The sequence below is a fragment of the Cherax quadricarinatus genome, chromosome 61, assembly GCF_038502225.1.
Source record: "Cherax quadricarinatus isolate ZL_2023a chromosome 61, ASM3850222v1, whole genome shotgun sequence".
Taxonomy (NCBI): domain Eukaryota; kingdom Metazoa; phylum Arthropoda; class Malacostraca; order Decapoda; family Parastacidae; genus Cherax; species Cherax quadricarinatus.
This window is the reverse complement of record NC_091352.1, coordinates 5395340-5680339: the sequence shown is the minus strand read 5'-3', so window position 1 is coordinate 5680339 and position 285000 is coordinate 5395340. Positions and strand designations below refer to the sequence as shown.

The following is a 285000-nucleotide window of genomic DNA, read 5'->3' as shown; positions in this document are numbered from 1 at the left end:
CCCTAAGGATTTAGTTCTTCCTCGTGAATATAATACTAATCCCGTTCCTCAGGTGCTCTATGATCCTTACAGATTCAACGCTTCAAAATAATAATAACAGCATTCACTGTGCTTTACCCTTGAGTCTAGTTTTTCCTCATAAATATAATACATTGCTAATAATAATAATACTAATAATACATGCACATTTATAGCTCAGTTAACAATGCAGTAATCAAATGTACATTTTTTTCACTTCGTAGCCTAGAGGGCGCACGATACCTTAGATACATATACAGGATATGTACACCGTGATGTATGTCTCGGTGTATATATGCTGAGGATTTACCTTAATTCTTGTTTTAGGGATTATTCTTGACCCTTATATAGTCGATGGGCTTTAAACCCTCATAAAACAAATATATACACACTAATGCAAATCACGAAGTACAGCAAAGCATTAGTTTAAGCAACATAACTATAAACCCCATTAAGCAAATATACACAGTAACACAAATTACAAAGTGTAGCAAACTCAAATGTTTGTGTTTGTTGTAAGAAAAATAAAAGCAAACATAAACACTGCTTAGCCAATCATCTGAGCCAAAAAGGTTGTAGTAATCATACTTCGTAGTGAAGGTACTGGTTAAGACTACCCCCACGGCAGCTCTTCTCACATCGGCCTTGATGCTGGTGAACGTCTCTAGATTCAAGGAAATGAGGCTGCTCTCCTCTTTCCTTGGACCAATCCTGATTACCTCTCATTTCCCAGGCACTATATGACCTATAGGGGTTTAGCGCACCCTCATGATAATTCCAGTCCTGAGCCTCTGTATGAACATATAATAATAATAATTATAATAATAATAAATAATAATAATAACAATAATAATAATAATGCTCCTATTCCTGAGGGTTCAGCTATTTCCCATGATAAATGCTTACATCGTCTTCATTATCATTTTCGTTGGTATTCAGCAATCTGGCCATATCACTCCACTCATTTGTTATATTCGTTGGATCGACACCATGCCTAACCCTTCTAGGGTAGGGTAGGTGCCTGAGCCCGAGCCTTTAGCTCATAAGACTGTCATTCCCATTTGCCCCCTTGGGGCGGGGATGGCAGACCAGAGAGGCCTAGCTTGTGGCTAGGCCTGGGGACAGTTAGTCCCAAAGATGAGGAGGTATTTGTGCCTCCTCCCATGGGAGACTTCGGTCTCAGACACTCCCTCAAGAGGGAGCCAAGGCCGGGCCACCACTTGGAAAAGGCCCGGGCCGGGAGAATACCGGCTAATCTTTAATAATAATAATAATAATAATAATAATTATATTCGTTCATTACGAATTTTCAACTCACTGATAAGCAGTTACCCGTTTTTATCTATTTGTCAATTTCCTGTTTGTAGCTACAGGAGCAGAGCTATACTGGTGGTGTTCCGTCTTCATTAACAAATAACCCACACTTACGAGAGGAAACTCGTGACGATGTTTCGATCAGTCTTGTACTATTGTCAAGGCACAATTATGCGAGGAAAACGTAACAGAAGATCAGAAGAGGTGCAGGATGGGCTGAAACAATTAAAAAAAAAAAATTTCACCTAAATGCAGGTTATTTTTTAATTATCACGGGCACGATATCGTGACTTTTATTCTCTATCAACATGTTACTTGCCTTTTTTTTTAGCTTCCAATAGTTATTATTATTATTAAAGATTAGCCGGTATTCTCCCGGCCCGGGCCTTTTCCAAGTGGTGGCCCGGCCTTGGCTCCCTCTTTAGGGAGTGTCTGAGACCTAAGTCTCCCATGGGAGGAGGCACAAGTACCTCCTCATCTATGGGACCAACTGTCCCCAGACCTAGCCACAAGCTAGGCCTCTCTGGTCTGCCATCCCCGCCCCAAGGGGGCAAATGGGAATGACAGTCTTATGAGCTAAAAGCTCGGGCTCAGGCACCTACCCTACCCTAGAAGGGTTAGGCATGGTGTCGATCTTCCAATAGTTGAAGCAATTACTACCTCCTTTTTCAACTTATTCCACTATCCCACAATTCCATTTGTAAAGAAAAATGCCAAATACTCTAACGTTACAAGCAACACAATTTCTTGTATGGAGCAGAGTGCCTTGATGCTGGTGAAGGGCTCTTGATCTAAGGAAATGAAACAATCACTTCTCCCCTTGGATCAAACCTTATGGTCTCCCATTCCCCTGGTGATATTACCGCCAGTTATGACTAAAAGATAACTAGAAGCTATCCAAGCATAGGCCGTGGTGTAGCGTACGATAACCAGCACCTCTCGTGCCTCTACTTATAACATTTTCCATATCTTTTCACAGCAATAATTATGATCTCTCTCTCTCTCTCAACGAGTACCAATCAATATGATCACTTTTTCACTAGAGTATGTTAACACGGTCTAATAGTAAAGGTTAACTTATGATTTCCCCAAACACTTAACATATCACTTTCGCTCAATCCCTATTTACCCTCCATTCCCTAAGCGATGTATTACCTCTATAAGTTCAATGCTTCCTAATGAATATTAGTTAATATATATCAGAGAATTGTAGTTCTACCCCTGAAGAGGATTGCTTATCTATACCTTTCCCTCTCCCTATACTTTCTCTCACTTCTTCTTATATCACTACTACATGAGAGAAGGGAGGGACGAAACGGAGAAGAATTAGCATGAGGGAGAAGAGACTGTAAAGAAATGGGCAAAAAGAGGAATGAGAAGGGGTTAACCAGAGGGAGTAGAAATATAAGGGAGACTGACTTCGTGGTAGTGGAGGGAGGTGAAGGCGGAAGTGGAGGGAAATAGTGTGGAGGGGAAGTAGAGGTGGGGAGGATAGTGGGGGAGTCAGTGGAGGGAAGAACAGGGTTAGTGATGGGGGAGGGCGTTGGAGGGGCGTTGCCCATGTCTCGCATGATGAACAAGTTGTGGGGAGGCAAGAGAGAGAATAGGTGGAGACAGAAACAGTAAGGGAGGGAAGGTGAGAGAAAGGGTTTAAAGATCTTATCAAATACTGCTCACAGGGAAATATATATATGTTAAGACGACTCGGCGAGTTTGGCCTGAAAAGTAAGGGGTCATTGCTGCCGAATAACAGTAAAAGTTATTTATGCAAAAAAAGCTGTGAAAATGAATCTGAATATAACGAAAAATATATATGTAACTGAATTTAATGAATATTAAATTAATTTAAATTGATCTATGATATATTTAGTAGAATTAGGCTAAAATAAATTACGTTGGGTGAAGTCTTTAAGTTAGGTTTAGTGTAAAACCAAAACCAAATGTCCATTATTTCCATTATATATATAAATATACGTATATATATATATATATATATATATATATATATATATATATATATATATATATATATATATATATATATGTCGTGCCGAATAGGCAGAACTTGCGACCTTGGCTTAAATAGCAACGCTCATCTTGCCATATAGGACAAGTGAAAATTTGTGTATGCAATAATTTCGCTAAAATCATTCTGAACCTAACGAAAAAAATATATTTGATTGTGTTTATTTAGTACTAAATTATTGTAAACGTATTTAAAATATATTTAGTTGGGTTAGGCTAAAATAAATTGCTCTTGTTATAATAAGGTTAGGTAAGTTTTCTAAGATTCTTTTGGTTCAAAATTAAAAAAATTTATATTAATATTAATGGGAAAAATATATCTTTAAACGTACAAGAGAAATTTTCAGAAAGGACTTAATTTTAAATGAGTTCTTGCTAATTGACCAGTTTTACATATTTGGCACGACACACACACACACATATATATATATATGTCGTGCCGAATAGGCAGAACTTGCGATCTTGGCTTAAATAGCAACGTTCATCTTGCCATATAGGACAAGTGAAAAATTGTGTATGCAATAATTTCGCCAAAATCATTCTGAACGAAACGAAAAAAATATATTTCACTGTGTTTGTTTAGTATTAAATTATTGTAAACAAATCTAAAATATATTTAGTTGGGTTAGGCTAAAATAAATTGTTCTTGTTATAATAAGGTTAGGTAAGTTTTCTAAGTTTCTTTTGGTGCAAAATTAAAAATTTTTGCATTAACATTAATGAAAAAAATATATCTTTAAACGTATAAGAGAAAATTTTAGAAAGGACTTAATTTTAAATGAGTTCTTGCTAATTGACCAGTTTTACATATTCGGCACGACATATATATATATATATATATATATATATATATATATATATATATATATATATATATATATATAATAAACGTGAACAAGCTATACAACATGCAAAACAACCACAAGGGGAGTTGAATGATAGCTCTAGGCATTTCGTGTTGAAATCAACACAAGTATAAAGTTTCCCTAGTCATTTCTACAACACTGCAAGTTCCTAATGATGTGTTGATTACAACACTAAAGGCCTGAGATCATACATACCCAGGATGACTCGAGTATGGAACACATTCGTACAGCATAAGGATGTCAACGAGAGAAAGTCAGTTCATCAAATGAAAATGCTGGCCCACAGATGGCTCCAACTTCATCCTGTTCCCTACTTGTATGTCTCATAACAATAAAAATGCTTTCAAATGAGCTGATGTAGGTAACAGCTCTTTGCTTGCCAATAAAGTTAGGAATCCTTAACCTGTAAATAGCTTGTCAACAGAGCTAGGGATCCTTAACCTTGTCAAACCCTGTGTAAAAGAGAGAGAGAGAGAGAGAGAGAAACTCGGTACTTGTCAATACACAAATACCACTTCAGTTCATGTTTATAATCATAATCTCTTAAAGTATAATACACAAAAAAGTTTATTCGTCACTTACACACTAAAAAACACTTGTATAGCAGAGCCAGTATCACCCAGCCCTAGTGTTGTGACTACGCTCACAGGCACATAACACTCCATGGTATAACGTAGTCATAGACAGAATATCTGGTTTTACTTTTGCTGTAGTTAGTACGGCAGTATGTATCAATTCTCTCCCTACTTTGGTTACTGTTTGTGTTTTCCTTAGATAATATTTGTTACATGATGTATAATTATTACATTTGTATGTGGTATTATATGGTCATGGAAAGCTTATTACATTTGTTGACAGATAAGGCTTGTTTTGTTATTTTTATGTGCTGTGATGTACTTTTTTAATAAAATATATAAAAAAAAACCTCCATGGCAGGGAACTGCAGAAATTCTCCAAGCACTAGGATGAAACTACGAACCGCTATTGTGTAACTTGTCATTTTTCTCCACCGTTCTCGGAATAACCTACTCGGGATTAGGGCTTCATTAGATGTTATATTTTAATTTCCACTATCATGGTATATGTCGTTCATACCATGGACCCTCGACTTTCTTTACCTTTCTTGTAGAATGAATTGAAATAAATAATAATAACATGAGGTGAATTTTATATATTATTATCACATTCACGGAGAAATGATGCGTCCATAAGGGCCATACAAAGCCCTTATGGACGCATCATGTGAGGTAGCCAAGTCTGATTCTCTGACTTAAGTACTTAGCCCTTTAACCAGTAACGAGGCACATATCCCCCCCCCACCTCCTTCCTTGAAGTATAACCCTAATGATTATAATCATAACCTTGATTTTTAAAAAGGTGGATCGGTAAGCCAGCAGAAGTCCTCGGTCAGATGACCAAAAGTTCCAGCTGTTGTTTATCATATGACTAAGACCCTCGTCAAGAAACACTTCTCCTGTTTTCTGACAAACATTATACCTGCCTATGCTTCCTTGAATGTAGACTGAGGCACTGCCAGTGATCAGCAACCCAACCGAACTGTTCATCCGGTCAAGTGGGTAAGACTGGATGGGACTCACCCAGCCTCAACGTGCTGAAGTATCTAGACTGGACTGGTATGCCATCTATCTTCACTATGTTAAACACGCCGTGAATCGGCCTAACTTTCTACCCTTAAATCCACACCAAAAGTTATTTTCAATGTGCAATCTCAGCATTAACAGTGATAGGATACACAGCATTTATGAATATATATATGTAGCAGTCAGGACTTCGGTGGTCTTGGTTGATCAGTTTACATGATGACACAATATTCGTGATTTTTATACCTTAATTACTTATGATACATAGTATCCATGATTACGAGTTTAAAAGTATCCGTGATTATCATAGTTTAAACATTTATGATATACAATATTCAATATAATGAGTTTAAACGTTTAGGATACTATTTAAAGTTTAAATGTCTAGGATATCCAGTATTCATGATTATTATACTTAAATATTTATAATATACAGTATTTGTTATTATTATAGTTTAATTGTATATATTACCCAGTATCTTCCCAACTAAGGGAGGCATTTAATGGATACAGAAAAAGAATTGTATAGGCCCCATTAAGTTTGTTTCTAGCAACCTGTCTAATTATATCTAAGTACTTTTAATAAGGCAGTTGACACGAGACCTAAATTATTACAATTACTGTCATTACCAGACATTTTCTATAATCCTTATCATTTCCATACAATATTTATTATTATTATTATTATTATTATTATTATTATTGGTGTTTACTGCAATGAACGAGACGTAGAAATTCATGTATACATAATGTATGTGTTAATGTTTACACTTGTGTACGTGTTCACGTGACTACAAGTACATATTATGTATATTTTTGGGCGTATATCCATATATACATATATATGTACACGATTCTAAGTACACAGCTTGCATGTGTGAACTCAGTGTACTGGGATGGCAAGTTTCTGACAATCATTGCATAGAGACTATGTGCAGACCAGACCTATATTTACATATAACGTTTTGCTTGATAAAGCTCTAGAGCGAAACGTGCATGTGTGCGAATTCTATTCATCAATGGCGTCTTATTCTCTGATAATGACGACACTCCCTCCCCACCACCCTAAATTACAGTCTTGTTGTCAGTGATCTACTACCGTCGACCCTCCATGATGCACCCTCTTAAATTTCGACCGACTTGGGGCCGTGGGAAGCAGCAAGTAACTTTAAAACTTAATAGGATTTAAACTGCAGCCAAGTCTCGACCCTTGCAACTCACAGTTGAAGTCAGAGTCTTGCGTGGGCTGGAAATGCACTCCTCCCCACCTCCGGGATATTAGGCAAGAAGATAATGCAACTTAACGTAATGGCTTGGTTTGTTAGGTTTACAACCTTTCGACTCCGCAAGGGTCATTAAGACGCAAATATACCTGTACGACTCCCAATAAAGATAACTTTATTCCTTAAAATAGATATTACAGTAAACTTAAATGTATATACCCCATGTTCAAGGGAGGTTCTTTGGCGCCGGTGATGGGCTCTTGATCCAGTGTATTGGACTTTACCTCTCTTTTAGATCGAACCTTACTCCATTTCATTCCACTAAGAGTCTAGGCGCTGTATAACCCTACAGGTTTAATGCTCCTCCATAAATGCATGTGCATTTACACACACACACACACACACACACACACACACACACATATATATATATATATATATATATATATATATATATATATATATATATATATATATATATATATATATATATATATATATATATATATATATATATATATATTTAAAGGTACCACCTCTAGAACTGTCCTGGGGACCCTCAATTTCAGAGAAAAGAATAAACTTGCTTCAGGGAAAACTCAAGGTTCTCCCTGAAGCTGTTTGAAAATTTTCTCCTACCACCCCCTATATATTCTACATATGTTTTATTTAAAAACAAGATATTTAAAAACGTTCCAAGCGCATTCGTAATTTGTCACATTATCAAAAAACAGTAAAAAAATAAGGAAGCAGAAAAACTTATAGTTATAAAGCTGAAATAAGATCTCACATGTGACCCTACTCCCTGAGCGTATTAAATTCCTTGTCAATGTCGTAAAGTTTTCAGTCAGGTCACATGTCGGCATCGACACCATGCCTAACCCTTCTAGGGTAGGGTAGGTGCCTGAGCCCGAGCTTACAGCTCCCAAGACTGTCATTCCCATTAGCCCCTTTGGGGCGGGGATGGAAGACCAGAGAGGCCTAGCCTGTGGCTAGGCCTCGGGACAGTTGGTCCCAAAGATGAGGAGGTCCTTGTGCCTCCTCCCATGGGAGACTTCGGTCTCAGACACTCCCTAAAGAGGGAGCCAAAGCCGGGCCACCACTTAGAAAAAGCCCGGGTCGGGAGAATACCGGCGAATCTTTAATAATAATAATAATAATAATAAGTCACATGTCGGGTAAAATTTATGAGTGACATGTCAGTTAATGGGGAATTTTGTCAACACAGCTTATAATCCTCACAAATTCTATTCATTATAAATGAATAAAATTTATACAATCCTGGACTTGTATAGTCATGCTGAAATGAATACTATTTTTCTATAAAGCTCGCTGTTATATTTCGTTCAACCATGAATTTGCTGGATACCACTTCCTCGGCCTTTTGAAAATCAATAGGGTGGTTAAAATCTTTCGCATGAATAAACAGAGCATGAGACTCTTACCTAGTTCTAATGTTATATATATTTTGTTGTAATCTTAGTACAAGACTTTTTCCAGTTTTCCCAAAATAAAAGTTATTGCACTGTGTACAGGGAATATAACAGACACGGTCATCACCATTTCGGGAAGAATTCATCAAATAATTTTTACTGTAACAAAGATTTTTAACACAACTCGAATTTTGAAGTTCTTAAGCAGATGGCGTATTTCAAAAAAGCTTTCATATGGCAGACCCAATATATTCCAAGATGAACACGAACAAAGAATGAGAATGAGAGTCGCTACAAGTATTTTACAAGCTTAGAGCTGTTCCTACCTCAGTTCTTCGCTACAAGTATTTTACAAGCTTAGAGCTGTTCCTACCTCAGTTCTTCGCTACAAGTATTTTACAAGCTTAGAGCTGTTCCTACCTCAGTTCTTCGCTACAAGTATTTTACAAGCTTAGAGCTGTTCCTACCTCAGTTCTTCGCTACAAGTATTTTACAAGCTTAGAGCTGTTCCTACCTCAGTTCTTCGCTACAAGTATTTTACAAGCTTAGAGCTGTTCCTACCTCAGTTCTTCCCTAAAGTCTAAAGTGGCTTAAATAACGCTTGTGCAGCTAATAATTCCTGGTGAGCAAGACAAGCTGTTGTATGAGAAGGCGTATTGCAGACAAGTATGAAGACAAAGATACAGGTTGCAGAACCGCTTTTGTTGGTATAAAGTTCGACTCTGCGTAGAATGTTATCAAGATGATTTCATAAAGCTCTATAGTGAACGAAACGTTGTACCAATAAAAGCTTTTTCTGCAGCTTGTTTTCATACAAGGTGTTGGTTGGGATGCGGGGTAGATCAAAGAATTTATCTATTTTATTAAGTGGTGTAACCAAAAGTTTGAGAGGAAAAAAATCATTGATGTCATGAGGATAGGATGTGAGAACTGAGCTGAGAGGCGAGTGTGTTGGTGCGTTCTTGCGACCAGCGATGGCTGGGCGTCATCTTTGCAACATGTATGACAGGTCAGGGTAAGAGGTGTGCATTTCTTTAAACAGACACAAGTGTGTATCTCTGTGAACGTACACTGAGAGGTCTGCTTTTTTCTGTGTATATACGGAGTTAATTTAATCCCTTTTTGTGGGGATTAAAGTATTCTTGGGGTTAGTGTTTAAGTTAACTGCAGCCTAACCCTAGGTGATGTTTAAGGATATTCTTCCTGTAGTGTCTAGGATTTGTAACTTGGGTGAAGAAAGCCACTTGCTAGAAAATAATCTGAACTATATTAATGCGTCGGTGGCTATTATCATTAAAATTAAATGCGTTGACATAACATTTTAAATGGACTTCATAACTGCTGAGTTGTTATTGGCAGTCAAGAGTTAAGAGACAACCTACAAGGTGTTACTCTAATTAGAGAAACTCCTTGCAGCTTGGATGTTGTGTATAAGGATTACTAACAACGTAACCATTCACAGGCCGGGTGGAGTATAGCGCACGGAGGACTGATCCTCCAATACTCCTTAAGTTGAATCCACATGAGTTTAGCGCTTCATAAGAAATGCAATAAAATAAAATTCAATATAATTAAATATTTAGTAATAAACGTTGTTACAATTATTTCTGTGGACTACACACGCATACATTACAATGGCAATTTTACACTACTCTCACACAAGGAAATATACACATGATCACTCAACATAATGTAACGGACCTCAGGATTATTATATTCACGGGCAACCGCTAAACCCGTGAGAATAATCAGATTTGGTCCAAGGACGATAGCTCCAATTCCTTGGATCGAGTCATCATGAAGGCAGCTCTTTCCTTGAAGGAAGGAGTCTGAGGAGCTGGTGTAAATGTTTACAACTCTGGCAAAATAAGACTCATCAGCTCGACCTCCTAATGACCTCGGTTCCTTTGGCTCAAATGTTTGGACTCAGAGTAAAAGTCATTGATTTTTCACGTACCTTTCTTCTCTCTCTTTCTCTCTCTCTTGTTGGACCGAGATATATAACCATCCTCCCTCTACCCTTTCTACTCCCACACGTATCTTCCTCCTTTTAACTCCTTCTCTTATTTCCTATTGTTTCCCCCTCCCTCCCTTTAACTCACTTCTTCCATTTCACCTTTATTTTCCTTACTTCCCCTCACTCTCTTCGGATGTGCAGGTGCATCCCTTTGCTTCTTCCCTTCTCTTCACTTACCCCTTCCCCCAACCACCTTGGACACCACTAAAGACAAGCACACTTCAAACCCCCAATCTTCCACCCCCACCGTCCTTCCCCTCCACACTCCCATCTTCCTTCCCCTCCACATCCCACCTTCCTTCCCCTTCCACACCCCCACCTTTCTCATACCCCCAACGTGTAATTTTAATTCCCAGGGCAAACTGGAAGCATCAGCGATCTATTCAGAACTGATCGATCTACGAGCGTTTGATAGAATGTGACCACCTTGTGCTGAGACAAGGTCCTAGATTCTATATATATACACACACACACTGGAAGCTGAAAACTCAGTTTTGTCACAGGAATGTTAGAAAGTATTTCTTCAGCCACAGAGTTGTCAGGAAGTGGAACAAACTGGAGAATGATGTAGTGGAGGCAGGATCCATACATAGCTTTAAGAAGAGCTACAATAAAGCTCATGGGGCAGAGAAGAGAATGGACCTGGTAGAGACTAGCGATAATGCGGGGCCAAGAGCTGTGAATCGACCCCTGCAACCACAAATAGGTGAGTACACACACACGCACACATATATCAAAGCTAACACTAGGAGGTATGAAGAATTAGAAAGAGTTCATAAAACGTATATTTCTTAAAACAGTCTAGCCACATACGCTTCACAAAGAGCCAGACCAGTATCCCCGAGAGAAAATTTTGCACCATTACACCCGCATTAGGTTAAAAAATATTAGCTCACACTCTATCTCTCTTTTTCTTTCTTATCTATTCCAGTGTTTATGTGTCTCTTGTTAATACGCAAGTGCCGATGTTATCCTGTGTTTGTAATTGATATTACGAGCACACTCCACCTTTCTCTTTCTCTTATCTGTTTAACTCTTGCATCTTTCTCGTATTTATTCTCATCTGTCGATACTACCCTGTTTTCGTAAATGATATTAGGAGCACTAACTCCATCCGGTCTCTTTTTTTGTCATGTTTAACAGTGTCTGTCGATGTTATCTTGTCTTTGGCGAGTAATATTTTGAGCGTAAGAAAAAACCATGTACGAGGAGGTGTCCCCCTGCCCCTCCACCCCTGATTCAACATGGACAATAATACACCAGTGGAGAGACACCAAAAATAACTATGGTTAAATTAACATGCCCTTAAGCTCTCCGGGAACACTTGGAAACTGCCTTCTTCACATCTTGTTCAAGTGTCTTACTGACCCTTCTCTACCTCTCTGCCGGGGAAGGAGGCAGGAAGAGAAGGTCTCTACCATAAAGGGAGGCAGGAAGAAAAGGTATCTGCCAGAAAGGGAGGCAGGAAGAGAAGGTCTCTGCCAGAAAGGGAGGCAGGAAGAGAGGTATCTGCCAGAAAGGGAGGCAGGAAGAGAAGGTATCTGCCAGAAAGGGAGGCAGGAAGAGAAGGTATCTGCCAGAAAGGGAGGCAGGAAGAAAAGGTATCTGCCAGAACACATTCGTACAGCATAATGATGTCAACGAGATAAAATCAGTTGATCAAATGAAAATGATGGCCCACAGATGGCTCCAACTTCATCCTGTTCCCTACTTGTATGTCTGATAACAATAAAAATGCTTTCAAATGAGCTGATGTAGGTAACAGCTCTTAGCTTGCCATTAAAGTTAGGAATCCTTAACCTTGTCAAACCCTGTGTAAAAAAAAAAAAAAAGGGGGAGGCAGGAAGAGAAGGTCTCTGCCATAAAGGGAGGCCGGAAGAAAAAGTATCTGCCAGAAAGGGAGGCAGGAAGAAAAGGTCTCTGCCAGAAACGGAGGCAGGAAGGATAAATATCTGCCAATGAGAGAGGCAAGAAGGGAAGATTTCTGCCAGGGAAGGAGCAAGGGAAAGTCTCTGCCAGGGAGGGAGGCAAAAAGGGAAGGTCTCTGCCAGGGAGGGAGGCAAAAAGGGAAGGTCTCTGCCAGGGAGGGAGGCAGGAAGGTTAAATTTTTGCCAGGGAGGGAGGCAGGAAGGTTAAATTTTTGCCAGGGAGGGAGGCGGGAAGACTAGGTCTCTGTTAGGGAAACACCAGACTTCTCTCTCCGAGGTAAGGTGACCCAAAAGAGGAAACGCTTTCACCGTCATTCAATCACTGACTTGTCAGAAGTGCTGACATCACAATTCAGATGACACTGCAACATCCTCGCCTCTCCTTCAGGGTGCAGGCACTTTACTTCCCACCTCCCGGACTCAAGTCTGGCTAGTCGATTTACCCTGAATCCTTTCACAAATGTTACACAAACAAGTCGTAATGAAACGCAGTCACTAAAATCCCTAGAATCGAACCCCCTGTAAACCTTCCCTGGAGACACTAGTCCTCCCCTCTATATTCTTGTTTATTAAGGCTATAATTTTCGAAGAGTCAGATGAGATTTTGGTTCCGTGTCTCTGGCGGGTGTATATCACTTTAGGCAGATGGAGGACAACGATGCAGAGAGAGAGAGAGAGAGAGAGAGAGAGAGAGAGAGAGAGAGAGAGAGAGAGAGAGAGAGAGAGAGAGAGAGAGAGAGAGAGAGAGAGAGAGAGAGAGAGAGAAATAGAGAGAGAGAGAGAGAGAGAGAGAGAGAGAGAGAGAGAGAGAGAGAGAGAGAGAGAACAGGAAATCAACGTAAAATTTTTACCCACATAAAGAGTGACCCCGTCAAGAAAAAAAAATAAAAGTTAAAATCTCTTGTTGACTTATCAGAATAAATTTCTGAGTAAACGTCAAGGATAACGGACAGCAGATGTCTTTTGTTTCTTGGAGTCAGCAGCTGACTTTTTGAGTCCCTGGCTGGCTTTGTCAGACCGTAAGTGGCTTCACACGGCTTTGTGAGACCGCAGATGGCGGCTTAACATGGATGTGTCAAACATGGATATTGTTTACATGGCTTTGTGAAACCGTACTATGGCTTTATGAAATGTGCTCACCCCTTCCTCGCTTCACCCCCTCCCCTCCTCTCACTACCCCTACCCTCACCAAGTCCTGGGGTGCCAACTCACCCATAATAACAATAATTATAATAATAATAATATCTTTATTTCTACAAGTACGTGTACAAGGTATACAGGTCTAGCTGACATCAATGACATGATATAGAAAGTCGCTTGTTATGCTGAGCATTTCGGGCAAATTAGGTCAATTTTATCCCAGGATGCGACCCACACCAGTTGACTAAAATCCAGGTACCCATTTTATTGATGGGTGAACATGGACAGCAGGTGTCTTATGGAAATACGTCCTAATGTTTCCAGCCATATCGGGAATCGACCCCCGGACCTCAGTGTGTGAACTGATGGCGCTAGCAATGGAACATTTTATTTCAGATACAACATCAATGTGAATTAACAGAAGTGTTGGAAGAATGGAGTGCAGAGCAACTTCACAGTGCTCCACATCACCTTAATTATTTTAAACTTATTATAAGTCTCGCAATCAGTGCTCTAAATTACTATTAGCCATTTACTTCTCAAATGAAATTAAAATTAATTTTTGTGACCCTTTTAACTGTAGGTAGTGATTTCAGGTTTAGATATGTAGTTGTATCTCGTCTGTGTTCACATGTGGTGTATTAGTGCACAAGTTCTGGTTCAGTACTCAAATAACCTGCACACCGGGAAAAAAAAGGTTACGACGACGTTTCGGTCCTACTTGGACCATTTACAAGTGACTTGTGGGAGACGGCAAACGTGTTGACATATATATATATATATATATATATATATATATATATATATATATATATATATATATATATATACATATATGTCGTGCCGAATATGTAAAACTGGTCAATTAGCAAGAACTCATTTAAAATTAAGTTCTTTCTAAAATTTTCTCTTTTACGTTTAAAGATATATTTTTTCATTAATGTTGATGTAAAAATTTGTAATTTTGCACCTAAAGGAACTTAGAAAACTTACCTAACCTTATTATAACAAGAACAATTTACTTCAATAATTTAATTTAATGCTAAACAAACACAGTGAAATATATTTTTTTCGTTAGGTTCAGAATGACTTTGGCGAAATTATCGCATACATAAATTTTCACTTGTCCTATATGGCAAGATGAGCGTTGCTATTTAAGCCAAGGTCGAAAGTTCTGCCTATTCGGCACGACATATATATATATATATATATATATATATATATATATATATATATATATATATATATATATATATATATATATATATATATATATATATATATATATATATATATATATATATATATATATCAATGCACCATGCAGAAACAAGCTGGTATATACAGAGAAAGATCGCAGTCAGCATGACTCGATACTGCTACTGAGATGGACAAGATTCCCAGGCAGCGTTCTCATCCATTCAGCCACAAATGCCACATAAGCTGGGCAGCCTGGTTCACAAGCCATGATTTCTTTCCCAGCCCGGGTATATCCATGGGCCTCAAGCCCAGTCATACATATACAATTATTTTAATTATCATCATAATCATAAATAACCGCTACATATACAAAACTGACGCTTAATTTATAAAAAAATATTTACAAACATTATCACTCTGAAGCGATAAATTTAATACAAAGGCAGAGTAACCCGAAGAATTAAACCGCACTGACGATCACTGACTCCCTAGGTGTGCCACAGGAACTGTTACTGAGGAAGATGATGGAAAAGAGTGAGAGAGGCTCTAACAGAGCATGGAACAAGCCACTTCCTCATCACTCTCATCTCCGCTACCATCTCCCGATACGCAACACTGACTCTGAGAAAATCCTCATTGTTGTATCCAGAGAACTGTGTCAGATGTCATGCCTGCTGGATGCTCTAAGTTGATGAGAGAGAGAGAGAGAGAGAGAGAGAGAGAGAGAGAGAGAGAGAGAGAGAGAGAGAGAGATTGAATGCTGAATGGCAGAGTGAGGGTACGTCGTTTAGATGTGACCAAATGTAGTAAAGACGTTAGAACAAGAGGTCAGCTAGTGAGTCTGTGAAGACCTAGCTAGTGTAACTGACCCGACAATCTGTTTACGTGTTCAAGTACATGCATAAAAACATCAATACAGATTCATGTGTGGTAATGAATATGTATGACCATAAAAACACGTTATGACACACACACACGCGCACACACACACACACACACACACACACACACACACACACACACACACACACACACACACACACACACAGAACTTCCTCCTCCAGGCATCACTAATTAACATGAACGAGTAAGACTAATCACCCCCAAATTTACCGCGATCTAAAATATTTAAACCCGATCTAAAACTTAATTATTATTATAAATTATGAAGCGATAAATCGTAGAAGTCCTACAACGCCTGGAGAACGGGAAGCTAATCAGGTTTGATCAGAGGAAATGGAGAGCACCTCCACTGGACCAAGATTCCTTCCCCAGCATCAAGGTACATCACCTGGAAGGGGATCCAGCATCTGGAGTTTACCTGGAGAGAGTTCCGGGGGTCAACGCCCCCGCGGCCCGGTCTCTGACCAGGTCTCCTGGTGGATCAGAGCCTGATCAACCAGGCTGTTGCTGCTGGCTGCACGCAAACCAACGTACGAGCCACAGCCCGGCTGATCAGGAACCGACTTTAGGTGCTTGTCCAGTGCCAGCTTGAAGACTGCCAGGGGTCTGTTGGTAATCTCCCTTATGTATGCTGGGAGGCAGTTGAACAGTCTCGGGCCCCTGACACTTATTGTATGGTCTCTTAACGTGCTAGTGACACCCCTGCTTTTCATTGGGGGGATGTTGCATCGTCTGCCAAGTCTTTTGCTTTCGTAGTGAGTGATTTTCGTGTGCAAGTTCGGTACTAGTCCCTCTAGGATTTTCCAGGTGTATATAATCATGTATCTCTCCCGCCTGCGTTCCAGGGAATACAGGTTCAGGAACCTCAAGCGCTCCCAGTAATTGAGGTGTTTTATCTCCGTTATGCGCGCCGTGAAGGTTCTCTGTACATTTTCTAGGTCAGCAATTTCACCTGCCTTGAAAGGTGCTGTTAGTGTGCAGCAATATTACAGCCTAGGTAGAACAAGTGACCTGAAGAGTGTCATCATGGGCTTGGCCTCCCTAGTTTTGAAGGTTCTCATTATCCATCCTGTCATTTTTCTAGCAGATGCGATTGATACAATGTTATGGTCCTTGAAGGTGAGATCCTCCGACATGATCACTCCCAGGTCTTTGACGTTGGTGTTTCGCTCTATTTTGTGGCCAGAATTTGTTTTGTACTCTGATGAAGATTTAATTTCCTCGTGTTTACCATATCTGAGTAATTGAAATTTCTCATCGTTGAACTTCATATTGTTTTCTGCAGCCCACTGAAAGATTTTGGTTGATGTCCGCCTGGAGCCTTGCAGTGTCTGCAATGGAAGACACTGTCATGCAGATTCGGGTGTCATCTGCAAAGGAAGACACGGTGCTTTGGCTGACATCCTTGTCTATGTCGGATATGAGGATGAGGAACAAGATGGGAGCGAGTACTGTGCCTTGTGGAACAGAGCTTTTCACCGTAGCTGCCTCGGACTTTACTCTGTTGACGACTACTCTCTGTGTTCTGTTAGTGAGGAAATTATAGATCCATCGACCGACTTTTCCTGTTATTCCTTTAGCACGCATTTTGTGCGCTATTACGCCATGGTCACACTTGTCGAAGGATTTTGTAAAGTCTGTATATATTACATCTGCATTCTTTTTGTCTTCTAGTGCATTTAGGACCTTGTCGTAGTGATCCAATAGTTGAGACAGACAGGAGCGACCTGTTCTAAACCCATGTTGCCCTGGGTTGTGTAACTGATGGGTTTCTAGATGGGTGGTGATCTTGCTTCTTAGGACCCTTTCAAAGATTTTTATGATATGGGATGTTAGTGCTATTGGTCTGTAGTTCTTTGCTGTTGCTTTACTGCCCCCTTTGTGGAGTGGGGCTATGTCTGTTGTTTTTAGTAACTGTGGGACGACCCCCGTGTCCATGCTCCCTCTCCATAGGATGGAAAAAGCTCGTGATAGGGGCTTCTTGCAGTTCTTGATGAACACGGAGTTGCATGAGTCAGGCCTGGGGCAGAGTGCATGCGCATGTCAATTATCGCCTGTTCGAAGTCATTTGGCGTCAGGATAACATCGGATAGGCTTGTGTTAATCAAATTTTGTGGCTCTCTCATAAAAAATTCATTTTGATCTTCGACTCTCAGTCTGGTTAGCGGCTTGCTAAAAACTGAGTCATATTGGGACTTGAGTAGCTCACTCATTTCCTTGCTGTCATCTGTGTAGGACCCATCTTGTTTAAGTAGGGGCCCCAATACTGGACGTTGTTCTCGACTTTGATTTGGCATAGGAGAAGAAATACTTTGGGTTTCTTTCGATTTCATTTATGGCTTTTAGTTCTTCCCGCGATTCCTGACTCCTATAAGATTCCTTTAGCTTAAGTTCGATGCTTGCTATTTCTCTGACCAGTGTCTCCTTACGCATTTCAGATATATTGACCTCTTTTAGCTGCTGTTATTCTTTTCCGTCGCCTGTAAAGGTAGCGCCTGTCTCTTTCTATTTTACACCTACTCCTCCTTTTTCTTAGAGGAGTAAGCCTTGTACATACATCGAGTGCCACCAAGTTAATCTGTTCTAGGCATAAGTTGGGGTCTGTGTTGCTTAGTATATCTTCCCAGCTTATATCGGTTAGGACTTGGTTTACTTGGTCCCACTTTATGTTTTTGTTATTGAAGTTGAATTTGGTGAATGCTTCCTCGTGACTAGTCTCATTATGTCGGTCTGGTGCTCCACGCATACATGTCTGAACCTCAATTATGTTGTGATCTGAGTATATTGTTTTTGATATGGTGACATTTCTTATCAGATCATCATTGTTAGTGAAGATGAGGTCTAGTGTATTCTCCAGTCTAGTAGGCTCTATTATTTGCTGATTTAAATTGAATTTTGTGCAGAGATTTAAAAGCTCGTGTGAGTGTGAGTTTTCATCAGAGCTGCCTCCTGGTGTTACTACTGCAGCAATATTATTTGCTATATTCCTCCATTTTAGGTGCCTTAAGTTGAAATCCCCCAGGAGCAAGATGTTGGGTGCAGGAGCTGGAAGATTTTCCAGACAGTGGTCAATTTTTAACAGCTAGGATGTTGCATCCGGAGGCTTGTAGACTACCACAATGACTAGGTTTTGGTTCTCGACCTTTACTGCTAAAACTTCCACTACATCATTTGAGGCATTAAGCAGTTCTGTGCAAACAAGTGACTCTGCAATGTACAGGCCAACTTCCCCCCTTTTGCCTGTTCACTCTGTCATCGGACTTGTGGTATTGTTGGTACTGGGGGGGATTTTTTTTCCGGCATTAGTATCTGTATCTGTTGGTTTGGAGTGGAGGCCATCGACTGTGGTTCCACTCCAGGAATGACTGGATTTGGTGTACGATTTCTGCCATTTCCTGCCAGTTTTTTTTCCTTCCTGGCACTAAAAAACCTCTCCCTCTTGAGTGGCTGTGGCTACCCAGGTTTTCCCATGGCCTGGATGTTTTGTATCTTTTTGTCCCCTTTAGATGGTGTGCCTGGCAATTTAAGTTATAGCACAGTCTTTCCTGTACTGAAGAGGTACACAGTTCAGGGTGAAAAAGCTTACAGGAAGGGAGTTTGCATTTTCCTGTTGTCATATGGGCATGGCATTTTCTAGGGTGGTCATAGTTGCACGTCCCGTCTGTTTTTCCAGATTTCCCATGCCTGCAGATACCAAGTGCATAGTATGTGCACAGGCTTGGTTTCCGTTTGCCTTAGGTTTCTGTGACTGTATTCCCTGTTGGTGCATGTTTCCCTGTCTTATTCCTATCCTCCCTAGCACCAACAATGGAGCTCCCACCAGTTGTTTTTGGTAATATATCCTCACTATTGCTAGTGGGGTCCTCTTGTTTGCTATTTCCTGTGGTATTTCTAGTTTGCAATATTGGTTTTATCTTATCTTTGACTACACTTGTTTCCCCAATACGGCTCCTGTCCCCTATGAGGTCATTTATATGTATTCCTTCCTGCGTATAATTTCCGACTACCTGGACAAAATCTCCAGCTTCACCATTACTGTCTCCCAGGACAGCACCTCCAGCTTCACCATTACTGTCTTCCAGGACAGCACCTCCAGCTTCACCATTACTGTCTCCCAGGACAGCACCTCCAGCTTCACCATTACTGTCTCCCAGGACAGCACCTCCAGCTTCACCATCAATATATTTAATAATTAAAAATCACGTGACTGAGGAAATAGTATATATAAACATACAAACAAATGCTCATGCAGGTATATATACAATAATACATAAAAGTATATACACAGAATAATGTACGTATAATAATCAACGATTTAGAAACATGGAAAAATAAAAATTTCCGTGAAGTTAAAAATCGGGTGAATATTCATAAAGGTATAAAGTTTTTTTTTATAGCCGTATTATTGAAAAGTCTGCAGAGGCTTAACGCAATACACTGGTGTAACATACCATGCCAAGCAGGGCACTGGGACCGGTCAGGGGTGCAGGGAAGGGAAAGGAGGCAGGGTAGAGGAAACAGGAGAGGAGAGGGCAAGAGAATTAAGAGCATTGCACTGGTGTAATTATCATGTCTGGCAGGGTATGGGGGAAAGGGATAGGGGAGAAGGGCAAGAAGAGGAGTGGAACAAGGCAGAAGGGCAGGAGGTGAAGCAAAGAGCAAGAGTACGTCTGCAGGGTAAATACTGAAGATTAAAGGAAAGTCTGCAGGGTATTTTCATAGGCTTAAGGCAGAGTCTGCAGGGTAAACACAGATATAAGGAAACGTCTGCAGGGTATACACATAGATAGACCTATGCGTTAGTGAGATTACAACCCTAACCCATAGGCCTATAGGTAGTGAGTCAGAGGTTACCATACGTCTAACCCCGCGGTAAGGTGACCCCAGAGGTGTGGCCCCGCGTAGGTAAGGTGACCCCCCAGTGATGTGGCCCCATGAAGATCTATCTGAGTGTCAACTGTAACTCAGGATCGAGGAGAGAGACAATCGTGCCTCGAGTACAAGAAGATCCACCTAGCCCAGTCAAAGAATACACAGTGAGAAGTGTATCTTTATGTATATACATTGAGAGGTGTGATTCTGAGAAGTATATATATATATTCTTTATGTATATACATTGAGAGGTGTGATTCTAAGTATATATATATAATATATAAATATATATATATATATATATATATATATATATATATATATATATATATATATATATATATATATATATATATATATATATATATATATATATACACACACAATGTGAGGTGTGTATCAGTGAATATATGATGTATACTCTCCGGAAATATCACAGTAAAAAAAAAAAAAGATGGCGGTTTACCAAATGTAAACAAAGATGTCAGTGGACCAAACATAAACAAAGATGGCAGTGGCCCAAAGGTAAACAAAGATGGCGGTGGATCAAACGTAAACAAAGATGGCAGTGGACCAAAGGTAAACAAAGATGGCAATGGACCAAACATAAAGATGGCAATGGACCAAAGGTAAACAAAGATGGCAGTGGATCAAACGTAAACAAAGATGGCAGTGGACCAACTGTAAACAAAGATGGCGTAAACCACAGCACTGGTATTCTCACAACAAAGAGCAGGATAAATGGCAGCCAAGGTAAAACTGTTTTTGTTCCAGGGTGAGTGAGTGATGGAGGCGGGAGATCCAGCCGCTGCCTCCACATCATTAATCATGAAACATATGAAGCCATTGTCAGCTGTTTCGTGACGTCACTGCTGAGTCCTCATTGGCTTCCCTCAGCCAATGACAAATCCTGCCGTGACGTCACCCTTCAGGGTGGGATCTCTTTATGCTGAAGGGCTCTTGATCCAAAGAATTGCAGCTATCCTCTCGTTTGGGTCAAATCTGTCGAACATTCCCCAGGCGCTGCATGACCTCTACAGCTCGAGTACAGTGCCTGCACTCTGGAGAAGGGGTGTTGATATGTTGCATGTGTTTAACTGTAGTGTAGACGCACCTCTGGCAAGACAGTGATGGAGTGAACGAGGATGAAAGTGTTTCTTCTTTTTCTGGTCACCCTGCCTTGGTGGGAAACGGCCGACGTGTTAATAAAAAATATAAATATAAATAATAATAATAATAATAATAATAATAGGTGGGGCTCTTGCAGTTCGGAGGTTCATTTGAAGTATGATGTCTGCGCACTTCTGGTAAGGCAGATACTGAATGAATAGTTAATGTGTTTCCTTCTGTTTTGAGTTATCCTACCCGACGTGTTAAAGCATAATTATACACTCATGAAATAAAACACAAGTGCAGTATAATGTGATCCTTTATTGACAACGTTTCGCCCACGCAGTAGGCTGTATTAAGTCACAAACAGATCTGTTTGTGACTTTATAAAGTCGGCGAAACGTTGTCGATAAAGTCTCGCATTATATTGCATTTGTGTTTATTTTTCCATCGTGTTGGTATTTTATACTATTTATCTCCATCCCATCCTTCTTAAATACTGGTTCCACTTGGTCCTTACAATCATCTTCCACCTGATGTGGCTGTGTAGAAGCTTGGGTTGTTACTTTAGTTCTGCTGCTGTTGTTCTCGTATTGTGACTCGACTCTCTTCTCACCCTCGTGTATTAGTCTCTGGTTCTTCTGCTCTTTTATGTTCCTTTTGTACTCTGTTGTATATATCTCTTTCACACTCTGTTGCTTCTTGCCCTTCTTGTGTGTGTGTGTGTGTGTGTTTAAATACACAAAATAATCACTCTGATAGACAAGCAATAGAGGCTTTTAAGAACCTACGCCCTAAGGGTGTTTTTAACATTCCCGTGTTTCTTTTAACTTAATGGGCAAATTTACCTTCCAGTGATGAAAAGATGTAAGATTTCTTTTAACTACGAATAGAGGGAGAGTAATGGAAGGAAAGCGAGTGATGGAGAAAGGGAGTGAAGAGAGAGAGAGAGAGAGAGAGAGAGAGAGAGAGAGATGGAGAGGGACGGAGAGAATTTTCCCTCTCTCTCTCTGCCAGCGGGATAAAACACCTCGTTACATTAAATAATCACCACTCTCAGTAGAATTCCTCCCAGAGAGACTTTTGTGATGAACTCTTAATCATTATGCACTGGGCGACACTGTGTGTGTGTGTGTGTGTGTGTGTGTGTGTGTGTGTGTGTGTGTGTGTGTGTGTGTGTGTGTGTGTGTGTGTGTGTGTGTGTGTGTGTGTATGTGTGTACTCACCTAATTGTACTCACCTAATTGTGGTTGCAGGGGTCGAGACTCAGCTCCTGGCCCCGCCTCTTCACTGATCGCTACTGGGTCCTCTCTCTGCTTCCTGAGCTTTGTCATACCTCTTCTTAAAACTATGTATGGTTCCTGCCTCCACTACTTCACTTGCTAGGCTATTCCACTTGCTGACAACTCTATGACTGAAGAAATACTTCCTAACGTCCCTGTGACTCGTCTGAGAATTCAGCTTCCAGTTGTGACCCCTTGTCCCTGTGTCCCCTCTCTGGAACATCCTTTCTCTGTCCACCTTGTCTATTCCCCGCAGTATCTTGTATGTCGTTATCATGTCTCTCCTGACCCTTCTGTCCTCCAGTGTCGTCAGTCCGATTTCCCTTAACCTTTCCTCGTACGATATTCCCTTGAGCTCTGGGACTAGCCTTGTTGCAAACCTTTGTACTTTCTCTAACTTCTTGACGTGCTTGACCAGGTGTGGGTTCCAGACTGGTGCTGCATACTCCAGTATGGGCCTAACATACACAGTGTACAGTGTCTTGAACGATTCCTTATTAAGGTATCGGAACGCTATTCTCAGGTTTGCCAGGCGCCCGTATGCTGCAGCAGTTATTTGGCTGATGTGTGCCTCCGGTGATGTGCTCGGTGTTATGGTCACCCCAAGGTCTTTCTCCCTGAGTGAGGACTGTAGTCTTTGTCCACCTAGCCTATACTCTGTCTGCGGTCTTCTTTGCCCCTCCCCAATCTTCATGTGTATGTGTATGTGTGTATGTGTGTATGTGTGTGTGTGTGTGTGTGTGTGTGTGTGTGTGTGTGTGTGTGTGTGTGTGTGTGTGTGTGTGTGTGTGTGTGTGTGTGTGTGTGTGTGTGTGTGTGTGTGTGTGTGTGTGTGTGTGTGTGTGTGTGTGTATGTGTGTATGTGTGTGTATGTGTGTGTATGTGTGTGTGTGTGTGTGTGTGTGTGTGTGTGTGTGTGTGTGTGTGTGTGTGTGTGTGTGTGTGTGTGTGTGTGTGTGTATGTGTGTGTGTGTGTGTGTGTGTGTGTGTGTGTGTGTGTGTGTGTGTGTGTGTGTGTGTGTGTGTGTGTGTATGTGTGTATGTGTGTGTATGTGTGTGTATGTGTGTGTATGTGTGTGTATGTGTGTGTATGTGTGTATGTGTGTGTATGTGTGTGTATGTGTGTGTATGTGTGTGTATGTGTGTGTATGTGTGTGTATGTGTGTGTATGTGTGTGTGTGTGTGTGTGTGTCGGGGGTGGGGGGCTGTGTTGGAATTCTAAGAGAGAAAAGGAGACCGAAAATGGAATTAATAGTAAAAGCAACATCAGTAATAGTAGCCTAGTATTAGTAATAAAGGTAGTAAACTTGTAATAATAGTGGTTTAGAAATAGTAGTGGCAGCAGCAGTATCATCTGCAGTAGTAAGAGGTAAGAGAGCAAAATAAATGTAAAAGTATCGGAGAAACAAAAAAAAAGAACAGAGGAAGATCGTCAGAGAACCAACACGGAACACAACACGAACCCGAAAACAACAAAGATAATAAAACTGACACAAGGTCAATAAAGATTAAGATGAAAGGGAAAGGAAAAAACAAGAGCCAAAGAATTAGCAGGAGAAGGTGTAAGAGGGGTGGGGTGGGGGTGATGATCAATATGGGTCAGAGGGAATGGGTGGGAGGATGGTTGGGGGGGATGGAGGGAGGGTGGCAGGGGTAGGAGGGAGGGTGGCTGGGGAAGGAGGGAGGATGGCGAGGAGAGAAAGAAGAGAGGGAGGAGGAAGAAAGGAAGGTAGGAAGGGAAGGAAAGAGGAATGGACGTGGAACAGAGCGAAAGTTGAGAATGAGGGAGAGAGAAAAAGGAGAATAGGAAAGATGGGAAGGAGCGTGGACGAGAGAGAGAAAGAGATAGAGCGAGAGAGAGAGAGAGAGAGAAAGAGAGAGAGAGAGAGAGAGAGAGAGAGAGAGAGAGAGAGAGAGAGAGAGAGAGAGAGAGAGAGAGAGAGAGAGAGAGAGAGAGAGAGAGAGAGAGAGAGAGAGAGAGAGAGAGAGACAGACAGACAGACAGAGAGAGAGAATGATATGCACTGAGGCCTAGTGGTCATCCATCATTTTCTGTTCGTAATACAGTACGAATCATGCTGCCAAGCATCCTACTACTACTGTTACTACTACAACTACTACTACTACTGTTGCTACTGCTACTACTATACTGATGCTGCGCACACACACACACCAATTAGAAACTCGTTAATTCAAACCACCAAGGACCCTAGATAAACACACTCATTAAAACAATAAATAAACACATGAATTAAAGGTTATAAACTCAAGCATCTTTTAAAAGCACCATCAAATTACCAGCGAGAAAAAGATATTTCTAAAATATCACTGAAGTCCCAGCATACACCCCAGTGATTAAATCTATACGTGATCCTTAAAGGTCCAGGCGCCCAGGTGGTATATTTAAGATACGGACTACAGTACACTACAACCTCTACAGTCCAGATTAATATAAAATTATAATTCTTATTTTATTTTTGGGAAAGTGCTGAACCAGTCGGGATAATATACGACAACTTATACGAAATGTTCAGTTGGGTAGTGTGTCTTGCCATTAGAAGATGAAGGATCGAGTCTCGGCAACGCCTTGCGCTGAATGACCAATATGAGAAAAGGGAGGATCCCAGACTTCGGAAACAGTGGGAAATGGGGTAACAGGCCACCTGTAGTCCAGATACATAAATCTAGAATACAAAGAGAGGTCTGTGTCTGTTTAGTCATAGGCACAGTATTCCGAATGCTAACATCCGGAGGGAGTAACAGACTCTAGGGTGACCCTCCAAAGACGACCCCGGGAGGAGGAAGAAAAGGTCAGGGAGCTCAAAAGCAGCCCCCCCATCCTACAAAGGGTGATGGGAATTGAGATCATTTAGAAAGATAGGTCTGGGGAGCTCATGCAAGAGGCCGTCTAGTGCTGAAGGGCCAGACTCAATTCAGGGTAAAGGTACAAGGAGCACACAGTCGGAACAACGGGAAAGAGCATATGGATACTACCTATAAGGGCGGCCATGAGCATTTGAGTGTGATGAATGGCAGTATAGTCTCATACCTATACCTACTTGGAAACCACACTAAGGAAGGGGGCTCGATGCCCAAATCTTGTAATGAGCTGAGGAATGGCCTAGTATCCCCTAGCTTCGTTTCTTGGGAACAGAAAACCGATGAGCTATACTCGTGGAAAAGAACCGGTAGGTACTCTAAATGGGGAACGTAGGCCTCAGCAGCTCCATTGAATATGTAGTTTAGAAGTAAGGTGATTTAAGCAGCCGTCTCACCAATCAGGTCTCTTCTGCAAGAGATTTCCAGATCCCTCTCCCAGGGCACACAGATCATCTAACCAGCACCACGGCCTTCCTTCAGGGAGCAACTACTGTATGCTTCTTCTGTTTGGCATGGCCACCTTAAAGGCACGAGAACCATGCCTCCCTGATCTATGTTCTGAAGGCTGCCCCCATCCCCATAGAGGACACCCGACTCACCCTTTCTGCCACCTGGAGACATCTACCTAGGGGAACACCCCACTTTGATTACAATAAACTATCTCCATAAAGGAGCAGGTGGTGTCAAAGTCCCTTCAACAAGCCACACACACACGTCTAGTGAGGACCCCACATTTTGCCTTATGATGCCCAAATTTTTGACACCGCATGCACTACATGAGAAAGGATAAATATAGGTTATCATCAAGGTCCCTTTAACCAAACTTGACACACAGAGATCTAGGTGATCAAATGTAAGAACCAATGAGTTAGTGTTCACCAGAGCACCATTCATCTTAATTCATCAAGCAGAAAATATATCCTCGTTGACAAGACATACATCCTACTCACTCCCGTGCTCAAGGAGCCAGTGAGTCGCGATCCCTCTACACTTATTGAGGTAATGCGTAGAGACTCAACTGACCTTTCCCTGTGTAGAAGGGAGAGTTCTTGCGCAAGACTATTAGTCTTTTATCACCAGATTACCCTTGGTAATCTGGTGAATATTAGACCAAGAGATGGCTCCATAACACCAGCACCTCCCACACGCCCCCAAACTATAACAGCAATCCTAATTTCTTTCTCAATGTCACAAAAAATAGATTAAACCCACCATCTTTCTCGGGCAGAGGGATTGCAGTCTCGCCTGACTCCCAGTTATCACAATGTCCATTTTTGTTCAGTGATCAACAAGAGGGTCAAGTCACGATCGTGGGGGCAGTATTTAATTAAGAGAAGCAAAAGTATAGAAGAATTTCGCTCATTTGAATAAGGTAATAGAAATCAGAATTATATCCCTGATTCCTGATATCACCACCAACGGGACCAAAACTATTGCCTTCTCCACGGACCCATAACCAGTGGAGGATCCTTTGGATAGCTTTCCCAGAATTACCAAAGCAAGACTTGCAAAACCTTCCTCTTTAAACTAAAAGCACCGACAATGCGTATGTCATTTGGTTAATGAAAAAGATGTAACCAGAAAAAACGTCGGGAGTTTTACACCTTCAGTCTCCACTCCTGAAGCCGCAGACAACCTCCAGTAATATTTATAACATAAAATGCTCCCATTTTCTACAGGTGAAGGTGCAACAACTGCTCCAACACTGCGATTACTGAGAGGGACGAGATATCCCGACAATAATTCCATTCACGTTCCTCTCGAAGCAAATTTTGCTGATGGGGGAAATATCCGCAATTTAAGTCAAATGGTTATGGCTGGGTTATTAGTCAGCAAGCGTCCGGTGTAAGAGGGCTTTCCCTTCGCCAGCACAGGCAACTCAAATCTCACCACCTCTAGAGGGTGACCCAGTGTCGGGAATATGGAGGAATGGAAGGTGGGAGAATGGTATGTTGTGGTTATGGTAAGTTGTTGTGGTGGTGTAAGTTTATTGAGGCACAGGTACACATAAATACAATTATTATACAGTGTAAATTACTTAGGATAACTAAAAAAAAAACCAAAGTGACTTATTTCCATTGGGGTTTTTTGGTAAGAGTGGTATGTCGCGGTGGAGGTAGTGGTAAGTTTGGCTTGTAGTGGAAAGTCTAGTGGGCAGTGGAGTTTTACGACTCACTCGCCATGAGTTGAAACCCCCACCCGTTCCGTGGTTTGTTTGCAATCATGTTATTACGATTTCGTGAGTCAAGTCTTGTATGTTACGGTGGACGAAGGTGAAACACAAACAAGAGCAACAAAAGAACAGAAAAAAATGAGACAAGGACACGTATAAGACAGTCGAGTGCACACATAACGTCCTGGTTGATGACACGGGCGGTCACACGGTTTATGACACAGTTGATGACCGGTGCGACCAGGAAACTCCCTACAAATGGATCATTCCCAGAGAGACTTCCTTGGCAGTCATGTGGGCTTGAGGTGCTCACAGGAGCTCTAAGGGGATTGCAGGTACTTAAAGGAGCTCAAGGAAATTTTTTAGGGGCTTAGAGGAGCTCTAAACATCCAAGGAACTCAGAAAAGCTCTAGCAAGATTTCATCTGATTAGGCAATCAAAGAGCTCTACCAAGGTCTCGGGGTGCTCAGATGAGTTCTATGAAGACATAAACTACTATAAAAGCTCTAGCAAGAACTCAAGCACTCGGAAGAGCACTAGAATATCTCGGGGGTTGCTCAGAGCTTCACAGAGCTTACAAAAAAGTCCTGCGCCATCTGCAAAGCTCTCAGAAGCTCTGCAACATTCTTAAAAGCTCTCAGTAGTCCAGCACACTGCTCCCGAGGACCTCAAAGTCTCTCTCAGTGCTCATTCAAAAAATGCTAGAAAGAAACTAGCTTTGCTGCCTCTGCTCTCTCTTTCAAGTGATCTCAGAAAGTCTGTTGCTCTCTCTCTCTCTCAAGTGATCTCAGAAAGTCTGCTGCTACTCTCGGTCTTGAAAACTCAGCAGTATCTCCAGATTCTGAACGCAGCAGCATTATCTACAGATAATGAACATGGCTGAGATAGATAGAGAGAGAGAGAGAGAGAGAGAGAGAGAGAGAGAGAGAGAGAGAGAGAGAGAGAGAGAGAGAGAGAGAGAGAGAGAGAGAAGGAATGTTCTGAGAATGAGTTACGTTCTCGTTACCTTTTATGAGCTGTGTTAGCCCTCACTCTACCCCAATCTCTCATTCTTCCTCACATTCGCTCTCTCATTCTCCCTCAAATTCACTCTCTCATTCTCCCTGTTCTTTTCACTCCCAGCTTTTCTCTTACTTCCAATTCTTCTCCCTCACTCCCAGTTCTTTTCTCCCTCTCTCCCAGTTCTATTCCCCTCATTCCAGTTCTTATCCTTCACCTTAAAGTCTTCTCCCTCACTCTCAAGACTTATTTCTTACTCTCGTGTTATTCTTCGTTCTCACTCACTGTTCCCCACTCACTGTTCTCACTCACTGATATCACTCACTGTTCCCCACTCACTGTTCTCACTCATTGTTCTCACTCACTGTTCTCACTCACTGTTCCCCACTCACTGTTCTCACTCACTGTTCTCAGTCACTGTTCCCCACTCACTGTTCTCACTCACTGTTCTCACTCACTGTTCTCACTCACTGTTCCCACTCACTGTTCTCACTCACTATTCTCACTCACTGTTCTCACTCACTGTTCCCCACTCACTGTTCTCACTCACTGTTCCCCACTCACTGTTCTCACTCACTCCATTACATTATCGGATATGTGATTCTTCCCTCCTCCTCCTCATACTCCTCTTCCTCTTCATATTCCTCCTCCTCTTAATACTTCGCCTTTTCCTCCTCATCGCCGTTCTTGCACGGTCCATCTTTCAGTGTGTACGCACTAAAGAACTAAGAACTACGCACTAAAGAACTAAGTGTCATGTGGGTTCGATAACGTGGATGGGGTAAAAACACTCACGTAGGCTGGTTAGTACGTATAATTATAACGGAAAGTATGGGAAGCACCATCAGCCGCCCTGCCTCTCTCTCTGCTCTCTATCTCTGACTGACCCACCAGTGCCTAGGGTGAGCGGCATTCAAAAACATGCTATGGTCAGCAGCAACGTGAATAACAGTCAGTGATTCACACAGACGGTTGGTAGTGAGTCATCTACTGGTAACTGGTTACTGGTAACTGGTACTACTGAGATAAGAACTACGCACTAAAGAACAAGAAGACACAATACCGTGACTGGAACAATATACAAATAACCCACAGAAAGGAAAGTGAAGCTTACGACGACGTTTCGGTCCGACTTGGACCATTTAATTAAGTCACACGAACTTAAATGGTCCAAGTCGGACCGAAACGTCGTCGTAAGTTTCTCTCTCGTACGAGCGGGTTATCTGTATACTGAGAGTTAACTTTAGCAAGGTTAAGTTACACTGTTAATATAATATACATCCATCAATACACATGACTGTTTCCAAGAGCTTCCCTTGGTAACTTTTGTTTCCTTAACTACGTTTCGCCCACACAGTGGACTTTATTAACTCACAAACAGATCTTTCTGGAGCGCTACAACATAACGCAGACACAACGCAAGAAACAAGCACCTCTTTCACATACCACGTCTTCGACTCAATCTATATAGGAAATCCACGAGATAAAGGGCCCTAAAACTTGGAACTTCCCCTTCAGAAGATGCAAAAAAAAGTTCCTAATCTGTCACCTGCTTCAAAAAATAATTAAAACGCACCTCCTTCGCCTGACCTAAATTCTATTTAGAGTAATAATATCAAGGCCCACTTTATCAACATTAACCCTGTTTATCCATATCATGTTAACATTTATACTGTTATTCTCACTATCAACAATTTATTTCTACATGTGTGATAACCACTACAAACGTTACAACACATTCTTACAAAAAGAAAAAATCCAAAAATATTATAATAATAAATCAAATTGTTTATGTCAAAGATTACATTATTACATTCATGTGGGGGAGGGAGGGTGAGTGCTAAGCCCGTAGGGGTTATAAAGCCCCTGGAGAATGGAAGGTATTCAGACTTGATTTAAGGAACTGGAGCACAGGTTCAGTTCCTCAGATAAAGAGCCCCTCGCCAGTGTCGCAAAGACTACAATATTTAGCAGTCTTGTTAACCAACTTAATCGTTCAGCAGCTCTAAGTTAATTTTATGGCTGCCTGATGTGCTCTGTATAACCAGGGGCTTTCTGTTATGTCAATAATATCAACTAACACTATATCACTTGTGTAATGTATTCTTTAGAAATGTCGATTCTTATTCTTTTTAATAATAATACTATTATTATTATTATCTTATCATCTTTTATGGTTTTCCTCTTCCTGTTCTATCTTCTCATCTTCTTGGTTCTGCTGTTGCATGCTTTCCCCGTCTTCTACTTTTGCTCCTCATCGTCATTATTTTCCTCTTTTGCTTTCGGTGTTTCTCTTCCTCTTTTTACTCCATATTTTCCTTCTGATGCATGATTCTTCCTCTTATTTCTCCCTCTCCTGCCTTCGTTCTTTCTCCTCTTCCTGTTGGTACTACAGTACGCTTCTTCCTCGTCCAGCGCCTTTATTTCAACTCTCACCTCCCTCACTGCTGTTGATGGTGGTGGTGGGTGGAGGGGTAAGCCAGCGGAAGGCCTCGGTCAGATGACCAAAAGCTCCAGGTACGGGTCATTATATGACTAAGACTCGCGTCAGGAAACACTTGTCTTATTTCTTGACGAATCTTACCTAACACAACCTGAGCCATAATGCATAATTTGTTTTATTAAGTTAGAATATAGTTTGGGATCGTCAGTGGGAATTTGTCAGTTCATATAGGCTCTCTGTTTGTCCGTATATATCTGTATGTTCCTAGCTGTCTGACGGAGGCTCTCTGTGATTATATTCCTGTTAATCTTTCAGTTTATCAACCTATCTACCTGCCTGACTGTATTTTACTTGTCTGTCAATAAATCTATCTGACTGCATCTACTTGTCTGTCAGCTTCTCAATTTATCTACCTGCCTGACTGTATTTTACTTGTCTGTCGATCTTTCTATCTATTTGATAGTCTCTACTTGTCTGTCAGTCTATCAGTCTGAGTATCAACATACAAACACCAAGAGACGCGTCACTGTCATTGGTGTGTCTGTACCGTCTCGCCCTGACTGGGAGGACAGGCACCTCGTTACCTTGATTTTCTTTATTGAGCTAGATTTGTACCCACGAGTGGCATCTTTTTTACCTTTCTCTCTCTCTTCAGATGAGCTAGATTTATTACTAGGAGCCTTTCCCCCTTATCCCCTCACTCTTAAACCCCTCTTTTTCTACCCCTTCCCTCCTGTGTTTATCTCCCTCCCTCTCTCTCTGTCTCTCTCTCTCTCTCTCTCTCTCTCTCTATATATATATATATATATATATATATATATATATATATATATATATATATATCAAGGGGCCTAAGAAAGCTAAGAACTTATTTTCTACCTCGACTCATTGCAAAACATAAACATGGTAAGGTAAAGTTGTATTATGATTATTATTATTATTAATGGGGAAGCGCTGAATCAGTAGAAGTTTTGGGAAAATGCTAGGTAATTTGATTCTAGGAAAGTGTAGCTCAAATTTCTTGGATCAAGAGCCCTTCACCAACATCAAGGGCACCCATTTTGAAAATGGGGTGAAATTGTAGCTGCAATAGAGAGGCTCAAATTTTAACTGATCAGCTGACTTGCTCTCCCGAACGCTTTCTGATTTTTCTAAACAAAGTTACAAAACTATCTCATAGGCGGGTGCTAGAAGAAATGCTCAGACAACTCCAAGAAAAATACTGCAGATTTTTTCCTAAAGCAAGTTTATTCTCTTCTCCGAGGTCGTGGGTGCCTAGTCGTACTTGAGGTCGTTAATACAATTACAGCACAGCAAGAAACCTAAACCAGTGTGGGTCGTTCAGAATACTGAGTGGTGAAGGTTCGATTCTCCGGCCGCTAAACGCAAGAAGCACTACCAAACTGTACCCACCAGAGCATCTTCTTGTTGAGTTAATGCTCCACATTCAAATCAATGAGCGAATGATTGTCATAGCGATGTCCCTGGAAAAGGGCGCTGGTAGAGTAAATGTTCTGATGGTTGATCGTCTTGTGAGATAATTGATGTTTCAGCTGTCCCATCTGACGGTAATAAGTACTGATAGAAGGACTGGATGGTAACACGTACTGATAGAAGGACTGGATGGTAATAAGTACTGATAGAAGGACTGGATGGTAACACGTACTGATAGAAGGACTGGATGGTAATAAGTACTGACAGAAGGACTGGATGGTAACAAGTACTAAGAGAAGGACTGAATGGTAACAAGTACTGAGAGAAGGACTGGATGGTAACAAGTACTGAGAGAAGGACTGGATGGTAACACGTACTGAGAGAAGGACTGGATGGTAACAAGTACTGAGAGAAGGACTGGATGGTAACTAAGTACCGAGAGCAGGACTGGATGGTAACAAGTACCGAGAGCAGGACTGGATGGTAACAAGTACTGAGAGCAGGACTGGATGGTAACAAGTACTGAGAAAAGAACTGGACAGTTTCTCATCACCACAACCTGGCTGAACTAACTATTTGCTCGTCTCTTCCTGTTGGGATCTTCCACACACTGCATTTCCACCAAGCATGAGAACAATATTTACCATCCAACAAGATAGTTCTGTGATGCGATGAACGAACACATGCAAGAACCTGTGATGTGACGAACGAACACATGAAAGCACCGATGATGTGATGAACCAGCCCATGCAAGAACCTGTGATGTGATGAACGAACACGTGCAAGAACTTGTGATGTGATGAATCAGCCCATGCAAGAACCTGTGATGTGATGAACCAACACATGTAAGCACCTGTGATGTGATGAACCAACACATGTAAGCACCTGTGATGTGATGAACCAGCACATTCAAGCACCTGTGATGTGATGAGCCAGCATATGCAAGCACCTGTGATGTGATGAGCCAGCATATGCAAGCACCTGTGATGTGATGAGCCAGCATATGCAAGCAGCTGTGATGTGAACCAGCATATGCAAGCAGCTGTGATGTGAACCAGCCCATGCAAGCACCTGTGATGTGATGAACCAGCATATACAAACATCTGTGATGTGATGAACCAGCATATACAAGCACCTGTGATGTGATGAACCAGCATATAGAAGCACCTGTGATGTGATGAACCAACGTATTCAAGCACCTGTGATGTGATGAACCAGCATATAGAAGCACCTGTGATGTGATGGACCAACGTATTCAAGCATATGTGATGTGATGAACCAGCCCATGCAAGCACCTGTGATGTGATGAACCAACATATGCAGGCACCTGTGATGTGATGAACCAACATATGCAGGCATTTATTTCTTCGAATCACAAACCACTCGTAGTGTTTGCTTACTCGGTACTTTCAACATAAACAATTCTAACAACACTAAGTTTTGCTACCATTACCAATGTGTAGTGATCAACACATTCTCATCTTACAGAAATTATCACAGTTCCAAGGTGCTGCATGACCCCCAAGGGTTTAATGCTCCCATGAAAATAATAATAATAATAATATTATTATTATTTACAAAGCACGTCAATTATTTGCATTTCACAAGCCAAATTCTTAGGTCATTCAAAGTAACTAGCCCTTAAGGAAGGTTCTTTGATGCCGGTGAGGGGTTCTTGATCCAAAGAATTGGAATTGCCGTTTCCTGGTGTGGCATGCAGAGTACGTAACCTTTATTCGGCGCATGTACACACCCTCATTTACAGGCTATCTCCCCCAACCAGCGAGCCAGGTTGCTAAGAATTGACGATGGGGCCCCGTTGTTCAACTAGTGACCAGGTTCCAGCCAATAAAAAGATGGTTTTGGCAATCGCAGAGGTTATGTGGGTACCACTCTCCTGTCTGCCCTTGTCCTTCCCATTCTAGAGCTGGTTGAAGCACGATCTGCTTTCTTGTGGCTTCTATTCTGCCTTGCTTACCGTGGAGTGCACTATACTTATCACTGTACATAGTGTACATATTGCTGGTGAAGGATAATATAAGTCAAAACTTTTCTGCTGTGTTTATTTTGCTCCCTTTACACCCAGGATAACAGGCCATTTGGACTCCTGGGTTGTAATACCTGGATTGAACCTTAATACCTACCATGCCATCAGCGCTGCATGTGCCCTATGAGTTTAGCGCTCCCTAATGAAGTCAGCTAAAGCAATAAGCCAGAAGTCACAGTAAATTTTGACAAAACGGAAAATACCTCCAGCATTTATGTCAAAATATTTCGAAATGCTTGGTCCTTAGTGAGGCAAGCACTCTGTGGGAAGAGTTGCGAGTCTCCGGGCAGAGAGGCACCTTCACCTCCCTGGCCACACACCCAACTGCATTCAAATGCCTCTCGGAAATGTGATCCTTTGTTTTCTTAAATGGGGTGGAAAGCCTAGCTCCGATAAGTTAAAAAGCTAAAACCTGGAGCGGAAAGCCTAACTCCGCTAAGTTAAAAAGTTAAAATCTGTTTAAGAAAAGTTTCCTGTAGTCTACAAATATAAATGTCATAGCTGCAATGTTATGTATGCTGGTAAAACTAAGCATTTACTGTGTCAGTATCTTTCAGCACTGAGGCAGATCTACTGACAAACAGATCATTTGGTAAACCATCATTTGGCACCATACGTTAATACTGTGAAGGCACACATCACCACAGATGCGGTCTCATTTACCATGCTGTCCAGTCGATCCTAGACCATGAGCTGGTCACAGAGAAGTCTCTGCATACTGTTAATAAACAAACCTGTCAGCAGAGTTTGTCTGTAGTTTTTAACATTATTTTCCATGTATTTTTGTGATGTTTTCGCATGTCTTAAGGTTTGATATTACGATTTGTTTTTATATTTGATTTTTTCGTATTTCACAGAACACCTGATGATAGAGTACAGTTAAATTCGCAGCTAGCTGCGAAATCAAATAATATTTCAAGTAGTAATACTGGTTTTCATGTGCCTTACGTCTCCGCTTCCTGAGGAATTTCTTTTTGGTGATCAATCAGGTCGCCGTACCACTCAACATGGTGGAAAATATCTCATGCACGGCACACTATATAACATACCTCTCACAAAATACTCTCCCTCTCTCGCTCTTGTGCTCTCTATTGCTTTACATTTGTACAATTGGTCCATTTATTTACCTTGGGTGTGATGGGGAGGTGGGAGTGATGCAATATGTCTGTCTTGGTGCGCCTGGCAGCCTAGCTCTTCAAGGGGGGAAGGGGGAGTGTAGAGAAAAATGCCTTGATACTACTGAAGAGTTCTTAATCCAAGAAAATGGTATTACTCTCCCTTTCTTTGGACCAAATACGATTAACCTCTGGTTTCAGAATAGGCTGTGAGGATAAAAGAATTCTTGAAAACGGGACAAAATACGGTTCAAGATACATCACTGGTATGTACCTCTCCCATTCCCTAGGCGAGAATAAACATTAAAGGTTTAGTGCCTCACCATGGTTATTATTATAATAATGTGAGTGGCTTAGCGCTTCTTTTTGATTATAATAATAATAATAATATATAATGTGAGTGTACTAACGTAGCTGATTCTGCTAGAGTTGTGTTAAAGCTTCAAGACCTTAACCTTCACTTGATTGGTGTAATTCAAATGTGTATTTATCGGTTATCTACAGCCTTCCCCATCTTCCTTGTATCCCCTTTTTGTAGTCTCTTTCAGGTGCTGTACGACCCTCATGAGTTTAGCGCTTCCTATGAATATACATAGATATAATAATGGTGTAGCTCCTTCTTTGTCGAACACACTGCCTTCGCCCACGCTGAGGATACCACTAATGATAATGTTTGTCAGACTTATATCTCACCGATTCTACAATGACGTGAGGTTCAATCCTTTAACGTCTTATTCATGGGGTTATCAGGTTTAATCCAAGGAAGGGAGGAGAGGTAATTCCAGTTATATCAAGAGCCAACGATCACCATGAAGGCGCCTTACATGTGATTATCTCTGAAGCCATGTTCCTCCATCCAGTTCCCTGAATTGAGCCTGAATACCTTCCATCCCCCCCCCCCTACATGCGCTATATAATCCTACGAGTTTAGCGCTCCCCATGATTATAATAATAATATGTTCCTCCAATGAGATGAGGTTCAGTTCCTTCAGTATTTCCTTGGTAACAATCTACTTTGCGCTGTTTCTTTTCTTCTGTTATATTTATCTCCTACCTTGTTTATCATGCTCCTTTCCAGCTATCGTGTTTATCACGCTTCCTCTCCTGTTTATCGTGCCTTCTCAATCTTGTTATCATGCTTCTCTTATTATCTTATCTTACTATCGTGTTTATCACGTTCCTCTCCTCTCTTGTGTTTATCTTGCCTTCTCTTGTTTACCATGCGTTACTCTATGTTGCGTACATAACGCCTCTTCTCCCATGTTCCAGCGAGGGCATTTTCAAAGCTTTGATTCATTGTTTGTAGGCCATTTTTATACTGCAATCCATTTTGGTGCACACCTTTGAGCTTTGATGATTTTCTTTAACGCTCACACCATGCTAGAGCCACATACTCTACTTTAAGTTTATATATATATATATATATATATATATATATATATATATATATATATATATATATATATATATATATATATATATATATATATATATATATATATATATCTGTTGATCTTATCATGTGGGCTTATCCTTGGTAACGTAAATCAAACGCCTTTGCAAAAAGCCATGTAACCAACATCTGCATTTTTTTTCCAAATGCTCAGTGATTTTTCACATAATTACCTAATATTTGTGTCAAGAATGATTTTTCTGCTCTAAATCCATGACTTTGTGTGGGTTATACTTTTCCAGAAAAACAAGAAGTTGGCGTCTCAGCACCATTCCAAAGACTTATGATATTACTGCTACTGGTTCTTAATTTTTTTACCATATACCTGCTGCATTCTTTGTGAAGAGAAGCTACGTCTGCATTTTTATGGCGCCTGAAATTTGATCTGAATCTGAGCTCCTCCTCGAAATAACACTTAGTGCTCGTGCTAATGGTGCATTGCATTTCTATACTAATACCGAATTCCAGGAATCATACCCACGTGCTGCGTGCTGATGCCAGATATAAAATTTGTAGAGTCGCCAGAGCTAGTAAAGAAAATATCTGGGTCTTCAATTCTCATGGTGTCGAGTGTAATGTTCTTTTAGGATTTCGCTCATTTCTTTGTCGCCATCTGTGTATGAATATCCTCTGAGTAGAATCCCGATACTGAGAGGTTTTTGACTTAAATTTTGTATATGTAAAGAAGTATTCAGGATTTTCCGAATTTCCTGAATAGCTTTTTATTTATTTTGTGTCTCTTCTGTCTGGTATGAATGCTTTAGGTTATGTTCTACATCTGCAGTTTCTCAGTACAAGTTTTTCTTTTTCTTTCTCGTGATATCTGCAGTTTTTTGAGCAGGTTCGGCAAAGTTTTTTCTTCATTAAAGTTTTCTCGTTCTCTATGTTTGATCTCCTTTAAGGTTTTCTCAGCATTGTGCTTTTCCACACAATGTTGTTCAGCGCTAAGAGCACTCACAGTGGTTACAAAAGGTGTTTGTTAGTCTAATGTCATTTCATCACCGTCAATTCTTGTGTTATTGAAATTAATTTTAATGAACACATGAATTGATGCTGGCTTGTAGTTCAATGAACTCCTGATACAGTAACATGTTGAAACAGTTTTTATTAATATTTTGCAAGCCTCGCACTTGAAAGCTTTTTGGAAATGTGCCAACATTGCATGTGGAGTCTACCTGTTTTTTACAACCATCCCAAGATCTTTATCTCTATTCGATTTTTTATTTTTTTTTAACCACTACCGTACCGTATATGTATTTTTCATGGGGTTGTTTTCACTTTCATGGGATTCCAAAATACACTAGGGCATTTAGCTTCAATAAATTTCATTCATCTATTTATCTCTCCACTTTCTCAATTTAAACCTTCTTAAAGTACTGTACAACTAACTTTATTATTTTATATTAGATTTCTGCTTTATCTGCAAATATCATAAAACAATTACTGACTTAACACACTGGGTAGAACCACTGAGACATTAGTCATTAATTAGTGAGGTTGTCTGTTGGTTAGATTTGAAGCCTACAAATTCTTAGCAGGTCATTGAGGTCATATGAGATTGTATCTTTACATTAACATCAAAATACTCTAATTAGCAGAATATACACCGAGGGTGTATTTATTTTTGCGCTATAACTCTACGAAAATGTGGATGAATTTCACAAAATTAACATATCATTGATATTAAAATTTTAAATATTAGTGTACAGCTTATGTGACCCACATGCAGGCAATAGGTTTCTTAATTAACGAACATGTCTTTACTAACAGACTAATAAAACCAATGATATCTTTACCAACAGAGTAATAAATTAGTATAATTAGCTCCAGGAGTTTATGTGTGCAATCACAACTGCAAAGTTTAAAAATAATCATGATAAATGTTACAGTTTTTATGATATAAAAACGGGACGCCATGAGTCCATTAAGAAAATAACACTAAAAATAAGCAATTACATAAATAATTCTTGATGAAAAGTGCCTTGAGTGTGGTGAAGGGCTCTTGATTCAAGGAACTGGAGGTGCCATCCTCATCCTTGGCTCAAACCTGATTACCTCTCATTCTCCAGGGATTGTATGACCGTACGGTTTTAGCGTTTCCTTATAAATAAAATAATCCACACCAACGGAGTATGGCAGATGTTTGTAGATCCTTAACAGTACAAGAATGGTCAAATAAAAGAAAAATAATACAAGGAAACACTGAAATAAAAGGTAATAAAACTAGGGCAGGAATGAGATCAGATATTATTGTTACATTCATCGGGGAGAGCCAATGCCGCAAGAGTTATCCATTTTAAGAGGATCAAGGTCCACCTTAACATGCTTTAAGGCACCTGTTTTGCCCTGAAGGGGACCGAGACAAGATTCCTACCTAGAGGACAGAAAATCTCATAGAAAGTCTAGGAGAATGACCTAGAAACAGCCAGTCATTACCCTTAGACTAGCCCTCTAAAGGACACAGACAGGTCGGGTCACCATCTGGAAAAGACCCGGGCCGGAAGAGTACCGGCGAATCAAGGATACAGACAAATAAACGTCAGAACAGAGTAATATATGAACGCTACTTACAAAACCATCCTTACCCACAATGCAACTTTTTAATACAAGATCATTAACAAAAATATTAAGGAGCATCTTTATTTTAAAGAACTCTAATTTTATTTAGCAAATTTTATGGAATTTATTATTATAGTCACTGAATAGGGCTAAATCCGTTGGGGTCAAACATTTAAACAGGCTATTCAAGCGCATTACCAGGTAATGGGGGAAGAATGTAGCCAGTTTAGTGAAATTCCACCCATTTGTTATCCCAGCCTTGCTCAGAGATGAAGCCCTTCATCCCCTCCCAACACCGCAGAGAAAATATCAAATAAACAAACAACCCGGCAACTTGAGGGTAACACTGACCAATTTCAATAATAAACTTCCTTTTATGACCATTCATAAGTGTTTGAAGTTCCAGGTCAATTCAGAGGTTATCTCAAGCAATCCTCTGGATATATGAGCTAAAAGAATAAGGTCAAACCTGTTAAGGTATATCCATTATCCATAGATATTCTTCAATTAAGTGATTCCACCACAGGCTTATTACAATACTTGCATCCACTAGTTCATAATACAAATAAATTAAATTTAGTTATAAATCCATTGGTTACGTATCCAACAGGAATTCATCTGTATTGTTTCAGAGGTAGTTTAACATTTTGAAACAAGACCCTACAAAGGTGTCCTCAAGCCTACCTTATTTATCGTTCCAATTAATGTTATTTAAAATCCTGACCAAAAAATCACACTCGTCTTGACTGATGGAATCATAAGTCATACCACTGGGGAACTTTTATAAGTTAAAATTTTCTTCGTCATGTGCTATGTAAATTCGTGTCAAACTCTGGGTCTATTAAATTTCAATTAAGAACACGTTTTTCTATTTTATTAAAATCAGTTTGTGCCTTCCCAGCCCAGAGTCTGAGAAGCTGCTATAATAAATTGAATTTCAGCTTAACAATTAAACACCGAAACTTCATTTAGTTTTCAATTAAAATTTATAAGATAATTCTGAACAGATTCAAGAACTTAACACTATTATATGGACCTGCTGCATCCAGACTATCGTCATGAAGGAGGTCAGAACACCCAGGGAAGTGGCACGGTTTCACCCAAATTATGGTAAAATGCTGGAATTACATAAAAAATAATGACATTTGCATGCATTAGAACCCTAAATGATCATGTCATACCCCTGCCTGCCTTAGTGCCTGAAATAATGTTTGAGAAGTTTGAAAAATGCACAATGAAGCCATGAGGATCACATGATGTCATGTAGCACCAAGATTTAATATGGGGAAAAAACTAATATTCTCACAATAAGAGCTTGTCACTGAAATTACTGCCAGAGTTTGCTCGTGCAAACTCTCCCTTCAAGGAACGGGAAAGAGGGGCTTGATGCTAGTGAAGGGTCCTTGATCTAAGGAACTGGAGCTATCCTCCACTTCCGCGAATCAAACCTGATTACCTTTAATTTCCCATGCGCTGTATGACCCTTTCGGGTTTAGAGCTTTTCCATAATAATAATAATAATAATAGTGGAAACCCACCATAACAATTCTACTAAAGCCCCTTCCTACTGTCTTTTCTAAGGGGAACACTCCTTGGAATGGAAAAAAAAAAAACTGCAGTTGAACTCACGATAAACCTGATTTACAATCTTTCCTGAGAAGCCAATATCGTATTCTTGCACCCTGGGGATTAGTACTTTTAAAGTCACTATCCCAGCTTTACTCCTAAAAAAAAAAATTAAACAGATCACACCTGAGCTTTGCCGTCAAGGTTTAAGTTGTGTGATGTTAGACATTCAATATAGACTGGTCATTCTATACACTAATTATTCTCTTCATTGAAAATGATATACGCATATCAACGAAGGATAAACTAACATTCCAAAAATGTCGTTATAATTTTAACCCTAATTTTTAAAGGGCTTGACCGGTAGGCCAGCGGAAGGTCTCAGTCTGATGACCAAAAGCCCCAGTAGCGGGTTATCTGACTAAGTCCCGCGTCAGGAAACACGATCCGTTTCCTGAGGAATTTTAAGTAACGCAGGAATCCCTGCCAAACAATCTAGTCGACAGAACACTCCCTCCCATTTATTCTAGTCAACAGACACTTCCTTTCCAAATATTTTAATCAGCAAAATCTTCCCTCACAAATAGAACATTTCCTTCCACATATTCTAACCAGCACAATAATACTTCAGATATATTACATTCCCTCCTGCATATTCTAGTCCGCAAAATATTTCCTCTCACATACTCTAATCAACGGAATATTCCCTCCCACATATTCTAGTAAGCAAAGTAATATTTATGAAACAATTCAGGAAAACCGGATAGCCGGACTGGAGTCCTGGAGGTAAAAAGTACAGTGCTTGCACTCGAAACGATGGGTGAGTCTGTAGTAGTTCCCAGGCCATCTGAACTGTGATGTCTGCACGCTTCTGGCAAGATAGAAATTGAATGAACGACGGTGAACGTGTTTCCTCATTTTTGAGTTGTCCTGCCTTGGTGAGAGACGACCGAAGCGTTAAAAAAATATATTCTAGTCAATAAAACATTCTTTCAACCTATAAGCCCTCATGGCTGTCTCTACTAACTCAGCTGTTTTATGCTGAGAATGGGACCAGCTTAAACAACTGGGCTTCTACACTCCAAGCTGATGTACATGTACATCTTGAATTCTAACGTATACATACGACCAAATTGTTCACCTTTACTTGTTAAGTGATTCCCCATTCCTCTTTTGTTCTAATCTCTAAAACGTGCTTCCGTCTGAAGCCAAACACAGGTAAATTCATAAATGATAGCGTCCGGGGAAAAAAAAAACATTAATCACGAAGTCAGAACCCATTTTACATGAGTTCTATCTTACAGTGGCCTTTGAATCCATGACAGAAATACGTTATTAAAAAAGATCTTCAAGAAATTGATTGTAACTCTGGGCTGTCTACAATAATGCAAAACGTACTTCAACAAAATTACATAAATTTAAGATGGCGAGATTGACACCAGTCATCTAAGAGCACCGCAATCGTATACAATTAAGATTTAGATAGGCTACAAGCTAATGTAACTGATTTTGCGGAATTGTTCCCATGTGTATTTACACTCAGACGTCTATATCAGAGTATATGCACTGAGATATATCTATCGTTGTCTATATACTGAAAGGTGTATATCCATGGCTATATTCTTAAAGGTACATATCTCTGTATATATACTGAGTTGAATCCTTATATTAGACATTAAAATATTCCTGAAGTTAGTGCATTATTCCTGATATCAGTGCACAAGTGAATTGCAACTTTGATGACCCTCGTGCAGGCAATAAGCTTAAAACCTACCTAATATTGCGTTATGTGGTTGAATACTAAATAAATTAATAATTTACGGACTGCTTTCATCATGTCCAGGTAACTAATCAAAATGACGTACGGTAAGACTATTACATAAAATTCCTGCCAGATATCCCAATTTTCCCCTATTATTTCTATACCTTCCTTAAAAACACAAAGATGGGTTTAGCTCTTCTCCTTCAATATAACATAACTGAAGAAGAGTGCCCTAATGTTAGTGAAGTGTACCTCATCCAAGGAATTGGACCATTCATCTCCATCAGATCATGCCTGAACACCTAAATTCGAGGGTGCCTTGATGTAAGTGAAGCGTTCTTGATCCAAGGAACTGGATCATTCCTCCCCTTCCTCGGATCATACCTGATTACCTGCCACTTCCAGGATGCTGTATAATCCTTACTGGTTTAGCACTTCCCCGTAAATATAACCACATCTGGATACACCTTTTCGACTACACCCCACAATACCTCCCCTCACTTCCTCTCCCCTCCCCAACACCTCTCACTCACCTCCCCTCACCCTCACTGTACAGGTATAATTAACCCGTTGTTGTTTATGTAACAAGGTTAATTACAAAAGAAAAAGTTATGTGAATTCCATACCTCAGCACACTTAGATGTACGATATTATTAGTAACAACAGTGTTACGAAATTCTTATTATAAAAAATAGTACTCACTTGTTGACTATATACATATATAATATAATTATAATGTATATATATCTAGACGTTGCGGCGTTTTTCCAGATTCGAGCAGATCACGGGCAACTTCGGGTACCCAGCGGTGCTAACTTAAAACCGGAGACATGATGCACAAGTATATCCCTGTGTTAGGTAGATAAGTGGGTGAGCTTGCCACACACAGGCACACACACGCACAGTGGCCGCCGCCACACCCTGCACATACACTGCCGACTGCTACACTGAACCATCACTCCTGCAACACAAACTTTCAGGCTCTCCTGTGCCTCTTTCGCCCCGTCTATTGGCTCTCGCAGCCAGCCAATCACACACCCTCCCGCCAAAAACTGACCCCGTGGAAATTATCGATGTTGCGAAGAAACTTTGTATAATTAAGCAGGAAAAGTGATTATTGGTCTGTAATATACTAAATGGCGATGAGAGTGAAATGAGGTTAACAGGAAAGCGAGGAGAGACGGAGGACTCTAAGCAGGTAAGTGTGGGTGTGGCGGGCGTGGTCCTGTGGAGGTGTTGTGATGTGTGACGCCCCTACCTAGTGTTAGGCCATCCCTCACGCCCATTATTCTGCCTGTGCTGCTGAAACAGCGCCCACATTAGAGATCACACAGCTGAAATAGGACTGAGAGACGATGATCAAGCAAGTGTGGTTGACACAGAGGCATGCTGTGCTTCCTTCTCCCGGGTCATTAGCCTCGTTTTACTCTTGCTACACTTAAAAGAGGTATTATTTCCTAAATATTTTTTACATAGTTGAATTAACAAGTTAAGAGCTGTAATCCTACGTCAGGTCATTTTAAAGCTGTGGTTTCTTCGGCTTCCATGCCCTATTGTTCTCATCCCTTTAACTCAAACTTTCTATTCCTTTTAAACTATATCAGTGTTTCTTTTTTTAGTACTCTGTACGTCCTACTTGATCCTTCAATCTTCCAACTAGACTATTTCAGTTGCTCCGTGGTCAGAGAGATATCCCAGTATCATATAACCCCAGACCCAATGAATCTACCCATGAAAGAGGCCTGCACAGTATACTCTCATGATCCAGAAAACCTGTAACTCATATCCCTCAATAGACCTAGAGGCATACGTGACTTGGAAATCAACACCATCAAGACTTGGGAGCTGGAACATAACCCAATCAAACTCTTGTGAAAATATTTATGCAGTAACACTCAGAAAATCAAGATAGTGCAAAGACAATACCGCACTAAGATGTATAATGTGGATAACATACCTTAAATCACATCAATATCATATAAAACTATTTTAAATAATATAAATTTATAGTGATGAAATAAATTCTAACATTTGTTAAGAAATAAAGTAAATTGTTTTTATGTATATTTTCACCAACAGGAAACTATTATAAATTTGTCAATTTCAACACGATATAAAAAGGAATGTTTTGTGGGTAATTAAACTACAAATAAATGTGCTTACTCTACAGCGGACCTAGTCATCCTTGGGGTCCCCTCTTCAGAGATGTCCTCGGGCATCCCTTTGAAAAATCCAGGACGTATGAACCCGTACTGTTAGCTTTGAACCATCCTAATGGTTATAATCGTAACCATGATTTTTAAAAAGGTGGACCGGTAAGCCAACGGAAGTCCTCGGTCAGATGACTAAAAGCTCCAGTTGTGGGTCATCATATGACTAAGACCCGCATCGGGAAGCACTTAGCCGGGTCACCATATGGAGAAGACCCGGGCCGGAAGTACCGGCAAACCTCTAATGAATGAAGGGAAGCACTTGTCCTGTTTCCTGACAAACATTATACCTACTTGTACCATTTGTACTAAAATATAGCGACAAATTTGGCTAATATTGAGTTTAGGGGCTCGAACGAATTGCCCCTTGATTTTCATTTCTATAACACAAGCAGCCTATTCATAGACTGGTAAAAAAAATAAGCTATTTCTTGTGCAAATATTGTTGGGGGAATATTAAGGGCAAAATAATTTTTTATGGAAGGTAGAATATATCAGGTAAAATATAGGTTGGATAAATCAGCGTTCGTGACTCACCGGCCCAGTAAATAGTTCTAATACTTCCAACACACGAGCAATGTTTCTTAAGCGTATATTGGGTTGGGTTAGGATGATTGCAATTTAAGTCCTACAATTGTTAATTGTAGGACTTTAAATATTCCTTCTCGAGACAAAAACAAAAAATACTCAAAATAACTGTTTTTTCCCCCAATTTGCAAAAAATATATTTACCTCTATAGTACAACCAATCAAAATTACGTACTTTGTTATAAATTTTCGCGAAATTCAATGAAGCTCTAAACTCAATATTTACCATAAATTTGTATCAAGTATGCATAAAAGACCTACAAATTGCGAAAGATTATTCTTAGCATGTTGGTAAGACTGCCTACCACGTAACACTTGACTAGATTAATAGTTTGAATAACCCAAGATGCTGGTGAGGGGCTCTTGATCTAGGGAACTGGATCTGTGCTCTAGTTCCCTGAATTAACCCTGAATACCTTCCATCCCCCCCACAGGCGCTGCATTATCCTACGGGTTTAGCACCTCCCCCTTGATTATAATAATAATGAATAACCCAAGAGCTCAATGGGTAAATAAATTACCACTTACCTTCAGGTAGTTAATGGCAAAAGTCGACATGTGGAAATGTCCACTGGTAGAGGAGAATCCTTTTAATACAACTTTTCGACCAAGGCTAAGCTGTATAAGTACATTATTTCCAATTACCTTCAAGAACACTCGATTTCTCTGATTCCCGTTGATATATTATTATATTTAAGGGGAAGCTTGGGAAATGGGAAGTGATCAGATCTGATCCATGGAAGTGGAGATTCGGTCCAAATCTCTGGATCAAGAGCCCTTCACCACCGTCTAAGCACCTCCCTAGAAGTATCTCATTGGTATGGATGGTTGTTGGGAAGCTCCGATGGATATTTATTGGTGTCTTGTGGTAATTTGATATTGTCCATAAATCGATGTAATTTCGCCGAAACTTTTACGATATACACAACCACTTTGAGACTCGAGCGTCTCTCCTCGATATTAGTATTATATTCTTGGGAAAGTGCTAAGTCCATACAGATCATAAGAACATGAGCAGAACCACTGCAGCAGGTTTACTGGCCCAGGATGAAGAATTAGACACATGTGCAACATCTGGGTATCTTGATGAAAGTTAAGACACTTGTGCAACATCTGGTTATTTTTATTGTAAACGTTTCGCCATCCAGTGGCTTTGTCAATACAAATTCTTGGACATAATTAGAAAACAGAAGAACTATATACAAAAGATGAGGTAATCAGTCCCTCAGCCTTGGAGGTGGTGTTTACAACACCGTGGTTGTAGAGATTCTGAAACACAGGTCTATCTATCTATAGATTCTAGGTAAGACCCCAAGAAGGGGTGAGTGGGGAAGTGGGGATAGAGGAAGAATAGGTTGGTTAGAGGAAGGGTTATTGTAATAGGGAAAGAACCAGGGCTTAACCCAGTAGCTGAGCTGAAGGCGATTCAGGAGTTCGTGCGCAACTAAGGGACTGGTAGGGGGAAGGGGGAGGAGGGCGACAAAGCGTGAATCGCATGGTACAAGGGCTTTATTAAAGGTCCATACCTGTGAGTTACAGGTTAGTGAGTCAAGATTTTAGCAAGGTTATTTGTATATGGGAACTGGGTCAGGAGCTAGTAACGAGTAGAAGAGGTTGTGTGTGTTTGCTGGCCTGCGTATTTCGTCGTCTAGGTATGAGGTCCAGTAGTCATGTCGGGTCTCTAGTCTGTCTATTTGTTTGTCGCTAAGCTGTTTCCAGTACACGTTTAGAGCAGGGATGTTCGCACGGGCGTGGATGGACTCACTTGTGATGAATTCATCCCATCGGGTGTTGAGCACCCAGCGTAAGGCTTTGTTCTGGATGCGTTGTAGTTTACGTCTGTTTGTCACAGCTGCTAGGGAGAGGGCTAGTGGGCAGTAAGTTATTAGTGGACGGATGAGGGCTTTGTATAGATGTAGTTTCGTTTTTTTGGAGGCTTGGACAGCCCCGACAGGGCCTTGGATGCAATGGCTTGCTTCTGGTTGATGTGTTTGTGTATTCGCATGTTGTAGTCTAGATTAACTCCTAATACGTTGGTTGTCTGTGAGACAGGGATGTTTTGGTGGGGTATCAGCTATCCTGAGTATTACTGGAGGAGGAGGTTCGCGTTTCCTGTAGTGGAAGTAGGTGATTTTGGATTTTGCAGAGTTGGTTTTTATTCTCCATTTTTGTTCCCAGTGTGTAATCTGGTCTACTTCGGTTTGTGTTCTGCGGGCTAGAGTGGTTATTTGTCTGTGGGTTGTGAGTTGGGTGATGTCATCTGCATATGCAAGTGTTATTGTGGAGTCAAAGGCAGGCGCTGGGATGTCGTTGGTGTAGAGGATGTAGAGGGTGGGTGAAAGGACTGAACCCTGGGGAACTCCAGCCTGTAGTGGGAAGTACTGAGAGAAGCATCCATGGAACTTAATCCTCATGGTCCTGTCGTCTAGGAAGTTACAGAGTAGTTTGCTGATAGTCCGAGGGAGGTCGAAGTTAGAACATAGCTTAAACTTTAAGCCGTTGTGCCACACTGTGTCAAAGGCTTTCTCTACATCTTTTGCTACTAGGGCTGTCTTATTCCCTTGGTGTTTGTTTATGTGGATGTAGTTTAGAATTAAATTCAGTGCGTCTTGAGTGGAACGGTTTGATCTGAAGCCAAATTGGCCATTGTATAAAAGGGAGTTTGTTTCAACATGTCTACGTAGTCTTGAGTTTATGATTTTTTCATAGATCTTTCCCAGTACTTCGAGTAGCTGATGGGGCGGTAGTTTTTTGGGTCAGAGTGGTCTTTATTGGGTTTTGGGATGAGGATAGCAGTGGCTGCTTTGAAGAGAGTGGGGAAGCAGCCGGATGCAAGTAATGCATTGAGGAGGTTGGTGAAGGCTGAGATGATAGAGTCAGGGAGGTGTTTTAGGATGATGCACAGGTAAGGAGACTGGCGCTTATATAGGCGTCAGTGAAGAGAGACGTGTAGCAGACGAGGGCATAGTCACTGGTAGGCGGGATTCCCCAGTGGAAGTAGGTCCTTTCCAAATTGATGGGCTAGTTGTAGAAGTCGTGAAGGTCATGTAGATGTCCTCTGAATCAAGATACCATGATGTTGCAGTGCCTGACAAGTTGTGCAAGACAGGTATACAATACCGACATCTTGTCGGTATTGTATACCTGTCTTGCACATCTGGGTATCTTCATTTGTAGACGTTTCGCCATCCAGTGGTTTTATCACTACAAGGACATGTGAAGAATGTGGAATTGTATACAAAAGATGAGGTAATCAGTCGCCTTGGCATAGGTGAAGAACATCGTAGTCTTGAAGGATATAATGTTTGTAAGGAAATAGGATAAGCGTTTCCTGACTCTGGTCTTAAGAACATAAGAACGAAGGAACACTGAAGCAGGCCTACTGGCCCATGCGAGGCAGGTCCAAGTCTCCTACCGGCTTAAGCCAATGCACCCAACCTAGTCAGGTCAGGTCACATTGACTTAAGGGAGGAACACGGCAACCGACCTGGTAGCACAAGCTATCAGGTCCAACTCACGCCCACCCACATCCACTCATGTATTTATCCAACCTATTTTTAAAGCTACACAACGTTCTGGCCTCTATAACTGTACTTGGGAGTTTGTTCCACTCATCCACAACTCTATTACCAAACCAGTACTTTCCTATATCCTTCCTGAATCTGAATTTTTCCAACTTAAAACCATTGCTGCGAGTCCTGTCTAGGCTAGATATTTTCAGCACACTATTTACATCCCCTTTATTTATTCCTGTCTTCCATTTATACACCTCAATCATATCCCCCCTAATTCTACGTCTTTCTAGAGAGTGCAGATTCAGGGCCCTTAGTCTATCCTCATAGAGAAGGTTTCTGATACATGGAATCAACTTTGTCATCCTCCTTTGTACATTTTCCAGAGCATTTATATCCATTCTGTAATACGGTGACCAAAACTGTGCAGCATAATCTAAATGAGGCCTAACCAAGGATATATAGAGTTGAAGAACAACCTGAGGACTCCTTTTATGCTTCTTGATATGAAGCCAAGGATTCTATTAGCTTTATATAACCCACAGCTGGAGCTTTTGGTCATCTGACTGAGGACTTCTGCTGGCTTACTGGTCCACCTCTTTAACACTCATAGCTATGATTATAACTATTATTACTATCTGAAGCGCAGGCTTATATACTGGCGTCAGAAGAGGGACGGGCAGCAGACGAAGACATTGTCACTGGTAGGCGGGATTTTCCAGTGGAAGTAAGTCATACTGGCCCATGTGGTGCAAGAAAGGTATAAAATACCGACAATATGTGTCTTAACTTTCATACTGGCCCATGCTAGACAGGTTCAACTCACTCCTACTCATAAGCGCCTGGGGAAATGGGAGGCATTCAGGTTCGATTCAGGAGACCCGTCACCGTCACCAATGAACCTCCGCTGGAAAGTTCTCCTCCATGGATTCCTTCTGATGTTCTTCTTATCACTACAGATGTTAGCCGTTAACTGAATATTTTGGCGTTTTACCGTCCTTAATTGTCTTTTAGTGCCTACATGTGGTATTATAATCCATTTACTTAGGTATTTCAACCATTTATCACGAGAAGAAACACACACACCCACCACTTCAGACTGCTAGTACTAAACTGCTTGTTTCCTGCCAGAAGTTTACCAATAGTTGCACAAGTGTCAGGCTCGTAATACTACGTTTAACTGAATTATTACTGTCTTAGAAAGAATAACTTAATTATAAATTGACACATCACTGCTTAGCTGGTTAATCACGTGGGTTGATATATATTTTCCAGACATCATAGAATTAGGTGTACAAAAAAAAAAAACGTTTAATTTTACCTTTTGGGTTGGAACATTATAATAATAATAATATAATGCAAGTTTATTCAGTACTTGTATGGAAATGCTGTTACGTATATTTATGTGGGGAGCGCTAAACCCGTCGGTGTTATACAGCACTTTGGGGAATTAAAGGCATATTCACACTATTCAACAAATCTGAGCACAGGTCATGGGAGAGCGCTAAACCCGTAGGATTATTCAGTGCTTGTGGGGGAGGGGGGTGGAAGGTATTCAGGCTGAATTCTGGAAACGAGCACAGATTCAATTCCCTAGATCAAGTGCCCCTCACCAGTGTCGAGGAACTTTCCTTGAGGGGTGTGAGGATGCCCAAAATATTGAAATAATTGTTTTAGACCTTTAAAACTTTTAAAGTTAATTTCTGTTATCATTTTCTTCTTGAGATCTTTGATCGTTACATCATAAACTTTTCTGATATGTTCAAGGAGTGAACATATCAGATTATAATCTATAATCAAAGCATTAAACCCACTGGGGTTATACATGATTATTATAATCAAGGGGGAAGCGCTAAACCCGGAGGATTATACACCGCCTGGGGGAGGATGTGGAAGGCATTCAGGCTTAATTCAGGGAACTGGAGCACAGATCCAATTCCCTATATCAAGAGCCCCTCACCAACATCAAGGAACCTTCCTTGAGGGGTGTGGGGTTATACAGAACTTGGGGAATCTAAGGTAATTAAATTTGTTTCGAAGAATGAATATTGTCCTAATTCCTTAGATCTATTGGTTTTATAATCAAATTATTATTATTATAATCAAAAAGAAGCGCTAAGCCACAAGGGCTATACAGCGCTGCTCTATTGGTTTGCAGCATCATGCTATGACAGTAATCCAAAGGTGGATGTTAATTCAGATGTCTGCCATTTTTCAGCTTTAATTTTATTCAGGAGGAAACACTAACCTATAGGGGTCATGCACCGCCTGGGGTGTTATACAAGACATTCAGCTTCGATACAAGTGAAGGTAAAGTCCTGTTCCTTGGATCAAGATTCCTTTACCTATATCAAGGCACCTCCCTTGAGGGGACTGTCTTAAAATTTTGTAATGATCCATTAAATTGTTAGACAAACATTAGAAGAATTTGATTATGTAAAATTTAGTTCAGTAAAAAAAAAAAAAAAAAAAAAAAAAAAAAAAAAAAAAAAAAAAAAAATTATTTAAAATGATGGATGGCCTGACTTCTCAGTCTCCCTCTGCCACAAATTAATGAAGTTCAGCTGACACTCAGACCCATATGGGTTTTGTGCTCCCCCATGAATGTAATAATAATCAGCTGCTCTTTTTTGCATTATTGTCCTAAAAGGCACTTTGGAGATATGGTGACTTAACAAATTCCCAGTGTTATATTTAGTGCAAAGTACTAAACACTTAGGAGTCATACAATGCCTGGGAATGGAAGGTAGTTTTGATTCAATGAAGAGAATTATATTTATTATTATTATTATTATAATCAAAAAGAAGCGCTAAGCCACAAGGACTATACAGCGCTGCAGGGCAGGAAGGAAGTGAGGGCATCAGGTGGCAAAAGGGAGATGGATGAGCAACAGGTTACGGATAACAGCGGGGCAGTGGATGGTGAAAGGGTAAAGGGCAGCAAGAGACTGAACCAGAAAGGGCTGAGGGGAGTGCGAAAAGTATCATCAGAGTTTGTGGAGTAAATCGGTCGTTGTCAAGAAGTCAATGAGAGAGTCAGGATTAAAGGAGGGTCCATCAGCAAGAAGGGAAGGTAAAGAGAGAGTAGTAGAACGAAGACGACGTTGGAGGTAAATTCTGCGTGCTCGTTGATAGAGAGGGCAGTCTAACAGAATGTGGCTAATCGATACTGGAACTTGACACTGCTCACAGAGAGGAACAGGGTGCCTCTCCATGAGATACCCATGAGTAAGACGAGTGTGGCCAATGCGAAGGCGGGAGAGAGTGGTCTCCCAACTTCGGCACTGATGACAAGAAGACGGCCAGTAACCTATGCTCGGTTTAATAGAATGAAGTTTGTTACCGAGCAGAGTTGACCAACGTTGTTGCCAACGGGTGCGAAGGTGGGTAGCTATTGCAGCAAAATAGTCCAGAAATGGAACACCTCGATAGGAAATTGGTAGGTCATATACTGCTGACCGCGCAGCAGTGTCTGCCTGTTCATTGCCCTGTACGTCGACATGACCAGGGACCCAACAAAAAACAATATCTTTATGTTTGGTAGAGATACGGCGTAGCCAAAGTTGGATACGGAGAACTAGGGGATGAGATGTATCAAATTTTCGTATAGCCTGTAGAGCACTAAGGGAGTCTGAGACTACTACAAATGATGACACAGGCATAGATGCAATACGAATAAGTGCTGCAAGAATGGCATACAGTTCAGCAGTAAAAATGCTAGCTGAAGATAGTAAATGCCCTCGTACGACGCTGTCCGGAAACACTGCTGCGAATCCGACGCCGTCTGAAGACTTAGAGCCATCTGTGTACACAGCGGTGGCATGAGAATGGGAGTGGAAGTGATCAAGAAAAAGAGAGCGGGAAGCCACCGTAGGCAGTTGAGCTTTCGAGCAAGGGAGTGAGAAAGAACAGACCCGAACAGCTGGAACTTCCCAGGGGGGCAGGGAAAAGTGAGATGCTACATGAACATATAAAGGTGGTAACTGAAGGGAAGACAAGAGTGAATGTAGGCGAAGAGAAAAGGGACGGAGCAAACAGGGGCGGCGAACGAATAAAGAATGTCTACTAATATCGGTGACCATTCTATAAATGGAAGGATTGTGTAGATCGTGAGAGCGTACATAGTAACGAAGGCAATGGGCATCACGGCGATCAGACAAGGATGGAACATTTGCTTCTGTATAGAGGCTCTCAACAGGGGAAGAGCGAAAAGCACCAAGGCACAAACGTAAGCCTTGGTGATGGATAGAGTTAAGGCTAGAGAGAGTAGCAGGAGAGGCCGCGGAATAAATCTGGTCACCATAATCGAGTTTCGATAAAACGAGGGCTGAATGTAGGCGAAGCAGAGTTCGACGATCAGCTCCCCAGGAAAGATGAGCAAGGGTTTTAAGAAGGTTTAGCCGGCTGTGACAAGTTGCCTTCAGAGAGGTAATGTGAGGTTTCCAGGTTAACCGACGGTCAAAGAGAAGGCCTAGAAACCTGACTGTATCACGTTCGGGGATACGGGAGCCATAGAGATACAAAGGATGATCGGAGATAACAGAGCGTCTAGTGAAAGTAATTTGGTGAGTTTTGGTACTTGAAAATTTAAACCCATGTGTGGTGGCCCAAGTGGAAACACGGTCGACCGCATGCTGGAGAGAAACTGCAATAAGGTGACAGTCAGCGCCTGCACAAGCAATAGCGAAGTCATCAACATAGAGTGATGACCAAATATTGGGTGGAAGAACAGAGGCCAAATCATTTATAGCAAGGAGAAAAAGTGTTGTGCTTAGAACACATCCCTGAGGGACACCTTCAGCTTGGACGAAGTCCGGGGAAAGAACATTATTGACTCGAACACGGAAATGTCTGTCAGTTAAAAAGTTCTTAAGGAAGGATGGTAGATTGCCTCGGAGGCCTAAGGAATGGGCCTGGGCCAAAATATTATACCTCCAAGTTGTGTCATATGCCTTCTCAAGGTCAAAAAATATGGCAATAACTGAGTGATTATTCGCAAAGGCATTACGAACATACGTATCCAAGCGTAGTAAGGGGTCTATGGTAGAACGACCCTTACGAAAGCCATATTGACTAGCGGAGAGACTGTTGTGAGTCTCTAAATACCACATTAAACGTCGATTTACGAGGCGTTCCATCACTTTGCAAACTGCACTTGTAAGAGCGATGGGGCGATAGTGGGAGGCATCATGTCCTGTAGTACCCGGTTTGCGGAAAGGGAGAACAATGGCAGATTTCCACAGCTGGGGAAGAACTCCTTGTGCCCAAATAAGATTGAAGAGGTGTAAGAGGACTACAAGGGCTGACCGATGTAAATGTTGTAACATACGAATATGAATGTCATCAGGCCCAGCTGCCGATGATCGGCAAGCTGAGAGCGTTGCCTCCAGTTCTTGAAGTGTAAAAGGCACATTATACTGTTCTTCTCCGAGAGAAGAAAAGTCCAAGGGTACTAACTCTCTGGCAGACTTTGAGGAAAGAAACGAGGGGCATAGATGGAGCCCTCGGGAAATACGGACCAGATGTGTGCCAAGTTCAATGGCAACGTCGAGAGGGTTTGCTATATCAACACCAGTGACCCGTAGAACAGGAGCCGGGTCAGGAGAGTATTTACCACTCAATTTCCTCACTTTTTTCCAGACTGCACTCATAGAAGAAGCAGAGGTGATGGTGGAAACATAGTCTCGCCAACAAGTGCGTTTAGCTTCACGGATGACACGGCGAGCGATCGCACGCTTCTGCTTAAAATCAACAAGTCTCTCAGCGGTTCTATTGTACCGGTACCTGCCCCATGCAGCACGTTTCAAACGTACTGCACGAGCACAAGCAGGAGACCACCAAGGCACGCACTTCTGAGAATGCCTGCCTGAGGTTTGGGGTATAGAATGAGAAGCTGCGGTATAAACTGATGTCGAGAAGATGTGTAGGAGCTCATCAATGGAGGATGAAGAAGGAACCTCACTAAAAGCAGTGAGGTGTGAGTAAAGATCCCAATTTGCCCGATCAAATTGCCAGCGAGGGCTACGGGAAGGTGGTGAATAGGAAGGAGAAGTAAGAATGATCGGAAAATGATCGCTGTCATGTAAGTCTGGTAGAACAGACCAGGTGAAGTCTAGTGCAGTGGAGGAAGAGCAGACTGATAGATCGATGCAAGAGAGAGTATGAGTACGAGGATCAAAATGGGTGGGAGTACCCGTATTTAAAACATGGAGGGGGTGAGAGGCAAGAAAAGCCTCCAACTGAATGCCACGTGAGTCACAATGAGACCCCCCCCAGAGGAAATGGTGGGCATTAAAATCACCAAGTAACAGAAGTGGTGGTGGTAAGGATGAAACAAGAAAGGCAAAGTCTGGGATAGAAAATGCTCGAGAAGGAGAGAGATATAAAGAACATATTGTAAACCACTTATTCAAGTGGATACGGGCTGCAGTGTAATGCAGCGAGGTATGGACAAATAGTTGACAGTACGGAATATCATTGCGTAGAAGAAGGGCACTTTCATTAAAGGTCCCATCTGAGAAAGGATCCGAAGAATACAATAAATTATAGCCTGAGATAGGTTGGAAAACAGCCGAGTGTAATTTTGGTTCTTGTAAGCAAGCACCAACAGGGGAAAACCTGGAAAGCAACATCTGAAGCTCACCCCGATTACCCCTGAGGCCGCGGATATTCCACTGTAAATAGGCCATGATTGGCGATGAAGAAAATATCAGGAATCTGTAGGTAAAGGCACCTACGGACTAGAGGGGTTAGAAAAGTCAACGTGTGGTGGCATTGGAAGATGTTCAAGTAGCGAAGGAACGGAGCGTTGCGAAGAATGGGGTTGTGAAGATGGAGGAGAGGGAAGAGAAGGAACAGGAAGTGAATCAGTGTCCATTGAAGGTTTAGTCTCTGCAATATATTCTGAAATGGCTTCAAGTGTTTCTGAATTCAAAGATGTATGGGAAACCATATTGGAGATAGGAGGAGGAGGGTGAGTAAAGATTGGGACAGTAATGGACTGTACCAAAGTAGAGGGGGAGGGAAAAGTGTAAGGGACTGGAGATGAAGTGTGGGGGGGGACAGAAGAGGTAGAAACCTGGGAGGTGACAGAAGAGGGAGAAACTTGGGAGGGGACGGGGGTGGAAGGCATAGTACGAGGAGGAGGGTGAATCTCCACACTTGTAATAGAGCCAGAGAGAGGGGAAGAACTAGGTACAGAGACTGGAAAGGTAACGTGTGGAGGTGGAAGAAGGGAAGGAAGGGGCAAAGAAGATTTGAGCAATGTGGATTTTTTGGACTTCTGAGTAGAGGGGCGATTGGTATTAGGTGTCGTACGAGGTCTTGTCGATACTGGGGCTTGTGAGGAAGGACGCGAAGATGTGAGAACAGACTGAGTTGTAGTCGGGACGTCAGAGCCAAGGACAGCAAAAGGATTAGATGCCGTAGTGGCTATGGGAGGGGTAACAACAGAGGAGGCTGCAGAAGATGGGACCCCAGAAGTGGGGGGACGTTTGGAAACACGAGAATAAGAAACACGGGGTAGTCTCCCTTGGAGGCGGAGATGAGTAACTGCCATAGCATAAGGGAGACCTTCTGCCTCTTTGAGGCAACGGATTTCACGTTCATTTAAGTAGACCTGGCAACGGCGGGAGTACGAAGGGTGAGCTTCATTACAATTAAGGCAAGATGGAGGTTGACTGCAAGATGTATTAGAATGGTTGTCGGCACCACAGACTGGGCATTCGGCCATAGATCTGCAATATTTCGCTGGGTGACCAAAACGCCAGCAATTTCTACATTGTTGCGGTGTAGGTATCACCTTTCGAACTTGTAACCGATGTCCCGCGACATATACAGAGGACGGGAGTTCTCGGCTGTCAAAAGTTAAACGAGCCACATTGCAAGGGTAACGTCTCCGCCCCCGGGCAGGAAGGACATAAGTGTCTACTTTGAGGATTGGGAGATCCTGGAGTTCCAGCTGTTCAAAAATGTCATTGCCACATGACTGGAAATTCTGTTGGACTATGGTATGGGGCAGAATGACAGTACCACTACAAGAATTGAGAGAAAGATGTTTTTCAATAGTGATAGGAGTAGTATCGATATTCGAAAGGAGAGAAAGATCATGAGCTTGGGTAGCATTCTGGACAGTGACGATGCGTGTACCGCTCTTGAGAGCGTGAAATGAAATATCTCTGCCAACATGACGCAGGAGCGCTTTGGCAATACTATGGTCAGAAAGGTAGGCAGAAGAAGAAGTTGGTCTTAAAGTAAAGAATTTAGTCCATTGTGTGGTCCGAAACTGAGCGTGGAGAGGGAGTGCTTGACGTGTCGGTCGTTTCCGAGTAGAATGGGAAGGTAACGACGGAGCATCATCAGGAGATTGACGTTGGCGTTTAGGAGTAGGACCGGAGTTGGTCCGGCAGGAAATGGGTGGGCGATTCGAAAATTGCCGTACCGTAGAGGGAGAAGCCGGAAGCATAGTCAAAGGAGAGCGGAGTTCAGACAAATCGAAGGAGTCAGTCGAAGCCCCGGTACCTGAAGCGGGTGAGGAAACAGCACCAGCAAGAGGTACAGGGGCATCAGGAGTGTCCGAAGAGTGGTCTAAACACAAGGCAGGGTCAGAATGGGGTGCGGTATCAAGAAGGGGCCCGGGGGTAGTGGTTTCATGGACTAGGGCTGCCATGGTTAGGTTACTCCTTTGCTTTTTGTTTTTAAGAAAAAAAAAGAAAGAAGAAAAGAAAATAAAAATAAAAAAAAGAATAAAAAAAGGGGGGAGCGGGGAGGAATAGTTCCCAGGAGGAATGAAAGGGCCGGAAATCCCCCTCCGCGCCCAAGAGGACTCGACACCGCTAGTAGCGCAGATGCAGCATGGAACCCGTGCCATACCCTACCCTTCATGCCAGTAAACCAGCAATCTGGGATAGCAACCTCACATCTGCCGAGCTACCTCGGTGGACAAAAGAGAGGGCGGCCGGATATCCGCCACAAAGCATACCTCCTTCAGCCACCACCCCCGGAATCCGAAAGGTGGCTTCCAGAGATACACCCGTCGCCCAAAAGACACCCAAAGCCACTCCGGGATACCGGAGAGGGATCGGGACATCCCTAGGCAATCCAGATTCCACGGCAAACTACGCCACCGCCAAGAAACCTCAACGGAATGGGATGGACCCCGGTGTCCTTTCCCCTACCTAGGAACTAGCGCGCCTGTGGGAGAAATCACGAAGGCTAAAAAGAGGAAGGGCAAAAGGGAGGGGTGAGGAGGAGGAGGAGGAATGGAAAAAGGGGAGGATGGGGAGGATGGGATAGGGGAGGGGAGAATGGGGGGTAATTAGGTTCGGTCTGAGGAAGAAGACCGACAGGGCTAATTCCTCAGACCAAGAGCCTCTTCACCACGCCAAGGAGCCCCCCTTGAAGAGGGGGAACAATCAAGCCTAGTTAACCAGTTCACTCAAATCCTTTGATGTTACTTTGCTCTCTTCAATATAATGTCACGTCATAAAAAAGCCACTTGCCTCTACTCCCAACATACCTGTTGGATCCTCAAGCCCCTCACATGCAGAACCTGTTTTATCCCCTCCATCCAACCTTTCCTAGGGCAACCCCTACCCCACCTTCCCTTTACCATAGATTAATATACTCATGTCATCCTATTTTGCTCCATCCTCTGTAAATGTCCAAACAACCTCAATAACCCCCCCTCAGCCTTCTGGATAATACTTTTCATAACAGATTTGACCTTATTGCACTTCATCAAAACTAACATGGATTAAAGGATAAATAATGTGCAGGCTATTTGTGCATTAAAGGATTAAAATAACACAAAAATGGCTTCTTGAATGTATTTATTATGCCTTAAACATTGTTGATATTTTTCAACAAAAAAATATCACATGCACTTATTTAAAATTAAAGAAAAATGAATGAAATTTGTTTTAATATATCGTGGCAGCAGTTAGTCACAAAAATAATAAATCACCTGATAATTGAGAAATCAACTAAAGTTCTCTGAATAAACATCTATTCAATTTTATGACAATCAGGTAGGAAATTCCTTCGATCAGTTTGGCAGGTACTAGGTAAACAAACTATGTAATCAGTAAGTCATGGTTTCAGAATTCCTAAGCGCAATCTGTCTTGCATAGGAAATGCTACACCTAAGTACATTATGGCTAAATAGCAAAATAAGTGGATCATAATTCACTATTAAAAAAAAAGGCTTACTATAAAATTCTCTTCCGAGTTGAGAAATACAGCACATATACAAAAGATTTTTTAATGTCATTAAATACTGATTCCATTGGTAGCTTAAAGACATAATAATAATAACAATAATAATAATAAAATTACATGCTAAACCCATGTGGGTTATACAGCACTTTTCCACTACAAATTAAAATTTCAATGAATAAAATTAAATAATTACATGCCATATTTTGTACAGTGGTTCCATTATTATTACAATAAAACCAAGCACTAAACCCACAAGAGTCATACAATAGTTTCAGCACATATGGAAGATCTACTCTAAAGCATGTACATTAAAGAATACATATAGTGCCACCTTGTGATTACCTTCAGCATTACATATATTGTTTGACAACTTATTATCCTAACATGAGTTTGTAGCCCAAAATATTTAAGATATTCAATTAGCTGAAAGTCTCTTGCCAATGTTTTAATGTACTGTCTGGGCTGTTAATAATTTCACTATCAAAAGGTATACACGTATTTAATTTTATACTAAATCACACACACAAAAAAATATTTTTATTTATTAGTATTGTATTCTTGTTTTATCATTAAAATGTTTTACAATGAAATATGAACTTCTTTCTCTCTCTCTCTCTCTCTCTCTAAAAAAAAAAAAAAAAAAAAAAAAAAAAAAAAAAAAAAAAAAAAAAAAAAAAAAAAAAAAAAAAAAAAAAAAAAAAAAAAAAAAAAAAAATTCATCCTGAGAAAATAACTTAAACTGTCATACTTACAAGAATTACAAAATTAATACTGAGCAAGAGTACAACTGTTACACATCAGGAATATGGAGAGGGAAAAGTACTTGTGGGATTAAATGTGTTCCACTGATCCTGGTTTAAGTGCAATAACCACATAAGTGATATTAACAAAGTTGTAACCAAGAATTTATAGCCCACTAAATTGTGATACAGACCCCATTATCACCATTTGTATACAATGCTCAATGTCAACTTGGGTGCCAGGTGACATCTGTTCATATGTAACTACAATTTTGGAACTGCAGTTAGACCCCACACTATTCCTCCTTTCTATTGCTACAATGATATAGTGTGAAATTTCATTGCTAGGAATCTATTTATTTTTGACCCACATTAAATATTAGATTATCTTACATACTAGTTTAATTACATATACTGTACTGTACAGCAAGTAGTTAGTTAATATCAATAAAAAATGTGAACACCTTGGATTAACTATAATAGCAAGGACATATATCTGCACATTTTGAAGTTATTGTACTGCATTTCAAACATGTGCATTTATATTTATTTAAGAATTAATGTCACAATATAAACAAACTGTGGTTTATAAAAACTGTACATTTTTTACAGTTGTTAGAAACAAAAATCTCATCTGCACAAAGATTACAAACTAAGGTAACATGGAATGATACTGATGATCAAAAATACTCATTTGGCAAATTCAGTTATATCACATCACCTTCCATCCCAACACAAAGAGCATATGCATTATATTACTTATTTCAAAATGTTTTACAGCCTAAAATCTCAATACACTGCTAATGTCAGAGGCCTAAGAAAAGTACTTTAATTACTGATTTCCCATGAATTTTATCGCTAGTTAGCTTTCAAGTACAGTACTGCAGTCACTACTCGTGTTTAACCATATTAGAAAAGTAAACAATGTACTGCAATGTGCATACATATATACAAGCTAAGTTATACTATGAAAAGGTCAGTGATGAGGATGGAAAATAAGAGACGATGAACAGTGCCATATCAGATGAGAGGCATCAACTATCTGTATCAGAAAGGAAGAGACTGATGGACAGACAATGCCAAACCTATTACTGGAGGGTCACTATATGCAACCTGGGTAAACAGGAATAATTTCCAGGAACTGCTATAAACACTCCTATACACCACCTCATGATGACAATGTGTGTCAGAATGCAATCCACATATCCACAAACATACAAAAAAGTTGAAAAAAGTTAAACAATTTGCTATCAGGTAAGATTAAAGTTTTAATTACAACCAGGCTTGAAGACATGAACTTCTACAAAGGAGGTACAAAAGAAAACCAAATAGATGTCAAGATCAAAGCACTAAAAAAAAAAAATGTTAAACTCACTCATACAACCATTAGGAAACACAAGCATGAGTGATGATCATAATTATGAAGGGTAAGTATACGAGTCCAAGGTAGTAAGTTGGTAGACAGTAACTGCCAAGGGAGGTACAGTACTACTGTCCTGCCAAGTGAGTAAAACAAAAAGCCTGTAATTGTTTTTACATGATGGTAGGATTGCTGGTGTCTTTTTTCTGTCTCATAAACATGCAAGATTTCAGGTACATCTTGCAACTTCTACTTACACTTAGGTCACACTACACTGGCATTTGCAAGCATATACATACACACCCCTCTGGGTTTTCTTCTATTTTCTTACTAGTTCTTGTTCTTGTTTATTTCCTATCTCCATGGGGAAGTGGAACAGAATTCTTCCTCCGTAAGCCATGCATGTCGTAAGAGGTGACTAACATGCCGGGAGCAAGGGGCTAGTAACCCCTTCTCCTGTATACATTACTGGAGTTAAAAAAGAGAAATTTTCGTTTCTCTTTTTGGGCCACCCTGCTTTGGTGGGATATGACTGGTTTGTTGAAAGTAGTAGTATACACGTGAAAGTTGAAGTCATAGATGATGCAATTTACAGTTAAGAGATCAGTGAATCTGCATTAAAAATGTTGAGGAGAGTATGAATTGAAGTCTTGTATAGTCATAAACAGATGGGACAATCCAAAGGTAATTCTCAGAGCACTTCTTCATGGGATGTCCACGGAAGGCGAGACTCTTTTAAAATGGGGTGTAACCAAATTTAGGGGCAAAACAGATGGAAGAAGGAACTTCAGCATGATGGTAATGGGCAGATGGAATTTGCTCTTGAAAGTGGTACAGCCACAAAACTCAATCGAGTTTAAATAGAAATATGGCAAAGTCCATGGTGCTCAAGAGACATTACCCTTAACTGTTAAGTAGCCAACAAACAGAGCGTGATACTGGTAGAGTAAACTTGTATGTAAAAACAGTGGTTTTAAATAATGACAAGTAAGCATGTTTTATATAATACTGCAGTGGCAACTTGTGAAACTGAAAATTTCAGTACATGTACAGTTATTGCCTATTTATAATTAAATATTTGAGTCTAGTCTTGCAGTGCTCATGTGAAGGTGACATGCTAGCGCAGAGTACTCAGAAACTAACTGCACATACAGTACTGTACTTTTACTCTAAGCAATGAAAATGACAAAGAAATCTGAGATTTCTGAAAGCAATCTTTTTTGCCAACCTAGTATATGCTGGCAATATGTTTATGTATGCTTAAGGAGATGGGTTTTGTGCAATGATTTCTCTTGGATTTCATTCTTTATATCTGCTAGTTAACAGCCTACCAGGTGATGTGCCCTGGTCTCTTCCTTAACAGTTTCATTACTATGCACATGCTGCAACCCATCCTCATATCACACTTAATTTTCTTAGGAATTAGCCAGTGCCACTTTCTGAATGCTGTCTGTTTGTAGTATTTTTAATTCTTAGTAAAGGGTTAACCTTTTACTGGGCAGGCAAATATATTTATTAGCCTGGCTGAGGAGGCCAACAAATTAAAAATAGAGCAGCAGGTTGTCTGTGCAAAAACACACAATATTAAAATCTACAAGATTTTCGTGTACGGTATGAGGATAGATTACACGCTATTTGTTCAAGCACTTGTGTAACTTGCATCTTCCTCAGTTTTGGCATCAGCCATCCAAGTTGTGTACGTATAAAACCCTGTCACCTACAGGAATACAATTTTTGTTCATGGCATATGGAAGATACTTATTTTGTAATGACTAACTTAGGATGGCACCAGAAAATTGCAATGAGTGAGAAAATAGTTATCTGTAACTTAGTTTCTAAGGATAGCCCCAATCAATAGCTAAGTTGTGCTATTAAGACAATCACTCGACTTTTTCTTACAAATTATCTAATGGAGCAAAGCATTTATTATTTACCAATATACAAGACTACACAGAATTCACTTCACACTGCAGATATTAGGCATAAAACACTGAATTTTAATACTGGTAATCTGAACCCAGCCTTGGAGGGATACGACAGGTTTGTTGAAAGAAGAATCTGAACCAGTTAAATAAGACTGATATCCCAATATTCCTAAAGATAGAGAATACTGACTATAATAATAGAAAAATGTATTGTTCACATAGCCTGTGGTTTGTTCATGCATGCAGATAATGACTGGCAGAATATTAGTTTTGGGAATGCGGCAAGTAGAGCCTTGTTTAGTGTAATCTTTCAACACATTTTTGACATAACATGGTTGAAATTTTGTGACCTACTTTCGGTGACCACACCATTACCTTTATCTATCACGGTGTAAATCTAGGGCAAAATTGTTAAAAGGTTCTATACAAAAAGGTTATAAACAAATAATTTCATTAACCTCATATTCCTGTACATTTATCAGTCCATCATAAACCATAGCTGTGTTTATACAATTATTAAACATGTTGATAATTGATAATAAAGTGTGAAAGGTAATTAGACGAGAAAGTGAAAGGGATGATCTTGCAGCACTGCCATGATAAATATTTGTTTGGAGTTCAAAGAACTACCACAGTTTGTCATTTATACATAAATTATTGATCATCATGGGAACCACACATCTAATTAACAGATGTAACCAAATTAGCCATTTCCTACATAGCAGTCAATACATGCAGTTTTCATATCCTCTGCGATAGAGATCCTAAACAATTGCATCCCATAAACTCAACAATAACTGGAAATGGTGATAACCTAAGAAACTTTCTTTTCCAGTGATCATTTTTTCATATATTTGTGGGATGGCCTGCAAACAAAGATTGGTCATATGGCCGGTAATACAGTGGAACCTTGGTACTTGAAGACTTCTATACTCGAACAATTTGGTATTCGAATACTTTGTTCGGTAAACAAATCACTTGGTAGTCAGCCGTTTGCTCAGCACTTGACCAAAAAAAACACGACCTGCCAGAGCTTCACTGTAAACTATTTCGTGTTTCTTTGCAATTTTTTTTTTTTTTTAATATTATTTGTATAAATAAGTCACCATTGGGTCAAAGAGGGTTAGTGATAACAGCCAACCAAAAAGAAAACTGGTTGGGAAAAAATTCATTCTGTACTCAAAGAACCTTCTGGAACCAATTAAGTTCAAGTGCCAAGGTTCCACTCTATAGGTTACCTTTACTGATGTTGGAAGATAATGGTTGCAGTACTGCCTAGCATGTGTGTGCAGGTTCACAATTCTCTCCACACATTTTCAGAACAAGCAACTATGATGTAAGAAATGAAAAACTCATTTTCAGAAATTACAAATCTCTAAAAATTTGTCTGACATTGTTTGGGGGTTTCAGGAATATAACCTTATTTTCAGCTCGGTTAACACATTTTTCCATGCAGTTTTCAGCAATATAACTATTTTTAACCAAGTGTCAACTGTACTTTTAAGAATTTACTAATTTGCTATTCAACACATTATGGTTTTCATCTTGGCTAAACCCCTGTATATCCCTGTTCTATTCAATACTGACTTTTCTGCTGACATCCAGAGTACAACTCTAATCTTCCACACTAAATAAAAACTGAGAACTCTGCTATAACACATCACTTATAGTCTCCTGTAATTATTATAATCATAACCAAGTGCTAAACCTACAAGGGTCATACAGAGCTAGTCTCCGGTAATAAGCATTCCAAGCATATTTTTACATATCTCTTTAATGTGGCTATTTGTATATTCCAAAAACCTTACCCAACTCCAGATCTACTTTTGGTCCTCATCTCTTCCACACCTGCAGACTGATTTATTAACAGACTTACGCCAAATTTGACATTCCTATTTAGTTCTATTATACTCCATTTTTTCCCCCTGCCATCAATTTCCTCCTGCCTTGTGCTTTGCGATCCATGTGGATTTAGCTTTTTTTTTCTTTTGTAAATGAATGATGATGACTGTTTTCTTCTCAGGGTCACCCTGCCTTGGCAGGAGACAGCCATTAAGTTAAAAAAGCAATAATAATAATAATAATAACCTTCCTACTAAGTTTGTCATTCAGTCTTTACTTGCTTTCACTACAAATAACAACTTTTTAATTAAAATTCTAATTAATATTACTTTGTTCCAATGATAGTCATGCACTGCTTAAATACAGAGCTCAGTAAGAACAATATTTTATGTTCCTATGCTGCACATGCAAACTATGTAACTTCTAAGAAATGACAAATTATTGGAAGTACAAAGATATTTATTATCAAAATAAATGAAGAGGACCATCAAATATGTAGCAGGGATTTCTCATCTAGCTACTGTGGATACTTTTTCTTTAAGGGATTGCTTTCATCCAAGGAATTGGTGTCACTCTTTCTTGCATGAAACCTGATTACCTTCCCATTCTGTGGGTGCTGTAAGATCACTACAGGATTAGCATTTCCCCATGAATACTGTAATAATAACTACAATAAAAATAATGGTACTGCAACATGCAATATTATAATTATGACAGTACCAAACCCACAGAGACCATACAGCACCTGGGAAACAGGAGGTAATCAGGCTCAATCCAAGGCAGGCATGGCTCCAGTTTCTCTGATCAAGAGCCATCCTGCATCAAGGCACCCCTCCCCCTACCCATTAAGAGAAAGTATTGGTAGTCAATTGATGAGAAAGCTGTGCTGTACAAGGCAGCTAGGAGGAACATCTCAACTGTGATGTCAGCATACTTCTGGCAATACACAAATTACCTACACGAGAAACTTGCAATGATATTTCGGTCCAACTTGGACTGTAAATGTCGTCATAAGTTTCTCCTATGTACGGGCTACGTATTTGTGTGTTGTTCCGTCACAGTATTGTGCCTTTTTGTTCTTCACCTTTGGCAAGACACCAACTGAATGAATGACAGTGAATGTTTTCCTTTCTTGGGCTACCCTAACTTGGAGAAAAATGCTCAGCGTGTTAAAAAAAAATTATGTTAGTTATGCTTCCTATGCTTGTTATTTCTTGTGATGCAAGAGGCTATAGACTATGTAAGAAAACATTTTAACCGTATCATTCAGTGTCCTGAGAACTGTATCTAACATGAGTGTACGAGTGGTGGAGGCAAGAGTTATTTTTGAAGTGCATGTGAAATCATAAACACTGAGTTCACACTGTCATGGGGCAGGAGTCAACCTTAAATAATTTGTGAGTAAAACAATTAAAAATGTTAAAGACAATCCAATAAACAGCACAGCAAAACAAATTATAATATTACATTAAGAAAATAATTTTACCTTTTTCAATTTTGGGGCCTGATAAGTCTTATTAAGTGCAATGATAAAAAAAATAGGCAGTAAGTAGACATGTAAATCAAAGATGGAGAAAGAGCCAAGTTAGTGGTGTCGGTGTAATTTACAGATTGGCGATTTCACCACACAAGTCCTATTTTAAGCCAATTCCACTGCTCCATTCAACTAAATTCTTTGCTATGTTGCTAGTATGCCTTCCATTCTATCAACCGAGTACAAGAAATTGCCCATTCAACTATCCTATAAAGTGCATAGAAGTTAATAATTTGGCCAATTTTGCACAAAATTAAAAGATACCCATTTAAAAACAGAATCCAAAATAAACTATGTTGACATTCCTAGCACTAAAACATTTCTTTTGTTCAACAGTCATGTTCCCAGGCCTCTCCTATATTACATTTTTCCTCAATTTTGAACTCTTAATCATACAAAAGTAGATTTTCTCTATTTCTTCGTTACAATATAACCAGGAATGGTTGGCCATGGTTTACAGTATTCAAATAATTGAATCAGACTTATTTAAAACCAATAAAACAGACAGGGGGTGTAAGGGGATCTTACCTGTCATCAAGAATATCAGCAAAAATCTAACATCTCTTCTACTTTGAACTTAATTTCAAGCTATTTTTTGTTCTGAAATCAATGAAAATCATCTCTTATTTCAGTAGTATGTCTTCTTCTCTTTCAAACAATACCAAGTAACAACAAATAAAACCATAAAAGCTATCCGAGAAAACACCCCAAAGTCGCTATTTTAAACCATGTACATGGAACAATTTTGATTTTCTATTATGCACCATGAAGCAGATTTTTTTTTATAATGTGCACACTCATTGCAGACCCATTCTCTCATATGTAGGCCAAAATTTACAGCTCAGCACTTATCCGAGTGAGCTGAGCTCACGACGTAGAACTACGTAAGGGAACCTAGCCTCACTAACATAGTTCTACATGACGGCCACTGAAAGGGTTAAAGTTGCTCTCAATGGCCAAATTAAAAAAAAAAAAATGTATTTTTCTTATAGATTAAGAAAGTTAATTTTTCTGGTGGTCATGAAACAAAAAAAATTTTCCCCATCAGTACTTACCAAGATATAGAGGCATGACTCACGAAATTGTAATGACACGATTGCAAACAAACCATACCACGGGCGGGATTGAACCCGCGGTCAGTCTCTCTCAAAACTAACACAATGGTCTAGAGTTTTGAGACTCTCTATAAACCATACCACCTGTGGTATGGTTTATAGAGGCATGAAGTTGAAAATCAGTGATCTACTGATGGCAATATTGGTGACTGCCTCATACTCCACGTCTCTACTTTATTATTTTGTACTTTATTCTGGGTTTTCTAATTTTTCACATTTTCCAGCAACTTTCGAGGCCCTTGGTATTGTATACCATTCTTGTACAACCATATATCCAATGAACATATGTTCACCTGTTGTATGCAACACAATACCTGTACTAACAAGTGTCATCAGTACATTGTTTACAAAACATGTCTACACAATAAACACACATGTACAAATGTTTCACATTACTACTGTTCTAACATTTATGTACATACATTCAGGCACTGGTTATGTACCAGTGTGTGGAAGTCCTTGAAACACTTCTCCATACACAGTGGTGTTTTACACATCTTTACACAAAACTGTGTGTGTGTGCACACTTTGTCTGGTGCCTTACTGTGTGTGCACAGGCATATCATCTCTTCTGAGGCTATTTCATCTTTCCTGAAGCAGGAAGTGCTGTTTGGAAGTAATCGCTAAACTTCAAACAAGAAGGTATTCGATAATCATCTCTCGTCTATATTTCTGGCACCCTAAGCATCACTTTTGGACATCATATGTTTGAAACCAAAGAACTCATCAGTTCCATAGTTCTGTTTTTCCCATACACAGCATGGGGCAATTTTTCTTTTTTTTATACTGTCCACACTCACTGCACAGACCCGTTTTCTCATATGTAGGCCAAATTTACCACTCACAGCTTATCTAATGGAGCTGTGCTCAAAATGTAAATATATGTGATGGTCATTCAAAGGGTTAAACAATTCTTTTTTCAGCTGGTCAAAGGACACATGAAAAACAGTAACATTAATTTGTAGTACATAATTCTTACAGGATCAAAAAGATTGAGGAGATAATATTACAAATACTACTATAAAGAAGGGTATGGGTAGTAGGTTGGTAGACAGCAACCACCCAGGGAGGTACTACCATCCTACCAAGTGAGTGTAAAACATAAGTCTGTAATTATTTTACATGATGGTAGGATTGCTGGGGTCTTTTTTCTGTCTCAAAAACATGCAAGATTTCAGGTACGTCTTGCTACTTCTACTTACACTGAGGTCACACTACACATACATGTAAAAGCATATATATATACACACCCCTCTGGGTTTTCTTCTATTTTCTTTCTAGTTCTTTTTCTTGTTTATTTCCTCTCATCTCTATGGCGAAGTGGAACAGAATTCTTCCTCCGTAAGCCATGCGTGTTGTAAGAGGCGACTAAAATGCCAGGAGCAAGGGGCTAGTAACCCCTTCTCCTGTATAAATTACTAAATTTAAAAAGAGTTGCTTTCGTTTTTCTTTTTGGGGCACCCTGCCTTGGCGGGATACGGCCGGTTTGTCAAAAAAAAAAAAAAAAAAAAAATATAGAAGGGTGGTATGATATATTCCTGGTACCATATTAATTTTCTTGTGCACTTTTGCAGAGAGAATTAATTTGCTGACCCTCGTGGGTTTAATGCTTCTTTCAATTATAATAACTTATTTGCTAATTCTACAAATATTTGAGTAACATTTACCGGAATAGGACAACCAAATTTTTTTCTAAGAATGTGTGTAATGTAGTTAGCCAGAAGAAAGTTTTAGATTATAAATAAAGACTAAATTAGTTATTCACTAAAGAAAATAGATTTCAGTAGAAGAAATTTGGTTCAAAGTGTAGCCCCTACCCTCTCCTCTACCACTCACCACAATATTTATCTTATAGTAATAATTTGCACTTCAATGCTGTCTGTATCTTTTAAAACTTAGTAACTAGTGGAAGAAAGTGATCGTAAGTGGCTCATTAATATCATTCAGAATTATATTACTGGAAATGGCATTCTTGCTATAAGAAACTATAAAAAAAATGCACATAGTTATTTGTTTTTCCAACTTCTGGAGGGAATTGTACAATCCTATCAAAAAAAAAAAAAAAAAAAAAAAAAAAAAAAAAAAAAAAAAAAAAAAAAAAAAACACCACACACACACAAAAAAAAAAAAAAACTTTCCCTGCTCCAAACTGCTTTAAATTCCTGGATAGAAACCTAACTTTATTACTTGATAGTGACAACATTTATTTTAAATAAAGTACAAAAAATTAATTTAAATGTGTACCTTATCTTAAAATATTGAAGTTTTTATAATACTTATAAAGGATAAAAACATATATACCTATTCATTACTATAGCTCAAATAAAAAATATATGAGCAAATATTTGTTCACTTCTTAAATAAATAGAACACACAGGGGCATACAGTGGCTTAAAAAATTAATTTATCACAATAAAACATTACAAGACTAAATATGAACAGGATATACACATTTGCATCCATTCAACTTTTCTTTCACAATAAGTAATGTCCTAACCTAAAATACAATGACTAAGAGTACAAGACTCACACGCTCTTCGGAGACTAATTCTACAAAGTAAGAGGATGAAGTTACAGTTGCTCGGCATCTTCTAACGAGTACAGTACATGCAGTCTCACTGAAATATCATAGGCAAACAATACTGGCAACATTAGTAAGTCTTACAGATATTAGTGCTAATGTTAAACTTCTCATTTGAAGGTGCTGCTTTCACTCTTCGTGCATTCCAATATCTCATTAAAATTCAGATATGGATAAAACAGCTTAAACAGCTAAAGTTGTTCTTTGTCTAAAGTTTTTATTTTTTAAAAATTTCTACAAATTTTGTTTCACGATTAAAAAAACATGGCAACACTGTATTTTAAGATAAAACTGTACATTACTAAAATGAAAACTTCCTCTTTTGCAAGTACAGTAGCAATATTACTGCTTCAAAGGAACCAATACATGTAAATGATACATGCTATGGTATAGTTCAGTATCAACTTTCCTACATTGCATTCTCTTGGTGAGAATTTGTACCTATAAGTCAAATATGGTGCTTCATTTTATTATTTACAACTAGTTTAGTAAGAAATAAGGCTGAGTGCTTTGTATTATTTTTGCTCCTAACAGTCACTAGATTTATTAATGTTGTTTAAATACAAGATATTTTCCAGTTACTTTTTAAGAGACATTATAAATGAGTCAAGATCATACTCATTCTCATACTGATCTTGATCCCAAAGATCAGGTAAATTCTCCAGCGCAGCTTTGACTCCTGTTGAGCCAACACCAAGGGACTGCGCTGAGGCACTGCTTCTACTGCCAGGGTCCCTGTTGCTCTGACCAGCATCCACTTTGCCACAATCCAGAGTGAACAAGTCTAATAACTGTAAAGTATTTATTTATTAGAAGTTTTTAATAATGTACAGAATACATGGAGAAAAAGGCACTTTGCAGAATAGGCTTTCATTGTAATAATGTTGTAACCTGTGCTGAACCTTATTAAGTCGCACAAAAGATAAAAGACTGATCAACACAGACCGAAATGTTGATCCCCAATGAAAGCTAGTTTTGCAAAGTGCCTATTTCTTCATTACTGCTGGCAACACGCCACTTAGATCTTACAAAACATTCTTCTCAATTATGTGCAGTATTTAAATAAATTATTAAGCAACAAATAATTACATGCTTTACAAAACATTTTAAATTAAACACATTATATAAGCAAGCACACTACAGACCTCTCTCATGTCATCCTTCAATACGCTAATTTTTTATTCTGATTAATTACATTCTCTTAAATTTTACACACTATGCATTCAAAAGTACTGTCTTCAGAGTTATAAAGTATTAATGAGAGTGAAAGAGTAAGGAAGGAGGAGACTAGTGAGAGAAAGTAGCTTCAGTACGCTTAGCAGCCAACAGTTTTAATATGTCATATATTGCTTCGCCCACCTGATCAGTTCCCATGCTGAGTAGACTGGAATTCTCTTGGCTGATGACTGTGTTTGCAGTCATCATCTTAAACTTTTGTAACCTGTAAACAATGTAATAAACAAATTATTTACTCTTTTCTACTTGAATAAAATATTACCAGAGGAAAACACAATTTTTTCACAAAATTATAAATGAATAATGTGCAATCACTAATAACAGGATAAATCAATCAACTGGGAGGATAAAATACTGTATAACTAAACAGGGATAACTTAATATGAAGATAAAATTCATGTCACAGTGAAAAATCATTTACAGCTCTCTTTTTTTATACTGTTTCCTGCATTAAGATGAATCTTTTTCCAGTAAACATTTGCCTTGTGCAAAAGTGGAAACCGAAATTACTAATAGTTTTATTTAGTTTTAAAACAAAGATTTGCATAATTACTAAATTTAAAAAAAGAAACTTTCGTTTTTCTTTTTAGGCCACCCTGCCTTGGTGGGATACGGCCGGTTTGTTGAAAAAAAAAAAAAAAAAAAAATTGCATAATTGATGCTGTTAGAGAAAAAAAAAATTGCTATTGTGATAAGCGACTCAAGAAAACAACCTTAATCGTTACAAGTAGACATTTCATATGCATGTAGTGAACTTTCTGAAGATTAATACGAGAAAAGTTCACCACATGTGAACAAAACACTGTACCTATAGTAATTAAGGTTTTCTGTTTTCTTGAATTATTTTTTATTACTACTTGTCGGCTGTTGCCAACATTTCATCTATTACTATTGTGTTAGGACTAGTGTACTGTACCGTGCAAAATTCAATCAACCGAGAATGTCTGTGTTGCCAGTGAATCCTGAGGAAAATAGTTTACAAGCATAGCTGAGAGAAGTACTATTGCTACTACAGATATAGGGTAAAGGGCCCTACACTTCCTTAAGAAAATATCATCAAAAATCTAATGTATCTGCCACTTTGAGATCTTCAATTCTATCAAATGATGCCAAAAAACAGCCAATAAAATCATATAAATTACCCTTGAACCCCCCCCCCCCAGTCACTATTTTAAATCAACCACATGAGTCAAGATGCCTTGCTTATACCATCATGCACTGAAAGGGGCAAAATTTTCTTTATATTGTGCACACCCACCACAGACCCAGTTTCTCATGTCTAGGCCAAAATCAACCAATCACAGAATATCTGAGGGCACTGTGCTTATGATGTAATCTACGCAAGTGACATTGGTGTGAATAAAGTAAATCTGCATAAGAGAGTGAATGGGTTCAGTAGCTCCACTGAATTTAAAGCAATGTATTATTCCATACTTCTGTGTATGGTATATAGCAGATACTCTTAATGTAGTTGCTAAGTGTCCTCAAAATATAAACTACTTTTTCCCCAAAAAGTCTTGGTATGTATTATTCTGACCTATATTTGCTAAGTATTACAAGTACTTGCACTGCAGTGTTAGCTACTGTGCTGGATAAAACAATGTATGTACATTTTTAAGCCCAATGTTTTTTGTCTGCAAGCTTTAGCGTTTTTCTTTTTCAAGCTCCCTTTTTTTTTTTTTTTAAACTAACCCACAATGTTAAATGTGGCTTATTGAAAATGTACAAATATATTCGATAAGCACATCAATCACATAGCCAAACTCATGAACATACAATCATTATGAAGTTCAATACATTCAAATATAGAAAGACTTATTTTTTTAGGACACCTACTCTCAGAGCCTGGCCCATGGCCAGGCTCTGATAGTTAAACTCTCAAAACTCTTCAAAGGTAAGGTACCTACCCCATAATTTTTTCTTCCAGTGTTCCTCTTGTGATGAGTCTGTACACATTGACTACACGCTTTTGGCCAATGCGATGAGCACGGTCCATAGCTTGTAGATCTCTCATTGGGTTCCAGTCATGCTCCACAAAGATTACCTGCAAGGGCAAAATATAACTAGGATTTGCAAAATAATAGCTTCTAAACAGTCTTAAAAGAGAAGCCTGAAAACTTTCTGGAAGGTTAAAATTACAATATGAATTTTTCAATTAAAAGAACTTTAATGCCTGAAGTTCGTCCAGTTTTCCAATGCCAAACTAAAAATCAGAGAAAACTGAGAAACAAAATTTTTTTTTTTTACACTCTGGCCGTCTCCCATAGAGGCAGGGTGACCCCAAAAAAAAAACATTTTCATCATCATTCACACTATCACTGTCTTGCCAGCGAATATTTATTTTCTTTATCCAATTTAGCCAAGTTTAATAACTCTGTAACTTTTGGATCTAAAGTAATTCTTTGTGGCTAATATTTTCAAATCTTTGAGCACTTCTTAGCATCAAGAACTGCCAAAAATCTTAACACAACAAAAGCAATGACCCTCATAATTATTTGTATTTTCTTTTTCCTTAGGAGGAAAGTTTACTTCAACATTGCAACTCCCATATTTATCACATTTTCCCTTTGCAACTCCCATATTTATCACATTTTCCCTTTGGAAGAAATCAATTCTTACTCCATTTAATCAAGAAAATATAAAGAATATACTGCATATCAGCTTTCAGTGGTAGTAGAGAAATCAATAAATAAACTAATAGTTAACCTTACACATTTGCAAGGGTGGGGGAGAGGATACATAAAATTTTCCTCATGTTTTTTTTTCCACATACAAGTTCATTTTGCATTTCAGAAATAATTATTTTTTTTATTATCACACCGGCCGATTCCCACCAAGGCAGGGTGGCCCGAAAAAGAAAAACTTTCACTTAACACCCCTCCTTCAGAGTGCAGGCACTGTACTTCCCATCTCCAGGACTCAAGTCCGGCCTGCCGGTTTCCCTGAATCCCTTCATAAATGTTACTTTGCTCACACTCCAACAGCACGTCAAGTATTAAAAACCATTTGTCTCCATTCACTCCTATCAAACACGCTCACGCATGCCTGCTGGAAGTCCAAGCCCCTCGCACACAAAACCTCCTTTACCCCCTCCCTCCAACCCTTCCTAGGCCGACCCCTACCCCGCCTTCCTTCCACTACAGACTGATACACTCTTGAAGTCATTCTGTTTCGCTCCATTCTCTCTACATGTCCGAACCACCTCAACAACCCTTCCTCAGCCCTCTGGACAACAGTTTTGGTAATCCCGCACCTCCTCCTAACTTCCAAACTACGAATTCTCTGCATTATATTCACACCACACATTGCCCTCAGACATGACATCTCCACTGCCTCCAGCCTTCTCCTCGCTGCAACATTCATCACCCACGCTTCACACCCATATAAGAGCGTTGGTAAAACTATACTCTCATACATTCCCCTCTTTGCCTCCAAGGACAAAGTTCTTTGTCTCCACAGACTCCTAAGTGCACCACTCACTCTTTTTCCCTCATCAATTCTATGATTCACCTCATCTTTCATAGACCCATCCGCTGACACGTCCACTCCCAAATATCTGAATACGTTCACCTCCTCCATACTCTCTCCTTCCAATCTGATATTCAATCTTTCATCACCTAATCTTTTTGTTATCCTCATAACCTTACTCTTTCCTGTATTCACCTTTAATTTTCTTCTTTTGCACACCCTACCAAATTCATCCACCAATCTCTGCAACTTCTCTTCAGAATCTCCCAAGAGCACAGTGTCATCAGCAAAGAGCAGCTGTGACAACTCCCACTTTGTGTGTGATTCTTTATCTTTTAACTCCACGCCTCTTGCCAAGACCCTCGCATTTACTTCTCTTACAACCCCATCTATAAATATATTAAACAACCACGGTGACATCACACATCCTTGTCTCAGAAATAATATAGCTGTAATATAGTTTCTGAAATACAGTATATCACTAATGTGGTTAATTCTGACATGAATAAGAAATAATGATCAGAATAAAAGATTTAGGTGTGGGGGAAGCCATTCAGCCAGAAAGAAATGTTTCTCAATTGAATCTTTTCACCACTTATCCAACATTTTAACTGATGGGCAACTAAAATCTGCAAACAAACAATCCCGTGAATCTGTAGGGACAACTGTGCAGTAATTTTAAAAATAAATTAAAAGATTATAATAGTTAAGTAAAAGCACTACTAGATGACAATAAGGACCTATATATAATAAAGCTACATGGTGGAGACTAACGACTTACCGTGTCAGCACCAATAAGATTGAGTCCCAAACCACCAACTTGTGTTGTAAGTAGCAAAAGATCTATAGATGGGTCTCCATTAAACCTTTGGACAAGTGCATGTCTTGAGCCAGCAGGTACTGAACCATCCAGCCTTAAGTATGTCACATTTGGAAGATGTACCCTGAAAGTAATAAAAAAAAAAATTAATAGTAATTATATCTTCCTTAGTAAAGTCTTATTGAGGTTAATAAATGTGACAAATGCCTAATACAAATACGAAATTTATTTTTTATTAAACATTCATAGCCATTAGTCAGTATACATTAAGAAGTTAATGTTATTCTTCCATTATTAATAAAACTATTAAAACTGCCCCAAAATGCATATCAATCCAGTTAGTACATTTGAAGTATTTGCTACAGATTGGGTTAAAGAATTAGAAAAATCAACAGTTAACTTTTTTTTTTTTTTTCAACAAGTCGGCTGTCTCCCACCAAGGCAGGGTGACCCAAAAAAGAAAGAAAATCCCCAAAAAGAAAATGCTTTCATCATCATTCAACACTTTCACCTCACTCACACATAATTATTGTTTTTGCAGAGGTGCTCAGAACACAACAGTTTAGAAGCATATACCTATAAAGATACACAACATATCCCTCCAAACTGCTAATATCCTGAACCCTTCCTTTAGAGTGCAGGCATTGTACTTCCCATTTCCAGGACTCGAGTCTGGCTATATAAAAATAACTGGTTTCCCTGAATCCCTTCACTAAATATTACCCTGCTCACACTCCAACAGATCGTCAGGTCCCAAATACCATTTGTCTCCATTCACTCCTATCTAACACGCTCACGCATGCTCGCTGGAAGTCCAAGCCCCTCGCCCACAAAACCTCCTTTACCCCCTCCCTCCAACCTTTTCGAGGACGACCCCTACCCCGCCTTCCTTCCCCTACAGATTTATATGCTCTCCATGTAATTCTACTTCAATCCATTCTCTCTAAATGACCAAACCACCTCAACAACCCCTCTTCAGCCCTCTGACTGATAGTTTTATTAACTCCACACCTTCTCCTAATTTTCACACTCCGAATTTTCTGCATAATATTTACACCACACATTGCCCTCAGACAGGAATCTCCACTGCCTCCAACTGCTTCCTCACTGCAGCATTCACAACCCAAGCTTCACACCCATATATGAAATAATAAAATATGCAGATATGATATACTTGTTTTAACAAGTAAATCTAAAGGAAAAGCAAGGGCTTAGTAACCCCTTCTCCTGTATAAATTACTAAATTTTAAAAATCTCGCATTTTTCATTTTAGGTCACCCTGCCTTGGTGGGATATGGCCGGTGCATTAAAAAAAAAAAAAAGTTAAAGAAAACTGTAGATAGGAAATACAAAGGCACAAATACTAAAAGGAAGGAAGGGCAAAATATAGCAAGAGAATGAAGTCTGTAAGAGGGGTAGACCACCATGTCAACTGTGTGAATGTTTGTTAAATGATCACAAAAAAATAAAATCACGAAAATAACAGTTAATTTACCTAAACAGAAAATCCAGATAAGACTGGAGCAAACTTACTTGAGCAAATCATTCTCAATAATGTCCAACATAGCTTTTAGCTGGCAGAAGATAAGAGCTCTGTGCTGGGAGACAACTGCTTCTGCTGCTGACCCACCATCTACACCAATACCACAGTCCACCAGCAGCTGCCTGAGTTAAAAAAAAAAAAGGGATGCTGCTCAGTGTTTAGGAATGAAAAACAAATTCTCACAAAATAGTGCACCTAGTGATCTGTTTACATGTCCATTGCACCAATTCTACCTAGCAAGATTACAAATAAAAAATCTTCAAAACTTTTGTATCCCTATAATACTCCATGCTTTAACCACCAAATGTCTTACACGTCTTATCCCCCCTCTATGCTCTTGATCACCATCAAATCCTCTTGTTTTTTGCCTCACTCCATTAATTAGTTAATGGTACAAGTTGGACCGAAACGTCATAATTTTCAGTCCCCTATGTGCAGATTATTTGTGTATTAACATTAACTAATTTTCATCCATTTTCTTCATGTACAGTACTAATACCACTTAAGAACCTTATTCTGTATGCATATTTTTACTCCTTTATGCTATTTTTTATTTCTACCTCTCTATTCCTCAAAGTACTTTATTTAAATACATTTCAAAATTAATTTCTTCATTCCAATTAACCCCATACTGCACTGCATATCTATGTTTTGGTAATTTAAGAGCTGGTGGAACAGGCTTCTGGCAGATTTCAGGCTTTTAAACCTGCCCTTTAATATACATTTTAGGTCATCTACAAACTGCCAGCTTTTGTTAGCTGAAATTTTTCATGACAACTATGTAAATATTAAAATTCTTCAACATACACCATAGCAAACTAGCAAAATACTTTCAGATACATGGAAAACAGCTTTTTACACCAGTTTAAGACATCTTTAGATATAAAATTACTTAGCACTTTAAGTAACACAAATATAACTCCATACTTAAGTGCTGGCAGTTTGGCTGAGTGGGAAATATCAGATAGTGTCGAATTATGGCTCTTGAGTTTGGCAGAGATACGCTCATACTCTGGATGCCTGGGTTTAAGTACCAACTTCGGGTGATTACACACATTACGAAGGTACTGTAGTGCCTGTGGAAGGGAAGTTTGACAGATGTAGAAAGTTTCATCATTATTCAACACTTTCATTATCACTCATACATAATCACTGTCTTTGCAGAGGCGCTCAGATACGACAGTTTAGAAGTCCCTCCAAATTGCCAATATCCCAAACCCCTCCTTTAACCCTTAAACTGTCTAAACGTAGATCTCCATTTTTTCAACATTTGAAATTATGTAAAAAAACGTAAATCTTCTTTTTGTTTTTTTACATTTGAAAAAGTGTAAAAAAACTTTGATCTACATTTTTTTGTTATATTTGAAAATATGTAAAAAAAGTAGATCTACTTTTGGAGCACTACGCATGTGAACATAGATCTGTTTGGACAGTTTAAGGGTTAAAGTGCAGGCATTTTACTTCCCATTTCCAGGACTCAAGTCCGGCTAACCAGTTTCCCTGAATCCCTTCACAAAATATTACCCTGCTCACGCTCCAACAGCTTGTCAGGTTCCAAAAACCATTTGTCTTCATTCACTCCTATCTAACATGCTCACTCACACTCTTGAAGTCCAAGCCCCTCGCCCACAAAACCTCCTTTATCCCCTCCCTCCAACCTTTTCGAGGATGACCCCTAGACCACCTTCCTTCCCCTACAGATTTATACGCTCTCCAAGTCATTCTACTTTGTTCCATTCTCTCTAAATGATCAAACCACCTCAACAGCCCCTCTTCAGCCCTCTGACTAATACTTTTAGTAACCCAACACCTCCTAACTTCCACACTACGAATTCTCTGCATAATAATTATACACGCTCTCTGCCAATCCCTAGGTACCTTCCCCTCTTTCATACATTAAACAAAAATACCAACCACTCCAACACTATCTCTCCCTGCTTTTAACATTTCTGTCATGATCCCATCAGTTACAGCAGTGCTTTACCCTTTCATTCTATGTAATGCCTAATGCACCTCCCCCACACTCACATCCTGCTCTTCTTCACTCCTAAAAGATGTTATACCTCCCTGGCCAGTGCATGAAATTACTGCCTCCCTTTCTTCATCAACATTTAAAAGTTCCTCAAAATATTCCTGCCATCTACCCAATACCTCCAGCTCCCCGTCTGCTAACTCCCCTATTCTGTTTTTAATTGACAAATCCATTTGTTCCCTAAGCTTTCTTAGCATTTTTATCTCATTCCAAAGTTTTTTTCTTATTCTCAGCAAAATTTCTTGACAGTGCCTCTTCCACTATCATTTGATCTTTTGCACTCTCTCACCACTCTCTTCACCTTTCTTTTACTCTCCATATACTCTGCCCTTCTTATACCACTTCTGCTTTGTAAAAACCTCTCATAAGCTACTTTTTTCTCTTTTATCACACCCTTTACCGCATCTTTCCACCAATCACTCCTCTTTCCTCCTGCACCCACCCTCCTATAGCCACAAACTTCTGCCCCACATTCTAATACTACTTTTTAAAACTATCCCATCCTACTTAAACCTCTCCTCCACCCCCCCCCACTACCCATACTTGCCCACCTTTCTGGCAATAGTTGTTTATATCTTATCCTAACTTCCTCCTTCCAGAGTTTATAAACTTTCCCCTTTCTCTTACTTACTGTTGCCATTTTCCTTTTGTCCCATCTACCTCTTACTCTAACTGTAGCTACAACTAGATAATGATCTGATATATCCGTTGCCCCTCTATAAACGTGTACATCCTGAAGCCTACCTATCAACTACAGTGGACCCTCGTTTTTCGTAAGCATCGTCAAAATACTGACTCGCAAATCATCGTTTGACTCCCAAATAGTCATTCATCCCAGACGCATACGAGCAGTCCCCCACACCATTCACAGTCAGTGTGCCACTGTTTATCAGCGAATGAACATGATTCCGTGCGCTCATACGATACATTTCATAATATTCCATTTGTTTCAGTGCTTGCAACTGCTAAATAAGCCACCATGCACCCAAAGAAAGCTTCTAGTGCCAGCCCTTTGGTAAAGAAGGTGAGAAACACAATAGAATTCAAGAAGGAACTCGTAGCAAAGTACCAGAGTGGAGGAGGAAGAGAAAGGGAAGAATGTGCCTTCTTCAGTGAGTCTATGATAGTTACGATACTAAAGCAGCACAAGCTGACAAAGGCTATAGCACCAGCCAGCAATAAAGTGTAGTATTAACAGTGTAGCAAGTAAGTTAAGCGATTAATCGATAGAGAAAGGACAGCACAAAACTAACTCCTCCAATGTTATTGGAGGTATATAGGGCTACTGAGAACATCGCCTCTGCTGCTGCCTTCACCACCACTATGTAAAGCTTATGCTTTCAGCGGCCCTTATACACCTAACAACAAAACACCACTCATGACATACATAATGACATATTTTATTCATTCTAGAGTATATGTCATGTTTCTATGTTATTAATATTGTTTATTACGTCATATTAGATGAAATGTGATAGATAAATAAGCCGTAGAGTTTATATTAGTGTCATATTGAAGGACTATCTTCTCCTGTCTCCAAACACACTCCCCTGCTGCCACCACAATTCCTAACATACATAATGACTCATTTTATTCATACATCAACAAGAGTCTTCAATAAAAGTAAGTGTGATGTTGTTATTGTTTTATTCTTCATGTCTTATTGTTTCTTGTGTATGTAAATCTATATTTCATGTAAAAAAAATTTTTTTTTTTGTCAATACTTTTGGTCTGGAATGGATTAATTGGATTTACATTATTTCTTATGGGGAAAATGGTTTCGCAAATCATCAATTTCACCATTAGTCACACTCTCTGGAATGGATTAATTACGAAAAATGAGGTCCACTGTACTTTCATTATGTGCTATATCATATCTTGTATACTTATTTTTCCTCTTTCATAAAATATGTATTACTTATTACCAAATCTCTTTCTACACAGAGTTCAATTACAGGCTGCCCATTTTCATTTACCCCTGGCACCCCAAATTTACCTACTACATGTACTTCCTCTACAACATTTTTACCCACTTTAACACTGAGATCCCCAACCACAAGTACTCTCACACTTGGTTCAAAACTCCCCATGCACTCACTCAACATAAAATAAGAAAATATCCATAAGGATGCACTGTCTATCAGTATGAATTGCAGATAATGGAGATACAGTAATACGAAAAGCCCAACAAGCTTATTTCATTCTGTTATAAATGATGGAATGCACTATATGAAATTGCAACTTACCTGGAATATATGGCAATGTGGTCTTGGTGCTTGCTCATCTTTTCCTTGGTCTGAATTTCGAAGAGAATCATTGATATTTTGACTGGCTTGTGTACGGGCAAAATCTTCATACAGTTCCTCTTGCAGTGAACTTAATTCACAATAATAGTCCTGAAAATACCAGTGCAGTAATGTTAATTACAATGAGTGATGAGCCTGGCCCATGGCCAGGCTCAGAGAGTAGATGAACTCTCGAAAGTCTTCAAAGGTATATCAAAAGAGTAGGAAAATTTAATATTTTTTTAATGTCAGCCGTCTCCCACCGAGGCAGGGTGACGAAAAAAGAAACACTTCCACTGTCATTCACACACAATCACTGTCTTCGCAGAGGTACTCAGGTACGACAGTTTAGATGTCACTCCAAACAGCTGTTTGGTAACTACCTATAGATTAAAAAAACATCAAGCAAGATAAACCAAACAGGCGTGTGTGAGTGTTAAATAGGAGTAAGTGGAGGCAAGTGGTTTTTATGACTTGATCTTTCTTTCTTTCGACACACCAGCCTTATCCCACTGAGGTGGGGTGGCCCAAAAGGAAAAACAACAGTTTCTCCTTTTAAATTTAGTAATATATACAGGAGAAGGGGTTACTAGCCCCTTGTTCCCAGGCATTTTAGTCGTCTCTTACAACACGCATGGCTTACAGAGGAAGAATTCTGTTCCACTTCCCCATGGAGATAAGAGGAAATAAACAAGAACAAGAGCTAGAAAGAAAATAGAAGAAAACCCTGAGGGGTATGTATATATATGCTTGTACATGTATGTGCAGTGTGACCTAAGTGTAAATAGAAGTAGCAAGATGTACCTGAAATCTTGCATGTTTATGAGACAGGAAAAAAGGACACCAGCAATCCTACCATCATGTAAAACAATTACAGGATTTCGTTTTACACTCACTTGGTAGGACGGTAGTACCTCCCTGGGCGGTTGCTGTCTACCAACCTACTACCTAAATTTTCTTTTACTGTTCTTACTAATTCTTGTCCTTGTTTATTTCCTCTTATCTCCATGGGGAAGTGGAACAGAATTCTTCCTCCGTAAGCCATGCATGTCGTGAGAGGTGACTAAAATGCTGGGAGCAAGAGGCTAGTAACCCTTTCTCCTGCATATGTTACTAAAGTTAAAAAGAGAAACTATCTTTTTTTTGGGGGGGGGGCACCCTGCTTCATTCGATAGGATACAGCTGGTTTGGAAGAAGAAGAAAAAAAAAGAAAGAAGAAAAAAAATGAAAAAAAAAGAAAGGAAAAAAAGAAAGAAAAAGAAAAAAAAAAAAAGCATTTTCTTTTTTGGGTTATCCTACCTTGGTGGGAGATGGCTGGTGTTAAAAAATAAAATAAATAAATAAATGGTTAAACAGTGTTTATTCCTAGTCTTTCCAATAGTTTGCAATTCTAATTAAGAGTAACAATGCTTATTCCTGACTTTTCTTCACTGAGAGGATGGTCACAAATATTCTTTTTAGTGCTACAATACATGTCCAAAGTTAGTTTGGCTCATACTATGAGCAAATGGTTTAGTGCCCACATCTTAACCTAAATATCCCCCCCCACCAAAGTAGAGCAACCCAATTTTTATTAGCCATTGGTTTAAAAAGAAATTTTATTTGACATTCTGCCTTACATGAAAAATATTCTATTATGCCATAATACTGTAATAAATGTAATTTTTTTTTTTCAACAAGTCGGTCGTCTCCCACCGAGGCAGGGTGACCCAAAAAAGAAAGAAAATCCCCATCATTCAACACTTTCACCACACTCGCACATTATCAGTTTTTGCAGAGGTGCTCAGAATACAACAGTTTAGAAGCATACACATCTAAAGATACACAACATATCCCTCCAAACTGCCAATATCCCAAACCCCTCCTTTAAAGTGCAGGCATTGTACTTCCCACTTCCAGGACTCAAGTCCAACTATACGAAAATAACCAGTTTCCCTGACTTATTATTTTTTTTTTATTATCACACTGGTCGATTCCCACCAAGGCAGGGTGGCCCGAAAAAGAAAAACTTTCACCATCATTCACTCCATCACTGTCTTGCCAGAAGGGTGCTTTACACTACAGTTTTTAAACTGCAACATTAACACCCCTCCTTCAGAGTGCAGGCACTGTACTTCCCATCTACAGGACTAAAGTCTGGCCTGCCGGTTTCCCTGAACCCCTTCATAAATGTTACTTTGCTCACACTCCAACAGCACATCAAGTATTAAAAACCATTTGTCTCCATTCACTCCTATCAAACACGCTCACGCATGCCTGTTGGAAGTCCAAGCCCCCCGCACACAAAACCTCCTTTACCCCCTCCCTCCAACCTTTCCTAGGCCGACCCCTACCCCGCCTTCCTTCCACTACAGACTGATACACTCTTGAAGTCATTCTGTTTCGCTCCATTCTCTCTACATGTCCGAACCACCTCAACAACCCTTCCTCAGCCCTCTGGACAACAGTTTTGGTAATCCCGCACCTCCTCCTAACTTCCAAACTACGAATTCTCTGCATTATATTCACACCACACATTGCCCTCAGACATGACATCTCCACTGCCTCCAGCCTTCTCCTCGCTGCAACATTCATCACCCATGCTTCACACCCATATAAGAGCGTTGGTAAAACTATACTCTCATACATTCCCCTCTTTGCCTCCAAGGACAAAGTTCTTTGTTTCCACAGACTCCTAAGTGCACCACTCACCCTTTTCCCCTCATCAATTCTATGATTCACCTCATCTTTCATAGACCCATCCGCTGACATGTCCACTCCCAAATATCTGAATACATTCACCTCCTCCATACTCTCTCCCTCCAATCTGATATCCAATCTTTCATCACCTAATCTTTTTGTTATCCTCATAACCTTACTCTTTCCTGTATTCACTTTTAATTTTCTTCTTTTGCACACCCTACCAAATTCATCCACCAATCTCTGCAACTTCTCTTCAGAATCTCCCAAGAGCACAGTGTCAGCAAAGAGCAACTGTGACAACTCCCACTTTATGTGTGATTCTTTATCTTTTAACTCCACGCCTTTTTCCAAGACCCTCGCATTTACTTCTCTTACAACCCCATCTATAAATATATTAAACAACCATGGTGACATCACACATCCTTGTCTAAGGCCTACTTTTACTGGGAAATAATTTCCCTCTTTCCTACATACTCTAACTTGAGCCTCACTATCCTCGTAAAAACTCTTCACTGCTTTCAGTAACCTACCTCCTACACCATACACCTGCAACATCTGCCACATTGCCCCCCTATCCACCCTGTCATACGAATTTTCCAAATCCATAAATGCCACAAAGACCTCTTTAGCCTTATCTAAATACTGTTCACTTATATGTTTCACTGTAAACACCTGGTCCACACACCCCCTACCTTTCCTAAAGCCTCCTTGTTCATCTGCTATCCTATTCTCCGTCTTACTCTTAATTCTTTCAATAATAACTCTACCATACACTTTACCAGGTATACTCAACAGACTTATCCCCCTATAATTTTTGCACTCTCTTTTGTCCCCTTTGCCTTTATACAAAGGAACTATGCATGCTCTCTGCCAATCCCTAGGTACCTTACCCTCTTCCATACATTTATTAAATAATTGCACCAACCACTCCAAAACTATATCCCCATCTGCTTTTAACATTTCTATCTTTATCCCATCAATCCCGGCTGCCTTACCCCCTTTCATTTTACCTACTGCCTCACGAACTTCCCCCACACCCACAACTGGCTCTTCCTCACTCCTACAAGATGTTATTCCTCCTTGCCCTATACACGAAATCACAGCTTCCCTATCTTCATCAACATTTAACAATTCCTCAAAATATTCCCTCAATCTTCCCAATACCTCTAACTCTCCATTTAATAACTCTCCTCTTCTATTTTTAACTGACAAATCCATTTGTTCTCTTGGCTTCCTTAACTTGTTAATCTCACTCCAAAACTTTTTCTTATTTTCAACAAAATTTGTTGATAACATCTCACCCACTCTCTCATTTGCTCTCTTTTTACATTGCTTCACCACTCTCTTAACCTCTCTCTTTTTCTCCATATACTCTTCCCTCCTTGCATCACTTCTACTTTGTAAAAACTTCTCATATGCTAACTTTTTCTCCCTTACTGCTCTCTTTACATCATCATTCCACCAATCGCTCCTTTTCCCTCCCGCACCCACTTTCCTGTAACCACAAACTTCTGCTGAACACTCTAACACTACATTTTTAAACCTACCCCATACCTCTTCGACCCCATTGCCTATGCTCTCATTAGCCCATCTATCCTCCAATAGCTGTTTATATCTTACCCTAACTGCCTCCTCTTTTAGTTTATAAACCTTCACCTCTCTCTTCCCTGATGCTTCTAGTCTCCTTGTACTCCATCTACCTTTTACTCTCAGTGTAGCTACAACTAGAAAGTGATCTGATATATCTGTGGCCCCTCTATAAACATGTACATCCTGAAGTCTACTCAACAGTCTTTTATCTACCAATACATAATCCAACAAACTACTGTCATTTCGCCCCACATCATATCTAGTATACTTATTTATCCTCTTTTTCCTAGTGGCATTAAAAGAAGAAGGGAAGTAACCCCGGAAAAGGACTTGCTACCTCAAAATGGAAGGGGATTCCCCTTCTATGTATTCTTCAATAAAAGTAAGTGTCATGTAATTGTGCATGCCTAGTAAAAATTAACATAAATACTTTTGGGCGTCTTGCACGGATTAATTTTATTTCCATTATTTCTTATGGGGAAAATTCATTCGCATAACGATTATTTCGCATAACAATTATCCCTCTTGCACGGATTAAACCCCTTTCTATACAAAGTTCAATCAAAGGGCTCCCATTATCATTTACACCTGAATCCTTTCACTAAATATTACCCTGCTCACACTCCAACAAATCGTCAGGTCCCAAGTACCATTCGTCTCCATTCACTCCTATCTAACGCGCTCACGCACGCTTGCTGGAAGTCCAAGCCCCTTGCCCACAAAACTTCCTTAACCCCCTCTCTCCAACCCTTTCGAGGACGACCCCTACCCCGCCTTCCTTCCCCTATAGATTTATATGCTTTCCATGTCATTCTACTTTGATCCATTCTCTCTAAATGACCAAACCACCTCAACAACCCCTCTTCTGCCCTCTGACTAATACTTTTATTAACTCCACACCTTCTCCTAATTTCCACACTCCAAATTTTCTGCATAATATTTACACCACACATTGCCCTTAAACAGGACATCTCCACTGCCTCCAACCGTCTCCTCGCTGCTGCATTTACCACCCAAGCTTCACACCCATATAAGAGTGTTGGTACTACTATACTTTCATACATTCTCTTTTTTACCTCCATAGATAACGTTTTTTGACTCCACATATACCTCAACGCACCACTCACCTTTTTTCCCTCATCAATTCTATGATTAACCTCATCCTTCATAAATCCATGCACCGACACGTCAACTCCCAAGTATCTGAAAACATTCACTTCTTCCATACTCCTCCTCCCCAATTTGATATCCAATTTTTCTTTATCTAAATCATTTGATACCCTCATCACCTTACTCTTTTCTATGTTCACTTTCAACTTTCTACCTTTACACACATTCTCAAACTCATCCACTAACCTTTGCAATTTTTCTTTAGAATCTCCCATAAGCACAGTATCATCAGCAAAACGTAACTGTCAATTCCCATTTTGAATTTGATTCCCCAAAATTTAATCCCACCCCTCTCCCGAACACCCTAACATTTACTTCCTTCACAACCCCATCTATAAATCTATTAAACAACCATGGTGACATTACACATCCCTGTCTAAGACCTACTTTTACCGGGAAGTAGTCTCCCTCTCTTCTATACACCCTAACCTGAGCCTCACTATCCTCATAAAAACTCTTTACAGCATTTAATAACTTACCACCTATTCCATATACTTGCAACATCTGCTGCATTGCTCCTCTATCCACTCTATCATATGCCTTTTCTAAATCCATAAATGCAATAAAAACTTCCCTACCTTTATCTAAATACTGTTCACATATATGCTTCAATGTAAACACTCGATCTACACATCCCCTGCCCACTCTGAAACCTCCTTGCTCATCCGCAATCCTACATTCTGTCTTACCTCTAATTCTTTCAATTATAACCCTACCGTACACTTTTCCTGGTATACTCAGTAAACTTATTCCTCTATAATTTTTACAGTCTCTTTTGTCCCCTTTCCCTTTATATAAAGGGACTATACATGCTCTCCACCAATCCCTAGGTACCTTCCCCTCTTTCATACATTTATTAAACAAAAGTACCAACCACTCCAACACTATATCCCCCCCTGTTTTTAACATTTCCGTCATGATCCCATCAGTTCCAGCTGCTTTACCCCCTTTCATTCTACGTAATGCCTCACGTACCTCCTCCACACTTACATTCTGCTCTTCTTCACTCCTAAAAGATGGTATACCTCCCTGACCAGTGCATGAAATTACTGCCTCTCTTTCTTCCTTAACATTTACAAGTTCCTCAAAATATTCTCGCCATCTACCTAATACCTCCATCTCCCCATCTACTAACTCCCCTACTCTGTTTTTAACTGACAAATCCATACTTTCAAGAGGCTTTCTTAACTTGTTTAACTCACTCCAAATTTTTTTCTTATTTTCATTAAAATTTCTTGACAGTGCCTCTCCCACTCTATCATCTGCTCTCCTTTTGCACTCTCTCACCACTCTCTTTACCTTTCTTTTAGTTTCCATATACTCTGCTCTTCTTATAACACTTCTGCTTTGTAAAAACCTCTCATAAGCTACCTTTTTCTCTTTTATCACACCCTTTACTTCATCATTCCACCAATCACTCCTCTTTCCTCCTGCCCCCACCCTCCTATAACCACAAACTTCTGCCCCACATTCTAATACTGCATTTTTAAAACTATTCCAACCCTCTTCAACCCCCCCCCCCCCCATTACTCATCTTTGCACTATCCCACCTTTCTGCCAATAGTCACTTATATCTCACCCGAACTTCCTCCTCCCTTAGTTTATACACTTTCACCTCCCTCTTACTTGTTGTTGCCACCTTCCTCTTTTCCCATCTACCTCTTACTCTAACTGTAGCTACAACTAAATAACGATCCGATATATCAGTTGCCCCTCTATAAACATGTACATCCTGGAGCCTACCCATCAACCTTTTATCCACCAATACATAATCTAATAAACTACTTTCATTACGTGCTACATCATACCTTGTATATTTATTTATCCTCTTTTTCATAAAATATGTATTACTTATTACCAAATCTCTTTCTACACATAGCTCAATTAAAGGCTCCCCATTTACATTTACCCCTGGCACCCCAAATTTACCTACTACTCCCTCTATAACATTTTTACCCACTTTAGCATTGAAATCCCCAACCACCATTACTCTCACACTTGATTCAAAACTCCCCATGCATTCACTCAACATTTCCCAAAATCTCTCTCTCTCCTCTACACTTCTCTCTTCTCCAGGTGCATACACGCTTACTATAACCCACTTTTCACATCCAATCTTTATTTTACTCCACATAATCCTTGAATTAATACATTTATAGTCCCTCTTTTCCTGCCATAGCTTATCCTTCAACATTATTGCTACTCCTTCTTTAGCTCTAACTCTATTTGAAACCCCTGACCTAATCCCATTTATTCCTCGCTTAATATTTATACTGCTGAGAACTTTTGAGACTTGCCTGTGTAATCTTGGGAGGTAAATCATTCAATACATCCTCTTTTACTCTTCGAAGCAGGAACGGAAGTGCCTGACGATGTAGGGCTTCCATGGCTAAAACCCCAGCCTCTTGCTCTTTACTAGAGCTCTTGGCATCACGAGACTGCAGGATTGGCTTGGAGTAACGTGCCATAAATTGACGCTCAGTGCCCAAAAAGCCAGGCATAAGGAAGTCAAAGAGTGACCATAACTCCAAGACATTATTTTGAATAGGAGTGCCGGATAGAATCAAACGATGGTGAGCTACAAGTTGTTTGATGGCTCTACATGACTGTTGAAAAAGATGGAAACTTAGAAGTAGCTTGTGATCTTAAGATTTATAAATAAATCATATTCGGTAAACTATATAAACCTTAATTAATGTACTGTTTATAAGAACTATGCTTTAAAATTGATGTGCAGTATCATAAAATGTAAAATTATAATTAAAGAAAACTAGAAAGCAAAACTATATGAAACTGAGAAAGACTATACCTTTGTTTTTCCATTCTTGATAATGTGCCCTTCATCCAATATTACATAATTCCATCTAATTTGCGAGAAGTAGTCTATATCGTTTCGGACAATATCATACGAAGCAACAATCAAGTTATGATCAGGAAAGAAGCATCGCAGCCTGCAAAAATATTTGAAGAATTCAAACGTAGACTATAAATTTAAAGAAATACTATACAAGTTATATAATGCCTGGAAGTTCAGGTGATCATGTTATATGAATTTGTGCATGTTAAACAACCTCTAACCCAAAGATAATTTTTTTAAACCAACCTGTATCTCTCATTTGGAGGGCCAGTGTAATGGAGAGGATTCAAATATTTGGTTTTTACAAACTTTTCAACTTCATACACCCAGTGTCCTGTTAGGGTGGGCGGGCACACCACAAGTGACTGTAAGGTGCTATTTTTGCAACCAGACTTCTGAAATTTAGTTTTGAAAAATTAAAAACCATTTTTAATTAGTTCAAGAAAGGATAAGAAAGGGGTTTATGATTTTACGATACAATAGCCAAAGAAAGCCAAAAATATGCAAATAATCAGAGATACAACGTTCAGGAGAGTTGCCAACCTATAGATAACATTAAACAGGAATTTTTTAGAATTTTTGCAAGAAGTTAAAGTAAACAGGCTGGGTATACAGGAAGCTGGGGCATCTCTCTAAGCAAAGAAATGAGGTGGTAAAATGATAAGTTACTTACAATTCTCATTTCAAATTACAGTCTACTTTTATACACCTATTTTCATGTTCTATTTCCAGCAAATCTGACACTTCTAAAATATCACTGAGATGACTACTAGAAATGCTAGAAAAATTAAGAGGTAAAGAGGGTTGAACTACGGATGAATGTACAATGATTATAAAGGAAATGAAGATAGAAAAATATAAAAGTAATTGTCAAATGAATATCATAAGCTCAAAAGGCACAACACTTGGCAAAAAAGATTAATGGATCAGGCAGGTTCATGATAGTGCCAGTGTGAAGCAATCTTTATAGGCTGTATTTCTGGGTAGCAAAAATCTATTATAGATTTTTATTTTTTATTATCACACTGGCCGATTCCCACCAAGGCAGGGTGGCCCGAAAAAGAAAAACTTTCACCATCATTCACTCCATCACTGTCTTGCCAGAAGGGTGCTTTACACTACAGTTTTTAAACTGCAACATTAACACCCCTCCTTCAGAGTGCAGGCACTGTACTTCCCATCTCCAGGACGCAAGTCCGGCCTGCCGGTTTCCCTGAACCCCTTCATAAATGTTACTTTGCTCACACTCCAACAGCACGTCAAGTATTAAAAACCATTTGTCTCCATTCACTCCTATCAAACACGCTCACGCATGCCTGCTGGAAGTCCAAGCCCCTTGCACACAAAACCTCCTTTACCCACTCTCTCCAACCTTTCCTAGGCCGACCCCTACCCCGCCTTCCTTCCACTACAGACTGATACACTCGAAGTCATTCTGTTTCGCTCCATTCTCTCTACATGTCCGAACCACCTCAACAACCCTTCCTCAGCCCTCTGGACAACAGTTTTGGTAATCCTGCACCTCCTCCTAACTTCCAAACTACGAATTCTCTGCATTATATTCACATCACACATTGCCCTCAGACATGACATCTCCACTGCCTCCAGCCTTCTCCTCGCTGCAACATTCATCACCCACGCTTCACACCCATATAAGAGCGTTGGTAAAACTATACTCTCATACATTCCCCTCTTTGCCTCCAAGGACAAAGTTCTTTGTCTCCACAGACTCCTAAGTGCACCACTCACTCTTTTTCCCTCATCAATTCTATGATTCACCTCATCTTTCATAGACCCATCCGCTGACACGTCCACTCCCAAATATCTGAATACGTTCACCTCCTCCATACTCTCTCCCTCCAATCTGATATTCAATCTTTCATCACCTAATCTTTTTGTTATCCTCATAACCTTACTCTTTCCTGTATTCACCTTTAATTTTCTTCTTTTGCACACCCTACCAAATTCATCCACCAATCTCTGCAACTTCTCTTCAGAATCTCCCAAGAGCACAGTGTCATCAGCAAAGAGCAGCTGTGACAACTCCCACTTTGTGTGTAATTCTTTATCTTTTAACTCCACACCTCTTGCCAAGACCCTCGCATTTACTTCTCTTACAACCCCATCTATAAATATATTAAACAACCACGGTGACATCACACATCCTTGTCTAAGGCCTACTTTTACTGGGAAAAAATTTCCCTCTTTCCTACATACTCTAACTTGAGCCTCACTATCCTCGTAAAAACTCTTCACTGCTTTCAGTAACCTACCTCCTACACCATACACTTGCAACATCTGCCACATTGCCCCCCTATCCACCCTGTCATACGCCTTTTCCAAATCCATAAATGCCACAAAGACCTCTTTAGCCTTATCTAAATACTGTTCACTTATATGTTTCACTGTAAACACCTGGTCCACACACCCCCTACCTTTCCTAAAGCCTCCTTGTTCATCTGCTATCCTATTCTCCGTCTTACTCTTAATTCTTTCAATTATAACTCTACCATACACTTTACCAGGTACACTCAACAGACTTATCCCCCTATAATTATAGATATAAAATGCATTATTTTGCCCAGAAGATTAACTTACTTTCTGTTGTAGCTCTTTTGTGTAATGATCGCCAGCAAGAATGCATATGGACTGAAGAGTCTTCCCAAGACCCATGTCATCACAAAGTATACCATGGAGCTTGTATCGATTCAAAAATGCCAACCAGTTCACACCATTCTGTAATATTTTTACTTTTAAATAGATAGCACATACTTGTGAGGTGCTCTCAAATACTTAAAACACTTATGTTCACTATAATACAGTAGGCTTCAGGGAGATGAAGAATTTAGATAAAATTGCAATGGCTGCCTCTAAATATGATAGAAGTAGAAGTCTAGGTACATACAATCATTTCACAGAAAAGTTGGGTTAAATATCATACAAAATTTTTTTGCAACTTTTTTTTTTTTTAACACGTCTGCTGTTTCCCACTGAGGCAGGGTGACCCAAAAAGAAAGAAAAACCCCAACATGTGTTTCCAAAATTGATCAATATTAATAATTTGAATACAAAATACTGTACACTTTAATAGTTAAAAATCTTCATCTACATTACCAATCTGCTGAAGCATCATAAATTTAAATTACATGTACATAACAAAATATAATTAAACACCATATATAGGAATAATGCCACAGAGACATCATGAGCCAGTCTGGTGAACACTGAGAATGTCCAACAAAAAAGAAATATGCCAGGTCAACAATTGGAAGAGACCTGGGCCAGCCATACTAGAGAACATCATCATCATCATCAAAAGAAATAAAAGTTTACAAATATTGTAAGAAACATCCAGAAATACCATGTAGAAAACTTTTTTTAAATGGCTGTCTCTGACTGCGAAAGGGCGACTCATAAAAGAAAGAACTTTCACCATCACTCATTCAATCACTGTCTTGCCAGAAACGTGTTGACATTGCAGTTCTGATGGACCTTCAAACTGTAACATCCCACACTTTCTTCAGAGTGCAGGGATTGTACTTTCTACCTTCAGAACTAAATCTGGTTACCTGGTTTCCTTTGAATCCCTTCCTAAATGCTACCCTCTTCACATTCCAACAGCATGTCAATTCATAAAACTATTTGCTTCACTCACTCCCAACTAATGTGCTCAAAAGTTCTTTTACCCACTCCCTCTATCCTTTCTTTGGATTACTCCCTACCCTTTCTTTCCTTCAACCAAGATTCATATACCCTCCTAGCCATCCTAATATTTCTCCACACTCCTAGTCGTCCTATTTTGTTCCATCCTCTTTAAATGCCCTTACCATCTCAACCCTCAGAATAATATCTTTAGTAACCCCCACATCTAGTCTTCAAAACAAAATTATCTACATAATATTCACACCACACACTGCCTCTAGCCTCCTCCTTGCTGCAATATTTAAAAACCATGCTTCACACCACCATAGCAGTGGTGGTACTGCTAACTAGTGATTTTTGTTTTTCTTGCCTACATGGATAAGGTTTTCTGTCTTCAGAAATGCTTCGATGCACCATTTGCCTTCCATCCCTCCCCCACCTCCCTCATCTTTCACACACCAATCTGCCACATGTTCCCTCCCAAATATCCCAACAATACTTTCTTCATACTCCCTCCCTGCAATACGATACCCAATTTTTTATCTATGTTGGAGAATGACTACAACATATGAAAGTTCTTTCCAAGTTCAAGTGGAACCATGTCAAATTGCAAGCAAGATTTAACCAGAGATTAATTTCACCTACGATATAATTTTAAATGCATAAATAATGAATCAGTGAACCTCAAAAAGTTAATCCTTTCACCGATTTCACGCACCTGTTGATATGATCTTAGCTCGGCATTGATTGGCACAGGAATTTTGTAATTTTCAATTTTTGTTGGATCAAGAAGCTTCTCTAGGAACTCTCTCTCTCTAATCTTCTGCTTCAACAATCCCTCATTCAGGTTAGGAGGATCTGGAACACCACCTTCCAGAGGCAGGAGTCGGATCAGTGTTGCAAAGCAGTGTGTGGCCATGAGACGAACACTGCTGTCTTGATCACTCATTCGACCTAATACAAAGAAATCAGTCTGCATAGAGTGCTAAATTAGCATATAAAATTAAGTAATGATACTGAAGTCTGTAACAGAATTTTTTTTTTTTCAACAAGTTGGCTGTCTCCCACCGAGGCAGGGTGACCCAAAAAGAAAGAAAACCCCCAAAAGAAAATACTTTTGTCATCATTCAACACTTTCACCTCATTCATACATAATCACTGTTAACAGCAATACTCTATCTAATTTTATTTCTTGCAGTTACAACTGTATACTTTTCTCTTCCAAATATCCAAACTTGTTTACTGAAAATACCATTAATGCCAACATAATACATCAATATAATATCATGCAAGAGGCATTACTAACCTAATAAAGGCACAATAAGGAGGACTATGTAAGGCACAACATTAAATCCCAGTCGATCAATAACAGCAAAAATGCACTCTGCTGCTCCTTGCCTCTTACTGTCATCATCAATGGCTCCAAGGGCAGGTACAATATTTTCCACTACATGGGTCATGGTTGGCACAGTAAGGACACAAGACAAAGCTCCCATCACTCTGGTGGCCATGTGTCGGACAGCACAGTAGGGGTGGTATAGCCAGTGGTCTAACAAGGGAAGCTTTGCTTCCAGCTGAAATTTATAAACTAAATCAATGCAATAATAGCAATAAAAAAAACAAGATTTAGGATAAATGATTGTTTGCTTTTGATCACCCTTCCTTGTTGAAAACAGCCAGTACATAATGCATGAAGTAACTTATCTCTCTCTAGGAACTCTTACAAGAAGACTATTTCCAGTGTCATTGTTTAATTAATTCCATTTCTTTACCGTACTTATGCCAAAAAAATGTGTAAGGAATACACCAGCCGTCTTGCACCGAGACAGGGTGACCCAAAAAAAAAGAAACACCTGCCTCGTTTTATTTCTGACAAAAAGAAGAAAAAAAAAAAAAATGCCTGTCTATACCTTGATTATTTTTTGCTTTGATCACACCTCTTCAATTTCTTCTATACTTCACTGACTTAAAGTTAAGCTTTTGCATTCTTTCTTCAAAACCTACTAACTCTGGTACCAGTTTAGATGCACTTATTTGGACTGTATGCATTCATTTTTATTTTTAATAGTTAAGGGTTCAACATGTGCTAAATAAATATAAAATACTACAGTAAAACCTTGATTTAGTAGAAGCCAGTAATGGAGAGTTTGGTAGACAGACAGGACCATCTTGCTGTGATTGTAATAATGGGCAATTTAGTAGCCAACAGACTTGAACAGTTTCTGAATCAAGTAACCTAGTGTGTAAGAATATGTTTGCAAGCAAATTAAAACCAACCTGAGCGACTATCCTGGGATGAAGAGCTGGCACTACCACCTCCAGGAGTTGCATCCTATTGACAGCCTCTTGAGCCATCTCTACTGTTGGCTCACCTTCAGGACAGCTGAAAGGGCTGCAGATCAACTCCCAGATTTGAGGTACTTTTTGAGGTAAGTCCTCCCCAAAGTAATGAGCAATACACTGTAGGGCAACTGTACAACCACGTCTTTGAATCTCTGCCAACTGTTGATTCTGAAGAAAGTAAATTATCACTTAGTTTGAATCTATAAAAACATCCCACCATGTATATTTTAAAATAAATTTCTCTACTCCATATCCAATGCCCAATGAAATGCCCTGTATAAACCATCTCAAATATTGTCTTATATCATTGTAAAATGTGAAATATTTACCAAAAAATTATGGTCTAAGACACCTTTCAGAAAAACACAATATACAGTATTTGTAAAGGAAATGATGGCAAAGTGAAAGTAATACTGCACAGTAATACCTGTAATAACAGAAATGACAATAGTATGGAGCTTAAGAAAATTTAACACACAACAGAGGGATAGAGGCAGGCAAATCATCTATTACTATATTTGAAACTTTGCTATATATTTCTTTAGGTAACAAATAAAATGGTTCTGGCATGACAATATTCTTAACAGACAAATCAAATACACATACTCTACACACCCAAGAAAAACCTGGCAAGGCAAACCAAGCTACAACAATTTTTATTTTTACCTCATTTTCTAGAATCGCTTCTGTAACCTCTGCAGGATCATCACGCTTTGCATTGGCAGGAGGACGGCCAGGGGGTCTGCCAGGTCCCCGACCTGTCACGGATGATGTACGTCGCAGTAGTTGACGCTCTGCATTCTAAAATAAATACTGAAAGTTATTACTTAATAAAATCCCCTTTAGACTTACATCTATTAAAGAGAAACTGTATCAACATTCACTCTCATTCTTATTAGTTTTTTTTTATCTTCCCAATATTTTTTTACATACTGTATACAGCAGGTCCTCGAATGACATTGTTTCGTTATAAAGATGAGAAAAAACTGAATGAATACAATGAATACAAATTGTAAAGTAAAAATTCATAAAGAATACAATATCATACAAATGCACAACAATAAACCATGTGGTATGAAAGCGCCATATTTGTCGTGTTTGTTTTTGAACTGTGTAGCGGAAGGAGGTGCTCCTTACAATTTTCACTTTGCAAACCTATATTCCTTGATTTAGCCCTGTTGCAATGAGTGCTAAAAGTGCACTGTTCACCCCCTGTGTCTGTGGCCACAAAAAACAGGAAAATGTAACATTAGAAACAAAACTATAACTTGTAAGGTAAAAGAACACGAGTGCAACTAATGTGACATTTTATTGTGGCAACGTTTCGCTCTCCAGGAGCTTTATCAAGACATTACAAACAATACATGGACACAGAAGGTATATATAGGCTCAGAGTGAGGTGTAATACTAGTGGTGGTAGTAGCAGTAGTAATGTAAGTTGCAATAGTAGTAGCAATATAATATGGTAGAACAAGCAACTTGCACATGAGTAAAAGGTTATAAAAGCTATTACTTGGGTAACTCAAAAATAGGTTAGACAATTATTTCTGTTGGTGGTTGGATCTGAGAAGGTCTGTTTCAGTGTTCCTTCTCTGCTGTGTTCTTGTGTAGCAGAGACTATATGATGGCAGGGTTTACTGTTTTGAAAAGGATTTTTGCTAATACTTCAGAGATGATGAACCTGCCTTTATTTTGCTTGTGTTAGAAACAGCGATGAATGATGATTCGAGGCATTTATGTCTGCGGAAATTTGGCTCTCTGATTACTAGTCGGGCATCGTTGAATTTCATGAGGTGACTAGTTGCACTTGTGTCCTTTTATTTTACATATTGACGGTAATTCTACCAACATTAATACAAAACTAAAAGTTTTAAAGAGGTCTCATGATGGATAGCAAGTTGTGGTTTCGTTATACAGCCTCTCCTCAATGATGGGCCTCCGTTCCTAAGAGTAGGTCAGTAAGCGAATTGGTCATTAAGAGAGGAACTACTATACTGGTAGTGGGTTTGTGTCGACCATCTTTAGATACGTATTTTTTTAATGTCATATTGCACCATTTATAACATTTCTGGTATATTTTTATATGTTTATACAGTACTTTATTATGTTTATTACAGTATACAGTAGAGGAAATCAGCTCTTACATAGATTATTTAGGTTTGCATACTCGTTGGAGAGCTGGTCGTTAGTCCGAGTGGTCGGTAAACGAGTATGCCACTAAGTAAGGAGAGGCTGTACGTTGTTGCATTTAAAGGTGCAGTTTCCAATAACCAATTGACAACGTTAAGTGAGAATTTGCTGTATAATACTTATTACTATTATTTGTTATCTTTTTTGTTACCTCAACAGCCATTACCCAGGCAAGGAAGGGTGACTCAAAGAAGAAAACACAGACAATCTTTCAATCACTGTCTTGCGAGGCATCTGAAGACAATGTGGATTACCTTCTGAACTGCAACATAACTCCCCTACCCCTGCATGCCTCAGAGTGCAGATACTGCCCTTCCCACCTCCAGGGCTCAAGCCTGGCTAACTGGTTTCCCCAAATCCCTTTCATAAATTTTATCTTGCTCACACTCCAACAGCACGTCTATGAAAGGCCACTTGTCCACATTCACTCCTAACACACAAGCGTTTATTAAATTCCTTTACATTACATTTTACTGTAAATATCTGGTTAGTAGACGAGTTGGGGAGGGTGTGTAAAGATAGAAAGTTGAAAGTGAACATAGATAGCCTAAGGTGATGAGGGTATCAAACAATTTAGATAAAGAAAAATTGGATATCACATTGGAGAGAGGGAGTATGGAAGAAGTAAATGTTTTCAGATATTTGGGAGTTGACTTGTCAGCAGATGGGTTTATGAAGGATGAGGTTAACCACAGAACTGATGAAGGAAAAAAGGTGAGCGGTGCGCTGAGGTATCTGTGGAGACAAAAAACGTTATTAATGGAGGCAAAGAAGGGAATGTACAAAAGTACAGTGGTACTAACACTCTTATATAGGAGTGAAGCTTGGGTTGCAAATGTTGCAGTGAGGAGGCGGCTGGAGGCAGTGGAGATGTCTTATCTAAGGGCAAGTGTGGTGTAAATATTATGCAGAGAATTCGGAGTGTTTAAATTAGGTGGTGGTGTGGAGTTACTAAAAGTATTAGAGGGCTGAAGAGGGGTTGTTGAGGTGGTTTGGTCATTTAGAGAGAATGGATCAAAGTAGAATGACATGGAGAAGGAAGGCAGGGTAGGGGTTGTCCTCGAAAAGGTTGGAGGAGGTAAAGGAGGTTTTATGGGTGAAAGGTTTGTACTTTCAGCAAGCACGTATGAGCATGTTAGATAGAAGTGAATGGAGACTCATGGTTTTTGGGAACTGACGAGCTGTTGGAGTGTGAGCAGGGTAATATTTTGTGAAGGGATTCAGGGAAACCTGTTAGCTGGACTTGAGTCCTGGAAATGGAAAGTACAATGCCTGCACTGTAACCCGTAAACAGTCCAAGCAGATCTACGTTCACATGTGCAGTGCTACAAAAGTAGATCTAAGTTTTTTTTACATATTTTCAATAACAACAAAAAAAAAAAAGTAGACCAAAGTTTTTTTTACACATTTTCAAATGTAGAAAAACAAAAAGAAGATCTACTTTTTTTACATACTTTCAAATGTTGAAAAAACGTATATATACGTTTGGACCGTTTACGGGTTAAAGGAGGGGTTTGGGATATTGGCAGTTTGGAGGGACTTCTAAACTGTTGTATCTGAGTGCCTCTGCAAAGACTGTGATTATGTATGAGTGAAGTGAAAGTGCTGAATGATGAAAGTATTTTCTTTTTGGGGATTTTCTTTCTTTTTGGGTCACCCTGCCTCAGTGGGAGACAACCGACGTGTAGAAAAAAAAATCTGGATATTTTGCCTACACATCATGTGCTCCATGTAATTTATTTTTTTGAATAGGGAAAAAATAGGGAGAATGGGGGGAAGGGAAAGCAGCCTTCTGCAACACAAATCACTTCTCTCAGTGAAGATAGTATATTTATTATAACAATCACTCCCTGAAGATGGCTGTAATCCCAAAATGGGCAAGATTTGGCAAGCAATAACAGTTTCAAAGTCAAGTGACTGACAAACATTTTAATCACTTTTATTCAAGGTTTATAGGGAATTTATAAAGAATAACATTACTTAAAATGGAAATTAATTTTTTACCATTTTTGTGCATGCTGGCAAATGACAATATGAAAAGTGAATATCAGAAAAATAAGCTTCTCCAATATTTATATACAGTAGTTTATTACGAGTTTACACAAAATTCAAACTTTAAAGCTGCCCACATTTATTACACGTGTAACTGAATAAATAGAATGAGCGAGAACCTGCATGAATAAGAGAAATGTTCATTTAATGACTGAAATGTGAGCGAGGTGGGTAATGGCAGACAGTTGTGTGAATCAATTATCAAAAAAAAAAAAAGAACTTGCTTTATTCTACAGATCAATGTTAACAGAGGTAAGTTTTTATTATTACAATACAGTATAGCATTTTATATTTTTATTGATTTACATGTAATATATATAAGTAAGAAAAATATAAATAATCTGAGCATACAAAATTTCTCATTTGTGGCCTTAGGATTCACAACACCTCCAGCAACCTAATCCTCGCAGAGTAAAGGGCTGCACAGTACATGTAAATCAACACATGTCAACCATTCATAATAGAAAATTACAAAAAATTAAGGTCAGATAAACAGTTCATACTGATTTTTCTGAGTCTCACCTTCAACTGTGAAGACAAGCTGAGTACACCCTTTTTGCTGTCAGCTGTACTATATGCTACACAGTCCTAAAATAAAACAAAATAAAGTTACTGCATTCCAAACTTTGTTGGAGAATATATAACCCATTACAAAAACCATAGGCAATCTGAGAGCCAAAATTAAATGACTGAACCTTGACATTTTTATTTTTTTTTATTATCACACTGGCCGATTCCCACCAAGGCAGGGTGGCCCGAAAAAGAAAAACTTTCACCATCATTCACTCCATCACTGTCTTGCCAGAAGGGTGCTTTACACTACAGTTTTTAAACTGCAACATTAACACCCCTCCTTCAGAGTGCAGGCACTGTACTTCCCATCTCCAGGACTCAAGTCCGGCCTGCCGGTTTCCCTGAACCCCTTCATAAATGTTACTTTGCTCACACTCTTCAATAGAAAATACATTAATTAAGGTTCATTAAACTTGGTCCATTTATAGAAAATAAAAAAAAGGGCCACCCTGCCTTGGTGGGAATCGGCCAGTGTGATAATAAAATAATAAAAAAAAAAAAAAGGGAAATAAAAACAAAATTGCCATGGAAAATAAGTTACAATACCATAACTAGAACAATACACAATTAACCCACACACTTAAAATTGAAATCAAAAAGGCATTTTAATTCCATCTTGAACCTGAATGCTGAGTCTTAATCCTGACTGTTACTGTAGATGCTTACCCTGTACAGTACATTGTAAAATGTTTTAATATTCATAACACATACAACTTATCCAGACTTTGGTTGCCTCACCACACCAAGAATAAGCTTTCTCCCTAGTTCTTGGTCTCCCACTTGATAATGGTCCAAGACACACCAAAACGTTATGTAGTTTTCATTTTCAATGTGTAGGTTAGTTGTTACATGTTTCTCCTCCCACATATGACTTCTCTTTCCTGTACACACCTTGTTTAAACCTCAATGATTTGTCACATATACAATAAAATCAATCTTAATTCCATTTTCTTAAATCTAATTTAACAGTCTCAGATTCCCCAAAAAACATTATCTTCATAAAAACTGACAAAAAGTGTAGGATTAGTTAGCCCTAATGGTTCACTGAAACTTTATGAAGAAATATGGATGCCCAAACTTTCTTTTATAATCTTTCTTTTCTTTCAACACACCAGCCATATCCCACCAAAGCAGTGTGGCTCAAAATGAAAAACTAAAGTTTCTCTTTTAAACTTTAGTACATAATGTATACAAGAGAAGAGGTTACTATCCGTTTGCTCCTGGCATTTTAGTTGCCTCTTACGACACGCATGGCTTATACAAGAGGCGACTAAAATGCCAGGAGCAAGGGGCTAGTAACCCTTTCTCTTGTATACATTACTAATATTAAGAAGAGAAACTTTATAATCCTCGTCAGTCAATCACTTTACATTACTCGTTAATTATGGTATACAAATAAAAAAATCCTAGTAGTTTAGCTGGGATAACTCTTATCCTTTTCACACATATGAGTAGTTAAGGAAGATTTTGCAGGTGGTCAGACCCTAAATAGCTCTTGCCCTTTATATACGATACATGCAAAATTCCAGAAATCAACCAAAAAAGTCATCATGGATACTCAACTTTCAAAGGTATTTTGTAACAAGGCACTTGTATGATAATTTAATCATATTAATCTAAGACTGAGGGGTAAATTTAAAAAAAAGATACTGCAAATAAAATTAAAGCATTCATACCTGTTGCTTGATCTTAGGTGTGAACTCTTGATCAGTGCACAGGAAGGATGCAAGATTCTTGACCACTTTGCCATTTGGACTTGTTGGTCGATCAATACATTGTTCCAAAAGCTTGGTAAGGTCCTCAGCAGCCAGTCTCTGTTGGGAAGCATAATAATTAAGTAAAAACCACTATCCACTACTGACAAAACTACTGAGAATCATGTTAAGTAAAAATAGTTATCTGGAGATGCTATGGGAGTAAATGATGATTAACCATTAAGTCATTTGGTGTGCCCCCATGAATCATACTCAAGTTCCTAGTAGACACTGATGTTAGGTGTCAATGAAGTGAATTCAACATGTATAAAATGAATGTTATAAATCATACACAAATTACATAAATCAAAATATTATACTTGCCTGTAACTGTTCATTTTTTTCCTTTTTGATGCTGTCCATTAAAGGCTTTATGACTGGGTTAAGCTTAGCAGGCAGAATTCTAAATCTCACAACTGCTCCAGAGATTATTGCCTGAGTCCTATTGATATACAAAGAAGGGAACAAATTATTCTCTCTTTTTCAGATTCTCTAAGCAGCTTTCCATAAACTGTGCTCCATACATAGAGCTATGCAAAAAATAAAATATATTTTTTATACAAAAGTAAAAAACTGTTTACCAAATTTGCCAACAAATTCTTTACAAAGACTTATATTGCAAAGATCTGAAATGGCTTTTTTATTTGCATAAAAGATTACAATTATTAGTAATACTAACATAGGAAGCCACTTAGAGTATCCATACAAGTGGTAGTAGTAGTAGTAGCGATATTTGCAGAGCACTTTGACTGTCTATGCAGGTGAATCATCAAAAGTAGTGACTTTCACTCAGCTGCATTTTCACAAACTTCCTTCTAATTTTAACTATTATTTGGCTAACAAATTATTAAAATATCAGAGAATACTGGCATATAAAAACTCACGTTGTTGCTAAACTAATTTGATCAGTAGATGTCTGGGAGACACTACTCTGGATAGCCTTCCGCCTCTCCTCCAGCGTGGTGTGAACCTTGGGCCTGAGGCGACCTCCTGAGAACAAAGTCAGTGAAATGTGCCCACTCAGATTCTGAATCTGCAATGAGAATATTTCATCAATACAGTTAACTTCTGGGAAAATAGGTTTTATCACCCCTTCCTATTACAGGTTTGCATAAGCCTACACAATAATTTATAAACATATTAAAATAATAAACCAGTAATGAATTGCCTGTTATTGTACACTGGTAAACAACTAATTTATATAATGTAAAAAATAATGAAAACTATACAGCTAAAAACAATTAATGAACAGCTATTCAATAAATAAGCAAATGAACATAAAATAAAAATATCCAACCTGCTCAAGCGTGAGAACAGGAGCAGCAGTGAAGGACTCCTCTAAGGGCAGCTTGTAATGTCTCAGCATTGCCATGAAGTCACGTGTTTCTTGCTGTAATCTGTTAAATTTTTTATTACATTAAACACCACTGTTTAAATAGTAAGATAAAACATTCCTACACATACATACATGTGTTAATTTAGTATTATCATAATAAGACCTAAGATATAGAGTTGTACCTTGACTTATAAATTTAATTCGTTCCGTGACTGAGCTCGTAACTCAATTTGCTCGTATATCAAATCAATTTTCCTCACTGAAATTAACTGAAATGCCATTTATCCATTCCAGCCCCTAAAAAAAACACCCCAATATTTTAGTTACGGGTTTATAACCCTTTGACTGTTTCGGCTGTATATATACATCTTACGAGCCCGTGTTTCGGACGTATATATATTCAATAATTCTAGCGGCTTCAAATCAAGCAGGAGAAAGCTGGTAGGCCCACATGTGAGAGAATGGGTCTGTGTGGTCAGTGTGCACTGTATAAAAAAATTCCTGCAACACGCAATGCATAATGAGAGAGAAAAAAAAAACCTCAGACTGTGTTATTAGATTAAAGTGCCGACTTTGAGGTGTACAGTGGACCCCCGCATACCGTTGGCATCACATAACGATTAATCCGCATACCGCTTGCTTTAATCGCAAAAATTTTGCCTCGCATACCGCTTAAAAACCCGCTCACCGCTGTTCGTCCGAGACGCGTCCAATGTGCGCCCTCAGCCAGCCTCACATGTGCCGCCCGTGCCATTGTTTACCAGCCAGCCTCCGCGGTAACATCCAAGCATACAATTGGAACATTTCGTATTATTACATTGTTTTCGGTGCTTTATCTGGAAAACAAGTGACCATGGGCCCCAAGAAAGCTTCTAGTGCCAACCCTACAGCAATAAGGGTGAGAATTCCAATAGAGATGAAGAAAGAGATCATTGATAAGTATGAAAGTGGAATGCGTATCGCCGACCTGGCCAGGTTGTACAAGAAACCCCAATCAACCATCGCTACTATTGTGGGCACCAGAAAGGCAATCAAGGAAGCTGTTCTTGCCAAAGGTTTAACTGTGTTTTCGAAACAAAGATCGCAAGTGATGGAAGATGTTGAGAGACTCTTATTGGTGTGGATAAATGAAAAACAGCTAGCAGATAGCGTCTCTCAAGCGATCATAAGCGAAAAGGCTAGGAAGTTGCATGAGGATTTAATTAAAAAAATGCCTGCAACTAGTGCTGATGTGAGTGAATTTAAGGCCAGCAAAGGTTGGTTTGAGAGATTTAAGAAGCGTAGTGGCATACATAGTGTGATAAGGCATGGTGAGGCTGCCAGTTCGGACCACAAAGCAGCTGAAAAATATGTGCAGGAATTCAAGAAGTACATAGACAGTGAAGGACTGAAACCTGAACAAGTGTTTAATTGTGATGAAACAGGCCTGTTTTGGAAGAAAATGCCAAGCAGGACCTACATTACTCAGGAGGAAAAGGCACTCCCAGGACATAAGCCTATGAAAGACAGGCTTACTTTGCTGATGTGTTCCAATGCTACTGGTGATTGCAAAGTGAAGCCTTTATTAGTGTATCACTCTGAAACTCCCAGACCATTCAGGCAAAAGAATGTCCTCAAGGAGAATTTGTGTGTGCTGTGGAGGGCAAACAGTAAGGCATGGGTCACTAGGGACTTTTTCTATGACTGGTTACACCATGCATTTGCCCCCAATGTGAAAGATTACCTAACTGAAAAGAAATTAGAACTTAAGTGCCTCCTGGTGTTAGACAATGCCCCTGGTCATCCTACAGACGTGGCAGAGTGACTTTATAGGGACATGAAATTCATTAAGGTGAAGTTTTTGCCTCCTAATACCACTCCTCTCCTGCAGCCCATGGACCATCAGGTTATTGCAAACTTCAAAAAACTGTACACAAAAGCTCTGTTTGAAAGGTGCTTTGTAGTGACCTCAGAAACTCAACTGACTCTAAGAGAGTTTTGGAGAGAGCACTTTAATATCCTCAATTATGTAAACCTTATAGGTAAGGCTTGGGAGGGAGTGACTAAGAAGACCTTGAACTCTGCTTGGAAGAAACTGTGGCCAGAATGTGTAGACAAAAGGGATTTTGAAGGGTTTGAGGCTAACCCTGAGAGGATTATGCCAGTTGAGGAATGCATTGTGGCATTGGGAAAGTCCTTGGGGTTGGAGGTTAGTGGGGAGGATGTGGAAGAGTTGGTGGAGGAGGACAATGAAGAACTAACCACTGATGAGCTTATAGATCAACTTCAAGAGCAAGAGGCCAGACCTGAGGAAACTGGTTCAGAGGAGGGGAGAGAGAAATTGAAGAAGTTGCCTACTACAAAGATTAAGGAAATCTGTGCAAAGTAGCTTGAAGTGCAAACCTTCATGGATGAAAATCACCCTCACACAGCTATTGCAAGCCGTGTTGGCAACCTGTACACTGACAATGTTGTGAAACACTTTAGGGAAGTCATAAAGGAACGAGAGGTACAGGCCACTATGGACAGATATGTTGTGCGAAAGAAGTCCAGTGACTCTGAAGCTGGTCCTAGTGGCATTAAAAGAAGAAGGGAAGTAACCCCAGAAAAGGACTCGACACCTCAAGTCTTAATGGAAGGGGATTCCCCTTCTAAACACTAACACTCTCTCTCCCCTCCTCCCATCCCATCAATCATCACCAGATCTTCAATAAAAGTAAGTGTCATGTAATTGTGCATGCCCTTTTCAGTTTGTGTGTATTAAAATTAACATTTCATGTGGTAAAAAAATTTTTTTTTCATACTTTTGGGTGTCTTGCACGGATTAATTTGATTTCCATTATTTCTTATGGGGAAAATTCATTCGCATACCGATTATTTCGCATACCAATGAGCCCTCTTGCACGGATTAAAATCGGTATGCGGGGGTCCACTGTATTTTCGTGTAGTATTTATGGTTGCATTCTCGTTTTCTTGGTCTCATTTGACAGAATGGAAAACATATTACAGAAACAAAGATAATTTTGATTAGTTTCACGATGAAAACGACCTTGAAATTGAGCTCAAATAGCAGAAATGTTCCATTTTTACCAATGTTCAAGAGTAAGCAAATCACACCACACGTCTAATACACGTCAACTGAGGAGTCTAATATTCTTTCACTAGTGCACTAATATTATTTGTACCATTTTTACAATAATGTAGTAGTCTGCATAACAGTAAATCTATTTTTTGTGTGAATAAAAAATCAAAATAGAAAGCAAGAGTAATATAAGAGGGGCCTGGAGACTTGACTAATGAACAGAGGATATGTTATTTTAGTGCCAAGAAAGTCTGCATTGTTTATTCTGGACCCTATTTTGAAATTGGCATCTTTTTTAATTTGCATGAAATTGGCCAAACTGCCAATTTCTGACCACTTTATTGGGTAGTTGAAATTGGTAAATGGGCGGTTTCTTGTACTCAATTGAGAGAAAAAATGTTGTTCTAAAGAAACAGCTATGAGTGGTCGACTGGAACAATGGAATTGGCTGAAAATAGGGCTCAAAGTCGGTGAAGTCACCAATGCGTATATATCAACGAGATCACTAACTTCATGGGAACGTAATTTCGTAAGTTTTCGATCAAATTTTGTACTTTTGGTGTCATTAGCATCAGGAAAAGATTCTCTATCATTTCATAAAAAAAAAATTCCAAAAATTTTGCAACATAGAATGACAGTTTCAGAAATGGGCTTGCAACAGTCAAAGCGTTAAATAAGCAAAATACAGTGGACCCCCGCCTTACGAACGCATCGCGTTACGTTAAATCCGCCATATGAAGCATTTGAACACAAAAATTTTGCCTCGCCTCACGATAAAAAACTCGCCTTACGTGATTCGTCTGGGACACATCCCACGTGTGGCCTCAGCACCAGTGTTTACAAGCCAGCCAGTGTGGTCCCATCTACGCATACATTCAGTACATTTCACATTATCCCAGTGTTTTTAGTGCTTGTAACTGCAAAGTAAGTCACCATGGACCCCAAGAATGCTTCTAGTGCCATCCCTGTGGTAAAAAGGGTGAGAATTAGTATGGAATTGAAAAAAAGAGATTAAAGAAATGTGTGCTAAGTGGGTTGAACTGCAAACCTTTATGGATGAAAATCACCTTGAAACAGCTACTGCAAGCCGTGTTGGCAACCTGTACAATGACAATGTTATGGCCCATTTTAGGAAAGTCTTAAAGGAACGGGAGGTACAGAGCTCTATGGACAGATTTGTTGTGCGACAGAGGTCCAGTGACTCTCAAGCTGGTCCTAGTGGCATTAAAAGAAGGGAAGTAACCCTAGAAAAGGACTTGCTACCTCAAGTCCTAATGGAAAGGGATTCCCCTTCTAAACAATAACTTCCACACTCTCCCCTCCTCCCATCCCATTAATCATCACCAGATCTTCAATAAAGGTAAATGTCATATATTCTATTTTTAGTATAGTAATTGTGCATGTCTTCTTCAGTTTGTGTGTATTAAAATTAATATTTCATGTGGTAAAAAAATTTTTTTTCATACTTTGGGGTGTCAGGAATGGATTAATTTGATTTCCATTATTTCTTATGGGTAAAATTAATACAGCTAATGATAATTTCGGCTTATGATGAGCTCTCAGGAACGGATTAATATTGTAAGGCGGGGGTCCACTGTATAATGTATTTATAAATAAGAAATGATTTTTCCCTTTTGTGCCAGGTTCCAGCAATGTTTTAGAAATGCTGGAGTATATATGAAACTCCTTGAAGCACAGTGTAAGATGAGTGTCACTCCACTGCCAGTGGAGTGACACTCATGGAATGACATTTGATGATTGTGCACTGCCTTAGATTTATTTTTCACTGTTACAAATAAACATGTCTGTCTATCTGTTTGTTTCTATCTATTTGTCTGTCTAGCTCTATGTTTATCTCTGTCTCCGCTTATCTGTGTTTCTGTCTGCCTGTGTTTCTGTCTGCCTGTCTCTCTGTCTCAGAGAGAGAGAACCGCTCATGAACCAACAGGTATTACACATGATGCAGAGTCGGTCACGTCTGATTTCTGAACAAGTGAAAATGTGTATTACTGTACTTGCTAGAGATGCTGATTATGCCTTATATCTACAAGCATAGTATGGTACTTTGTCTGGGTTTTTTTGGGGTTATCCTAGGTAATTTATACTATGCATAACTGTATTTATGTGTATCTGTGAGATAAAGACACAGATAGACAGAGATAGATACAGACAGACAGAAAGAGATAGAGACAGCCAAAGCAAATCAGCCAGTCAGTCAGCTGGCCACCCAACCAGCCGAACATGTATTACACATTCCAGAATTGTTTCTCTTTACTTAGGGCATATGTTATAGAACATTCTTGCAGGATGACACTACCAGTGGTATCAAAATTCAAAGGATGTTACACATTGGTTATTATCGAGGTTTTTTATATTTCCTCTCTCCTGCGAGTGGAGGCATATCTGATGCTCGCTCCTAACTTGTATCTTGGCTTGCAACTCAAAGCAAAAAATCGACTGAGTGACGGCTTGTAACTCGGAAAACTCGTAAGTTGGGGCACTTGTAAGTCAAGGTACCACTGTATGGTATGTGGAATTAAAGATGAGGTCAGAATGGAAGGAAGGATTATGAGAGAAGCAAATGTCTTTAGATATTTGTGAGTAATATATTAGCAGCATGGTTTATAGAAAGAGAAAAATTACAAAATAGAGAGAAGTAAACTGTGAGTGTCAATAGCTAGTTTAAGGAAAGGTTAATGAAAGCAAAAATGGGATTGAATCACAGTGGTGCTGACACTTGTGTATTAGTATTTATTGATGTAAATAAGATGACAGCAGTGGAAATGTGTCTAATATTACCACAGCCTCTCCTGACTTTAGCGATGTACTCGTTTACTGATGACTGACCTACAATGGGCTCTCTGACCAGTATGCATACCTAAATAATGTATGTTAGAGATGATTTCCTCTATTCTGTTTATTACAATATACAGTACACTACTGTACAAACATTTAAAAATTATAATAAAAATGTTATAAATGGTGCAGAGGTGACGTTAAAACAATCAGTATCAAAGATGGCTGACACAAACCCATTATAGTATGCTCCTCATTTAGTGATGAATTCATTTATTGATGTGGTCTTAGAAACAGAATTCCGTCATTGAGTGAGTAGAGGCTGTATAGGGGGAAAGGGGAAGGTAAAAGGTTAACAATTTTAAGCACAACATCAGGTTGTCAAAAGACTGCATCAGCTGACCACACAGCTGCCAAGTGCTACAGTACCCTGCAGGGTTAATTCACATTATTCTAGGCAATGCTTATGGCCTGAAGCGAGTGCGAAATATCAAGACAGGTGGTGTTGGGAGTGGATGCATCAAGAACCTTTTGCTATCAATACATTATGCTGTTAAAGCAAGCAATAGATCATACTAAGGCTGTCAATGCATTTGATTGTTACTGCCATCACTGCTTCTGACCATCAAGGCATCAAAGCACCATTTTAATCTAAATAGAAGTTGGTGTATGGCTTATAAACTCTCATGTCTTAAATGGCAAAATCTCCTCTTTTTAACCTATTTTGGGTCTAATAGGAAGGCCCCATTTTAATGATTCATTCAAGTATGTATTCCTTTATACCTAAAGTACAGCAGACTGGCAAGTCAAGTACTTCTTTTTCTTGATATTAGCTCTAGCCACCCTGCTGACATTTTGCACAATCAAGACCCACATGGTTAAGTCATATTTTTGCCACTTGCACCTCTCTAATCCATCCCTAACTAGAGAAAGCTATAAAGACCTATGTTTGCAATTCCACTTTCAATTTCTAGGGCACATCTAAAGTATCACAAATTTACCTTTAAATAACTACTGTAACAAAATCTTACTTTAGCAACTGTCTTAACCCTACCTGGTAAATGATAAAGCAATTTCATCATAGTACACAACTTCTGTAAGGCAGGTATGAAGAACACTCTGCAGCTGAGGATGGCATTCTTGGTTGGGATATATTGATGCCCACTCTCTCACTACTGCCCCAGCCCCAAGACGCTGAACAGCTGATCGTGAACTAAGATGAGCAATAAGAAGGCGCACGTAACATAGGACTGGCGTATCCTCAGGCGGGTACTCCACACCCGGCATAGGCTTAATAACGTATTGAGAAAGACAACCTGAAAATTTGAGAATACAGTATATGTAGTGTAATAAAGATAAATCTCACTGATGATTTTTTTTAACACGTCAGCTGTTTCCTACCAAGGAAGTGACCAAAAAGAGAAAAACCCGAAGAGAAAGAAAAAACTTTCATCATTCAACACTTTCAACATCACTCATACATAATCAGTGCCTTTGCAGAGGCACTCAGATACGACAGATTAGATGTCTCTGCAAACTGCATGAATATACAGTATTAATAACATTATGACTGCTATATTAAGTGTAAGATGGAAAGTAGGATAGCAGTTGAATAAGGAGGCTTTAAGAAAGGTAGGGGGTATGTAGATCAAATGTTTACAGCAAAACATAGGTGAACAGTATTTAGATAATGGTAAAGAGGTTTTTGTGGCATTTATGGATTCGGAAAAGGCATATGACAGGGTGGATAGGGGGGCAATGTGGCAGATGTTGCAGGTGTATGAAATAGGAGGTAGGTCACTGAAAGCAGTGAAGAGTTTTTATGAGGATAGCGAGGCTCAGGTTAGAGTATGTAGGAGAGAGGGAGATTATTTCCCAGTAAAAGTAGCCATTAGACAAGGATGCGTGATGTCACCATGGTTGTTCAATATATTTACAGATGGGGTTGTAAGAGAAGTGAATGCTCGGGTGTTGGCAAAAGGTGTGGAGTTAAAAGATAAAGAATCTAACACAAAGTAGGAGTTGTCACAGTTGTTCTTTGCTGATGACAATGTGCTTTTGGGAGATTCTGAAGAGAAGTTGCAGAGGTTGGTGGATGAGTTTGGTAGGGTATGTAAAAGAAGAAAATTAAAAGTGAATACATGTATATATGAAAGAGTAAGGTGATGAGGTTAACAAAAAAAAAATTAAATGACGAAAGATTGAATATCAGAAGGGAGAGAGTATGGAGGAGGTGAATGTATTCAAATATTTAGGAGTGGACGTGTCAGCAGATGGGTCTATGAGGTGAATCAAGAGAATTGATGAGGGGAAAAGGGTTAGCGGTGTGCTTAGGAGTCTGGGGAGACAAATAACTTTGTCAGTAGAAGCAAAGAGGGGAATGTATGAGAGTATATTTATACCAACACTCTTATATGAGTGTGAAGCATGGGTGATGAATGTTGCAGTGAGGAGAAGGCTGGAGGCAGTGAAGAAATCATGTCTGAGGGCAATGTGTGGTGTGAATATAATGCAGAGAATTCGTAGTTCGGAAATTAGGAGGAGGTGTGGGATTACCAAAACTATTGTGGCGAAACATCTTGCCACACAGTGGTGAAACATTTCCTCAATAAAGATACGCAAGAGATGCACATCTGTCTAATTTATCAACTTGTCGATTCTCTGAACCATTCATCTACAATCCTGTCAGACACTGCAACTTCTTGGGATCTTAATACTTGGGAATTCTTCGCTTGCCTAACCCTTGGGCACGACCTACTTCCACATTGAACAAATGTGACACCACCTACGACTGCTGCACCTCTCCTGCCTACGGTTTATAAGCTCCTTCTCCACACTTATGCCGTATTCTATTCAAGATTGATGGACTGACCACATCGACTCAAGGTTGAGGGACCGATTACCTCATTCTCCTCCTGCTCTTCAAGATTCTCCTTTGTATGGACTGATGAAGCCACTGTGTGGCAAAATGTTTCCTCAATAAAGATACCCAAGAGTTGCACATGTGTCTAATTTATCAACTTGTTGGTTCTCTGAACCATTCATCTACAAACTTGTGTGGTTAAAGTAAACTTTGTTAAGTTATGAGTGAAATTTAGGAAATTCCAAGAATGATAATGCTCGAAAAAAGCAGGACTGAAGTGCACCCATACCTGTGAATATAAAAGAAACACTGTCTGTTTATAAATTCAAGTCTTCTCAAAAATCACTTACTCACCCACAAGTAAATAAATACTGAATAATTGTATCTCGTAAATGTTTCTCATTATTATTATTATTTTTTTTTTATTATCACACTGGCCGATTCCCACCAAGGCAGGGTCTAACCTGTGACCTAATCAAACTTTATTTTTTAATTACATTACCTAACAGAATACTCCATTCTACTGAATGCACAGCAACACAGTAAATGACCATATGACCTGTCTTTGTAATACTCATTTGTAGATGAATGGTTCAGAGAACCGACATGTTGATAAATTAGACACATGTGCAACTCTTGGGTATCTTTATTGAGGAAACGTTTCGCCACACAGTGGCTTCATCAGTCCATACATAGGAGAAATTTGAAGAACAGGAGGAGAATGAGGTAATCAGTCCCTCAACCCAAGAGTTGCACATGTGTCTAATTTATCAATACTCATTTGTGCTAAATTGTTATCTGCTTACAACAATGTTTTTACCACTGAATATATCATTGCTTAGTTAATCTTAACTTAATTTTAAGTCTGCCCATAATGCTCTGCATACAAGGGACTTTGGCATGTTGCACTGTAATAACTGTATTCCTTTGTACTTCACTGTATCATGTTCAAATTAATAAATAAAAAAATTAATAAATAAAAAAATTAATAAATAAAAAAATAAATAAATAAAAAATAAATAAATAAATAAATGATTACTAGGAACCTATGTAGAAAAAGCTGTATAATAATGACAGTACAGGGAGATGGTGCAACTGGTAGGTAACTCAAATCCGAGAGTACAGTAGATTCGACAAAGACCCTGTGATGAAATAAGGATGAAAGCACGCTAGACAGTACGTTTAAACAATGCTATCCTCGGAATAATTCCCAGAGGAGAAGGTATAGATAAGAAGGTACAGATGATTGCAACTCGTCAATCAGGTTATATATACAGTATTTAAATTGAAAGAGTAAAATATTCTCGAAAAGAGCCAGGTTCAAAAAGCCAGAATTTTATTCTCAAAAGTCATCATCCAAAGCATAAATTATCCAAAAGAATTTACTGTATATAAATAAAAATGATAAATCAGCATGAGAAACCAGTGAATATACCCTGTAGAGGATTGAATTTAAAATATTTATTGTCTGACTGACTACATACCAAGAAGTTTTGCTGCAGCACAGCGAGCCCTGACTGTAATCTGCTGCTTTTCACATGTATCATTACACTGCTCGCAGCCCCCCAAGTAAAACTTCATCTCCGGTTTATCTGCTGGATCACTTAGAGCACTACCACGCAATCTCCGTCCCTCTCCTGACTGAAAATACATTTGGTTTATGTATAATACCTAATTACTATGCATGTCATTTCTGCTCTTGTCCTTTGTCATGCAAATTACTAAGGATAAGATCAATGCCAATTTACTGAACTAAGTATGCAACATGAGTTTAATTTTATTCTATCAATATACATATGTATATGTACATATATAGTATATACATAATTCATTGTTATACTCCAGAATACCTGTTGATTCAAGAGCTAAAGGTGGATAAATTCAGAATTATTTCAAAACATACTTTAAGATTTTCAGAAAGCTTAAGATTTTAGTAACTTCAATTATAGTAAAGAAATGGATGGGAAGAGCACTTACTATATTTATATTTATATCACTTTTGATAAATCTTCCTATGAAATATAAATCTGAAAATCACAAAACATTCAATGAATAAAATGCAAAATATTAGGGGTGAATTTTTTATCGAAAGAAAAATGTAAAGAGAATAATGTCCTCCTGGAAAAATATTACCAGTGGAGTGAAGCAGGGATTGCCAAATGGCCTAATAATGGTTCCAATTCACAAATTATTTGCCCTAAGAAAAACAAACTACACAAATGTCTACATATAACAGGTCACAATTAAAAGAAAAAAGTGAAGCAAAAGAGACACTTGGTATTTCTTCACAAACACTAAATGCTGCTGCAACTATAAGATGAGGCAGCTACAGTGAAAAGCTGTTCCACAAGACACAGTACTCTTTCCCATCCTGTTCCTCATTCTCATATCTCACAGAGACGTAAGCCAGAGCTTAGTACTATCTTCCTTTGTGGATGACACCTGAATTGCCATGACAGTGTCCTCCACTGAAGACACTGCAAGACTCCAAGCGAACATCAACCAAATCTTTAAATGGGTTGCAGAAAATATAAAGTTCAATGAAGAGAAGTTTCAACTACTCAGATATGGAAAACTTGAAGAAATTAAAACTGTATCAGGGTATACAACAAATTCTAACCATACAACAGAGCAAAAAAACTAATGTGAAGGACCTGGGAGTGATAATGTCAGAGGATCTCACCTTCAAAGACCACAACAATGCATCTACCTCATCTGCTAGAAAAATGATAGGATGGATAATGAGAACCTTCAAAACTAGGAACACCAAGCCCATAATGATTTTCTTCAAATTGCTTGGTGTCTCTAGGCTGGAATACTGCTGTACACTAACTGCCCTCTTCAAGGCAGGCAAAACTGCTGAACTGGAGAATGTACAGAGAATTTCATGGCACTCATAAGTACGATAAAGCACCTAAATTACTGGCAACGGCTAAAATCCCTTGATTTTTATTCCCTGGAATGCAGGCAAGAAAGATACATGATAATATTCACTTGGAAAATCCTAGAGGGATTACTACCAAACTTGCACATGAATATCACTTCCTATGAAAGCAAAAGACTCAGGAGATGCAACATCCCTCCCATTGAAAAGCAAGGGCACCAGGAGTACACTAAGAGACAACACAATAAGTGTCAGGGGCCCAAGACTGTTCAACTGCCTCCCAGCATACATAAGGGGAATTACCAATAGACCCCTCCTGTCTTCAAGAAGGCGCTGGACAGGCACCTAAAGTCAGTACCTGACCAGCCGGGCTGTGGTTCATATATCGGTTTACGTGTTACCAGCAGTAGCAGCCTGGTTGATCAGACCCTGATCCACCACGAGGCCTGGTCTCAGACCAGGCTGCGGGAGCCCTGACCCCCGAAACCCTCTCCAAGTATACTCTAGGTAAATAATTTTACAGATTCTCTCATTTTCATTGCTAACCTTGTTATGATGAGCAATGAGCAGCAGAGTCGAATCAAGAGGCATTTTATGACTTGACATTATGAGAAACAACCAGGAAGAGACCATGGGGCACACTGCTGGCAGAAGATAGTCCAGGGACACATTAGCCACCATCTTTTGCCATATCTGTAGAAGTTATGCAAAAAAAAATTATTAAGTACATTAACATGGTACATTTGTTTACTTCTAGCAAAGATGTACACAATACAAGTATGATAATACAGCTAACCCTTGATAGGAGCATTGTTAAAAAATAGCAAACTAGTGCAATAAAGTACTGTATATTAATATAGTACTGTACACACAATTTACAGATATACTGCAATAACATTGAAAATAAAGAAGCTAAAAGTACAATTTAACTAGTGGACTTTGCCCATGTTTTTACAAGTCCTTTATATCAAGGGTTTATTGTACTTACCAATTTTCACCTAAGCAAGTTTTAAATATTGCAGTGAGAAGTAGGGTGGAGGCAGTGGAGATGTCAAGTCTGAGGGCAATGTGTGGTGTGAATATTATGCAGGGAATTCCTAGCTAGGATATGAAGAGGAGGTAAGGGGTTACTAAAAGTATTATCCAGAGGGTTGGGAGAGGTTATTGAGGTAGCTTGTTTATTTAGAGGATGGGGCAAAACAGGATTATCTGGAGGTAGTATATATCTGCAGTGGAGGAAAGAAGGGATAGTTTTGAATGAGATACAGAATTTTTTGCTTTGCATTATTGACAGATTCTATATTTGCTGGACCTCTAGCAATGCAGTTTGTCTAAAAATAAACAAAATATACATAACACTTTCTTACTAAATAAATTTTAGTTACACCATCATGAGTATGAAAATATTTAGAAACTACTGTTATATATAGTACTGTATTTATTTACCTTAAAAACAAGGTCAAGATTTTGTGCAGATTTTTCCAATAAAGCTCTCTGATAAATATGTGACAATGCTGGCTGGATGATAGAACTTAACCAGTTACACAATGATACGGGCATTTTCTCAGAGCCAGTATTAGTATCTGTGCATGGTGTTAAGTCATCCACCCCATCTTTCAAAGATTTGCTTTTTTCATTTTCTAAATTAATTTCCTCTGTTTTGGAAAATGTTTTTTCTTTGGTTACATGAGCATTTTGTAAATTCTTCACAGATTCTGTTTCAAGTTCATTTTTTGTAAATGCTGAATCTGTTTTACAGGCATCTTCCACAGATATAGTTGTCGATGTTATAAAGCCACTGTCTCCATTCTTGGTACTTCCGAATTTAAAACACCTTCCTACTTCCAATTGGATATCAGATTTATCACTTTCTTCTTTTGCATCGGATATAAATTTGCTTTCTATTTTGTTAACTTTCGGCTGTATATTTTCAATCTCTACTTTAGTATTTGGTAATTCAGTCTTGGCTAATATTCCAGAGTTACTTTCTTTTTTAATATCAACATTTTTTGTCAATATCTGTTCTAATCTCTCTTTTGGCGATTTCACATCTACAAAAGCTTTGTTATTTACATTTGTTGAAGGCACTGTGTTAGTAGATACTTTCGGTGGTGTAATATATGATGTAAGTGTATCCAATGTCTTCAGAGCTGAACCTCGGACAGAGCTACTACTGTGGTACAGAAATGGCCACAAACGAGGTACCAGCTCACTAAGGTTGCTAGTTGCACTGCTGAAAAAAAAAAGTAACTTGTGAAAAAAACCACACTAATTATAAAATTAAACAAAAACTTTCTCCCTCCTTGTTGACAATACAGTACAGTACTCTATAAAGTAGTCTTAAATCATTATTATCAAGATGGGCAAAACGTTTTGGGACCTGATGAGCTGTAAGCAGGGTAATATTTTGTGAAGGGATTCAGGTAAACCTGTTAGCCAGACCTGAGTCCTGGAGGTGGGAAGGACAATGACTGCACTCTTAAAGAAAGGGGTGGGGAAAATTGCCGTTTTGAGGGTTTTCTGAACTGTCGTATCTGCACGTCTCTGGCAAGGGAGTGATAGTGTGAATGGTGATGAAAGTTTCTTTTTTGGGTCATTGACTTTGTGGTAGATGGCCAATGTGTAATAATAAAAGAGTGGTACCTTGACTTGAGAGTTTAATTTGTTCTGTGACCAAGCTCTTGACTCAATTTTCCCTCATTGAAATTAATTGAAATGCCATTAATCCATTCCAGCCCCCCAAAAAACCACCCCAATTTTTTATGGGGTTTTAAATAAGAAAAATGTATTTATAAATAAGAAATATGTATTGTACAAAAACATAATAAAACGTAATAAAAGAATATACAGAAAAACTGGTTTTATAAAGTGTATTTACCTTGGACATTTGCTTACGTAACCGGAGTTCCCGAGTCTCAAGGGGCAGGAAAACACACTTCAATATAACGCTAATATCAACTCTACGGCTTATTTATCTATCAAAATTGATCTAATATGACAAACACTAAGTATAATATAGAAACATGATATATACTCTAGAATGAATAAAATAGGCCATAATAAGGCGAGTGTCCAGGACTAGTCTAAGAATATAAAATCATCACTTCTCCTTCCTATAACGTGTTCTTTGGTACTGGGTAAGAGAAAACGGAGTTTTTGAGAGGTTAACTGCACTAGAGGCCAGCCCACATTCCCGGTGAATATCTTGGAAGCAAGTTATTGATTTATTTAATGAAGCCCACCATTTATTATTGAAGTAAATGAAATAATGTTGACAGAAATCATAAAAAGGTGATTGTTCTACAATTGGCTTGTGGAATATTGGAAATATTCCAAATATTTTGGGATCTGTGTTAGAGTAGGGGCAAGATATTTTGCAAATGTCAAAAACTTAGCAACTTTATATTTTTTGAAGAATATCTGAAGCTCGCTCATAGCTCGGATTGTGACTCGCAACTCAAAGCAAAATTTCGACTGAGCAACGGCTTGTAACTAGGAAAGCTTGTAAGTTGGGGAACTCGTAAGTCAAGGTACCACTGTACAGCCTCTCCTCACTTAGCGATGTACTCGTTTATCGATGCCTTGGACTTACGATGGGTTCTATGAGCAGTATTCATACCTAAATGTACATTATAGCTGATTTCCTCTGTTCTGTTTATTTCAATATGTATATGTACATTACACTACTGTATGAACATTTAAAAATATACCAGAAATGTTGTAAATAGTGCAAAGGTGACATTAAAACAATATCAAAGATGGTTGACACAAACCCACTACCGTCATAGCATGCTCCTCACTTAGTGATGAATTCATTTACCGATGTGGTCTTAGGAATGGAACTCCATCGTTAAGTGAGGAGAAGCTGTAATATAAATAAGGTGCAATTACAAGATTTAACAGCAGATTATTTTTATCCTAAATTTCCAGTCTTCCACCAATCTATGGTGACCCCCTACCCCCCAAAGTGTGATGTGGCAAGAAGTGTGATATCAGCATACTTCTTGCCAAAATTGTGCAGATATCACAATTCAGAAAACTCTCCAAACCATAACATCCTTATCCCTTCTATAAAATGCAAGCACTACTTCTCACCTCCAGGACTCAAGTCTGGCTATTCAGTTTCGCTGAATCCTGTTAAATGTTATGTTGCTCACACTAACAATGTCAAATTCCTAAAACAACCTGCTACTGTCAAGTACATACCGAGAAAAATACATATACAAGAGAATTTGGAATTAATTTAACAAACCTGCTGACAAAAATTAAAAGAAAGCAGAGATGAAGAATGATTAAAGGAACAAATTGCAGTGAATGAAAATGAAATAAAATGACAATCAGCATATAGGCACAGTACTGGTACAAAATTTTCAAGTACTGTACATTACTGTACCAATGTTGGGTGGTTATAAATTGTGAAATGTCTCAATTTCTGACCATCTAACAACATCATAACAAGTAGTGATGCAATACTGATATTTCAAGGCTTTTGTTTGGTGGTGCAAGTGTTTAATGACTAATTTCCAACGTGTTTCCCCTTTAGTGTTATTTTCTTCCATACCAAGCCTATGAGACCTTTCATCTTATTAAATGTAGTTTCTCATCTCTGTAATGTTAAACCCTTTGTTAAATTCTTCCATGCTCCTGTTCTGTCTGGTTCACTGCTCCTCGACTTTGCTGCATTTTTTCTTCATTAGCAGGTTAGATTTAATGAAGTTCTTACGTGGTAAAATATGATCTCAAAGTGCACTCCATACTCTGAGGTAAAGTTAGCATTCATAGTCCTTTTGCTTTCCTGCCTAACTTTTAAAATTCTGCACTTCTGGTCATATTTGTATAATTTCAATTTTTTTTTTTCAACAAGTCGGCCGTCTCCCACCGAGGCAGGGTGACCCAAAAAGAAAATCTCCAAAAAGAAAATACTTTCATCAACATTCAACACTTTCACCTCACTCACACATAATCACTGTTTTTGCAGAGGTGCTCAGAACACAACAGTTTAGAAACATATACATATAAAGATACACAACATATCCCTCCAAACTGCTAATATCAATTATAATATCAATTAATTTCAATTATATATGCAAAAAACTATATAGGTAGTAGGTTGATAGACAGCAACTGCCCAGGGAGGTACTACTGTCCTGCCAAGTGAATGTAAAATGGAAACCTTTAATTTTTTAACGTGATGGAACGATTACTGGTGTCTTTTTTTTCTGTCTCAAACATGCAAAATTTCAGGTACATCTTGCTACTTCTACTTACACTTAGGACACACTACACTTGCATGTACAAGCATATACATGTACACACCCCTCTGTTTTCTTACTAGTTCTTGTTCAGGTTTATTTCCTCTTGTTTTCATGGAGAAGTGGAATAGAATTCTTCCTCCATAAGCCATGCAGGTTGTAAGAGGTGGCTAAAATGTCAGGAGCAAGGGGCCAGTAACCCCTTCTGTATAATTACAAAATTTAAGAGAAACTTTCATTTTTCCTTTTGGGCTACTCTGCCTCGGTGGGATATGGCCGGTGCATTGAGGTGTAAAAAAACTAATAATTACGCCTACTTATTCAAACATGTGATGGATTCATCTAATTCTTTGTACTTATAGCCACTCCCATTTGTCAGCTTAAGTATTTTATGCCATTCTGAAATTTCTTCTGTACAACAGCCAATGTTCTTTTATCATTCCCACTAGTTAAGCATTAAGGAAAAAATAATGCACCACTTTTCTAGCTTTGACTCCATCAGTGTCATAATCATTTAAGTTTGAGGCAGACTTGTCATTCCTTAAGCCATGATAGAGCTTGGATCAAATCCCTAGTAGTTTAACAGTCTCATCTCACCAGAATGAAGTTTAGGGTCTCCTGTTGCCCTTCCTGACTATTAGTACCGTGTTGTAATACCAGCTCATTTTATTATCCAATGAGTTATGTTTTAGTCCCGTGGCTTATAAATGTCAAGAGTGATTCAGGAAACTCACTTTGTTCTATTTCTGCCAGTTCTGTGTAGTTGATTGTGGTCTGGAACTATAGTCAGTGGAGGGTGCAGGGTTTTGATTAGGAAAAATAGTACTATATGTAATTACCTATTTCCAAAGTTGCACAATTTTGGGTCAGAGGAAAACCAGTAAGTGATAAGAAGTCTTGACATACTTTGTAACTTGCAGTGATTGTAAGATTTTGGAGAGGAAAGGGCTGTTGGGGAGTGAGGTATCAAAGTAATTTCATCATCCTTGGTAACGTTTCTCCTCCACTTCCATATTACCTGAGACGGCTACAATGAGTGGTTCTGTCAGACAACACCTCAAGGGTTTGATTTTTCAGAAAGATTAAAAATAGAAAAATACTTAAATATTAGAGACACCCACCTGTCAATGTTACCTAGATGTACTAGCAGCTTAGCAAGAAGCATTAATATAGAATTAGTTGATGATGTCAGGTCATCAATGTCTAACAAGGCATCCCAAAGAGTAGCTACCAGCTTCATTACTACTTCCTTTTCCAGTAATACCACCACACTGTCTGCCACAGGGACAAGACATGACGCAGCCACAGCGACAACATCGTCCATGTCATCCAGTAAACCTATGATCAAGGATATAACAATCATTAAATATCTCTACACTTTTCTGTCTAGCATTTTTTTTAAACCTAAAAGGCATAACCAGTTTCCCTGACTCCCTTCATGAAAGTTACTCTTCTTGCACTACAACAGCATATCCATTAAAAGCCACTTGTCTTCAATACAACTAAACGACATGACATACCCTAACAAAAAATTAATTACCTTTATAAATGTGAGGGTAGGTATGGGTGAAAAGCTTAGTTCTCAAGTCATCTCGCACAGCCAGAAGATACTTGAGGCCCAACAATCCTCCATGCCGAGCCTCCCACTCTCCCCATGACAACATGGTCTCCAGTAGCGCAAGAGCGCCATAAACACCATTTTCACTTAGCAAAAGTAAAATACTTCCTGCAAAATTAAAAAATTACTTTTATACATACAGATGAATAACATTTACATCAAAATAAGTAACTTAAAAAGTAAAAGGAAACGATCTACTGTTGTAAAAAAAAAAAGGGGGGGGGGGCAGATATACATTTAACTCACCTAATGCTTGGGCACACGTTTCTCTGACTGGTGCTACAACTTGGTCCGACACAAAATCACCAAAACGATCCAGAGCCAACACACATATGAGCCTCACAGCCATGTCTTGTAGCCAGGCCTGATGACTTTGTTCCATCTTTAAGAAAATAATAAGAAAGATTTAAAAGCATATTTTTAAATAATCAGCTACAGAGTTTCATGGCTAAATAGTTATAAATCCCACAAATCATGTTGTCATTGCACAATACATACCTTGAATATTAATTTATCCTCTTACTTAAAATATGTAAAGTATTATGAGTTATGAAACTTTCTTTATATTGTAATTTTGTATTGCACTCCAAACTTACCTCTGCCCTTTACAGCAGTCACCCACTTAAGCTTTTAGTTCATCTACAATTATTCTTGCACTTTTCAAAACCACAAATATTTGCTTACCATATCCAAAAATCTCTTGTGCATTTCCTGTTGTCCTCTGGTGCATAAGCACTTACTAAAATCCACTTCTCACAGCCCACCTTCAAACTAATCCTCAGAATTCTTTTAACAGTTGATTATTTAATATTAGCACCACTCCCGATGGCAATACTAAACGGTCGGGAAAACTTTAACGAGTAAATACGATTAAATTATATGGACATAAAAAAAATTAAAACTTGTTCTTTTGGATATCTGATTTAATCCCATTTACTCCACACTGAAGTCTCCTACCCTTATCAGTTTTGTTTCACTTAGTGCTAGAACATCCAGCTTCACTTCATTTATAGTATTAAACAATTCTTTATCTCTATTACAGCCATGCACATTCAATCAACCCAACATTAATGTTTCCTAAGTAGGGAACTTAAATGCTGTGGAACAACCATTTTCTCATATGTTCTTCACTTTCCGTACAGCTGATTTTCAAGAACTTATCCTGTGTATCACAAGAGGATTTTCTGAATGTGGTGTATACTATATGTCAATAGTAATTGCAACACTTGTCTGCTTTCTTCAGTGTTCATGAAACAAAGCTAAGATTACCAAGCCTGATAGTGTAAAAACAGTTAATGGGTTTCTGTTTCACTCTTATAATAGGACTTTAGTAGATTCCTGGGTTGTTGCTCTACCAGCCTACTACCTATTTCCTACTTATCAGTTATAGTTTTGGCATTCAATCAGTATTTTCAATTAAAATTATTTTGTGAATTTAAGGCTTTACTTAGTAAAAAAAAAAACTGAAAACTGTTAGTTTAATTAATTGTAAAGGCAATCAATGCTAGATAAACATTATACATAAATTAAAAATAGAACTCACTTGTTCCTTTGTTTGGTACGTTGTCTTGCCAGCACCTCGACCATGAACTCTGATTATCTGACGGAGTGCTGTCGCTGCTCCATGGCGGGTTTCCCATGCAACACTAAACAAATCCGTGGCAAGATTATCACAGAAATTTTCCAAGGGCCATTCACAACCCTGCAAGACAATGGAATATATATTTTTAAATAGTATAACAGAAATTCATTCAATTGCAACTTGCCTACAAAAGCACTACTTAAGAAGGTTAGGTACAAATTATCTGCTGTACAAAATTCTTACTGCAGTATCAGGACAGACTTCTAGCAATTTGTCAGAATTTATAATGTCACTCATCTCCCTTACCTTCCAGCAAACAAATTGTATATACTTCTCACCTGATGAAAGAACTATTATACTTATTCTGATAAAGTAAATTATGGTGTTCAATGGACAATTTTTCAGCAAAGAATAAACTGTATCAATGATACAAATTAAAATCCTTTCCCAAAGTCTTCTGGGCTTTTGTGTCAACACTTCTGGATTGTAAAATATGAAATGCCTACTCAGCTTTGCTAAGGCAAGGAAGGTCATGCATAACTAAATCCTGTCCTCTGTAGCTCTGCCATGATAATTTATAAAATCTACTTTACAGCATTAAAGTTAGGTATTTCAGGCGATTTTATAAAATTTTTAACACACCGGCCATTTCCCCACCGAGGTTGGGAGGCCCAAAAAAGAAATTCTTTCACCATCACTCACTCCATCACTGTCTTGCCAGAGGGGTGCCAATACTAAAGTTCAAAAATGAACAAGTACACATTCCATCATACATACTAATTTTTTTTTTTCAACAAACTGGCCGTATCCCACCAAGGCAGGGTGGCCCAAAAAGAAAAACAAAAGTTTATCTTTTTAAATTTAGTAATTTATACAGAAGGGGTTACTAGCCCCTTGCTCCCGGCATTTTAGTCGCCTCTTACAATGCGCATGGCTTACGGAGGAAGAATTCTGTTCCACTTCCCCATGGAGAATACACACTAATGAAACCCTTTATTTCTAGCTAAAGCTAATTTCCATAATTATGTTAGTATCTAAAAACATCCCTGCTCTCTTAAGCTCAGATCAGATAAACAAGTATACAGTGGTACCTTGACTTACAAGTTTAATTCGTTCTGTGATCAAGCTCAAAACTCAATTTGCTCATCTATCAAATCAATTTTCCTCGCTGAAATTAACTGAAATGCTATTAATCCATTCCAACCCCCAAAAAACCACTCCAATTTTTTTGTTACGGGGTTTTAAATAAGAAAAATGTATTTATAAAGAAGAAATAATTTTTACCTTTTTTGCCAGGTCCCAGCAATGTTTTAGAAGTTTTAGAAATGCTGGAATATATATGAAAATCCTTAAAGCATGGTGTAAGATGAGTGTCACTCCACTGCTGACAGTGCAGCAGTGGAGTGACATTTCATGAGCGTGCACTGCCTTGGCTTTATTTTTCACTGTTACACAAACATATCTGTCTATCTGTGTTTCTGTCTGTCTAGCTCTGTCTATGTTCATCTGTCTCTGCTTATCTGTTTCTGTCATCCTGTCTCTACTTGTCTGTCTCAGAGAGACAGGTATTACACACGATGCAGAGTTGTCACGTCTGATTCCTGAACACGTGAAAATGTGTATTACTGTACTTGCCAGACATGCTTATTATGCCTTACATCTACAAGCATAGTATAACACTGCCTGGATTTTTGGGGCTATCCTAGGTAATTTACACTATGTATAACTGTATTTATGTATACCTGTGAGACAGAGATAGATACAGGCAGACAGGAGATAAAGACAGCCAAAGCAAATCAGCCAGCCAGCCGGCCTGCCAAACATGTATTACACATTCCAGAATTGTTTCTCTTTACTTAGAGGTATACATTATAGAACATTCTGGCAATATGACATTACCAGTGGTAATGTAAGTACACACTAATGAAACCCTTTATTTCTACTTACTTACTTAATCAAAATTGAAAGGATGTTACACATTGGTTATTATCAAGGTTTTTGATATTTCCTCTGTATCTCCTGCAAGTGGTGGTGTATCTGAAGCTTGCTCATAACTTGGATTTTGGCTTGCAACTCAAAGCAAAAAATCGACTGAGCGACAGCTTGTAACTCGGAAAACTCGTAAGTTGGGGCACTCGTATGTCAAAGTACCACTCTATAATGTACAACTTAATATAATTTAAACTACCAAATGATTCTCCTTGGAACAGAATTCTTGCCCCGTAAGCCATGCATGTCGTAAGAAATGACTAACATTACACATGAATGACTAACATACTGGGAGCAAGGGGCTAGTAACCCCTTCTCCTGTATAAATTACTAAATTTAAAAAAAAAAAAAAAAAATTTTTTTTAGGTCACCGCCTCAGTGGGATACTGCCAGACTGAAAAAAAAAAATTATACATTATTGACGAAGAGAAAACAACATTAACAAGATAAATAATAATATTCTCCAATAGCATTATTACTATACCAAAACCAAACCAAAACAACAGATTTTTTGCGTACCTTTGGGATTCCGTAAATACCCCTAATGTTATCATCTAAGAAAAATTTAGTACTTTGTAGTAAAATATTCATATGCCTATGAGTCGGTAATTATACACTTTTTAGTAAAACACACACCTAACAAATTTTCCCTTTACTACAATGCTTAACCATTTCAATGTTGGTGCTGTATAGATACGTCTTACGAGCCAGTGTTGGTGACGTATTAATACGCCAAAATTCTAGGGGCTTCAAATCTATTAGGAGAAAGCTGGTAGACCTACATTTTGAAAGAATGGGTCTGCGTGGGAAGTGTGCGCAGTATAAAAAAATAGGGGCACCCACATTGCATTATGGGAACGTCATTTCAGTAATCCTTGTTCATCATGCCTTGCAGTAAGAAATATCTCACTTCCTGGCAAATTTGGGACTTCTCTTCCCAAGTGATAGTTCTAACATAGATGGAAGTGTCAGTGAAGATGAATTTCGTGGTTTTGAGGAGTTTGTGACCAAAAGCAATGCCCAGGATACCAGATACAGATAGTGAAAAAGGGAAGGCAGCTTGGGTGGTTGGGAAGATGGTGTGTAAGTTTATTCAGGTATACACAAATAGTTATAGATTATCATACATAGCAGCATGTGTAGAGAACCTAGGATAACCCAAAAAAGTCAAAGTGACTTATTTCCAGCATGAGTGGTGGGGAAGGCAGTGTGGGTAGTGAGGATGACAGTTTGGGTGTGAGGAATACAGCGTGGGTTTGTGTAAACCAGTTTTGTAAACAATATAATGATAATGTTTGTGTGGTTATTGTGTTGCCTACAACAAGTGGATATATATACATTATGCATTATATTGGTCTCATGGGCCACAAAAGTTACTCGAAAAAATAAAAGATTAAAAAAGTAGAATAAAAGTAAAAATAATATTACCGAGTGAGAGGCAGTCACCAATGTTGCCATAAGCAGTTCACTTTCTGTCAACTTCACACCTCTCTATCTTGGTAAGTACTGAACGTAATTTTTTTTCTTCTAAAACACTCAGAAAAATATTCTTAAGATTTTGGCGAGAAAAAAATAATTTTTTTTTTCTAATATTTTTTGATACTGAGAGTGAGTTTAGAATCAGGGGTCTCGACAGTGAAAGGGTTAATATAACCTCACCTCATCCCCAAAACAAAGACCAACTGGTCCTTCATCCACAACCATTCGGTCTTCATCATCACTACCAGCTTGATCAGTATTCACCACACTTGCCAAACGAATACGCTTCCTCTCAGGGCCATCGTCCCCTGCCTGCGAATAAAATTTCACATTAAGAAACAATAAATGGTTTTGGCTGTGCAATTTTTTGCCAGAATGAGACAATGGATGGCAAATAAGCAGGTACAGGTACCATCTGACCTACGACCTGCTCAACATACGACCACTTGTACTTACGACTGTACAAAAATAAAACAATAAAATAAAATCATTACAATAACTGATGTTGATATACAGCAGTAAAATATTTAGTAAAGAGTAACATATGATACTATGTAGGTACTTTATATAGCAAAGGTTTGACATTATGCTCTACCCGGTACGTATGCAATTTACGAAGGTTTGACTTGCGTCCATTTTGACTTACAACTGGTTGGTCGGAACCGAGCTCAGACATAAGTCGGATGGTACTTGTACTTATTTGGGATGTTCACCTATAAATACAGGCTTGAAATTGGGGTAGCTTTTGGTTCTATAGTGGGCTATGGCCACTGACCCTGCTGCTGATTTACTAATGTGAAAATTATTCAAAACAGACATAGATATATAATAATAAGGGTGTCAAAAACAATTTATCAACTGTCAGGGTTTCAATTCTATTAAGCAATGAATATGCATCATTTGGTCTGGCATCGTCATTTGATGGACTGTCTGGCATAGTAAACCAAATGCCAGACACAGTGGTTGATTTATGGGATATAAAGCCAACTGATTATACTAAGGCCATCAAGGCAGCATGGTAACTTTTTCCACCACCAGACAAGAATATTATAATCCCTAAAATAGGAATTAAAGTAAATTCAGCATATATACACAGGGGAACACACCCCTCATGGTAAATATTTTGTGAAAGGACAGGCAAACAATTAAAATTAAGAATAATTATATCATTCCAAGTAATAAGAGAAGCAGAAAAAATTATGAAATGATTATTTTATCCAAGGCAAATACAGTGGACCCCCGGTTAACGAACTTTTTTCATTCCAGTAGTATGTTCAGGTGCCAGTACTGACCGAATTTTTTCACATAAGGAATATTGTGAAGTAGATTAGTCAATTTCAGACCCTCAAACATACACGTACAAACGCACTTACATAAATACACTTACATAATTGGTCGCATTTGGAGGTGATCGTTATGCGGGGGTCCACTGTATATTACAGAACCAAAGGTACTTCCTAGCCATCTCTGAAGATAGAGGGGCAGAAATATCGGTCGATAAAAGGAAAGGATGCAATGAGCCCAATAGAAGACAGATCAAGCCTTTATTAGAATATTTTGCCTAGTGTGGGCAACACACTGTTTTAACAAAGGCTTACTGCAAGGCTAAATAAAACCATCAGAATTTATTTAGCATCGAGACTATAGAAGCAAGCAATGAGGCCTGGTCACAGACCGGGCCGCGGGGGCGTTGACCCCCGAAACTCTCTCCAGGTAAACAATGTGTGGAACTTTCACCTAGACAACTCAAAGCACGAACTCAAGAATGAAATGTAATGGAAAAGAAGTACAGTATTCATAACTGTGTGACTGATGTTTATTGTTAGGGGTACCAGACCCTTAAAAAAAGGGGGGGGGGGTTATAAAATGTGATGAGGCAAAATAGATTGATAAAACTAATTAGAGTACATAAAATTACAGGACTCAAGTTCTTGAAGTATGAAGTATAGTGTCTACACTCTGAAAGAGGGGTGAGGATACTGAAGTTTGGTGACTGAGCAAGTGATGACAGAAGTTTTTTTTTTTTTTTTTTTTTTTTTTTTTTTTTTTTGTTTTTTTGGGGGGGGGGGGGGGTATCCTACCTTGGTGGGAGATAGCTGGTTTGAGAAATAATTTTCATGACAACTATTCTAAAAGAAATATATCACCACAGCTGTTTCCCACCAAGGTATTACAAGTTTGTAATAAATCAAAGAGTATACCTTAGTATTTTTCAATGTATTCACAACTTTAGTAGCCCATGGAGGTAGTGAGCTGCAAACTAGGAGAGCAATAAGATTAAAAACTATATTTAGGTACATTACTTCAGTATCACCTAATAACACTCAATGAAATGGAACAAAAATTAGTAAAACTGGAGTAGAATATTTGCAAAGTAAGACTTGGAATAAATAGTCTGTTGTTCAAGTTTAAAATTCAACATGGTATATTAATACATACACATTCTGATACGTCTACAGATTTTTGCTTAGCTAAGAGCTTGGCTTTTCGTCGGGCCCGATTCAGTTCTCTTGAACTTAAAACCAATCCAGCTGACTTCATTTCTCTTTTAACAATGTTCATAACAGTATCCTGGAAAATTAGGAAATACAGGATTAGCACTCATTAAAACTAACCAATTCACCTTCTCCCTAACCCCCCCTTCCCCCCCTAAAAAAAAAATTACAAGTAAGCTACCTGTAGTTGTTTTCCCGAGGTTATTGCCCCTCAGCTTGGTCCCAGACCAGGCCTCCTAATAATAGTTCAGTACAGTATAATAAAAAGAAAAAAAGAAAAATGTTTAAATATCCAGCCTTCAACGAACCAGATTATGGATGCACAGTAAGCAGTGCTTGCAGCTGTACGGATTATAGTGCATAATGTACCCTCCTCTTTCTCTTCTCACAAACAGTCACATGTACAAATTGGATGGAGCAAAAACTAACATTAGATATAATGAATATAGAAATTTAGAATAATGCCAAATAGGGACACTAGCACCTGATGTCCTTAAGTTACATGTCTTACAATACTATATGGGAAAAAAATAGTTACATTCACACTGAACACTTGTGCTGTTCAGCAACTTCCATCAATTGTGTCCAGCCAAAGAGAATGCTACATGTGTTGGTTATGGGGTTTGTCAATTTTGGCTAATTTTAATGGTATTGTTATCAGCATTAAAATTAAGTATTGGTAATGGTCGGTATAAGAAAATTCTAACAGTACTGGCAAAAATTTTGGCATGAGGATAACAAACTTCTGATTATACACACTCAGCTTTAAAAATAATGAAAATCTTTTGTTACTTAGTTTTTCTATTTTAAGCAGAATTCTATAAGTAGCAGGTTGGTAGACAGCAACCACCCAGGGAGGTACTTCCGTCCTGCCAAGTGAGTGTAAAACGAAAGCCTGTAATTGGTTTACATGATGGTAGGATTGCTGGTGTCTTGTCTGTCTCATAAATATGCAAGATTACAGGCATCTCTTGATACTTCTACTTACACTTAGGTCACACTACACATGCATGTAAACATTTATTTATACACACTCATCTGAGTTTTCTTTGATTTTATCTTAATAGTTCTTGGTCTTATTACTTTTCCTTTTATATCCATGGAGAAGTGGAATAAGAATCTTTCCTCCGTAAGCCATGCGTGTTGTAAAAGTCAACTAAAATGCCGGGAACAATGGGCTAGTAACCCCTTTTCCTGTAATGATTACTAAAAAGAATAAGAAGAAGAAAACTGTCAAAGTGGGAAGTCTGAATGTGCGTGGATGTTGTGCAAATGATAAGAAAGAGATGATTGTGGATGTTATAAATGAGAAGAAACTGGATGTCCTGGCTTTAAGTGAAACAAAGCTGAAGGGGGTGGGAGAGTTTCAATGGAGAGGAATAAATGGGATTAGGTCAGGGGTTTCAAATAAAGTTAGAGCTAAAGAAGGAGTAGCAATAATGTTGTAGGATAAGTTATGGCAGGAAAAGAGGGACTACAAATGTATAAATTCAAGGATTATGTGGAGTAAAATAAAGATTGGATGTGAAAAGTGGGTTATAGTAAGCGTGTATGCACCTGGAGAAGAGAGAAGTGTAGAGGAGAGAGAGAGATTCTGGGAAATGTTGAGTGAATGCGTGGGGAGTTTTGAATCAAGTGTGAGAGTAATGGTGGTTGGGGATTTCAATGCTAAAGTGGGTAAAAATATTATGGAGGGAGTAGTAGGTAAATTTGGGGTGCCAGGGGTAAATGTAAATGGGGAGCCTTTAATTGAGCTATGTGTAGAAAGAAATTTGGTAATAAGTAATACATATTTTATGAAAAAGAGGATAAATAAATATACAAGGTATGATGTAGCACGTAATGAAAGTAGTTTGTTTGATTATGTATTGGTGGATAAAAGGTTGATGGGTAGGCTCCAGGATGTACATGTTTATAGAGGGGCAACTGATATATCGGATCATTATTTAGTTGTAGCTACAGTTAGATGGAAATAAATGGTATAAAATACCGACACAATGGAAATATAAACACATATGCAGTATAATGTGATCCTTTATTGACTACGTTTCGCCCACACAGTGGGCTTTTTCAAGTCACAAACAGAACTACCTGGGGTGGAAGGAACGCAAGTATTTATAGTCAGGTTCAGAGTGCTGAGGTCAGGTGGAGAATGCGCATCCGATGATGTACCGAGTGGGGTTATAGAGTCTAAAATCTTGGGTAGCTTGGAAAGGAGATTGGACAAGTTTGTGAGCAGACCTTCTACAGTGTTCTTATGTGGGATAGCGATGAAGAAGCTTCTTGGCAAGTGGTTCAGCTATGTTATAGAAGCCACTATTCTGGTTGAAGTTGTCGGATATAGAAATAAGTGATGATTCCAGGATTCTTCGGTATTGAGTGTTGTCTTCTGTGGCGATAAGTCTTGAGTTTCTGTAGTTTATCAAGTGGTTGTGTGAATTACGGTGTTGTACGCAGGCATTCCTTGTGTCGTCAGACCTGCTTGCGTATTGGTGTTCTGAAATACGTGTTTGGAGGTCCCTTGATGTTTCGCCAACGTATAACTTGTTGCAGTCATTACAAGGGATTATGTATACCCCTGCAGAGGGTGGAAGCTTGTCCTGTCTATCACTGGTAATGTCCTTGATGGTCGTGGTTGTGGAGGTAGATACTTGAAATGAGGTATTGGAAAAGATGTTGGAAACGTGTTTGGCAATGGAGTTGGTGGGGATGACTATGTATCTCTTCTCGGCAGTGTCTCCTCTGGGTGTGTTGAAGATGTTTAATGCCCGTCGTCGACAACACTCTACCTTTCCTTGATGTTCTGCTTTGCAAAGCTGACCACGAACTTCGTTTTAAAGTCTATAGTGTTGGAGTGGTTGGTACTTTTGTTTAATAAATGTATGAAAGAGGGGAAGGTACCTAGGGATTGGCGGAGAGCACGTATAGTCCCTTTATATAAAGGGAAAAGGGACAAAAGAGATTGTAAAAATTATAGAGGAATAAGTTTACCGAGTATACGTACCAGGAAAAGTATACGGTAGGGTTATAATTGAAAGAATTAGAGGTAAGACAGAATGTAGGATTGTGGATGAGCAGAGAGGCTTCAGAGTGGGTAGGGGATGTGTAGATCAAGTGTTTACATTGAAGCATATATTTATTATTTTTTTTTTTTTTTATTATCACACCGGCCGATTCCCACCAAGGCAGGGTGGCCCGAAAAAGAAAAACTTTCACCATCATTCACTCCATCACTGTCTTGCCAGAAGGGTGCTTTACACTACAGTTTTTAAACTGCAACATTAACACCCCTCCTTCAGAGTGCAGGCACTGTACTTCCCATCTCCAGGACTCAAGTCCGGCCTGCCGGTTTCCCTGAATCCCTTCATAAATGTTACTTTGCTCACACTCCAACAGCACGTCAAGTATTAAAAACCATTTGTCTCCATTCACTCCTATCAAACACGCTCAAGCATGCCTGCTGGAAGTCCAAGCCCCTCGCACACAAAACCTCCTTTACCCCCTCCCTCCAACCCTTCCTAGGCCGACCCCTACCCCGCCTTCCTTCCACTACAGACTGATACACTCTTGAAGTCATTCTGTTTCGCTCCATTCTCTCTACATGTCCGAACCACCTCAACAACCCTTCCTCAGCCCTCTGGACAACAGTTTTGGTAATCCCGCACCTCCTCCTAACTTCCAAACTACGAATTCTCTGCATTATATTCACACCACACATTGCCCTCAGACATGACATCTCCACTGCCTCCAGCCTTCTCCTCGCTGCAACATTCATCACCCACGCTTCACACCCATATAAGAGCGTTGGTAAAACTATACTCTCATACATTCCCCTCTTTGCCTCCAAGGACAAAGTTCTTTGTCTCCACAGACTCCTAAGTGCACCACTCACTCTTTTTCCCTCATCAATTCTATGATTCACCTCATCTTTCATAGACCCATCCGCTGACACGTCCACTCCCAAATATCTGAATACGTTCACCTCCTCCATACTCTCTCCCTCCAATCTGATATTCAATCTTTCATCACCTAATCTTTTTGTTATCCTCATAACCTTACTCTTTCCTGTATTCACCTTTAATTTTCTTCTTTTGCACACCCTACCAAATTCATCCACCAATCTCTGCAACTTCTCTTCAGAATCTCCCAAGAGCACAGTGTCATCAGCAAAGAGCAGCTGTGACAACTCCCACTTTGTGTGTGATTCTTTATCTTTTAACTCCACGCCTCTTGCCAAGACCCTCGCATTTACTTCTCTTACAACCCCATCTATAAATATATTAAACAACCACGGTGACATCACACATCCTTGTCTAAGGCCTACTTTTACTGGGAAAAAATTTCCCTCTTTCCTACATACTCTAACTTGAGCCTCACTATCCTCGTAAAAACTCTTCACTGCTTTCAGTAACCTACCTCCTACACCATACACTTGCAACATCTGCCACATTGCCCCCCTATCCACCCTGTCATACGCCTTTTCCAAATCCATAAATGCCACAAAGACCTCTTTAGCCTTATCTAAATACTGTTCACTTATATGTTTCACTGTAAACACCTGGTCCACACACCCCCTACCTTTCCTAAAGCCTCCTTGTTCATCTGCTATCCTATTCTCCGTCTTACTCTTAATTCTTTCAATTATAACTCTACCATACACTTTACCAGGTACACTCAACAGACTTATCCCCCTATAATTTTTGCACTCTCTTTTATCCCCTTTGCCTTTATACAAAGGAACTATGCATGCTCTCTGCCAATCCCTAGGTACCTTACCCTCTTCCATACATTTATTAAACAATTGCACCAACCACTCCAAAACTAAATCCCCACCTGCTTTTAACATTTCTATCTTTATCCCATCAATCCCGGCTGCCTTACCCCCTTTCATTTTACCTACTGCCTCACGAACTTCCCCCACACTCACAACTGGCTCTTCCTCACTCCTACAAGATGTTATTCCTCCTTGCCCTATACACGAAATCACAGCTTCCCTATCTTCATCAACATTTAACAATTCCTCAAAATATTCCTTCCATCTTCCCAATACCTCTAACTCTCCATTTAATAACTCTCCTCTCCTATTTTTAACTGACAAATCCATTTGTTCTCTAGGCTTTCTTAACTTGTTAATCTCACTCCAAAACTTTTTCTTATTTTCAACAAAATTTGTTGATAACATCTCACCCACTCTCTCATTTGCTCTCTTTTTACATTGCTTCACCACTCTCTTAACCTCTCTCTTTTTCTCCATATACTCTTCCCTCCTTGCATCACTTCTACTTTGTAAAAACTTCTCATATGCTAACTTTTTCTCCCTTACTACTCTCTTTACATCATCATTCCACCAATCGCTCCTCTTCCCTCCTGCACCCACTTTCCTGTAACCACAAACTTCTGCTGAACACTCTAACACTACATTTTTAAACCTACCCCATACCTCTTCGACCCCATTGCCTATGCTCTCATTAGCCCATCTATCCTCCAATAGCTGTTTATATCTTACCCTAACTGCCTCCTCTTTTAGTTTATAAACCTTCACCTCTCTCTTCCCTGATGCTTCTATTCTCCTTGTATCCCATCTACCTTTTACTCTCAGTGTAGCTACAACTAGAAAGTGATCTGATATATCTGTGGCCCCTCTATAAACATGTACATCCTGAAGTCTACTCAACAGTCTTTTATCTACCAATACATAATCCAACAAACTACTGTCATTTCGCCCTACATCATATCGTGTATACTTATTTATCCTCTTTTTCTTAAAATATGTATTACCTATAACTAAACCCCTTTCTATACAAAGTTCAATCAAAGGGCTCCCATTATCATTTACACCTGGCACCCCAAACTTACCTACCACACCCTCTCTAAAAGTTTCTCCTACTTTAGCATTCAAGTCCCCTACCACAATTACTCTCTCACTTGGTTCAAAGGCTCCTATACATTCACTTAACATCTCCCAAAATCTCTCTCTCTCCTCTGCATTCCTCTCTTCTCCAGGTGCATACACGCTTATTATGACCCACTTCTCGCATCCAACCTTTACTTTAATCCACATAATTCTTGAATTTACACATTCATATTCTCTTTTCTCCTTCCATAACTGATCATTTAACATTACTGCTACCCCTTCCTTTGCTCTAACTCTCTCAGATACTCCAGATTTAATCCCATTTATTTCCCCCCACTGAAACTCTCCTACCCCCTTCAGCTTTGTTTCGCTTAGGGCCAGGACATCCAACTTCTTTTCATTCATAACATCAGCAATCATCTGTTTCTTGTCATCCGCACTACATCCACGCACATTTAAGCAACCCAGTTTTATAAAGTTTTTCTTCTTCTCTTTTTTAGTAATTGTATACAGGAGAAGGGGTTACTAGCCCATTGCTCCCGGCATTTTAGTCGCCTCATACGACACGCATGGCTTACGGAGGAAAGATTCTTTTCCACTTCCCCATGGACAATAGAAGAAATAAAAAAGAACAAGAGCTATTTAGAAAAAGGAGAAAAACCTAGATGTATGTATATATATATATGCATGTGCGTGTCTGTGAAGTGTGACCAAAGTGTTAGTAGGAGTAGCAAGATATCCCTGTTATCTTAGCGTGTTTATGAGACAGAAAAAGAAACCAGCAATCCTACCATCATGCAAAACAATTACAGGTTTTTGTTTCACAGTCATCTGGCAGGACGGTAGTACTTCCGTGGGTGGTTGCTGTCTACCAACCTACTACTATGTGAACAGTATTTAGATAAAGGTAGGGAAGTTTTTATTGCATTTATGGATTTAGAAAAGGCATATGATAGAGTGGATAGAGGAGCAATGTGGCAGATGTTGCAAGTATATGGAATAGGTGGTAAGTTACTAAATGCTGTAAAGAGCTTTTATGAGGATAGCGAGGCTCAGGTTAGGGTGTGTAGAAGAGAGGGAGATTACTTCCCGGTAAAAGTAGGTTGTTTAATATATTTATAGACGGGGTTGTAAAAGAAGTAAATGCTAGGGTGTTCGGGAGAGGGGTGGGATTAAATTATGGGGAATCAAATTCAAAATGGGAATTGACACAGTTACTTTTTGCTGATGATACTGTGCTTATGGGAGATTCTAAAGAAAAACTGCAAAGGTTAGTGGATGAGTTTGAGAATGTGTGTAAAGGTAGAAAGTTGAAAGTGAACATAGAAAAGAGTAAGGTGATGAGGGTATCAAATGATTTAGATAAAAAAAAATTGGATATCAAATTGGGGAGGAGTATGGAAGAAGTGAATGTTTTCAGATACTTGGGAGTTGACGTGTCAGCGGGTGGATTTATGAAGGATGAGGTTAATCATAGAATTGATGAGGGAAAAAAGGTGAGTGGTGCGTTGAGGTATATGTGGAGTCAAAAAACGTTATCTATGGAGGCAAAGAAGGGAATGTATGAAAGTATAGTAGTACCAACACTCTTATATGGATGTGAAGCTTGGGTGGTATATGCAGCAGCGAGGAGATGGTTGGAGGCAGTGGAGATGTCCTGTCTAAGGGCAATGTGTGGTGTAAATATTATGCAGAAAATTCGGAGTGTGGAAATTAGGAGAAGGTGTGGAGTTAATAAAAGTATTAGTCAGAGGGCAGAAGAGGGGTTGTTGAGGTGGTTTGGTCATTTAGAGAGAATGGATCAAAGTAGAATGAAATGGAAAGCATAAAAATCTATAGGGGAAGGAAGGAGGGGTAGGGGTCGTCCTCGAAAGGGTTGGAAAGAGGGGGTAAAGGAGGTTTTGTGGGTGAGGGGCTTGGACTTCCAGCAAGCGTGCATGAGCGTGTTAGATAGGAGTGAATGGAGACGAATGATACTTGGGACCTGACGATCTGTTGGAGTGTGAGCAGGGTAATATTTAGTGAAGGGATTCAGGGAAACAGGTTATTTTCATATAATCAGACTTGAGTCCTGGAAATGGGAAGTACAATGCCTGCACTTTAAAGGAGGGGTTTGGGATATTGGCAGTTTGGAGGGATATGTTGTGTATCTTTATACGTATATGCTCCTAAACTGTTGTATTCTGAGCACCTCTGCAAAAGCAGTGATAGTGTGTGAGTGTGGTGAGAGTGTTGAATGATGATGAAAGTATTTTCTTTTTTGGGGATTTTATTTCTTTTTTAGGTCACCCTGCCTCGGTGGGAGGCGGCCAACTTGTTGAGAAAAAAAAAAAAAAAAAAAGAAGAGAAGCAGAATTCTTAAGAGTGATGTACGTGTGCAGCTATTTCGAACATATCCTTACCTTTCCCTGGCCATTGACTGAAGTTGTTCCTTCAACCTGAGATTCGGCTAAGTCATCATTTGAAAATATACCCTCAATGTCCATACCCATTGCTTCAGCAATATCTAAGCCAAGTCTCTGATTCACAAGTCGACGCTGGCAAAGAAGCCTCTCTGCTGGATTAATGGCTGGAAAAAAAAAGTACATCACAAAAAAATAAATTAAAACTACTAGAAAGCTAAATAAATAAAAGAATAAACTTTTCATATTCACTAAGGTTATACGTATTTACAGAAAATGTTAATAAATTCAAAGACCTTGGATCAATATGGAAAAAAAGGAGCTAGGTGCACAGATCACACTGGACAAAGAAAATTGTTTTTTTTAATAGTACCATAATACGTATAAAAACAGCATTAAATATGCTGAAAGTGTAAATTTTTCTCACAGCACTTCATAAAACGGAACATGAAAAACCCAAAGCATTCCATAATCCAAAAATCCCAAGATCTGCTATTCAAGACTTTCTTATCCGACTTAAAATCAGCACACTACAATAATTAAAACTTACGCATATTTTCATCCTCAGCTTCAAAAAGTTTTTCATCAGCAGCCATGAGGTATGAGCCCTTCTGAAGAACATGTTTGAGGTTAAATGCTCCCAGTGATAATCTTCCAGCTGATGGTTTATTATAATCCTCATCTTGGAAATCTGAAATTGAAGAGTCATATGGGAAAGTTTTTTTTACTCAAATAATTACGAAGGTAATGAAGTTGGCAAACGTCTGCAATGTAATATTCATCTGTCAATAATAGTCTTAATTATTTTGTTATTGCTTAAGAGAAGGTTTTCTTCAGATTATGAACTCTGGAAGATTACTGACTAAGGATAACCCAGGAAAGTCATCCATTGTAACTTTTTTCCAGTGGGGGTTCAAGTCCTCTCTTCCAGGATGCCGTTTTCAGAAGCATAACTACCATGTTCACTGATGATCAAATGACACTGAAATTTCTATCTACCATCTACTAGTCTTCTGTATAATGTCCAATTTCAGCCCAAGTTGAAGTCTCAGCCTAATTTCTAATCAACAACAGATGACAAAAAGCTATGTACGTATAATAAGACCAACTTGCCCACAGTCACCAAAACCCACAAATAAGTTTATTTAGGCACAGGTATGCATAAGTACAATTATCACAGTGTAAATTACCTAGAGTACACCCAAAGAGTCAGACAGTGACTTATTTCCATTAGGGTCCTTGGGTCCAAGGGACTCGGTAAGAACCAGATCCTATAAAAACATTTATACATTATGTTATACCTGAACATCATAAATCTACTGGGGTCCAGGGTTCGAGACCCAGAAGAACTACTACTGTACTTCATAAGATGATTATCTAGCTAATGCTAAGTGACATACAAATCTGAATAACACAGACTAATTAAATTTGAAACACTTGTTCCTACTCGGAAATAAGAAAAACAGGTATGTACTGTAAAATAAAACATACCTTGCTCCACCAGCAGTGGCTGAGGATTCCACTGTGGTACATTCCTAACAATAGCCTCAACTGCAAGTCCAGCAGCAATCCTGACATCCCATGATTTTGAACTAAGGTATACATGAACACGATTAAGGAGGGAATTGAGTTCATGAGGGTGAAGACGCACAACTTCACCCAACTGCTGCGCTGCTGCTTGACGTGTGACACCAGATGCTCCATTCTCCAACAGCACAAACAATCGGTCCAATCTGAAATTAGTATAGAAGGCAGTCAACATCTATAAAAGCAGTTTAGAAGAACTCAGCCATTCACATTTTTTTTTTTATCATACAAGCAGAGTATCCAAACTCAAGCAAAACAAATTACTTCTTGGGTAAAGTACTATTTTTGGAAGTCACCGACTTTTTATAAGCTAACCTAAACAAAAGTGTAATAAACATGTTTATTCTGGTTGCTACACAACCAAAAGAAATGTACTATTCTTATTAAAGTCTCCCAAAACAACAATTTGCACAAGAAATATTTTATTTGTGGTATACAAAGGGTATATGTAAAAAGTAAATTAATGTCAGAATTCAGCTGAATTGTAGTTGTAAATCTTAGCCATTTTTATATTGGCAAACTTTATTAAGTTTTTAATCACATTCAGTCAGGATAACTGTGCATGTCATGCATAGTAACTTGAGCATAAATAAATAAGATAACCCAATAAATTCAAGCACTGACTTATGGCCAGTTGTCTCATTAGTACCAATTAAATGTAGTATTGTCTTGGCCTCTGACCCAGCCACAAAGCACAGGAAATGTAGGTCAATCTGATGTAAGTGATAGACTGTAAGTGCTATATAACTGAACAATTTTCTAAGGATGCTTACTTAGGAAATAGGTCATGCTGATCTTATTGTTACTCTCCTTTATGTTCTTATATAATATATCAATGCTGTATTCCTAAAGCATTTGTATGTCTCCATAACTACTGTATATAATTTATAAAAGTTTTTTCTTTACTTTTGTTTTAATCAGGGGAGAGCGTTAAACCCATAAGGGTCATATAGGGTTTTGGGAATAAGAGGAAATTAAGTTTGATATAAGGGAAGGCCTAGTCCAGTTCCTTGGATCAAGGTACCTACCTCCCTTGAAGGAAGAGCTTTTCTTAAGCTTAAATTATTACATTCACGAGTGCTAAACCCACAGGGGTCATAGTGCTTGGGGCAATGTAAGGCAAATTCAAATTCAATCCAAGAAGCAAAATTAAATTCCTTGGATCAAGAACCCCTCCCCAGTAAGCTTATAGGATAATTGTGAAAGTGTAAATAAGGCTTTTGTTTGCATGCCCTGAGGCTCCTCCTCCAAGCTTTTCCCTAAACAAAATGACTTGATTTTACATTACGTTTAGAGATTTAAATGTTAATGAAATTACAATTAATCTTCCTCACCATGTACAGCCCAAGAAACTTTAAAAAAAAAAAAAGTGAAGTTTGTCCAAGTATTTGACATAATTTTTCCACATGGAAGACAGTGAAAGTAGTTGTATTGGCAAACAAAGAGTTATTCATGATATTGCTGGATACCATATGGATTAAACCCAAGGTGGAAAGTACATTAGAAATGAAAGGTATACCAGAGAAGTGGTCAAGGCCAAGAACCTCCACCCAAACATTCTCACGCCAACGTTTGTTTCCACTTTTTAATGCTCACCTGCTTGACATTTCTGCTTCTACATTAACTCCTATTACAACATGAGGCTCCTACGACTCTCCACACAACTTCCCCATCCTTAACATATTATAGCACTCGGCTAGAAGGCATACAGGAAACAGCCTATATTATCCCCCCCACCTTTCCCTCGGGTGAACAATAATCGTCCTTCCCTCAGTGTTATTTGACCCAACAAATGACAATTTTCACACCAGACACTCCACACCCACGGTGTATAACGTAATTTCCCGCCACACACAACAACGCGGATAGCAATAAATCGTACTTTTATTCCATGAGTTGTTGCCGCTACCATCGTCATTTTTATACTGTGCACCATGTTGTGCCGTTCACGGGTTTTGCTGCCATCCTTGAGAGCTGATTGGTCGAGCAGCCGCAGCTGCCATCATTGCGCACGCGCTAATCTTTGCCGCCAAATTCACATAAGAGCTTCAGCATTCCCGCCATATATGCACTCTGAAGCTCACTCAAAATTTTGGTCCCCTCATGGAAGGTTCCTTGATGTTGGTGAGGGGCTCTTGATTTAGGGAATTGGATCTGTGCTCCAGTTCCCCGAATTAAGCCTGAATGCCTTCCACATCCCCCCTCCCCTGGGCGCTGTATAATCTTACGGGTTTAGCGCTTCCCCCTTGATTATAATAATAATCAAAATTTTGGTTGGTTGATCCCACCAAATAAGGGCTTGGCAGTATTCCAAACGTAGGTTTGGTTCCCCGGAGATGAATCCAGAGACCACCGCCGACAAAATCAGAAACCTTTAATTTTTAGCAGTGATTTATAATAACAACAATAATAGTATCTTTATTTACTACAAGTACATGTACATGATATACAGACCATAGCTGACATCAATGACATACTACTATATAGAAAGCCCCTTGTTATGCAGAGTATTTCGGGCAAATTAGGTCCTTATCCCAGGATGCGACCCACACCAGTCCACTAACACCCATGTACTAATTTTACTGAAGAATTGAGACACTTATGCAACATATGGGAATCCCATATGTTGCATAAGTGTCTCAATTTTTCAACTTGTCGATTTTCAAAACCATTCATCACACCCATTTTGCTGATGGGTGAACATGGACAACCGGTGTAACGAAACAAGTCCCATGTTTCTACCCTTGCCGGAAATCGAACCCAGACCCCTCCGCGTGTGAAGTGAGAGCTTTGTCTACCAGGCCACGAGCCACCAGTATATTTGACGCTAAGACGAGGTAAATTAGACACTTGTGCAACACTTGGGTATTTTTCTTGTGGAAACGTTTACTCCAACCAGTGGCTTCCTCAGTCCAATACCCTTCATGTGTTGAACTGAGGAAGTCACTGGATGGTGTAAAGTTTCCGCAGTAAGAGATACGTAAGTGTTACACAAGTGTCTAATTCGTTATTCTGTCGGCTCTCTGAGCCATTTATCTACATTAGAATAGGTAGCTGAAGCCAAAACCTCTATTTGAAGCCAAAGACTCGCCTCCCGACAGACTCCTGGTAAATTAATTTATTTCAAATTATATTTAAGCCATGTGCTAAACCTGTAGGGGCCGTATAACGCCAATTTTTATTAAAAAAAATATATGCTGTAGTCTTGAAGTCGGGATAAAACCTGGTACTCACTTTAAAGTAAAGGCGGTCTAAGATGAACAATAACTTTATGTATTTCGGTCACTGGGTGATCCGTGGAAGGTATCTTCGTATTACATTACCCTAGTTCACTGTGCCTCAGTGATCCAAGGGAAGTGTCTTCGTATTACATTACCCTAGTTCACTGTGCCTCAGTGATCCAAGGAAAGTGTCTTCGTATTACATTACCCTAGTTCACTGTGCCTCAGTGATCTGAGGAAAGTGTCCTCGTATTACGTTACCCTAGTTCACTGTGCCTCAGTGATCCGAGGTATCCCCGTATTCCATTACACCAGTCCTTGTGCCTCCATGATCCGAGGAAGACGTCCCAATATTTTATAACTCGTCCCCTGTACCTCAATGATCTCAGGAAGGTATCCCAGTATTACGTAACCTGTCCCTTGCTCCTTATTACACGTTAATGGAATAGTGCCGAGTGCGACATAAGATGATAATAAAGTTAAATATTAGTGTTGAAGATTTGAAAGGAACCAGAAGAGGCATTCACAGATCATAAACTAATATCCAAATTTCTTCAATAACAATGGTAAATTTGGACACTACACAGCCTAAATCTAATTCAAACCTTTCAAGATGAAAAAATAACAATATCCTAAGTTAAGCACGTTAGTTTTATGTAGGTTTAGTGTGTAGAACAGACAGTTGTTTAACAATGATCTTGAAGGTACACATGGTAAATGCACATTAAAGTACATTAAATTAAGTTAACCTAGGAGAATCAAATTAAGTCAAATACTGTCTTATCTATTCTCCAGTTATTTCAAGAGTAACTAAATTGATCAAATTGGTAGATAATATCAAAACATTCTTTCCAATGAGGAAAACACATCAGCACTAAGTTTAAAGCTGACCAGAAGAGGCATTTTCCAATTATTACACAGAATCCAACAAAATTTGTGCCTACACAGCCTAAACCCATGAAACATTCCATCCACTTCATACAATCCATCAACCATTTAAAGTTGATGCTGTTCACAATTTTGTTTTTAGCACACCGGCCTTCTCCCACAGAGGTAGGGTGACCCAAAAGAAGAAACACTTTCACCAGAGTGATAGTGAATGATGGTACTATAGCTCAGATCCCCATCCCCCACAACTGCAAATATTCTCAACCCTCCTTCAGTGTACTCACCCTCAGGACCAAAGTTCAGCTAACCGGTTTTCCCGCATTTCTTCACAAAATGTTGCCTTGCTCACACTCCAACAGCTCGTATTGTCCCAAAAACTATTTGTCTCTAAACATGTCTGTTGGATATACAAGCCCCTCACACAGAAAACTGTTCACAGTTGTTATATTTTAATCAGAAGAAAGTGTAAACCTATATATAGGGGTTATATAGCACCTGTGGAATGGAAGGCTTTCAAATTCAACCCAAGGGGATGGTAACTCGTTCAATGGATCAAGAGGCCTCACTAGCATCAAGGCAAAATAATGCAATAAGGTAAAATAATACTATATCAGTTCAGGATTAAGTGTCAAAATCCACTCATAGGATGGGTATGAGATGCATAATAAAGATGTTCAACATACTAATATAATTAATAGTTACTATCCTGACCCTAAGATGCATCAACCTTTAGATACTGAAACCTTTCAGAATTAATTAAAACCAAGTGCTAAACCCACAAGGACCATATAGCTCTTTCTTTCATTAGTAAACATTTTTTAAAAATGGTTTATGTGAATAAAATTTCACTTATACAATACTGCACCTATACATTTGAATTTTGCTTCATCAGATTGGGAGGCACCTTTTGTGACCATTTGATTATAATCAAATAAAGCACTAAAATGACAAGGGTCAAGCAGCACTGTGTGACTCCTTGAACCTACACCACAGAGGCTTTTGGAAATCAAACCATTCCAGGACAGGATGCTAGATTATAATAAAAAAAGAAGCGATAAACCTACAAGGGTCATACAGCGCTGCCAGGCAGGGAAGGATGCAGGGGTATTGGGTAGCAAGAGGGAGAGGGATGATTATTAGGTCATGGAGTGCAGCAGGGCAGTGGATAGTGCAGGGGAGGTTAGCAAGAGATTGAGGTACAAAAGGGCTGTGAGGAGTACTAGAGTCATCGTTGTCGTAAATCAGTTGCTGTCAAGTCAATGAGAGAATCTGGGGTAAAGGAGGGTCCATCAGCAAGAAGGGATGGTAAACTAAGGGCAGTAGAGCAGCAACGATGTTGGAGGTAAATTCCGTGTGCTCGTTATGGTGGGCAGTCCAACAAACTGAAACCTGACAATTCTCAGAGTGGAACAGGGCGCCTCTCCATGAGATACCCGTATGTATGTGGCCGATGTGAAGACAGGAGACAGTAGTCTCCCACCAGGATGCTAGGAATTGGTTCAACTTTGGTCATAGGGCACAGAAACATACCAATTCTCATTACCATACACAAAATTGAAAATTTGAAGGGAATTAAACAAGGGGTTCTCTAGTTATACAAAATAAATTTAAGAAGAAATTTAGACCAATTTCAGGCAACCTCTTAAAGGTACCCCACTGGGGTGGGGGCATTAATCTCACAGGGGGTCACAGCACCTGGGACAATGGTAGACAATCATGATCAAACCCAAGCACTAAACCCACTAGGGTCATACAGCACTGCAATGGTATGCAGTCAGGCTTGATTCATGAAAGGGAGGTAAAGTTCGGTTTGTTGGATCAAGAACTCCTTAAATTTTGTTCAGGCTTTACCTGCTGGGTTAACCAAACAGGATAACCACTGATAGGGAGCACTTAACCCTTACAGGTCATACATCACTTTGGGAAATGGAATTAGATTCATAATTATGTATAATCATGGGGGGGTGCTAAACCCGTAGGATTATACAGCACAGAGGAAAGGGAGGGGGTGGAAGGTATTCAGGCTCAATTCAGGGAACTGGAGCAGATCCAATTCCCTAGATCAAGAGCCCCTCACCAGCATCAAGGAACCAGACTTTTGGGAAAGATTCTCCAAAAAACTCCACAAGTCAGACTTTTTCCCCCCCATTCAGGTTGTTTAATGTGCTTCACCGTGATGTGACACATAACGGTAACACTGGGTACGTATTTATTGCAATGCGAATAGGGGCAGCAAGTGCATGGGAACTTTGTTTCACTTAAGCTAGGGAACGATCCTGGTCCTTCATTACTAGAGCGAAGGACGCCACAAACCTCCTCTCCGATGCTAGAATCTTTAAGTACAGTGGACCCCCGGTTAACGATATTTTTTCACTCCAGAAGTATGTTCAGGTGCCAATACTGACCGAATTTGTTCCCATAAGAAATATTGTGAAGTAGATTAGTCCATTTCAGACCCCCAAACATACACGTACAAACGCACTTACACAATTGGTCGCATTCGGAGGTAATCGTTATGCGGGGGTCCACTGTATAGATTTTAGGGGGAAGCAATAAACCCACTAGGGTCATACACTTGGGAATGGTAGGCAATCTGGTTCAATCCAAGTAAGGAAGGGGTGAATATACCTCAATTTCTTGGATTAAGGCACCTTCCTTCATGGGGTTAAAAAAAATTGCTAGGGCCTTCAGGTGCATTATGCTCATGGAACAGTTAACCCACATTATAATTATAACTAAGCTCTAAATCCACAAGGGTCTTAGTGCTGTAGTAAACCCACAGAGCACTGGGAAGAGGGATAGGGAAGGCATTCAGGCTCTGTTCAAGGAATTGTATCATTATAATCACAACCAAGTGTTACACCCACAAGGGTCTCGAGGAATTTGAGCACAGGTCTATTATACAAAGCCCTCTTCAACATCAAGGAACCTCCTGAGGGATCCTTTAAGTACAGATTACAGTCTGCAATTTTCCATTCAGGCAATATCTTACTCCCCCGCCTCTCACAAATTAATTGTGTACATAATCTGGTTTGAGCCTTTTAAAACGTATTTTGTAGTTCAAAGAAGCTTATCCCAAATTTTAATCTTTTCTATTTGATAATGTATTTAGAGTGCACAAAACTGATGGGAAAAAAAAAAAAAAAAAAGTAACCAACAATTTACATTTAGGGAATGCTAAACCCACGGGGGTCATACAGTGCCTGGGGCAATGGAAGGTATTCAGGTTGAATCCAAGGAGAGCATAGGTATAATTTCTTGGTTCAAGAAATCCTTACCAACTAAAGAATCTCCCTTATGGACCCCAATAAAAAAATTTAGGAAGGCAAGGTAAAACAAAAATTCTTTAGTATTTTTAATAAATATGTAAATCCTAAAAACACATTCACTAGTACTAAAAGTTTACACCTTATGGTAAAAGCTACAAAAAGATTAAAGTGGCAGTGGTTGGGTTAAATATTGATGAACTTAGGTTGTAGCTTGTGGTTTTTCCTTTGTTATTTCTTCTGTTGCCTTCTTCATCTCTTCTGCAGCCTGTTTCTTTAGCTCTTCCATATCTTTACCTTTTGAAGAGGTCTGAAGAAAATTAAGAATATTTACTTACTGATCTATTTTAGGTCAACAATTTTACTACCATAAATAGAAGATACCCACAAACATTTTGGCACAACCCTAATGAAAATTACTTTACACAATACCACTATCTGGATGTTCATTTAACCAAGATCACATTATCAGTAAGGGGAAGCACAAACTATAGGGGTCACAGCACCTGGGAAAATGCAAAGCATTTAGAATAGTCAATAATAAACTATTTTAATGCTAAAATCTATTTTGAGACTCCCACAGCATTATTACAGCCTGTGTATTTTTAGGCTCAATTTGTTATTTACCCCTTCCTTCCCACTGCTTGCCTACCTCAATTTCATTTGCCAAATGTTCTCAGCTTTGATCAGGAAGTAAAGAATCAAAAAGCTTAAGTCTCAGGCTAGGGTGCCTTACCCCTTAATCACATTTCATTCATGAAGAGTAAGCAATGGTTTAGAAAAACACTTAAGCGAACACTACGAAAAACTTACTAGAAAAAGTTTCGGTCCTAGGATCTTAATCACTATCAGAATCACAGGACAAACTTTTTCTAATAAATATGTCCTAGTGTTTGTATATTTTTCTAAACTAACTTGTCAGTATTTATTACCAAGGTTTATACCAAATTAAGGACTACCCGTAAAGGTCATGCAGCACCTGAGGATATGGGATGTAATCAGGGTCAATTTAAGAAAATTTAATTCCTTGGATTGAGCCCCATAATGGCATCTACTAGAAAATGTAGTTTCTATTAGCACTAATACACAAATCTCAAGTAACCCAAATAACTTTTTACACATACCAATTAGTATACTTGCCTTATTATCAGTTTCCATACTTTCTGATTGACCATTTGTACTAGTCACTTCACTGGTTGTGCTTTCACCATTCTCAACTTTGGCCTTCTTTATATCTGCTACTGCAGCATCCTCTTCTGGTTTCCTCTGCTTGGGGATGAAAAGAAAGGAGCTTAAGCTTTCAACATTGGCAGGTCTTTCCATGGAAGAAACTAGCACTTAACCTAAATTACAAATCTATATATACTAGTACCAGTATATTGTACCAAAAGCCTCTAGGCTGCAGTGTACACATCAGGAAATGTGTCTAAAAATTCACTGCTTTCCTACACTGATCCACTAAGTACTTTTTTTTTTTTTTATATTAACGACTTTCCTAGATAGCAAAAGGCACTACACATGCAACACTTGGTACCTTAATTGTTGCATATACATTACTACCTTGTTGGCATGGTATACCAATATTAATGGATACAATGTACTATCCCAGATTTATAGAAATTCAGGTTCAGTATTTTAAGAAGTGCCACAAAACTGCAAATTTATCTTGCTATTTAATTTTGGCACTCGGCAGTTTTTCACAAGTATTGTAAAGCAATAATGCATCAAACCTGAAGCTTTAACAACTTATCAATTTTTAACCTGCCCTTCAACAAGGCTGGATGACAGTATTTTCCTAAAGATGATAAATTGCAATCCACTGATTACTCGACCCCAGCCCACTTTTCAAAGTGCATGCACTGTTATCAGGTCAACTAGTTTTCGTTTAATTTGTGTTTAGCCATACTAATACCATTCCTCAAAACCCTCCTTCCAACACTTCAGACATTCCTACACCTTTCATCTAAAGCTTGTGTACCTTTAAGCTATTGTTCCAGACCATCAATACCAATTATTTCCAACCCACCAGATTTGCAAACTAAGGAATAAAGTAAATCACAAAATACCGAGCTGGGACTATATTTACATCAATCTACTTAGCTGTATGATTCCAAGACCATTCTTCACATCCATACTGCTGTGCACTGCTAAAACTACATTCATTGTACACTGCCCCCCCCCCCTCACCATTCTCTGGCAATTTAACCCAATACCTCAACACATTAAGATTCAAACCTTTACAAAGGTGCTCACACCTAGGATTTCATTTTGAACTACAAGTTTTTAGCTTTAGATGTACCTTCTTTCTGACAAGATGTGTAATTGATTTTGCCTCTGCATTTGAGAAAGTACTTGAGCTTGGAGCATCAAATCCTGCTTGTGATGCAACAGGGTCTGAACTTGGTACTCTGCCTCCTATTGCACGAGCCATTAAAGCTCCCTGTAATAAATATTTATGATTTAATTTCAGTCCAAAGCTTGCCCTGCAAAGGTATTTGTTTTAATGCAAATTTTTTACTTTGCTGAAGTAAAAAAATGAAAGACCCTGTATTTGATACATTATGTCTTGGTGATTAAAACCATGATCCAGCCAAGAGCATTAAGATGAACAAGCTATTCTACCATTTACAGAAATGGTATTGAATAAAGGGAGATGGGAAAGGGCTATTCAGACCTTTTAGTTTAAAATTTTGAAGAATTGATCACTAAGTTAAGTCATGACTGAAAGACCTGACAAATGCAAGGGGGCACAAAAGCTCCATAGACAGTTCCATTAACTATGCAATAATAATAATAAAAAGACTAACCTGGGAACTGAAGTCAAATTTCAAAGCAACAATTAGTAACCAACTTTCAGTATAACATTATGGATTTAGGGTCAAGAGATACACCATCCCAAAAGTATAGACGAAGTTACAGCACTATTATTTTCAGTAGAAAGTTTTCACAAAACCTATTAGTATGAATAAAGGAACTGAGATTTACCAAGTACTGTTACTTCAGCCTCTGGAAGGGTTTCAGTGGACCAAAATTATTCGCAAAGGCTCTCAAAAATAAAAGGATTAAATCACTTAACATTACTATTATGAAGTCATACCAAAATCACAAGCTAGTTATTAACCCTAAGAATCTTAAAAAATTGGGCGAGAGAAAAAAAAAAAAAAAATTTATATATATATATATATATATATATATATATATATATATATATATATATATATATATATATATATATATATATATATAATATATATATATATATATTATATATATATATATATATATATATATAATATATATATATATATTATAGGTAGTAGGTTGGTAGACAGCAACCACCCAGGGAGGTACTACCGTCCTGCCAAGTGAGTGTAAAACGAAGCCTGTGATTGTTTTACATGATGGTAGGATTGCTGATGTCTTTTGTCTGTCTCATAAATATGCAAGATTACAGGCATGTCTTGCTACTTCTACTTACACTTAGGTCACACTACACATACATGTACACATTTATTTATACACACTCATCTGAGTTTTCTTTGATTTTATCTTAATAGTTCTTGGTCTTATTAATTTTCCTTTTATATCCATGGGGAAGTGGAATAAGAATCTTTCCTCCGTAAGCCATGCGTGTTGTAAAAGTCAACTAAAATGCCGGGAACAATGGGCTAGTAACCCCTTTTCCTGTAAAGATTACTAAAAAGAATAAGAAGAAGAAAATTGTCAAAGTGGGAAGTCTGAATGTGCGTGGATGTTGTGCAGATGATAAGAAAGAGATGATTGTGGATGTTATGAATGAGAAGAAGCTGGATGTCCTGGCTTTAAGTGAAACAAAGCTGAAGGGGGTGGGAGAGTTTCAGTGGAGAGGAATAAATGGGATTAGGTCAGGGGTTTCAAATAGAGTTAGAGCTAAAGAAGGAGTAGCAATAATGTTGAAGGATAAGCTATGGCAGGAAAAGAGGGACTATAAATGTATTAATTCAAGGATTATGTGGAGTAAAATAAAGATTGGATGTGAAAAGTGGGTTATAATAAGCGTGTATGCACCTGGAGAAGAGAGAAGTGTAGAGGAGAGAGAGAGATTTTGGGAAATGTTGAGTGAATGCGTGGGGAGTTTTGAATCAAGTGTGAGAGTAATGGTGGTTGGGGATTTTAATGCTAAAGTGGGTAAAAATGTTATGGAGGGAGTAGTAGGTAAATTTGGGGTGCCAGGGGTAAATGTAAATGGGGAGCCTTTAATTGAGCTATGTGTAGAAAGAAATTTGGTAATAAGTAATACATATTTTATGAAAAAGAGGATAAATAAATATACAAGGTATGATGTAGCACGTAATGAAAGTAGTTTATTAGATTATGTATTGGTGGATAAAAGGTTGATGGGTAGGCTCCAGGATGTACATGTTTATAGAGGGGCAACTGATATATCGGATCATTATTTAGTTGTAGCTACAGTTAGAGTAAGAGGTAGATGGGAAAAGAGGAAGGTGGCAACAACAAGTAAGAGGGAGGTGAAAGTGTATAAACTAAGGGAGGAGGAAGTTCGGGTGAGATATAAGCGACTATTGGCAGAAAGGTGGGCTAGTGCAAAGATGAGTAGTGGGGGGGTTGAAGAGGGTTGGAATAGTTTTAAAAATGCAGTATTAGAATGTGGGGCAGAAGTTTGTGGTTATAGGAGGGTGGGGGCAGGAGGAAAGAGGAGTGATTGGTGGAATGATGAAGTAAAGGGTGTGATAAAAGAGAAAAAGGTAGCTTATGAGAGGTTTTTACAAAGCAGAAGTGTTATAAGAAGAGCAGAGTATATGGAGAGTAAAAGAAAGGTAAAGAGAGTGGTGAGAGAGTGCAAAAGGAGAGCAGATGATAGAGTGGGAGAGGCACTGTCAAGAAATTTTAATGAAAATAAGAAAAAATTTTGGAGTGAGTTAAACAAGTTAAGAAAGCCTAGGGAAAATATGGATTTGTCAGTTAAAAACAGAGTAGGGGAGTTAGTAGATGGGGAGATGGAGGTATTGGGTAGATGGCGAGAATATTTTGAGGAACTTTTAAATGTTAAGGAAGAAACAGAGGCAGTAATTTCATGCACTGGTCAGGGAGGTATACCATCTTTTAGGAGTGAAGAAGAGCAGAATGTAAGTGTGGAGGAGGTACGTGAGGCATTACGTAAAATGAAAGGGGGTAAAGCAGCTGGAACTGATGGGATCATGACAGAAATGTTAAAAGCAGGGGGGGATATAGTGTTGGAGTGGTTGGTACTTTTGTTTAATAAATGTATGAAAGAGGGGAAGGTACCTAGGGATTGGCAGAGAGCATGTATAGTCCCTTTATATAAAGGGAAAGGGGACAAAAGAGACTGTAAAAATTATAGAGGAATAAGCTTACTGAGTATACCAGGAAAAGTGTACGGTAGGGTTATAATTGAAAGAATTAGAGGTAAGACAGAATGTAGGATTGCGGATGAGCAAGGAGGTTTTAGAGTGGGTAGGGGATGTGTAGATCAGGTGTTTACATTGAAGCATATATGTGAACAGTATTTAGATAAAGATAGGGAAGTTTTTATTGCATTTATGGATTTAGAAAAGGCATATGATAGAGTGGATAGAGGAGCAATGTGGCAGATGTTGCAAGTATATGGAATAGGTGGTAAGTTATTAAATGCTGTAAAGAGTTTTTATGAGGATAGTGAGGCTCAGGTTAGGGTGTGTAGAAGAGAGGGAGACTACTTCCCGGTAAAAGTAGGTCTTAGACAGGGATGTGTAATGTCACCATGGTTGTTTAATATATTTATAGATGGGGTTGTAAAGGAAGTAAATGCTAGGGTGTTTGGGAGAGGGGTGGGATTAAATTATGGGGAATCAAATTCAAAATGGGAATTGACACAGTTACTTTTTGCTGATGATACTGTGCTTATGGGAGATTCTAAAGAAAAATTGCAAAGGTTAGTGGATGAGTTTGGGAATGTGTGTAAAGGTAGAAAGTTGAAAGTGAACATAGAAAAGAGTAAGGTGATGAGGGTGTCAAATGATTTAGATAAAGAAAAATTGGATATCAAATTGGGGAGGAGGAGTATGGAAGAAGTGAATGTTTTCAGATACTTGGGAGTTGACGTGTCGGCGGATGGATTTATGAAGGATGAGGTTAATCATAGAATTGATGAGGGAAAAAAGGTGAGTGGTGCGTTGAGGTATATGTGGAGTCAAAAAACGTTATCTATGGAGGCAAAGAAGGGAATGTATGAAAGTATAGTAGTACCAACACTCTTATATGGGTGTGAAGCTTGGGTGGTAAATACAGCAGCGAGGAGACGGTTGGAGGCAGCGGAGATGTCCTGTTTAAGGGCAATGTGTGGTGTAAATATTATGCAGAAAATTCGGAGTGTGGAAATTAGGAGAAGGTGTGGAGTTAATAAAAGTATTAGTCAGAGGGCAGAAGAGGGGTTGTTGAGGTGGTTTGGTCATTTAGAGAGAATGGATCACAGTAGAATGACATGGAAAGCATATAAATCTATAGGGGAAGGAAGGCGGGGTAGGGGTCGTCCTCGAAAGGGTTGGAGAGAGGGGGTAAAGGAGGTTTTGTGGGTAAGGGGCTTGGACTTCCAGCAAGCGTGCGTGAGCGTGTTAGATAGGAGTGAATGGAGACGAATGGTACTTGGGACCTGACGATCTGTTGGAGTGTGAGCAGGGTAATATTTAGTGAAGGGATTCAGGGAAACCGGTTATTTTCATATAGTCGGACTTGAGTCCTGGAAATGGGAAGTACAATGCCTGCACTTTAAAGGAGGGGTTTGGGATATTGGCAGTTTGGAGTGATATGTTGTGTATCTTTATATGTTTATGCTTCTAGACTGTTGTATTCTGAGCACCTCTGCAAAAACAGTGATAATGTGCGAGTGTGGTGAAAGTGTTGAATGATGATGAAAGTATTTTCTTTTTGGGGATTTTCTTTCTTTTTTGGGTCACCCTGCCTCGGTGGGAGACGGCCGACTTGTTCAAAAAAAAAAAAAAAAAAAAAAAAAAATATATATATATATATATATATCTATCTCAAGAGTTAAGAAACCAACTACATTCCATATACAAAAGCCACTCTGTATATAGTGGACTGTATTAACAACTTATTAGTATGTACAATATTTGTTATATGGTTGAAAAATTGCCTCTTTCAATCACACTATTATTATTATTATTATAATCAAAAAGAAGTGCTAAGCCACAAGGACTATACAGCGCTGCAGGGCAGGAAGGAAGCGAGGGCATCAGGTGGCAAAAGGGAGATGGACGAGTAATAGGTTACGGATAACAGCGGGGTAGTGGATGGTGAAAGGGTAAAGGGCAGCAAGAGACTGAACTAGAAAGGGCTGAGGGGAGTGCAAAAAGTATCATCAGAGTTTGTGGAGTAAATCAGTCATTGTCAAGAAGTCAATGAGAGAGTCAGGAATAAAGGAGGGTCCATCAGCAAGAAGGGAAGGTAAAGAGAGTAGTAGGACGAAGACGACGTTGGAGGTAAATTCTGCGTGCTCGTTGATAGAGAGGGCAGTCTAACAGAATGTGGCTAATCGATACTGGAACTTGACACTGCTCACAGAGAGGAACAGGGTGCCTCTCCATGAGATACCCATGAGTAAGACGAGTGTGGCCAATGAGAAGGCGGGAGAGAGTGGTCTCCCAACCTCGGCACTGATGACAAGAAGACTGCCAGTAACCTATGCTCGGTTTAATAGAATGAAGTTTGTTACCGAGCAGAGTTGACCAACGTTGTTGCCAACGGGTGCGAAGGTGGGTAGCTATTGCAGCAAAATATTCCAGAAATGAACACCTCGATAGGAAATCGGTAGGTCATGTACTGCTGACCGCGCAGCAGTGTCTGCCTGTTCATTGCCCTGTACGTCGACATGACCAGGGACCCAACAAAAAACAATATCTTTATGTTTGGTAGAGATAAGGCGTAGCCAAAGTTGGATACGGAGAACTAGGGGACGAGATGTATCAAATTTTCGTATAGCCTGTAGAGCACTAAGGGAGTCCGAGACTACTACAAATGATGACACAGGCATAGATGCGATACGAATAAGTGCTGCAAGAATGGCACACAGTTCAGCAGTAAAAATGCTAGCTGAAGATAGTAAATGCCCCCGCACGACGCTGTCTGGAAACACTGCTGAAAATCCAACGCCGTCTGAAGACTTAGAGCCATCTGTGTACACAGCGGTGGCATGAGAATGGGAGTGGAAGTGATCATGAAAAAGAGCGGGAAGCCACCGTAGGCAGTTGAGCTTTCGAGCAAGGGAGTGAGAAAGAACAGACCCGAACAGCTGGAACTTCCCAGGGGGGGTAGGGAAAAGTGAGATGCTACATGAACATATAAAGGTGGTAACTGAAGGGAAGACAAGAGTGAATGTAGGCGAAGAGAAAGGGGACGGAGCAAACAGGGGCGGCGAACGAATAAAGAATGTCTACTAATATCGGTGACCATTCTATAAATGGAAGGATTGTGTAGATTGTGAGAGCGTACATAGTAGCGAAGGCAATGGGCATCATGGCGATCAGACATGGAACATTTGCTTCTGTATAGAGGCTCTCAACAGGGGAAGAGCGAAAAGCACCAAGGCACAAACGTAATCCTTGGTGATGGATAGAGTTAAGGCTAGAGAGAGTAGCAGGAGAGGCCGCGGAATAAATCTGGTCACCATTATCGAGTTTCGATAAAACGAGGGCTGAATGTAGGCGAAGCAGAGTTCGACGATCAGCTCCCCAGGAAAGACGAGCAAGGGTTTTAAGAAGGTTTAGCCGGCTGTGACAAGTTGCCTTCAGAGAGATAATGTGAGGTTTCCAGGATAACCGACGGTCAAGGAGAAGGCCTAGAAACCTGACTGTATCACGTTCGGGGATACGGGAGCCATAGAGATGCTGACCGATGTAAATGTTTTAACATACGAATATGAATGTCGTCAGGCCCAGCTGCCGATGATCGGCAAGCTGAGAGCGTTGCCTCCAGTTCTTGAAGTGTAAAAGGCACATTATACTGTTCTTCCCTAAAAGAAGAAAAGTCCAAGGGTACTAACTCTCTGGCAGACTTCGAGGAAAGAAACGAGGGGCATAGATGGAGCCCTCGGGAAATACGGACCAGATGTGTGCAAAGTTCAATGGCAACGTCAAGAGGGTTTGCTACATCAACACCAGCGACCTGTAGAACAGGAGCCGGGTCAGGATAGTATTTACCACTCAATTTCCTCACTTTTTTCCAGACTGCACTCATAGAAGAAGCAGAGGTGATGGTGGAAACAGTCTCGCCAACAAGTGCGTTTAGCTTCACGGATGACACGGCGAGCGATCGCACGCTTCTGCTTAAAATCAAGAAGTCTCTCAGCGGTTCTACTGTACCGGTACCTGCCCCATGCAGCACGTTTCAAACGTACTGCACGAGCACAAACAGGAGACCACCAAGGCCGCACTTCTGAGAATGCCTGCCTGAGGTTTGGGGTATAGAATGAGAAGCTGCAGTATAAACTGATATCGAGAAGATGTGTAGGAGCTCATCAATGGAGGATGAAGAAGGAACCTCACTAAAAGCAGTGAGGTGTGAGTAAAGATCCCAATTTGCCCGATCAAATTGCCAGCGAGGGCTACGGAAAGGTGGTGAATAGGAAGGAGAAGAAAGAATGATCGGAAAATGATCGCTGTCATGCAAGTCTGGTAGAACAGACCAGGTGAAGTCTAGTGCAGTGGAGGAAGAGCAGACTGATAGATCGATGCAAGAGAGAGTATGGGTACGAGGATCAAAATGGGTGGGAGTACCCGTATTTAAAACATGGAGGGGGTAAGAGGCGAGAAAAGCCTCCAACTGGATGCCACGTGAGTCACAATGAGACCCCAGAGGATATGGTGGGCATTAAAATCACCATGTAACAGAAGTGGTGGTGGTAAGGATGAAACAAGAAAGGCAAAGTCTGGGATAGAAAATGCTCGAGAAGGAGAGATATATAAAGAACATATTGTAAACCACTTATTCAAGTGGATACGGGCTGCAGTGTAATGCAGCGAGGTATGGACAAATAGTTGACAGTACGGAATATCATTGCGTAGAAGAAGGGCACTTTCATTAAAGGTCCCATCTGAGAAAGGATCCGAAGAATACAATAAATTATAGCCCGAGATAGGTTGGAAAACAGCCTTGTGTAATTTTGGTTCTTGTAAGCAAGCACCAACAGGGGAAAACCTGGAAAGCAACATCTGAAGCTCACCCCGATTACCCGAGGATGCGGATATTCCACTGTAAACAGGCCATGATTGGCGATGAAGAAAATATCAGGATTCTGTAGGTAAAGGCACCTACGGACTAGAGGGGTTAGAAAAGTCAACGTGTGGTGGCATTGGAAGGCGTTCAAGTAGCGAAGGAACGGAGCGTTGCGAAGAATGGGGTTGTGAAGATGGAGGAGAGGGAAGAGAAGGAACAGGAAGTGAATCAGTGTCCATTGAAGGTTTAGTCTCTGCAATATATTCTGAAATGGCTTCAAGTGTTTCTGAATTCAAAGATGTATGGGAGACCATATTGGAGATAGAAGGAGGAGGGTGAGTAAAGATTGGGACAGTAATGGACTGTACCAAAGTAGAGGGGGAGGGAAGAGTGTAAGGGACTGGAGATAAAGTGTGGGGGGGGGAGGGGGACAGAAGAGGCAGAAACCTGGGAGGTGGCAGAAGAGGGAGAAACTTGGGAGGGGACGGGGGTGGAAGGCATAGAACGAGGAGGAGGGTGAATCTCCACACTTGTAATAGAGCCAGAGAGAGGGGAAGAACTAGGTACAGAGACTGGAAAGGTAAAGTGTGGAGGTGGAAGAAGGGAAGGAAGGGGCAAAGAAGATTTGAGCAATGTGGATTTTTTGGACTTCTGAGTAGAGGGGCGATTGGTATTACGTGTCGTACGAGGTCTTGTCGATACTGGGGCTTGTGAGGAAGGACGCGAAGATGCGAGAACAGACCGAGTTGTAGTCGGGACGTCAGAGCCAAGGACAGCAAAAGGATTAGATGCCGGAGCGGCTATGGGAGGGGTAACAACAGAGGAGGCTGCAGAAGATGGGACCCCAGAAGTGGGGGGATGTTTGGAAACACGAGAATAAGAAACACGGGGTAGTCTCCCTTGGAGGCGGAGATGAGTAACTGCCATAGCATAAGGGAGACCTTCTGCCTCTTTGAGGCAACGGATTTCACGTTCATTTAAGTAGACCTGGCAACGGCGGAAGTACGAAGGGTGAGCTTCATTACAATTAAGGCAAGATGGAGGTTGACTGCAAGATGTATTAGAATGGTCGTCGGCACCACAGACTGGGCATTCGGCCATAGATCTACAATATTTCGCTGGGTGACCAAAACGCCAGCAATTTCTACATTGTTGCCGTGTAGGTATCACCTTTCGAACTTGTAACCGATGTCCCGCGACATATACAGAGGACGGGAGTTCTCGGCTGTCAAAAGTTAAACGAGCCACATTGCAAGGGTAACATCTCCGCCCCCGGGCAGGAAGGACATAAGTGTCTACTTTGAAGATTGGGAGATCCTGGAGTTCCAGCTGTTCAAAAATGTCATTGCCACAGGACTGAAAATTCTGTTGGACTATGGTATGGGGCAGAATGACAATACCACTACAAGAATTGAGAGATGTTTTTCAATAGTGATAGGAGTAGTATCGATATTCGAAAGTAGAGAAAGATAAGAACATAAGAACATAAGAACGAAGGAACACTGCAGAAGGCCTACTGGCCCATGCGAGGCAGGTCCAAGTCCCTACCGGCTTAAGCCAATGCACCCAACCTAGTCAGGTCAGGTCACATTGACTTAAGGGAGGAACACGGCAACCGACCTGTTAGCACAAGCTATCAGGTCTAACTCACACCCACCCACATCTACTCATGTATTTATCCAACCTATTTTTAAAGCTACACAACGTTCTGGCCTCTATAACGGTACTTGGGAGTTTGTTCCACTCATCCACAACTCTATTACCAAACCAGTACTTTCCTATATCCCTCCTGAATCTGAATTTTTCCAACTTAAAACCATTGCTGCGAGTCCTGTCTAGGCTAGATATTTTCAGCACACTATTTACATCCCCTTTATTTATTCCTGTCTTCCACTTATAAACCTCAATCATATCCCCCCTAATTCTACGTCTTTCTAGAGAGTGCAGTTTCAGGGCCCTTAGTCTATCCTCATAGGGAAGGTTTCTGATACATGGGATCATCTTTGTCATCCTCCTTTGTACATTTTCCAGAGAATTTATATCCATTCTGTAATACGGTGACCAAAACTGTGCAGCATAATCTAAATGAGGCCTAACCAAGGATGTATAGAGTTGAAGAACAACCTGAGGACTCCTATTATTTATGCTTCTTGATATGAAGCCAAGGATTCTATTAGCTTTATTGCGAACACTTATGCACTGTTGTCTTGGTTTCAGATTACTGCTAACCAGAACTCCTAAATCTTTTTCGCAATCCGTAATATTAAGATCTACATTATTTAGTTTATATGTGGCATGGTTATTGTCCTGTCCAACATTTAGAACTTTGCATTTGTCTATATTAAACTGCATCTGCCACTTCTCCGACCACTGCATCAGTCTATTCAAATCTTCCTGGAGTGCTCGAATGTCCTCGTCAGAATGAATTCGACGGCCTATTTTGGTGTCATCGGCAAACTTGCCGATGTCGCTCTTTATGCCCTCATCTATGTCGTTTATGTAGATTGTGAACAGCAGGGGGCCCAACACTGACCCCTGTGGAACACCGCTCGTGACGCTTCCCCACTCTGATTTCTCCCCATTTATGCAAACTCTCTGCTGCCTATTTGTCAACCATGCCTCTATCCAGGAAAAAATTTCTCCTCCTATTCCATGTGCTTTAATTTTCTTCAATAGTCTCTGATGTGGGACCCTGTCAAAAGCCTTACTGAAGTCCATATACACAATATCATATTCGTTACCATGATCTACCTCCTCAAATACCTTAGTGAAAAAAGTTAATAAATTCGTAAGGCAGGAACGTCCCTTTGTAAAACCATGCTGAGATTCGTTGATTAATTTATGCTTTTCAAGGTGGCTACGAACTGCCTCGGCAATTATTGATTCCATAAATTTTCCCACTATGGAGGTTAGGCTTATTGGTCTATAGTTCGAAGCTAAGGACCTGTCACCTGTTTTGAAAATAGGTATCACATTTGCCATTTTCCACTTATCTGGCACCATGCCAGTTTGTAGTGATATGTTGAAAAGATTAGCCAAAGGTGTGCTAAGCTCCTCTTTACATTCCTTTAGAACCCTTGCATACAGTTCATCAGGGCCTGGGGATTTGTAAGGTTTTAATTTATCTATTTGCCTAAGGACCATGTCACTTGTGACCCTAATAGTGCACAGTTTATTATCGTCCTGTTCTACATAATTTATCATTACTGGAATATCACTGGTATCCTCCTGTGTAAAAACTGAGAGGAAGTATGTGTTAAAAATTCTACACATTTCCTTATCACTGTCAGTGAGCTGACCCGAGGAACTTTTGAGTGGGCCTATCTTGTCCCTGATCTTACTTCTGTATACCTGAAAGAATCCTTTTGGGTTAGTCTTCGATTCTCTTGCAACTTTAACCTCATAATCTCTTTTTGCTTTTCTAATTCCCTTTTTTATTTCTCTCTTTAACTGAATATATCGATTTCTTAATTGCCCCTCTCCTCTTTTGATTTGCCTATATATGCCTCTCTTTTGACCAATCAGATATTTTAATCTATTGTTCATCCATTTAGGATCATTTTTGTTTGATCTGATTTCCCTATTTGGAACATAATTTGACTGAGCAGCTAGAACTATGCCCTGGAAAGCATCATATCGGCAACCATCACCACCTACCTGACCCCTAGTCAGGTCATTCCAGTTCAGCCCACCTAAGTAATTTTTCAGTCCTATGAAATCAGCCAAGCGAAAGTCAGGGACGGAGACTTGATTGCCATTATTAGGGGAATTCCATGATATGTTAAAACTGAGTGATTTGTGATCACTCTCCCCAAGCTCATCATTAACCTCAAGATTATTAATTAGTGTTTCCCTACTGGCAAGAACCAAGTCAAGGAGGTTATTTCCCCTAGTTGGCTCTGTCACAAACTGTTTTAAAAAACAATCCTGGATCGTATCAAGAAAGTCACCCGACTCTAAATTTCCTGTCAAATTGCTCCAGTCAATCTGTCTATAGTTGAAATCTCCCATTAGCACAACATTTTCGTATGTAGATGCCTTACGAATTTCGTCCCATAGAAGTTTACTGCACTCCCTATCAAGATTTGGGGCCCTGTAAATCACACCCAAAATTAGTTTTTCTCGGCCCTCGAGAAGCTGTAACCAAACAGATTCAGTGGCTGACGCTTCTAATTTAATATCTTGTCTAACACAACAATTTAAATTGTCTCTGACATACATCGCTACTCCACCACCTTTCCTGTTGACCCTGTCAGTGTGGAATAATTTATAGCCTTGTATGTGACATTCAGATGGCATCTCTCTATCTTTCAGATTGAGCCAGGTCTCTGTTATAGCAATAATATCTATGTTTCCTGCACTTGCAATTAATCTTAGCTCATCTATCTTATTTCTAACACTCCTGCTATTAGTATAGTAAACCTTAAGGGAGCTAGTCCCTTGCTGCCCTCTGCTGTCCCCCTTTGTTTTCTGACCTGTTCTATTGTCTTTATTTATAACTTCATGCTGAATGCCTTTTATACATTTACTGTTTCCAACCCTAGTGTTGCAACCTGCTTGTTTCCCACACACACCCATACCTCTATCTTCCATCAGTTTAAAATCATAGGCATTTCACCAATGGCCTTCTCAATCGAGTCTGCAAGTGCTACCACCCCTGCCCCAGAGAGATGAACCCCATCCCTTGCATACATATCATGTTTGCCATAAAAGTTGTTCCAGTTGTCAATGAATGGGATTGCAAGTTCCTTGCAGTATCTGTCTAGCCAGCAATTTACACCAATTGCCCTAGACAACCATTCATTTCCTACTCCCCTTCTAGGCAAGATGCTACATATGATTGGGATCCCTCCCTTAGACTTAATGAAATCTATAGCTGACCTGTACTTATCTAGCAGCTCTTCGCTCCTACCCTTCCCAATATCATTTCCACCAGCACTGAGACAGATAATGGGCTTGTTCCCATTACCTGACATGATATTATCCAGTCTGTTGACAATGTCCCCAACACCAGCTCCAGGGAAGCACACTCTATCTCTCATCTTCTTATTCCTATTACAAAAAGCACGGTCAACATATCTTACCTGAGAGTCACCAACCACAAGAATGCGCTTACCTTCATTAGCAGGGGCAGTAGTACCCTTACCTTCACTGGCCACTGAAGTACATTCATCCTGGAGAACAGAGAAGCGATTTCCTACCTTCAGATCTTCACTCTTAACTTTCCTTACTCTGATGCGCCTCCCATTACTGTGAACAACTCGCCACTTGTAGCAGGTGCTGGGCTGCACCTCACTGCTGGTACCCGTTGCTACCTCCCCACCTACAGCCTCCTCACAGTGAGAGACAGACTGCACCTCACTGCTAGAAGCCTCATTCCCCACATCTCCAACCACCTCACACTCTCTCCCAGGCCCATTGAGGTGGACCTTCAGCCTCCTAATCTCCTCCTGGAGAAGCAAGACCTCCTCCTTCAACTCTCCAAACTCAGTTTTTAAAACACTGCAGAAGCAAGCCATGCTTTGTAACCGTCCACGCTAATCCCCAAAGCAGCTCAGGGTCTGTGACCTCACGTGACGACTGACCACTGAACACTGACGACTGACCACTGAACACATGAGCTTGGGTAGCATTCTGGACAGTGACGATGCGCGTACCGCTCTTGAGCGCATGAAATGAAATATCTCTGCCAACATGACACAGGAGTGCTTTGCCAATACTATGGTCAGAAAGGTAGGCAGAAGAAGTCGGTCTTAAAGTAAAGAATTTAGTCCATTGTGTGGTCCGAAACTGAGCGTGGAGAGGGAGTGCTTGACGTGTCGGTCTTTTCCGAGTAGAATGGGAAGGTAACGAAGGAGCATCAGGAGATTGACGTTGGCGTTTAGGAGTAGGACCGGAGTTGGTCCGGCGTGAAATGGGTGGGCGATTCGAAAATTGCCGTACCGTAGAGGGAGAAGCCGGAAGCATAGTCAAAGGAGAGCGGAGTTCAGACAAATCGAAGGAGTCAGTCAAAGCCCCGGTACCTGAAGCGGGTGAGGAAACAGCACCAGCAAGAGGTACAGGGGCATCAGGAGTGTCCGAAGAGTGGTCTAAACACAAGGCAGGGTCAGAATGGGGTGTGGTATCAAGAAGGGGCCCAGGGGTAGTGGGTTCATGGACTAGGGCTGCCATGGTTAGGTTACTCCTTTGCTTTTTGTTTTTAAGAAAAAAAAAAAAAAGAAAATAAAATAAAAATAAAAAAAAAAGAATAAAAAAAAGGGGGGAGCGGGGAGGAATAGTTCCCAGGAGGAATGAAAGGGCCGGAAATCTCCCTCCGCGCCCAAGAGGACCTCAGCACCGCTAGTAGCGCAGATGCAGCATGGAATCCGTGCCATACCCTACCCTTCATGCCAGTAAACCAGCAATCCGGGATAGCAACCTCACATCTGCCGAGCTACCTCGGTGGACAAAAGAGAGGGCGGCCGGATATCCGCCATAAAGCATACCTCCTTCGGCCACCACCCCCGGAATCCGAAAGGTGGCTTCCAGAGATACACCCGTCGCCCGAAAGACACCCAAAGCTACTCCGGGATACCGGAGAGGGATCGGGACATCCCCAGGCAATCCAGATTCCACGGCAAACTACGCCACCGCCAAGAACCTCAACGGAATGGGATGGACCCCGGTGTCCTTTCCCCTACCTAGGAACTAGCGTGCCTGTGGGAGAAATCCCAAAGGCCAAAAAGAGGAAGGGCAAAAGGGAGGGGTGAGGAGGAGGAGGAGAATGGAAAAAGGGGAGGATGGGATAGGGGAGGGGAGAATGGGGGGTAATTAGGTTCGGTCTGAGGAAGAAGACCGACAGGGCTAATTCCTCAGACCAAGAGCCTCTTCACCACGCCAAGGAGCCCCCCTTGAAGAGGCACTTTCTTCAAGCATTTGCCAAATGCCTCCAGTGTCTCGATTTTTATTTAGGGGTGTGAAGCCCAAGTTTATACATTTCTATCCACAATCTTTTATAATTTGTTTAGCCGCTTCAGAGTATTCACTTCCTTCATACTCTTGAATAACAGTCCTACCTTTTATCACCTTTCTATACAAGATTACATACCATTACAATAATAATTTCAGTTTTTTCTTTCTACACTCATGGGGTCTAATCAAAGCCTACTGGATAATTTTCTTTAATAGCTCTCCTTATAAAAAAAAAAATTTAAGAAATTTATGAAGGTATACTTACCACACCATCAGTAGACTGTTGGCAGGGATTAAAAATACTTTAATGAGGCAAGGTGGTTTAGTATGCAGTTACTGTAATTATCTACATTTTTCAGTTACATTGATTTCTCCAATTAATATTAATCAACAAAGACCACATTATGCAAATATTACAGTATACTAGAACTCTGCACAATTCTCAGGTTCAGTAACTAAAACTAATGGGCAGCAAGAATATGGAAATCTGACATTTTTATTATCACTGACTTTGGCAAAGGAAAATAGCAAGCAAGTTTAGATCAGTTACACATGCAATGAAGGTAAGGCAGATCTTCCTAAAGAAAGACTGTGGGGGACAAGAGATAACTGTCCCATAAATGAATTGTTAGATTTAATATTTTCAGAATTTGTATTAAATTTTGTGAAGGGCTTAGTAATTAAAGATGACATTCATGAAGGCTGAAGGCAATCCAAGTCTGTAGAAATATTTACATTTTCAACTATTATAGTCAAATATTCAGTTTCAAGATTCTTCACATAGATGCTAAACTTGCGCCATCTTTCTTCACAGTATTTAATAAATTTCCAACTAACCTATTTAGAGTTACCACCTATCCATTAGGTGCTGCAGAATTGTCTAAACTGTTGTCTATGCTACGAGTCAACAAACCTTGGCTGCCTTCTGCAACTTCTCCTTAGTGTCTTTCTTCATTTCCTCCATGTCTATTATTTTTTCCTTTATTTCTGGCAAAAGTTTATTTAGTTCGTCAATTTCTCCTTGCTCTGTGTAAAATGGGTCTGGTCTTTCAGCAGCTGAAATAAAAAGTCACTAAAGAAAACATGAACACTTTCCATTATTTTGAAGTATCTTGAGGCAGGACAATTTTTCTTCCTGAACACTCATGCAAAGGCAATTTAACAAAGAAAAAAAAAATGAAAAAGAAAAAAAAAAGTTGATATTTTAAAATTGCACCTAACATGCATTTTTTATTGTAGGTAATCATGAGGGGAGGGATTTTTTTTTTAATCTAGCCATCATTTACTAGCTGTCTTACCAGAAGGATGCAGACATCACACCAAAGAACTGCACTCTTCCAACTCTTCCTTTCATCTACCATACCTTATTACAGTCCAGTGAAAGAGGCAAAGTACTACCTCTCATTCAGTATGAAGATTTAGCAACTCAAATATTCCTTCTAGCTTAGTTTAAAGAAATTAATTTCTGAAAGATTGTGCTGACAGGACGAACAGGACATTACTAGTAGTTAACCCGTGAATGGTCCAAACGTATATATACGTTTTTTCAACATTTGAAAGTATGTAAAAAAGTAGATTTTTTTTTTTTTTGTTACATTTGAAAATGTGTAAAAAAAAAAAAAAAAAAACGTATATCTACTTTTATAGCACTACACATGTGAACGGAGATCTGCTTGGACCGTTTACGGGTTAAAGCACTAGCAGAAATTACATAGCTTACCATCTTTTTTCTTTTGTTCTTCTGTCCAGTCTTCCTTTTCTTTTATCCTTTTATTAAGGTTGCAGATCCTCAAATCGATCACTTTGACTGCTGCCTGGAAGCTTTCTACAGCTTTGTCAAAATCATCAGAAAAAGAATGGGCAACACCAAGATGATAATGAGTTTCTGCCAAACATCTGTCGTCCTCTTCAAGGTGTTTTTCCTGAATGGTTTATTAAAAAGTTTAAGATAAACACCCGTTACCTTTTACCATATATTGTACAAAAGGACAAAGACACTCTTGCTCATCATTCCACATGTGCTTAATGAATAGTATATATAAAAAAATTTACTTGCCTTTGTATACAGTCTTCAGCCTATTCAAGCATGTTAATAAGAAAGGAAAGGGAGAAAAGAAAAAAAAAAAGTGGGGGATATGGCAAGTACTGAAGCTTTTATTCAGAATATTTTACAGGCTTTTAGTAATTACTAACTAACTAGACAAACTTTAGGTAGATCCTGCAGCAATAAAAAATTTTTAGCCAATGGTTAACGGAAGACAGCTTAATCATGAACAAGTGTATAGCTAAAAGAACGGTTAGGCAAGTGCAAATCAAAGCTAGTAATACAATAACGTCTGTGTGCAGGCAAAATGGAAAAGTTTGGCCCTGCATTTATATGGTAGTAGGTTGGTAGACAGCAACCACCCAGGGAGGTACTACCGTCCTGCGAAGTGAGTGTAAAACGTAAGCCTGTAATTGTTTTACATGATGGTAGGATTGCTGGTGTCTTTTGTCTGTCTCATAAATATGCAAGATTACAGGTACGTCTTGCTACTTCTACTTACACTTAGGTCACACTACACATACATGGACACATTTATTTATACACACTCATCTGAGTTTTCTTTGATTTTATCTTAATAGTTCTTGGTCTTATTACTTTTCCTTTTATATCCATGGGGAAGTGGAATAAGAATCTTTCCTCCGTAAGCCATGCGTGTTGTAAAAGTCAACTAAAATGCCGGGAACAATGGGCTAGTAACCCCTTTTCCTGTAAAGATTACTAAAAAGAATAAGAAGAAAATTGTCAAAGTGGGAAGTCTGAATGTGCGTGGATGTTGTGCAAATGATAAGAAAGAGATGATTGTGGATGTTATGAATGAGAAGAAACTGGATGTCCTGGCTTTAAGTGAAACAAAGCTGAAGGGGGTGGGAGAGTTTCAATGGAGAGGAATAAATGGGATTAGGTCAGGGGTTTCAAATAGAGTTAGAGCTAAAGAAGGAGTAGCAATAATGTTGAAGGATAAGCTATGGCAGGAAAAGAGGGACTACAAATGTATAAATTCAAGGATTATGTGGAGTAAAATAAAGATTGGATGTGAAAAGTGGGTTATAGTAAGCGTGTATGCACCTGGAGAAGAGAGAAGTGTAGAGGAGAGAGAGAGATTTTGGGAAATGTTGAGTGAATGCGTGGGGAGTTTTGAATCAAGTGTGAGAGTAATGGTGGTTGGGGATTTCAATGCTAAAGTGGGTAAAAATGTTATGGAGGGAGTAGTAGGTAATTTTGGGGTGCCAGGGGTAAATGTAAATGGGGAGCCTTTAATTGAGCTATGTGTAGAAAGAAATTTGGTAATAAGTAATACATATTTTATGAAAAAGAGGATAAATAAATATACAAGGTATGATGTAGCACGTAATGAAAGTAGTTTGTTAGATTATGTATTGGTGGATAAAAGGTTGATGGGTAGGCTCCAGGACGTACATGTTTATAGAGGGGCAACTGATATATCGGATCATTATTTAGTTGTAGCTACAGTTAGAATAAGAGGTAGATGGGAAAAGAGGAAGGTGGCAACAACAAGTAAGAGGGAGGTGAAAGTGTATAAACTAAGGGAGGAGGAAGTTAGGGCGAGATATAAGCGACTATTGGCAGAAAGGTGGGCTAGTGCAAAGATGAGTAGTGGGGGGGTTGAAGAGGGTTGGAATAGTTTTAAAAATGCAGTATTAGAATGTGGGGCAGAAGTTTGTGGTTATAGGAGGGTGGGGGCAGGAGGAAAGAGGAGTGATTGGTGGAATGATGAAGTAAAGGGTGTGATAAAAGAGAAAAAGGTAGCTTACGAGAGGTTTTTACAAAGCAGAAGTGTTATAAGAAGAGCAGAGTATATGGAGAGTAAAAGAAAGGTGAAGAGAGTGGTGAGAGAGTGCAAAAGGAGAGCAGATGAAAGAGTGGGAGAGGCACTGTCAAGAAATTTTAATGAAAATAAGAAAAAATTTTGGAGTGAGTTAAACAAGTTAAGAAAGCCTAGGGAAAGTATGGATTTGTCAGTTAAAAACAGAGTAGGGGAGTTAGTAGATGGGGAGAGGGAGGTATTAGGTAGATGGCGAGAATATTTTGAGGAACTTTTAAATGTTAAGGAAGAAAGGGAGGCGGTAATTTCATGCACTGGTCAGGGAGGTATACCATCTTTCAGGAGTGAAGAAGAGCAGACTGTAAGTGTGGTGGAGGTACGTGAGGCATTACGTAGAATGAAAGGGGGTAAAGCAGCTGGAACTGATGGGATCATGACAGAAATGTTAAAAGCAGGGGGGGATATAGTGTTGGAGTGGTTGGTACTTTTGTTTAATATACTGTATGTATGAAAGAGGGGAAGGTACCTAGGGATTGGCAGAGAGCATGTATAGTCCCTTTATATAAAGGGAAAGGGGACAAAAGAGATTGTAAAAATTATAGAGGAATAAGTTTACTGAGTATACCAGGAAAAGTATACGGTAGGGTTATAATTGAAAGAATTAGAGGTAAGACAGAATGTAGAATTGCGGACGAACAAGGAGGTTTCAGAGTGGGTAGGGGATGTGTAGATCAAGTGTTTACATTGAAGCATATATGTGAACAGTATTTAGATAAAGGTAGGGAAGTTTTTATTGCATTTATGGATTTAGAAAAGGCATATGATAGAGTGGATAGAGGAGCAATGTGGCAGATGTTGCAAGTATATGGAATAGGTGGTAAGTTACTAAATGCTGTAAAGAGCTTTTATGAGGATAGTGAGGCTCAGGTTAGGGTGTGTAGAAAAGAGGGAGAATACTTCCCGGTAAAAGTAGGTCTTAGACAGGGATGTGTAATGTCACCATGGTTGTTTAATATATTTATAGATGGGGTTGTAAAAGAAGTAAATGCTAGGGTGTTCGGGAGAGGGGTGGGATTAAATTATGGGGAATCAAATTCAAAATGGGAATTGACACAGTTACTTTTTGCTGATGATACTGTGCTTATGGGAGATTCTAAAGAAAAATTGCAAAGGTTAGTGGATGAGTTTGAGAATGTGTGTAAAGGTAGAAAGTTGAAAGTGAACATAGAAAAGAGTAAGGTGATGAGGGTATCAAATGATTTAGATAAAGAAAAATTGGATATCAAATTGGGGAGGAGGAGTATGGAAGAAGTGAATGTTTTCAGATACTTGGGAGTTGACGTGTCGGCGGATGGATTTATGAAGGATGAGGTTAATCATAGAATTGATGAGGGAAAAAAGGTGAGTGGTGCGTTGAGGTATATGTGGAGTCAAAAAACGTTATCTATGGAGGCAAAGAAGGGAATGTATGAAAGTATAGTAGTACCAACACTCTTATATGGATGTGAAGCTTGGGTGGTAAATGCAGCAGCGAGGAGACGGTTGGAGGCAGTGGAGATGTCCTGTCTAAGGGCAATGTGTGGTGTAAATATTATGCAGAAAATTCGGAGTGTGGAAATTAGGAGAAGGTGTGGAGTTAATAAAAGCATTAGTCAGAGGGCAGAAGAGGGGTTGTTGAGGTGGTTTGGTCATTTAGAGAGAATGGATCAAAGTAGAATGACATGGAAAGCATATAAATCTATAGGGGAAGGAAAGAGGGGTAGGGGTCGTCCTCGAAAGGGTTGGAAAGAGGGGGTAAAGGAGGTTTTGTGGGCGAGGGGCTTGGACTTCCAGCAAGCGTGCATGAGCGTGTTAGATAGGAGTGAATGGAGACGAATGATACTTGGGACCTGACGATCTGTTGGAGTGTGAGCAGGGTAATATTTAGTGAAGGGATTCAGGGAAACCGGTTATTTTCATATAGTCGGACTTGAGTCCTGGAAATGGGAAGTACAATGCCTGCACTTTAAAGGAGGGGTTTGGGATATTGGCAGTTTGGAGGGATATGTTGTGTATCTCTATACGTATATGCTTCTAAACTGTTATATTCTGAGCACCTCTGCAAAAGCAGTGATAATGTGTGAGTGTGGTGAAAGTGTTGAATGATGATGAAAGTATTTTCTTTTTGGGGATTTTCTTTCTTTTTTGGGTCACCCTGCCTCGGTGGGAGACGACCGACTTGTTGGGGGGGGGAGAGAAAAAAAAAAAAAAGAATGGCAGGGAAAGAGTATAGGTAAGTGTAAAGTTGATAAATTAGAGTATCAAGATTGATGGACTGACCACATTGACTCAAGGCTGAGGGACCAATTACCTCAAACTACACCTGATTTTCAACCTTTCTTTTCTGTATTGGCCGAGGAAGCCACTGGTTGGCAAAATATTTCCACAAAGATACTAGAGTGTTGCACAAGTGTAATTTATCACCCTGTACTATGCCTGCACTTAAGACATAAATCTTAATGAAACTGCTGAAAAGATTCTTATTTCATGGACAATGCAAGGCATTTAACAAAACCACTAGTTTAATTTTCTCAAGATTGCTACTCAAGACTTGTATTAACGATTTCTTACTTGTATCTCTAAGCACTGTTTGAAGTCTTCAATACCCTGAGCATAGTTTTCACTCTCTAAGCCAACTTCTCCAAGCTTTAAGTACACTTGTGCTACTTTCTTTATCATTTCAGGATTAGAGTCTTCTTGTCTGGAATATAAAGAAAAGCAATACTATTCTATAGTTCATTAAGGTATGGAAATTCTGGTTGAAATTTCATAAAGGACTTAGTCATTATAGGTTACCATAAGTTTCATTAAGCTGCCTTTCAATCCCATCAAGATACTTAAGTTTCCTCTGAAAATTAAATAACTCAAATATTTAAAGAAAATCAACATAAATAACATTCAAATTTCAAGCCTTCAAACTGGTATCCCCCAGCATAAAGACCCAAACCTACTTTTTGAATATAACTTTGGCTAGCTCCAGCATTTCCCATGCCAGTTGCAAGTTAGACACTTCCTCTTCATCTTCCTCAGTCTTCTCACCTAGAATAAGGTTTAAAGTCGTTAAAAATGCTTTTGAAAATACATGCATACTCATGCCTGTATAATATCAATATAAGAACCATTGAAGAATTTAAAATGTCAATTTGACAATTACAAAATATTTCTAAACATTCCAGTTGTGCTACAAACTAAAGATTAACCAGCCCTTAAATGCTTAGTAGCTACAGTACTAGCAAATACAGTGGACCCCCGCTTTACGATCAGCTCCCAATGTGACCAATTACGTAAGTGTATTTATGTAAGTGCGTTTGTACGTGTATGTTTGGGGGTCTGAAATGGACTAATCTAATGCACAATATTCCTTATGGGAACAAATTCGTTCAGTAATGGCACCTGAACATACTTCTGGAATGAAATAATATCGTAAACCGGGGGTCCACTGTACTAGTATAATTAGGTGCATTTGAAATCCAAAATGTATCCCGCATCTCTGTACCTCAGGGCATGTGATAGGAATAATACAGCACAAGTTTCTACTGCAGTTTAACCCCTTTCAATGTTGGCCCTGATGTATCACTGCTTTACAGCTAGTGTCGGTCTTGTAATAAAACGCCATGAGCTCAGCTCATAAGCTGTAAGCAGTAAATTTGGGACTAGATATGAGAGAATGAGGTTATGCAATAAGTGTGCACCATATAAAAAATCCTGCAGCATGAGAAAAAACAGCAACCATGTTTTTGGTTTAAAGCAGCAACTGTGCAGCGTATTTCATATGGTTTCAATGGTTGTATTCTCAGTTAACCATAGAATTGAGGAGGGAAAAAAGGTGAGTGGTGCATTGAGGTATATGTGGAGTCAAAAAACGTTATCTATGGAGGCAAAGAAGGGAATGTATGAAAGTATAGTAGTACCAACACTCTTATATGGGTGTGAAGCTTGGGTGGTAAATGCAGCAGCGAGGAGACGGTTGGAGGCAGTGGAGATGTCCTGTTTAAGGGCAATGTGTGATGTAAATATTATGCAGAAAATTCGGAGTGTGGAAATTAGGAGAAGGTGTGGAGTTAATAAAAGTATTAGTCAGAGGGCAGAAGAGGGGTTGTTGAGGTGGTTTGGTCATTTAGAGAGAATGGATCAAAGTAGAATGACATGGAAAGCATATAAATCTTTAGGGGAAGGAAGGCGGGGTAGGGGTCATCCTCGAAAGGGTTGGAGAGAGGGGGTAAAGGAGGTTTTGTGGGCAAGGGGCTTGGACTTCCAGCAAGCGTGCGTGAGCGTGTTAGATAGGAGTGAATGGAGACGAATGGTACTTGGGACCTGACGATCTGTTGGAGTGTGAGCAGGGTAATATTTACTGAAGGGATTCAGGGAAACCGGTTATTTTCATATAGTCGGACTCGAGTCCTGGAAATGGGAAGTACAATGCCTGCACTTTAAAGGAGGGGTTTGGGATATTGGCAGTTTGGAGGGATATGTTGTGTATCTTTATATGTGTATGCTTCTAGACTGTTGTATTCTGAGCACCTCTGCAAAAACAGTGATAATGTGCGAGTGTGGTGAAAGTGTTGAATGATGATGAAAGTATTTTCTTTTTGGGGATTTTCTTTCTTTTTTGGGTCACCCTGCCTCGGTGGGAGACGACCAACTTTTTGAAAAAAAAAAAAAAAAAAAAATTCTCAGTTTCTTGGTCTCATTTGATAGAATGGAAGATTTATTACAGAATGACAATTTTGATTAGTTTCAGAACTGAAAGCCTATCAGACATGGCATTCTCGGTAATCTCTGGCTCTGATTCCACATTTAACAAATTGGTAAAATTTCACAAATAAGTGTACACACTGACAAATTGGTACACAAACTGAACTTATGGGTCATAGTCTGTCTCTAGGAAGCAACAGCCATTCAGACGAGGCTATTCAAATGAATTTAATACTACAGTGGTCCCTCAATAATCGTCCGGCCTGAAAGTCGTCCATTTTGGAAATAGTCCTGTTTTTTCGTCAAAATATTGGCTCGCAAATGGTCCGGTAACTCGCTAATAGTCCTTCGTCCCGGACGTGTACTCACGCTCTGAGCCGCCTCGGCCTTTCCTTCCCAGCCAGTGTGCCATTGTTTACCAGTGAGTGACGGTCCCCCTCACATGCTCCTACGAAATATTTCATAATATTCCATTGATTTTAGTGCTTGCAAGTGCTAAATAAGCTACCATGGCTCCAAATAAAGCTTCTAGTGCCAGCCCTTTGGTAAAGAATGCGAGAAACACGTAATTTATGAAAAAGTTTGTAGAAAAATACAAAGATGGTGGTGGTAGAGTGGAAGCAGTTGTGATAGTGGTTGATGAACTTAAGAAAGGAGGATCACTGCAGCAGGCCAGTTGGCCCATGCTCGGCAGGTCCTTTACAATTCATCCCACTAACGAAACATTTTCCCAACCCAGTCCTCAATGCTACACAAGAAATAAGCTCTGATAACTATCCACTCATTTGCAAGTCCCAAATGAGTGGATAGAGTTGCCTTTATTGAAGACTGGTGATGGCATCTGGAATATAGGGAGGAGAGAGGGAGTTGGGGTTAGTGTTTGGAAGGAGAATCCCCCTCCATGAGGACTTCAGGTAAAGCCCTCTCTGGGGTTACTTCCCTTCTCTGTCTTTTAATGCCACTAGGACCAGCTTGAGAGTCACTGGACCCCTGTCTCACAAAATAACTGTCCACAGTCCTCTGTTTCTGGCACCTCTAACATTTCCCTAAAATGGGACATGGTTCTGTCACTGAACTTGTTGTAAATATGGCTTGTTTCCAGCTTGCTCAGGGTGGTACTTCTGCACAAACATTTGGACATCATTCCACTTGGCACAAATCTCCTTAATCTTTGAAGACGGCACCTCATCCATTCCCTATATTAAGACCTTTCGCAACATCAGCTTCCTTGATTTGTTCTTTCTTTGACAGGATAGAACCGATGGTAGACTTGTTTTTCCCATACATCCTGGCAAGCTCAACAAGTCTCACAACACTCTCATACTTCTGTATTATTTCCTTCTTCACATCTATGGTGTTTCTCACTTTCTTTACCACAGGGGTACCTCCAGCAAGTTTCTTTGGGCCCATGGCAGCTTATTTCACAGTCCCACAAGCACTAAACAATGAAATAATCGTAAAATGCGTGAATGAAAGCACAGGTTAGTGTTCACTCAAGCATAAACAAAGCTAGACTGCTCACGGCGCCTGCACGGGGACACGGACAGAGCGGATGACAGACAGGTCCCGTGCCCGGCGGTCTGAAAATAGGGGCGCGTTCGATAATGGGGACAGTTTGTCCGAAAAAATGGTCCTATTTTCTAAACGTTCGATAAGTGATACGTTTGATTTTTGAGGTTCCACTGTAAAAGCCTAAAAAAATTTTTTACTTTCATTTATTAAGTGCACAATAGTACAAAGAAAAAAAAAATTATACAAAAATAATGGCACCGGTCAATTGATGTGCACTAGTGCACTACTGCCAAAAACAAAACTGAAAAGCTCTATCAGTGAGATATGCCCATACCTATACTTGCACATGACAATAGTGGCAAGCCTTGCCTTTGTTAGTATTCAGCATTAAGAATGAAGCTGAAGTCAGGTAGCCACTTTTGACACCTGATTGCTAAAAATTTACTACCTTCAAAATAATTAGTTAAATTTTTTTTTTACCTTCACCTTCATCCTGGCTTTTACTTTCATCTTTGCTTCCCTCTTCATCTTGAGATTCACCTTCTTGAGAGTCTCCATCTCTTTCTCCATCCTCATCCCCATCCTCTTCCTCTTCATCTTCTGTGCTTCCTTCTTCTGCAATAAAAGAAATTGTTTACCCCCAATAATCACAAAAGTTAATTCAAGATGAAATATATTTACAAAATACAAATTTAATTTTACCAAGATGACATCTACAATAAATGCATCGCAGTCTATCGATACTAGTTCAGTAGTGAAAATTATTAGTAGCATATGGTAAAGGTAACCACAGAGCCTGGAGTAAGTAATTCTGGAAACATCTGATGCAATATGTACAAGGAAAGAAAGCCATCTAATTTTAAAACCTTCCCATTTTATGTAACTATTTAAAGGCTTATAAACACAAAAGGAATCTTGTCAGGAGGGACTTCAAAAATTACAATCCTGGTAAATTAAAGTAAATGAACATTCCAAGGTCCTTGCCACAATAGATTTTTTTTTTATTTACATTTGCTTTAGTGACATTTCCCTTTCCATCTTTATTACCAGGCACAACTGATGCCAAGCTAAAATATTCCACAAGTGTCAGTTTTTGACTAAAAGATACTCAAAACAACATTTAGCAATTCACCCTTTACTAGGAATCGTCAAATTAGGTGGACGAGTGACTGGAAAAAGTGATCCAGGCATACCTTTCCTTACACAGTAAGCAACTGACCCCCCCCCCCCCAACCACATGTTATTTAATTAGTATCCTCTTATCTTTATTGTATCAAAAGCATTCACATGGCTAGTGCTAAGGCAGTGATGTCATTATTGGAAGTGCTTTACTCAGGCTGTACTTATTTAAAAAACTTTTATGCTCTAACAGAAATTTGTCAAATGATTACTAACTCCATGCCCATGGCAAATAAAAAGGTTAGTTTTGCTCTACATAAATACCACTAAACCAACAAGCCATTTATGAAGAAATCTAAACCAGCAAACATTCTGTTAGTAAATACCTACAGTATTACTTACAAATACTAAAATATTGCAACATACAAATGAAGTATTGCATAAAAATTACTCTGTATTCAAAGATTTATACTTAAGTTTTTTAAATACTTTTAATCTTACTATTCTCACTGGTTTCCTGTATGTCGCTATTTGATGCATCATTCTCAACTTTAATGGCTGCCTCTTTGGAGTTTCCATTTACATACTTTTCATTTTCAGGAAGAATTTTATTAACTGCATTACCCTCATTCTCTAACTTCTCTTTTTCACTTTCCTCTTTCTCCAAGTTAGCTTTCTCAGCACTGCTATCCTGAATATCTTTCATTTCTGATCCCCGAGTCAGATCATTTCCTTTGACAATACCTTCATTCATATTTGAACAATCCTTATTCAATGAAAGTGCTCCATTCAAACTTTCAGCCCCAACTTCCTTTTTCATTTCACCATTAATTTTCCCTTTTTCAGTCTTCGCCTTTGCCTCCAAACTTTCGTAGTTCTCTTCCAAAGCTTCACTTACTTTCTCAGCAACCATCTCCCACTCTTCCTCTAAATAAAAAGATGGGCAAACTTGCTAAGTTTTGATTTAAATTTAAAGTTTTACGAGTAGAATAGTTTTAGTCATTTATTCAACCATGGGTAAATTTTTAACCATTATGTTACGAAGTGATTCAATGAAGTTACTTTATTTAAGTCAAACCAGTTTTGTCATATGCTCAATTTCAATATTCAGTACTAATACATTAAGATAGTAAATGTAGAAACCGAATGGCAAAGTTGACAATTGCTAATTACCTGTTGCTTTTTCTGCACTCTCTACCTGGGAATTTTCCAGGTCTTCACCTTCAGGTACTGAAAAATCAGGATGAAAAACTACTTACAAATGAAAAAATACTAATCTCTATTTTCAGTTTGACCAAATATTTTGGGGGTATTGTTTTTCTTCACAACTTTTTGGACACTTACCTCCATCCAAGGCATTTCCTAATACTCCACTCTCCATACGAGCCAATTCCAACAAGGCTTTACCATAGTGGAAGTAGGCATCGCCACATTCTGGAGCAGTCTCTCCATATTCCTCTGCAAGGAATCTACACGCCTCCTGAAACATTTCCAATCATTTACCTTGTGCAAACAAATTTAATTTTGTTGTGGGGATATATCAATAAAAAAAAAAAAAATACTAAACATTAAGACCACAAAATAGATTGATCAACTTTCAAACTAACATACAAAGAAAAACATCTAAGAATTAAACAAATAATTGCCATCAAAAATTGAGAAATACATTTACTAACTATAAAATAGCTTTCAAATAAATGGAGACTGAAAAAAAAAAACTAAATACAAAAGTATATAAGGTCAAAATTAGAATAAGCAGCTGCTGATATTAGAAATGAAAGAACAAAAAGAACTTTTAGTACCTTCAACAAGGGGCTACAAGGGTGTAAATTATGAAAACAGCCAAATTAGCACATAAACCCTTTGACTGTCGCAACCCCCAATCCTGAGGCGTCTCCTGGTGTCGCAAAATTTAAAAAAAAAAAAAAAAAAAATTTCTTATGAAATAAGAGAATCTTTCCCCGATTGTAATGACACAGAGTCGAAGATCAAAATGAATTTTTTATGAGAGCCACAAAACTTGATTAACACAAGCCTATCCGATGTTATCCTGACGCCAAATGACAGTTCCTGATCAGCCGGGCTGTGGCTCGTACGTTGGTTTGCGTGCAGCCAGCAGCAACAGCCTGGTTGATCAGGCGCTGATCCACCAGGAGGCCTGGTCACAGACCGGGCCGCGGGGGCGTTGACCCCCGAAACTCTCTCCAGGTAAACGCCAAAAAAACGAAATTTGATGGAAAACTGACGGAATTATGCTCTCGCGAAGTTAGCGACCTTGGCGATATTTACAAATCGGCGATTTCGCCCACTTTGAGCCCTATTTTCAGCTAATTCCATTGTTCCAGTTGACCAAACTCATAGCTATTTCTTTAGAACTCCATTTTTTCTATCGATTGAGTACAAGAAACTGCCCATTTACCGATTTCAACTACCCAATAATGTGGTCCGAAATTTGCAATTTGGCCAATTTCACGAAAAATAAAAAAATATGACAATTTCAAAATAAGGTCCAGAATGAACAATGCAGACATTCGTGGCTCTAAAATAACATTTTCATCATTCATCAGTCATGTCTCCAGGTCCCTCTGATATTACTCTTGCTTTCTATTTTGAATTTTTATTCAAACAAAAAATAGAAGACTTACTATTATGCAGACTACTGCAATACTGTAATAATTGTATAAATAACATCAACCCATTCATGACTGCATATTTGAATGGCTAGTTGGACATTTATTGGACAATGACATCATTTGTTTACTTTTGAACATAGGAAAAATGTTTGATTTTTGCCAACTTTGAGCTCCATTTCCAGGTTTTTTTTATAGTAAAATCAATCAAAATCACCTCTACTTCTGTAATATGTTTTCCATTCTATCAAATGAGACCAAGAAAATGAGAATACAACCATAAATACTATACGGAAATAGACCACAAAGTCGGCATTTTAATTAAAAAAAAAAAATAAGGTCAGTTTTTTTTTTCTCATTATGCACTGTGTGCTCCAGGATTTTTTTTATATGGTGCACACTGACCACACAGACCCATTCTCTCACATGTGGGCCTACCAGCTTTCTCCTGCTTGATTTGAAGCCGCTAGAATTTATGAGTATATATACGTCAAACACGGTACCTCGTAAGACGTATATATACGGCCGCGACAGTCAAAGGGTTAAAATTGTTTACAAATAGGAGATACAACAATGAAAAATTAAGTTACATCAATTTTAAATTTTAAATTAAAAATATCAACATAATGAAGAATAGACTTGAGCACAGCTATCCCTGTGGTTACAAAGATGTAAAACAAAGCCATAACCTAAATACATTCTATTCCTATACTCTTCTGCCATACAGTGGTCTAACACCCCCCACCCCACCCCTGCTAGGACGATTCACTTTTAGATATCAATATGTATACAGGAATCCTAAAACTCATGGCATTCTGCAATTTGTTTGCAATTGTGTTATTACAATTTAGAGCCTTATGATTTGCAGTTTTCAAGAGGAAAGGCACTAAACCAAGCTTGATGGACAATTTCAAATGAGTCACCAACTACCATGCTAAACAGGCCGTCAGCATGAGCCTGCCCTCAGGCCAAGCCGAGGATAGAAAAACAAACAGTCACAGGAATATCAAAGGTAATTAATGACTAGAAAATAGGTTACCGGTTCTAAATCTTGGTATCAAATCACAGTTTTAAGTGGAAAACCTACTATACTGTTACAGTAAGTATTTCACACTGACTGCAGGAACCTCAGCTGTAGTCTGAGAACAATCCACCACCAGTTCACATGGTAGAACACTGGTCCTCCAGAGTGGCAAAAAACATTAAGAGTGGCATAACCATCACAGTAATGTGGTAGTGTAAGATCAGCACAACATACTGCCTCTTGTCCCTCAAGTTCTTCATAGTACAGAAGATCTGAACTTTAAAAATGAAAAGAGCTACACAGACATTATGATACTTGCCTGTAAGGAGTTTACTGCAGAGTGAATATCTCCAACAACCAAATGCCTCTTTCCTTGAGCAAAATGGTTTAGGGCAGCAGTGGCTGCATCACTGAAATTTAATAAAATATTTAATCAATGTAGTACATAGGAAGGGAGAGGCTACAAGGATAATAAAGTTACATTGTCCAACAAAATTTGACTAAATACTGTACATAAAACTCGCTACTAGTAATTCTCTCACTCAAACAGCCTAAAGCCAGTCTTCCTTTGCCACAAATGCCAATTACTAACTATTTTTACCCATCGGAAGCTACAGGACTAAAGCTATGCATGTAATTCCTACCTCAATCAGTTAATTGAAAAATTTCCAGTGGTTGTAGCACTTCCTGCATTCATTCCATTGGTTAAGTACCAAGAAAATCTTTCCTTTATTTACAACTATTGCCTCATTTCTATAGCAGATACTATTAAAATTTATCTTCCATGTCCTTTTATAACTTTACAAAGTTTTCTATCAGCCCACAATCACCTCCAATATTATATTATTATAATCAAAAAGAAGCGCTAAGCCACAAGGGCTATACAGACAATCACCTCCAGGGTTTCCGCCTATTATTCTTTCAGCAACTATGTTTTAGCTCTGATGCTCAAACTTAGCTATGAATTTTAAGGAGACGGATCACACCCAATTTAGGATATTTATAACCTAAGTTGGGTCAAATGTCTATCCATACATTGTAAATACATTTATTTGAAAGCTATTTTATAATGACTAGCATAGCAGTACAGTGGACCCCCGAGTTTCGGCAGCCTCGACTTTCGCGAAATTAGAATTTGGGGGGGGGGAATTTGGCCGTTTCATGAAAAAACTAGTGTTTCAGCGACCGTCAGGTACCCGTCCCCCCGTCACTGAGCACACAAAGCCAGTCTCTCACGGCATTCACGCTCAGTGTGCCATTGTTTACCAACACGTGACCATCACCCCACGGGTTCATACATTTCATAATAATACATTGTTTTTTGCACTTGCAACTGCTAAATAAGTCATCATGGACCCAAGGAAATCTAGTGCAAGCCCTTTGGTAAATAAAGTGAGTGACGGGGATGTGGAAGAGTTGGTGGAGGACCACAGGGAAGAGCTAACCACTGGTGAACTGCAAGAGCTTCAACTGGAACAGCATCAGACCACAGCAGAGGAACTTGCTTCAGAGGAGGAGGAGGAAGAGGTGCCTTCTTCAGTGATTAAGGACATGTGTGGAATGAGTTGCAAAGTTTTGTTGAAAAGTATCACCCTGACCAAGCTGAAACAAGCCATATCTGCAACATGTACAATGAGTTTTGTCCCACTTCAGGAAAATCTTAAAGAAACGCCAAAAAAAAGACCTCTCTGGATATTATTATTATAATCAAAGGGGAAGCGCTAAACCCATAGGATTATACAGCGCCCGGGGGGGGGGGGGGGCGGGGATGTGGAAGGCATTCAGGCTTAATTCGGGGAACTGGAGCACAGATCCAATTCCCTAAATCAAGAGCCCCTCACCAACATCAAGGAACCTTCCATGAGGGGACCTCTCTGGATAGATATTTTGTGCGCCAGGGGTCCAGTGACAAGTTGTTCCCAGTGGCATTAAAAGAAGGGAAGTAACCCCAGATAAGGACTTGCTACCTAAAGTCCTAATGGAAGGAGATTCTCCTTCCAAACAATAGTGTACACCTTCCTCCTATCACCTCCTCCCATCTTCCATCCACCCAGAAGTCTTCAGTAAAAGGTAAGTGTAATATTATTATTTGTTTTAAATGCATGTACTTTATTTCTGATTGTTTTATGTAAATTATTTAATTTGGAGAAAACAAAAAAAAAATTAATTATTTTAACATTTTTGGGTGTCTGGAACGGATTAATTTTATTTCCGTTATTTCTTATGGGGAAAATGGTTTCGAGTTTCGTGAATTTCGACCTTCGGCGGCCTCTCTGGAACGGATTAATCACGAAACTCGGGGGTCCGCTGTACTTGTTTGCACAGCTGTCTAGTTACCGTCAATGCCTAGGTTCATACTCCCAACATTTTAATCAGTATCGTCATGCAAACTGATAACTTTCTACCATTTCCATGGCATTTATTATAATAATCAAGGGGGGGGGGAAGTGCTAAACCTGTAGGATTATACAGTGCCTGTGGGGGGATGTGGAAGGTATTCAGATTTAATTCAGGGAACTGGAGCACAGATCCAATTCCCTAGATCAAGGTCCCCTCACCAGCATCAAGGAACCTTCCTTGAGGGAAATGGCATTTATTTACATTAAATCCCATCATCCAGCTATTACTTCACTGCTTTAATTTTTCTTCATTAAGACTTTGAATATGTAAAAATTAACTTCATTCCCTTTGGCAAGTCAGGACATTTTCCTCTTTATGCCTCATTCATTTTGATTTGCAGTTTCCAAGTTAGTCTCTTATTATAATCATAACTAAGCACCAAACCCATAAGGGTCATACAGTGCTCTAGTCTCATGGGTAACTATAAATGACAACCTGCCCAATTATTCCCTTTTAATTTATTTCTGTTAAATAGACTAGGTATACAACATAGGAATTTCCAGACAAAGCCTATTACTAGTCAGAAAGTCCTTCCTACAGTGGTTCATACACTTTAATGGCCTTTCCAGCATTTGTCAACAAAAGCCTAAATCTTTAAATTTCTGAAGGGGATAGCTCAATTCTGCACATTCTTTTAAAAGCCATGTTGCTATCTCGCATCACAATTCAATGTAAACATTTCTGAACTAAAATATTTCTTCTGCCCATTAATCACATTCCCAGGCCTCTCCTACATTACTCTTGCCTTACATTTTTAAGTCAATCACACAAACAGAAGATACTCTATCACATAATAAAATAACAAGGAATTATTGGTCATGGTTTACGGTGTCTCGATTGAATACAATCTAATAAAACTCTTGAAAGACTGGGGGGAGGGCTTACTGATGCTTGAGAAAAATGGCAAATATTTAACATTTTCACTACTTTGAGCTTAATTTCAAGCTACTTCCAGTCCTGAAACCACCCATAATTATCTCTGTAATATGTCTTTCATTCTATTAAGCGATTCCAAGAAACTGCCAATAAAGTTATAAACAAGAGAACTCCAAACTTACTACAGTGGTACCTTGACTTACAAGTGCCCCAACTTGCGAGTTTTCCCCGAGTTACGAGACAAAATCAAAGTTACAAGCTCGAACACCACAATGTCCGCCTAGAATCCCAGTGTTTTGTGCAGTTATTGTGCCAAATTTCTTTTCTTTAACCATGGGTCCTAATTATTATATTAATATTATAATCAAAAAGAAGCGCTAAGCCACACGGACTATACAGCGCTGCAGGGCAGGAAGGAAGAGGGCATCAGGTGGCAAAAGGGAGATGGACAAGTAATAGGTTACGGATAACAGCGGGGTAGTGGATGGTGAAAGGGCAAAGGGCAGCAAGAGACTGAACTAGAAAGGGCTGAGGGGAGTGCGAAAAGTATCAGAGTTTGTGGAGTAAATCAGTCGTTGTCAAGAAATCAATGAGAGAGTCAGGATTAAAGGAGGGTCCATCAGCAAGAAGGGAAGGTAAAGAGAGTAGTAGAACGAAGAAAACCTGGAAAGCAACATCTGAAGCTCACCCTGATTACCCCTGAGGCCGCGGATATTCCACTGTAAATAGGCCATGATTGGCGATGAAGAAAATACCAGGAATCCTTAGGAAAAGGCACCTACGGACTAGAGGGGTTAGAAAAGTCAACGTGTGGTGGCATTGGAAGACGTTCAAGCAGCGAAGGAACGGAGCGCTGCGAAGAATGGGGTTGTGAAGATGGAGAGGGAAGAGAAGGAACAGAAAGTGAATCAGTGTCCATTGAAGGTTTAGTCTCTGCAATATATTCTGAAATGGCTTCAAGTGTTTCTGAATTCAAAGATGGATGGGAGACCATATTGGAGATAGAAGGAGGAGGGTGAGTAACGATTGGGACAGTAATGGACTGTACCAAAGTAGAGGGGGAGGGAAGAGTGTAAGGGACTGGAGATGAAGTGTGGGGGGGGGGGGGGACAGAAGAGGCAGAAACCTGGGAGGTGGCAGAAGAGGGAGAAACTTGGGAGGGGACGGGGGTGGAAGGCATAGTACGAGGAGGAGGGTGAATCTCCACACTCTTAATAGAGCCAGAGAGAGGGGAAGAACTAGGTACAGAGACTGGAAAGGTAAAGTGTGGAGGTGGAAGAAGGGAAGGAAGGGGCAAAGAAGATTTGAGCAACGTGGATTTTTTGGACTTCTGAGAAGTAGAGGGGCGATTGGTATTAGGTGTCGTACGAGGTCTTGTCGATACTGGGGATTGTGAGGAAGGACGCAAAGATGTGAACAGACTTGAGTTGTAGTCGGGACGTCAGAGCCAAGGACAGCAAAAGGATTAGATGCCGGAGTGGCTATGGGAGGGTTAACAACAGAGGAGGCTGCAGAAGATGGGACCCCAGAAGTGAAGGGGGGGGGGGATGTTTTGAAACACGAGAATAAGAAACACGGGGTAGTCTCCCTTGGAGGCGGAGATGAGTAACTGCCATAGCATAAGGGAGACCTTCTGCCTCTTTGAGGCAATGGATTTCACGTTCATTTAAATATACCTGGCAACAGCGAGAGTACGAAGGGTGAGCTTCGTTACAATTAAGGCAAGATGGAGGTTGACTGCAAGATGTATTAGAATGTTGTCAGCACCACAGACTGAGCATTCGGCCATAGATCTGCAATATTTCGCTGGGTGACCAAAACGCCAGCAATTTCTACACTGTTGCGGTGTAGTTATCACCTTTCAAACTTGTAACCGATGTCCCGCGACATATACAGAGGACGGGAGTTCTCGGCTGTCAAAAGTTAAACGAGCTACATTGCAAGGTTAATGTCTCCGCCCACGGGCAGGAAGGACATAAGTGTCTACTGTGAGGATTGGGAGATCCTGGAGTTCCAGCTGTTCAAAAATGTTATTGCCACATGACTGGAAATTCTGTTGGACTATGGTATGGGGCAAAATGACAGTACCACTACAAGAATTGAGAGAAAGATGTTTTTCAATAGTGATAGGAGTAGTATCTATATGCGAAAGTAGAGAAAGATCATGAGCTTGGGTAGCATTCTGGACAGTGACGATGCGCGTACCGCTCGAGAGCATGAAATGAAATATCTCTACCAACATGACGCAGGAGCGCTTTGCCAATACTATGGTCAGAAAGGTAGGCAGAAGAAGTCGGTCTTAAAGTAAAGAATTTAGTCCATTGTGTGGTCGGAAACCGAGCGTGGAGAGGGAGTGCATGACATGTCGGTCTTTTCCGAGTAGAATGGGAAGGTTACGAAGGAGCATCATCAGGAGATTGACGTTGGCGTTTAGGAGTAGGACCGGAGTTGGTCCGGCGTGAAATGGGTGGGCGATTCGAAAATTGCCGTACCGTAGAAGGAGAAGCCGGAAGCATAGTCAAAGGAGAGCGGAGTTCAGACAAATCGAAGAAGTCAGTCGAAGCCCCGGTACCTGAAGCGGGTGAGGAAACAGCACCAGCAAGAGGTACAGGGGCATCAGGAGTGTCCGAAGAGTGGTCTAAAAACAAGGCAGGGTCAGAATGGGGTGCGGTATCAAGAAGGGGCCCGGGGGTAGTGGGTTCATGGACTAGGGCTGCCACGGTTAGGTTACTCCTTTGCTTTTTGTTTTTAAGAAAAAAAAAAAAAAAAAAAAAAAAAAAAAAAAAAAAAAAAAAAGGGGGGGGGGGGGGAGCGAGGAGGAATAGTTCCCAGGAGGAATGAAAGGGCCGGAAATCTCCCTCCGCGCCCAAGAGGACCTCAGCACCGCTAGTAGCGCAGATGCAGCATGGAACCCGTGCCATACCCCACCCTTCATGCCAGTAAACCAGCAATCCGGGATAGCAACCTCACATCTGCCGAGCTACCTCGGACAAAAGAGGGCGGCCGGATATCCGCCACAAAGCATACCTCCTCCTGCCACCACCCCCGGAATCCAAAAGGTGGCTTCCAGAGATACACCCGTCGCCCGAAAGACACCCAAAGCTACTCTGGGATACCGGAGAGGGATCGGGACATCCCCAGGCGATCCAGATTCCACGGCAAAATACGCCACCGCCAAGAACCTCAACAGAATGGGATGGACCCCGGTATCCTTACCCCTACCTAGGAACTAGCGCGCCTGTGGGAGAAATCCCCAAGACCAAAAAGAGGAAGGGCAAAAGGGAGGGGTGGGGAGGAGGAAAGGAAAAAGGGGAGGATGGGATAGGGGAGGGGAGATTGGGGGGTAATTAGGTTCGGTCTGAGGAAGAAAACCGACAGGTCTAATTCCTCAGACCAAGAGCCTCTTCACCATGCCAAGGAGCCCGCCTTGAAGAGGCATGGGTCCTAAGAAAGTGCAAAGGACAGTGCTGAGAAGAAAAGGATGATGTCCATTGAATTAAAGCACAAAATCATAGAAATACACAAGAAAATCACTTTTATTTCGGCGGTTTCCTTATGAAACTACTGATCTAGTGCAGTTAGCCTCACAAACACTCAGTTTACTCTTATAATAAGACCTCAGAAGGGAAAGAATGGGAAGATACTGTCCGAGTGGTAATTATTTTTACCTCTCGAGTGGCTGCCACCACTCGTCATTTAATGACATTTTATTCATTCTAGAGTACAGTGTATGTCATGTTTCTATGTTATTTATATTGTTTGTCATATTAGATAAATTTTGATAAATAAGCCGTAGAGTTGATATTAGTGTTACATTGAAGTATTTTCTCCTGCCTCCCAAGAGCCAGGAATTCCCCTGGAATGGATTAAATGCACTTCAAATAATTTAAACGAGGAAAATTTATTCGATACAAGAGCAAATTGAGTTAAGAGCTTGGTCATGGAATGAATTAAACTCAAGCCATGGTACCACTGCATTTTAAAACCATACACTTTCAGTTTTGGTTTCCCTATCATGCATGGCATGGGGCAAGATTTTATACCGAGCACATTTGCTGCACAGACCCCATTCTTTAGGCTAAAACATACCACTCAAGCCTATCCGAGCGATTTGAGCTCACGACAGAGTACAGGCAGGTCCCACTTCGCTAATGCGGACATTTCAAACTGTACCCAAAAATTTGTTTATACGACTCCTGATTTGCTATTACGGTGTCCACGCGCCACTGTTTAGATCCTATGTGAGCCTCACATCTAAGTTTAATCCTCTTTTGGGGGAGGAAATGAGCTTACTATACATTTTAGGTAAGCATATGGTCAGAGACCCTGTTGCAAGTCAGAGTCGTTGGTAAATGAGTACGTCGCTGAGGAGAGGCTGTATTCTCGGTTTCTTGAGAGAATGGAAGATGCATTACAGAAAGAGATTATTTTGATTGGCTTCAGGACTGAAAGCAGCTTGAAATTGAGGCCAAAGCAGAAGTGTTAGATTTTTACTAACGCCAATACATGTACAGTATACACAAATGACGTCACTCGTCCAATATGCGGCCAACTGGCCAGTAATTCGAATTTTGGAATGAAGACATTTATATAATTACAATAATACAGTGGTCTGCATAACAGCAAGTCATTATTTTGTTTTTAAAAATTCAAGAGAGAAAGCAAGCTTAATATAAGAGGCCTAGGGACAACACTAGTGAATAGAGGAAATGTTCTTAGTGCAAAGAATGTTTACATTGTTCTGAACCCTATTTTTAAATTGGCAATTTCTGAATTTTGTAAAATTACATATTTCTGATCACTATTGGGTAGCTGAAATAGGTAAATAGGTAGTTTCTTGTACTCGATAGAATAGAATGGAATTGGCTGAAAATAAGGCTCAAAGTTTGCGGAATCGCCAATGCATAAAAAATCACCGAGACCCCTAACTTTGCGAGAGTGTAATTCCACAAGTTTTTCATACATTGTTGTAGTTTGTCATTACCGTGAAGAAGAAGAGAGGAAAAAAAGCTTACTAAGTTTTTTTTTTTTTTTAAGTTATTCTACTCTGAGCAGGTTGCTGATCAGGGGTCTTGACCATGAAAGGGTTAAAATTATCGCAGATTTTATATACACACTGTTACAATGACATCAAGGGTAGTGATAAAGAGAGGAGTTGTAAGGCTCTAAGTGCAAAGTTAGAAATTATTAAACTTAGTGAGCAAGGTACATCTATGGCTGAGATAGTACTGATGATTGTACTTTTGTGTACCTGTACCTAAATCAACTTAAACCACCATGCTGACGTGCAGGTACATTAAAATCACTATTTGAAGACGCAATAAAAATAACTTAAGGTGCTCTAAATGTACATTATATTTTTATAGACATTCATTAATCCATCTGAGACTTCAAAATAACATAAAAAGCATGCTATATATCAAACATGATGCAGACAACCATACTAAAATTAACAATTGTAAGGTGTGGTAGCCGGGCGGGTGTAAAGGAGTGTGCAATAATATTTACCATAACATGTTCTCTAGTACAACACCAGAGAAAATGTATACTATTACTTGGGGGTTACTAGAAAAAATATTCCTGTTGTATGCCTTCATTCGTAGTGTCATTTACTCTAAAAAGGACGTTGCATAAGAATGGGAGTGTTACTGGTGTGTATTCTACTGCACCAATGCGAAGACAACTCGTACACAACAATGTGTTCACATTGTGGGGAAAACCACTTCAAAAACACGTGCATAACGAGAGCTGAACTTTTATCAACGGCAAGTGTACAGGTGTGAAATATACAAATCCGACCTCCGACCCAAAACACGGACACCACATACACATTTATGGGGCACCCTCCCCACAGTGTTTTAATACAAAAGTAGCAGCAATTATTTTTACAAGTGAAACTGGGTGTACTGCTGTGAGCAATGAGTCTGGTCCATCCGGAAACTTACCAAGTTTCAAGCGTCTTAGTTTTTACTTCACAAGGCTCTTACCTGAAATGAACTCTAAGGAGAAAGTACTCGCCTAGTTGAGGTTGTGGGGGTCGAGTCAGAGCTCCTGGCCCCGCCTCTTCACTGATCGCTACTAGGTCACTCTCCCTGAGCCGTGAGCTTTATCATACCTCTGCTTAAAGCTATGTATGGATCCTGCCTCCACTACATCGCTTCCCAAACTATTCCACTTACTGACTACTCTGTGGCTGAAGAAATACTTCCTAACATCCCTGTGATTCATCTGTGTCTTCAACTTCCAACTGTGTCCCCTTGTTACTGAGTCCAATCTCTGGAACATCCTGTCTTTGTCCACCTTGTCAATTCCTCTCAGTATTTTGTATGTCGTTATCATGTCCCCCCTCTCTCTCCTGTCCTCCAGTGTCGTCAGGTTGATTTCCCTTATCCTCTCCTCGTAGGACATACCTCTTAGCTCTGGGACTAGTCTTGTTGCAAACCTTTGCACTTTCTCTAGTTTCTTCACGTGCTTGGCTAGGTGTGGGTTCCAAACTGGTGCCGCATACTCCAATATGGGCCTAACGTACACGGTGTACAGGGTCCTGAATGATTCCTTATTAAGATGTCGGAATGCTGTTCTGAGGTTTGCTAGGCGCCCATATGCTGCAGCAGTTATTTGGTTGATGTGCGCTTCAGGAGATGTGCCTGGTGTTATACTCACCCCAAGATCTTTTTCCTTGAGTGAGGTTTGTAGTCTCTGACCCCCTAGACTGTACTCCGTCTGCGGCCTTCTTTGCCCTTCCCCAATCTTCATGACTTTGCACTTGGTGGGATTGAACTCCAGGAGCCAATTGCTGGACCAGGTCTGCAGCCTGTCCAGATCCCTTTGTAGTTCTGCCTGGTCTTCGATCGAGTGAATTCTTCTAATCAACTTCACGTCATCTGCAAACAGGGACACCTCAGAGTCTATTCCTTCTGTCATGTCGTTCACAAATACCAGAAACAGCACTGGTCCTAGGACTGACCCCTGCGGGACCCCGCTGGTCACAGGTGCCAACTCTGACACCTCGCCACGTACCATGACTTGCTGCTGCCTTCTTGACAAGTATTCCCTGATCCATTGTAGTGCCTTCCCTGTTGTTGTGTTGCAGGAAATTAAAATGCTACACCAGTAAACACTATAGTTATAAGAAAACGTGATAACCTTATTGATGACATGGAAACTTACTGGTGTGTCCTGAAAAACTAGTCACAGAGTGCCTTTAAGCCAAGCCATTATCCAGTCCAAGGCCCAAAGTCTCTTCAATTCTATGAAGGCTGAGAGACGAAGCTGCAGAAGATAAATTCGAAGCTAGCAGAGACTGGTTTCATCTCCTGACTTCCAACAATAGAGTACAGTGGACCCCCAGCTTACGATATTATTTCATTCCAGAAGTATGTTCAGGTGCCATTACTGAACGAATTTGTTCCCACAAGGAATATAGTGAATTAGATTAGTCCATTTCATACCCCCAAACATGCACGTACAAACGCACTTACATAATTGGTCGCATTGGGAGCTGATCGTAAAGCGGGGGTCCACTGTATTCTCTTCTCCCTACGTTAAGGCCAAAAATATTTTAAGTAAAGAGTGTACTGTATATGAAATTCATTTTTTTTTCTTTTAGGCCTAGCGGTAGCCTGGAACCTAACCTGTTATATAAGCAGAGCCTTTGTAATTCTACACACCAGCTGCAAAGGGTTAGAATGCTTAAGGAAAATAACTTGTGGCCACAGGAAATATACTGGCTAGAAGATTGAGGGAAGGGGGGGGGAGAAGGACATGACTACTGTGATCTCCCGAGCAGGGAGAGAAGTACCAAATAGGGTGAACCAAACTGCAAGAGAAACTAGGTCGAGTGGTGGAAAAAGGGATGTACCACTGGGTCAGACTGAAGGAAACAGCAATAACAATATCCTGGAGAGTGAATAGTTGACTAACATGAAAAGCAGAGCCAAGGACAAGAGAAAGCTTTACACAGGTAACAAACAAAAGGCTATGAAACTATCCTGAAATGTTCTGCATAATCAGAAGGGCTTTCCATTAGTAAAAGACGTCAACTCTTATAACTGGATAATGCTGGACTGGGGAAAGAGGGAGGAAAGGTTTTCATTTAATGGCTATGAAGTTTAAAATGGAACAGAAGCAAAGAATATATCTAGATGCCATTGGGCTATTATGATGGAAACACATTAATTAAAATATTTGATCAGTTGGAAAAAAAAGGTATTTTGATAGGGGAAAAAAAAAAAAAAAAAAAAAGATGAAGGAGATACTGGGTGTCTTTCCATCCCCCTCAGAAGTAGATCACTAAATTATGAGAGGATGGAGAAAGTTAAACTAGTGCAAATTTTAAATTACTCTACTAGCAGATTGACAACTGGATACAGCACAGCTCTACAGCTATAAGCAGGTAGCCACTCAAATGGAAACAAGTGACTGACTTTCTGGGGTTATCCTAGGTAATTTACACTATCATAATTTTACTTACATGTACCTGTGCCTAAATATACTTAACTTACATATTTGCTTAAGTGTCTACCTACAATTAAAGTATACTTATGGGGAAGCACTAAACTCACATGGGCCATACACAATCTAGGGTTGGGAAAGGGGTAATCGGGTTCAAATTAGGAACAGGCCGACAGGACCAAGCCCTCCGACAAAGAGCCCTACACAAGCAGGGAACTCTTTAAAGGGTTTAAATCTGATTCTAAAAAGAAATCACAATTACCATAAAGTTAACACAGCTCATGTGCAATCCTCATCGTGAAAAAAATTGATTGGACATGGCTGCATAGTTGCCAGGTAAGTATTCCAAGTGAAGCGTATTGAAGCACATTACCAGAGGTAAAGAATTCAACCATTTTCAATTTGCTCTTTGGCAGCAATTTTTACAAGTTGCATAACTCAATCTATACAAGTCCCTGATTGCCATGGAAATTTTGTACCAAAATATTATAGCTGGCTACCCAGCAGAAGACACTAAATTTAAATTAAAAAAAAAAATTTCTTTGCATAGCATACAAGAGTAGTTTACACAAAGATTATTATTATAATCAAGAGGGAAGCGCTAAACCCGGAAGATTATACAGCGCCTGGGGGGGGGATGTGGCTTGTCTCATTCCTTTTTTCAAGTGAACATAGTTATTAAAATATTAAGGAACCAAATTCAAATTTTTTACTAAATGTTTTATACTAAAAAATGGTAAAAATCAGTATCATAGGGAAACCATGTGGACAGGCAAATGAAAATGTTTAGCAGGACCCAATAGGCCTACTGAGAGGCTCCTTTTGTGAAGTACTTCATTATCAGTAAAGAACAAGGAATTTGAGCTAATATTCAGATTATTTACCCAGGATAACCTAACGAAGCCATGTCATGGGACTATGTCAATTGCAATGACCGGCCGCGTAAAAATTTATTGCGTCCCCCCCCCCCCGCCCAGTTGTCCACGTGCTGACACCAAGGGTTTTTGGCCTCTCCATGAATAGAACTCCACGTTAGACAATGTGGGCAGATAGTATGCCAGTTTGCCAATACCTCGATGTTGTCCTGGCAAGTCACCAGCTACATCACAATATTGATGTATAACCTGGAGCCAACTAGATCCTGTGACAACCTGTTACCATCGTACATTTAAATTTTACGTTACAGCGTGAGTAAAGAAGGCCGGGTTAGCCCCCCCTTAGGCGGGTGAAGCACAAACTAACATTTCCTTCTTGGAGGGCGAGCTCTTGGGGCTGGCACTAACTGCCTTCTGCGGCGTCTCAGACATCTTAACGGCGGTGTATGACACTATGCTGATGTAGTATGACGCAGAAGTGAGGGAGCGAGTGTGTGAGGGGGCAGTTAGAGCGTAACACCACCTCACTGTTCACCAACAACTGGCGCCAACCTCCACCGCTCCTCCTTCACACTTTTTCCCGCGTATTCCGCCATTGTCCCTCGTGACGTCATAATCTCCACTACCTTATTTTGATCTTTAAATTCACTTATTTCCCAATTTTTCACAGTTTCTAAAGTCTATATGCACACTATAATTTATCACTATTCGAAATATACTTCTTTAAAAATTATCGGGTCAACGAAGTTTTTTAGTTTTATAATTCAAGATTAAACTCACTGCACCGTGAGACTACCTTCATATATTAAAAAGTAACATTGATCAAAATTATTTATATTAAATGTCTGCTACAAGGATGAAGAACATGTACAGTTTTAGAATAAGTCAAGACATTTTTAAACAAGATATTGATATCATGCAAAGGCTGTGTGTGGCTACCCTCCCTTAAAGTGTGTGATGCCTTCATTATGAACAGCTCTAGATCCACGGAATTAAAACCACCCTTCCCTTCTTTGGCTCAAACTTGGTTTACTTCTCATTCCCAGGAGTTGTACGACCCGTCAGCATTTTCTCAGGTCCAGATATACTTGGAAAACTCAAAAGTTGCTGGTACTATTTTATTTTATTTTTATTTGGATGCCCTGAACCCACAGGAATCATATAGCGTCCGAAAAACTAGAGGTTGTCAGGTTTATGATTCAAGGAAGGAGAGCAGCTCCATTTCCTTAGTCGCAGAACTTTCCACCATATCTTGAAACCTGCCAGCAATGTACACCAAAGCTCATGGACCGTCACCCACTACTGCAACTCTTCAACAAATAAATCATTAGAATTTTAAACTTTCACAATGGCGATCCAAGTGAGGAAAATAACTATACACCAGATTGCCATTACTCTCTAAAATCTTCGAAAAAATAATAATCCATTAATAAACCAACAAAAATGCCGCCGGTCTGATCATCACCCATTCCAATCCCAGACAACACATTCCCCCTCTTCACAAGATTTAATATACTTAATAGAAAAAATATGCACTCATACTACTGTGCCTAATATAAATAAATAAATATTGTTCTCCTTCCCATCGTATCTTTTTTTATCACAAATATAGCACATAAAGGGTGGTAGGAAATACTCAGGTCCGGGGAGAAACATCCCGAGTTTTCCCTGAAGGATGTTCATTCTCTTCTCTGAGGTTGTCGGTCCCCAATCATAAACATCTAAGGGCAATGTGTGGTGTAAATATTATGCAGAGAATTTGAAGTGTGGAAATTAGGAGGTGGTGTGGTGTTACTAAAAGTATTAGTCAGAAAGCTGAAGAGAGGTTGTTGAGGTGGTTTGGCCATTTAGAGAGAATGGATCAAAGTAGAATGACTTGGAGTGCATAAATCCGTAGGGAAAGGAAGGTGAGGTAGGGGTCGTCCTTGAAAAGGTTGGAGGGGGGGTAAAGGAGGTTTTGTGGGCGAGGGGCTTGGACTTCCAGCAAGCATATGCGAGCGTGTTAGATAGGAATGAATGGAGACGGATGGTTTTTGAGACCTGACGAGTTGTTGGAGTGTGAGCAGGGTAATCCTTAGTAAAGGGATTCAGGGAAACCGGTTATTTTTATATAGTCGGAATTGAGTACTGGAAATGGGAAGTACAATATACACATTTTTTTTTTCAACAAGTCGGCCATCTCCCACCAAGGCATGATGACCCAAAAAGAAAATACTACATTCATCATCATTCAAAACTTTCACCTAACTCATACATAATCACTGTCTTTGCAGATATATACATACAAGATGGCCGACTTGTAAAAAAACAAATATATATATATTCTTTCTTTCAACACACCAGCTGCATCCCACCCAGGCAGGGTGGCAAAAAAGGAAAAATGAAAGTTTCTCCTTTTACTTTTAGTAATATATACAGGGGAAGGGGTTACTAGCCCCTTGCTCCCGGCATTTTAGTTGCCTCTTACAACACGCATGGCTTACGGAGGAAGAATTCTGTTTCACTTCCCCATGGAGATAAGAGGAAATAAACAAGAACAAGAACTAGAAAGAAAATAGAAGAAAACCCATAGGGGTGTGTATATATATGCTTGTACAAAGCAGAAGTGTTATAAGAAGAGCAGAGTATATGGAGAGTAAAAGAAAGGTGAAGAGAGTGGTGAGAGAGTGCAAAAGGAGAGCAGATGATAGAGTGGGAGAGGCACTGTCAAGAAATTTTAATGAAAATAAGAAAAAAATTTGGAGTGAGTTAAACAAGTTAAGAAAGCCTAGGGAAAGTATGTATTTGTCAGTTAAAAACAGAGTAGGGGAGTTAGTAGATGGGGAGATGGAGGTATTAGGTAGATGGCGAGAATATTTTGAGGAACTTTTAAATGTTAAGGAAGAAAGAGAGGCAGTAATTTCATGCACTGGTCAGGGAAGTACACCATCTTTTAGGAGTGAAGAAGAGCAGAATGTAAGTGTGGGGGAGGTACGTGAGGCATTACGTAGAATGAAAGGGGGTAAAGCAGCTGGAACTGATGGGATCATGACAGAAATGTTAAAAGCAGGGGGGATATAGTGTTGGAGTGGTTGGTACTTTTGTTTAATATACTGTATGTATGAAAGAGGGGAAGGTACCTAGGGATTGGCGGAGAGCATGTATAGTCCCTTTATATAAAGGGAAAGGGGACAAAAGAAACTGTAAAAATTATAGACAAATAAGTTTACTGAGTATACCAGGAAAAGTGTACGGTAGGGTTATAATTGAGAGAATTAGAGGCAAGACAGAATGTAGGATTGCGGATGAGCAAGGAGGTTTCAGAGTGGGTAGGGAATGTGTAGATCAAGTGTTTACATTGAAGCATATATGTGAACAGTATTTAGATAAAGGCAGGGAAGTTTTTATTGGATTTATGGATTTAGAAAAGGCATATGATAGAGTGGATAGAGGAGCAATGTGGCAGATGTTGCAAGTATATGGAATAGGTGGTAAGTTATTAAATGCTGTAAAGAGTTTTTATGAGGATAGTGAGGCTCAGGTTAGGGTGTGTAGAAGAGAGGGAGACTACTTCCCGGTAAAAGTAGGTCTTAGACAGGGATGTGTAATGTCACCATGGTTGTTTAATATATTTATAGATGGGGTTGTAAAGGAAGTAAATGCTAGGGTGTTCGGGAGAGGGGTGGGATTAAATTTTGGGGAATCAAATTCAAAATGGGAATTGACACAGTTACTTTTTGCTGATGATACTGTGCTTATGGGAGATTCTAAAGAAAAATTGCAAAGGTTAGTGGATGAGTTTGGGAATGTGTGTAAAGGTAGAAAGTTGAAAGTGAACATAGAAAAGAGTAAGGTGATGAGGGTATCAAATGATTTAGATAAAGAAAAATTGGATATCAAATTGGGGAGGAGGAGTATGGAAGAAGTGAATGTTTTCAGATACTTGGGAGTTGAAGTGTCGGCGGATGGATTTATGAAGGATGAGGTTAATCATAGAATTGATGAGGGAAAAAAGGTGAGTGGTGCATTGAGGTATATGTGGAGTCAAAAAACATTATCTATGGAGGCAAAGAAGGGAATGTATGAAAGTATAGTAGTACCAACACTCTTATATGGGTGTGAAGCTTGGGTGGTAAATGCAGCAGCGAGGAGATGGTTGGAGGAAGTGGAGATGTCCTGTTTAAGGGCTATGTGTGGTGTAAATATTATGCAGAAAATTCGGAGTGTGGAAATTAGGAAAAGATGTGGAGTTAATAAAAGTATTAGTCAGAAGGCAGAAGAGGGGTTGTTGAGGTGGTTTGGTCATTTAGAGAGAATGGATCAAAGTAGAATGACATGGAAAGCATATAAATCTATAGGGGAAGGAAGGCGGGGTAGGGGTCGTCCTCGAAAGGGTTGGAGAGAGGGGGTAAAGGAGGTTTTGTGGGCAAGGGGCTTGGACTTCCAGCAAGCGTGCGTGAGCGTGTTAGATAGGAGTGAATGGAGACGAATGGTACTTGGGACCTGACGATCTGTTGGAGTGTGAGCAGGGTAATATTTAGTGAAGGGATTCAGGGAAACCGGTTATTTTCATATAGTCGGACTTGAGTCCTGGAAATGGGAAGTACAATGCCTGCACTTTAAAGGAGGGGTTTGGGATATTGGCAGTTTGGAGGGATATGTTGTGTATCTTTATATGTGTATGCTTCTAAACTGTTGTATTCTGAGCACCTCTGCAAAAACAGTGATAATGTGTGAGTGTGGTGAAAGTGTTGAATGATGATGAAAGTATTTTCTTTTTGGGGATTTTCTTTCTTTTTTGGGTCACCCTGCCTCGGTGGGAGACGGCCGACTTGTTGAAAAAAAAAAAAAAATGTATGTGTAGTGTGACTTAAGTGTAAGTAGAAGCAGCAAGACATACCTAAAATCTTGCATGTTTATGAGACAGACAAAAGACACCAGCAATCCTACCATCATGTAAAACAATTACAGGCTTTTGTTTTACATTCACTTGACAGGACGGTAGTACCTCCCTGGGCAGTTTCTGTCTACCAACTTACTACCTAGGAAAAATATATATATATATTTTTTTTTTAACAAGTTGGCCATCTCCCACCTATACTATACTTCTGAAAAGAGCCAAGTATACTTACTTTTTCTGGGAAACTGGAACTGGCGAAGTATGCTGCAGTAGCACGAGAAATATGATTGAAAGTGTTCCAGAAAAAGACAGCACAAGTTCGTAGCAGCTGTGTGAGCCTTCAGGTACAGATAGGGAAAGGAACAAACTAAAATCATTGGAACTTCCCAAGGAGAAGGAGCGGATGTAAAGGGAAGTAAATTAAGTATGCTCAGCCAACTAGACATGTAGCTTTTAGGTATGAGACGAGAAATTTCCATTGCATTCGACAGAGAAGGCCAATAAATTGATCTATCATGACCGTATTGTGTACTGGAATAAGGAAACCACACATGTATAAAATAGGTTATCAAGGTCATTTTAGCAATAGAAAATTTAAAACTGTATGAAGGGGCCAGATGATAGAATAATCTCTTTTATTTACTGTTTTTTTCTTCTACTGTTAGACAATGGCAGGGCATACTTTGCCAACCCATTTTAGGTGAACAGGGGCAGCAGGCATATAGCCAATATAACCCTGTATTACCCTGAAGATACTGTATAATACATTATTTAAATTGTAACTACTAAAACAATTGATTTTTTTCCAAAAAATTTTTAATGGATTCTACAGTAGAAGGTTTATTAAAACAATACTTTGACAATTAAAATTTACTGTAGTACAGGTACAACACTGATTTCCCGGTACCCCTGGTTAATAAATCTTGCCAGAATACTGATTTTACAAGACAAACACAGATCATGTAATAATAATTGAACAATAATAATTCTTGTGTCTCTAAAGCACCAGGGTTTGCTAGAAACTTAAACATTAATATAAATGAAACAGGTACAATAATATACTGTGCTTAAAAAGAATTACTGTAGGTATAAAAAGCAGTGTAGTACTACGTACCTGACAGCTCAATTAACTCATTAATAGCCATAGCTATTGACAAGTTAGTAGAGCTATTAACCTAACCCTAGCCATAGCTAGGGTTAAAAGTTAGCAAAATGCACTAAGAAATGCACAAAATCAAGGGATCACCACCAACAACTGCTATGTAAACAACGTGAGTGTTCACTACACACAACGCCATCCGTTGCCACCCTCATAATTTTGTCCAGACTAAAACCAAGTTGTAAAATCCGATACAGTACATGAATCACTGAATATTATTCAACAATTCTTTTTATTCTGATACCACTCATCTACCAGGGATCATCATCTGACAAGAATCTCCTCTTTTTTGCAGTGTTCATGTAGGGTCGAAGAACAAACTCTGTATCTGCAGCCCTCTCCTTATCCATGGTTCCCATAATGATGCGATATACTGAAAAAAAAATATACGTATATGTATTGTGTGCAGTATATGTATGTAGTACGTATATATTTTTTATTAACACATCAACCGTTTCCCACCAAGGCAGGGTGACCTGAAAAAGAAGAAACACCTTCATCATCATTCACTCCATCACTGTCTTGCCAGAGGAATGCTTACACTACAGTTAAAAAACTGCAACATATCAACACCCCTTCTTCAGAGCATAGGCACCGTACTTCCCATCTCCTGGACTCATGTTCGGCTAACCGATTTCACTGAATCCCTACATAAATGTTACTCTGCTCACACTCCAACACCAAGTCGGTTCATAAAAACCATTCGTTTCCACTTGCTTCTATCCATAATGCTCATGCATGCTTGCTGGAAGTCTAAGCCCCTTGCACACAAAACTTCCTTTACCTCCTCCCTCCAACCATTCTTAGGATAACCCCTACCTCACCTTCCTTTCACTACAGATTTACATATATGCCCTCTAAGTCATTCTATTTTGTTCTATCCTCTCTAAATGTCCAAACCACCTCAATAACCCTTCCTCTACCTCTGGATAATACTTTTAGAAACCCTGCACCTCCTTCTAATCTTTAAGTTACAGATTCTCTGTATTATATTTCACACTGAACAATGTCCTCGGACACAACATTTCCACTGCCTCCAGCTTTCTTCTTGTTGCAACATTCACCACATAAGTGTGTTAGTACCACTATACCCTCATACATTTACCTCTTTGCTTCCATGGATAACGTAATGTAATTTTTTTTTTTTTTAACAAGTTGGCTGTCTCCCACCAAGGCAGGGTGACTCAAAAAGAAAGAAAATCCTCAAAAAGAAAATACTTTCATCATCCTTCAACACTTTCACCTCACACACACATCATCACTGTTTTTGCAGAGGTGCTCAGAATACAACAGTTTAGAAGCATATACATATAAAGATACACAACATATCTCTCCAAACTGCCAATATCCCAAACCCCTCCTTTAAAGTGCAAGCACTGTACTTCTCATTTCCAGGACTCAAGTCCGGCTATATAAAAATAACTGGTTTCCCTGATTTCTTTTCTTTTAACAAGTCGGCCATTTCCCACCGAGGCAGGGTGACCCAAAAAGAAAGAAAAAATCCCCAAAAAGAAAATACTTTCATCATCCTTCAACACTTTCACCTCACTCACACATATTCACTGTTTTTGCAGAGGTGCTCAAAATACAACAGTTTAGAAGCATATACGTATAAAGATACACAACATATCCCTCCAAACTGCCAATATCCCAAACCCCTCCTTTAAAGTGCAGGCATTGTACTTCCCATTTCCAGGACTCAAGTCCGGCTATATAAAATAATTGGTTTCCCTGAATCCCTTCACTAAATATTACCCTGCTCACACTCCAACAGTTCGTCAGGTCCCAAATACCATTCATCTCCATTCGCTCGTATCTAACACGCTCACGCATGCTTGCTGGAAGTCCAAGCCCCTCGCCCACAAAACCTCCTTTACCCCCTCCCTCCAACCTTTTCGAGGATGAACCCTAACCCACCTTCTTTCCCCAGCAGATTTATACGCTCTTCATGTCATTCTACTTTGATTCATTCTCTCTAAATGACCAAACCACCTAAACAACCCCTCTTCAGCCCTCTGACTAATACTTTTATTAACTCCACACCTTCTCCTAATTTCCACACTCCGAATTTTCTGTATAATATTTACACCACCCATTGCCCTTAGACAGGACATCTCCACTGCCTCCAACCGTCTCCTCGCTGCAGCATTTACAACCCAAGCTTCACACCCATATAAGAGTGTTGGTACTACTACACTTTGCCTCCATAGATAAAGTTTTTTGTCGCCACATATACTACCTCAACGCACCACTCGTCTTTTTTCCCTCATCAATTCTATGATTAACCTCATCCTTCATAAATCCATCCGATGACACGTCAACTCCCAAATATCTGAAAACATTCACTTCTTCCATGCTCCTCCCCAATTTGATATCCAATTTTTCTTTATCTAAATCATTTGGTACTCTCATCGCCTTACTCTTTTCTATGTTCACTTTCAACTTTCTACCTTTAAACACACTCCCAAACTCATCCACTAACCTTTGCAATTTTTCTTTAGAATCTCCCATAAGCACAGTATCATCAGCAAAAAGTAACTGTGTCAATTCCCATTTTGTATTTGATTCCCCATAATTTAATCCCATCCCTCTCCCGAATATCCTAGTATTTACTTCTTTTACAACCCCATCTATAAATATATTAAACAACCATGGTGACATTACACATCCCTGTCTAAGACCTACTTTTACCGGGAAGTAGTCTCCCTCTCTTCTACATACCCTAACCTGAGCCTCGCTATCCTCATAAAAACCCTTTATAGCATTTAGTAACTTACCACCTATTCAATATACTTGCAACATCTGCCACATTGTTCGCCTATCCACTCTATCATATGACTTTTCTAAATCCATAAATGCAATAAAATCTTCCCTACCTTTATCTAAATACTGTTCACATATATGCTTCAATGTAAACACTTGATCTACACATCCCCTACCCACTCTAAAACCTCCTTGCTCATCCACAATCCTACATTCTGTCTTACCTCTAATTCTTTCAATAATAACCCTACTATACACTTTTCCTGGTATACTCTATAACTTTTACAATATCTTTTGTCCCCATTTCCTTTATATAAAGGGACTATACATGCTCTCTGCCAATCCCTAGGTATCTTCCCCTCTTTCATACATTTATTAAACAAAAATACCAACCACTCCAACACTATATCCCCCCCCTGCTTTTAACATTTCTGTCATGATCCCGTCAGTTCCAGCTGCTTTACCCACTTTCATTCTACATAATGCCTCACTCACCTTCTCCACACTCACATCCTGCTTTTCTTCACTCCTAAAAGATGGTATACCTCCCTGGCCAGTGCATGAAATTACCACCTGCCTTTCTTCGTTGACATTTAAAAGTTCCTCAAAATGTTCTCGCCATCTACCCAATACCTCCATCTCCCCATCTACTAACTCTCCTACTCTGTTTTTAACTGACAAATAAATGCATTCCCTAGGCATTCTTAACTTGTTTAACTCCAAATTTTTTTCTTATTTTCATTAAAATTTCTTGACAGTGCCTCTCCCACTCTATGATCTATTCTCCTTCTGCACTCTCTCACCACTCTCTTCACCTTTCTTTTACTCTCTATATACTTTACTCTTCTTATAACACTTCTGCTTTGTAAAAACCTCTCATAAGCTAACTTTTTCTCTTTTATCACACCCTTTACTTCATCATTCCACCAATCACTCCTCTTTCCTCCTGCACCCATCCTCCTATAGCCACAAACTTCTGCCCCACATTCTAATACTGCATTTTTAAAACTATTCCAACCCTCTTCAACTCCCCCACTACTCATACTTGCACCAACCCACTTTTCTTCCAATAGTTGCTTATATATCACCCAAACTTCTTCCTCCCTTAGTTTATACATTTTCACCTCCCTCTTACTTCTTGTTGCCATTTTCCTTGTGATACGAACAGCTCAAAACTCACACAATCATGTAAGTGTATTTAAGTGCTTTTGTAAGTGTATTTTTCGGGGTCTGAAACGAATTAATCTAATTTACATTATTCCTTATGGGAACAAATTCGTTCGGTATCAGCACTGGAACAGCCTTCTGGAACGAATTAAATTCGTGTCCTGAGGTACCACTTTTTTTTTTTTCAACACGTCAGCCACTTCCCACCAGTCAGCTGTTCTAGTTATTATCTCCTCCAGTTTTCCATAACGGAGTAGTTGGAATTTGTCCTCATTGAACATTATTGTTTACCGTTGCCCACTGGAAAACTTTGTTTATATCTTCTTGGAGGTTAACCGCGTCCTCAGCAGATGACAGCCTCATGCAGATCCTAGTATCATCCGCAAAGGATGATACACTTTTGTAAATGCCCTTATTTTCTTCCAGTGCATCGTGTCCCAGTAGTTGTGAGAGGCCGACCCAATTTTGGGAATCTGATTTGCAAGCCCACTCTTTCAAAGATTTTTAAGTGGAAAGTTCTTAGCTTTCAATACTTTCACCATCACTCATACAGGGCACGCGAGAGGGGTAAATGAAAACACTGTCTTTGCAGAAATCTATCGGCGCTTGTACTCATTCATGAAGAAATCAGCTTAGACCGATCCTAAACACAGAGTCGTACTGGGAAATATTTCTGCGTCTGTGTAATATCTCAAGCCCCTCCTTGTTTTTGGCATATGAAAAGAAATATTTTGAATTTCTTTCAATTTCACTAATAGCTTTAAGCAGGCACGGTACTTCCCATTTCCAGGACTCAAGTCTGGCTAACCGGTTTCCCAGAATCCCTGCACAAAATATTACCCTGCTCACATTCCAACAGCTTGTCAGGTTCCAAAAACTATTCATCTCTATTCATTTCTAACATGCTCATGCACACTTGCTGGAAGTCCAAGCCCTTCTCCCACAAAATCACCTTTACCCTGCATTTTTTAAATAAATTATTAAACTGTCTCTAAAACAGCCCAAGATCAATCCAAAAAAATTTCTAAGATACACCAGCATTGCTGAAAGTTTAAAGCCGATTAGAAGAGGCATTCGACAGTTATCACATGTATTCCAACAATTCTGAGTTTATTAACCATGTTAGTAAATTTGGAAAATTTGTACTTATTCAGTCTACACTTAAAGGTGTCATCCTTTCCACAGGATATATCAGACATTATATATTCAAGCCATTTAGGTGAGGCATCCTTATTTCACAAAAATAATACATCAGTTTGAAAATACAACTGGCAATACAACATCTACATATTCCAATAATAACAGAAACCCTCTGTTAAGCAGAATACACTGATGTTGAAAATCTGAAGCCAATCAGAAAAGGCTTTCTCAGTCTACTGCACAGAAATTATAATCAGGAATGGCTTTGAAATTCACAAATTTGTATGAACCTTCCTTGGGTTTTAATTCACCAGTGTAGAAAAATTGAATCCTATCAGACCAGGCAAACTGAAGTTAAAGAAAAACTTTGGAAGACGAAAAATTTTTTTGATAACCAATATAAGTTCCCCTGTCAGGATTACGTATAAAATAACTCACATTTCATACTGAAGCGTGGGCCTATCTCATGAAGAGTAAGGTCTTTTCCACCATCAACTTTCTTGTGAATATGCTGTCTGAAAAGGATCCAGTCATCCCAATTAATGAAAGAAACAACTCTTTGGCTCTCATCTTTAGGAACTGGAAACAGATACTTGAGAATGTTGAGTGTCTGAAATTGAAGAAAAAGAAATAAATAGCAATTTTTAAATCATAAATCAAACTCTAGAATTATTAAAATCCAGGCTTAATGCCAACAGGTATAAATATGAAGACAGAATACAGAAGTAACTTTTATTGAAACAATGCTTCACTTAAGGCAGAACATTATTTACTCTTAGCAAAACATAGTCCCAATAAAAGCTTGTTCTGCATGCTGTGTCTTCATACCCATAAATAGTATCTATGGGCAAGTAAACACTTTTCAGGGTCCGTGCCATAGATCTACGGCTTTACGTTGAGGGTCCAAACCATAGATCTACGCCATGAGCTCAGCTCACCCTGACAAGGTGTGAGCAGTAAATTTGGGCCTAGATATGAGAAAATACATCTATGTGGTATGTGTGCACCACATAAAACAATTACTGCAGCACACAGTGCATAATGAGAGGAAAAAACTGAGACCATAATTTTCAATTAAAACAGCAACTTTTACAGTTGTATTTGCGATTTCTTGGTCTCATTTGATAGAATGGAAGATATATTACAGAAATAGAGATGATTTTGATTGGTTTTAAAACTGGAAATGGCTTGAAACTGAACTCAGAGTAGTAATGTTAAATTTTTGCCGATGTTCAAGAGTAAACAAATGACCTCACACGTCTAATACACGCCAGCTGGTGGGTCTAATATACGTTCACAAATGTGGTGATGTTATTTATACAATTATTACAATATTACATAACAGTAAATCTTTTATTTTTTGGTTTGAATAAAAATTCATTATGTGAATAAAAAATCAAAATGAAATTAATTTGTAAAGCCTGAAAACATAACTAATGAACAGAGGAAATGTTAGTTTAGTGCCAGGAATGGCTGCATTATTTATTCTGGACCCTATTTTGAAACTGGAATATTTTGAACTTTGCATTAAATTGGCCAAATTACCAATTTCCAATCACTTTATTTTGTAGTTGATTATTATTATAATCAAAAAGAAGCGCTAAGCCACAAGGACTATACAGCTTTTTTGTAGTTGAAACATTTGACTTGGCAATTTCTTGTGCTCAATCAATAGAATAGAAGTAATACTAGTGAAATAGCTAAGAATTTGGCCGACTGGAATAATGTAATTGGCCTAAAATGGGAATCAAAGTCGGCAAAATCGCTGATGCATAAATATCGCCAACACATCAAAATTCGCAAGAGCATAATTTCATCAATTTTCCATCAAATTTCATACTTTTTCTTTTATTACCTTCAGAAAAAGATTCTCTACCATTTCATAAGAAAAAATAACAAAATTATTTTTTGAAAATTCTTGGACCCTGGTGCACACTTTGAAATTTGACCTCTGGACCCTGAAAGGGTTAAGATACATTATGAACTTTTTATCCTTTCTTTTATTATTACTTATGTTTTTATATCTCATTTTTAACCTTATGTTCCTTTCTAAACTGATTGAACACGCTGTTTTTGATCAGTTGTTTCCTTTTCTAAAGTAATGTCTTACTGTGTGTTTAGTCTGTGTACACACCCTTTCATGCAGCCAAGATTTCTTTGTGTAATGTTTATAATAATTTGGCACTTAACCCTGTTTAGGAAATGCACTGTTGCTAATTTTCTTGGACCCCTCTGTTGCATTTCATACCACTTATCAAAGATTACTTATAAAATTATCTTTTTGGCTGTGGCCTCAGGGATACCACACTACTGCTTCTAAAATACCTTTCTGGCTGGTCATATCAAGTGGTAGTCAATGATTGTATCTGAGGTGTCTTCTTTGCCCTAATGGCATTTCTTTGGGCTTAGTTCTTGAACCCATACCATACTGTTTGCTATTTATTGTAAGTGGCTTAGCCTTATTGTTGGATGCCTATGGAACTGATTATCATTTGTATGCTGACAAAATATATGTTTACATGCAGGTTCTAAATGTGGAAGATGCAAAACTGTTATAGTTCTCTTTTGCTGGGTATTTGGACCTGGATGGCAAATAAAATTTAGAGTAAGAGAGATTTTGATTGTCAGGGGAAACCTCAGGTGAATACAGAGTGGAGATTTTGGTGCCTTTGATTGTGGTACTCTCAGTTTGTAGCCTGTGGGATCAGTGAAGGATCTGGGTGTCTACCTGGATTCTTCATTGTCATTTGTTGGACACACCAACGAAATTGTTAAATGTTGCACTTCTCATATCCGCAATCTCTATACAGTCAGACAAGTGTTAAACCCGAGGAAGTCATAAAGCACCTGGGAAATGGGAGAAGTAAGGTTCAATCCAAGGAATGGGGGGGGGCCAAGTCCAATTCCTTGAATTAAGAGCTCCTCAGAAACATTAGGGAATTTCTCTTGAAAGGTAAATTTTTATATAATCATACCCTTTTCAGAAAAACCATGAAAAAATTGCATACTGCCACATTCTTGCTTGAACATATTCTAAAATTCCTGACAACCCTTAGTATTCCACAAAACTCCTGGATATTTCCAATTGCTATTACATAGGGGCTCTGGTGGTCTGGTGGCTAACGCTCTCGCTTCACATGGCGAGGGCCTGGGTTCGATTCCCAGCCAGAGTAGAAACATTGGGCGTGTTTCTTTCCACCTGTTGTCTATGTTCCCCACCAAGTAAAGTGGGTACCTGGGTGTTAGTAGACTGGTGTGGGTCACATCCTGGGACACTGACCTAATTTGCCCAACATGCTGAGCATAACAAGGGGCTTTCTATATAGTAGTATGTCAGTGATGTCAGCTAGGCCTATATACCATGTACATGTACTTGTAGTAAATAAAGATATAATAATAATAATATATGCTGTTGGAGAGTTTTATAAGATGCAGATTATACAAGATGCATTTAGATTCTTTTGCACAGTACATGTATTTAATATTGTCTAAAAAGAATACCTCTAAGGCATTTAATAGTTTTATTAATTTTTAAGCAGACACCTTACCCGGGTTCCCAACTTAGTCTTAAAGTTGTGGAAGATAAGGTGTGGATATTGCTCAGACATGGTGCTGATGTTGGGAATATCATGACGCATCACAACATCTGCTAGGGTGAAATATGCTGTTGGACCATTGGGAAGGTGACTGATGACCAGTCCATCTGGATTGCCTCTGTGAATTATTTGAATGCACATGTTGTTACCAGAACATAAAAATATACAGTAAATGGAAAAAAACCATAATCAAAGCAGATACTATAAAATATGGAATAACATGCTGTCATAACTGTAAAAAAAATGACAGATTGAATAACAAAAACCTTAAAAGCAATGTGTCAAGCCACTCATGGTAATTTTGGGGGTAACTATATGCAGTAGGCTTCAGTACTATGCACACTGACAGCATTTTCTTATTTTTAGGGCTTGCAAGCCCAGAGATCTGGAGGATGCGGAAAGAGCTTATGCAACCCGCATGTGTTGCATTAAACACATGATTACAGTATTTTGAAGGCCTTCAGTTCTTCAAACAATGCTATCTGAACCACAAGATATACATTTATCATGGTTTGCACCTGGAAAATATTGGAGAGTGACTCACACACTGAAGTAGCTATTGCAAGAGTGGAAGGCATGAGGTGCAAATATGGGGGAATTCACCAGTAGACCAGCCATCAAGTGAAAACTGCACCTGATTACCCAGGCTCTGGTGCCTGCATCAGACTGTGTGCCATGAGGAACAATGGCCCGACCAACCAAGACCACACTTCAAGAGGCAATGATCTGCAGAGCCACCGCCATTTTAGAAGCTTCTTATAAGAATATTAATGACTTGTCATGTTATTATGATTTTAAGTCACTGATGGTGGCTTTATGGGACTTGAGCTACAATTTGCCACAGCCAGGTTAGCATTAGATTCGTCTGTAAAATCCTACACTGTGGTCATAGTGGGGCTCATGTTAACCTTCCTAAGGTATAAAAATATACCTAGTTGGGTGAATCATATTAGGCTGGTATAGTATAAAAATTAACATACTGGCTTGTTAGATCTAGGACTGGCCTGTCATGGGTCTGAACTTCATTCATCACATATTTTTATTATTTATTATCACACTGGCCGATTCCCACCAAGGCAGGGTGGCCTGAAAAAGAAAAACTTTCACCATCATTCACTCCATCACTGTCTTGCCAGAAGGGTGCTTTACACTACAGTTTTTAAACTGCAACATTAACACCCCTCCTTCAGAGTGCAGGCACTGTACTTCCCATCTCCAGGACTCAAGTCCGGCCTGCCGGTTTCCCTGAACCCCTTCATAAATGTTACTTTGCTCACACTCCAACAGTACGTCAAGTATTAAAAACCATTTGTCTCCATTCACTCCTATCAAACATGCTCACGCATGCCTGCTGGAAGTCCAAGCCACTCGCACACGAAACCTCCTTTACCCCCTCCCTCCAACCTTTCCTAGGCCGACCCCTACCCCGCCTTCCTTCCACTACAGACTGATACACTCTTGAAGTCACTCTGTTTCGCTCCATTCTCTCTACATGTCTGAACCACCTCAACAACCCTTCCTCAGCCCTCTGGACAACAGTTTTGGTAATCCCGCACCTCCTCCTAACTTACAAACTACGAATTCTCTGCATTATATTCACACCACACATTGCCCTCAGACATGACATCTCCACTGCCTCCAGCCTTCTCCTCGCTGCAACATTCATCACCCATGCTTCACACCCATATAAGAGCGTTGGTAAAACTATACTCTCATACATTCCCCTCTTTGCCTCCAAGGACAAAGTTCTTTGTCTCCACAGACTCCTAAGTGCACCACTCACCCTTTTCCCCTCATCAATTCTATGATTCACCTCATCTTTCATAGACCCATCCGCTGACACGTCCACTCCCAAATATCTGAATACATTCACCTCCTCCATACTCTCTCCCTCCAATCTGATATCCAATCTTTCATCACCTAATCTTTTTGTTATCCTCATAACCTTACTCTTTCCTGTATTCACTTTTAATTTTCTTCTTTTGCACACCCTACCAAATTCATCCACCAATCTCTGCAACTTCTCTTCAGAATCTCCCAAGAGCACAGTGTCATCAGCAAAGAGCAACTGTGACAACTCCCACTTTATGTGTGATTCTTTATCTTTTAACTCCACGCCTCTTGCCAAGACCCTCGCATTTTCTTCTCTTACAACCCCATCTATAAATATATTAAACAACCACAGTGACATCACACATCCTTGTCTAAGGCCTACTTTTACTGGGAAATAATTTCCCTCTTTCCTACATACTCTAACTTGAGCCTCACTATCCTTGTAAAAACTCTTCACTGCTTTCAGTAACCTGCCTCCTACACCATACACCTGCAACATCTGCCACAGTGCCCCCCTATCCACCCTGTCATACACCTTTTCCAAATCCATAAATGCCACAAAGACCTCCTTAGCTTTATCTAAATACTGTTCACTTATATGTTTCACTGTAAACACCTGGTCCACACACCCCCTACCCTTCCTAAAGCCTCCTTGTTCATCTGCTATCCTATTCTCCGTCTTACTCTTAATTCTTTCAATAATAACTCTACCATACACTTTACCAGGTATACTCAACAGACTTATCCCCCTATAATTTTTGCACTCTCTTTTGTCCCCTTTGCCTTTATACAAAGGAACTATGCATGCTCTCTGCCAATCCCTAGGTACCTTACCCTCTTCCATACATCTATTAAATAATTGCACCAACCACTCCAAAACTATATCCCCACCTGCTTTTAACATTTCTATCTTTATCCCATCAATCCCGGCTGCCTTACCCCCTTTCATTTTACCCACTGCCTCACAAATTTCCCCCACACTTTACTTTAGAGATGTACAGTATTTCTCCATGGGAAAGTGGAACAGAATACTTCCTCCTTAAGCTATGCGTGTTGTAAGAGGCGACTATAATGCCAGTAGCAAGGGGCTAGTAACCCCTTCTCCTGTATATATTACTAAATTTGAAAGGAGAAACTTTTGTTTTTCCTTTTGGGCCACCCCACCTCGGTGGGATATGGCTGGTATGTTGAAAGAAAGAAAGATGTACGGTATTCAAACAATTAGCAGTGTAACTCATTGCCTTCTCTGAATGTAACACATTCACTGTTTGGTTAACAGTTCCATTTACCTAATTTATAAGCAATCCTATCTAAACAATAGTTTGTTGTTAATATTGATAGAATACCGACGATATGTTAAGTAAAAAGACGCAAATGCAACTAATGTGACATTTTATTGTGGCAACATTTTGCTCTCCAGGAGTTTTGTCAAGCTGTTATAAGCAATACATGGACACAGAGGGTATATATATAGGCTTTGAGTGAGGTGTAGTACAAGTAGAGGTAGTAGTAGTAGTAGTATACATGTGGTGGAAAAGTCAGCTGGTACATGAGAAAGAAAGGTTACAAAAGCTATGGCTTGGGAAGCATAAAAAATAGGTTGGGCAAATGTAAATGGATGAATTTGAGAAGGCATGTATCAGTGTCCCTTCTCTATTGCATAAGAACATAAGAAAGGAGGAACACAGCAGGAGGCCTGTTGGCCCAAACTGGGCCCGTCCTTTCATGTAGTAGCAATTATGTGATGGCAGGGTTTCCTGTTTTCAGGAGGATTCTTGCTAAGACTTCAGGGATGATAAAGCTGTCTTTGTTTTGTTTAACTGTGCCTGGTCACAGACCGGGCCGCGGGGGCGTTTAGAAACAGTGATTAATGCTGATTCAAGGCATTTGCATCTGCAAAAATTATGTTCTTTGATCACTAGTTGGGGGCGTCCCTGAATTTCGTGAGATGATTGACAGAGTTTCGGTGTGGTATGCAGGCGGTGTTCAAGTTATCGTGCCTACATGCATTAATATGTTCATTGTGGCGTGTTTCGAGGTTTCTTGCTGTTCACCTAAATATATCCTGTCACAGCCTCTACAGGGTATAGTGTAAACCCAGTTGCATTCATGTCCTTTTACTAAACAACAGTTTCTATCTCCCTTACAGTACCTACTCTAAAAACTATTTTGAACAAAGACCAGTTTGAAGGGATATGTTGTGAATCTTTATACATACATGCTTCTAAACTGTTGTATTCTGAGCACCTCTGCAAAAACAGTGCTTGTGTGAGTGAGGTGAATGTGTTGAATGATGAAAGTATTTTCTTTTTGGGGATTTTCTTTCTTTTTGGGTCACCCTGTCTTGGTGGGAGACAGCCAACTTGTTGAAAAAAAAAAAATTAAAACCTAAAGCTACATACACTACTTCTATTTTTACTGTCTAAAATACAGCCATGATGCAAACATTAGAATGCCCAAAAGCAAAAATCTTTCATTACTAAACCATGTGCAAAATATTACTAACAACAATGTGAGATTAAGTGCATAAATAATGCTCTTTAAAGAAATCATATTTTGTTGGAGTAAAATACTGAGTGTAATTTAATGAATTGTCATTAGGTAATGGGGGTGTTTCAGAATTAATATACTGACCACTTGTCCAAGTTATTAGATGAATAAAAGCTTGTACAATGAACTATAGTAAGCGTGTATGCACCTGGAGAAGAGAGAAGTGTAGAGGAGAGAGAGAGATTCTGGGAAATGTTGAGTGAATGCATGGGGAGTTTTGAATCAAGTGTGAGAGTAATGGTGGTTGGGGATTTCAATGCTAAAGTGGGTAAAAATGTTATAGAGGGAGTAGTAGGTAAATTTGGGGTGTCAGGGGTAAATGTAAATGGGGAGCCTATGTGTAGAAAGAAATTTGGTAATAAGTAATACATATTTTATGAAAAAGAGGATAAATAAATATACAAGGTACGATGTAGCACGTAATGAAAGTAGTTTGTTAGATTATGTAATAGTGGATAAAAGGTTGATGGGTAGGCTCCAGGATGTACATGTTTATAGAGGAGCAACTGATATATCGGATCATTATTTAGTTGTAGCTACAGTTAGAGTAAGAGGTAGATGGAAAAAGAGGAAGGTGGCGACAACAAGTAAGAGGGAGGTGAAAGTGTATAAACTAAGGGAGGAGGAAGTTCGGGCGAGATATAAGCGACTATTGGCAGAAAGGTGGGCTAGTGCAAAGATTAGTACTGGGGGGGTTGAAGAGGGTTGGAATAGTTTTAAAAATGCAGTATTAGAATGTGGGGCAGAAGTTTGTGGTTATAGGAGGGTGGGGGCAGGAGGAAAGAGGAGTGATTGGTGGAATGATGAAGTAAAGGGTGTGATAAAAGAGAAAAAGGTAGCTTACGAGAGTTTTTTACAAAACAGAAGTGTTATAAGAAGAGCAGAGTATATGGAGAGTAAAAGAAAGGTGAAGAGAGTGGTGAGAGAGTGCAAAAGGAGAGCAGATGATAGAGTGGGAGAGGCACTGTCAAGAAATTTTAATGAAAATAAGAAAAAATTTTGGAGTGAGTTAAACAAGTTAAGAAAGCCTAGGGAAAGTATGGATTTGTCAGATAAAAACAGAGTAGGGGAGTTAGTAGATGGGGAGAGGGAGGTATTAGGTAGATGGCGAGAATATTTTCAGGAACTTTTAAATGTTAAGGAAGAAAGGGAGGCAGTAATTTCATGCACTGGCCAGGGAGGTATACCATCTTTTAGGAGTGAAGAAGAGCAGAATGTAAGTGTGGTGGAGGTACGTGAGGCATTACGTAGAATGAAAGGGGGTAAAGCAGCTGGAACTGATGGGATCATGACAGAAATGTTAAAAGCAGGGGGAGATATAGTGTTGGAGTGGTTGGTACTTTTGTTTAATAAATGTATGAAAGAGGGGAAGGTACCTAGGGATTGGTGGAGAGCATGTATAGTCCCTTTATATAAAGGGAAAGGGGACAAAAGAGATTGTAAAAATTATAGAGGAATAAGTTTACTGAGTATACCAGGAAAAGTATACGGTAGGGTTATAATTGAAAGAATTAGAGGTAAGACAGAATGTAGGATTGCGGATGAGCAGGGAGGCTTCAGAGTGGGTAGGGGATGTGTAGATCAAGTGTTTACATTGAAGTATATATGTGAACAGTATTTAGATAAAGGTAGGGAAGTTTTTATTGCATTTATGGATTTAGAAAAGGCATATGATAGAGTGGATAGAGGAGCAATGTGGCAGATGTTGCAAGTATATGGAATAGGTGGTAAGTTACTAAATGCTGTAAAGAGCTTTTATGAGGATAGTGAGGCTCAGGTTAGGGTGTGTAGAAGAGAGGGAGAATACTTCCCGGTAAAAGTAGGACTTAGACAGGGATGTGTAATGTCACCATGGTTGTTTAATATATTTATAGATGGGGTTGTAAAAGAAGTAAATGCTAGGGTGTTCGGGAGAGGGGTGGGATTAAATTATGGGGAATCAAATTCAAAATGGGAATTGACACAGTTACTTTTTGCTGATGATACTGTGCTTATGGGAGATTCTAAAGAAAAATTGCAAAGGTTAGTGGATGAGTTTGAGAATGTGTGTAAAGGTAGAAAGTTGAAAGTGAACACAGAAAAGAGTAAGGTGATGAAGGTATCAAATGATTTAGATAAAGAAAAATTGGATATCAAATTGGGGAGGAGGAGTATGGAAGAAGTGAATGTTTTCAGATACGTACTTGGGAGTTGACGTGTCGGCGGATGGATTTATGAAGGATGAGGTTAATCATAGAATTGATGAGGGAAAAAAGGTGAGTGGTGCGTTGAGGTATATGTGGAGTCAAAAAACGTTATCTATGGAGGCAATGAAGGGAATGTATGAAAGTATAGTAGTACCAACACTCTTATATGGATGTGAAGCTTGGGTGGTAAATGCAGCAGCGAGGAGACGGTTGGAGGCAGTGGAGATGTCCTGTCTAAGGGCAATGTGTGGTGTAAATATTATGCAGAAAATTCGAGTGTGGAAATTAGGAGAATGTGTGGAGTTGATAAAAGCATTAGTCAGAGGGCAGAAGAGGGGTTGTTGAGGTGGTTTGGTCATTTAGAGAGAATGGATCAAAGTAGAATGACATGGAAAGCATATAAATCTATAGGGGAAGGAAGGAGGGGTAGGGGTCGTCCTCGAAAGGGTTGGAAAGAGGGGGTAAAGGAGGTTTTGTGGGCTAGGGGCTTAGACTTCCAGCAAGCGTGCATGAGCGTGTTAGATAGGAGTGAATGGAGGCGAATGATACTTGGGACCTGACGATCTGTTGGAGTGTGAGCAGGGTAATATTTAGTGAAGGGATTCAGGGAAACCAGTTATGTTCATATAGTCGGACTTGAGTCCTGGAAATGGGAAGTACAATGCCTGCACTTTAAAGGAGGGGTTTGGGATATTGGCAGTTTGGAGAGATATGTTGTGTATCTTTATATGTATATGCTTCTAAGCTGTTGTATTCTGAGCACCTCTGCAAAAGCAGTGATAATGTGTGAGTGTGGTGAAAGTGTTGAATGATGATGAAAGTATTTTCTTTTTGGGGATTTTCTTTCTTTTTTGGGTCACCCTGCCTCGGTGGGAGACGACCGACTTGTTGAAAAAAAAAAAAAAAAAATGAACTAACCTGGTTTCATGCAAAATGATGAAGTCTGTCACCTGATTTGCACAACATGCCTCCACCAGCTGCTTATTTGCATAATTACCTCGATTTAGGCGCTGAGAATTGGGAAACAAAAGCTTCACTTCCTGTTCAGAAAAGAAATAAATACAAGAAAAAATTATTAATTACACAATAGGTATTAACCTCCTGCAGAACAAGTATTCAGTGGAATTTATTGTATTGCTATTTAATTGCAGTAAAGGTCATGAAGTGCCTGGGCAATGAGAAATATATAGGTTCAAACTGAGGAGAGTAGCTCAAATTCCTTGGATCAAGTGCCCTTTACTAGTATCAAAGCACACCCCACCCTCATGGTTACTAATTTATTAATAGTTTTGTGGTCTCAAAAGCTATTATGGTACAAGGAACAGGCACAACTAATGTATTTTATAAACAAAACTATGGCCTTGAAGGGCCCAAACACAAATAAATTACATCAAATGGCTGATCAAGTAGTCAAACTCCTCTGCCCCCTTCCCCAATCTTCTTCCCACTGAACTATAATGAATTCTATATCACATTAATTTTTTGATGCTATATACAGTATGTGACATTTTCACTTTTGAAAATTTTCAGTAGTATTTGTAATTAGTTCTCATAATGCTGCTGCGCTATTCAGAGCAATTTTCTAATTTTCCATTCTTTTCAACATAATCTTTAATATCATTCATATCCCTTACTGTGCTATGAACACTGTATGTGCTATCTTAATTAACTAAAGTATCAGAATTATTCCTGACTAACATCAATTTAAACCTTCAACCCTAGGTAAATTCTATTTACTGTACTATAAATAGTCTAAACATTCTATAGTTGCTGGGTCACCTCATGGACACAACCCAGGCTGAGACTACTCCGGCAAATCAGACAAGAATGTACTGTAAATAGAATTTACCTACATTTACTGTACTGTAAATGGAAGTCTTGAGTGCTAGGGGCTTGGGCATTCAACAGGCTTATGTGAGCATATCAGACAGGAATGGAGGAGTGTTTTTTTTATGACTTAAAATGCTGCTGGAGTGTGAGCAAGGTAACATTTATGAAGAGATTTAAAGAAACCACTTAACCATACTCAAGTCCTGGAGGTGGGAAGTACAGTGCCTGTACTGTGAAAGAGGGATGAAGATGTTGTAGTCTGGAGAGTCATATGAACTGTGATGTCAGCATGCTTCTAACATGATAGTGATTGAATGAGTGACAATGAAAGTTTTTTTTTTTGTCACCTATGTCAGTGGAAAATGGCCAGTGTGTTTAAAACAATAAAAAAATTAAAACAAAAGCATATTATAACAACAATATCCTAATCATAAATTACTAAGTCAATTTTAGGTTTTTAACTTATTACAAATACAGTGGACCCCTGCCTTACGAACGCACCGTGTTACGTTAAATCCGCCATACGAAGCATTTGAACGCAAAAATTTTGCCTCGCCTCACGATAAAAAACTCGCCTTACGTGATTTGTCCGGGACACGTCCCACGTGTGGCCTCAGCACCAGTGCTTACAAGCCAGCCAGTGCGGTTGTATCTACACATACATTCGGTACATTTCACATTATCCCAGTGTTTTTAGTACTTGTAACTGCAAAATAAGTCACCATGGACCCCAAGAAAGCTTCTAGTGCCATCCCTGTGGTAAAAAGAGCAAGAATTAGTATGGAATTGAAAAAAGAGATTAAGGAAATGTGTGCAAAGTGGGATGAAAATCACCCTAACACAGCTACTGCAAGCCGTGTTGGCAACCTGTACAATGATAATGTTATGGCCCAATTTAGGAAAGTCTTAAAGGAACGGGAGGTACAGAGCTCTATGGACAGATTTGTTGTGCGACAGAGGTCCAGTGACTCTGAAGCTGGTCCTAGTGGCATTAAAAGAAGAAGGGAAGTAACCCTGGAAAAGGACTTGCTACCTCAAGTCCTAATGGAAGGGGATTCCCCTTCTAAACAATAACTTCCACACTCTCCCCTCCTCCCATCCCATCAATCATCACCAGATCTTCAATAAAGGTAAGTGTCATGTATTCTATTCTTAGCAGAGTAGTAATTGTGCATGTCTTCTTCAGTTTGTGTGTATTAAAATTAATATTTCATGTGGTAAAAAATTTTTTTTTTTCATACTTTGGGGTGTCAGGAACGGATTAATTTGATTTCCATTATTTCTTACAGGGAAAATTAATTCGGCTAACGATAATTTCGGCTTACGATGAGCTCTCAGGAACGGATTAATATCGTAAGGCAGGGGTCCACTGTAAATTTAAAGTGATTATTCAGACCTTTGCAAATTGTTTAAGTTTAGACGATGGATCTCGGGATGTTGTGATGACAATCTTGGGGTCTTCCACACCAGCCCATCTGTACTCATCATCAACATTGGTTGAACCACCTGCAGCTTCTCCACCCAGTTCTACAGCTAACTGAGGTCCAGGGTCATCCCAATCACCAGCAGCCATGAGCCTCAAAGCCTTCTTTTGCAGGGCAGTGGGAATTTCTTTACCCTCTGCAATAATAATACATAAAGAAATCAGATATACAGTAATTAATATAAAAAGGACTAGGGTACTCAGCTGTTATGTTTTCAAGTTAATCAAGACATTCATTGTATTGGACTATGATGGTTAAAATGTTTTTTTATAATAACATGTTAAAACTAAAACAGGAACATGCAGCTGTGATACGAGTATAATGTCTGCACCTTCAAAAACAAAAAATACAGTGTTACAACAGAAAGCTTTCCGATATGAAAAAAAAAATAACTTTTAAAATTAAGAAGTATGAATCATGAAGAAAGACTGAAGGATGGAAAGACAAATAATAAGATGGAATATGAAACTACAGCTTCTCCTCACTTAACAATCAAGTTCCATTCCTAAGACTACGTCGGTAAACAAATTTATCGCTAAGCAAGGAGCATACTATAATGGTAGTGGGTTTGTCAGCCACCTTTGATACTGTTTTAATGTCACCTATGAACCATTTATAACATTTTCAGTATATTTTTAAATGTTTATACAGTAGTGTACTGTATACTGTAATAAACAGAATAGAGGAAATCAGCTCTAATATACATAATTTAGGTATGCATACTGGTCAGAGAGCCCATTGTAAGTCCAAGTCATCAGTATATAAGTACATCACTAAGTGAGGCGAGGCTGTACTGTACTTTTAAATTTGTAAAATCATGTGAAAATGCAGACAAGAGTATTTCTTGATATGGAAACATAATGCCATAATTTAAGCTATGTAAGAAGCAGTGCAGAAGGGATATTATAATATAAGCTCTATTTATGTAACTATAAACAGGTGTGCAAATACAAATATTGTATATACGTATATACTGAATGCAATATAATAATGATATACAATACAGTGGACCCCTGGTTAACGAACTTTTTTCATTCCAGTAGTATGTTCAGGTGCCAGTACTGACCGAATTTTTTCCCATAAGGAATATTGTGAAGTAGATTAGTCCATTTCAGACCCCCAAACATACACGTACAAACGCACTTACATAAATACACTTACATAATTGGTCGCATTTGGAGGTGATTGTTAAGCGGGGGTCCACTGTACTGGTAAGTAGACAAATAGGACATATGTGCAACAGTAAAGTATCTTTATTCATAAATGTTTTGCCTATGCAGTAGGCTTCATCAGTCATGTACAGAGGTGGTAAATATGGAGACAGCAGAAGTAGTGGAGAGGTAAAGATGTTATGATCAATTCATCAACCTTGAAGTAGTTTAAGGTGGAGAGTCCCTCAATCTGGAGATGTGTTCAACTTCAGTACTCAGAAAATCATAAAAAAACACGTTTGTTAACCTCCCAATAGTGTATACAAATGTATTTAGTTGGATGAATCTTATTCCAGAATGGTCCAATGGATAACACACTAGCCTGAGAGCTTAAGGACTTGCTTACCATGGGATCAAGTCTTACCCATTTTATGATATAGCTTCACTGTTCAGGACTATGAAGGTGAACACATCTCCAGGCTGAGGGACTGACCACCTCAAGCTACTTACTGAAAGCTGATGAACTGATCATGTCATCTTTACCTCCCCACTGCTGCTTTCTCCATATTCACCATCTCTGTATTCGACTGAAAAAAGTTACCTAACTATTGCACATCTGACTCGTCCACATATACGGTAATATTAAGTCTATATCTCCTTGATATGAAAGCAGTATTAAGAACGAGCCATAATTATAACAATAACAGTATGGAAATACCACAATATTAATAAAATAAAAACAAACCTTTCAGTGATGCTTTGATTGTGTCTTTCCTCTGCTGCATAGCAGCATGACGACCCTCCATACTCTTGCGGTACAGATATTCTCGACGAAGTCTTGCCTGTCGCCTTAGGCTAAACTCACTCTGTATCAAATAAAGGTGATTTAGTTGTGGGCACCAATAAAAAGTTAATAGACAATCCAAATGTCGTGATGAATGGTTTGAAAAACCGACAAGTTGAAGATTGAGACACTTATGCAGCATATGGAAATCTTTATTCAGGAAACGTTTCGCCACACAGTGGCTTCATCAGTCCAATACAAAGAGGAAGGCGTAAGGAGAGGAGGAGAATGAGGTAATCAGTCCCTGATTACCTCATTCTCCTCCTCTCCTTACGCCTTCCTCTTTGTATTGGACTGATGAAGCCACTGTGTGGCGAAACGTTTCCTGAATAAAGATTTCCATATGCTGCATAAGTGTCTCAATCTTCAATCCAAATGTCCCCAGGATCCATAAGGACTGCAGTAAAGTCCTGTAATTAACTCAAATTTAAATATTATGTTTATGTAACTGTGGAATATTATGTTTATGTAACTGTGATTATTTAACAATGAATCAACATTACTTTTTACGATAAAACACTTATTACATTTAGGTAAAAGTGCTAAGCCCGTAGGGGCCATAACACCTGAGGAATGGTTGGAAATCGGGTTTAATCCAAGGAAAAACTAAAACATATAAGAACCATTAATAATACATTCTACTTTGTAATTAGCTTCATTTTATTTTCACACCCAACCTTTATTATCACATTCATGGCAGAGATCTAAACCCACTGGTAAACCAGCCGCTGAAAACGGCGGCTGGTGTACCATGTATTTTAATGCTACCATTTACTGTCAAATATGTTTTTATGGAAAATCCTAATAATTGTTATCAAAAGGCTTTTACTTACCATTCTGAAGTTAGTGATGAGGAAAACTTTCCAAACACGTGTTAGCTGTCTACTGTTGTAGTTGTTGTTGTTGGGTTACTCAGGGCCACCAAAACTGACGCTTTATTAAGCTTTCCCCTCAAGGAAGGTTCCTTGATGTTGGTGAGGGGCTCTTGATTTAGGGAATTGGATCTGTGCTCCAGTTCCCCGAATTAAGCCTGAATGCCTTCCACATCCCCCCCCCAGGCGCTGTATAATCCTCCGGGTTTAGCGCTTCCCCTTGATATAATAATCAATTTATTAAGCTTTACCACCCAGGAGTCTGGAGACAAACAATTTTGCCCAAATCTTGGCAGGAATGAGAGAAAAAAAAAACGTTTTCTCTGGAAGGGTAACCCCTCAAGGAAGGTTCCTTGATGTTGGTGAGGGGCTCTTGATTTAGGGAATTGGAACTGTGCTCCAGTTTCCCAAATTAAGCCTGAATGCCTTCCACATCCCCCCCCAGGCGCTGTATAATCCTCTGGGTTTAGCGCTTCCCCCTTGATTATAATAATAATAATAATAATCTGGAAGGGTAAACGAAAACAACAAAAAATCAACTTAGATCAGGTGAACTCCAGGCCTAAACTCCGGCAGGGCAGGTGAGGCGTCCTGCTCCTTGAGCCACACGTCAGTACTTCATAATAATAATAATAATAATAATAATAATAATAATAATAATAATAATAATAATAATAATAATATCTTTATTTACTACAAGTACATGGTATACAGTCCTAGCTGACATCACTGACATACTACTATGTAGAAAGCCCCTGTTATGCTGAACATTTCGGGCAAATTAGGTCAGAGTTCCAGGATGCGACCCACACCAGTCGACTAACACCCAGGTACCATGGGTAAGCCTACTAACAATGGTTATAAATGACCATAATTTTTAAAGGGGTGGACCGGTAAGCCAGCGGAAGGCCTCGGTCAGATGACCAAAATCTCCAAAGGCGGGTCATCATCTGACTAAGACCCGCGTCAGGAAACATTTGTCCTGTTTCCTGACGAACCTTACCTAAACCTAACCCAGGTACCCATTTTACTGATGGGGAACATAGACAACAGGTGGAAAGAAACTCGCCAAATGTTTCTACTCTGGCTGGGAATCGAACTCAGGCCCTAGCCGTGTGAAGCGTGAGCTTAACCACAAGGTTATAACTCACCATAATTTGTAAAGGGGTGGACCGGTAAGCCAGCGGAAGGCCTGGAGTTTATCAAAAGCTCTAACGGCGGGTCATCATCTGACAGACCCGCGTCAGGAAACACTTGTCCTGTTGTAGATAAATGGTTCAGAGAACCGATTAGCTGATAAATTAGACACTTATGCAACACTTAGGTATCTTTATTAAGGAAACATTTCACCATAGCAGCTTCATCAGTCCATTCAAAGGAGAATGGTGAAGAACAGAAGGAGTTTGAGGTAATCAGTTCCTCAACCTTGAGTCGATGTAATAAGACCATCAGTCTTGAAAAGAACACATCATATGCGCAAAGTGGCTTATATCTGACACCTGCCTCTCAAACAGGCTCTTCCTGTCCACTTTGTACGTCCTGGAGGTTACCTGGAGGTTATTCCGGGGATCAACGTCCCCGCGGCCCGGTCCATGACCAGGCCTCCCGATGGATCAGGACCTGATCAACTAGGCTGTTACTGCTGGCCGCACGCAGTCCAACGTACGAGCCACAGCCCGGCTGATCCGGCACTGACTTTAGGTATCTGTCCAGCTCTCTCTTGAAGGCAGCCAGGGGCTTATTGGCAATTCCCCTAATGCTTGATGGGAGGCTGTTGAACAGTTTTGGGCCCCGGAAACTTATGGTGTTTTCCCTTAGTGTACCAATGGCGCCCCTACTTTTTATTGGGGGCATTTTGCATCGCCTGCCCAGTCTTTTACTTTCGTAGGGAGTGATCTGTGTGCAGATCTGGGACCATTCCTTCCAAGATTTTTCAAGTGTAGATTATGATAATCCTCCCCCCCCAGTACCAACAATACCACCAGTCCGATGACATTCTTCTTTGCAAATATACAGGGTCTAAAGCCAGCAACAAACAACAAAATACCCTTCATCCGTGGACTGCTTGCAGAGGCAAAGGCAATGTTCGCGGCTTTCACTGAGACCCACATAAAGGATCACTTGGACAACGAAATATGGATCCCAGGCTACAACCTATCCAGATGGGACAGAGTGAACAGGTAAAAAGGGGGGGGGGGGGGGTTGGCCTGTACATTGCAGAGTCACTTGTTTGCACAGAACTGCTAAATGCCTCAAATGATGTAGTGGAAGTTTTAGCAGTAAAGGTCGAGAATCAAAACCTAGTCATTGTGGTAGTCTACAAGCCTCCGGATGCAACATCCCAGCAATTCCAGGAACAGCTGTTAAAAATTGACCACTGTCTGGAAAATCTTCCAGCTCCTGCACCCAACATCTTGCTCCTGGGAGATTTCAACTTAAGGCATCTAAAATGGAGGAATATAGCAAATAATATTGTTGCAGTAATAACACCAGGAGGCAGCTCTGAGGAAAACTCACACTCACACGAGCTTTTAAATCTCTGCACAAAATTCAATTTAAACCAGCAAATAATAGAGCCTACTAGACTGGAGAATACACTAGACCTCATCTTCACTAACAATGATGATCTGATAAGAAATGTCACCATATCAAAAACAATATACTCAGATCACAACATAATTGAGGTTCAGACATGTATGCGTGGAGCCCCAGACCGACATAATGAGACTAGTCACGAGGAAGCATTCACCAAATTCAACTTCAATAACAAAAACATAAAGTGGGACCAAGTAAACCAAGTCCTAACCGATATAAGCTGGGAAGATATACTAAGCAACACAGACCCCAACTTATGCCTAGAACAGATTAACTTGGTGGTACTCGATGTATGCACAAGGCTTATTCCTCTAAGAAAAAGGAGGAGTAGATGTAAAATAGAAAGAGACAGGTGCTCCCTTTACAGGCGACGGAAAAGAATAACAGAGCGGCTAAAAGAGGTCAATATATCTGAAATGCGTAGGGAGACACTGGTCAGAGAAATAGCAAGCATCGAACTTAAGCTAAAGGAATCTTATAGGAGTCAGGAATCGCGGGAAGAACTAAAAGCCATAAATGAAATCGAAAGAAACCCAAAGTATTTCTTCTCCTATGCCAAATCAAAGTCGAGAACAACGTCCAGTATTGGGCCCCTACTTAAACAAGATGGGTCCTACACAGATGACAGCAAGTAAATGAGTGAGCTACTCAAGTCCCAATATGACTCAGTTTTTAGCAAGCCGCTAACCAGACTGAGAGTCGAAGATCAAAATGAATTTTTTATGAGAGAGCCACAAAATTTGGTTAACACAAGCCTATTCGATGTTATCCTGACGCCAAATGACTTCGAACAGGCGATAAATGACATGCCCATGCACTCTGTCCCAGGGCCAGACTCATGGAACTCCGTGTTCATCAAGAACTGCAAGAAGCCCCTATCACGAGCCTTTTCCATCCTATGGAGAGGGAGCATGGACACGGGGGTCGTCCCACAGTTACTAAAAACAACAGACATAGCCCCACTCCACAAAGGGGGCAGTAAAGCAACAGCAAAGAACTACAGACCAATAGCACTAACATCCCATATCATAAAAATCTTTGAAAGGGTTCTAAGAAGCAAGATCACCACCCATCTAGAAACCCATCAGTTACACAACCCAGGGCAACATGGGTTTAGAACAGGTCGCTCCTGTCTGTCTCAACTATTGGATCACTACGACAAGGGCCTAAATGCACTAGAAAATAAAAAGAATGCAGATGTAATATATACAGACTTTGCAAAAGCCTTCGACAAGTGTGACCATGGCGTAATAGCGCACAAAATGAGTGCTAAAGGAATAACAGGAAAAGTCGGTCGATGGATCTATAATTTCCTCACTAACAGAACACAGAGAGTAGTCGTCAACAGAGTAAAGTCCGAGGCAGCTACGGTGAAAAGCTCTGTTCCACAAGGCACAGTACTCGCTCCCATCTTGTTCCTCATCCTCATATCCGACATAGACAAGGATGTCAGCCACAGCACCGTGTCTTCCTTTGCAGATGACACCCAAATCTGCATGACAGTGTCTTCCATTGCAGACACTGCAAGGCTCCAGGCGGACATCAACCGAATCTTTCAGTGGGCTGCAGAAAACAATATGAAGTTCAATGATGAGAAATTTCAGTTACTCAGATATGGTAAACACGAGGAAATTAAATCTTCATCAGAGTACAAAACAAATTCTGGCCACAAAATAGAGCGAAACACCAACGTCAAATACCTGGGAGTGATCATGTCGGAGGATCTCACCTTCAAGGACCATAACATTGTATCAATCGCATATGCTAGAAAAATGACAGGATGGATAATGAGAACCTTCAAAACTAGGGAGGCCAAGCCCATGATGACACTCTTCAGGTCACTTGTTCTATCTAGGCTGGAATATTGCTGCACACTAACAGCACCTTTCAAGGCAGGTGAAATTGCTGACCTAAAAATGTACAGAGAACCTTCACGGCGCGCATAACGGAGATAAAACACCTCAATTACTGGGAGCGCTTGAGGTTCCTAAAACTGTATTCCCTGGAACGCAGGCGGGAGAGATACATGATTATATACACCTGGAAAATCCTAGAGGGACTAGTACCGAACTTGCACACGAAAATCACTCACTACGAAAGCAAAAGACTTGGCAGACGATGCAACATCCCCCCAATGAAAAGCAGGGGTGTCACTAGCACGTTAAGAGACCATACAATAAGTGTCAGGGGTCCGAGACTGTTCAACTGCCTCCCAGCATACATAAGGGGGATTACCAACAGACCCCTGGCAGTCTTCAAGCTGGCACTGGACAAGCACCTAAAGTCGGTTCCTGACCAGCCGGGCTGTGGCTCGTACGTTGGTTTGCGTGCAGCCAGCAGCAACAGCCTGGTTGATCAGGCTCTGATCCACCAGGAGGCCTGGTCACAGACCGGGCCGCGGGGGCGTTGACCCCCGGAACTCTCTCCAGGTAAACTCCAGGTATCTCTCCCTCCTGCGTTCCAACGAGTACAAATCAAGTGCTTCCAAGCGTTCCCAGTAGTTAAGGTGCTTGACAGAACTTATACGTGCAGTAAAGGATCTCTGTATACTCTCTAGATCTGCGATTTCACCTGCTTTGAATGGAGATGTTAATGTATAGCAGTATTCCAGCCTAGAGAGAACAAGTGATTTGAAAAGGATCATCATTGGCTTGGCATCTCTCGTTTTGAAAGTTCTCATTATCCATCCTATCATTTTCTTTGCACGTGCGATCGTGGCACTGTTGTGATCCTTGAAAGTGAGATCCTCAGACATTACTACTCCCAGGTCCCTTACATTATTTTTCCGCTCTATTGTATGGCCGGAGTCAGTAGTATACTCTGTTCTAGTTATTATCTCCTCCAGTTTTCCATAACGGAGTAGTTGGAATTTGTCCTCATTGAACATCATATTGTTTACCGTTGCCCACTGGAAAACTTTGTTTATATCTTCTTGGAGGTTAACCGCGTCCTCAGCAGATGACAGCCTCATGCAGATCCTAGTATCATCCGCAAAGGATGATACGGTGCTGTGGTGTATATCTCTGTCTATGTCTGATATGAGGATAAGGAATAAGATGGGGGCGAGTACTGTGCCTTGTGGAACAGAGCTCTTCACTATGGCAGCCTCCGATTTAACTCTGTTGACCACTACTCTTTGTGTTCGATTTGTTAGGAAGTTGAAGATCCATCTCCCCACTTTCCCAGTTATTCCTTTAGCACGTATTTTATGGGCTATTACGCCATGATCGCATTTGTCAAATGCTTTTGCAAAGTCTGTGTATATTACATCTGCATTCTGATTTTCTTCCAGTGCATCCAAGGCCATGTCATAGTGAACCAGTAGTTGTGAGAGGCAGGAGCGACCTGCCCTGAACCCATGTTGCCCTGGATTGTGCAGATTTTGGGAATCCAGGTGATTTGCAATCCTGCTTCTTAGCACTCTTTCAAAGATTTTTATGATGTGGGACGTCAGAGCTATTGGTCTATAGTTCTTAGCTAATGCTTTGCTGCCACCTTTATAGTGGGGCTATATCCGTTGTTTTAAGTGACTGTGGAATTTCACCCATGTCCAAGCTCCTCCTCCATAGTGTACTTAGGGCACGCGAGAGGGGTTTCTTGCAGTTCTTAATGAAAACAGAGTTCCACGAGTCTGGGCCCGGGGCTGAGTGCATAGGCATGTTGTCAATGGCTTTTTCGAAATCTATCAGAATTAGGGTAATGTCGGAAATCTGGCATACATTTATGGAGTTTTGAGGCTCTTTCATGAAGAAATCATTTGGGTCGTCGATCCTCAGACCGATTAGTGGTTCACTAAACACAGAGTCGTACTGGGATTTCAATATTTCGCTCATTTCCTTGTTGTCATCTGTGTAAGTCCCATCCTGTCTGAGTAAGGGCCCGATACTAGATGTGGTATTTGCCTTGTTTTTGGCATATGAAAAGAAATATTTTGAATTTCTTTCAATTTCCCTAATAGCTTTAAGCTCCTCCTACCTCTCCTGGTTCCTGTAAGAGTCATTTAACTTAAGCTCGATAGTTTCCACTTCCCTGGTCAGCGCCTCCTTTCATGTATCAGATATTCTAGCACTCCTGAGGAGCTCAGTGACTCTTCGTCGTCTTCTGTAGAGGGAGCGTCTTTCTCTCTCCAGTTTACTCCTGGGAATATGCCTAGAACATGCTTCGGCTGCCAGGAAGTTGATCCTTTCAAGGCACTGGTTTGGATCCATGTCATTTAAGACATCTTCCCAACATGTTTCGTTTAGGACATGGTTTACCTGGTCCCAGTTGATGTTCTTGTTGTTGAAGTTGTATTTTGTGAAGACACCTTCACAGGTACATGCATTCTGCTGATCAGGACCCCTATGCATGTACGTCTGGACTTCAATTAGGTTGTGTTCGGAATTAGTTGTTTTTGATATTCTTATGTCTCTTATCAGGTCCTCATTATTTGTGAAGATAAGGTCAAGTGTGTTTTCTAGTCTTGTTGGCTCCACTATCTGCTGGCTTAAGGTGTGTTTTTCACAGAGATTTAGTAGCTCATGTGCGTGTGACCTTTCATCTGCGCTACCTCCGGGGATTGTTTCAGCTATAACATTATTTGCTACATTCTTCCATTCTGTATGCCTTAGGTTGAAATCACCAAGCAGTAAGATGTTTGGGGATGGAGCTGGAAGGTTTTCCAAACAGTAATCAATTTTCAGTAGTGTTCCTTGAACTGTTGTGAGGTTGCATCTGGTGGCTTGTATACAACCACAATGACTAGGTTTTGGTTCTCGATCTTTACTGATAGAACTTCAACTACCTCATTTGTGGTGTTCAGCAACTCCGTGCAGATAAGGGACTCTTTGACATACAGGCCAACCCCCCCCCCTTGTTGCCTGTTTTTTGTCGCATCTAAAAAGGTTGTAACCACTTATCCATATTTCACTGTCAAAATGATCTTTTTTGTGAGTCTCTGTGAAGGCTGCAAACGTTGCATTAGACTCCTCTAGAAGTCCACTGATAAAAGGTATTTTGTTGTTGGTGGATGGCTTAAGGCCCTGTATATTAGCAAATATGAACGAGGTTGTATTCTGTGTTTGTTGGGGGGATTTTGTTATTGGCATCAGTAGTTGTAATTCTGGAGGGCCATGGGTGGCCACTGGCTGCGCCTCCAGTCCAACAAGGCTCCAAGGTGGTGGACTATTTTTGTTATTTCCTTCCATTTTCTTTTTCCGTTTCCTGCCACTAAAAAATCACCTGGAGCTGGGTTGTCGTAGCTACTGTTGTTTGTCTTGTGGGGTCTGTGCCTCCTGGTTCCTTTTAGATGGTATGCAGGGCGGTCGATGTTGTAACACTGCTTCTGGAGGACCGAAGAGTGGCACATTTTTGGGTGAAAGAAAGTACAGGAAGAAGGACGACACACTCCTTTAAACAGGAGGTCGCTACATTTTTTGGGATGGTCAAAGTTGCATGTCCCATTTTTTTCCCTGTTATTCCATGCTTACAGATGCCCCAAGCATAATATTTGCACAAATTCACCCTTGGTTGAGAATTGTTGGGAGGTGCGTTGTCAATTTCTGCAGGTTCTGGGACTGCACTATAATCCTCAGTATCCAAGCCAGGGCCACCCCGTCCTGGATTCCATCTACTTTCCCCAGTAGAGGAAGAAGGAGGAGACTCCTCTCCAACATCTGTACTGTGCACAAATAACCCGCACATAAAAGATAGAAGCTTACGACGACGTTTCGGTCCGACTTGGACCATTGACAAAGTCACACAGAGATCATAGCCATCCTATTGACTGGTCTTCTGCTAAAACTGTCTTCCCTACTTCCAACTCGAACAGTCGCCGTCTAGTTGAATCCTCTCTAATACACAACTTTCCTTGTATGAACCTTAGCCCTGGCTTCGTCTCTGTAGATGCCTTCCTCTCCCACTACATTGTAAAATGCTCCATACTTCAGAACACCCGTGACTTAACCTGACTCCTCATTTTTTCTTTTTCTTTTTCTTCTTCTCCCTCTTCCCCTTTCCTATTTCCTTTTCTCCTCTGGGTTGTCTTTCTCTCTTCTGTCTCGTGTTTCTGTTCCTTCTTCATTTATTTCACCACTTCCCCTTTCACGCACCTCTGTGCGCTTGCTCTCCCTCAGTGGGCACCTAGCTTTCTTGCAGTGCTCCCCTTCCTTTGTATTTGACTGGCTCGTCCTCCTTATTTCCCACTTCTACCACTACTACTACCTCTTCTTCTTCTTCTTCTACTACTACTACAACTACTGATGAAATTAAGACACGTGTGCGGCGTCTGGTCGTCTTTGTTGTGGACGTTTCGCCATCCAGTGGCTGGCTGGATGGCGAAACGTCTACGATAGGGATGCCCGGGTGTTGCGCATGTCTTAATTTCATCTTGTCGGTATTATATACCATTCTTGTACTACTACTACTACCACCCCCAATTCCTGCCTATATATAGCCGTCCTGCTTCACTTCTGGTTAGTGAAATAGACAAGAAGCAGCCCAGCCACCGTGGTGAGAAGACGTCGTCGTTCCTGCTCTTCAACTGAGCAACTCTGAACACTGTTGCTCGAGATTTTTCTTGGGTTATCCTGAGTAGTTCTTCACCAGAGCTGAGAGGAAACTTGCTTGCAGTCACTTCGAGCCCCATCCCATCAAGAGGGTAAGGCGGTGACTTGCTTGCTTGCTCACCCCTCTCATCCCCATCCCCCCATCCTTCCCCATCCTCCCCTCACCCAAACATCAACACTGGCCCACACACTTAACATACTACATACATTGCTATCCTTCTGACTTTCCTATCTTCTTCTTTTTCGGCAACTTCGCTTTGGCGAGTTAACACAAGGCATTTTGACCATCCGGTAGCCCGTGTGGTTTTTTAAAATCCGGCCGATCTTTGCCTTGGGCCCTTTCCCCTCACTACTCGAGGGTAGGCTATCTTAGGGGCTGACCTTCATAAGTCAGCTGAAATAGGATGTCAGATTAACATTAAGGAAAGATCCTTTTTTGTTAAGAACTCCTCTGCCAGATGTTCCTTCCTAGACATCATGGCGAGGATACGTGTAAGATTACGTATTGATGGAAATCAAATGTCCATGAAAGAAATTCTAACATGTATTTGCTCGAACTCAACTGTTGCTCCAGTGGATGTTTTTCAAACCCACGCTGGAGCAGTACTTCTCCTCTCTTCGGAAGAAGAGTTACTTCAACTGCTGAAGCTTGATGTCCTTGAAAAACTGAAGACTTCTGGTGTTACCCCAGTTGCACCTGAGAGCTATCAAGCTCAGAGGACTGTGTTTGTGGCCAGAATCAACAGTTTTATGAAACATAGCACTGTGAATGAAATTGTTGAGGACATTAATACAGAGAATTCTGAATTTAGGGCTGTAGAAGCACATAAATTCTCTAATCCTAACAACAACAAGGTAACCTTAAAATTAATACTTGAGACACCTGAGGAGGCCAAACTTGTGTGTCAAAATGGCTTCAAATGTTTTGGCACCAGATGTACACCTGACCAAATCTCTCTTGAACGATTTGTCAGTGTGACACAATGTTTTAAATGTTATGCCTTTGGTCATAACACCAACAAATGCAGTACTCAAGGGCAAATTTGTAGCATTTGCTCTGACCAACATTCTTATCGAGATTGTAATAATAAAAATACACCCAAATGTGTCCTCTGCAACGGAAAACATCATGCTGTTTCTGCTATTTGTCCTGAAAGGAAAAAGGAAATGCAGAAAATTATTGAAGCCAAGAAACTGTCCACTTCAAAGAAGACCACTCCCCAGGCACCACCAACGATGTCCCAAACTTCCTTCCCAGCTCTGCCTGGATCAAGTGGGACTCCTCAGGTCTCTACCAATGGTTCCAATGTTTGGAATTCTGCCCCTCTTGGAGCGCCCCAATCTAACCCTCACCTACAACATACACAAACGCAACAACAAGGTTCAGTCTCATCTATGTCTCAGGTATCCACAGCCGGCGATATGACGAGAGCACAACTAATGTATATGATGGCCAAAGACATAGCAGGTGGTGACATTCAACTCTGCTCTCAAGTTTTAAATGATCTGTTAATGGCTAATGGGATCACTCCCATCACTATCCCAGAAAATGTGAAGGCTATTATGACCCAGCCTTCTCATAACAAGAAGTATGTACCCTACTCTAAATCTAAAAATAAGCCTAAGTCATCCCTGGCCCAGGGATCGCTCACCTCGCATACCCAGGTTAACTTCCCTCAACCCGATAAGTCAACACTTGAACATAACAATGCCCCAGAAATTGGTGCCTACTCTCCCGCTATTGAAGCTGATCCTGTTGAACAGGAACTTTCCCAGGGTAACTCACCTTGCCTACCTAATTTTCCCTTGGAGCCTCCACAGTCTCCCATTAACTCTCACGAGCCTCTGCTTCCTGTAACTGGGAATATCATACCTCCGTTTTCTGATGATGACTAACGATTCTAATGAATCTGTTAATATTACTACCTCTAGTGAAGATGATGGCATTTTTAATACACAAGCACCTACGCAGAAGTTCCCTCCTCCCCTTGACGAGTCCAGCAGGAATAGTGTGGATACCACATATGACACTACTTGCAGGCGTTCAGACCGCAGTACACGAGCGAAGTGCAAGAAATAATGGGGATTACAATTAATGTTCACTTAATGTTCAACATTTCTTTAATAACCGTTACCTTCTTGAGGTTGAACTACATAATTACAATCCCGATGTTATACTTTTGAACGAGACAGCTGCAAGAGTTGATCAACATATTAAATTACGTGGTTACTGTACTGTGGAGAAATCGAGAGGACCCTTTAGTGGTGTAGCCATCTTAGTTAAATTAGGCTATACATTTAAAAATATTCATGTTGATGAAGATAACAATAGAAATGACAACGTCTCATGGACAACTAGTGATAGGAACTGGATATTTTCCCCCGAGACAACAATATATAGAGTCAATTCCTCTACATAGGATATTAAGCAGAAATATTCCAACAATTCTAGCGGGAGATTTTAATGCTCATCACCCTGCCCTCTTCAACTGTGGAGCTGGTATTCCACTGGGTGACTTAAAAGGAAAACAACTCTTTAATATCATGACAGCTAGAAACTTGTCATTTCAAGGCCCATTCTTTAAATCGTACATTGGACCTCATCCAGGGACACCAGATATAGTACTGACAAACAGAGACTGTGACATCTTTCACTGTCGTATATCTCCTGGTGGAAATGTAGGATCTGACCATATCCCTGTTATAATACAACTACAAACTTCTCCATTTAGAATACCTGTACCTCCTAAACCCAATCTTAACACCCTAAGATTTGACCCCTTCAGGGCATTTCTGGGTGACGATGAAATTGTGTCATTGGAAAATCTACCTTCCACTGCAATTGATGATGCAATCAGGTCCCTGCATAATCGAATAATTGAAGCTACTAATGCAAAGTGTCAATTAGCTTCCACAAAGATTTACCAACAATATAAACCTACTAGGGAAATTAGAGACAATTTAAGAAATTATCAAGCAGAATGTCGAAGGCATCTTCAAACGCGACAACCACCAGCAGCTACACTGCACCAATTAAGGCAAGAATTAATTAACATGATTAGTCATCACAAACGGGACTTATGGAAACTGCTAGTTCTTCAAGCTAATCAGTACAAACGTGAACCAGCAAAATTTTGGAGTAAGATCCGACAACTTTTAGGGGCAAAGCACAAGGCTCCTAACTACCTAGTTCATACCTTCACTGATGAGGATGATGAAGATGTTGAAATTAAACTTGACGATCCACAGGACCAGGCTAATTTGATGGGTGATGTATGAGAGAAAATTCTCTCCCACAATAACAGTCGTCAATTTAACAATAATCATTATCAGTTGGTAAATGAATGGAGAGATGAGAACTTGGATGATCTACAACCACTACCTTCCATCGATACTTCAACTCTTGAAGATACCCACCCGCTTACTAGACCTATTACATTACTAGAGATGAGTCAGGTTATTGGAAGAATGCGCAATAGAGCCCCTGGCCTCTCTGGAATAACAATGAAACAAATAAAGTTCCTCCCCAGAAATTGTAAACAGTCTTTGGTAAATATCTTTAATGCCATCTTGGCCTCAGGACATTTTCCAGTGGTTTTTAAGACTACTAGGATGATCTTTCTGGGTAAGCCCAATAAAGACATTCACCAACCTGGGAACTATAGACCTATATCTTTACTTGAAGTCACTGGAAAAGTTCTTGAAAAGGTCATTTCCAACAGATTGAACTACTATATGGAGTTTAATCACTTTTTTACTGAAAAACAATTTGGCTTTAGAACACATAGAGGTACCAATCATGCAATAAATGTTATTTTCGATACTGTAGCAAGTCTAAAACATCAGGGGAATCTTGCCTTAATTGCCACCAGAGATGTTCATAAAGCTTTTGATAGCTTATGGCATGATGGCCTTATATACAAACTCATTGACCTACCAGACCATAACTGGACTTTCCTCAGAGTAATGTATAATTTCTTAACTCAAAGAAAAATCATTCCCACCTTTCATGGCAGGTCGACAGAGCCTTTTATACCGACGGCTGGTGTTCCACAAGGTTCTTGTCTCAGTCCATTCTGTTCAACATTTATGTGAATGACCTTCCTCAACCAGAGTTTAGTGATACGATTGTGACACAGTTTGCAGATGATGTTATTCATGTCGTCTCATCAACTCCGGTAACAGGAAAATACAAGTATGAGAGAGTCATAGAAAAAATGAATATTGAACTTCGTCGAACATCTAATTGGGAAAAGAAGTGGAGAATTACGACTAATCCTGACAAGGTCCTTGTTAGCACGATAGGATGTTTTGCATCAACAATTGAAGATAAAGGAGGTATCTCCATCAGAGGTACACCTGTAGCCATTAGAAACCCTAACAAGATTTTGGGATACGAAATGGACAGGCTGCTCCACTCAACATCTCATGTAACTAAAAAGATCAACATAGCCAAAGCCGGTCTTAGCAGTCTCTTTCGATTCAATCAAGCCCCTCAACATGTCAAAAAACATCTGTATAAAATGTTAATAAGACCTATACTCGAATACCCTTGTGTCCCAATGTCATTAACAACAAAGACAAATATGCTACGGTTACAAAGGGTCCAGAATAGAGCTCTTCGCTTCATTACCGATACCAGGAAGAGAGACAGAGTAAAAATGGCAGATTTACACATACAACAAGATATTACTGCCATAAATGTACGCCTTGACACCCTAAAAAAGAAACAACTCTATACAATGCAAGAACTATACATGCCAGATAGAGAACATCCTACACAAGTGGTAAATACCACGGATTACATCAATACTCCTCCTCACAGGACTCAAAGAATGACTCTCCCACAGAGGGTCCGTCGTTTTATACATAAAGATGATTACCCTCGACCCATGATATTGAGCAACCTCCCTGATGAAGAAGATTGGGTAACACCAGAACCCTTCTATGTATACTGAGAACATCATCGCCCCCAATTAGGGAGACATATAACAATCTAATGTAAAAATTATGCTATTTACTATGGCTGGACATCACCTGTAAGAAGCCATTGTCACGGAATTCTATAAACTGGCCAGTAAATTATTGCCTTCATTGTCGCATAAATATCCGTTGTGCAATCGCAAAAAAAAAAAAAAAAAAAAAAAAAAAAAAAAAAAAAAAAAAAAAAAAAAAAAAAAAAAAAAAGCAATTGCAACTTGTATAATTACTACCAATTCAGAGTCATGTACTTATATTCTGTTATATCTATGTGACTCTGATGGGTTAGTCTTATACCTCTTAAAGAATATCTTATCATTTCACGTACACTTTTTAAATTACACCAAAGTGGTTGGGCCACTTACCTTTTATATCCTACCTCTCTCCCCCCGCCCACCCTTTTCCAAAATTTCTATCCTTACCCATCCTTCTTCCTTACCCATCTCACCAAAGCTCTGGTCTGGATACCGAGATACTGGTTAATGTGACTTTGTCAATGGTCCAAGTCGGACCGAAAAGTTGTCGTAAGCTTCTCTTTTATGTGCGGGTTATTTGTGTATCGTTCCAGTCACGGTATTGTGCCCTTTTTTTTTTTGTTATTATCTGTACTGTGGGCCACGGTCTTGTGCAATGATGGTTGTATATTTACGGTTTTAGATGGTTGTATATTTACTGTTTTTGTGGTGGTTTTGGTAGTGTCCCTAGGAGAATCTGGGTTGGCAGTAAGGCTGGGTCTGGGTCAGTAAAATATGTCACCTCTGCTCCTTTTGCCCTCCAGTGACGTCAGGTTAAACTCATCTAGCCTCTCCTGATGTCATACCTCTCAGCTTTGGGACTAGTTTTGTTGCAATTTCGCACTTTATACGCTTAACCAGATGTAGGTTCCATATGAGCCCTGCTTATTTAAGATGGGCCTGACATATGCCGTGAATGCCTCCTTGTTGATTTTTCTGAAAGCTATCCTTAAATTTACGTCTTGCACTTGCTGCAGTGGGTATTCAGTCAATGTGTGCATCAAGCGAAATTCTTGATGAATTCAGGTCCTGGTTCGAGATGACTAATAATTTATTCCTTGTGGAAAGGTTTAGTTTGTGGAAAAGATACCATTCAAGGGATTCCTTGATGTTGGTGAGGGGCTCTTGATTAAGCTAACGCACAGTAGGCATTATAAATACAACAGAATAATACAAACATATTGGTGTACGTTTTATATTATTGTATTGTATCATACAAATTTTTGGAAATTAGACAAAATAAATACAATTTAAAAAAGGTTGCAATATTAGCCTATGTTTATTATTGCAATTTGTACAAATAATTAGAGAAACACTATTTTATACTGAACAAGTATCAATATGCAATTGTAAATAAAGATTTGCATGAAACAATTTAAAACATACCATACTGTTACGTAATACACCTATGCATATTTACATTCATTTTATGTAAAATAGTTTCTCCATAATTATCAAATGTATATGCAGCAGAATAATGACTGAAATTATATACAATTTAAGTATCTTCCATCTAGATATAAACAATATGAGATCAAGACGTCATGGTCAGCTGTTGGGAAGCTTGTCTGGAGTATTCATAGCTCATAAATACTTTTTTCATATTGGTAAAGAATTTACTAAGAATATCAATTAACATATGACCTTAGAATATGTACACGTATGGCGACTGTGTTCCAAGACAATGTATATTCTACTTTAACCCACCAAATAAGCCAATAGGCATATCTATTTATATTATACCCTTTCAGAAAAATCACATTTTGCATTGATAATAGTCAGTATTAGTTTATGCTCACATCAGCCATCCAGTAATGTTGTTTTTACTGAATATTCAATTGTCGTGTGTTAATAAGTCATTTATATTTCTTCTATTCACCAGTAATTATTCATTGGTATGTAACATGGATCCAAACGCTTTTTGCCTCATGATTACAAATTTTAGTGAATGCTTTATCAAAATGCAAGGTAAAACGATGGCTGGGCTCTTCAGGGAGATCCACTGAGGAAAGAGATGCGAAGATGTGTGCGAAGTGATTATCTGCTTGTTACGCGGTCTACTGTTTTTTTCTGCTGGTTCCTAGTGCTAGTCTATTTGCTCCCCGGGAGTGTTAATTTGGTGAGTTACACCTATTACTCAAGGATTTCATTCCATTATACGTAAACCGCGAGGGGAAAATGAAGAGGGTTATTGTAAAATGATGGTCAACAAGGAGCTCCAGACCCCACCTTTGAAGAATTTGGTTCAAACTTATCAAATAAACAATTTCGAAAAAATAAGATAAATCAACTAGGTAATTTATGCCATTAACAAATATTTCTCCATGCTTTAATCAATTTGTATGTAGCCATTAAGAAATGAAAGATCAAAGAATAACAGTTTTTGAAGCTATCAAAAGAAATATCAAAGAATAGCATTCTTTGAAAGAATCTACCCATAGATTCTGAATCTTGTTACTAGGTTTTGAAAGATGATACTACATCCACCACGGTGTTGTGGAGACTGTCCAACTGAAATAAAATCATATAAATAATGAACTTTATTAGTAAGAAAAGCTAAGGTTCTTTTAAATAATGTATTTCAAGATCCACCAATGCCCATTTAAATAGACGTCCACATTTATATACATTCAAGAGAGGAATTTATAATTATATACCCAATTTATCTACATATTAATATACGTATTTATATTTATTCATAAAAATGCGCTAAATCTATTAGGGTCATATAGAAGACCAGTAAAAATACTGTAGGCAGCTGTCTGAAATTTATCTCATATTTATTTACAGTTTACACAGTTGAATTTATTTCAGTTCATGCCGCAGCCTAGCCTTATCTATGGTATACTACCATTTTCTAAGATGCAACCAACAACAGCCAACTAACTCAAGTACTTATTTAATGGTAGATGCACAGGGGCTGATGGAGACTTGTCCACGTCTTATTCTACCTCAGCAAGAACACTTAAACCCTCGTTGCATGAAGATTTACCGCAAATTTCACAATACAACACAAATTCCTAATTAACATCTACGCCATTTGCATTCTCAAAAAAAATTTCCCTTTGGGGGCATTTCGATAATATAACAATCTGTTTAAAGTGTGCACGAACAGACATTGTAATAGCAAGTAATTCGAACATATTTCTAGCTTTTTAAATAAAAGATACTACAAGCTATGTAAATTGAGACGTAAGTGAAAACTATTCATCATAATAAAGTGCATCACACCTATTGGTGGATCCTACAAAGGTGAAAGAGTTCCTTGATGCTAGTGAAGGGATCTTGTTCCTAGGAACTGGAACTCCCTTCTTCTTCCTTGGATATCTGTACCTACTATTCCTCAGGTGCTATATGACCCCTATAGGTTTAGTGCTTCCCTTTCAGTATACTAATAATAACCTGTTGGTGAAAAGTGGTGTTCATATCCTGGGCAATTGTGTACAGTTCTTGAATGCGAGCCATGACAGTTTTTTCCTCTTCGTGCAGCTGACACAAATGACTCATACATTCCTCAATGGAGGTTTCAAGCTCATTTTTACTCTGATCACTGAAGTCTGTGAATATTAAAGCACAGTAGGACAATTTATAGTAGAGAAGTACATTATACGAACAAAATAAAACAAGTGGTGACGCAAATGAAAGGATATTTTAAAAGGGATGGTTATATTAATCAAGGATTATTTTTATGCTCTTAAATATGTGGCTTAAAATAATTTTGTATGTTTAAAATCATTTATGATCTTTTTCCTGAAACATGGACAATTGGTGTTAATTAAAATAATTACCAATAGTTGAATTTTTTTGCGAACGGTTGGGTGTTACATCTAATGCTTTTCATTTACTTCCTGATAGGCATCTCCACACTCCGTGAAAATGATAAAAAGGGGGTTATATTTAATGACGAATGTTATCATTGTTATTACAAATATTTTTATATGAGCTTACCCTTCCAAATGACAACCGGGTCAGACGAAGTCTTTAAGTTATCTGAGTTGATTATAGAAGCCATTAATTTCTGGTTAGCTTCATCACTCTCCTCTGACAGTCGTTGTTTCTTGACACTGATCTCCGTCGCGTGTTGCTGTTCCTTGGTGTGATGCTGCTGCATAGTGACACTGAAATTGATAACAATAATATTAATAATAAAGTAGATTATATCCATGACATATTTTAAACATAACTATCTGTATTATGAACTCAAGCTATATTTAGATGGGAACAGTGGAGTTGCTAGGGTTGGTGTCACCCGGGGCGGCATCTTTTGGTGTCACCCCCATGAAATCCAAGGGCGGTGGGGATGGAGGGGGGAAGTAAACTCCAGTTACGTACTACTGCATGACCAGTGACTAATGTTTAGCAATGAGAACGTTTAAGGGCCATAAACCGAACAGGAGAATACTTCTCAACTTTATTAATGATAAAATAAATAATCGTAGTAATATTGAGGAAACAAACTCAAATACCACTTTGAGTACAGGCAACAGATCCTACATTTATTCATCTTCAACACTGCAACCTTCATAACTTTGCACTTGGTGGAATTAAATTCTAGTATCCACGTTTCAGACCAGACCTGAAGCTTCTCCAGATCCATTTGTAGGCGTTTTTGGTCCTCCTCTGCGAACAGGTATATTTCTGACTTTTATCTTCCGTCATGTCATTCACGTATAAAAGAGCAGCATCGGTTTTACAGCAGCACTAACTCTTGTGGAACCCCACTCGTCACATGCACCTATTCCGACACTTCTCGAACAATAGCTCCTCGTTTGCCTCCTGTTAGATATGCCTTGATCCACTGTAGTGCCTTCTCTGTTATTCCTGCCTCCATGTATGTACTCAATGTATGTACTCCATGTATGTACACAAGGGTATCTTGGTACAGACCTGAAATCAACTTTATCAACTTCTACTAGTGAGAATGGCTGGATTTAAGAGGGACCTGACCTTCCAACGACATCATTCTTATCTCTACTAGTGGCCTACATCTCACCTCCTGGCGTTATATAAGGCTCCATCCTGTCACTTCAACTCCATATTGTTTCAGACTATGGGACAATACTCTTCTCCAGACTGAGGGACTGACCACCTCAAAACTTCAAGGGTGATGGACTGATTACATCGTCTTCAAGTATCTTCTGTTTCTATCAACTTTTCTGTACTCGACTGAAGAAGCCTACTGTGTAGGCTTACCTAACAACCTGTCGGTATTTTATACCATTTGAATGTTCACACTACACCTGTTTGAAGAGATAAATTAAAAATATTAGTTAATGGTTCACAGAGTTCCATTTTGCATTCCTTAAGAACCCTTGAAAAAACCTCATCAGGACCCGGCGACTTATTTTGCTTCAGTCTGTCTATGTGCTTCACAACCATTTCACTAGTGACTGTGATGTTACATAATTTATCTTCTTCTAGCCCATTATAAAAATTAATTACTGGAATATTGTTAGTGTCTTCCTGTGTAAAAACCGAGAGAAAATAATTATTTAAAATCGAGCACATTTCATTCTCTTTGTCAGTAAGATGCCCATAGTCATTTTTAAGGGGACCTATCTTATCTCTAACCTTTGTTCTATAGACCTGGAAAAAACTTTTAGTTTTAGTTTTAGAATCCCTAGCAACTTTAATTTCATAGCCCCTTTTAGCTTTTCTTATCCCCTTTTTAATGTCCCTCTTAATGTCAATACACTGATTCATAAGATGACCCTCACCTCTTATGATACGCCTATAAATTCCTTTCTTATGCCCTAGTAGATATTTCAGCCTATTATTCATCCATTTTGGGTCATTTCTATTTGATCTAATTTCTTGATACGGGATAAAAGTTCTTTGAGCAGCATGTACAGTGTTCAGAAAACTGTCATATTGATAGCTCTCTTCGTTTCCCCAGTCAACAGATAGTAAGTGTTCTCTAAGCCCATCGTAATCTGCTAAGCGAAAATCTGGGACTGTTACTGAGTTATCCGTACTATCATACTTCCATTCAATGCTAAATGTAATTGATTTGTGGTCGCTAGCACCGAGCTCCTCTGAAATTTCTAAATTATTAACAAGGGATTCATTGTTTGCCAGAACTAAGTCAAGCAGGTTATTACCCCTTGTAGGCTCTGTCACAAACTGCTTCAAAAGACAATCCTGAACTACTTCTAAGAAGTCGTATGATTCTAAATTCCCGGTCAAGAAATTCCAATCAATATGACTAAAGTTAAAGTCTCCTAGAATTACTACATTATCGTGTCTTGTGGCCTTAACAATTTCCTCCCATAGTAGTCTCCCTTGGTCCCTATCTAAGTTTGGGGGACGGTATATCACACCTAAAATCAATTTTTCATGCCTCCCTGAAAATTCTATCCAAACAGACTCTGTATGTGTTACTTCAGATTAATACCCGTTTTTATGCAACAGTTCAAGCGATCTCGGACATACAATGCCACCCCACCCCCCTTCCCGATACTTCTATCTACTTGGAACAATTTAAAACCCTGAATGTGACACTCCGCAGGCATGTCTCGATTTTTCATATTGAATCACGTCTCAGTTAAGGCAAATACATCAATGTTACCTGCACTAGCAACTAGTCTCAACTCGTCCATCTTGTTCCTATCACTACGAGTATTTGTGTAATATATATTTAAGGACCCTGATTTCTCTTTACCCTTCCTGCTCCTTTCTGTTATTCCGCTAAACCTATTACTGTCCTTGTCAATTAGTGTCACTGGCTTTTCAATATCCACCTCATTGTGCCTATTACTAGTTCTCCTAGTACTCATATTACTACCCTGCGACTTCACTGTTTTCCCGCCAAAACCCATACCACTAACTATTCCTAGTTTAAAGACGTAACAGCTCCCTCCACTGCGTTGGCCAGTGCTCCCACCCCACACCTAGATAAGTGAACCCCATCCCTGGCATACATGTCATTTCTGCCATAGAAGAGGTCCCAGTTGTCAATGAATGTTACCGCATTTTCCTTACAGTATTTGTCCAGCCAGCAATTGACACCAATTGCTCTGGACAACCATTCATTTCCAACTCCTCTTCTTGGCAAAATACCACATATGACATTGTTCCCACCCTTCCTCCTAATTATCTCTATTGCTGACCTATACCTGCTAATCAGGTCCTCACTCCTACGTCTGCCAACATCGTTGCCTCCAGCACTGAGACAGATAATAGGATTGCTCCCATTACCTCTCATGATGTCATCCAGACGGCTAACAATATCCTTCATCCCAGCCCCAGGAAAACACACTCTCTGCCTTCTACTCCTATCCTTCAAGCAGAATGCCCTATCCATGTACCTAATCTGGCTATCCCCAACAACAACAATGTTTTTACCTTCCTTGGCGACGTCCGTCGTGATGTTCCCAGTAATCGACTCACACTCGTTAGGTAGCACTACACCTTCACTTGTGGAATTCGTAAAGACGTTCTCGATGGTTTTCGTTGGGGTTTCTAGGGATGTCTCACTCACGTCAGCCAATGTTTCCTTGGTGCTCGTTGTGACATTCCCAATAGAACACCCACATTCGTCAGGTAGCACCGAAAATGGGTTGGAAGTTTCCACAGTAGTCTTCTGGGTCCTTGTTGTTTCTGCCTCTCCAACAGTCTTCTTGATCCTCAGCTTGGTTCCATGTTGCCCAGCCACTGACCAAGCTCCCCTCTTAACCTGGGGACTCACAACAGGATTACTTCGAATCCTCTTGTTCTCCTCCGTTAATCGCCGTATCTCCTGCTTAGCAACCCTGAGCTCTTCTTTCAGCTGCTGGTAAAGTTGCTTAAGAGAGGGCATCCTGGTTCAGATTCACAGAGAGCACACAAACAGGTCTTCACAGAGCTAAGTACACCTCACCACTCAGTTGAATAAGGCTGGTTGTCCCTTTTTGGATTGTAAAAAGTATTTCTAGCAACTTTAAAAGATTTATCAATTACATTTCTTGGGTATTTTAAATCATTACCTATTTCATAAATTTTGGATATTTCCTCATCTATGAACTCAGGACTACAAATTCGTAAAGCTCTCAAAAACATTGATGAGAAAACAGACAGTTTGACTCTATCTTGGTAATGATTTAAAATACCCAAGAAATGTAATTGATAAATCTTTTAAAGTTGCTAGAAATACTTTTTACAATCCAAAAAGGGACAACCAGCCTTATTCAACTAAAAATATGTTGGTTCTCCCTTACCGTGAAAACTTGGTTGATATGCATTCTCTTCTTAAGACTTTTAATATTAAAGTTGTATTCAAAAATCTTGATACAGTAAAAAAACTTTTGATAAAGAATTCCCCCCAAAATGCTGATGGATGTGTCTATAAGATTCCTTCTAAAATTTGCGATAAAGTTTATTACGGTCAAACTGGTAAAAATCTCGAACTAAGATTAAAACAACATAAATATAGCATTAGAACTGGACAAGATTCCAATGCTCTATTTATTCATGTAAGAGATTTTAACCATTCAATTTATTTTCAAAAAGTTGAGAAAGTAGTATCAAGCAAGTCCATGGTCGACAGGAATATAATTGAATCTTGTTTCATAAAAAGCAGTTTTGACAATAATATGAATATTTCCTTTGGTTTATATAAATTAGATCCATTTATAATTAATAGAATTTGGGAAGAATTTAATAATACACTGGACAAATAGTATTTTTTAAAATTTTCTTGGGTAGAATAGTTTGTTGGTGGGTTGTGCGAAGGACCTGTCCAGTTGGGCCGGGGCGCGTCAGGTGTTTAACTGTTGTGGGATCTGATAGTGAGGTGTTGGCCAGACCCCTTATATACCTTCCTTGGATGCTTTACTTTCATAGTTCCTTGATAATGTGAGTAGTCACGAAAGCGCTTGGAATTTCTCTATTCTTTCACAGTGGTTGTTTTGCATATTCTGAAATCACCTGTTTACTGTGATCTTATTGCATATATATATATATATATATATATATATATATATATATATATATATATATATATATATATATATATATATATATATATATAAACACATCGGCAGATTCCCACCAAGGCAGAATGGCCCGAAAAAGAAAAACTTTCATCATTCACTCTATCACTGTCTTGCCAGAGGAGTGCTTTACACTACCGTTGTAAATCTGCAACATTAACACCCTTCCTTCAGAGTATATTATTATTATAATAAAAAAGAAGCGCTAAGCCACAAGGGCTATACAGCTTCAGAGTATAGACACTGTACTTCCCATCTCCAGGACTCAAGTCCAGCCTACCGGTTTCCCTGAATCTTTCATAAATGTTACTTTGCTCACACTCCAACAGCACGTCAAGTATTAAAAACCATATGTCTTCATTCACTATCAAATACGCTCACGCATGCCTGCTGGAAGTCCAAGCCCCTCGCACACAAAACCTCCTTTACCCCCTCCCTCCTACCCTTCCTAGGCCGACCCCTGGGGTCAATATTTACATCGGTCAGCAAGACTTACTCTGTCAATCGTTTGAGGACGATTCCTGGTGACTGTGGGGGCGGCATGGCAGGTTTGACCTCACGAAGAGATTCCATTATCCAACACGATCACCTGGAAGGTTCACACGATCACCTGGAAGGTTCACACGATCACCTGGAAGGTTCACACGATCACCTGGAAGGTTCACACGATCACCTGGAAGGTTCACACGATCACCTGGAAGGTTCACACGATCACCTGGAAGGTTCACACGATCACCTGGAAGGTTCACACGATCACCTGGAAGGTTCACACGATCACCTGGAAGGTTCACACGATCACCTGGAAGGTTCACACGATCACCTGGAAGGTTCACACGATCACCTGGAAGGTTCACACGATCACCTGGAAGGTTCACACGATCACCTGGAAGGTTCACACGATCACCTGGAAGGTTCACACGATCACCTGGAAGGTTCACACGATCACCTGGAAGGTTCACACGATCACCTGGAAGGTTCACACGATCACCTACGCAAAGTGTATCGCTTTATATCCTTCAAAAAATACAAGAGTGCAGCAGATGAAGTCGTCCTCACTCAGCCAGATGTTCCCGCCTGACCTGCGGCAGCGGCAGACAGCAACTCTCTCATCCTCAATTATATTTGTTTCATCAATTTGCTTCATGCAAGTAAATAATGAATGATAAATATTTTTCTGATATTATTATTTATTATTATTATTATTATTATTATTATTATTATTATTATTATTATTATTATTATTATTATTATTATTATTATTATTATTATTATTTTTGTTGTAAAATGCGTTGTTTTTGCAATTTGTTTCCATGTTTTACGTTATATACTTTTATATTTATTATCCTCAATTTAGAGCATGAAAATAAGTCATAATTTTTTCATATAATTATTAGTATTATTGAGCGTATTTTTTTTTATCTAAAAACTTTATTACTTTAGGTTAAAATTAGATATTTCCTTATTTATTTTTATAGACATAATTTCATTAAATTTTCGTTAACGTAAACTGCGTTCATTATTGAGTGAACAATTTTGCCTCATTTGCAAATATTTTAACAAATTCGCATCTCAGTAGCTTTTCTAAATACTATATTTAATATATATATTCCACAACTGTCTTGTAATTACTAATAAACAAGATTATTTTATTCATAGGGTTTAAATGTTAAATGCGTAGTAGCCATCCAGGTCTTGGGGAAGAAGAAGCAATTAAATTTGATCCAAGGAAGGTTAGGATAGCTCCACTTTCTTGAATCTAGATCCTTTCAGAAGGAGCATCAAGGCACCATCCTTGAAAGGATAAATTAACAAGAGCCTAATAAGCTTGATGTCCGCCATGACACGTGGCTGCGCGGCACCTGGCAGGTCCTACCCTACTTTTTCGACCAATTTTAGCGTCAATATCTAACTCTAGTGCTTCTGGATGTACAGGTCGACTGGGGAATATTCAGAGGATGCTTGTACCACGCAGTGAAGAGCGGCAAGTGAGGGACATAACAGATAAAGGACAAAATATGCGAGAACCAGCTGTCACACCACTGAAGGTAGGTAGGCGTTAGGAGTACCTTGACGTAGGTGATGAGCTCTTGATCCACCGTGATTGACTCCTATTTCCCAGGCGCTGTATGACTCCTATAGGTTTAGTGTTTCTTTTGAACAATAATTATAATCCTCTACGGTTAATCTGCATTGCGTAATAAACTATGTAACATTCTAGAACTATGGTAAACCTGTATACTATATTCTAGAACGATGGTAAATCTGTATACTATATTCTAGAACGATGGTAAACCTGTATACTATATTCTAGAACGATGGTAAACCTGTATACTATATTCTAGAACGATGGTAAACCTGTATACTATATTCTAGAACGATGGTAAACCTGTATACTATATTCTAGAACGATGGTAAACCTGTATACTATGTTCTAGAACGATGGTAAACCTGTATACTATGTTCTAGAACGATGGTAAACCTGTATACTATATTCTAGAACGATGGTAAACCTGTATACTATGTTCTAGAACGATGGTAAACCTGTATACTATATTCTAGAACGATGGTAAACCTGTATACTATATTCTAGAACGATGGTAAACCTGTATACTATGTTCTAGAACGATGGTAAACCTGTATACTATGTTCTAGAACGATGGTAAACCTGTATACTATATTTTAGAACGATGGTAAACCTGTATACTATGTTTTAGAACGATGGTAAACCTGTATGCTATGTTTTAGAACGAAGGTAAACCTGTGTACTATGTTCTAGAACGATGGTAAACCTGTATACTATATTCTAGAACGATGGTAAACCTGTATACTATGTTTTAGAACGAAGGTAAACCTGTGTACTATGTTTTAGAACGATGGTAAACCTGTATACTATGTTCTAGAACGATGGTAAACCTGTATACTATGTTCTAGAACGATGGTAAACCTGTATACTATATTCTAGAATGATGGTAAACCTGTAGAGAACGAAGGTAAACCTGTATACTATGTTCTAGAACGATGGTAAACCTGTATACTATGTTCTAGAACGATGGTAAACCTGTATACTATGTTTTAGAACGAAGGTAAACCTGTATACTATGTTCTAGAACGATGGTAAACCTGTATACTATGTTCTAGAACGATGGTAAACCTGTATACTATATTTAGAACGATGGTAAACCTGTAGTTTTAGAACGATGGTAAACCTGTATACTATGTTCTAGAACGATGGTAAACCTGTATACTATGTTTTAGAACGAAGGTAAACCTGTATACTATGTTCTAGAACGATGGTAAACCTGTATACTATGTTTTAGAACGAAGGTAAACCTGTATACTATGTTTTAGAACGAAGGTAAACCTGTATACTATGTTCTAGAACGATGGTAAACCTGTATACTATGTTTTAGAACGAAGGTAAACCTGTATACTATGTTCTAGAACGATGGTAAACCTGTATACTATGTTTTAGAACGAAGGTAAACCTGTATACTATGTTCTAGAACGATGGTAAACCTGTATACTATGTTTTAGAACGAAGGTAAACCTGTATACTATGTTCTAGAACGATGGCAAACCTGTATACTATGTTCTAGAACGATGGTAAACCTGTATACTATGTTCTAGAACGATGGTAAACCTGTATACTATGTTCTAGAACGATGGTAAACCTGTATACTATGTTCTAGAACGATGGTAAACCTGTATACTATGTTCTAGAACGATGGTAAACCTGTATACTATATTTTAGAACGATGGTAAACCTGTATACTATGTTTTAGAACGATGGTAAACCTGTATACTATGTTTTAGAACGAAGGTAAACCTGTGTACTATGTTCTAGAACGATGGTAAACCTGTATACTATATTCTAGAACGATGGTAAACCTGTATACTATGTTTTAGAACGAAGGTAAACCTGTGTACTATGTTTTAGAACGATGGTAAACCTGTATACTATGTTCTAGAACGATGGTAAACCTGTATACTATGTTCTAGAACGATGGTAAACCTGTATACTATATTCTAGAATGATGGTAAACCTGTATACTATGTTTTAGAACGAAGGTAAACCTGTATACTATGTTCTAGAACGATGGTAAACCTGTATACTATGTTCTAGAACGATGGTAAACCTGTATACTATGTTTTAGAACGAAGGTAAACCTGTATACTATGTTCTAGAACGATGGTAAACCTGTATACTATGTTCTAGAACGATGGTAAACCTGTATACTATATTTAGAACGATGGTAAACCTGTATACTATGTTTTAGAACGATGGTAAACCTGTATACTATGTTCTAGAACGATGGTAAACCTGTATACTATGTTTTAGAACGAAGGTAAACCTGTATACTATGTTCTAGAACGATGGTAAACCTGTATACTATGTTTTAGAACGAAGGTAAACCTGTATACTATGTTTTAGAACGAAGGTAAACCTGTATACTATGTTCTAGAACGATGGTAAACCTGTATACTATGTTTTAGAACGAAGGTAAACCTGTATACTATGTTCTAGAACGATGGTAAACCTGTATACTATGTTTTAGAACGAAGGTAAACCTGTATACTATGTTCTAGAACGATGGTAAACCTGTATACTATGTTTTAGAACGAAGGTAAACCTGTATACTATGTTCTAGAACGATGGCAAACCTGTATACTATGTTCTAGAACGATGGTAAACCTGTATACTATGTTCTAGAACGATGGTAAACCTGTATACTATGTTCTAGAACGATGGTAAACCTGTATACTATGTTCTAGAACGATGGTAAACCTGTATACTATGTTCTAGAACGATGTTAAACCTGTATACTGTATTCTAAGACGAAAGCTCCGTGTAAATATGCAACATAATATAAAATTTTCTAACGAAAATCTCTGGTTTGGAGACATTAACATCAATAGTCTATAATTTTTTTTTGACCAAGGGAGAGGAGGGAGTGCATTAATACAGCTATATGTTAGGCAAGATTTGTCCGGAAACAGGACAAGTGTTTCCTGACGCTGGTCTTAGTCATACAATGACCCGCAGCCAGAGCTTTTGGTCATCTGACCGAGGCCTTCCACTGGCTTACCCCTCCACCCCTTTAAAAATTATGGTTGTGATTATAACCATTTTTTCACTGCCGAAGGGCTGTTGATCCAGGGAATGCAGCCACTTTGCCCTTCCTCGAATCAAACCTCATTACCTTCCGTTCCACAGGCGCTGTATGACCCCCTTCGGATTTGGCGTTTATCCAGGAATATAAAAAAAAATTGCATTCAGGATTTACGAGTGGCTCCCTCTTCCTTCTTCACCACGTACTCTCCTTTCTAGAGAAGTGCCTTGATGCCGATGAGGGGCTCTTGATCCAAAGAACTGGCCTCTTCCTCCTCTTCCTTGGATCAAACTTAAATGGCACCCATTCCACAGGAGCTGTATGACCTCTATGAGCTTAGTACTTCCTCTAATTAAAATAAAGAAATAAAATGCAATATGTTGTTCAAGACTTCTCTTAAAAGACTATCAAGGGTCTAATCTAAGACTTTCAAGGTCATCTTATGACCAAGAGATCAGATGGTGCAACTATTAATTTTAGGCTCATACATATTGATATTTGACACCTTTATCACTGATAAATCTTTTAAATAGTCTTGATAATAATTTTAAAGTTTATCAGGTATACACAAAACAAAAAATAAATAATTAGTTTTACAAGACTTGTGAAACTAACCTTAACTGCAAATACAAAAAAATAATTTATTTCTATTTTCTCAATGTATTTTTGTGTTTTATAAAAATATTTGTGCCTGTCATGAGTGATTAACTGTTAAAGAGTTCTGCGTTGTAACAGGTTTGTGAGTATTCTTTCCCTCTTGTCATGAAAATTTAACCTGGAGTTTACCTGGAGAGAGTTCCGGGGGTCAACGCCCCCGCGGCCCGGTCTGAGACCAGGCCTCCTGGTGGATCAGAGCCTGATCAACCAGGCTGTTGCTGCTGGCTGCACGCAAACCAACATACGAGCCACATGCCAGGTAAATCTTAACTTCTGTTTATCTATACTTTCCCGTGTGTTCATTATCTTTTAATGATTTTTAACCTTGTAATGTTACCCTTTCTGTGCACCACAGGTACGTATGTTAGAATTATTTCTTTTTCTGCATATATTTACTGAAGAAATAAAAAACAACGAAACTGAACGAAAAGTGTCTTAAGTTCTAGCACTGACTGAAAAAAAATAAAAAGCCCAGAAGAGTTTGAAAGGATAGGAGATAAACTTAATAAATTTAGATGTATATGTGAGAATCAGAGATATGGAAATGAACGAGTGTAAATGTTGAAGTTAAAATTGTATATTTTAGAATAAAAGTGGGACGTGGGTAATAGTCATGACTGAGGTGAGAGGAATGTAACATAGAGATAATTATATTATAAATTATTTGGAGCAGGTACACCCATGTGGGTTATTCATTTTCCATTCATAAATCTATGGCCGTGTTGATGTTGTATTTCCAGTAAGACTTTTTCTTCAACTATTCTTAACTATTATTCGTTTACGTTAAAAAAAGAATTGTAACAGTATTTGCCTTGCATGATAAAAAGTGGGGATTTTCTTGCCGTTCACTTTAATATTATTAATAAGGGGAAAACTTTTCACAGTGGTTTATTATATTTTGTCAGTTATTAGGTTTGTTAGAAAGTGTTGAAACTTAATCTTCCAATTCTCTTGCGAGTTATTTCATCATATTCACACTTATGGAAGCTTTTGCAGTTATATTGTGAATTTTGTTTGTACGGTGAAGAATCAAGCAAACATAAAAAAGTGCAATATGTATCTGGTGGCAGTACATCATGCAATCCAAATTCAAGATGTAAAACAATATATAAAACTACCAGCCTCACTTTCCCCGCTCAGCCCTCGCACAGGAGGATGGGAATGTTGGGCTGGGTAACACAATAGCACATAGCACCTCAACAACTCCCCGCAGGGATGCTTACATGTCTGCAGAGTGTGATTCATTGTGTCTATATTTCTCCCCCTAATGAAAGCATGCTTGGGTCGGCCCACAAGTGCTTCTGAGAGATGATATCTGCACGAAAAAGAATGGACAAACGTCTGTTTTTAGTAGGCAATGCGGGTACATTGTTTCGTATCTTATGTTTACAAGAGAATGAATTACTGCTCTGGCGGCTCGAGTTATTGGGAGAAGCAGAAATATGGATGTGCTTTGGATAATCGACGTTTATTGCTGTTTGTGAGTCAGTCAGTCAGTCAGTCTCTGTCTGTCTGTCTGTCTGTCTGTCTGTCTCTCTCTCTCTCTCTTTTTTTTTTTTTTTTTTTTTTTTTTTTTTTTTTTTTTTTTTTTTTTTTTTACATAGGGTTTGACAAGGTTAAGGATCCCTAAATTTATTGACAAGCTATTTACAGGTTAAGGATTCCTAACTTTATTGGCAAGCTAAGAGCTGTTACCAACATCAGCTCATTTGAAATCATTTTTATTGTTATGAGACATACAAGTAGGGAACAGGATGAAGTTGGAGCCATCTGTGGGCCAGCATTTTCATTTGATCAACTGACTTTATCTCGTTGACATCATTATGCTGTACGAATGTGTTCCATACTCGAGTCACCCTGGGTATGTATGATCTCAGATGGAGTGATGTTCTGGAGAAGGGTACAGCCAGAGTGAAGTTGCTGCTTTCTGCCCGTCTTGTGGCATAAAAGCTTGTTTCATGCTGTCCTCGAAGTGGATCCAAGTGTGGTACTTTGACAATATTGGCCTTGTACATAACAGTAAGGCCACCCACATCCCTCCTATGTTGAAGGCTCTGATGAAATGACAGATCAATCCAAGATGGGTCTAGGCGAGAGATGAGACGTCTTGCTCTGTTCTCTACCCTGTCAAGCAGTCGCAGATGAGAGGGGGGGGGGGGCAGGCAAACCAAGAAAGTGGAGCATACTCAAGGTGTGAGCGTACTTGTGCCTCGTACAGGATCTTGCAACCCCTACTGTCAAGCAGATGCGAGATATGGCGAAGTGCTGTAAACTTCCTGGCTGCCTTGTTTGCAAGATTTACAACATGGTTCTTCATGGTTAGTTTGGAGTCAAATTTCACCCCAAGGATATCAACTTCTTCTCCAGGTGCCAACACCCTCCCATTCATCCTTACTACTGCACCAGCATTACCATCATGGTGCCTAGAGACGATCATCATTTGCGTTTACTCAGGTGCAAATGTTAATTGCCATCTATTTCCCCAAGCTGATATAGCTCTCAGCTGGTGATTGATGTAGCTTAGAGCAGCTGGCATTTCTTCTCTTGGATAAGTGAATGTCAGTGTACAGTCGTCTGCATATGCATGTGATTCTGGGATGAGATGAAGAAGGTCGTTGAAGTAGACATTCCATAACAATGGACCCAGCACGCTTCCTTGTGGAGCACTTGCCCCAATAGGATGTCTTGCTGATTCCGTTCCATTGAGAACTACACTTAGAGATCTACCATGAAGGTAATCACTGAGGAGACATAGCGTAGAGCCTGCAATTCCCAGTGCTTGAAGTTTTGCTAAGAGGCCCTGGTGCCACACCCGGTCGAAAGCGCCAGCAATGTCCAGTGCTACCACACAGCTGACTTTGGATTCATCCAGTGACTGGTGCCACTTAGTGGAGAGGTTTAATAACAGATCAGCAGCAGAGTAACCTTTCCTGAAGCCATATTGACGATCACAAAGTAGTGAGTGGTAGTCAAAAAACTCTGTCATTTGTCTTGAGAATATTGTCTCAAGGATCTTACCAGGGATTGACAGGAGTGACACTGGTCTGTAGTTGCTGATTTCTGCTCTGCTCTTCTTTTTGTGAACAGGGACTACATTTGCCTCTTTCCATAGAGAGGGCCATTTACACTGTACTAGGCAGTGCTGAAAGATGCGAGTTAGAGGTGCTGCTAGGTGGTCTGCACATCTTCTCAACAATCTTGGGCTCAACTTGTCTGGGCCCACAGCCTTTTCTTGATCAAGCGATTTAAGTAGGAAATGCACCTCCTCCTGCCTTATTGTCACCACTGACAGTTTTGACACAGTTCTTGCAGCTAGCCAAGGAGGGTCCCTTGCTGGATCAGGAACTTGCATTTTGGTAGCAAAGTGTTCAGCAAAGAGGTCCGCCTTCTCTTGACTACTAGTAGAGGTGGTCCCATTCTGTCGATTTAGAGGTGGAATAAGTTCATCAGGCAGATAACCTTGTCTGTCCTTGACCAGGGACCACCAGGGTTTGGAGCCTACCCTACCTGATGCTAGCTTTCTTTTAGTGTCCACCTCCCATTTAGCCCATATGCCTACAGGCTTGCGTGTGCAAGTTCCTTTTATAGGTGGTAGGATGTCTCTTATACCTTCGCCATGCTTTGTACTTAGCAGTAGCAGCCTCTCTCAAACGAAAGCCAAACCAAGGCTGATCTGTAGGCTTCCTCACATATTGCCGGTGAGGAATGTGTTCTTGTTGTAGATTAAGGATGTGTCCAGTGAAGGCTTTCACTTGGTTGTCAACATCCCCTTGGAGAAGAGCATTCCAATCGGTGGTGGCGAGCTCAGAGCAAAGGGCTGGCCAATTACCTCTTTCCCATAGCCAGGTTGTGCGTGTGGACTCCTCACCTCGTTCTGTTGGGATCTTAAGTGTCGTAAAAACAGCCTTGTGGTCAGACGATCCAACGTAGCCGAGGGGTTGACAAGTGACTATGCCTTCTGCCAGATCACTCACTACTGGGTCAAGGGAGGAGCCAGAGATATGAGTAGGGAAATCAACAAAGTTTCTCATGTCAAACACTGCAAGAAGGTCATCAAAGTCCCTCTGTATAAGGTGCTGGTTGAGGTCACCAACAATTATAATATGTTGACAGTTGTGTTGTAGCAGAAGGGAGTCAATATTTTCCATTAGGAAGTTGATGGGGTCTGCATGTTGCCACTGAGGTCTGTACATTGCACATGCTAGTACAGAGGTACTAGTGTTTATACAGAGCTTGAAGAACATCATTTCAAGATGTGTAGTGGTGGCAACATCAATGTGCTGGGCATGAACACTTTTAGAGAAGCACACAGCAACACCTCCTCCTTGCTCTTGCCTGTCTCTTCTCATCCATGAGGTGTAGCCAGCAATTCTTGCAAAATTTTCTGGAGTCCTGTCATCCAAAAATGTTTCAACAACAGCTATTATGTCGGGACGTCGAGTGTTCACAAAACTATGTGTGAGCTCTCCAACATTAGTAATGAAACCTCTAATGTTGGCCGACAGGATGCTGATAGACTGGCTCCTCATGATGAAGTGGTCAGCTTGAGGTGGTGGGTGTGTAGGGAATGAAAGGTGCCTGCCCTTGAGAGAGGTAGGGTACTGAGGCAGCTGCAGGGATGTAGGTTTGTGGTCTTGTATAAGGCACAATCCCACCTGCTGGGCTGGGATAGGAGTAGCTAAGTGGGTGACGTGTGAGAGTGTTCACCAATTCAGAGATCCTGCTGGTTTGTTCTGAGAACAGGTCTCTAAACAGGTGGCCCTGTCTGTCAAGTTCCTTTTTCTTCCGACACTGGTCCTCCTGATGTCCTTTCTTGTAGCAGTAATTACACCTGGTATCTCGCAGGCAGTTGTTGGCAGTGTGCCCCTTCCGGTGACAGCGAGAGCACAGCCTAGGTGCCTGGGAGGGTGAACTAGGATTTGTTGCACCTCCTGTGTTTTGCAGATTTGTCCTCAGATTCTGCCGCTGGAACTGTGTTAGTGGAGGGTGAGACGGCTGTAGATGTCTTCCTTCCAGCCCTCTTCAGTCCTCTCCCCCGCCCTCTACCAGTTTGACGATTGTCCTGGTTTCCTACTTTTCGCAGTAGGTGCAGGGGCGGTGGGCCTGTCTTTCTGCCCTTTTATGGTGGAAAACTCCTTCAAACTTCTGAGAACCTCTCCCCAAATTCTGGAAAGTTCCAGGTGCCTCTCTCTTTCTTTTCTTCTCTCTTTCTTTTTCTTTTCCCTCCCTTATAGACCCGGTTTTAGGCTAACGCGGACTAAACTGTAAAGGCCAACTTTGTCAAAAATGAAATCTTAATTTTTCAGTCTCGGATTCTTTGGACTTGGCCCTGATCTCGCTATTTTATTATTATTAATTTAATATTATTATTTTTATTATTATTTCTTAAAATGCTAAAACCCTTAAGGTTTAAAGCGCAAAAATGGGAAGTAATATAAAATGATTCAGGAAAAGTTTACCCAATTTGGATCAATACTTTCCAAAGATCAAAGGGATTCCTTTAAGGGGAAGTTAAAGTAGGGGGAAAGTGGGTTTGACCCGGGCTCTTTCATCGAAATTTCAATCTAATTTGTCTTAGGGGGGGTTTTTACTATCGAAAAAGAGATGTACTGTAACCAACTTGGGCTCAAACTTTTCCCGGTAATTTAGAAGTCAATTCCTCTTTTTTCAACCCTCAGTTTTGACGTCGAATTGGAGGAGGGGCCCTTTGGGGTAACCCCTTAAAATTTTCCTACAAGAGCCCTTTCCACTTTGGCCCCCTCTGTACCGGCAATGCCAGGAAAAGGAGTTAGGGAGGACAAAGTAACTACTTGTCATTCACGTTTGTGATATTGGTACTTATTGTTCATCAAGTACAAGTTGACTTATGACTACGAGAGATGATAAGTAATATCCTAACAATAATTCAAAAAAACCCTACTTTTTAAGATATATTTTAAAATGTTTTGAAGGCCCACATCACCTTAACTTTAAAAATTTTTTTTTTTTTTTAACCTAACAAATTTAACATTAAAGTAAATTTTTACTAGTAATTTTTTAAAAATGTTAGGTTAATGTATAAAAACATATTTTATTTCCCCCTTAGCTTTTTGTATATTATACCGTACCAATATGGAGAATGAGGAAAAAAAGTTTTTAAATAGCGTGTGGAGCTGGCAAAAAATCCGGTGAGAACAAAAACCCCTAATTTTTTTGATGTTTTGACATTTGTTGTCTCCGGTCCTAACACGTCTGGGAAATGGGGGAAAAAGAGGGGTGTGTAAGGGGGGTAGTTAGTGCGAAGGGGGGAAAAGGGGTAACAGTAGGGTGGTGTGAAGGAAAAGGAGTACGAGTTGTATGAGATTTGGGATAGAGGCGAAATCAATGTAGTGGACGTATGAGGGGGGACAGGAGGGGGTGTGGTAGTAACCGTCTCAGCATTGGGCGTATGCCACCCTCAGGGCGAGGCCACTGGTTCAACGAACCTTAACAACTTTCTATAATTTCCGTGCCCTCCCAAAAAAAATAACCCACAAGAATAATGAATTTTTTGGTTTAAGGTTTAAATCAGGGGTGACGGCAAATACGTTAAAATTTTACTTCCCGTCCACTACAAGGCTATAGATGGTGGCAGATGGTCAAAACAGTAAACATGTTAAAACCCAGGTCCATAAAAGGGCAGTCGTTATCTGTCCCTTTTTTTACTTCTAAATTTTAGAATTAGAGTAAACTCAGATATACTATACATTGGGGGAGTTGAGAAAAAACATTACACATAAAACTGAGAAGTACACCGTTCAGCGTATATACACTGTAGTACGCATTGTGTATTTAAGTTCACATCTGGTTTTGAATTAAAAATACAGTAAGAATTTGTTAAATGGTTATATTACAAGCAAAAAACTAAAGCGAAATAAGCCATTAATAAGTATTTTCTAAGTAGATTTTAAATTGTTAATATAAACATTAAATAAAACAATGTTAAATGGAAGGAAAAAAGAAATTAAAATTTTTTCTTTATTTTATCCGTGAATAGAATACAGAAAACAAAATATTAAAGGAAAATAAAGATAGTAAATATAGAAAAAAGTAATTATAGAAAATAGATGGCGGAAAAAAAGTTTGGGAGGGTTTAAATTTTGCCTAGTAAAAAAAAATAAATGTATATATTTATGGCGGATAAAAATGTTGGTAGGTTATTCCGTGTGAATGTAGAGGGCTTTATGATTCTTTTAATCAAGCCTGAAATATTACCCCCCAGGGAAGGTTCCTTGATGTTGGGGAGGGGGTCTTTATTTAGGGGAAATTGGGTCTGTGCTCCCGTTGGCCGAATTAAGCCTGAATGTTCCCATCCCCCGGCGCTGTATAAACCTTTGGGGTTTAGCGCTTCCTTTTTAATAATAAAAGAAATATTACTAAAAATCACGAGGAAGGGAAAACGGGGGGTAATCAGGTTTAATAAAAAAGGGGGGTCCATTCTTCTTAAGTGGGAAATTGGGGCTACGAAACTGGGTTAAAAATTGATATGCATTCCGGGTTTTATTATTTTTTTCTGACTTTAAAAATTTTGTTTTATTATTTGCCTGAAAATATTGTGCGTGTTTTTCTGGGGATGTTTAGACTACTGAGGTAAGCTTGATAAATTTTCTTGGAAAAAAATACCGGGAGGATTGTTCCCCAAAATGGTTGGGCGTGACCAGGGGGTCCATGTACGGGGTTGTCTGCTATGTCCAGAAATACGAGCAGCAGGAATGTCATTAACTAGAAAAATCACTGGGTTTATTTTTATTACCAAACGTCTATTAGGAAAAAAGTATTTTGTTCATTTTGGGATATCCACGTGTTCAACGGGAAAATTATTTTTTGTTAGATGACGGGTATATAAATAAGAGTGTGATATCTCAGTGTATAAGAAATAACAGTATACTTTAATTCTTTTTTTGAATTAAATAATTTTAAAATTTAGTATAAAAGGGGAATTGAATTTAAAAATCAAATTACAGTTGGTAAATTTTAAATCTTGAAACTTCATAGCGTGTCTGGTCGTTTAGCCCATTAACATGACTTTTCCAACAGATGGGTAGTGTTTTTAAAAGAAAATGGACACCGATGCTGATAATATCAGATTGACGACCTTTGTTCATGAACTCCTGCCCCAGGCGCCAGTTCAGGTTTGGGAGGGAGGGGGAAAACTTGAACATTGGTCAAACCGGGGAAATTTATTTATGTAGATGAAAACGGTGACCGAAAATTAATAACACTTAATTTTCCAGTGGGCCCCAAAATCTTTCCTTTTTTTTCCGTTCCCTTCTCATTTTTTAATTTTTTTTCCCAAAGGGAAATGGGCACCCCTTTTTCCTTGGTAAATCGATTACCTACCATTTTTTAGGGCTGTTGTCTATTTGGTTTAGTGCCCATGAATATAAATTAATCGGAATGAGGAGAATTTACAAAAATAATAGGAAGGAAAATAGAACCTGGTTTAAAATCATTCCTACCTGAGTACTACAAATTATATCAGCAGGGAAAAGATTTAAAAACATAAATGCATTAACGAAGAGGTGGAAGAGGAGGACAAGGAAAATTTGTGGAATTATTTAAAAGATTCTAAAACATAGTAAAAAACAGGGCATTAGAGGAAAAGGAAGGCCTTGCTCACACTCCACATAGTTTCCATGACAGAAGCAAGGGGTATGTGTTTTTATGTTCCAAGGGTTGAGCCTCCCCTCCCTTCCACGGATCAAATCTGATACTTCTTACCCCCAGGGGAAGAAGCCCATGTTTTGGCGCTTCCAGAATGTAATACTAATAAAAAAAATAAAAAAATAATAAATAAAAAAAAATAAAATAATAATAATAATAATAATAATAATGTAGGTGTGCGAGGTAAAAAAGAAATCGCCCGAAGGAACTGAATGCATAACAAATATTGAAATCAGATAAATATCTCACCTTGGATGCTGACAGAGTTACTAAGCAGGCCACCAACGAGCTTTGCAACAAATCAGACTATCTGCAAGATAATGGGACAACGGTCGAAAGGCTGTCCCACTAACTGTTTGCTTTACAAAATGAGTTTTCATCACTAAGAAGAGCCTTCGTAAATGTGAACAAGGAGGCATCCACGTGACTATGCAAGGAATATTTAAGAACAGCAGCAGGGACTCCAATGGAAATAATTCAAATTGACTTTATTGATTTAGCAAATGTTTCGTGTATAAAATGTTATTTTTACATTCCCATATAAAATGTTATTTTTACGTGCTCATATATACCCTTAAGACTAATGTAAAAGAATTTTGTATATTACGTACCCAAAGCCAACATGAAAATTACTTAACCTTCACCAGTCCCAAAAAAAAAGACCTAGGGATCTTAACATTTAATGAGGATGGCCTAACCTACTTCAGTATAATATTCATTTCTAATCTGTGGGTAAGTTGAGAATTGTTTCAGCCACGTATTGTAGACTTATTCATCTCTTTGAGTATTCTGTACGTCTTGATCATGTCGTTGTGATCATTACTTCCCAGTGACACGAGGTTCATCTTCGTACATGTATATTCCTTTCATCAGAAGATAGGCAAAAATTAATTTAATTGTTGTACCAAGAAATTTTTATAAACTGTCGTCCATCAGGCATCCCACAGGGAGAGAGAGAGAGAGAGAGAGAGAGAGAGAGAGAGAGAGAGAGAGAGAGAGGGAGGAAAAAAAAAAAATAGATAAGTGGGGGAAACAGGGCGGAGGTAGAGGTAAATTTAAAAGGGGAGAGAAGGAAAATAAATAGTACAGAAACGAAAAAAGGAGAAAAGGATTGGGGGGAGGAATGGGGAGGGAAGGGAGGAGAGTGGTGGGGGGGGAGGCAGGGGGGAGAATGATGGGGAGGGGGGAGGGGAAATGATGGGAGGGTAGGAGAGGGGAGGGGAAGGGGAGGGAGGAGAATGATAGGGAGGAGGGAGGGAAAAATGATAGGGGGGGGAGGGAGAGAAAGGGGGAGGGGGGGGAGGGAAAATGAGGGGGAGGAGGATGAGTGATGGGAAGGGGGGGAGAGGAGAATGATAGGAGGGTAGGGAGGGAAAAACGGGAGGGGGGGAGGGGGAGAGTGATGGGGGGGAGGCAGAGGAGGGGGGGAGGGAGAAAAGGAGGGGGAAGGTGGGAGAGGGGGTAAGGGGGGAAAAAAAGAGGATGGGGGGTGGGGATAGGAGAGTAAGGGGGAAGGAAGAGGGTGGGAAGGGGGGGGCAGTAATGGAGAGGATAGGTGGAGAGGGAAAAGGGGGTCAAAATAGGTTGGGTTAGGAGAGAACAGTAAAGGAGGGAGGAGGGACAGAAGGGACCCTTAGCTGACACCCATAAGAGAGGGATATGGGCAGGAAAAAAGGGGGAGGCTGGGGAAAAGGGGGGTGATGGGGGGAGATGTCGCCCCCCAAGGGTCAGGGGGCAACAACCCCGTTTTTTTCAAGGCGCCCCCCCCCCTCCCCATGCCCCTGCAACCCTTTCCCTCCTGGCCCCTTCTCCCCTGCCTCTCCCCCCCCTCCTCCCGCCCCCTCCCCCCCCCTCCCCTTTGCCCCCCCCTCCTGCCTGCCCCCTCCCCCCCCTCCCCCTCCCCCCGGGGCCCCCCCCCTCCCCTCCCCTACCTGCTCCCCCTCCTCTCCTGCCTGTTGCCCCCCCCCTCCCCGGGGCCCGGCCCCTTTCTCCCTGCACCCCCCCCTCCTCCCGCCCCCTCCTCTCCCCTGCCCCCTTTTCCCCTACCCTACCCTGCCCCCCCCTCCTCCCCCCCGGCCGCCCCCTCCTCCTGCCCCTCCCAAATTTCTTTCTGCCTGCCTTCTCCCTTCTGCCCCTTCCCCTCCTTTTTTTCCTGCCCCCCTCCTCCCGCTTGCCCCTCCCCCGCCTCCCCCCCCCTTTGCCTGCGCCCCCTCCCCTGTTTTCTGCCCCCCCTCCTGCCTGCGCCCTCCTCTCCTGCTTGCTGTCCCCTCCTCCTGCCTGCCCCCCCCCTCCTGCCTGCCCCCTCCCCTGCTGCCCCCCCCGTCCCCCCCCCTCCGCCTTTTTTCCCCCCCCTCCTGCCTGCCCCCCCCCTTTGCTCCCCTCCTCCTGCTACCCCTCCTCCGCTACTGTCCCCTCCCGTCTGCCACCTGCCCTGCCTCCCCCTTTTACCCCTGCCCCCCCCCTCCTTGCTACCTTCCCTCCTGCCTGTGCCCCCCCCTCTTGCCTGTCCCCCCCCTCCTCCTCCCTTTTCCCATCCTACCTGGACCTTCCTCCTGCCTGGGCCTCTCCATCTTGCCTGGCTCCTCATCCTGCATGCAACCTTCCTCCTCCTCCCCGGGCCTCTCCATCCGCCGGGGGCCCCCCTCCTCCTACCTGGACCTTCCTCCCCCGGGCCTCCTCCATCCTGCCTGGGGCCCCTCCCTCCACCCCCTGCGGCCTCCCATCCTCCCTGCGGCCTCCCACCCCCGCCTGGGGCCTCCTCCATCCTACCTGGCCCCTTCTGCCTGCGGCCTCCTCCACCCCTGCGGCCTCCTCCATCCTACCGCCTTCCCCCCGCCTGCGGGCCTCCTCCATCCTGCTGCGATCTTCTCCTGCCTGGCCTCCTTCCATCCTGCCGGGGGGCCTCCTCCATCCTACCTGGACCTTCCTCATGCCTGCTGCCCCTCCCTCCCTGCCTGCGGCCTCCTCCCTCCTGCCTGCGGCTCCTTCATCCCCTGCTCATGGGCCTCCCTCCATCCCTCATGACCTTCCTCCTGCCTGCGGCCTCCTTCATCCTGCCTGGACCTTCCTCCTGCCTGGCCTCCTCCTCCCGCCTGCGCCTCCTTCCATCCTGCGCGCCCTCCACCCTTTCCCCCTGCCCTTTCCTCCTGCCTGCTCCCCCCTCCCCTCCTGCCTGCGCCCTCCATCCTGCCGGTCCTCCCCCCGCCTGCGCCTCCTCCCATCCTGCCTGCGGCCCCTCCATCCTGCCTGGGGGCCCTTTCCCATCCTCCCTGCGGCCTCCATCCTGCCTGCGGCCTCCCTCCATCCTCCCTGCCCTTCCTCCTGCCTGCTTCCCTCCCCTCCCTGCCTGGGGCCTCCATCCTGCCTGCGCCCATCCTGCCTCGGGCCTCTCCATCCTGCCCAGGCCTTCTCCTGCCTGCGGCCCCCATCCGCCTGTGGCCTCCTCCATCCTACCTGCGACCCCTCTCCTGCCTGCTGCCCCTCCCTCCTGCCTGCGGCCCTCCTCCTGCCGGGGCCTCCATCCTGCCTGCGGCCTCTCCTCCTGCCTGCGCCCCATCCTGCCTGCGGCCCCTCCATCCTGCCTGTGGCCTCCATCCTGCCTGCGGCCTCCTCCATCTTGCCTGCGCCTCTTTCCATCCCGCCTCGTGCCCTTTCCATCCTACCCTGCGACCTTTTCCTCCTGCCTGCCCCCTCCCTCCTGCCTGCGGCCCCTCCCATCCTGCCTGGGGCCCTCCATCCTGCCTGCGGCCCCCCCCTCCTCCCTGCCTGCTCGGCCTCTTCCACCTCCTGCGCCCTCCTCCATCCTGCCTGGGCCTCATCCTGCCTGCCCCTCCATCCTGCCTGGGCCTCCTCCATCCACCTATGACCTTCCTCCTGCCTGCTTCCCCTACTGCCCTCCTTTTCCATCCTGCCTGGGGCCTCCCCCATCCTGCCTGGCCCTCCTCCTGCCTGCAGGCCTCCCTCCATCCTGCCTGCGGGCCTCCTCCATCCTGCCTGCAGGCCTCTCCATCCTGCCTGGCCTCCACCCCGCCTGGGGCCTCCATCCTGCCTGTGGCCCCCCTCCATCCCGCCCGCGGCCTCCCATCCTGCCTGGGCCTCCATCCTACCTGCGACCTTCCCCCTGCCTGCGCCCTCCCCTCCGCGGGGCCTCCTCCATCCTGCCTGGGTGGCCTCCATTCTGCCTGGGGCCCCTCCCCCCCTCCTGCCTGGGGCCCCCCCTCCATCCTGCCTGGGCCTCCTCCATCCCCCCTTGGTCTCCATCCTGCCTGGGCCCCTCCCCCCCGCCTGGGGGCCCCCTCCATCCTGCCTGGGGCCCTTTCCCTCCCATCCCGCCCGGGCCCTTTCCCCATCCTGTCTGCGGCCCCCTCCATCCTGCCTGCGGCCTCCACCCTGCCGGGGCGGCCCCTTTTTGGGTTCCCCATCCCTGGGGCGGCCCCCCCCTCCTGCCGGGGCTCCTTGGCCTCCTCCCCTCCATCCTGCCTGGGGGCCTTTCCCTCCATCCTCCTTGGGCCCCTCCATCCGGTCTGCCCTCCTCCACCCCACCCAGCCTCCTCCACCCCTGCCTGGGCCCCATTCTGCCCTGGGGCCTCCCATCCCCATGGCCCCCCTCCTCCTGCCTTTTCCCCTTTTCCATCCTGCCCAGGGGCCCCCTCCCCACCCCTCCCCGGGCCCCTCCCATCCTGCCTGGGCCCTTTCCTCCTCCCCTGCTCTGTGGGCCTTTCCTCCCCCCGTCACAGGTTACAATAAGAGAATAAGAATAAAACGGGGAAAATAAAAAAAATATTTTGAAAGAAGGGAAGAAATAAAAAATAAGAAGAGAAACAGATAAATACAAACAAATAAAGATTTTCAAAAAATTTGGGAATTTCAAAAGAAATGACTATGAAAAAGGTAGAAATGAAAAGAAGAAAACTAAAAAAGGAAAAAGGGAAAAAGGAGAAGAGAGAAGGAAAAGATGAGAGAAGGGTCGAGAAGGGGGGAAGAATAATGGGAAGAGGAGAAAGGAGGGGGAGAGAAAAAGATGCAAAAAACGGAAGAAGAGGAGAGATGGGGAAAACTAGGGAAGAAAAGGGGGAAAAGTAGAGAAAGAGAAGGGAAGGAGATGTGGGGAGGGAAGATGAGAGGGGGGAAGGGACTGAGGGGGGAAAAAGGGAGAGAGAGAGGGGGGAAGGAGAGGAGAGGAGGGAAGAAGGAGAGGAGGGGGCCAGAGACTTGAGGAACCAGGAATGCGGGCCCGAAAGGTCATAAAGGGAAGGTAAACAACAAAGGTTACTTGAAAGAGCCACAAATACTAGGAGAGAGAGGGGAGAGATTGTGGAGAGAGAGAGAGAAAAATTTAATTAAATAAGTTTTTTTACATGTTTTCTTTAAAATACAGACAACTTGTGTTTATGTGTGTGTGCCCAGAGGGTTGGGGAATTAGATCTTGGGCCCTGCTTTCACTTCGATATACAGGCGTATTGGGTTCCCAAACCTCCCGGCCTTTAATAAAGGATTTTGTAGTGTGCCTGGTTTTAGGCATAGAGTTTATCTTTTGGTTTTTTTTTCTTTAAATTTTACCGGGAAAAATAACAATAATAAAATCGTCGTAATATCTTTTTGTGTATTAGTGGATGAATCCCGACCATAAGACCATAAGGTTTTTGAGTCCTTCCTTCAATGTTTTGGGATCCACCCCACTTTTGGGGGAAAGGGAAGGGAAAATCAGGCATGTCATTACCTTTCTGTGTTTGATCTTTCCAGCACTGAGTAGACTGGCTTTCCTACTTGAGGGATTTTTTTTTGGTTTTTGTGCTGTCTTTGTCATTTTCCCAGAACTGTTTTTTTTCCGCCTCAACCCTAATACCCATTCCTTTTTTTTTGTTGCCTTCCCCCTGATGCGGATGAGGGGAAAGGGTTTTTTCTTTCTTTTTTATGCCATATTGTGTGTAAAAGATCACGTTTTTTCTACTTGTTCTTCAGTAACCTTTTTTCCGCATTTTCCCTTTTGTCTTCTGGGGTTTTTTAAGCTCTGTAGTTTTTCCCCTCTTTTTACTCTTTCGTTTAGACTTTTTACATTGTTGGTTGAACATCAGGTTGTTGTGGGTTTTATAATTCCTTTCTGTATAGACTGGTTGAGTCGTCCTCCCAGCACGTTTGGGCCAGAAAGTTCATCACGACCTTTGGAGATTATCTGCTGCTTACTGTGCTTGTTGTATTCAATAGAATATTTTATACCCTCATAACCTCTCTTTAGTTTTATTCTCCTGCCCCTACCTCCCCATTCTTGTTTCCCAGTTATATGATAGATCATCCATAGATGATAATGCCCAGCCTCTACTCTAACTCTATAAAGCTGCTATAGGTGTTAAACTAAGAGTGGGTAAAACAAGAGTTACACGACTCAGCCACAGTGTCGTCACATGCAACAATATCATTTCGTCCCCAGAACTCTTATCAAACAATTTACTACTTGAGTGAGACTTTCATTGTATACTTACCCATGACTGAAATATCCCAGGATTGTAGTGTATATAACTTTGAGATAATATCTTTGTGTTTACACAATGAGAGATACACAATGTACATACATCCAGGGGACATTAATATCAGCGTATAGACAGTTAGTGTCATGAATATACAATGAGAGATATATAGTACATATAAAATGAGAGGTACTGAGTACTGTGACAGTATATCCCATGTTTACGCTATGATTCAGCATCATGCATATATGCGGGTCAAACTGAGCCTCGTCATTTACCGTGTTACACTGGTGACAGTGGTACTTGAAAGACTAAGTAGGTGAAGTTTTATTACGCGACTTTAAAACCCCTTACAGTGGGGGTTTTTCATCAGAGAGGGTTGACCACCCACAGTGGGGTGTTTTATCACCAGTGGGGGTTAATCACCCACATTTGGGGTCTATCTACAGGTGATAATGATTATGTCAGGACTGGGAAATCTAATAACATTATTTTCTTGGTGTAGGGGGCTCAACCAGGGGCTCGAGCTGCTTTTCCCCTTCCCCGGATCAGACATGATTGCCTCTGATTTCTGGGGACGTATAAACTTATATACCTTTTTTTTTTTTTTTTTTTTTTTTTTTTTTTTTGTAATGGAGATTTCAGTAGTAATCAAAGAGGAGCTAGCTTTGTTGAATGTTGAGTGGTGGTTCCTGAGACTTAGTAAGATACTGCATCTGGTGGGAGAGAGAGGGAGGAGAACGAGAAATTATTTTTAGCAAAACTGATACATCAGCAGCGTGTTGCTACCATATTTTATGTGATAGTTACAGAATGAGAACAAAGCTAACTATGTTTCCTTGTCGTATTCGTGGAGGGAGGAGAGAGAGAGAGAGAGAGAGAGAGAGAGAAGAGAGAGAGAGAGAGAGAGAGAGAGAGAGAGAGAGAGGAGGTGGAGGAGACAGTCAGAAAGATGATGGGAAGGTAAAACCTGAAAATTAACACTCTACCTGCACGTAAGAGGAGACAAAATCTACAGCAAAGATGAATGGGTGCAGTGACCTAACCATTGTATTCTGCACCAGTGCACCAGCCTATACCTGGAGTTTACCTGAGTAGCCTGAGGTCAAAGCCCTCTGGCCCGGTCCTAGACCAGGTCTCCTAGTCCAGGATTGCTGTTAGTGGCCATCGCCGCAGTCCAACATATACACCACCACAATCCGGCTAACAGGAATTGTTTCGCGTAATCTGCAGATTTTCCCTCTGCAGACAACTAGGGTTTGTTGGTAATCCTTATGTCTGAAGGGAAGGTGTTGAAGAGTCGTGGTTCCTTAACACTTAATGAGTTCTATCAGTGTATTCATCGCCCTGCTTTTCACTGGATGTATCCTGCACTGTCTTCTAAGCCTCTTAGGGTTTATAAATAGTATTTTCGGCATGCCGGATGGGGACCAAGCCTTCTAGTTTCTTCCAGGTGTAGAGTACAATGTATCTTTCTCGCCTACGTTCTAAGGAATACAGTTCTGAGGCCTTCAAGCGCTCCCAGTAATCTAGGTGTTTGACTGAGTTTATACGAGCTCTGAAGAATCTCGGTACATTTTCCAGCTCGGCAGTTTCGCCTGCCTTGAAGGAGGCCCATTAGTACACCGCAATGTTTTGATTCTGGTCATCAGTAACATGGATGGAATAATCTGTAAAATGATATAACTGTTCACCTACTCGTCGCCCATGTCGCCAGCTCACCACCCACCCACCTAACCCACATCCACTCGCCCAGGAAAACACCAGTGTTATATATCCAGGTACCATGGCTGTGCCCTGCGGTGCTGCCAGAGCGACCTTGAGTCGGGCGAACAGCCTCGGAAGGTAGGGAGCCACAGCGTCCTTCATGTAGCTGCTACTCGAGGAGGAACAACACATCACGTGTTCACTCACTATCAACTAATGTAAGCACCGTATTTTCCGGTCTTAAGGCGCCTTTTTTCCCACCAGACTTGAAAATCATCCTGCGCCTTATATGCTCAAGGTCAGGGTCAAGGGTAGGCTTAGGGTTACGCTTTAGCAGTTGTTTACTAACGTTACTTACAGTTGCTTGGAAACATCGTTTTATATGTCTTGTATTCTCGTGCGCCTTATATGCCGGAAAATACGGTAATTTTTTAACCACAGGTACACAAAGCACAATTGTCATGTATAGTGTAAATTACTTGATAACTCAAAAAAAGTCAGACAAAGTGACTTATTTCCATTGAGGTTCTTGTAAAATATTTTTTAAACCTAATAGTTAAAACAGCTATGTAACTCAACGTGTGAAAATCAGTTGCAATGTACTGTACATGACTTTCAGGCTACATTGAACCTTGGTGCTGCTGCAGGACTCTTACACTCCATGTATCCTCCACCACTATGGTACAAACAATGCTACACACTCGTGTATATATATATATATATATATATATATATATATATATATATATATATATACATATATATATATATATATATATATATATATATATATATATATATATATATATATATATATATATATATATATGTGTGTGTGTGTGTGTATTTTTATTATCACATGGCCGATACCCACCAAGGCAGGGTGGTCTGAAAAGAAAATTCACCATCATTCACTCCATCACTGTTTTGCCAGAAGGGTGCTTTGTCATGTGGGGTAATGATTAGGGAATATGGGGTGGAGGGGTCAGCAGGTAGGGACAGTGAGGCAGTAGGAGGGATGGTGGAGGTAGGTAATGTGAGGTCACTGGTGACTACAACTTCACCTCCTCATTTCCACCACCACTCCACACTACTCACCCTCTCACTACTTTAACTAAACATAAATAAATGGAAATAAGAATAAATAACGGGGACGGCAGTGAATATTACTATTCTACTCAAACACAGTTTATTATTAAGTCCTTGTACAATAATATATTTGGGAACAGGAGTACGTCATTGGTCTAGATAAATGGGATGGTATGTATAAGCAGTGAGACAGGGAACACAATCAACTTGACCAAAATGAATCTAACTTACAATATAGCACAGAGGACAGTTCATCACAGGAACTAAGCCACAGGTCCCAAGGCTTTTGACAGGGTCCCACATCAGAGACTGTTGAGGAAAATTAAAGCACATGGAATAGGAGGAGAAATTTTTTCCTGGATAGAGGCATGGTTGACAAATAGGCAGCAGAGAGTTTGCATAAATGGGGAGAAATCAGAGTGGGAAGTGTCACGAGCGGTGTTCCACAGGGCATGTTGGGCCCCTGCTGTTCACAATCTACATAAACGACATAGATGAGGGCATAAAGAGCGACATCGGCAAGTTTGCCGATGACACCAAAATAGGCCGTCGAATTCATTCTGACGAGGACATTCGAGCACACAAGACTGATGCAGTGGTCGGAGAAGTGGCAGATGCAGTTTAATATAGACAAATGCAAAGTTCTAAATGTTGGACAGGACAATAACCATGCCACATATAAACTAAATAATGTAGATCTTAATATTACGGATTGCGAAAAAGATTTAGGAGTTCTGGTTAGCAGTAATCTGAAACCAAGACAACAGTGCATAAGTGTTCGCAATAAAGCTAATAGAATCCTTGGCTTCATATCAAGAAGCATAAATAATAGGAGTCCTCAGGTTGTTCTTCAACTCTATACATCCTTGGTTAGGCCTCATTTAGATTATGCTGCACAGTTTTGGTCACCGTATTACAGAATGGATATAAATTCTCTGGAAAATGTACAAAGGAGGATGACAAAGTTGATCCCATGTATCAGAAACCTTCCCTATGAGGATAGACTAAGGGCCCTGAAACTGCACTCTCTAGAAAGACGTAGAATTAGGGGGGATATGATTGAGGTGTATAAATGGAAGACAGGAATAAATAAAGGGGATGTAAATAGTGTGCTGAAAATATCTAGCCTAGACAGGACTCGCAGCAATGGTTTTAAGTTGGAAAAATTCAGATTCAGGAAGGATATAGGAAAGTACTGGTTTGGTAATAGAGTTGTGGATGAGTGGAACAAACTCCCAAGTACCGTTATAGAGGCTAGAACGTTGTGTAGCTTTAAAAATAGGTTGGATAAATACATGAGTAGATGTGGGTGGGTGTGAGTTAGACGTGATAGCTTGTGCTACCAGGTCGGTTGCCGTGTTCCTCCCTTAAGTCAATGTGACCTGACCTGACTAGGTTGGGTGCATTGGCTTAAGCCGGTAGGAGACTTGGACCTGCCTCGCATGGGCCAGTAGGCCTACTGCAGTGTTCCTTCGTTCTTATGTTCTTATGTTCTTAAGACCTACACAGCACGAGTACTGCGCCAAGCCAGTACTCTGCCCAATGCGTCCAACAGTCTCCTCCAGAGACTTCAGCAGCCTTCTCCCGAGCCCTGCTCCCCAGCAGCAGCTCCGCTCGAAGTCTCTGCTCAGGAGCTCTGCATCCCAGCAGCAGCTCCGCTCGAATCCCCTGATCATGCTCTTCCTTGGGCTTTTATGGTGGTCCAAGCACCCTCCACAACCACGTGTACGACCTGACGCCTAGGTCTGAGGCGTCAAGAACAAAAGACCTCAGACGTGGGCGTGGCTACAGACGTTTGCCAAGGCAAGGTGTGACCATATAATTGGTTAAATTAGGTCTCCCCAGAGACCTCACAAGCCCAGCTGGACTACATCACAGCTTTACACTACAGTTTTTAAACTGCAACATTAACACCCCTCCTTCAGAGTGTAGGCACTGTACTTCCCATCTCCAGGACTCAAGTCCGGCCTGCCGGTTTCCCTGAACCCCTTCATAAATGTTACTTTGCTCACACTCCAACAGCACGTCAAGTATTAAAAACCATTTGTCTCCGTTCACTCCTATCAAACACGCTCACACATGCCTGCTGGAAGTCCAAGCCCCTCGCACACAAAACCTCCTTTTCCCCCTCCCTCCAACCTTTCCTAGGCCGACCCCTACCCCGCCTTCCTTCCACTACAGACTGATACACTCTTGAAGTCACTCTGTTTCGCTCCATTCTCTCTACATGTCCGAATCACCTCAACAACCCTTCCTCAGCCCTCTGGACAACAGTTTTGGTAATCCCACACCTCCTCCTAACTTCCAAACTACAAATTCTCTGCATTATATTCACACTACACATTGCCCTCAGACATGACATCTCCACTGCCTCCAGCCTTCTCCTCGCTGCAACATTCATCACCCATGCTTCACACCCATATAAGAGCGTTGGTAAAACTATACTCTAATACATTCCCTTCTTTGCCTCCAAGGACAAAGTTCTTGGTCTCCACAGACTCCTAAGTGCACCACTCACCCTTTTCCCCTCATCAATTCTATGATTCACCTCATCTTTCATAGACCCATCCGCTGACACGTCCACTCCCAAATATCTGAATACATTCACCTCCTCCATACTCTCTCCCTCCAATCTGATATCCAATCTTTCATCACCTAATCTTTTTGTTATCCTCATAACCTTACTCTTTCCTGTATTCACTTTTAATTTTCTTCTTTTGCACACCCTACTAAATTCATCCACCAATCTCTGCAACTTCTCTTCAGAATCTCCCAAGAGCAAAGTGTCATCAGCAAAGAGCAACTGTGACAACTCCCACTTTATGTGTGATTCTTTATCTTTTAACTCACACCTCTTGCCAAGACCCTCGCATTTACTTCTCTTACAACCCCATCTATAAATATATTAAACAACCACGGTGACATCACACATCCTTGTCTAAGGCCTACTTTTACTGGGAAATAATTTCCCTCTTTCCTACATACTCTAACTTGAGCCTCACTATCCTCATAAAAACTCTTCACTGCTTTCAGTAACCTACCTCCTACACCATACACCTGCAACATCTGCCACATTGCCCCCCTGTTCACCCTGTCATACGCTTTTTCCAAATCCATAAATGCCACGAAGACCTCTTTAGCCTTATCTAAATACTGTTCACTTATATGTTTCACTGTAAACACCTGGTCCACACATCCCCTACCTTTCCTAAAGCCTCCTTGTTCATCTGCTATCCTATTCTCCGTCTTACTCTTAATTCTTTCAATAATAACTCTACCATACACTTTACCAGGTATACTCAACAGACTTATCCCCCTATAATTTTTGCACTCTCTTTTGTCCCCTTTGCCTTTATACAAAGGAACTATGCATGCTCTCTGCCAATTCCTAGGTATCTTACCATCTTCCATACATTTATTAAATAATTGCACCAACCACTCCAAAACTATATCCCCACCTGCTTTTAACATTTCTATCTTTATCCCATCAATCCCAGCTGCCTTACCCCCTTTCATTTTACCTACTGCCTCACGAACTTCCCCCACACTCACAACTGGCTCTTCCTCACTCCTACAAGATGTTATTCCTCCTTGCCCTATACACGAAATCACAGCTTCGCTATCTTCATCAACATTTAACAATTCCTCAAAATATTCCCTCCATCTTCCCAATACCTCTAACTCTCCATTTAATAACTCTCCTCTCCTATTTTTAACTGACAAATCCATTTGTTCTCTAGGCTTCCTTAACTTGTTAATCTCACTCCAAAACTTTTTCTTATTTTCAACAAAATTTGTTGATAACATCTCACCCACTCTCTCATTTGCTCTCTTTTTACATTGCTTCACCACTCTCTTAACCTCTCTCTTTTTCTTCATATACTCTTCCCTCCTTGCATCACTTCTACTTTGTAAAAACTTCTCATATGCTATCTTTTTCTCCCTTACTACTCTCTTTACATCATCATTCCACCAATCGCTCCTCTTCCCTCCTGCACCCACTTTCCTGTAACCACAAACTTCTGCTGAACACTCTAACACTACATTTTTAAACCTACCCCATACCTCTTCGACCCCATTTCCTATGCTCTCATTATCCCATCTATCCTCCAATAGCTGTTTATATCTTACCCTAACTGCCTCCTCTTTTAGTTTATAAACCTTCACCTCTCTCTTCCCTGATGCTTCTATTCTCCTTGTATCCCATCTACCTTTTACTCTCAGTGTAGCTACAACTAGAAAGTGATCTGATAAATCTGTGGCCCCTCTATGAACATGTACATCCTGAAGTCTACTCAACAGTCTTTTATCTACCAATACATAATCCAACAAACTACTGTCATTTCGCCCTACATCATATCTTGTTTACTTATTTATCCTCTTTTTCTTAAAATATGTATTACCTATAACTAAACCCCTTTCTATACAAAGTTCAAAGGGCTCCCATTATCATTTACACCTGGCACCCCAAACTTACCTACCACACCCTCTCTAAAAGTTTCTCCTACTTTAGCATTCAGATCCCCTACCACAATGACTCTCTCACTTGGTTCAAAGGCTCCTATACATTCACTTAACATCTCCCAAAATCCCTCTCTCTCCTCTACATTCCTCTCTTCTCCAGGTGCATACACGCTTATTATGACCCACTTTTCGCATCCAACCTTTACTTTAATCCACATAATTCTTGAATTTACACATTCATATTCTCTTTTCTCCTTCCATAACTGATCCTTTAACATTACTGCTACCCCTTCTTTTGCTCTAACTCTCTCAGATACTCCAGATTTAATCCCATTTATTTCCCCCCACCGAAACTCCCCTACCCCCTTCAGCTTTGTTTCGCTTAGGGCCAGGACATCCAACTTCTTTTCATTCATAACATCAGCAATCATGTTTCTTGTCATCCGCACTACATCCACGCACATTCAAGCATCCCAGTTTTATAAAGTTTTTCTTCTCTTTTTTAGTAAATGTCTACAGGAGAAGGGGTTACTAGCCCATTGCTCCCGGCAATGGGCTAGTAACATATATATATATGTATATATATATATATATATATATATATATATATATATATATATATATATATATATATATATATATTGTGTGTGTGCTCACCTAATTGTGGTTGCAGGGGTCGAGACCCAGCTCCTGGCCCCGTGTGTGTGTGTGTGTGTGTGTGTGTGTGTGTGTGTGTGCTAAAACTGCATATTTCCTATTTCCCAGATAGTGTGTGACGCCCACAGGCTTAGCCTTTCTATTAAATATAATAATACTGTAATATTATTAATTCTCTAAAATAGTTAAAGGTGCCAGGAACAATCGGAACATATCTAGACTTTGAAAGGACATAAAATTATTAGGTGCCCACGCACATACTGAATGAAATTTGTAATTATCAAAAACATTCCAAATTATGTTTTGAATTTCTTACATTTAATAAGAGCACATAATGCGAGGAAATATACGAGTTTGACATTTAATGAAGCAAGAACTGTATTTCCATAAATTAACCCTAAGTAATAGAGCAGGCAAACCAGTCGTCTGTTAAGCTAATACGAATGTGTAATATTATGTGCAGAGTTTTTCTGCCTCACTAGTGAGCTGCTTATTGTAAGATGTGTTTCTTGTGAAGATACCGGCGTTGTGCACCTCTGTGCTCTCCCCTCCCTGCAAGAGGGAGAGGGGCGGTGCCGTTGTACTATGGAGATGGGCTCTTGATCCAAGATCAAACTTTCCATCGCCCAGGCGTTGTATGACCATAAGTGTGTGTAATGCTTTCCTGTGAGTCACACCTTGTTACCTCTGGGACCAGGTGGTCTAGTCTGAGACGCAGTTTTAATGACCCTCGGAATCGACTACAGGCAAATTATAAGTAAGATAATTCCCCAGTCTCTGTATGACCCCTACAGGTTTAGTTCTCCACCTAGTTGTGGTTGCAGGGGTCGAATAATGGCTCCTGGCCCCCGCCTCTTCACTCTGTGTGTGTGTGTGTGTGTGTGTGTGTGTGTGTGTGTGTGTTATAAACATGGAATAATGTGGCGTAAACTAAATTACAAAGTGAACTAGCACGTTGCCCCTCACCATTGAGGGTTCAAAAGAAGCGAAACTGGACCTGATATTAAGTTGTCAGTTCGTGACTGGCTGCAGCTGACTTCCTCTCTACCAAGATACTATAATAGTGTTACTGTGTCAGACAGGTATCATATTATTTATAATATACAATGCCGAGAAGTTGGTGAATAAGACATGCACAGAGCTTGGGTATCGTGATTGCTGAAACGCCTTGCTTGAACGGGTTCTTCAGTCGAGTACTAGCGAACACAATAGTGGAGACAGTAGTAATATTTTTGACGTGATCAGTCCGTCATCCTTGGTTGGAGGTGGCCTGTTCCTTCGGCCGCAGCCTCTGCCCTGAATCACTTATCACGCTCACCCCATTCAGGTTTAGGGTAACTTTTAATTTATTTAACCGCTCACGCTTCTCGGTGCAAAGTGAGATTTACCAGTCTCGTAAATGTAATATGTGGTGTCCAGATACCGTAGTGTGAAATTAGCAACTCTCGCAGAGAACTGCTTTTAATTACTTATATTCTATTTTGTTTTATTTTCAGTTCTGGGAGTTTTGAAGACAGTCACATAAGTTATAATTTGCTTTGCATTGTTGCTTTCTGTATACTGAATATTGAAATATATTTGTGTCTGTCTCTGTTTGCCTATATCTTTCGTATTTCCTTCCCCCTCACTCATTTTTATATGCCTATGATATCTACTTTTTAATCCATGGTATACTCGCGCCATCTTGTATTAGGAGATACATTCTAGAGGGAGTTCAGAGCCGTTGAGAGTAAATGTGAGTGTGGACCTTGTGGTAGGAGTGAATATGGTTCAAGGTAGCGTGGTGCAGGGCGGGCGCCTGCTGCCCCGTCTGGTCATCTCTAGTGCTGCTCCATTTGTCAGGGGCCACCCACTGAGCATAACATCTGTATCACTCTCACAACTCCCATGTTTAAAGATTTCTCTCTCTCCATCTTCCACTGCTGACTTTATACATGTCTCCTCCACCCTCCAGTGGGAGGTCGCTTGTCGTCTGTATAAAGTTTATGACTAGAAATATTTAGTGTTGAGTTACGCGGTTGGGACTCACCATTGCGCCCCCCGCCCCCACTAAACTCAATCCAGGTGTCCTTGGGTTTGTTGAAGCCTTGGCTAGGGCGGGAGGCGGGTGCTTCACTCGTCTTGTGGTGGGACTATCATCACCACCACTATCATTGGGCACCCACCTCCCCGCCCAGCCCACCTCACGCCCGCACCCGTAATATTTTGATTTTGGAATCGCCCCTGTTACCGTCCAGGAGAAAAACAAGTCCGTTTTGACTTCAAGTTATAGCGGACTTTGCGAGCCATCATCAAGTGCGCGTGTGTGTGCCTGGCCCCCACCTCCCTCAGTGCCTTGTGAAGTGCCACCTTATACTTGGGAAAAGTTACCCTTTCATACATCTCTACACCTGTGTTTCCATCCAGCCAAAATTTCAACTTGAGAAGGCTTATATAGTGTAAGATCAAGTTTAGTTACAAATTGAAAGGGAGAAAATTAGCGTGTGCCAGGAGTGCCTGAATTATAGCTCTCAGGGAGTGTAGGGGAGGGGATGAGTGGGTAAGGCTTCATCCTCCCACCACAACTACCACCATAACCACCACAACCATTGCGGTTCATCATGACAAGAGCTACAGTTATCCTTCTATTGGTGAGTGCTTCACTCTTTGATAATTTTTTTAAATTAAGTATATCAGCAGTGTGCTGCTCTCACTGTGTAACAGTGAGAACCAAAACTAGCTATTTCCTTTGTCATGTCATCACACAGGATCCGTTGGATACATGAAGCAATGAACTGTCAGCTTCAGGCTGGGTAACCTCGATAAGGTGATGGGGATATCATCAGGTATTCCAGCTACGGTAGCTTTAAATGCTTCCTTCTAGCATGACTGGCAGTATAACCTATGCCAAACAAATGAGCATATAATATATGCGGTATAATATATTTTTTTCAGAGGGGGGGGGGTGAACATTAGGAATAGCTTTAGAGAGTTTTATAATATGCATAACATATTTTTATAACTATTTACTGATCAATGTTCAGTAATTTGTAGAAAAATCTGTAACACATTTTCTAGGTTGTATTTCTATAAATATAAACAGATGGGAAGAAATTAGGATGTAGATGTGACTATTCATGCAGTCTATAGACAGACCGAGAGCCTAGCAGAAAGGGAAAGGGGTTGGAGTGGTTATGAAACCGGTTGAGATCTTGTCTCGAGTTTGAATCTCCTTGGGGGAGTTCAATGCTTATTTTTTCACTGTTCATACCTGTTTCCGTTCTTGCAGGAAAATGATTGCTAGACATCTGCTATTTCACAGTGTCTGGTAGTTACTCCAGAGCCATGAATGGACTGATTCATAGCAGTATATACCCAACCATTCCTGAAGTTCTGGGCCTTGCTGTGTTCTTTCATGCTTTTCGATATGTATCCTCGCTAAAAATCGTAAAAAAACATTATTGCAAGTAATTGAAGAAGGGGGTAAGGTTTAAACCCTGCCCCTCCTTGTTTGCGGATGATGTTAAAATAAAAAGAATGAAAATAACCCAGAGAACGGACAGGGTTCGAACCCATGACAAGCCAATCCTAAAACTAGCAGGCTAGTTCTCTCACCGCATGTCCATGCGGGCTTAACAAAATCCATCCACAGTTTTGGTGGACTTTTTTTTTCTCGCTCTTATGCTGTTCCCTGCTCTCAGGGACTTGACTTTATTCTATACTTTTCCATGCTTTTATGTTTCTAGATTCTGCCTCCTTACATTAATGTCTAAACAATGGGGTTCTTCCAGTGTCTTTTGTATATTCCTCACGGAATGACAAACTTTTCTGTAGCTTATATGCAAGCTTAGTTAAAAAATATATTGTTATTTCATGGGTATATTGTCCCTTGAATTCCTCTCCCTACTGAAAGTGAGCCAGAGAATACCTTTATGATCACCTTTCCTGTGCATCAGGATACCGATAAAGTTGTCAACATTATAGAAACATAAGAATGGAGGAACTGCAGCAGGCCTACTGGTCCATACAAGGTAAATCCTTATCAAAACCACCCACTCCCACCCACACTTTTGTCCAACTCTTTCCTGAAGCTATCCAAGAATTTGCTTCAGTACCTCAGGTACTAATCAAACCCATCCCTTTTCACTCATATATTTGTCCATTCTCTTTTTAAAGCTACCCAAGGTCTTGGCCTCTATTATTCTACTGGGCAGAGTGTTCCACGCATTGACAACTTATCCTACGCATTATTATGTAGTTAGCTATTTTTGTTTGATGTGAAAAATTTAGCTGGGATAAGCCAGTGAATGCTTAACCACTGAACGGATCATCACCTAAGTCCCGTGTCAAGTTCTCTTGTTTTCTTTAAGTTCGCTTCCGACAGATTGCTGAATGTGGGTACACGTTGATGATCTCTTGCCTCATGGGTATTTTATATTCTGTTACCTATGTTGACTTTTTGAAAGGGAACACATGGTTAAGCCTCGACGGTTCACTATTTCCTCTTAACCTCGTCGGTAAATCTGCCTCTCATTTTCGACGATAATAAGAGGCAATTTTTTTTTACTCAAAAAAGGATGGTACCGACAAGCGGTAAAAATATACTTAATGCAGTCTTTTAGTAGACCGTTTTACCCATGACTGGGGTTTATCAAATACGTAGCAACAGAGAAAAATGACAGCTCATATTGGGCACCCAGGGCCCAGTATTCATGCTGAGTAGCGCACTGGAAGAGGCCCACTGGCCCATGCTGGATTTGCTTCATGTTGTGTTTTGTGGGAGTCACCAGAGTGAACATACCAGGTTTGTACTGTTAGTTTGGTTAATCCTGTCGTTTTCTTGAAAAAGTAGCCTCACCGTCCCATGCCATGATGTGGGAGTGGGTGTTGTTGTTCACAGGATTTGTTGATGCTGTCTATTCTACGGACATGTGTTCTTGTAGGCATTTGGGAAGACTCCTAACAGTGTTAGGTAAGACACATATGCAACAGTTAGGTAGTAATAAAGTTGGTAGAATTACCGACAATATGTAAAGTAAAAGGACACAAGTGCAACTAATGTGACATTTATTGTGGCAACGTTTCGCTCTCCAGGAGCTTTATCAAGCTCCTGGAGAGCGAAACGTTGCCACAATAAATGTCACATTAGTTGCACTTGTGTCCTTTTACTTTATAACAGTTAGGTATCTTTATTTCGAAACGTTTCGCCTACACAGTAGGCTTCTTCAGTCGAGTACAGAAAAGTTGATAGAAGCAGAAGAGACTTGAAGACGATGTAATCAGTCCATCACCCTTAAAGTTTTGAGGTGGTCAGTCCCTCAGTCTGGAGAAGAGCATTGTTCCATAGTCTGAAACAATATGGAGTTGAAGTGACAGGATGGAGCCTTATATAGCGCCAGGAGGTGAGACGTAGGTCACTAGTAGAACGGAGATGTTGGGATGTTCAATCTGTCAGACACTGCAACACAAGGGTATTTTGGTACAGACCTGAAATCAACTTCGACAACCTCTACTAGTGAGAACGGCTGGATTTGAGAGGGACCTGACCTCCCAACATCTGCGTTCTACTAGTGACCTACGTCTCACCTCCTGGCGCTATATAAGGCTCCATCCTGTCACTTCAACTCCATATTGTTTCAGACTATGGAACAATACTCTTCTCCAGACTGAGGGACTGACCACCTCAAAACTTTAAGGGTGATGGACTGATTACAATGTCTTCAAGTCTCTTCTGCTTCTATCAACTTTTCTGTACTCGACTGAAGAAGCCTACTGTGTAGGCGAAACGTTTCGAAATAAAGATACCTAACTGTTGCATATGTGTCTTACCTAACAATCTGTCGGTATTTTATACCATTTTAATGTTCACTCCTAACAGTGTCTCCAATGTGAACTTGGTCACACATCCACCATAGGATGCTGTAGACTCCTGCGTCTTTGGGTTCTGTATAAGACTGTATGTGAACGACAGTGAAGCATGATGCTTCAAGGGAAATTGGTATTATAGTGAATCATGGTGCTTCACCACTCGGACATCATGGCATGGAACAGAGAAGCTGCTTTTGCAAAAAAAAAAAAAGATAAGATTAAACGTAGGTATTTGGAGTCATCTACAATCAAACTAATACCATAAACAAGTGGCATGTTCGCTTTGGCGACTCCCACAGCACACACTATCAGAGGACAAAGGAAACTCAGGGTGAATCAGTAGGCCTCATGCGGTGTACTACTGAGCATATGTACACCTGACCATCCAATTTGGATGTTCTGTATATGCTGTCATCTTTCTCATTATTGTAGGTGAAACGTTGTACCAATATTGACATCGCTGCATTGTCTTTTTACCAACCTGCATTTTTCCTGTCTTATTCCTGCCTTGATCTTCTCTTTCTGGGAGATTAGCTGTATCTGACGGCAATAAATTTTGTGGGGTCTTCCGTAATAATTGAACTAGTTACGTACTCTGAGACCCCATTGTTGCTTGTAAATTACACACATATCATCAAGTCTTAACCAGTTATTTTTCTCCCTTCTTATACGATCTCCTTTAAAGAAGATTGTATCCTTGATCATACTAGTTATATGGGGTTCTCCGAGTATGATGCGATCCGTGATTTCTTCATTTACTCTTTAATTTAATCTGATTATATATATTACATTGATTGTAGTTCCCCACTGATCATTGTATTCCAGATTTTTGGGAGAGGAGGGTAGATTAACCTGTGGGGTTGTCATCGGGTGTGGTTGTGTTTTGCGGGAAGGGAGGGATAGGGATGAAGGTGCAGGGGTAGTAATGACGGGTGTCAAGATGAGCCTTGGGTATGTCTGTGAGTTTGCACTTCAGTGGTTTCCAATGCTTTAAGCGTTGAGATGGTACAAGAAGCTACACCATAGTGGTTGATGATGTAAGAGGTGTTGGGTGCTAGAATTGGTGGATGGGAGCAACAAAAAATAATTTAAAATGATTGCTAGTATATTAGCCAGCAGGCTAGTCAGCATAACTGATCTCTTAACTCGGCCCTTCCTCTATTTTCGTTTTTGTAAACTGGGATCACATTTGCAGCGTTTCAACTGTTCAGCGCTTGCCATGTGTCTGTTGAGTTGCAAATCACCATTATGAGGCTACTCTGTTTCCTCTTGCCCCTACCCAAGGTGATATTCTATTAGGTTCCATATCTTTCGTTGGATCTGATTTAATCAGTACTTTCACTTCTTTTGTCTTTCTTATTTTCTCTAGTCTTTGTTGCTTGCTATTACCTCCTTCTCTTGGCGTTTCCTTTCATTCCTTGAAGATTTCTTTGAATGTTCTGTTCTGCATATATATCCCTGCCATCCTTTGTCACCTCACCCACTTCTTCAGTCCCTGATTTATGTGTGTGTGTGTGTGTGAGTGAGAATACCTATTTTTTACGTTTATTTGTGGTTACATGAACAGAGCTATGCCTGTGGTGTCCCGTCATCAGTGTTTAGTTAACCAAAACTGTTTAGTTTCCAGAGGTTGTGGCACATACAGCCCCATCCAGGATCCCAGTTAATTTTTCTGTCATTCTGTTTACGAAGAAAAGCTTTGTAGTATCTTTTTAACATTGCATGTTCTCGGTTGACAACTGTGCTCTCTTGTTCTCTCAGTTTATGCTGCTAAGAGATCTTGATTTAGCTCTATCATCACCACAGAATAACTCAAAACTACACCTTAAGTATACTTTCCGGTAAGCTGGGGAGGGGAGGAGAGGTGACAGTGACGGAATGAATATTTAAAGAGTTAAGTTCTCAACAAGGGCATAGCACTGACAACTGGTAAAAAGACAATGCACTGAAACCCTTTCGGTATAACGTTTCGCCCACGAGTGGGCTTCATCATGATATAGCTCACCTTTGGGCGAAGCGTTGTACCAATAAAGACTATTACATTAGATGTATCTTTTTTTATCCACCGGGTAGTTTTGAGTTTGTTCTGTCGACTTGATAAAGCTCAATCCTGAGCGACACGTCATCTGCAATACGGACTTGAGCTGCTGCGTTACGTGTCTTTATACCCACTTGTCTTCTTTTTGCCTCGGTCATCAGATCTTGATATATTTCTTCGTGTACTTTTATCATGTGTGCGGTTATTATGCAGAAAAATATATATCACAAAATTCATAACTAGTCCACAATTCAGAGGGGAAAGTTGAGAAGACCTACTGGTCCGTCCTGGATTATTAAATGGTTCAAGACATTCCAAAATTCCGTTTAAAGTTTCTAATCCGATTTGTGGGATTGTTGGTTATCATCTCTCCCGTTCTCGTCCTGTCAACCAGTGAGAATATTTTTCAGTATTTTTATTCCTAGTAATATATATGATTTTTCCTTCATTCTCAAACACGTCTGTAGTTGGGTTACAGTTGGTGCCTCTGGCGGAATATAATGCAGTAAGTATTAGTTCCGGTTCCTTCCTGTTACAGGTCCGCGCTAGTCGAGACAATAGTGTCGGACTGTCAATTTACGGACCGCGGCTCGAGCCCCTCGCCTACCCTTTTGTTTATTCATCGACAGTTATTTGTTACAACTTAATTTGAGTTCATGTTTATAGAGTATTTTAGTTTATTCTGATTAATAATTTTAATAAATTTCGCACATTATCGGTGCTAGTAGTAATCGTTGGGGGACACCGCTGGTGACATTTTTAGTACGAGTATTTCTTTTCTTGTCGGTATCTTCCTTTTAAACATAAAATCTCTTATACGTTACAAAATAAATTCCTTTTATTCCTACCTTGTTTTGTATCTTCCAGATTGGTCGTTCAAAGGGAACTCCATCGAAATATTATTATTTGAAATGTAAATAAATTAATCTGCCCAATCATTTCTGTCTGTAGTAGCTTAGTACGTTTGATATTCAGGATATTGTTGATTGGAAATTCGCGTGTTTGACAGCTTTAAAGATTGACAATTGACAATAAGCGAATATATTGACAGAGTTTGATAGTTTCAAAGATAAACGGCAAATCGACACGTTGACGGTATTTGTTTGACAGCTTCAAAGATAGACAGCAGGTCGACACGTTGACAGTGTGTGTTTGACAGCTTTAAACGTAGATAGTAAGCGAACACATTATCATTTTAATTCTTTATATAAAAACAATTTTTCGCTCAGTGAGAACTTTATCAAGCTCCTTGATAAGTGTCGTTTTTAATAATAATATTTTTTTATATAAGGCTTGTTTAGTCAATGTGTCTGATATACTGTTTGATAGCAGGTTTTTGCCCTCGTCTTAGGACACCAGCAACGGTATCAACATGTTATCTTGGGATACACTGCTGTGGAGTAAACATGTTTTTTGAATGGGGTGTAAAACCTAGCTTGGCTAAAGCAGCGGATGCTTCAGCACTGAGCGGTCATCGTCTGGTTAAGACCAGGGCTTCCAAGAGAAATTTTGCAAGGCGGAACAAGACTTCCATGGGGCCCCTGGGGGCAGGCTGAGGCTTCTCTCAAAATTGAGAATCTGAAGTCCAATAAAACCATTGGTAAACTTTCATAAATGTTTTATTTCCTGCCCAGCAGAATGACCAGGAAACACATACTTTATATATTTTGAAATTTTTTTGTTGACCTATAACTATACAAGTTCCTAAATTTGAAAAAAAAAAATAAAAAAAGAAAACATCTATGGCTATGAGGCCCCTTCAGAAATTCACAGCCGGGGCCCCGGACCAATGTAAAGGCAGAACACCCCTCTCCTGTCTCATAGACCATGGTTAAGATCCGTGTTGCGTCCTTACTAAGAAACCACCACCACCACCTCTTCAAGTGAATTTACTTTTCTCTGAAAGCTTTTTTCAGAGTTTTTGCCAATACACTTGTCAGTGAGACATATCTGTAGTTTAAAGGGCCTTACTAGTCACCGTTTCTGAGTATAAGCACAATACCATTTTACGTATGTCCACCGGTTCATTTATCTAAATCCGATGGCTTTCTTGCCTGTAGCTTCATTAAAGCGCAGGGTGATATTTCATGAAGTTCTGTTGCTTTTCTCAGTGTTAGCAGTAACTTCACTCACGAAATCGTAATAACACGATTGCAATCATACCACGGAACGGGTTTGCATATGTATATTACCTATTTGGTTGAATCTTATTGTAGCCAGGTGGCCCAGTGGCTTACGCACTGGCCTGGAGTTTTACGAGTCACTCGCCATAGGTTTAAATTCCACTCGTACCGTGATTTAATAGTAGCTTCTACTGTGCCGTTTATGGAGGGCTCCTTGATTTTGGTGAAGGGCTCTTGATTTAAATATTAGAGCTACCTTCCACTTCCTTCAATATCAGTTATCTCAACGTGGATTTTGTCGTCGACCTTGGGGGCACTTTTTCACATTTGCTTTACATTTAACAGACTTTAAAATAAATGATTTGGTTCCGTCTTGCTCTTGTAAACTAATTCTTTTTCGAAGTTTGTTCGTTCTTTTCTTATATTGGTGCAGCGCTGTGTGACACGTACGGGTTTAATGCTTGTCTCTAATATAATAATAATAAAACAGTAATAATAATAAAGCAATAATAACAATAATGCTAATAATATATTGGAAGATATATTGGTATCAGGCTTGTTGAACGTCTGGTTGGTCTTGACGTTGGATGATTTCCTGTATTTGCCAATTTTTTTCTCTGGCTCTGGCTTTTTCCTTTTAACTATTTTGTTCGTCTTTAAATGACAGCTGATTTGATTTTCATTTATCTTTTTCAGAAATTTTCATATAATTTGTTTTAGACTTTCTAATATTTTATTATATATTGATTCTCTAAAATATTAACTTAGATCATCACATATTCCTATTTTATTGGTCTAGACTCTAGACGATCATGACTTTTTTCTTTTTCAATAACAAGTAGCGCACTCACATATATGTGGTTACAGGGGCCGAGTTACAGCTCCTGGCCTCTCTTTGCTGGTCGCTACTAGGTCCGCTCTCTCCCGGCTTCAAGAGCTTTGTCGTACCTCCTTTTTAAGCTATGTATGGATTCTTCCTGTACTATTCTTCAGGTCGTTCCACATTTTGACTATTCTGAGGCTGAAGGAATACTTTCTAATGTCCCTGGGGCTCACCTGTGCTCACGACTTCCAGCTGCCTCCTCGTGTTACTGTTTCCCATTTCTCAAATAATGTCTCTATTTACTTCAATTCCTCTCCGTTTTTTGTTCGTTACCATTTGACCCCTAATCCTTTCTTTCATTATTATCAGGCTGAGTTCCCTTAAACTTCTCCTCATAGGACATACCTCTTACTTCCGGAACTAGTCTCGTTGCAGACCTCTGCACTTTCTCCAGTTTCTTGACAAGCTTGACCAGGTGTGGGTTCCATACTGGTGTTGCATACTCCACTACATCACTTGCTAGGCTATTCCACTTCCTGACGACTCTATGACTGAAGAAATACTTCCTAACATCCCTTTGACTCGTCTGAGTCTTCAGCTTCCACTTGTGATCCCTTGTTTCTGTGTTCCCTCTCTGAAACATCCTGTCTCTGTCCACCTTATCTATTCCACGCAGTATCTTGCATGTCGTTATCATGTCTCCCCTTACCCTTCTGTCCTCCAGTGTCGTCAGTGTGTGTGTGTGTGTGTGTGTGTGTGTGTGTGTGTGTGTGTGTGTGTGTGTGTGTGTGTGTGTGTGTGTGTGTGTGTGTGTGTGTGTGTTTGAATGTGTACTCACCTAATTGTGGTTGCAGGGGTCGAGACAGCCTGTGGCCCCGCCTCTTCACTGATCGCTACTAGGTCCTCTCTCTCTCTCTCTGCTTCCAGAGCTTTGTCATACCTCGTCTTAAAGCTATGTATGGTTCCTGCCTCCACTACATCAATTGTTAGGCTATTCCACTTCCTGACGACTCTATGACTGAAGAAATACTTCCTAACATCCCTCTGACTCGTCTGAGTCTTCAGCTTCCAATTGTGACCCCTTGTTTCAGTGTCCCCTCTCTGGAACAACATGTCTCTGTCTACCTTATCTGTTCCACGCAGTATTTTGTATGTCGTTATCATGTCTCCCCTGACCCGCCTGCCCTCCAATGTCGTCAGTCCGATTTCCCGCAAGCTTTCTTCGTAGGACATACATACCCCTGAGCTCCGGAACTAGCCTTGTTGCAAACCTTTGCACTTTCTCTAATTTCTTGACGTGTTTAACCAGGTGTGGGTTCCAAACTATAGCTGCATACTCCAGTATGGGCCTGATGTACACAGTGTACAGTGTCTTGAACGATTCCTTACTAAGGTATCGGAACGCTATTCTCAGGTTTGCCAGGCGCCCGTATGCTGCAGCAGTTATCTGGTTGATGTGTGCCTCCGGAGACATGCTCGGTGTTATGGTCACCCCAGGATCTTTCTCCTTGAGCGAGGTTTGCAGTCCTTGGCCACCTATCTATACTGTGTGTGTGTGTGTGTGTATGTGTGTGTGTGTGTGTGTGTGTGTGTGTGTGTGCGTGCGTGCGTGCGTGCGTGCGTGCGTGCGTGCGTGTGTGTGTGTGTGTCTGTGTGTGTCTTGTGTGTGTGTGTGTGTGTGTGTGTGTGTGTGTGTGTGTGTGTGTGTGTGCGTGCCTATGCACACCAGAGCCCAGCCCAGCGGATGCCTCACACACGGTACTGTACAACAAAACAACAGGAAGCACTGCAAGGCGTTTTTTGTCGGCAGTCAAACTATGCCAAGGAACGAGTGCCTCGCGACACTCCTTTTTGTAGCCCTGGTGACCCAGTCATTCCTGGAAGCCTTCTGACGACCCAGACGTTCCGGATATATGCCCGCCAATCACTGCACTCTCAACATTCCATACGTCATTACAGAAAACTTTATTGTCTTTCACATACAAATATATATATATATATATATATATATATATATATATATATATATATATATATATATATATATATATATATATATAGATAGATAGATAGATATTCAAATATACAAATACACACACACTCGACCCATAGACCCTGAGCATTGCAGTGGCTCTCCGCCTTGCTTCCCTTATTCACAGTGAACATCTGTGGCAACTGAGCAGTATAATGTGCACGATGTAAACTCTGCATGTTTCATGCGTTAAAATTTAAGACGCAACAGAATGAACTTTATGATGAAGAGAAGCCTTGCCTCTACTCAATGCCCGGCTGAGAGATAACCTCGATACCATTAGTTTAGCAATCCTGATAATCCTGTTAATCGGCCTGA

At 40.0% G+C, this 285000-nt stretch overlaps 6 protein-coding genes across 16 annotated transcripts in view; 1 reads left to right on the top strand and 5 right to left on the bottom strand.

Annotated features, from left to right (window-relative positions):
- The window catches only part of M6 (neuronal membrane glycoprotein M6), a 372771-nt gene extending 328494 nt beyond the window's left edge, over positions 1-44277 (bottom strand). For 2 of the 4 annotated variants that reach the window (XM_053792091.2, XM_070098179.1), the window contains exon 1: positions 44067-44267. The gene's annotated coding sequence lies outside the window, so the exon portion shown is untranslated. Of the gene's footprint in view, positions 1-44066 lie in introns of all 4 variants that reach the window. The other 2 variants (XM_070098180.1, XM_070098178.1) reach the window with 2 other exon arrangements.
- A 26258-nt stretch (positions 44278-70535) lies between these two features.
- Hel89B (histone acetyltransferase 1) lies at positions 70536-142649 on the bottom strand. 3 transcript variants are annotated; one of them, XM_053792096.2, is made up of 34 exons: positions 142307-142649; positions 140329-140570; positions 139388-139528; positions 138838-139004; positions 130526-130657; positions 128267-128398; positions 124580-124738; positions 123283-123418; positions 122959-123144; positions 122540-122756; positions 117613-118399; positions 116713-116859; positions 114767-114923; positions 111474-111735; positions 104524-104623; positions 104111-104259; positions 103551-103668; positions 103149-103286; positions 101422-101487; positions 97324-97458; positions 96592-96825; positions 95621-95888; positions 95033-95268; positions 93271-93408; positions 90919-91067; positions 90625-90766; positions 90113-90421; positions 82335-82484; positions 78984-79132; positions 78047-78178; positions 76475-76637; positions 74133-74269; positions 72349-72430; positions 70536-71780 (listed from the first exon to the last, which is right to left on the bottom strand). In XM_053792096.2, the coding sequence occupies exons 3-34, from the start codon at positions 139431-139433 to the stop codon at positions 71568-71570; spliced, it is 5736 nt and encodes a 1911-aa protein (XP_053648071.2). In that variant the 5' UTR covers positions 139434-139528; positions 140329-140570; positions 142307-142649; the 3' UTR covers positions 70536-71567. The 3 variants fall into 3 exon arrangements, with proteins under 3 accessions (XP_053648071.2, XP_053648069.2, XP_053648070.2); XM_053792094.2 differs by having other exon boundaries at positions 142021-142323; XM_053792095.2 differs by having other exon boundaries at positions 117613-118396; positions 142021-142323.
- Positions 142650-147875: 5226 nt separating this feature from the next.
- Positions 147876-193041, bottom strand: Nasp (Nuclear autoantigenic sperm protein). 2 transcript variants are annotated; one of them, XM_053792100.2, is made up of 13 exons: positions 192799-193041; positions 180146-180236; positions 177517-177652; positions 177346-177402; positions 176674-177099; positions 175534-175668; positions 171798-171885; positions 171418-171547; positions 166698-166899; positions 165891-166033; positions 150099-150239; positions 148940-149068; positions 147876-148109 (listed from the first exon to the last, which is right to left on the bottom strand). In XM_053792100.2, exons 1-13 carry the CDS (start codon positions 192861-192863, stop codon positions 148002-148004), a joined length of 1851 nt encoding a protein of 616 aa, XP_053648075.1. In that variant the 5' UTR covers positions 192864-193041; the 3' UTR covers positions 147876-148001. The 2 variants fall into 2 exon arrangements, with proteins under 2 accessions (XP_053648075.1, XP_053648076.1); XM_053792101.2 differs by having other exon boundaries at positions 148940-149065; positions 192799-193040.
- Positions 193042-198165: 5124 nt separating this feature from the next.
- Positions 198166-219980, bottom strand: LOC128699416 (U3 small nucleolar ribonucleoprotein protein IMP4). The gene is made up of 7 exons (XM_053792105.2): positions 219847-219980; positions 218915-219035; positions 216931-217154; positions 214623-214744; positions 207088-207253; positions 203978-204149; positions 198166-198842 (listed from the first exon to the last, which is right to left on the bottom strand). Exons 1-7 carry the CDS (start codon positions 219847-219849, stop codon positions 198721-198723), a joined length of 930 nt encoding a protein of 309 aa, XP_053648080.1. The 5' UTR covers positions 219850-219980; the 3' UTR covers positions 198166-198720.
- Positions 219981-235206: 15226 nt separating this feature from the next.
- LOC128699283 (uncharacterized) lies at positions 235207-244065 on the bottom strand. 4 transcript variants are annotated; one of them, XM_053791888.2, is made up of 5 exons: positions 243981-244062; positions 243485-243577; positions 237968-238137; positions 237422-237576; positions 235207-236530 (listed from the first exon to the last, which is right to left on the bottom strand). In XM_053791888.2, exons 2-5 carry the CDS (start codon positions 243559-243561, stop codon positions 236477-236479), a joined length of 456 nt encoding a protein of 151 aa, XP_053647863.1. In that variant the 5' UTR covers positions 243562-243577; positions 243981-244062; the 3' UTR covers positions 235207-236476. The 4 variants fall into 4 exon arrangements, with proteins under 4 accessions (XP_053647863.1, XP_053647862.1, XP_069954147.1 ...); XM_053791887.2 differs by having other exon boundaries at positions 243485-243640; positions 243981-244032; XM_070098046.1 differs by having other exon boundaries at positions 243485-243598; positions 243981-244031.
- A 768-nt stretch (positions 244066-244833) lies between these two features.
- LOC128699417 (uncharacterized) overlaps positions 244834-285000 on the top strand; it is a 162160-nt gene continuing 121993 nt past the window's right edge. Inside the window, exon 1 of one of the 2 annotated variants that reach the window (XM_053792106.2) lies at positions 244834-245033. In XM_053792106.2, coding sequence (XP_053648081.2) covers positions 244944-245033 — 90 coding nt within the window. In that variant the 5' untranslated portion in view covers positions 244834-244943. Of the gene's footprint in view, positions 245034-273905; positions 274450-285000 lie in introns of those variants that run through there. The other variant, XM_053792107.2, reaches the window with a different exon arrangement.

Excerpts from the sequence above, each read along its gene's own strand:
- LOC128699283 (XM_070098045.1), bottom strand. The coding sequence starts at position 243,561 with ATGGAATCTCTTCGTGAGGTCAAACCTGCCATGCCGCCCCCACAGTCA. Across the intron at positions 238,138-243,484 it reads GTCCTCAAACGATTGACAGA|TGTCACTATGCAGCAGCATC; the intron begins GTAAGTCTTGCT and ends TATCAATTTCAG. Across the intron at positions 237,577-237,967 it reads CCCGGTTGTCATTTGGAAGG|ACTTCAGTGATCAGAGTAAA; the intron begins GTAAGCTCATAT and ends TAATATTCACAG.
- LOC128699416 (XM_053792105.2), bottom strand. Across the intron at positions 217,155-218,914 it reads AATCAAAGCATCACTGAAAG|AGGGTAAAGAAATTCCCACT; the intron begins GTTTGTTTTTAT and ends TTATTATTGCAG. Across the intron at positions 207,254-214,622 it reads ATCATTTTGCATGAAACCAG|AGGCAATCCAGATGGACTGG; the intron begins GTTAGTTCATTT and ends AATAATTCACAG.
- Hel89B (XM_053792094.2), bottom strand. Across the intron at positions 123,419-124,579 it reads CGTACCAAACAAAGGAACAA|ATGGAACAAAGTCATCAGGC; the intron begins GTGAGTTCTATT and ends ATTTTCTTAAAG. Across the intron at positions 118,400-122,539 it reads CATCTAGGTAACATTGACAG|CAGTGCAACTAGCAACCTTA; the intron begins GTGGGTGTCTCT and ends TTTTTTTTTCAG.
- Nasp (XM_053792100.2), bottom strand. The coding sequence starts at position 192,863 with ATGTCTGAGACGCCGCAGAAGGCAGTTAGTGCCAGCCCCAAGAGCTCG. Across the intron at positions 166,900-171,417 it reads AACAGTGCTTAGAGATACAA|GAAAAACACCTTGAAGAGGA; the intron begins GTAAGAAATCGT and ends TAAACCATTCAG. Across the intron at positions 150,240-165,890 it reads AGTTGCAGAAGGCAGCCAAG|GGAGCTTTAATGGCTCGTGC; the intron begins GTTTGTTGACTC and ends TATTTATTACAG.